Source organism: Mustela lutreola, chromosome 1 (assembly GCF_030435805.1).
Source record: "Mustela lutreola isolate mMusLut2 chromosome 1, mMusLut2.pri, whole genome shotgun sequence".
In the NCBI taxonomy this organism is placed as follows: domain Eukaryota; kingdom Metazoa; phylum Chordata; class Mammalia; order Carnivora; family Mustelidae; genus Mustela; species Mustela lutreola.
In genome coordinates this window covers 71,548,777-71,802,063 of record NC_081290.1, presented here as the reverse complement: position 1 = coordinate 71,802,063, position 253,287 = coordinate 71,548,777, and the positions used below count along the sequence as shown (strand labels likewise).

At 40.3% G+C, this 253,287-nt stretch overlaps 2 protein-coding genes and 1 long non-coding RNA gene across 6 annotated transcripts; 1 reads left to right on the top strand and 2 right to left on the bottom strand.

The window, feature by feature from the left end:
- Window positions 1-123,506: 123,506 nt before the first annotated feature.
- On the bottom strand, window positions 123,507-179,801 carry LOC131827563 (uncharacterized). Of its 2 annotated transcripts, XR_009352054.1 has the most exons (4): window positions 179,539-179,801; window positions 175,196-175,236; window positions 125,816-125,899; window positions 123,507-124,138 (listed from the first exon to the last, which is right to left on the bottom strand). It is a non-coding gene; the product is annotated as an uncharacterized LOC131827563 (long non-coding RNA). The 2 variants fall into 2 exon arrangements; XR_009352053.1 differs by lacking the exons at window positions 123,507-124,138; window positions 125,816-125,899 and adding an exon at window positions 152,723-152,854.
- Window positions 152,685-188,699, top strand: SCOC (short coiled-coil protein). 3 transcript variants are annotated; one of them, XM_059168372.1, is made up of 4 exons: window positions 152,685-152,832; window positions 185,066-185,137; window positions 185,470-185,553; window positions 187,094-188,699. In XM_059168372.1, exons 1-4 carry the CDS (start codon window positions 152,763-152,765, stop codon window positions 187,234-187,236), a joined length of 369 nt encoding a protein of 122 aa, XP_059024355.1. In that variant the 5' UTR covers window positions 152,685-152,762; the 3' UTR covers window positions 187,237-188,699. The 3 variants fall into 3 exon arrangements, with proteins under 3 accessions (XP_059024355.1, XP_059024348.1, XP_059024362.1); XM_059168365.1 differs by lacking the exon at window positions 152,685-152,832 and adding an exon at window positions 179,871-179,989; XM_059168379.1 differs by lacking the exon at window positions 152,685-152,832 and adding an exon at window positions 181,577-181,676.
- A 5,092-nt stretch (window positions 188,700-193,791) lies between these two features.
- On the bottom strand, window positions 193,792-253,039 carry CLGN (calmegin). The gene is made up of 15 exons (XM_059168354.1): window positions 252,928-253,039; window positions 235,693-235,845; window positions 233,201-233,274; window positions 232,477-232,535; window positions 229,434-229,575; window positions 225,739-225,820; window positions 224,136-224,328; window positions 220,410-220,599; window positions 207,235-207,348; window positions 206,906-207,056; window positions 204,913-205,128; window positions 203,722-203,847; window positions 198,437-198,605; window positions 197,309-197,409; window positions 193,792-195,554 (listed from the first exon to the last, which is right to left on the bottom strand). The coding sequence occupies exons 2-15, from the start codon at window positions 235,834-235,836 to the stop codon at window positions 195,474-195,476; spliced, it is 1,842 nt and encodes a 613-aa protein (XP_059024337.1). The 5' UTR covers window positions 235,837-235,845; window positions 252,928-253,039; the 3' UTR covers window positions 193,792-195,473.
- Between the last annotated feature and the right edge of the window lie 248 nt (window positions 253,040-253,287).

Below are 253,287 nucleotides of genomic sequence, written 5' to 3'. Positions count from 1 at the left end.
GGGTACGCCGTGGGGAACTAAGAAACAGCTAGAACAAGGCCCAGATCTGTTCCAGCAAGTCCTCCAGTGACTCCCTCACAGGAGCAGGAGTGTGGGAGGTTGTGCTGAGAAATGAGGCCGAGGCTGGGGAGGTCAGCAGGATCCAGGTTGTGCAAGGCCATCCAGAAGTTTAGACGCTATCCTGGTGATAATGCTTCCATTGAAAGGATTAAAGCTGATTCATGCTTTTGACTTTGGCAATGCAATAGATGTGTTAATAGAGTGTTTTCTAGAGTATGTTTCTGAAGAAACTGGTCTTATAAGATGTTTCACCAGGAAGTCTTCTGAGCCAAGTACATTTAGAAGATGGTATTGTATCTCTCTCAGAGATTCACGACCACATAGAAGACCACAAGAAACCTTGCAGCAAAACATGTTTAGCTGTGTTTAACCTAGTAATGCCCAAATCCTGATATGTTTCACAAAATGAAACATATTAGAGAAAGCTCTGTGTAGGAGAGAGTAAAAATCAAAGATAGTTCCAAATCCACTTAAGTTCACAGTGATTACCTGGGCAGGCAGCCTCTGACAAAGACTGCGTTCCCCTTACCATCTGCTCTGCCAGAATCTCCAACACCCTGGGCTCAAGGCCCTTCCCCACCCTTCCAGGGTGTGCTGAGTTCTGACCTTGGAGTAGTCAGGAAGTAGCAACACAAAGGCACAAATCCCAGAACGGTGAATGTGACTAGTCCTTCTCAGCATCAGCACTTCAAGTATGTTATAGTAATATCTATCTCTACATAAAAAAGCCTCCTTATTAGGGGGAAAGGTCAGCTTTATTTAACTGAAAATCTTAATTATGTAATAGCTTTAAAGATATAGAGTTTCATTATTTTTGAAGCATGTGCTCTGTCTAGTCTAACAATTACTGGCCTCGTGGAGTTATTTTAATGAGCTCTTTCCACCTAGTAAACCAATTGTATATAGGTGACATACCTCACAGAGTAGGGGTGTTTCAAAGAATGTTTCCTTAAGTATTTAAAGATTTCTAGCAAGACCCTGTTTACATTATAAATTTTCACTTTGTATTAAGACAGGGTTTACTAAGCTCCAGACCATGTCATAAATTTTGAGAGAAATATGAATTAATGGGGTTTATTTTCTTATTCATGTATTTTAGTATGCGTATAATAGTTTTATGGTTATTAGGAGAAAGGTTACCTAAAGTCCATGGCAGACAAAATTTTTAAAACTCTTTCATTGCGTTGCACATATATATACCTCTACTCTCGGGGCTAAATAATTAGATAAAATAAGGCATCTGTCTTGAACAAGGTCTGGCTTTTATGTAAGATGTTGAAGACTTTTGAGATTAGGGGAAATGTTTATAAAATCTTATATTTATTGAAGGCCTATCAGCAGAAAAACTGTTAACTTAAGAAATGTATTTAACAAAGAAAGAACTGAGTAATTGTACTTTCTTGTAAGCATTTGTGGTGATCAGCAGTAGTACAAGATTTAATCTTAATTGGTCAACATTTATTGAAAACTGGCTCTGTTCCAGGTTCTATTATTTTCCCCTCACGTCTTTAGTGAAGAAACTGAGGCACTGAGAGCTTAAGGAACTTTCTCCAAGCTATTCCCCGCAGATTAAAGGTGCAGAATGGGAATTCGAACCCAGAGAGTCTGACCCCAGAGCACACACTATGGAAGGAACACAACATGGAAATAGGTTCCTTAGAGTCCTTCAAATTTTAATGATCTACACTTCAATGAAATTAAAGTCACTGTGTTTTACCCACATCTCACTTTAGCAGAGGCCTGTTGCTGCAGTTTAGAAGGCACTCAGCTCAGGAGCCTTCCTTCCAGAATGCTGTCTCTGCCTGTTACTCTCTCGGCTTCTGTTCTGGGTCAGTCCCTTCCTTGGTGCTCTGAGAAGCGTGAGCATTGCCCTGTCTTGGCACTTACACGATCACATTGTACTCACAGCTGTCTATTTACTTGTTTATCTCTCACTTGTGTTTTATTAGTCTTTGGACCTAGTACATGGCCGGGCCAGGACAAAGCTCTGCAACAGTGTTTGGGGAGTGAGTGTTTGGGAAAGAGCGAATGGTTCACAATTTACCAAAGTTACAAAACTGGAAAGGGACTTGTGACCAGACCTGGAGAGTTGTCCCAGAGGAGAGGAATACTGTGCTGCCATTTTAGAAGAACCATTTGGATGCAATCTAAGACAATCACAGTATGATGTGATCTATTTTTCAAAATGCTGTTCTTCAGGGTTTGAGTTTTCTGTAAATTGGCTTGGAGGGATGTGGGGGTCGAAGAGAAGCAGATGAGGGTCAAGCCAGCCCCTTACAGATTCTCTCACGGACCCCTGCTGTTCCATCATGATGCATGGGGTAGGGGCTCACATTAATTGTCCACCCATGGCCCAGATATTAGGCCAGGCTTTTTTCATACATTCACCAGCCTAATGATCCCAGCAACTCTATAAGAGTTGCTCAACTCAACCAGAGTTGGCCCAAATGTGCCTTTATCATGAATGCAACTATATGCTCTCACATGGTGTGTGTGTGTGTAGTACAGCTACTTCATCTGTACTGAAAAATAAACAGCAGAGGGAGGGGACTCTTTTGAAGTTGCTGAGAGTCAGTAGAGGGATGTACCAAATCATGTATACTTACTTTACTTAATGGATAATGCAAGGATTTTAAGATAATTGCAAACTAGATGCCTGAGAAAAATGTAACTTCACCGTATTATGATTCCCATTTTATGGTTGAGAAAAATGAAGTCTTAAAGAGTTTTCGTAACTTGTTTTCAAATCCGTTCTCAAGCCCCTGTCTTCGGCATCTGTCCGGATTCCCCTTTGTGTTGTTTTGTTGTTCTGCAGGGCTTGTGGCCATTGTGTCTCTGCTCTTGTCATCCATTCAGCAAATATTTATTGACTATTGATGCAAGTCCTGTGATAGGTGCAAGGGAGGCATACTTGAACAGAAACCTCTTCCTCTCCAGGGAAGCTGGAAATGTAAATCATACAATAGGCTGACATGAGAGAAGTCTAGTCAGCTCTTGATGGACCAGAGCTTGAGGGAGGGATAGGAAAATGTCTGTCAGGTTAATCTAGTAAGAAGAAACAATGAACCCAAGCTTAGTTGGAATTACAGCTGATATTAAGGAAAGGTTTACCATCCTCTACATGCCATCCAGGCAGTAAAAGTCAGTATGATAGAATAGTTTAAGAACACAAAGCATCACTTTTGTCGTCTGATGGAAAATCATGCAAAGCTACCTGTTTAATGGTTTGATATTGTCTGTGCCTTAGCTGTTATCCCCTTTTAACGTTGGAACAGAGCCTAGGCAGCATCAGTTTGTCTCTGAGCAAACTACATTCTTCAGTGTTACTCTAGTAGACAGTCTAGGTCAGCGGTTTTTAAGCCATGTTGAGCCCTGAGAATTCCCTCAGAGGGCCTCAGGGGCTGCTTGCTGTATGGTTGGGGGAGGAACAATTGCGTCTTGGCCATTCTTTAACCCAATTGCCCTCTTTTCAAAATTGGAGTAAAATTTCCTTGGAAAAAGGGTTCCACAGCTCAAAAGGATTTGAAAATAGTTCTACGTTTCATCCTGTTTTTGCTGGCAAACTTTCCCTCCCTCTACCAGCCAGTCCTCACCCTCCAACCCTGTACGTACCATCATTTCATTCTCTTCTCGTCACTAAACCCTGGTTCACATTGGTTCTGAATCAGTTAACTTTGGCTCCAAAGTTTGATGATCCACTTGCTCAATACCAGCTTCTTCAAATTCCTATACATTTCTCTGAGCTGGGCAGGCTTAAGAATGACCCAACGAAGTGTGTTATAAGATGGAGAAAACTATTTTCCAGAACTCCAGCTGGGGAGTACTATGCGTGTTCAGAAGGAACACTTGAATTATCTGCCTGGAATAGTGATGGGGTGGAGTTTTCAAGACCCTGGAATCATGCAAAGGTAAATAGTTGATAATCTCTGTGCTAATAGGGTGTGCCTTGTTATCACAAGGGTTTTGTCCTACTGAGTGGGGCATGCAAGTTTTGGACAAAGGAGAGGAGACAGCTACTGGTGGTGGAGGCTTTTCTGGTACCCTCTGTTTCTCCTAAATGCCAAATAAAGTGATTTCAAGGGCTACCAAATGATTAGCCCACCAGGTCATTCATATGCCTTAGGATAGTCATGCTTCAGATTAAATGCATTAAATAATTTAAGGTACAATGTGACAATTTGAGGATCGTGTATTAGTTCTCTAATAATCTCCCATGAGATAAAAACAAAGGTCTCAACTTTGGCTACAATGCCCCTCACTTCTGTATCCCCTCCTGCCAATTCTCTGTTAGAGAAAATCTTCAGCGTGGGAGAAGTAAAAATGTCTGTAATAGCTCAGCTGCCATAAGGAACGGACCTGGCACAGAGATGAAGTAATGTCTGCCCAGGACAGTGGAAGTTCATTGATCCAGCTCTGCTCACCATCCGTGGATGAGTAACTGACAGATGTTGCAAAAAGACAAGGAGACAAGGCTGATTGGCAAGAGGCAGGAGTCACCCAACCTTAAAATAGAAACAGTGTGGCATCTGTTGGTTAAAATAAATTTCCAACCATGGACATTTTGCAGGTTGATGTTATACAGATTTGTAGTCATTAAAACCTTTTTTTTTTTTCCTTACAAAAAGTACTGGTTTTGTTTTGTCTTTTAACCATGTTAATCCACCTTAAGTATTGTTTTGGGCTTCTCAATTACCATACCTATGTCGTCTGGTAACAGAACACTATACCTTTTCAAAACCCTCCTACCTACATTCTCAGCCCATGAAGTTTGCCGATGGAAGGGGGGAGACAGAATCCCCCTTCTGGCTCTAGGACCATGTTGGTCACCGGCCTCACTTTCCTCTTGACCACGCTGATTGATTCAAAGACGGACATGTGACTGAGGCTGGTCCAGTTAAAGCTGTCTCTGGGAATTTTGCTGAAACCACCAGAAAAGGAGCAGTCTTTCCTTCAGAGATGATGATGGAAGTTAAGGATAATACAAACTTGGAGCTGCCTGGGGTGAGCTCTGATATAACATGGACAAAGTCTCTTTGAACATAAAGCAAACCCAAAGGAAAACTAGAGCCAAGAAACAGAGATAGCCCTCATGGCCCCTTTTCTGTCCTGGATATGAACCAATAATTCTCCCTTTTCCTACATTTTCCTTCTTTTCTCCCCTCCTTCCTTCCATTCTTTCCACTGTGTGTGTGTGTGGTCGGGGGGCAGGGGGGAGGGTATCACCAAAACATCCATTAGTTAGGGACTGGCTAAACAAATTATATTATATCCAAATAATGAAATACATGCAATAATTTAAAAGACTTTTGTAAAGCTACTTATGAATCGTTGCATTACTTAATATAGAAAAAAATAAGCAAAAACAACTGAAACCCTCATTGGGAAATGAGATAAATTAAGTATATTATATCCATACACTCAAATAAGCAACTGTTAAAATGAGTCATGTAGCTAATTGATTGACATTAAAAGATGGTCATGACATATTGTTGATTAAAAAAAGCAGGCTATGAAACAAGTTAAAAGAATACTCTTATTTTATAAAATTATGTAATTTGGGGTAAATAAATGTAGCAAACTCTTAAAATCAGCTAAATATTATTATTGGCATTTTAGGTGAGTTTTCCTATCATTTATTATTTTCTTTATTGCTTTGGTTATATGCGTATATATACTAGAGAGAGAAAATGAAAACTTTCTATTTTCTAGAAAAAAAAGAAAAATAGAGAAAGGAAGAAAGAAAAGGAGAGAGAATCTGAAGAGAAGCAATAGTGGGAGGGTCTATCATTTGAAGTTTGCCTAAATGATTCAGGAAGATTCAGGGAGGAGGTGGTATACCATCTCATGAATCTGAAAAAGGTATTTTCCAGGTGGACAGATCAGGAGAGTACATCCAGAAAGATGAACCAGCAAAGGTGAAGTTTCAAAAAAGTAAGAAGCCATGATGTCTTAAGGAATAAGTTTTTGGATATAGCTACATAACTGTCAGTAAATTAGCAGTTTACTCTTAATAACTAGGCCAGAGTCAATTAAAGTCAATGTTAACACAAGGAATTTCATATCAAGATTGTGTACGTGATATACAACAGAAAAGGAAAATACAATATCTCAAGGACACTGGTCTCTACACCCAATTGCTGACCACACCTCTCCTCTGAGGTCTATTAAATGTCTCTAACTTCACATGTTCAAAGCAAAACTCGTTCTCCTCCCCAAATATGCTCCTTCTCTATATTGTTTAATTTTGTGTATCAACTTGACTAGGCCGTAAGGTTCCCAGATATTTGACTAAACATCACTTGGGGTGTTCCTTTGAGAGCCTTTTTGGATACAATTAACTTTTTTTTTTTTTGAAGATTATATTTATTTATTTGAGAGAGAGAGCAGGAGCAGGGGTGGGGGGAGGGGCAGAGGCAGAGGGAGAAGCAGTCTCCTTGCTGAGCAGAAAGCCCCATGCAGGACTCCATCCCAGGACCCTAGGATCATGACTGAGCCAAAGGGAGATGCTTAACCTTAACCCACTGAACCACCCAGGTGCCCCTGGATACAATTAACATTTAAATCAATGGACAGTAAAGCAGATTATCCTCCCCAGGGTGGGTGGGCCTCATCCAATCAGTTGAAGTCCTGAATAAAACAAAAGGCTGGCCCCCCTGTAAGCAAGAGAGAATCTCTCCAGCCTTCACACTGGAATGCTGGATTTTTTCCTGCCTTTACATTTGGACTGAAGCACATTAGCCCTTCCTGGGTCTTGAGCGGCTGGCCTTGGGACTGAAGCTACACCATCAGCCAGCCTCTGCTCAAAACCCATTAATGGTCCCCATCTGATTTGGGATAAAAGCCACTGTCCTCTTCATGACTTGAAGACCCCTGCAGGATCTGACTGCCCCTGCTACCTTACTGGCTTGGTCTTCTACCACCACCCCACCCCACCCCCGTTCACTCTGTTTCCTTGACTCTTTGTCTGTTTTCTTATTTTTCTTCTTCTTCTTCTTTCTTTTAATAGGCCAGAATTCCCTCTGTTAAAACACTCAATTCCCAGATCTCCATAAGGTCCTGCCTCATTTCCTTTAGGTATGTCCCTCAGACCTTCCCTGCCACCCTGTATGAAATGATCTTCTCCACCACTTCCCTCCATCCTCTTACTCTTCTTTGAGGCATGTCTCACCAGCAGACATATAGTGCATCTTATTTTATCTTCTGAGTCTCCTCCTAGAATGCGAGGCCTATGAAACCAGACAATTGCCTTGCTCCTGTATCTTCTGCACGTGGAGCAGAGGCTGGCATGCAAGGAGGCACTCAATACCTATTTGCTGATGAATTTCTTTCCATACATTGAAGGAAACAAAAAGCTTTTGATGTAATCATAGTTAACAATTACTGATCACATACTACATATTAGGCACTATGCCATGCTTCTTACATATATTAACTCATTTAGCTCTCACAACAACCCTTGGGGGCTCAGAGCATTTCCTGAAGGAAAAAAAAAAGTGAGGTAGAGATAATTTTACTAATGACGTGCTGATATGGGATGGAACCTGGATTCTGGTCCAGGCCAACTCGAATCCACACTCAACGGCCAGGTCTCCCATTTAGAACATGCTTCTTGCAAATTCATTAGGAGATACTGAAGAACAAGCAAGGATGAAAAAGTCTATCCCCTAAATTTATCCTTCAGGAATAAAAAATATTTCCCACTATATAGTATCTCTACCAGTTCACAACTTAACAGCACAGGAGAGAGTAAACTCAAGGTGGAAAACTCAGGGGACTCTCCTGAAGTTCACATTGTGACACCCTTGAAGCAATTTGGTTGGGACTAACAAGGTAACAGGACTTGCTTGAAAACCTTTTTTGGGTCACACACACCTTGTAAAATTGGTAGGAGCTCCACAAGCCCATTTGAAGAGGCACACAGTCCTTTTGACCCTTGTAAATTTAGTCATTTTTGTACTCAACAAATATTTATAAGCACCATCAGGTGTCAGGCATGGTTCTAGGCACTGGAGGTATAGAAATATCTTTTTTCATGAATTTTCATTCCAATTGTAACAAAATGGAGCTTATGTATCGTAGTGACCTGGAGCTAAACTCTGTAGTCAGTCTTGGGTAGAAATCCCAGCCCTGCTGTTCTAGTTATATGACCTCGGGCAAGTTACATAACCTGTCTAAATCTCAGTTTCTTTGTTTATAAAATGGTAGCAACATTGATAATAAGATGTAGAACACAGGTTGGCCTGTAACAGGAAAAACATGAGATTACTTGATGCTTACTGAGCATTCAGAAATATACTATTTATGATGGTGAGAGTGGACTGATAAAAATCTTTGTAATTTTAAACATGGTTTTGTATGTATGAAGAACTTAGAGTTTTCCTACTAGTTTCTCTTTAAGTGACAAGAGCTTGTTCAAATTTTAGTGTCTTCAAAGACTGCAAGTTTAGCCCACAGTTTCAACCAGAATGCTAAATTTTGTGATGAAGTCATAAGGTCTTACACTCACAATTAGACATCATAATAGGGCTATTAAAAGAATTCTGATTCATTAATTCGTTCATTCTTTTTTCCTTCTGGGGTTATCTGGGAAAGCTGCCCATTTGCAGAGAGCTCCTTTGGCTATCTTCCTTTGCCTTTCAGAGCCCTCAAAACCAAGTTCTTAAGTACCTCATAATGGGTCCATGAGATTGTTGATTTTGTTCATCACATGTCAGAAGTAACAATTTTTATACTACTAATAGACTATTACGAAGTATAAGGGATATCTCAGGTGGTTTCTGAATGGACTAAATATTCGTATTTATTTATAGATTCTTCTGCCTTCATGGTCATTAGACCAGGAGTTTAAATCCATAAATTTGAATCCTAGCCTGGTACTAATTAACTGTTTGATCTTGACTTCATTGATGCTTTGGTAGTTACCTATCTGTATCAGAGAGCTATTGTCTGGGGCACCTGAGTGGTTTAGCTGGTGGAGTATCTGACTCTGGATTTTGGTTCAGTTCATGATCTCGGTGTCCTGCAATTCATCCCCGCACTCAGCGGGGAATATGTTTGCGGATTCTCTCTCCTCCTCTCCCTCTGCCCCTGCTCATGTGCTTGCTCTCTCTCTCTCTCTCAAATAAATAAATAAATCTTTTTTTTTTAAAGAAAGCTATTGTCCATATCATCTTCCAACTCTAAAATTGTACACTTGCCCACAAAAAAACTAATCAACAAGAAACCTATCCCCTCCTTGGTCCATGGAGCTGAATGTGAGAACATGGAGACCTATTAAGGAACAGGTGAGCACAGGGTCTCTTGTACTTCAGGTTATAAGCCCCATACAACAAGTCAGTAATAAGGGTTAAAGTAATAACGTTCATACATCTTTCTTTAAGCGTAAATCCATGTCATGGCTGCATTCATTTCCTTGAGAAATGTCTGAATAATATTGGGCGTTCTAAACCTATTGAACACACAAATGCTATTATATCTAACACAATGTACAAAAAGTTGAAAGTTAAGTCTTCCCTTGTTGGTTCAGTGACTCTAACCAATCCCATGGCACTTTTAGTTAGAATCAATATTAGACTTAAGACTCAGTTCAAACCAGCACTTCAGAGGAGTCTGGTCTTCAGATGACAAGTTATCATCTGGCACATAATTTTTTGAGGACTTTGGGATCCTTTGAGATAAAAGGGACACTTTCAGTCTGAGCTCCCGATGAAACAGAATTAACAAAATGTCCTTGCTTAAAACAATTCCACCCTTGGAAAACAAAAGAGCTCACCCAGGACAATTGGCTATATTTTGCAGATTGAAAGGAATCCATTGAGTAAACGTTTTGGTGCTAACATCTTCCTCGTGAGGAAAACGCTTTCTAACTTTCCTTTGGGTTCTCCCAGTCAGATTCCTTTGCACAGAAGGAGTCTGAGTGTTTTCTGAAGGGAGGTTGGTTGTTAATTGTGGCTAAGCCAGTAGTATTCTGGATCCACTGAGCTCTTAATTACTGTCCTCCATGAGCCAAGCAAATTAACCTGGGTCCATTGCTCTGCCCGAGAAGAAATAAGGAAGAAGTGACTATATTTTTGCATGTCTGTTACCTTACAGTGTGATTTTCCTTGGAATGTGTGTTGCAGTGTATGTTTGCTGCAGATAGATGGCTGATTCCCCGAGCTTGATTCAGTGGGGTGCTAAACAGAAGGTAAGACATTTTAAGAATCCTCATCACGGCAGAGGAATTATTTTTACGTAAAATAGGCATTCAGTTTATGAAAAATTATAACTTAGTAAGGTAGAATAAATTTAAAGCATTTACCCTCTTGAATATTTAGCTGGTCACAGTCCTGAATTGTCCTTACCTCCAGACGTGACTGTGGATACTTATGCAGTCGAGTAGCTATTTACAGGAACCAACTAAAAATGAACATCCTTATGAGCAAGTAGATGAGACAAAGAACTGATGAGAAATTTTAGGAAAAAACGCATCCTTTAAAATTAAAAATCTTAATAGAAGGGATAAAGTCAAGACTGAAATTAGTGAAAAAGAGAATTGGAAAATAGTGCTGGGGAATTCACTCCAAAAGCAGCATAAGGAGATAAAAACTATGAAGGAGAAGTTGAGTCATGAATAATAGATGGAAAGGCTCCAAAATAAATCTATAGGAGTACCGGGGGAAAGCACATGAAAGAGAAAGAGAGAGAAACAATATTTGGAGAGAAAATGGTGGAAAATTTTTCGCAATTGAAGACCTCTCCTTGAAGTAAGAGTTCACAACAAATTCCAAGCAACATAAATAAAAATAAATCCACATCGTAGGGAAACTGTAAAATATCAAGGGCAAATTGGACAATCCTAAAAGCTACCAGAGAAAACTGACATGTTGCCTGTAAAAGAAGGACAATCAGGCAAGCAGCAATCTTCTCATCAGCACTGAGAGATAAAATAACTATTCAAACAGCCAAAGGAAAATATTTCCTACCTAGCTAAATTCTCTCATTGAATTTAATCTATCATACAAAAGAATGACAAAATAGACACTTCACCCATGGCAGAGTTTACCCCTCAAAGACCCATTATTAACTTGAATATAAAGAACAGGGGCTAATAATATTATAACAATAGCTAACACTTTACATACACCGGCTGTTCTTAATGTTTACTATAGCCCTATGTGGTAGATGTGTATTTTTACCCCATTTCACAATGAGGAAACTGGGATTTGGAAGAATTAAGATCTCGTAGCTAGTAAGAATCAGGATCTGAACCAGGCAAGCTAAGGAGGCATTGGGTGAAAGAAATAATAATAAGCAAAAAAGTTGAGAAAATAAGTGGATATATTTTAATTAACCATTGACTATAATAATAAACTTTCTATGATTAAAAGAAGAAAACACTGAAGCTCTACATAATAATAATGGCAGGACTTGTTCTCTAAGTGTCTCGGCCATGCTAAGACCCTCAGTGTGTTCAGGAGAATGGTCATCAATAATAATTTAAAACTTTCTATAAATATGTGTAGTTACATAGTTTAAAAATGTAAGGGTAACAGCAAGGATAGAAATATAATTTATAGCTTCAAGATCAGTGAAGAAAATTAAAAGTGGAATAAAGACATTTATCAATTCTGCAGAAAGCAAGAAAAGAAGAAGGAAAACTATGATAAGGAAAAGAATGTAAAAGAAGAACAAAATAAAGACAGTAGTAAAGACATATTCAAATATATCACTAATCAGAATAAATAATTGTGAAATGAAATTTGTATATTAAAGGAACTTACTATTATATTTTTTAAAATTAGCAAAGAAACTTTATTATCCAAGTTTCATATCTGCCTCCTACAGATTAGTATTGTTTTAATCAATGATACATTGAGAAGACTCAAAGGGTGTGTCTTGTATTACTTATTTAAAAACCTATATTTAAAAATTGAGACTTGTGTTTATATAACCATGATGATAAGGAAAATTAAAACCCAGACAGATGGATATTTATAAAAACTGATATTTCAGGAAAGGGCTTGAAGTAAGAAGTCCTGTCCAACTGTTTCTTTAATTTGGGAACAATTATTTTAGAAAAGAGTTTGTCCTAATTGTACTCTAAACTATGTCAAAGGGAAAACTTTGGGCAATCTTCAAACTTTCTTTCACCCAAAATTTTAGATGGATTGCTTCCCAGAATGATTTTCTAATCAACATTGTAGGAAATCTTCTTGTTGAAAAAAGGCCAAATGTCTACATACTTCTTAAAAGTTGAATGAACTTCTTAATGTATTAATGCAGATGACATCCTGTATTTAACACACCAAACCAGAAAGAATAATTTTTATTGTCCATGTGCTGTATGAATATGAAATTAAAATGTAATTCTCGTTGATCAAAACTTTAGATTCCATGTCATGATTAACTCCAAGAAGACAGATTTCTGCATCTTCTGTGGAAAATGTACTCTGCAGTAGTAACAACATTCTCATAGTAACAACATTCTCAGAGTTTTCAGGTTGTCATTATCGTGCTCTTTTTGATTGCAAAGTGCAAGAGGTTTCTGAACAAATTGCCTTCACATTGAGAGCTTCCTGCAATCAGTACAGAAAACTGTTTCAGCATCTAGGGCTTCCCCCCCCCCCCCCCCGCTATTCCTTTTAAGCCACACCTACTTCCTCTCTCACCCATCCGTAACCCCTGGCAACCACTGATCTTTCTCTATCTGTATAATTTTGTTATTTCAACAGCATATATAAATGAAATAATTCAGTATGTAACCTTTTTTTCTCACCCATCATGATTCTCTTGGGTTTCATCCAAGTTACGACGTTTATCATATTTTTTTACCTTTTCTTGGTGAGTAGTACTCTTCTTTGGCATAGATATACCACAGTTTATCCATTCACCCGCAGAAGGACAATTGGATAGTTTCCAGTTTGGGGCTATTATGAATAAAGCTGCTATTAACATTCATGTACAAGTTTCTGCATGAAAGTAAGTTTTCATTTCCCTGTGGTAAATGTCCAGGAGCACAGTTGCTAAATTATGTGATAAGTACATGTTTACTTTATTGGAAAAGCCAAATAACTTTCCGGAGTGAATGTACTATTTAACATTCCTACCAGCAATGTATGAGTGATCCAGTTTCTCTGCCTTCTTGCAGCATTTTGTGTTGTCATTATTGTTAATTTAATCCATTCTGGTAGGTATGTAGTGATATCTTGCCCGTTTAATGTAAATTTCCATAAGGCTAATGAAATTGCCTATCATTTTATGTGCTTACTGGCCATCTGTATGTTCTGTCTGGTGAAGTGTGTGGTCATGTCTTTGGCCCATTTGCTAATTTGATAATTTATTTACTATTGTACTTGGAAAATTCTTTATATTTTCTGGATACAAGTCGTTTGTCAGATATAGGCTTTGCAAATATTTACTCCCAAGTCGTATTTGTCTTTTCATCCTCTTAAGAGTCTTTCCCAGAGCAAAAGTTTTTAATTTTTATGAAGTCCTTAGTAATAGCTTCTCCTTTTATGGATTTGTGCTTTTGCAACTTTGTCAACAATAAGCTGAGTCTATTTCTGCGGGACTCTTTCTGGGTTTTCTATTCTGTTCCATGGATCTATGTGTTTATCCCTTCACCCATGTCACACAGTTTTGATTACTATAGCCATCCAAGTCTTGAAATTGGGTAGGCTGATTCCTCCTACTTTATTCATTTTTGGTTTTGGTTTTGATTTGTTTTTTTTTTTTTCAGAATTATTTTAGGTATTCTAGTTCCTTTTTCATTTCCCAGAAGTTTTAGGTAATCTTAACTATGTCTACAAAAAACCTTGCTGGTATTTGTATTTTCTTTTATTATTATTATATTAAACTTGGGAAAATTGATACCTGTTTTGTGTTGAGCCTTTATTCCATGAGCACAATATGTCTCTCCATTTATTCAGATCATCTTATAATTTTTATCATACAGATTCTATACATTTTTGTTAGATTTATACTTAAATATTTAATATTCTTTGGAGCATTTGTAAATAGTATTGCGTTTTTTAGAATTTCATTTTCTACCAATTGGCTGTTAGTATACAGAAATGCAAATGATTTGGGCATGTTGTTCTTATGTCCTGCTATTTGCTGAACTCACTTATGACTTCCAGGTTTTGGTGGTGGTGATGGTGGTGGTGGTGGTGGTGGCAGAGTCCTTTGGATTTACTAGCTATGTGATCATGTTATCTGAAAATAGAGACATTTTTATTTCTTTCATTCAACATACTGTATTTTTAAAAAGTTAAGTTCTGTGCTTGGTTCAAAATACATAGCTTAAGAAGATTCTGAAAATTTGAAAACAAATAATGGAACAAGATATGCTAGGTAAATACACACGCATACTCCAAGTGTTAGAGATTTTTTAATATTGGAAAAACTAGAATATAAGCAGTAATAAAGGTAAAAATAGGATACTACATAAGTACCAATTCCCCAAGAATATGTAATTTTCATAAACTCTGCAACTAACTACATGGTCTTGATATCAGTAAAGAAAAACTGACAATTACAAAGGCAATTTTACAAAATATGGTATGATCTTTGAGTACACTTATATTAAAAGCTAATTAATCAGAAAAAATTGCAATGAAATAAAATTTTGAACAATAAAGTTAAGTTTGCATTAATGTGGGTACACACACACATACACACACACATCCCACATCCAAGTAATAGAAAGTATACTTTAATCAAATACTAGAGGAACTTGTATAAAATGAACCATACAACTGGGGTTACAAATTTTAAAGTCAAGTTGCTATAAAGACCACAGTCTCTTGTCAGGGTACATTTAAATTAGAAACAGATAATAAAAAGAAAATTGAAAAAGCACGTATGTTTGGAATATTAAAGATACACTTAAATATCCAATGATGAGGTAGGAAATCACAGTGGAAATAATAAAATATTTAGAAATAAACACTATGAAATTACCACCTGTCAAAAACTGAGATAGGCTAAAATGGTACTTAAAGATAAGGTTAGCCTTAAATTCAGTATTAAAAAGATAAGAAAACTGAGAATAAGTGAGCTAGAATAACAGAGTAAACCTGGATAGAGTGAAAGGTAGGAAATAATAATAATAAAGCTGAAATTAATAAAATAGAAAACAAAGAAATAAAAGAAAAAAAAGAAAATCCAAAATCTGTTCTTTTAAGCTATTTTAAATCTAATTCTTTGAATTGGGAAATCATTCACATGCTTCAAAATTCAAAATGTATGAACTGGTATATAATTAAAAACTTTCTTTTCATTTCTTTTGAACGGCCACCTAGGTTCCCTTTGAAAAACAACCAATATTATTTCCTTTCTCATCTTTCCAGTGATAATTTTTATACAGTAAGCCAGTATACACAGTATATAGTACCCCCATACTTTTCAGATCTTTAGCAAGACTTGAGTAAGAGAGAGAGAGAGAGAGGGCACAAACAATACTGAGAATGAAAAAAGGGACATAACCATGGATGGGGTAGAGATTCTTAGCATCTTAATTAAATATTATACCAATGATTTTTCATACATAAGCCAATAAGCTGGAAACCCCAAATGAAGTAGATGATTTTTCAGAAAAATATAAACTACCTGGGTCAGTCGAGTTCCAGTCAGGAAAACAGAACTTCTCCAGTTAGTCTAGTTAGAGACTTTTCATACAGGAGACTTGCTACAAAAAGAAAACTTTAATCAAAACACAGGTGGTGAAGCAACCATACAAAGAGTTCTGTTAGGAAAATGTTACCACCACTCGGCCTGGAGGGACTGGGGTGGGGGGCGGTGGGAGGTGGGGGGAATTGGCATCACTGGAGTGTTAGAACAAGATCACGGATGGGAGCTGGATTTGTGGCAGAGGCAGAAAGGGAGCCAGAACCCCAGAAGAGACCACCACTGCTGGAGGAAAAGATAAGACTTAGGACAAAGAGTGAGGCTTCTCCCTTCCTCCTAGCCCTTAGTCTGCTGCCAGGGCTTACAGTTGACCCAAAGTAGTTAATTGGATAGAGAATCTCAGAAATGTAGTTTGCAACAGGAAAGCAGAAAAATGATCTGAGAGCAAATAAGAAAAAAAATGACATCCTAAAAATTAACTCTAGGAAAAAACAATAAACCAGTAACCATTAAAACAATGAGATCTGCAAGTAAAATATTTTCAAAACTCTCCCTTGCCTGCTTATCTCCAAAGATCTGGACCCAGACAGTTTTACAAGAATTAAGCAGATGACCCTAGTATTATGTAAGTTATATTAGATAACTTAAAAATGGGAAAGTTATCCCAGTTATTTTATGAAGCTGCTATAACTTTGAAAGTAAAACTAGAGAGGGATAGCATAAGAAAAAGATAATCATAAAACAATCTCATTTCATTTATGAACACAGGTAGAAAAATCCTACGTGAAATAAAAACAAGTTAAGTTCAACATACATATATGTCTGTCTTTATATAAATAATACATCATAATTAAATGGAATTTTCCCATCATGCAAGGATGTTTCAACATCATCTAATATATAAAGGTAATCAGCATTGTCAGATTGAAAGAGAAAAATCATTCTCAACGAATGCAAAAAAAAATATGTTGGGATAAAATAAAAGATTTAAGATTTTTAAAAAATCTTAATGAATTATGAATAGAAGGGAATTCCTTAAAATTTTTTTCTAGGCCCGCTCTCTCCACTTCATCACCTAATATTTTATCCTCAACCCAACGAAATCGGGCCATAACCTTTACCATTTCACTGCCAAATTTAGTGGAAAAATTGTTATTTTAGTTTCTTAGCAGCTTTTGACACAGAGGATCTCTCCCTCCTTGCGATCGTTTCTTCCTTTGGGCACTATGACTACACATCCCTGGTTTTTTCACTTAAATCAGCGGTCATCCATTGTCACCCTTATTTGCTGGTACCACCATATCTTTCTGATATGTAAATGTTAAAGAACCCCGTGTTCAGCCTTCCATACTCTTTATTTTCCCTCTTCTGTTTATACTTGCCATCCTGAGTGCCTTCAAACACTACATGTGCACTGATAACATCCTAAGGCATATCCAGCTCCAAACCCTTTGTTGACATCTTCACGGAACGTAAAACAACTATCTCAAACCTACCTTGTCCAAAGCAGAGCTCTTGGTTTCCCTTCTTCCCCTGCCAACATCTAACACTTTTCCTCTTACTCTGCAAAGGAAACTCCATCTTACCCGTTGCTCCAGCCAGAAATGCATGGTCATCCTTACCTGCTCCCTTTTCCTCTACTTTGCCTCCATCATTCAGTCTTGTTGCTTTTATCTTCAAATACTTCTTTAATTCAATCAGTTCTTACCCCCTTCACAGCTACCAACACAGTCCAAGCCGGCATAATCTCTTATGCAATTGACTGCAATTGCTTCCGCATTGGTCTCTCAGTTTCCCATCTTGTTGCCCTATAGTCAATCCTGCTAACAGCAGCCAGAAAGAACTTCTTAAGACGTAATTCAATTCAAATCATGTCCCTTCTTATGATGCCCCTGAGTCTTCTATCAGTGCTCGGAATAAATCCCAAACTTCTTGCCATCACCTACGTGGCCTGCCAATACTGCCTCGGTGACCTGTCTCCTACAGTTCTCCCTGTTGGCGTCCTTCTAGTCACACTGCTCTTTATCCGATTCTTGGACACACTAGGCTCATGCCTTTTTAAAACATTTCTTCTATTGCTCCCTGCATAGACTGCCTTTCTCCCAGCCCTTCACATGATCTGTGATATTCAACCAGATTCCCTTTAAAGGGTCTTGTTACATCACCTTCTAGAATCTCGGTGAACAGCCTGCAGTGATGGCCTCTTTAACCTTGGCTGAAGAATGCCACCTTGTTCGCGGTTGTGCTATTTCCTGAGATAGCCGTATCTAATGCCTGATCCTTGCAAGGGTATAAAGGCCAAGTCCTCCCGCTCCCACTTATTCTAGCTCCTGGATGGGATGATTGCAACCCTAGAGCTCCCTATCAAAATGGACAAGGCTGTTGTTGGACCTGCACTGCAACCCAACTCTCTCTGCCCACTCTTCTTTGCTTCTTCTCACTCCCACAGGTGTTGGTCCTAAGGGCACTTCTTAATTCATGATCTGCACACTGATTTCTATCTCAGAGCCTGCTAAGTGTAACGCACATGGCTTATTCAGTTGTCTGCTCTCATGTGAATTTCTCCGACAGGCCTTCTCTGAACACCCTATCTAAAATAAGCATTTCCCTACCACTCTATTTTTCTTTAAATCATGTATCAATTCCTGAAAAATGTGTGTGCACATGTGCAGATATATATATTTCTCTCACTATCTTATAAGTACCATGAAAAGCTTTGTCATATTTGCCATTCCATTCTCATTGCTTAGAAAATTTTCTGGCACAGAGTAAGATCTGAATAAAAATTGTGTTGAACGAAAGGCTAAATGAAACTGATAATGGGTATCAAAGATTAAAAAAAAAATAGAAAACCTTTTCTTAACTCTGCCATTTTAGAATTTTAAAGAAAAAAAGTACAAGGTATCTGGTATTATCCTACTGCTTAATAGTCAATAAGATGAAAATAATGAATAGAGAAATAAGAACTGGAAAGGATGAAATAAAATTAACTTTCTAGGTAAACTTCATGAATGTCTATGAAAAGAAGTGTCAAAAAAGTGTCAGACTACATATTCAAATTAAAAAGAGAATCCAGCCTTTGCCAAATACAGTAGATATAATATGAAAATACAGCTCTATAGCATTTCTATACATAAGTAATAATCAATTTGAAAATATGGTAAACAAGATCATTTATAAGATTAATAAAAACTGTAAGTACTTAGGAATAAGTATAACAAAGGTGTATAAGACATTTTGAATTTACAACTTACAAAAGATTTGTTGACAAACATGAAAGAAGATTGAAAAAACATGAAATGCTATGATCATGGATAAGAAGACTTAATACAGTGAGAAGTCAATTTCTTCCAAATTCATCTTCTAAAAGTAAACACAACTCCAGTGAGAATTGCAATAGAGTGTTTCATAGAACTTGACAAGCTAAACCTAAAATTTATTTGGGAGAGTAAAGGGCAAAAATGAGCCAAAATAAATTTTAGAACAACAAAATGGGAGAATCCTGACCCAATATCAGACAGGAATATTTAAGATAGCATAACATTAGGGGAAGGAGAGACAAACTGATGAAACAAAATATAAACACACAGAAATTGGACTATGGAAAACTTGGATGAAGGATGAACTAGGATGAAGGTTGCATCACAAATCAATATCAATATCTGATAAGTCAGGCTACCACAGTTCATATGGAAAAGAAGTGAGTCCTACCTCACACCACACACACACACACACACACACACACACACACTTCTGATGAATTACAGAGTTAAATGTAAAAAAGCAAAATTTTGAAAGAAAATATGATAGTTTTATTATGACAAATCAGTGTAGGGAAGGATTTGTTAAATAAGACATAGATTCTAAACTATAAAGAAATGCTGATCAATATGATGATATCTTAATTTTAAAATTTAACATCAAGGAGCACCTGAGTGGCTCAGTAGATTAGGCATCTGTCTTCAGCTCAGGTGAAAGCTTCCTGTTCAGTGGGGGACCTACTTCTCCCTCTCCATCTGCCTTTCCCCCTGCTTGTGCACACTCTCCCTCTTTCAAATGAATAAATAAAATCTTAAAAAATAATAAAATAATAAAATTTAACATCAAGAGCAAGAACAACCTCAGAACAATAATAACAAAAGCCCAACAGATGTAAAAAGCAAACTATAGACTAGAAGAAGACATTTGCCATGAATCAAACTCATGAAGAATTAGTAAGACAAGCAATCCAATAGACAGATGGGCAAAAGATATAAACAGACACTTTTCAGAAGAAAACTGAGTGATCAATAAGCATATATTAAGATGGTCAACCTTACTAATAATCAGGACAGTGAAAATAAAAATGAGATGCCATTTCATACCTATTGAATTGGAAAGAATAAAAAATCTGACTGTAATCGAGACTCTCTCTTGTTTCTGTCAGGGTGACAAAAACAATTTGAATAGCAAAGTTAAAATGTTTGTATTTTACCATCCAGTGATCCCATTCCTAGGAAATATTCTTTAGCGGAGAGAAATCTTACACAAGGACTAATGTACAAGAAAATTTATTGCTGGATTATTTGTAGTAGAAAAAATATTGGAAACCACCCAAATAACCTCCAATATATAAGAACAACTGTATAAATTGTCAAATACCGTCAGGTAGTGAAGTACTGTACACCTGTGAAAATGAATGACCTAAAGTTCCATGTTTCAATGTGGATAAAGTTTAAAAAAACAGAATGCTAAAAAAGTAAGCTAGAGAATGTATAGAGTATAATAAAGTTTAGGAACAACAACAACAACAAAAACCAAGGCTATGTGTTGTTTATGTTGTATACTAAGTACTTATAGATCTAATCCATTATAAAACCATTCATTGGAATGCCACACAATAGTTTTTCATCAGGGAAGGAATAAAAGTGATATGGTTGGAAAGGGGTTCGCAGAAAGCTTTAACCATATTTATATTGTTTTATTTCTTTTAAGAAAAGATTGGATCTAACTATGACAAAATGTTGGGATTTGTTAAAACTCAATGCTAGGCATAGAAGTCTTCATTATATCGTTCTTTATACTTTCATGTATGCTTGAAATCTTTTATTTAAAATATTTAAATTATAAGATATTTCAAAATCAAGAAAAAGAAAGAGTATCAAAAGGTTTGTTTTTTTCAAAATTGTCCAAATACCCACAAATAGGAAACTAGTTAAGCAAATGTTAGTACAAAATGAATTATTATGCAAATATACAAAATATTTTATATTTCTACAATACAGAATGATGACTAAATATTTTATTGAATGAAAAAGGTTACAAAATGTTATGTATAGTATAATTTCATATGTACATAATATCATATATATCAGAAATGTTAAAAATTTTTAAGTGATTGTCTATGGTTATATCTAGATAAGTATCTTTGCTATTTTTCTCTATTTTTTGATCATGTGTATTTTTATAAATACGGTAAAACTATTAAAATAGTGCTTCAGAATCCATCTACTATAGAACAATATATTAAAATGGAAAAGAAATAACCATTTAATTATATTTTCATTTATTTTTTTCAGTGTATAACACTAAGTACCAGCACAGCTGCAATTAAATTTTACCCTCAATTACTGACATTAGTCATGTGAATCAGCATCACATATTTTGAAAACTAATCTGGCAATATGTAACAATAACAGTCCCATAACAGGGAGTTATCCCAAGGAATTAATCAAAGATACACCCAAGAATGTACAAGCAAGGATGTTTTTGTTATAGCATTATGAAGAATGTTGAAGAACAGGAAACAACCTAGATGTCCAAGGAGAGGGGATGACTCAATAGGTAACAGTATGTATAATACTAAGTCACACACATATTTATGTAACAACACATAAATACTAAGTAGCCAATAAAAAGCCTATGTTTGAGGAATACCTAATAATATGAAATATGCCCACGAATAAAAGAAGGCTATAAGGTATACTCCAAATTTTGTCTTACATAAATTTTCAAGACTAGGAAGAAACACACCAAAATTTAACAGTAGTTATCTCTGAGTGATGAGATGATCAGTGATTTTTACCTTTAAATCTATTTCTGTATTTTCTAAATTTTTTTTTTTCATTTTATTTATTTATTTATTTATTTATTTTTATTTTATTTTTTTTTTTTATTTTTTATTTTTTATTCTAAATTTTAACAAACATGAATTTAATGACCTGAAAAAACCCTGCTTTTAATTTAATTTTTATTTTTAAAAAGATTTTGTTTATTTATTTGAGAGAGAGAGAGAGAGAGAGAGAGCTCAAGTAGAGGGGAGGGACAGGAGGAGAGGGAGAAGCAGACTCTGCTGAGCAGGGACTTCCCTGATGCAACCCTTCATCCCAGGACAGAGCAAAGGTAGTCGCTTAACCAACTGAGCCACCAAGGTGCTCCCAACCCTGCTTTTTTTTTTTTTTTTTTTAAAGATTTTATTTATTTATTTGACAGACAGAGATCACAAGCAGGCAGAGAGGCAGCAGAGAGAGAGAGGAGGAAGCAGGCTCTCCGCGGAGCAGAGAGCCCGATGCGGGGCTCGATCCCAGGACCCTGAGATGATGACCTGAGCGGAAGGCAGAGGCTTTAACCCACTGAGCCACCCAGGCGCCCCTCCCAACCCTGCTTTTTAACAAAGAAAATACTACATCCCTGGGCCTTTCTCATCTCAGCTCTTCATCTCACTGTCCAGCCCAGGCGGCACTAGTCAGGGAGCACGTAGAGATCCCTGGGTGCAATCCGCAGCAGGTAACTACAAACCACCATCACAACCCTTGGCCAAACTCTCTTTTCAGAAACGTCTGCAGAAGTAGAAGTGCACGGGTCAACAAACAAAAAGGGTTAGCGAAGGATCGACATTTTATTCCTCGATCTTGCCCAAGTAGGTAAATAGTCCTAATTATCCTTTGCCCCAGGTTGATCAGCCATCGCGCCATCCTGAACTGGTTCACGACATGAACAGAGAGCATTCGTTGCCCCAGGGGAAGGGTTAAACTACAAGAAAAGAGGGGTGGATTAAACAAGGAAGAAAAACTCCTAACATGTCATAAAATATACATGCTATTTCTAATTTATTCCTGTTCATTTGAGCAACGCATCAAATGTGTTCCTAACATTTCTGGTAATATGGTGTCACTGTCCCGCTAATAAAGTGTGTCTGTAACTCTCATTTGGACTTAGTGAATTACTGCTTTACTTAATGAAAAAAAAAAGATAAATTGTATTTGATTTGTATTTATTAATTTCTACGAATTTGGAATAGGACATTTATGAAAGCTTAGGCACATAATTTCTCTTTTCTTTAATTTATGGCTGGGGAACTGTTTAAATATAATTTTAAATGATGCATAAAATGTTTCCTGACATATTTGTTTTCTGAATTTCCAACATGCATATTTGCCATTTCTATATGACGAACGAACACTGCCTTAAATTGTGGAGAAAGAAAAATGTTACCTGTTTGGGATTCTTTTATTAAATCTTAGCTCTTGTATTTTGGTGGCAGCAGGCTGAGTTTCCTGGAGGCTGATAAGTTTAGTTGCAATTACGATCTGGTTCCTGCTAACTCGATTTGATAGGTAAGGCTTTGCAGGTGTAGCAATCATCAATTTGGTGCAAAACCTCAGAACAAAGTCTAAAAATAGATGTCACTTTGATAATATTTTGGGGGGAATAGAAGAAGTTAAATAACAGATGAGGTATGTTTCTTAAAGAAAATCATTATTTCTCAGGTTGTTTCCTAGGCATAAAACAACTTTGATCACAAAATAGGTATTTTTCTTCATACTTAATTTCTTCAGAACAATTCTGTTTTTCCTGTTCTGTATTTCGGTCACATTAATCTGTAACTTCTTTGAAAGCTGCACATACAGCTATTGTTCAGATAAGGTTAACATTATGAAATTTCAATTTTGAATTTTTCAAATAAGCGCACGCCTCCCGTGGTGCTTCGCTTCCTTCAGAGTAAGAGTCGACTATTTATTTTGCTTCATTTTTTAATCAAAAAATATTTGAAAAAAAAGATCACTCTTTCCCGAGCCATCCGCGAATAAAAAAATTATGGAGAGGCTCAGAGTGCTGCTCTTCTACTGACTTCTGTCATTAAAACAGATGTTCTCTATAACCTTGACCAAACAACTCCATCCTCTAATCAGAAAGGAGCAGACTTGTTTGTGGATTTATGATAGATGTCTGTGCCAGAGCTTGGAAGACTGTCTAGGACTGTGGGCGCTTACAGACTCGTTTTTGTGCTGATATTTGGCTTATAATTCTTATTTTAATTTGTTGTATATACTTTCATCCAAACACGGTTTTCTTTTTTGAAAAAAAAAATCTTCTTATTAATTGGGTATTTCCAACATATTCATCACAATTATGAGTAGCTATAGCTTTAAATATATGACGGACTTGCTGATGTCAGCCGCTAAAAACTAATGCTGCTGATATCAGCTGACAGGACACTAATTACTAGTTATGTGGCCATTGCCTGCTTAAGGAGCTATGCAGTGAGTTATGATTTCGAAAAGCTGGAGAGCACAGGGCTGATCTGGGAAGAGATATCTAATATGAAAATACCGCAGAAGTTCTCAGATTGATCCTCATGACAGAGATCTGTCTAATTAGGAAGTGTCTATTTTAATACGAAACCACAAAAAAGCCCAGCTGGAAAAGAAGAATTTATAGGAAGACCCAGAGCCATCACTAGTCCGGCTGACAGTAAATGCAACCTAAGCATGTTTCTCAGCGTTTCATCAATAGGGGCTATAGGACAATTACTCCCTAACAGACAATCTATCTCATCATATCAAGAGGGAGGGTCTTCATAGGTGATCTGTATGGAGAGCCCCTATTCAACACCGCCTGTCTTGCCTTCAGAGTTGAGGCCTGTCTAGAAGCGAGACGCTTGCTAAATGATCACTGAGAAGTTAGCAGAACTGGCAAGGTTCTGTCCTTGGGTGATTAAGGGAGTCACTCCGTTCTGAGATCCAGGAGAGGCATGACAATGGAGAGAGTGGGGGCGTTTCCTTCAACTGAAGAATTAGCTTGGTAAATTCTGCTGTGAAACCCCAAACTTTTTGAGGACAAGACCTCAAGCATGCTCCCAAGTTTATATTCCGTGTAGGTACATACAGTAAACACCGATGGGACTGACTGACCCTGAAAAAATTAGAGTTTTCCTGGGAAGCTACAAAATTAGAAATCTGGCCACCTGCTTGCCAAACACAGGAGGACACCAAAACTTCACCGAGCTGTCTCTCTGGAGGGGTTCTTAAGGCTATGTCTGCACCACAGTTTCGAAACATTTTTTGTGGGACTGAAACAAGGTATGCAGGTGTGGGCACTGGTCTTCACTCCTCTGGGGCTTTCCTTCTTTTCTGGCCTCTGTGTCTGTGTCTTCCGTTGGTATGCAGGGTTTCACAGACCAGCCTGCTGAGTAGGCTGTTAATGAGTCATGCCTGCTCCGTGGCTCAACTTTGGCACAGTCTCAATCTCCAGGAAGAGAGACAGAACAGAGGAGAAAAGGGGGTTTTGAAAACACTTGCTTAGGTGGATACACGTTTTATTGCAGAAGAGGTAATAGGTGACAGATCATCTGAGGCTATTCCAGAAATACCAACAAATTGATTTCACACATGTTTGAGTCTTGATTCCAGAATGTGAAGGCCCGGACTGAGCCACAGGATCGGATGGAAACAGGATGGCCATCAGGCCAAAAAGAATGGGGAGTATTCAGTGTCCGGCTTGCCTGTTGTGCAGCTACGTGACTGCGAACACTGCAGATTTCTCATCTATGAAAGAGCTCCCTGTGTCCTATTGCTGTGGAGTGGAGCAAATAAAGTCATAACTGTAGCAATCCCAGCGCGATGCTGCCCACCATGGGTGTCCTGGAACCATCACTGCCTTTGCCCTTTGTCTTAGTTTGGCTTTCCACCACAGCAGACTCTGAAACACAGATTCCAGGACCTGGATGTTCTCGAAGAGTTGAGAAGTGAGGTGGGGATTGGGAAGCAACAAGGGTGTGTCATTAAGCTAGATACCAGTGTGGGTGACTGAAACTTAACCCTGCTGGGAAACGGTGGGGTACAGACCTCATCATTATCCCCCTGAAGGAGGAGAGTGCTGGGGTATTTATATACCTATTCCTACAACTCATCGGTTGAAGACTCCTGGGAGGGGAGTAGATTAATTACCAGGCAATTCCAGCCTGCTGTGTGCCTTCTGCTGTTCTGCAGGGTTGGGGAAGCCCTCAGCACAGAGACTCAGTTCTGACAGCTAGGAGTCAGCTGAAGAACCTGAAATTTCCCAAAGGTGTGGGCAGGGCAATGACATTCCAGTGTCTTAGGAATACTAAGACATCTAAAACATGGTAGTTTCCATCAAGAAGCCACCAATCTAATAAGGTAGAGAGAACAGTTGAAGCTTCAAAGGAAAAGGTGTGTGATGCCAAGATGTCTGCAGTTTCCAGGAGCAATCAGCACCTGGATCTGCCCGGGGTGGTACTCACTACCTCAGAGCCTCTGGCTCTTAGCCTTGAGTCTGAGCTGTCAGCATCCACAGGGTGAGTTCTGAGGAGCTGTCAGGTTCATGTGAACCAAACTCCACCGAGTCTGAGCAAAACACTAGAATGCCCATGGTTCCTTTACATTCTCCCTCTGTAGGAGGAGCTGTGTGAGTGGCCAAATTACAGTCTTCTGTTTTAAAAATGGAGATTCAGAAAAATGGATGCTATTAAGAATAGCTCCCTCATTGAGATACCATAACAATGTCTCCTTCACTGAAGGGATGGCCTGGCCAATAGGATCAGAGGGAAATAATAAGGTCCTCAGCTGGCTCTGCCAGGGGTGGACACTAGTTCTCCTGTTTGTGGCTTCCAGAAAGCTGGCATGTACAATGGTTCAAGGTGAAGACTCTGGAGTAAGGACCTGGTTCAAATCTTGTCCTATCACCGTTATTAGCTGTGTGAACTTGACAGCTACCTAAAGTCTGTGTGCCTCAGGTTTCCCGTCCACAATAGTGTCTATTTTACAGAGTTACGATGATAAAATGTAATTCACATACTGTAATACATATAAAGAGTCCAGAATAGCATTTGGCACAAACATAAGCGTTCGTTTTCATTATGGCTGCTATTAAGAACCCCCATCACCTTAACACAGTGCTTCTTTAGGTATGGTAATGGCTCTCAGCAAGTTTTCTTTTGTTCTTGGAACTTGTTTATCTCACTGTGGTGTCCTTGCTTCTTGTTGTCCTAAAAGGTCTGTCATTTGTGTTTTGGGGAGGGAAACTGTCTTACCTCTCCTTCCATTTTCTGGACTATACGTATAAATACAAAAACAACTTAGTTTCAAAACAACTCAGCCAGCTTAGGAGCTGGCTCAGGAGCACAAGGTCAAGGAGTTCAGAGGCCAGAGGGCGGGCTCCCTCCAGTATGGAAACAGGAGCACTGCAACTGCATTTGACTAACAGCTCTACAAGCAGCCAGTCGAGGATTTTACATTAGGAACGGTTGCACAATCCAGAACGTCTTTAAGCTCTGTTTGGCCCTGGAACGCGCTCTGGGATTCTGCCAAACATATCTCTCCTACAACTTAAGGGCAAAGCAACAAATCAGAGCCACTGTCAGATTTAGCCCTGATAAATGAAGTATGTTCGCTGATGAAACCAAAGATCCCAGACCATCCAGGAGCACAATAGGACTCCCTACAAAGTGAGTGAAATGTATCAGTACAGAACAGACACATTGAAAGAACTGTTAGAAAGCCTATCAGCTGCAAGTAGGTTGGAAAGGATGCCAGACTTAAAGACCCTGCATAGTCCAAGAGAATAACAGGATTCCTTGGAAAGTGAATGGAGGGTATCTCTACAGAATGTGGCCATTGAGAGAACTGTAAGGAAGCAGATCAGCAGAAAGTGTGATAGAAATGTCATTAAACTTGGAGGGAAGTTTTATTTCAAATGGGTCACTAATGGCCTGTGAGACCCTGGGAAGGTCGTTTAGCCTTCCTGGACTTTCTCTATCACACGAAAAGTTAGATAGTTGTTCTCTATGAACACTCCAAGCCTAACACTATTCTGTGATTCTAAATTCTGAAAGAGATGGAAGAGTGGAAGAGCCATTTCAGATGGAAAACAAAAATGTCAGTGTTCCGTAAAGCTGTCCCCCATCAATCCACAGTCCCTGGCAAGAAATCTAAGTATACTAAAATGAAGCCAATTAACATTCTTTACTACTGCTCTGTCATAAATCATCGTTCACTCAGAGAAGGCAGATGGGTGAGTAGTTACATGACACATTCTTATAGATGGGTTTGGTTTGTTCATATTCCACAAATTTAATTTCATAAAACCAGAACCCCATTCTGTTCTTGAGACACACAGTCTACGGTGGACCCCCCAGGCATACACAGTTAGAAAAGGTGTTGATAGATCAGTTAGATGAGGACCAAGCACTGCCCACTGGACCTGAGTAGTGTGGAGTCATTGGTGACTTGATTAGAGCAGTTTTGGTGAAGTGATGGTGGGGAAAGATGGGTTTAAGGGAGAAACTACATGCAGTGAAAATAGCCAAGTCTTAGATTTTACTGTCAAGAGAAAGAGATAAATGGGATACAGTAGACAGTAGAGTCTCAAGAGCTTCCCCCCCCCCCAAAATGGGAAAATAACAACATGCTTATACACTAGTGAGAATTATTCCATGTAGGGGGTAGGGGGATAATTCATGTTGCTCAAGGAAAAACAGGGCATTTGCTAGGTTAATATCCTTGGGTAGATCAGACAGGATAAGACCCAATGGTAGACTATATGGGCACAGGTGGGTAGTGGTTGAATGTGGTATTGGAAGAATCACTTCTGTTTTCTCAGTGACATGGGAAACAGCACCATCCGCTTTGGGCACAGGTTTGGGAGGAGATGTTAGAGGTTTAAGGAGATAGGAGACATGAACTGGCCATCTAGGAGCATAATGAGATGGAACCAGGATGAGTAACAGGCAATATAAAGGACTACTTGGGGTTAATGACAAAGAATTTAAATGAAATTAGTCAGCATGATTGGGTGTTAGTCTGGCCATGCTGTGAGAGTATAAACAACCAGTAAGCAGACTTGAAATTTAACTAGGGCTTTGGTTTAGTCCAGCCAGTATAAGGGAGAGAGGGGCAAGGGAGTCAAGTCTACACGCAAAGGGATGGTTATAAAGATAAGCTACCAAATTTAAACCAAATGGGGAGGGGAGAGAGGACATCAAGGGGGTGGAAAAGTAGAAGGCAACAAAAGCATTGGGTTGAAGTCCCGATGATATGGAAAGATTGTGTTGGGGTACCAGACAGAAAAAGCTCAAAAGATAATGGGGAATGAGGTAAGAAAGTAGGATCTCTGAAATTAACTTTGGGTGTGTTGCAGTTATTTATAGTGAGAATGTGAAAGTTACGACTGTAGAAACAAGTAGCAGAGCTGGACTTCCTTTGAAGACACCGATAGTGAATTGGCTGCTCAAATCTTCAAGGAGCGAGAGGTGGTAGAGAGCTGAGACTAGGTGGTGGTGACGAGTGAGGTTCAAAGCTGAGTATTTTCTCGAAGAAGCTCAGCCTCAAAGCAACAAAGTGGAACATGGAGAACACCTGTTCCTCTCTGGCTTCTAGGCGTGAGGAGGAAACCACTACCAGACCACCTGAGACAGCTACAGGGGAAGACATGGCCTCAGGGAGAGCCAGGTGTCCGCCAGAGGAGGATCAAGGGACATTCTTCAAAAAGGTGGAAAGTATAGGGCAGGTGTCAGCAAACTACAGCCCATGAGCCCCCTGCTTTTTGTAGCCAGAGTCCTCTGGGGAGGTGAGGAGGGAGCAAGTGAGCAAGCAAGACCCTCTCTTGCCCCCTGCTGCGGGTCACCTGCAGACGGAAAGCCTTGCTCTGAGCACCCACTTCTCTTCACCTGTGCCGATAAGTCTCTAGGCCAATGGAGGGGACTGATCATCTTGGTTAGAACACATCATTACCGAATGTAGCGCTAGCCTTGCGTTTATGCCTCTCCTGAGATTTGGCTTTGCTTATCAGAATCTCCAACGCAAATTTACTCATTCTAATTTAATACTGATGCTTCACTAAACTGGAAGACTTTCCTCCTGCCCTTCAGTAATGTTAGCTTGATTCTGCTTTCTGAAAAATGGTACTGAACGCCATCCGTGTGCAATAACTTTAAGAATTCAGTTAAATATTAAAGGCAGATGACTTACTAACATTCCATTTTATTTTAAGAATACTCTTGCTGCACACGCAAAGCCTGGTGATTCAACTTGGACTCCTGCATGGGTGGCCAGACCTCAGAAGACATTGTGACATACACAAATTTGCTTTCTTTCTTTTTTACTGGCAAAGGCATAAAATAAAAAGTCCTTGAACAACAGTGATTCGGATTTGAAGCCACATCTCTGCAAACATTGCCCAACCTGGACACATCTTGCTCAAAGGATCTAAACTTGAGGATTGCCACACTGACCAGGAAGCACTTTTCCTGGATGTCAGAACTCCCTTCGGGGACTAGCTCCTTGCTTTTGCCTCCCCGTGACTCCCTGCCGAGGCAGTGAGTACCTTCAAAGCTGCCTCTACATCACACCGAGAGGTGTGAATTGTTGCGTGTATTTGTTATGTGTGATTGGTTGGAGGGTATTACCCAACATTACCTGTTTATTTGAATAATTTCATTTAACCTGTCTAGAAGATTTTAAAGGATAATAACCAGTTATTTTTCATTCGTTCGTTTATTAAACACTTACTAAGCAACTGCTTTTGATTTTTCAGAATGCTACTCAGAAAAGAGGAAACCAAGTCAAATAAAACATGGTCCCTGTTCTCATTTTCAAAGAGGGGTGAGGGGAAGGTGAGAATGGATTCTGGAAATCAAAAGGCTTGCTAATGATTTTAGACAAGGTTCTAGAAAGGATTATTAAACAGATGTTTTGTGAGCACTCAAACAAGAGGGCAGTGATTATTGGAAGTCAGAGTGCATCCACTAGGGATACATTGAACCTAACATAATTTTCTCTTTTGATAAGATTAGCGTGTCCAGGGAATCATATAATTGATTTTTTGAGAGGCTTTCATATTTTCCTTATGGACTTATAGGAAGATGAATATTAAACCAGTGGGTAGATTTAATTATTTCTATTTTTTAAAATTTATTCATTCCACAATTGCTTATGGTGCCGAATAAATAATGTGTAAGGTATTTTATTAGGTGGTGGGGATGTGTGAGTGATCCCTGCCTTCACCGAACTTACCATCTATGGCAGGAATGAGGCAATTACCTTGCAAAAGACCCATACTGAATGGATGATCTAGGGGAATCACCAAGGATATTGGTTAATGGATTAGTGTAAGTCCCAAAAGAAGCTCCTAATGATTTGGGTGGCAGACTTGGCTCTGGACTTTCCTAAAGTTTTATTAGTAAGCTGGATGATGTATAGAAAATGTTAAAATATTTGGGAGAAAAATTAATTTGTGCTCCTATGTTAAAGGACATGCAAAATCATTTTCAAGTAGATTAAAAGTGCTACATAATTCAAAATTATATGAAAGTCTGGTAGAAAATAGAATAAAATCTTTGTGGACCTGCAGAGGAATGATAATGTTCTCAGCCATAAGGAAACAAGCAATCTAAACAGAAAGACTGACAAATGACAGGTTGGAATAAATAAACTTTAAAAATACTTACACAGTGCAAAATAACATCGCTAACATTAAAAAGGGAAAAAATCAGGCTGTGAAAAAGATATGCACCAAATATGACAGAGTAATATCTATAATACCTAAAAAGCTGGATTTAAATTTCTAAGAAAAAAACATGAATAGAAACAATAGTTCATCAAAGAAGAAATATAAAATATATTTAAAAGATACATTCACAGAAAGGAGGTTCATACTTTGCAGAGCAGTGGGGGTCTCCAAGAATCTCTGAGTGTCACCATTCAACAGTAGGCTCTCAGTTGAGAATCCCTGCCCAGAGAAGAAATGCTCACCTGATGTCCTCTGTGCCACCATAGTATCCACGTGTATTTCTCTCACTGTGTTGGTTACTTTGAATTCTAATTATGTGCTTACATACAGCCAGATCTCCCTAACCAAATTGGAAGCCTTTTGAGTGGAAGATTCATAGCACGTATCCCTTGATTCTAGCACCCTGAACCAGTCCTTGCTAGTTACGAAATAAGTGGCATGCACATTCTTGATGGAGGGACAGTGAGTGGGTGGTGGGAGGCCATAGGGTGCTTGAACACAGCAAAATAAAGAGTAACAGTATGACTGGGCTGCGAGTCTAAGTAGCCCTTGGATCTCTCATGAACACTGCCTCTCCCCAGATATCTCCTCATTATTATGAAGAGCTAAGGGATGTGGCAAGAACTTTGCTCCCTACGGACAAGGCCGTCACTCTTCCCTCCATCCCTTCCAAACACTGGTAGCCTCAGGGCCATCATTGTTTAAGACTGTCCAGACTAACCCCAACATGGCCTTTATTCCTGTTTATGTCAGTCATCATGGGAAGCTCAGGCCATTCATCCCAGGAGTTTTATCTGCATGAACAGTGATGCTGCCATGTGTCCTCCAACTCCTGACTCCATTAAAGAGGCTCTTTGGCTTTCTTGCCTCTGATCAGATTCAACCGAGGGTTGGAAGGAGGAGACTGAAACTGGAGTACGATTTCCCCTGATGTCCTACTTATTGGTTTGCTGTGGATTGCCCTTATCCCTCTTCTCAAGCCACAGCTCCTCTCCGTCAAGCTGCTCTTGCTGGCTTTCTGTATCCACTCTCTCCTCTTGACCCTTTAGGTGGCAACAGATCCTATTTCTTGCCCTTTCCTGGGCAGTATATCATCCCTTGTTGGTTTCCTTAACTCCTGCCCATATTTGCAAATAATCCCTTTATTAAGCTCTTCTCAGTTACCCAGTTTGAAGGTACCATCTGTTTCCTGCTGGGATTTTGACTGATACACTACTGAATAATTAGTTGTTAGATGAATGAATGACTGAATCTCTGTAAGAAAACAGAGATCACCGGGAAGCACTCTTTGCAGCAAACACAGCAGCTGTGGGGATGGTGGGAATTTTTCCCATTTCAGTAACTTAACATTGGAAGCACAGAAGGGAGGAACAGCTACCTACCTACCAAGTAAGTTAGAGGACATAGAAACAGTCATAGAGGGGGAGGGAGCGCTGAGGCATGGAGCCAACCATGAAGCCACCATCAACAGAGCCACAGTAAAGGAGATGCCACTGGTAGGACATGTCAGGAATCCCAAGCGAGGGACAGAGTAATGTGGTTTCAATCCTAGAGGTGGAGGCTGGGCGAGAGAAATAAAGCCTCCCCTCTCACTTCTTCCTACTGCCCCACTCACTGCTTCCTTGTGGCTTCAGTGAGCTTGGGCTGCAGTAGTTACCAAAGAAATGAAAATGAGAACAGCCTGGATAAAATTACAGCTGCAAAATCAGCAGTTATATAACTGGTGAAACTGATATGCCTGTGGATTTGAGTAACATTAGAAATCAATGCAACTCTTTCAGGAAGCTCTATGGCACTATGTATTGCATTTTAAATAAAACTTTGTATTTTGTGACTCTGTAATCTCATTCCTAAATGTTCACCCTAAAGAACGTTTGTGAAGAGAAACTTGCAGTCCTGCATTATTCCTAGGTTGAACAATGTATAGTATACACTCTTCAGTAAACAGAATACAATGTAGAAAATTCTATGTACACTAGGCAGAGATATATAACTAGATCTGCATATAGGCAAAATTCGAAGAGACTAGGCAAAAATGAAGAGTATCAATAGAATAGAATTAAAAATTATTTTTCCTAGAATACTTTAAGGTTGCTATAACATTTTTAAAATTGAAGTAAAAAATATATATATGTTTCTGTGTGTGTGCATATATATATATGTATATATATATATATATATATGTTTCTAAATTTTAAGTGCACACCACCAGGAAGAGTCATATCACTTTCTTTCCTATAATCCTTCAATGGTTTCCTAGTGCAATAAAAATACTCTGCAAAGTTCTTTCTATAATCTTTAAGGTCGTACATGCCAGGCATCTGATAACTCTTGGATCTTGTCTATTGTCTCTTTTCCCCTGTCTACTATGTTCCAGCCAGCCAGAGACTTTATATCTCTTAGAAACACAAAGTTTACCTCTTTTTAGTCTTTACTCCTGCTGTTCTCTTGGTTTAGAGTGTATTTTCTTCAGATTTTTAGGAAAAGATTTATTTATTATTTAAGAGAGAAAGACAGAGCTTGGACGGTCGGGGGAGGGGGCAACCAGAATCTTCAGCAGACTCCCCGCTAAGCACGGAGTCTGATCTCACGACCGTGACATCATGACCTGAACCAGAATCAAGAGTCAGATGTTTAAGCCACCGAGCCGCCCAGGGACCCCTATTTTCTTCAGATCTTCATATGGCTGATTCTTCTGATTATTTATATATTGCTTCAAATGTAACTTTTTAAAGGAAGCTGTAGAGACATTGTCTATTATCTACCCGAAAACTGAACATTCCTGGCTCCCACCCTGGAAGCTCCCAAGGGTCAGATATTTTATTTCCCTACCTGTGGACACTAAGACATGGGCACATGACTCGAATACAGCTAATCTGTTCTTCACCCTGGGTTTACTATCTCAGGGAGCGGTGATGCCTGGGGGCAGGGGATGTTGCAGTTTTTATGGCAGCTCTGGTGCCATGGAGAGTCCAGTAGAATGCTGGTAGTATCTGAGGTTGGTGGCGTTCATCATCACAGTGACAGTTGGCCAGTGGTGGTGCTCTTAACAGTGGTGGGGCTGGTTGATGTTGGGCTACTGTGCAGACTACTGTGTGATTTTATCTTGGTTGTGTTGTACCTCCTTTTGGTCCGGCTGAAGTTGAGTTCTGCAGCCTATGTATCAATGTTATTGGCTACCTGAAAGTCTTACCCAAAATGTATTTTTCTGCTTAAGTTAAGCAGAGTTGTCTTTGGTTTTTTGCAGCCAAGGACCCATAACAAAGAATTTCCCTGAAAACCTAAGCTAAGGCAGCGACTCCCCTACCCTGGTAATTCTCTGCCTTAAGTATTCAGTTCTTTATAGCATGTGCCACTATTTGAAATAATTATATTGTGTATCTGTTTCTATCTGTTATATGTATATTTCCACCACTCCCAAAATGTCAACTCTATGAAAACAAGAACTGTGTTTGTAACCCCTATATCAACGAGAAGAACAGGTACTAATAAATATTCATTTCATAATGAGAAAGACGGTAGAACGGATGGTAGACACAAGATTCAAAAAGATCCAAGGACCAAAATCAATATGAAGAAATTTAACAAGGTAAATGTGAGAGCTGACTTTAAGTTGATCAATCAATTGTATAAGTACAAGATCAGGGAGAGCTTATTTTTCTCAAATTTGAATGTTAAAAATGAAAAACCTATGAGTTGTGATAGATGGCGAGCTCAGTAAAACTCGACTTCTAAAGGGGGTCAAAGCATTCGTAATCTACACTAATAGAAACACAAAAGGGATTGATGCTTCTGGCCAAGATGAATCAACAAAACCCAGATTTATCTTCCTACCTCAAATAACTAAAAACACAGAACAGAATACGTGAAACAATTTTTTTTTTTTTTCAGACATTGAACTGCAAGCAGCACGGGAAAGTGATCACTAAGAAACAGATGACCTCTCCAGTTGCTGGGTGTTCTGCCTGGTGAAAGTTTTCAGGCCACCGTACAGGGAGGGGGAACCCAGGCAAAGACTGGTAATCTCCCTAAATTGAGAAGATAGACTTGGGCGTTCAAGGACGTCAAGATAACTTAAACTCATTGGTCAGTGGGTCAGAGAGAAGAGAATTTACAGAGAGAGAGAGTCCCAGAAGTCAACAGAGTGTACCCCTTGAGTCATCAGCTAAATGCTGATTGGTGCATGGGTGTGAGAACATAACCTGAGACTAGAAGGACCTCTCAAAAAGAGTAGAGGTAGCAAATTGTGGAGATCATACCGGTTGGGAATAGTTCACGTTCCCAACAGCGAGAGAGGGAAAACCTCAGCACATGAGGCATCAGATAGAATACTTACAGAGTACTGGGGGCAAAACTAACCTTAGACTAGAGAAATGGAATTAGCAGTTTAAAGCCTTCTCATAAAAAAGACCCCTGCAAGCCTAGGTTATTTCATTGGTGAATCTACCAAATATTTAAGGAATAGTTAATACTAAACACAATTTTCTCCAGAAAATGGAGTTCTCAACTCATTTTTTGACTATGGTATTACCTCGGTATCAAAACAGACAGATACACTACAATAAAGGAAAACTACAAGTACCCCACATGAAAACAGACTTTAAAATTCTCAATAAAATTTTAGCAAATTGAATCCAGTCATACATAGAAAGGATAATATGTCAAGTGGAGTTTATCCTAGGAATGCAAAGTTGCTTTAACATACAAAAATTAATGTAATTCACTATCTTGACAGACAAAGGAAGAAAGAAAGAGAGAAAGAAAGAAAGAGAGAAAAGAGGGAAAGAAAGAACCATATGATTACCTCAATAAATACATAAAAAGCATTTGATAAAATTTGGGGCGCCTGGGTGGCTCAGTGGATTAAAGCCTCTGCCTTTGGCTCGGGTCATGATCCCAGGGTCCTGGGATCAAGCCCCACATTGGGCTCTCTGCTCAGCGGGGAGCCTGCTCCCTCCTCTCTCTCTCTCTGCCTGCCTCTCTGCCTACTTGTGATCTCTGTCTGTCAAATAAATAAATAAAATCTTAAAAAAAAAAAAGCATTTGATAAAATTCATTTCTAAAAAAAAATTCTCAGCAAAATTCCAAACCTGATACAAGACATTTACAAAGACCCTATAGGTAAGCTCATACTTCATGGTGAATAATGCATTGCTTTCCCCGTAAGATCAGGAATATGACAAAAATGTCTGCTATCACCCCTTCTACTCAGGATTGTGTTGGAAGTAATAGCCAGTGAAATAAGTATATTGGGTAGGAAGAAGGAAAACTTCTAATTTGCCTACAACATAGTCATCTAGGTGGAAAATCCTTAGAAATAATTATAAATGATATGATTTTACTCATATGTGGAATTTAAGAAACAAAACATATGAATATAGGGGAAGGGAAAGAAGAATACAACAAGATAGAAACAGAGAGACTCTTAACTATAGAGAACAAAACTGAGGGTTGCTGGTGGGGGGGTAGGTAGTAGGACGAGATGATTGGGTGATGGGCATTAAGGAGGATACATGATGTGATGAGCGCAGAGTGCTATATGCCCGTGATAAAGCACTAAATGCTACCCTCAAACTAATAATATACTATTAAGTTAACTAAGCTGAATTTAAATAAAATCTTAAAAAATAATTTAAAAAATTACTAGAACTAATGAGTGCGTTTGGCACGTTTTAAGATACAACACTGATAAAGAACCAATTGCATTTTCATAGGTACAAGCCACGAACAATGAGAAGTTTAAAAAATGGTACCACTTACAAGAGTGTAAAAATAGATACACTTTGGAATAAATTTGGCAATAGGTACGAGACCCATACTCTTAAAAACATAAAATACTGTTGAGAGAAATTAAAGACTTAATGAAAGGAGAGATATAGTGTGTGCGTGGATTGAAAGATTCAACGTTATTAAGACATAAATTATCCCCAAGTAGTGTAAATTTAATGCAATCTAAATAAAATCCCAGCAAGCTTTCAAAAAACTAGAAATTGGCAACCTAGTTCTGAAACTTATACAGAAATGCATAGGACCTAGAATCCCCAAAACAACTTTGAAAAATAGGGAATTAGGCTATATCATTTGAAGTGTCATTGTAAAGATATCATAATTAAAATAGTCTGGTAAAGGTATTAAAAGCTACATAGATCAATAGAACAGAATAGAGGAGCACCTGGGTGGCTCAGTGGGTTAAGCCTCTGCCTTTGGTTCAGGTCATGATCCCAGGGTCCTGGGATCCAGCCCCGCATTAGCCTCTCTGCTCGGCAGGAAGCCTGCGTCCCCACTATCTGCCTGCCTCTCTGCCTGCCTCTCTGCCTCCTTGTGATCTCTCTCTCTCTGTCAAATAAGTAAATAAAATCTTAAAAAAAAAAAAAAAAAGAACAGAATAGAGCCCAGAAATAAGCCCTCAATAGGCATTTAATTTTTGACAAATGTGTAAGGCAGTTCAGGAGAGAAAGGCAACCTTTTCAATAAATGGTGATGGAACAAATGGATAACCATATGGGAAGGGAACAAATGAAATGATGAAGGAAGGAAGGAAGGAAGGAAGGAAAAGGGAAAAGAAAAGGAAGGAAGGAGAAAGAAAGAAGAAAGGAAGAAAAGGAAAGGAAAAAGAAAAGGAAAGAAAAAACGAAAAAAGAAGGGCGGGAGGGAGGAGGGTTTGGAGGGAGAGCAGGAGGAAGGAAGAAGGGAAGAAAGGAAGGGAGGGTTAAAGAAAGGAAGGATGGAAGCAAAACAGAGAGGGGGGAGGGAAGGAAGGGGGGAGGGAAGAAGAAAGGAATTGGACCATTTCCTCACACCATATCTAAAAATTAACTTAAAATGGATGATGGACACAGGCATAGGAGCCAAAACTGTGGAACCTCCAGACCAAATAGGAGAAAATCTTAGTAACCTTGGATTTGTGAAATGTTTATTAAATAGAATACAAATGTACAACATATAAAAGATAAAACAAACAAATTAGGCTTTATTGAAATTTAAAACTTGTTCTTCAAAGTCACTATTTGGAAAATTAAAGAGTAAGCCACAGACTTGGAGAAAATATTTGCAAGGCATATATCCAACAAAAGACTTGTATTTGGAATATATAATATAAAAGACCCTTATAACTCAGTAATAAGAAGAAAAGCAACCCAATAAAAAGAGGGCAAATATTTGAATGGATATTTCTCAAAAAAAGATTCTCAGGCAGCAAATAGACACAAAATCATTACATTAGGAAAATGCATATTAAAACCATAATATGATACTCAATGCACACACACTAGAATGGCTAAAAATAAAAAGATGGATGACATGAAGTGTTTGAGGTGATACAGAATTATTGTTAATAAAGAACAATTGTAAAAGAAGGATATCTTGCCATTTGCAACATGGATAGACCTGGAGGACATTATGCTAAATGAAATAAGTCAGACAGAGAAAGACAAATACTGTCTCATTTCTCTTACATGTGGAATCTAAAAATAAATAAATTAAAAACCAAAACCTAAATATGCAGATACAGACAACAGATTAGTGGTTGCTAGAAATGAAGGGGGGTGAGGAAAATGGGCGAAAAATGACAAAAAGTACAGGATTCTATAAAATATTTATAAAATTGAAGTCATAGGGACACAACGTACAGCATGGCGACTATAGTTAACAACACTGTATTGTATATCTGAAAGTTAAAAGAGTAGATCTTAAAAGTCCTCATCACAGAACAAAAATTTGTTAGATGTGTGGTAATGTTAACTGGACTTAACTGTAGTGATCATTCTGAAATTTATATAAATAGTGAATCATTATGTTGCATACCTAAAATGAATATAATGGTATATATCAATTATATCTTAATAAAAATATGCATATACACATGTGCATTAAAGAGTCTGAAAAAGATATTTGCTAAAATGTTAACAGTATTAAAAAAAAAAAAAAGAACCACTATAATTCTCATTTACTGCTGCTGGCAAATGATCTGGTCACTCTGGAAAACAATTTGGCAGTTTCTTAAGAGAATAAATATATACCTATCCCAGGACTCGCCCAGTCCACTCCTAGATACTCACTCCATAGATGTGAAAGATGCCCACACAAAGATTTGTACTCGAATGTTTACAAGAGCTTTACTGGGAACAGTCAGAAGCTGGAATCCAGCCACGTGCCCGTCCACAGATGAATGAGTAAACAGAATGTGCCCTGTCCATACAGTGGAATACTATTCAGCAGTAAAAAGAGCAAAATGTTGATACACACAGTAACATGAATGAATCTCAAAATAATTATGCCAAACGAAAAAGGCCAGGCAAAAGAGAATGAGAACATTCGAGTCCACGTGTGTAAAATTCTGGAGATACAAACTAAGCAGAAAGGGCTTAGTGACAGAAACTAAGTGACAGAAAGCGGGTCGGATGTTGCCTGGGGATGGCAGGAGGATGAGAGGATCGGGAAGGAGGAATTACTAAGAGGCATGAGGAAGCTTTTGGGAATGATGTATACGTTCATTATTTTGATTGTGAAGATTTCACAGATTTATACGTATGTAAAAGTTAATCAAATTATACAATTTTAAAAAGTGCAGTGTACTGTACATCAATTATACCTCAATAGAACTATGAAAAAGGAAAAAGAAATACAGCGTGCAAAGCGGGATATGTGGGTAGTGGTGCCCCTCACAGGGAATCTTTGCCCAACTTCTCATTTCCAAGTAGAGAACAGCAGGGCTGGGTTCATAGGCAGCTGACTGGAAATCAGCTACATTCACTCTGGGATTATTCCTGAACAAATATCAACTCAGTACTTGTTGAATAAGTGTATGGATGGTAAATGAATGTGTTCCTCCACCGAAGCCTGTGTGATTCCAGTTGGTACCTCAAGAAAAGTATGTCACGAAACCTCAAACAAATTCTAGAAGGCAGATAGAACTCCTCCTATGGCAGGGGTCTACTGTGTTAACTTCTGGGCACCATGATTTAGGAGTTTGGTATCTATAGGAAAGAAGGGATGAAGAGTCTGGAAAATTACGTTATTTAAGAAACTGGTGATGTTCATTTGAGAGAAGTCTTAAGATACCTGAACATTTTCTTTTTCTTTTTTTTTTTTTTTTTTAAGATTTTATTTGTTTATTTGACAGAGAGAGAGAGAGCACAAGCAGGGGGAGAAGCAGGCAGAGGGAGAGAGAGAAGCAGGCTCCCTATGGAGCAAGGAGCCCTAAGTGGGGCTCAATCCCAGGACCCTGGGATCATGACCTAAGCTGGAAGCAGATGCCACCAAGGTGCCCGAAGACCTGAACATTTCCTTCAACAGGCAGGATGAAGATAAATTATACACATTCAGGGTAGCTCCGGAAGATAGAACTGGGACCAAGTTAATGACGGAAGACGGATTTTAATCCAAAAGTCAGCCACAAAGATGGATTAGGTGCCCATCCTCTCTATTTCTCCACATACTGGTAATAAGCTGCACATACGTTATTTTTAACACTTAGTACACTATGTTACTAGTTCTTAAAAATGTTTTCCTGGCTAAACTGTGTACTTTTTGTTTTGGGATAACAAGACTATGTAGTATCAAGAAGTGAATTATCCCTGGAATGCCTGGGTAACTCAGCTGGTTAAGTGTCTAACTGTGGTTTGCTGTTCAGTTCATGATCTCAAGGTTGTGAGCTCTAGCTTTGCACTGGGCTCCACGCTGGGCATGGAACTTGCTTAAGATTCTCTCTTTCCCTCTTCCTCTGCCCCTCCTCATGCCACCCCCAGCTCGGGCACAGCCTTGCTCTCTCTCTCTCTCTCAAAAAAGTGAATTATCCCTAAATTCATCTAACATCTTAATATGATCCCATTTAAAATGTCAGTGGGTTTTCCTCTTCCATCCTGCCTCTTCCTGTTTGTTCTATGTCTCTGTATCTCTCTCAAATTAATAAATAAAATCTTAAAAAACATTTCTATATGTTACATGAATAACTTTTAATAAATTACAGAGAAAGAAAAGGGCACAGAATTAAAAATAGAGTTACTATAGGATCCAGTAACTCCACTACTGAGTGTTTATCTAAAGAAAATAAAAACATTAATTCAGAAAGATACATGCACCCCTATATTTATTGCAAAGTAATTTACAATAGCCAAATTGTGAAAGCAACCTTGAGGGTGCATCAATAGGTGAATGGATGAAGAAGATGTAGTATATTTATACCATGGAAACTTATTCAGCCGTAAAAAGAACGACATCTTGCCATTTGCAACAACATAGATGGAGCTAGAGAGTATTTTGCTCAGCGAAATAATTCAGTCAGAGAAGACAAGTAACCGTATGATTTGACTCACATTTGGAATTTAAGAAACAAATAAACAAAGAGAAAAAGAGACAAACAAAAAAACAGATTCCTAACTATAGAGAACAAACTGGTAATTAGAAGGGAGGTGGGTGTGGGACAGGAGAAACAGGTGAAGGGGGTAAGAGTATACTTACCACGGTGAGCACTGAGTAATGTACAGAATTGCCGAATCACTGTATTCCATACCGGAAACTAATGTAACATTGTATGTTACTTAGACTGGAATTAAACTTTTTTTTTTAAAAAAAGGAAAAGAAAAGGGCACAGAAATAACAGAGAATGGAGAGATCAAGGATGGGCTTTGAAGTTGTCATGACAACTTACCTAGCTTTTCTCAGCCTCAGTTTCTTAATGAGGATCATAATGTCTCCTTACAAGAGTAGTTTTATGCATCTAATGATGTAATTTATGTAAAGGCTTAGCCAATAATAAACAAGCGTTATAAAACATCTGTAATTATTGTTATTTGCTACTGTTAATTACTATTTTTAATATTCCAAGGAATTTTCCAATACATATGCAATTGAAAAGTTAAAAGAACACCCCAAATTCATTCACACTAACCTGAAGGGTAAGCTCAGGGAAGCATGGTGGTTATGAGATTATAACCAGGATGGCTTTAATGTAATCAACTGTATCGCGCTCTGTCTGAAGGAAGACTGTGTTAACGGGAGTGTGGGTATGATCTGTGTGGAACCTGGGAGAGAGGCTATTAGGGGAAATGACAGAGCCTTTCATCTGCTAGGAGATGAATGCTGAAAAAAACAACTTTGGGATTAAATTTTAACTCCCTCGGTAGACTTTGCTATAGAGCAAGAATACTCTGATTAACCAATACTTTGGACTTTATATGTATTCTTTTGGTGTAGATATCAGCCTCTTTCGAGTTTGGTTGGTGTGATAACCCTTGACAGTCTGATTTCATCTGGCCAGACAGAAAACACTGAGTCTTTGGATCTAAAAGCTGAGGGCCAGACCCTAGAATTTCATAATTCTCTATAAACAAACTTTTGTTCCAAAAGCCTGCTATGAATGGAGGGAAAGCAGTTTTCTGCTTTGGAAAATGAAAACTTCAACGAGAATGGACCAGTGGTTGGATGAAAGAATAAATTAGTGCTGGAAGGAGTTGCCACTGGAATTGTAAGCTCTGCATCGCTGTGCTGTGTGTACCCGTTACCTGTGAGATTGCATTGTCCTTGTGTCTAGCTGACCATCCTATCCAGGTGATCCACAAACCCCGCAGGAGCCGATCTGTGTTGATCTCTCCCTCTTAGTCTTGCCATTTTCCCTCAACACTTCACTCTAGCCTCTTTGGATTTCCCTATGTCAGAATGCCGTCCCCCTGGCTCCCTGCGTGGATCTCACCTTCCCCCTCACTTTACGTCCCGACCCCACAGTCACTTCTTAGGGCCTAGGATCAATCTCACCAATGCCTTTTCCAGTTGCTGTATGTAAAGTAGTCAGCACCACCCCATCCTCCCCTCCATCCCAGCATCCGGCATCCTACCTAGTTTGTAGAATAATTTGGTTTATGTCTGCTGAGAAACGGAATTAAATATGCAAAAGATTTCTTGGGGGGGGGGGAATTGTCTGTGGAGGATAAAGGGAGAGGGAGCAAGGGGAAATGAAGAGAGCCAGGTCTGACATCGATGAGGGGGAGAATAAAGGAAGGAAGGGGAGTTGGGGAGGAAGAGCCTTGAACTACAGCACAGTTCAGGGGAGTTTTAGCCAGGCCCATAGGGAATCTTTGAACGGAAGTCATCTATCGAAGGAATCCAGCATCTAGAATCCAGGGGCCTTCATTAGTCCCCCGCCGTGCTCAGTTATGAGTTTGGAGCCCACAGGTTAGGTCTTGGTACAAGCCTAATGGTGGGTCAGCAGCTGGGACCATTGGTCCCTCGTGCTCCCTGCAGCCAGTTAACTGAGAGGTGTGTTCTCTTGGTTGTCAAATGCAATTGATTTTTTGGGCACCGGGGTGCCTCTATTGATTGAGGGTCTGCCCTCAGCTCAGGTCATGATCCCAGGGTCCTGGGATTGCATTCTGCATCGGGCTCCCTACTCAGTGGGAAGTCTGTTTCTCCCTCTACCCCTCCCTCCTGCTTGTGCTTTTTCTCTCTCTCAAATAAATAAATAAAATATTTTTTTTAATGTGATGGACTTTTTAAAAGATTATTTATTTATTTGAGAGAGATGGAGGGCGGGGAGGGACAGAGGAAGAGGGAGAGAATCCCAAACAGGCTTCACACCTAGAGTGGAACCTGATGCAGGGCTCGATCTTACAACCCTGAGATCATGACCTGAGTTAAAATCAAGAGTTGGAGGCGTAACCGACTGAGCCACCCAGGCATCTGAATGCTATGGATGTTTGTGAATGTCTGTGTCCCGACCCAATTCACATCCTGAAGACTTAATCATCAGGATGATAGTATTTGGAAGTGGGATGCTTGGAAGGTATCCGTTAGATTTAGATGAGCTCATGGGGTTGAAGCAGGAGCAGTGGACCAGGGAGCAGTAGACACCAATGTGCCACATGGTGGAAATGCCACAGATACGCCAACAGAAATGGGGAGAGATAGAAAGCCTATAGAAACATGTTTCGCCTGGGATTTCTTCCTTAACTATCAAGAGATATGGAATATTCTTCCCCCAAATTTCCATTTTTTGCTTAGAGACATTGGCATTGGATCTGTGGGTCTTACTACTCTGGAGATGTTAGAACTCAGGGCAGCCAGCAGCCACCTGGCCTTAGTTCTCATTAATAGAGTGGGACTCTGCTGGAGGGGTGGTTATAGAACTAGAAGGAACAAGAAGAGTCTTTTAGAAATAGCTAGCCCCTGCTCTCTCACACTCAGGCTGGATACAAAGGACAGAGGCCAGGGATCCTGCCTAAGAGAGGAGCCAGCAGGAGCCCCTCAGTGGCAGGAGATAAGGCAAGGAATGCCTTTGGGGAAATGGAAGCATTGTGAGCACTCCAGAGTTGCCTGGCTCAGCCTGCCCTGTCCCGTCAGGATTATCCAGTCATGGGACGAGTCAAGTACTGTTCTTTCCACTGAAGACTTCTTGGGACAGCACCTAAATCAGAGGAGGTAAATTGGCATTTGCAGGTGATTCTGTGATACAGCTACTCATCATTTATTAAGCATCATTATGGTGGAATAAAGGAAGCTCCAGTGAAAGGAAGAGGATTGGGACATTGATGAGCATAACGAACTCCTGAGGGTTGCTCCAGAGGACGGGAGTCAGGAGGAGTGGAATGCCATGGAAAGGAGAGTTCAGTAGAACGGAATGGTGAATGCGAGACCATCGTAGGTGGCGTCAGTGGTGTCCAATGAGACACAAAGGCTAGAAATAGATAAAAGGGGCAGAAAGATGCTCTCTTTTTTTCTAGGTGGGAAAAAGGATGGAGAGACTTATGTACATACGCAATCATTCCTCTTTATTCTCAACTATCCATGAGGACCTAATCTAGCCAGATACCCTTTAGGTACCGAGGACACAGTGGCGTACCAGGCAGGCGGAGTCTTCGCCTTCTCAGAGTTAACTTTCTTGTGGACCTATTTGGGCAAAGCATAGCTTGTCCCCACTCCCTCTCCATGGTTAGCAGAGGACTGGCTTCACTAACACTCTAGTGGGCACCCAGGTCTGTCTCCCAAGCCATGATACCATCACTAGAGAAGCACTAAATGTGGAGCGAGGGCTGGGATGGGGAGATACTACAGCATATTAGAGGCTCCATCAGGAGGAGACGAGGCAGGAGAGCAAAGGAGAATGGCCTTTACACAGGCAGAGAAGTCTAGCTAACCACTGAAATTCACCCTTCCCTCAAAGCAGAGAAGCAGCAGCCCAGTCAAACTAGTCTTCTTTGCACCTACAGGTAGCCATTGTGATGGTTGCCACAGGAATATGAAGACCAGTGATTATGTTAATTGCAAGACAGGATTTTTTTTTTTTAAAAACCCACTATTTTAACATTCTTATTTTAACATTCTACATGCTCTTATTTAATAATGCCCAGAGATATGACAGCAAGTTTATTCCAAGTCTAATGACATGATGATGTAACAAAGAATTTAAAACAATTTTTCATACCTTCATTATATTAATTTTTACCATGAAATACAGCATGTATGTGTATTTTTAAATTACTAACTACTTTAAAAATAATATATTAGGATGCCTGGGTGACTCAGTCAGTTAGGCATCTGCCTTTGGCTCAGGTCATGATCTCAGAGTCCTGGGATTGAGTCCCACATTGGGCTCCTTGCTCAATAGGGAGCCTGCTTCCACCTCTACCAGCAGTTTCCCTTGTTGTGTGCTCTCTCTGGTGAATAAATAAATAAAATCTTTTTAAAATGATATATAAATACTCAACTAAGAAAGATGCATGGGATTCCAACAACAAAAAACAAACAACAATCTCTATTGAATAAATTCACATACAAAAATGACAAATCACACAAAGCAACAATCCACTGCTAAAAAAAAAAAAAAAAAGTCAGCAGAAGCATCAAATAGGGACATGAGATCATGCAACAATCTGCAGGAGGCAATAAATTAGCTGCATTTAAAATTATTAAAGAGATACAAAATAGAATAGAAATCATAAAGAAAGAAAAGGACTTGGAGGGGGAGGACAAAGAATTAATAGGAAAGAAGGAAATGGAGAGAGAAGAAAGGACATTTTTAGTTAGTTCATTCAAAAACTACCATCTTAGGGGCACCTGGATGGCTCAGAAGGCTGAGCATTGGACTCTTGGTTTCAGCTCAGATCATGATCAGGATCGTGGGATGGAGCCCCATATAAAGCTCTCGGCTCAGTGCTGAGTCTGTTTGAGATTCTTTTTCCCTTTCTTTCTGTCCCTCCCCGGTCTCTCTTCCTCTCCCTCTGCCCCTCCCCCCACTCACACATGCAAGTGTGTGTGTGTGTTTGCACATGCATGTGTGCTCTCTCTCAAATAAATAAATAAGTAAATAAATCCCTATAAAAAAAGTATTACCTTAGGTTCACATAGAAAAATGAACAAGATACATGAAGATAGGAAAATCAAAAAGTAAAGAGGGTGAGGGGATGAGGAAGATGGGAGGAGAAAATCCAGCACTGAGTTAAATTAGCAGCTAAGTCAAGGAGAGAAATAGACTGTACTTATTGTCAAAAAGTAAAAGAAAAAGATAATAGTTCACCAAGAAAGATGAATGGTTTCTGGCCCTGACACCTAAGAAAAATTTATTTGAAAGCATTTTTACATAAGGTGAATTGAGTAACATTGGGAACTCTGTTCTCAACAGTAGATTTACCAAAAATGCCAGAGAGTTCTGCATTTGGTTTTTGGTTGATCAACTCTTGGTGAAAGCTGAGGGCATGACTTAAATCATAAAAGAAATTTTCCAGAGCGTAAGGATGATACAGCTTGCTTTTAGGATGACAAAGCTTACTAGAAGAGAAAAAAGAAAACCTAAACACAACGACATTATATAATAATGTATATATTATGAAAATGCCATAAATTTTGGGAACAATAGAGAAAATATCAATTGAATTCTGGGTTTCTCAACCTTGGCTCTGTTGAAATGTTGTAGAAGATAGTTTGTTGTCAAGAGCTGTCCTAGGCACTGTAGAATGATTTGTAGAATACATCCCATACATCCTTTCCAGCCAATTCCAACAAACAAAAATATCTCTAGGTCTTGTCAAAAGTCCCCTGGGGGCAAAAACTAACCCCAGGTGGGAACCACTGTTCTAATCATACCAAGTAAATACAATTTCAGTCCTATCTGAGCAGTCCATTGTGATCATTTACATGTGTAATGTAGGTTCACATAGAAACCTATGTGTGTTCTATCTACATGTGTATTTATATAGTGTCCTGTGTTTTCCATTCAAAGGTTGTAGATGGCTAGAGCAGACTCCTGGCATCTGAGGAGGATACCCAAGACCTTTGTAAATCCCCAAATTGGTAAATACCACTTTAGTATATAGCATCTCCCATAATTTTGCTGGAGAATAGAGAAGGGGGTGGAACTGCTCCAATGTTCAGACCATGAGTTGTTGGCGAGGTTCATTTGGCAGCTCAAGTATCTGGTGTCCAGTCTCTAACCTTGCAGCTCACTTTACTCAAATTTGTCTCAGCTACACTATAAATCAGTATAAGTCAAGGCCCCCGGGGTCTCTCTGGAGTATTCAAGCAGTGAACTGAAACTTTTAAAACACCAAGGGACTTCTGTGGACCCCAGGGTCTGTGCTATAGACATGCAACAGTCCTGGGAAGAATGATGGAGGTCCAGGAGCACAGGGTAAAGCCTCATAGGGCATTCATTTATGTAAGATAATGCCATAAGATCTATACATTTTTAAATGGGTTTGTTTTAAAAATAAAAATATTTCAAAATATAGGAAACAGGTAGATGGGTGAGATTAAGAAGTTAGCGTGCAAGAAGGACATCAGTTCTTGATTTTTTACACCATCTCCAAAGCTCCTAAGACTTTGTCTAGTCATGGGGCACTGGGTGGCTCAGTCAGCTGAGCTTCTGCCTTCAGCTCAGGTCATCATCCCAGGGTCCTGGGATGGAGCCCTGAGTTGGGCTCCCTGCTCAGTGGGGAGCCTGTTTCTCCCTCTCCTTCCTGCTTGTGCTCTCGCTTGCTATCTCTCTCTCTCTCTGTGTGTGTCTCTCTCTCAAATAAATAAATAAAATCTTAAAAATAAAAAAAGACTTTGTCTAGTTATGACCCAGCCCTGGGGCTCAGACCCCGCCGGGGAAATTCTCTCGCTGCTCAGAGGAAGGCACTGCAAATCATTTCTGTTCATGGAGGAGCTTGGTGGGCCACTTAGGTTCTGGACCTCAGAGACCATCTGAACATAATCTCAGGCAACGCCGTGTGTGGAAATACAGTCTGGTGCGGACAGAGCATGCTAGAAAGGAGAAGAAAATGGGATTGGACTATGGAGATCTTTGTTCCAACAAGGACTTTGCTCCCGACAACCTCACCTCCCTGAATAGGTGTTGACCTCCCGCCAAGTCCAGGTTCACTCTGGAGCCAACACTACCCTGGAAGGCTGCTGGGTTGTGAGAAGGAAATGGAAATGAAGGGTGGGAAGGCATTCTGAAGGCTTTAGAAGACAAGGTGTGTGTGGAACAATCATGGTGTTGCTGACATCCCAGCTGGGTTGGCTGCTTCCCTCTTGGGTCCTAGAAGGCCACAAGCAAGGGTGACTTGCAGATTTGGGGATTAAATCAGAATGTGTTTGTCTTTGTGCTCACACCCAGAGGTTAAAACGAGATGATGAAATATCAGGAGAGCTGTTCACAGAGTTTTCAAATCCTTGAAAGCTTTTGTCCCTTCTTGTCGCCACTTGCCATCGCCCAACACTTGATGTGGAGGAGAGAGAAAAACACTGCATTTTGTGCCTCTCTGCCACACAAAGGGGGCCCCTTGCAGAGTCCCCCCTAATGTCTCTAGACCTCCATTCCTTCACTTGTCAAACTGGAAATCTGGGGCATGCCTACCTCCTACAGCTGCGATGAGGATTCAATTCAATGGTATGTTTGCATGCCATCAAGTATAAAGCCTTTTGCAAATATCAGGTATTATTCGTCAAATTTATTGTTCACTATGGGCTCCATTGCGACTTAGTATAAAGATGGGGAAGGTAGATCAGAGATCTGAGTGAATAAAAAGGAACTTGAGAGTTGTCTCTAGATTTTCCAAATTTGTGCTGCTTTGTCTCTCTCACCATGAACTGAAGTTTAGCTGTAAGCTGAAGATCTATTTCACTGCCAGGAAAAAGAAACGTTTGCACATCAAAATGGATGAATCTCAGTATGTTTTGTGTGTAAAAGAAAGTCTCAAAAAGGTACACAGACTATAATTCCATGTATATAAAATTCAGGGACACGTGCACACCAATAACTGCTTAGTGATATGCAGTTCTGTGGTATAATTAGAAATAAAAATGCAGGAGTGGGAACATGCTGGGGAGGGCATAAAGGGTATCGTCAAAGGTACAGAAATGTATTCCTTAAAGTAGGATGGTGGGTACAAGTATGACCATCTTATTATTTTCTTTTAAACTTAGTTTATTGGGGATGCCTTGGCGGCTCAGTCTGTTGAGTGTCTGCCTTCGGCCCAGGTCATGATCTCAGGGTCCTGGGGTTGAGTCTGCCTCCAGCTCCCTGCTCAGCAGGGAGTCTGCTTCTCCCTCTGCCTCTCTGCTCCCCCACTTGTGCTCTGTCTCTCTCTCTCTCTCAAATAAAGAAATAAAATATATTTTTATTTTAATCAACTAATTTTTACATTTTAATCAACTAACTTCAAATATTTTTGGAAAATAATTGAAGTTAGTTGATTTATTTTATTATTTATTTTTTTAAGGTGTATTTATTTGAGAGAGAATGTGTGAGCAAGCAAGGAGCTGGGAGGGAGGGCCAGAGGGAGAGGGAGGGAAAATCTCCAGCAGCTCCCTGCTGAGTCCAGAGTCCAATGCCAAGATCATGTCCTGAGCCAAAATCAAGAGTCCAAATCTTAACGGACTAAGTCACCCAGGTGCCCCCAAACTTAGTTTAAATAACAATAATTTAATAGGGATATAGTTATTTAAATGGTATATATCAGCATACTTGTATATATATACACAGAGAATATCTATAGTATTTATATATATACATATATATACGTATATATACACTCAGTATTTATGATATACATAATAAAAAAATTTTAAAAGATTCCCCATGTGTCTTAGAGTCACACTATAATAAAATTTATTGACATCATTCTTTTTTTTTCCTCCTAGTTTGTTGTTCGTGGCTCAGCTTGGGCCATAATAAGGCTCAACTCCCCACTCTCCATCTACACCCCGCCCATCAGGTAGGTCTCAGTTTCTCACATGTACCCAGCACTTGCTGCCTACCCCAGGGACTTGGCACCTGCTACTCCTCTGCTCTAGGGGCTTCCTCCTCAGTCTCTCATTGTCTGGGTCTCAGTTAAGCCATCATTTCTTTTAGGAAGTCTTTCTGCTTCTTCTGATGGCATCAGGTTCTCCTGTGACAAACTTTCAGAGTATCCTTCTTGTCTTGTTCCTGAAATTCATCATACTTGTAAATATGTAAGTTATGTCTTTCCAACAGACTGGAAACCCTAGGAAAGCAACGCCACATCTGTTTGGCTTACTGCTGCATCACTGGTGTCTAGCGGGTGAGCATCTCGAAAGCATGCAATAATATGTGTTGAATGAATGACTAATGAATGGAGGGAGGGGTGGACGGGTGGATGGATAAACCGCAAAGCCGGAGGATTCCTACTGGCAGGTTTGAATATGAGGTTATAAAGTAAATTTTATCGGCTATACTTTGAGCATTGCTTTACCTGCTCTTTCCTTGGAGCTCAATGAACAATTAGCACCAGCTTTAAACAGCTAAAGGAGTTGTCACCAGGATTTACCTCCCTTGCATTTAATCAGGTCTAGCCGATGTTTTCCCCTGGTTCCAGTGAGTTGGGATTGGCATGGTGATGTCACTTTAAATGCTTCTCTGGGGCCTTTCTTTCACAGCTCTGTTTAAAAAAAAAAAAGCAGGTTTCTCTCAGAGAGGGGCACAGGATAATGTATTATCTGAGTTATCACTGTTCAATCAAAAAGTGCATGAAGCAGCCACATAATTCATTTGGACAGCAATCACCATGGAGTTATGCAGGTCTCTCATGTAGGTGATGAAACAGCCAAATTCCCTGACAGTGGTGAATTACTCCCTGTGTCACTAATAGCAATGCCAAAAGAAGTGTCAAGGCTATAGACATGGAGCATGGGGGGCTCTTCAAATTGCACCAGTAAAAATGTGAGATGTTTTATTGCTTTCTTTTAATCTTGATCATTGAGGTTTTAAAATGAAATTACAGGGATGCTAAGCACGGCCAGTGGGTAGGGTGATTCATTTCTACTTGGCAATGGTATGAGGAGGGTGGCTCCTGTCCAGCCAAGCTGGGCTGAAACCCCCGGGCCTCGCCATTCCGCCACCATCCCTAGGGCTCAGTTGGCACCTCAAATCCTAACAAAGGCTGAGTGACATCTGGGATTTTTTTTTTCTTTTTCATCCATAATCAAACAATTCAGCAACTATCTATCCCTTTTTCTCACGCAGTTAAAATATTGACCTGATGTAATAAAATCTCTGATTTTTGAAATCCTTGTAGTATGGGAGAGAGAGAGAGAGGCAAAGATGAATTTGAAATCTGGTGATTAGGAAATGTTTTGAATGGCCTTGAGAACCGCAGGTAAAACATTAAATTACACTAATATTCTTGTTTAGTTAAACTTTTTAATGTTTTAAAAAGCCCTTCATAATATTATGGATAAGTAAATTCTTGGGCCTGATTTGAATTTGAGTCAAATTCCAACTAATAATGTTACACCCATAAACCTTCTCCTTAACAGTCCATAACATTAAACTGAAAACAGAATTCTTAAAGCACGCTCTTATGCTGTCTATCCATGAAATAAGCATTATGGACTTTCAACAGATGTCTTTAATAGACATTGTTATTAAAAAGAATATTAAGCAAAATAAATTTAGACTGCTAGTCTAGCACAATTACTGAAGGAATACTGCTGCCTGTTCTGATCATCTCATCTACACTTAATTGGGAGAGAAAAAAATTCTCATAGTACCCATGTACTCGTTTACCTACCTAGCTCATTATCCCAGATTAGGATTTGTTAGTACCTCCTTGTATGCTCTAGCATAAGCCTCAATTTTCAGGAAATTAAAAGTTGGTCAGGGGAAAGAAAAAAAAAAAGTCCAGTTAACAAGCATCAGTCTAAGAGCAAATTCCTTATAAAAATCTTGGGGGAAAATTGCAGCTCTTTTTCAGTTATGAGTGCCAAAAAAAAAAAAAAAAAAGTTTTGTGGTTTCAGGCACTTTTAAGTATTATGATTTGAAAATAAGTTAGGCTTTCAGCAGAAAAAAGAAAGTTCCAAGTCCATCATATATGAATTAATGCCTTGGTATGTTTTGAAGATGACACAAAGCTGGTAAGAGCTACCAATCTATTTGCCGGGAAATGTTATATTGTGCATGAGCATTTCAAAATAACACTATCTGTTCTAGCACTGGATTTTGGTTTCTGCCTTCAGGGCTGTAATATGAAAAATATTATCCACTCTAGTCAATTAGGTAGTAACTGGAATTTACGTGACATCTCTCATTCTGGGCTATCGAACAAAGGGGAAAAGGTCCACTTTGCTGGTCCATAGTCTGCGTCTTGAGTGGCACGCTCTCAGGGAGGTAAATCAGAGGTAAATGTTATGAAGACAGCCCTGGTACTGTCATTCTTTGTTAACAGAGGAAGAATGTGAAGGGGGGTCTTTTTTTTTTTTTTAATTTATTTATTTGACAGACAGAGATCACAAGTAGGCAGAGAGGCAGGCAGAGAGAGAGGAGGAAGCAGGCTCTCCGCTGAGCAGAGAGCCGATGTGGGGCTCGATCCCAGGACCCTGGGATCATGACCCCAGCCGAAGGCAGAGGCTTAACCCACTGAGCCACCCAGGCGCCCCTGATGGTAGATTTCTATATCCGCAATTTTCTCCTGAAAGTTTACTCCTATTTGGAACAATTATTATTTATTACTCACTTATTAACAGACATAAAATTAGTTTTGATGACAGCCTTTTGATAACAATAAACCAAAAATGGATTCAGGGTTTAGTAGTGCTGAAGAGCTTTTCTCCTTTTTTAAAAAGCAGAGACTTCACAGTGTGTTAGAGCAAAGTTGTTGCTTAATAACTGTTCTACTAAGTTCACCAGGTTGTACTCGATGTTCTGGCCTTTATTGCTTACACAGAGTATGTGCTTTCTACCTGGCCTTATTAAACACACACACACACACACACACACACACACACACACACAACTTGCTTTGACCAAAATGGTCATACTAGTATAGGAAGAGTAACTATAGAGAAATTCAATTTGTCTGGAACTTCAGGGCTTTAAGAGCTAATCCCAAGTGACAGAGTTATTGAGACATTTGACCAAGAGAAGAACCTTACCTTAGGAAAAGGACAAACATTTTGTGTAAACACACTCGTTCCTTCTCCTGGAGAGGTTGTTTATGCTTAGTCATTGGGAAAGTTTCAGCTGCACTTTGGTCAACACGGCTCAGTAATTATCAAGACATTGACTACCTACAGCCGAGGTAGGAACGGAAAAGCTTGACCTACTTGTAGCACAGAAAGGAAAAATTCAAGATGATGAAATGCTTTCCTTGGGGAATGCCATCCCTTTATTTTATGGTCACACCTAGTATACCCCTCTGATATCAGGTCTGCTCTGCCCAAGATATAAGGGATTTTGAAGGTAGAATAGAAGTATGATTCAGCTCTCCATGCATTATTCAATGCCATCCAGACTTCCAAGGCTTAATACACTTCCTGTCCACTCATCCTCAAGGAAGCAAACAATGTACGCTGAAGGGTGATCACTGCCCAGTTAGGAAAGTATGGTCTCTCGGCTCCACACCCCACCTCGTGCATTTGGCTTTATGATGCTGGAGTTGGGACCCTGTCACCCACACTTCCCCTTTACTAGCAGCTCCATGTTAAGCTCTGAAAATCAAGGGCACTGGAGGGAGTCTTCAAAGCTGGAGGAGAAGGGACTGACTCCCTCCCCTTTGCTCCCTCTTGGCTTGATGTCTGCTGCCAATGCTGGATACCAGCCCTGCAGCCTGACTTTTTGACTCCACAGAAGCAGTTCTTTCCTACAGCAGTGAGGGAATCCCCTCCTAAGTTTGCCCAGCGCTTGCAGAACCAGCCTATGGTTTCTGTCTCCCAACTAGACCCTCACTGATACACCTGCTGAAGCCCAAATTCATGGGTTAACACTCCCATCACATTGCCTGTCCCATAGTTGCTTGTAGTCAACATCGATTGTATTTAGGTGCCCAGAAAACAATCATTTTTATTTTGGCAAACCTCCCCAAATTTACTCCCTGTCGATGTAGTTTAGGTGGGACTGTGTCTATCCTTCGTTCCAGGGGGAGGCTGGTGACTGAAGTCGAACACAGGAAATTATTGCCTGGGCCACCCATGCCAACCATGATTGGTTTCATGGATGAACGTGAGCTCCAGATGTACTTGAAATCAGTGTCACCTTTTTAAGCAGAAATTTGGTGGATGTGTGGGTTGGGGGCAGACATCACTCTGTGGCCTTTAAAACATAGACCAGATTGGAGCTAGTGGCAGAGGTAAGTACACACCTCTCATCATCCTCCCCCAGCCTGGAGCCTGGCTGGAACTTCCTTTGCCAACCTCCCCATGGGATGAATTGCATGTGACTATTTGTTGATCACTAGCCAAAGAGCCTTGGGGTTGCGGCTGAGGATTTGACATCTTATAATATGAGACCAATAGAACTTTCTAGATGCCACATTCTAACTGACAATTTAGTTTACTTACCTTACATGGTGATGGAGACACGACTAAAATGCTTCCTCCTAAGATCTTCTAAATATGGCGTATCTGAAACCTCTATCCAAGCTAAGACAGAACTAAGAAAAGAGTAGATATTTATTGAATGCCATTGTAGATAGATATTGGGTCAAGTCATTTCATTTTACAACCAACCCAGGAAGTATGCCCACTTTTTAAAGATGAGAAAAGTGAGGGTTGGGAAGGGCAAGCAACTTGCTCAAGGTTACAAACTAAGAGATTCAAAACTAGTTCCCTCTGACATTGAAATTCATTCTCTCTCTCCACATCAGGAATGCAAGTCAACAGATAGTTCAAAGAGAAAAGATGATTGCTTGAAAATGTCTTGTCTCCTACCTTTCTCCTTGTTTTTCCACCCCAAAAGCCCGGAAGCAGAAAGGTGGCTGGAAACTTATTCTAAAGTGTCATTGAGGGCAGGAATTTACCCTGTGTACTGGGGGGAAGAGAATCCAAGAGCAATCGTACTTGGACTGTTAGGAAAGTCTTAGCTTGTTTTCTAGTCTAGCCACAAAAAAATAGAGGCTGATCAGGGCAAAATGATTTACTATCATTCATTAGTGTATTTTATACTTCACTGAACTTAGATAGGCAAATTATATAAACATTTTACATACAAGCTAAACATGTCAGATGTCAGGACTCAAAATATGTATTTAATTAAAAAAATACATCTCTTAAAACCAAAGCCCTAAATACATATTAAACAATACCCTAATCTGAAGGTAAATGAGACACACCACCTAACCAGCATCATGTGACCCACATACACGGGGAATACCTCCATCAGTCAGGCAAATGTGTTCCACCAGCACACTTTATTGTCAGCGACTTCATTAGCTGATGAAGTAATAACACAGAAGTCATAAGGACCCAATCAAATAGAGAAGAAGTGGGTATGGTGTGAAATTTTTAAATATTAACCAAAATTATATCAAGTAGTCTTCCAGAAAACAAGATTCTGGAAGTTCTAAGCCAGAGAGAGGATTAAGAAGGAGGGGGACTCCAAGGGTTCATATGTTCTGAGGCATAGAGGTGGGGAAAAGGTTTGCAGAAGTCTGCAGAGTGACGTGGACTCAGCCTGACTGGATCACCCTAGCCGCTTTTCAGTGGGCCTCAAGGAGCTTGCATGGAGACCACCTCGTCAAGTTCCTGCAAGGACACAGAGGATCTTGAGAAAAGAGATGCTGGCACCTCTGATCCCCCAAGAGGCCCCAGACCCACCAAGGGCAAGCTCAAGGTTGGAGTCACATGCCCATGATTTCACTGGGTTCCATGTTACTGCCCCATCTACCCGCAAGGCCTTTTACAGAAGGGGATATTGTTCCTTATTCCATTAGAATTCAAAGACCAAGTACATTCATCTGGTTGAGGGTCCACATGGACTACAAGGGTCACTTATCAATGAGTAAGGCCATCAAAATATGAAAATGACACCGATCACACCTTTTCCTTTCCTCTCAAAGGCAAGGAGGCGGGGAGGTGGGTTGACACAGGGCAGCTCCTGGGCTGGAGGAGGCAGCCACGGGGTTATGAGACTCAGAAACAAGAGGCTGGGGAACCCCTACATTTCTGCTGATTTCTTATTTATACCATAAACCATGCAGGACAAACATACTCTATTCATGGAGGTATTTTTGTCCCGTGCAGCTGTGTGGCTTAGCGGGAGCTTTGCTGTGGAGCTGTATGACTCACGCCAACACTGCTGCATATGATTTATGAAGACTTGAAGAAAAGGAAAACAGCCAGCTCCATTACGAAGGAGCGTCGTTTTCAGAGTCTTTGTTCACGGAGGACCAGGCTACCATTTGGTCCCCTCTTGCTCGTTCTTTGAGTGAGATGGTGAATCTGCCTCAGCGGGGGTGGGCTGGAGGATGCCGCCTGCTCTCCTGCTCCCCGCTTGCCCTATTCCCAGCTCATATGAGGACACCTCTAGTCCAAGAAGAGAACCGGTGGCTGTAGCCAGAGCTTTTGTGGCCTTCTGGCTCTGACTGGCCAAGCCTCCATCAGAGGTGTCGCTTGGGAATGGGGCGGCTCCCCTCAAAGACTGACTCTGCAGCCCAAGGCACGGGGAGTGGGGAAAGGTTGAAAAGGGACCCGGTTTTGCTGGTTTGTAGGCTGACCGCTCTTATAGGGCTAGCTCCCTGCCTCACCAATTAGGAGACCATCCCTGGCTGATTTTCTGAAATGCACCCTTGGGAGAATTTCAACAAGGCATTTCCCCAGTCTTAGCCCATATTTCCCATGGGAGTCAGAAAGGAGAGGACTAGGATCTCTTACTCCCAAAGGTTTCTGACTCCTACCTCGGAAACTTTCTAAGCTGGGTTTGACGGGTCTAGTCTTTTCTTACTCTCCTTCCCTGTTTCAGCTTTCCCTTTCAAACAAGGCGAGGCCCACATGTATGCCTTGAAAACTGGGAAAATCAGGCCAGTTGAGAGCCCGGCTTTGTGGCTATAACACAGAACAGCTGCTTAGCGATAAGGTAGCTTAGGCTAAGAAAGCAACTTTGGTAATATCCTGTTTATCTCCTTCCAGGAATGCTCTGTTACTCACCGATACCCTCACCACAATGGGGCCAAATAAAAGTTCATAAGAACTTGTGAATAATAACTTGGTCATAGAGCTTGCACTCGGGACGCTTTCATTGTAAATTAAATCGTGAGACGCTCAGGAAAGGTTTGTATTCATGTGGTCTCACTTGTTAATAAGATATATAGCAGATTCCACTCCCTTGCAAGAAGAGAATAAAGCAGATTTGGAAATGTCGTAAAAAGGAACACGAAATGATAAATTTTAAATATGAAAAGTATCTACCATCTGCCAGCAAGGTGTTTATCTTAAACCAGAAAATAGAAACATATAAATAAATAAAAGTTTTGGTACAATGCTTTCTTTCCCAGTCGAAGTGTCAGAGAGCTCCTCCTTTGTGCTCTTTGGTTGTAGTCAGTTTGAGTACGGTGCTTCCGATGTGTCTTTTGGTTTCTTTAATTTTTGAGTGGTGCAGCCCTGCCCTGACCAACACACACACGCCAAGGACCCAAACAATTGGTTACAGGTAGTTGTTGTAATCTCTCCCCCTGGAAGCTTTGAAGACGCTTCCCTTCTTGCTGCATCGAAGTCCTTGATGGCTCTGCTGCGTCTCTGCCTGACTTCAAAGCCTCCTTGCAGGAATTCACAGTGTAGTATACCACGGAATTCTAAAAGAGCCATTACTCTCTAGTTATCGTGCAAATTTTTATGGAGATGCCCTTACATCTTTCTTGACTCACTACTTAGTCTCATGGTAGCTTCCCTGAGTTTGATTAAGAACTGCCTAGAAGCGGGTGCCTGGCTGGCTCAGTTGGTGGAACCCTCAACTCATGCTCTCAGGATTGTAAGTTCGAGCCCCATTCTGGGTGTAGAGATTGCCTAAAAAGAAAATCTAGAAGAAGAAGAAGAAGAGGAAGAAGAAGGAGGAGGAGGAGGAGGAGAATAACTGTCTAGGAAAATTATCTAAAGGACTAGGTTAGGGTCAGACTGCCCGAAACTTGTCTGCTGACTCGTGTCCTTTCCATGTCTGTGATGCCACACCCTGTTCAACAAACTAGAAGGTTCCACCACCTTTGTAGCTAGGGAGTTTTCCCTTAGGAGCCTAGAGGAAGCAAATTCATTCTGATTTAAGCTGTGATTAAAGCCAAAAAAAATTCCGCCTTTTATAAAAATTATTGGTGGAGGATTCTGGAAGGAAGAGAAGGCCTGGGATACGAGAGCAAACAGATGCTGTCGAGTGGGACAGGCTGTCTCACGGAACTCTGTGCAATGCTAGAGACCTTCTGCAATTCTGTTCTGTCCAACACAGCCGCCCCTAGCTACACGTGGCTGCTGAGCCTTTGAAGGATTTCTAGAACGGTTATAGAGCGGAATTTTCAGTCCTGTTCAATTTTAATTACTTTTCAGTATTATATAGAAATGGTGTCTATCGTATTGAAAAACATAGTTCCAGGAGTGAACTCTGTGGGTTACGTGAGTGGGTAGAAAATCTAGGACTTCGGGTGGAGGAAAGAGAAGGATAAGGAAGAAAAGATACTGCTTCCTTGCATCTTACTGGGAAAATCCTTTCTACCTGTCGCTGTAATAGCCCCGCCCAGGCAATAAGGAGAGCCTCGCAATCAGACCTAAAAAGAATAGTGTCATCATTTATTTTCATTAATCATTAGGGAACAAGGCTGCGGTGCCGACATGAAGCCTGGCACTTCCGCACATTCACACCTACTGATTGATAGCATTTCAAGTAATCTTGTGGTAGGCAAGGGACAAGGGGGAAAGGTAATGAGATTGCTTCCTCATTTACCAGCCCAAGCCAATAATGTGTCATTGTGTATGGCTGTCACTTTTCTACATCAAGGGTGCCCAGTACCAGGTAGGACACCCGCCCTTTCAAAGCGACATAAATCAGGAGTTTGTACAAGTGGAGTGGGGTCATCTAGAGGCCACGGGAATCTCGGGCCTGTCCACTCGGCTGGTCCGGGGCCTTGACATTGTTCCCTGAGCTGGCAAAAACCTGGGATTCTGAATCCTTTGCTGGGAGCTCTGAGCCACGTGGAAGAGGCAGGTGACCTCCTCACAGGAGGGAGGAAGGAGACAGGAGAAGGGCCACATACGTGAGAGAAAGTCCCTGCTGGGATGAGACCCGGAATTTCCAAACACAGCTGCAGGGAAGACGAACCGCCAGCCGCCAGGTCCCACTGCCCCCCCCCCCCCCCACCATGTTCACTTTCCTGCTATGTTCTAATTAGAAAGCACAGAAGAAACCTTGGAATGTATTAAAAAAGGAGACTTTAATAAGTTTTTCTCCAAACAGGGAAAAAAAAAAGAAACCTGTGAATTAACCCACAATTCCCTTCTGTAAAGTGTTTGTTTGTTTGTTTGTTTGTTGCTGTTTTTTTTTTTCTCTCCCACCTGACGTGGCATCTGGGCATGGGCACAGCACTGAGCCTGCGGAAGGACTTTCTAGGCAGGGCAGATCTGCCTTTCTCAGCGTGAATTCTTTTGTTTTTCCCTGTGGCCAGCTGCTACAAAGATGCAGTTGATTTAGATTAAACAGGCTGAAGAGCACTCATCACTGTGTCAGGCCAGGCATGCTTCTCCAAAAACAGCATTAAGCAGGTACGGTTTCAAAAAAAAAAAAAAAAAGTCAAGGGGCTATTGACAGAGGGGCACAGGCTGCTCAGGACTCCTGGAACAAGACCAGGCAGGGCTCCTCGGAGCGCAGACCTTGGGTCCCTCCCTGGCCGGCGCTGGGCCCTTTCTTCCTGCCTGCCCTCACCCTTGTCCTGCTCCTCCCTTTCCCCGGCTGCCACTGGCTTCTATCTCCATTGTTCCCCGAAGCCCAGCAGCCAGTGTGCAGCCGGGCCCAGCACACGCGCAGCAGCCAGCAACTTCCTCTGAAACTGCAGTGCATAATTACAACCAGCTGCTCCGGGCTGTGGGCTGGCCAGCTCTGCAAACAAGCGTCCCGATGCCCTGAGTTCCAGGGAGGCAACAGCCTGCTCTTAGCAGCAGCCAGTTCTCCGAAGGAAGTGCCCACGCCCTTGGAAGAAGAGGAGCAGCCTCTCTCTCTCTCTCTCTCTCTCTCTGTGCCCAGAGGCCAGAGCCCGTCTGGTCGCCCCTCTTCCCCTCATCCGAGAGTGGTTTCTGTAGTTAATAGGAAGGTGCCCACTCTGTCACCTGCTGCCCTTGTCCTGTGGGCTTATTGTCTCAAGCAGGAGTGGGGTCTGGGGGCACGAGGAACCCAGGCTTCTGGTGGGCACCTTAGCTCACAGCGGTTCGTGAACGCGGGCAGAGACAAGGGCGGGGAACCTGCAGGAGCCTCAGCCAGCAGGAGGCAAAAAGACTCCCTGTGTTGCTTTAAAGAAAATGCCTCTGAAAAGCCAAACAAGGCCAGCCTAACCTCTGTAAGGAGAGCGCATGTGGGCAAGAGAGTTGAGGATCTGCCCGTGCCCTGCCTTGGAGCTGTGGGTTCATTCTGGGGCCTCGGTGATCTTTCAGGCTTGACTACAAGGATGACTCGGATCCAAAATTAGGCTTTGAATGTGTAACACAAGGCTCCCCGCCCCACCTACCGCCTCTCTTTGCCCTCGCCCTTTCTTCTGAGCCTGGCTCTGCGCCAGATCTGGCCCTTCTCACTCCTGGGGGAAGGGCTGGCGGCGGTGCTGTGTGTGCAGCCGAGGCTCTGGGCTGGGTGGGGGTGTACAGCATGGTGCAGGGTGAAAAGGGAAGATTGATAGGCTTGGGGAGGGCACCCAACCCTGCAATCACCCACCCCCTCGAGCCAAAGCTGGGGAAGACCATGCAGGTGGGAAGGCAGACGTGCCACCTGGGCGGCTCACACTGCTTCTGCCCACCTGTGCCTTCCAGCTCGGGCTCCTAATGGGCCTTTGGCAGCAAGAGAGCCAAGCCGGGCTGGGCCAGCTGCTTTGTCGTGCCCAACAGCAGCCTCGGAGGTGGGGAGCAGCTGGGAGTCGGCTGTTGAAAAGGAGCTGCTCATTTTCCAGGGCAATTTCCCAGGGATGCCCGCCGGAGCAGTGGCTGCTCAAGTGGGGCCGAGAGGAGCATCTCTGAGAGGGTTCCTTCTTTCTGTCTGAGCGGCAAGCAGCCAGACGATGGCCAGCAGCAGCTGTCACGTTGGGGTTCCCCTTGGCAGATTTCTGTCTTTCCCTGTTTAAAAATCTCAGTAGAACTCTTTTTGCAGAGTGGCACCGGCAGGGATACTTCCTTGCAAGAAGCTGAACAACAGTAGCCTATGTCGGCCAAGGACACGCGGAGACCCGAGGTCACTAATGAATGCGTGTCAACAACGAAGCTCGTGCCTCATCAGCTGCAGCTTTTCCGTGTTTCTGCATCAGTCACTGAGGATCTTGGCAATTTAATTCCCCCTAGGAAAAGAAATACCAGTTTGAAGTGCTCTTTTGGTGTTCAACCCATGCCTTCCCTTCTGATTCTTAAGCCTGGATACACCTGAGAAGCACATACAAAGCAAACGCATGTCTGTAATAGCATCACGACGCAGCTATTTCGGCCTGAATATTACTTGTGCAGCTTGACTGGCTCTTCCACTTAGAGCCGTCTGGAGGTCCCAGTGACTCAGTAATGTGATTTTTTGGCAGGATTTTCCTCAGGCTTGCAATGAGGAACCAGCTTAACAAGCAAACAGACGTGTCTGGGTTCTCGCGTCGCCGCAACCCTTACTGGAGAGCATCGGGGAGAAGAGTGTGGCCTCCGAGGGCCCCAGGCCTTCAGTTCCCCGGAGGAGTGTGCAGACCGCCACCTCCGCCCTGCTGTACCAGCAAGGAGGAAAGGAGATGTGGAAGAACCGCCACTGAACAAAGTTCAGTCTTCGGGATTATCCAAAATGAAGTGGAGAGGGACAAGCACCAGGTTTGGAGAAGAGGGACTTATTTTCACAACTCTGCCCCTAAGTCCTGTGCGGCAATCCACTCACTTCTCCTGGTTTCAGTTCTCTCATTAGTAAGGAAACGCATTTTGCGGGTGAAAAGTAACCTAGTAGGAATAATAACGGCCATAGGCGCTCCTCCTACTTGTTTAAGCTTCTCTATTACTTAAATGAAAATTGAGGTCCAGCCACTGAAGTGGGTTTCCTGGAACGCCATTCACTGACGTGTGAAGAAATGCAAACACTTTATCTGGACAGAAAATTATCTTTTTGTTTAAAAAAGATGGTCTTCTGTAATGCTTAGACCGTCAGCTGGAGGGTTATTTTACCACCTAAAGGGAAGCACAAGTCTTTCAGGCTCCTTCTAGCATCTCCCGGTGCTTTACAAAGATGTTCTTGACTCGCTGAGAGCAAGGTATCACGTATCACTCTTTCCACCAACAGATGGAGAAACTGAAGCATCAAGATGTGACGCAAGGTCACGAGAGAGCAGGTGATGGACTGGCTCCCGGTCTCTTGATCCAGACTCTGCTCTGCTTTCTCTCTCTCTCATAAACCGCCATCAGTAACTTCATTTCCAGGCCCAACAGTGCAATGAGGGCCCACAGCCTGCAAAACATTTGTGGGCAAATGGGATCTCCACTATCCGAGGCAGAACCCAGAGCCTTGAACAGAAGTGGAGGGGAAAGAAGCAACTGTTACCACGGGAGGCAGAACCTCCATCAAAGGCCAGTCTCGCAGCGACACGGCAGAAATGAGGATGTCATAAGTGGGAAGTTCATTATCACCCGTCAGCCTATGACCACCAACGTATCAAGATCATACAAACCTAATGGCAGGACACCCTAAACACTGACTTTATTTAAAAACCTGTCTTTGGCACTATACTCTTACATGGAGATTTTTCTTCCATAGTAGCAGAACTGTGCAGAGACACAGCCTGATGACAAAATAAGAAAATTTCAGGTTAATGTTCATATGTTGTGATATTGCATATCATCGTGTATCAGTCAACCAAATGCTCAGGTTGTGACCCACTTTCTTCTTACATCCTGTCTGCTCAAACACATACCTTAGTCTTTCAGGTTTTCAGGCTGGCTCTGCTACTCACTTGTCTTGCGATGAAGAGCTTTAGGCAAGAGCTCTGAGCCTCAATTTCCTCATTGTAAATGAAGCGACCATACCAATCTCAATCTTTTAAAAGATTTTATTTATTTGTCAGAGAGAGAGTAAGCGAGAGAGCACAAGCAGGGGAAGCCTCAGGCAGAGGGAGAAGCAGACTCCCTGCTGATTGGGGAGCCCCATATGGGACTCCATCCCAGGACCCTGGATCATGACCTGAGCCAAAGGCAGATACTTAAGCAACTGAGCCACTCAGGCGCCCTATTTATATATTTATATATATATATATATATATATATATATATATATATATACACACACACACACACACACACATATATACATATATATGTATATATATATATATGTATATATATATATATATATTTTTTTTTTTTTTGCTAAGACGAATTGACTTCATGTTTATAAAAGTATTGAGCACAACTCCCAGTATGTAAAGAGGGTTTAGTAAATGTTATTTCCTTCTTCCTTGTCTTTAAATATATTCCTTGTAAAGTGTTTTAATTGTTGGAAGTCCTTTCCTATATGGCACACAATTCAGATGGTTAAGAAATGTGTAATGGTCCCTTTCAAATATATGAAAAAAACGCCATCTCTGAAAGGTCGAGCAATTTGCTCAGAGTTGCACAGCAAATTGGTGCAGGACTAGAAGCCTGGCACCTAGTCCTGTGATCTATCCAGAAACTTCTGTCTGTTGCAGCCCCTGCCTCCATGTGGATGAAAGCAGCTGGTGCATGGTCCACCCCAAACCAATTCCAGTCCTTCGGTGCCTCCTCCCAGCCTTCCCCTCACTGAAGTCGCTGCTCCAGTCCCATCTCACTCCTCAAGAACTTCCCTCTTCCTCCACCTGGGGCTGGGTGTTCGGGGATGAATAATCTGCATGGCATCTGAGTTGAAACGAATTGGGAGGGAATGTTCTTTTCAATGAAAGCGTTGGATTAGACCCCACCATACACGTTACGTTGTTAAATATCTACAGCATGATAAAATCATCCCAAATGTCACTAATCCCTGGGGGACTTATTAATAATTAAGCATTTTTAGTTCACTTAGGAATGCAGATTCCATTTAACAAGAGAATGTACACTAAATATGGCCCTTATATTGCAGCTTGCCACAGCATATGTTGGAGATCGCAGCTGGGTTTCTCCAGGACAGATGACAAAGTTAACGCAGGGATCAGTCTTTTCTAAAGGCAGCGTGTAAGAACCAAAAGTAGCATCCTGGATTGGTTTATAGGGTTTGTGTTTATTAGAAGTGTTTATTAGAATGACTAATAATGGAAGCCAGCCGACTTGGCAAGGGCTGGGGGAGAGCCAGGAGAAGCCCAAAGGAAGTGGGATGATCTCGCAGAATATAGGGCAAAGCAGAGACCCAGGGAACTGCAGTGGTCGCGCTCATCTGTCCCCACTGTCATTGTTCAGCTTCTAAGGACCGCAATAGGCAAAGAAGGTGTCCTTCTATATGTTCCACTTAACGGGGAGGCCATTTACGTTTTTCTTTAGCTTATTCTCAAAAGATACATGGCCCTGATCCTACACACACACACACACACACACACACAGGAACAAGCCACATTTCTTTCAAAAGCAGTTTTTTTTATTTGCTTTGTTTTACTTTTAAAGATATCTGATTCTCTTTTCCTTTTCTTCTCTATTTCCTGGGCAAAATCAGAATACTGAATATCTTGAAAGAAATAAAGGGAAGCTTGCAAACAGGTTGCCAATCTTCTTTGTGTCTTTCAGAGATTAACGGGTTTTTTTCTCTTTTCTCCGAGGCCCACCAAAGAAGGTCCCTTTTGAAGAAGATCAAGGAGGAGAGACAGAGACAGAGACAGAGAATGAGGGACAGAGAGAGAGAGAGAGGGAGAGAGAGGTGAAATCTGGGGAAATTGGTTGATCCAGCCTTTAGTTCTGGGGCTTTTCTAACTAACTTTGCAATGTGTGATATTTTGGGCATGTTATTTACACTTTTTCTCTAGGTTCCTTTTCCTACCAAAAGAAGTTATCATGATTTAGAAAACCCTTGCAGCCTTAACATACCCAAAATCTAGGCTTGAAGCAGGAAGGAGCCTTTCTCTCAATGGCACCTGGAGAATTCTGCAACCTTCACATAGAAAAGAACTGTGGATAAATTTTTCCACTTCCTTGTTTCCTGTCTTGAGCTACATGCAAATCATGCCGCTTCTTTACTCCCTCACTTAAAGCACCTGCTAACCTAATAAAAGAGCCATAAATTTAGCCATAAGGGCCCCGATAAAAAAGGATCCTCTCCTGACCAGGGAGGTCAGTGGGACAGGCTGTCACCAGGAAGCAGAAACCACAGGGAAGATTGTTGTCATGTCTGTTGTGACCAGCCTGGGTGCCGAAGGACTCTGCAAAGCTGAGAAGCAGCAGAATTTCATCTGGAGAGCTGACTTGGCTCATTTTGCAGCTTTTCATTTTCATCCTGACGTTATTAAGGTTCAGGGTGCAGCTGGAACTGCTTCCGGGAGACTTCTGGTCAGAAAAAGGTGTGCGTATGTCTATTCGTTCCCCGAGAGTCTCTGAAACCACTACTTCCTATTATTGGTCTGGGCAGGTGGGCTGAGTCGAGATTCCCAACAAACTCTCAGGAAAGAACGGACATGGGCAGAGAGGAATGTGAGCAGGAATGGGGGAGAGAGCAGGGAGGGCACACACGGCTGTTTATCTGGAGATAGCAGCCTTGGGGAAGCCGAGGAGGAGGGGCCGAGTTTCAAAACAAGTTGTGGACTTAGAGACTGTAAAAAATGGTGGAGGAAAGATGACTAAGAGGTTTTCTTTTGCCACTGGTTTTCTCCTGCTAATAACCAGCTCGTCCCCAAATGCCAACGGTGTCTCTCTCTCACACACACACACACACATCCTATCACCACAGCTCTGATAGTCCGATGAGTTACTCTGGCTCTTTCTTTAAACAATCTAGAAAGATCTTTGGGTATTGTCAAGGCTAATCAATTAGAATTATGCTTATAACCAAGGGGATCTCATGACCCTTGGTTCATAAACTGCTTCAGATGGAGACTGAACGGTCATATCCAATAGGGCACAGCCTTGTTCTTCAGCAGATGAAAAAATATATGTGTACCCACACGTGTGGTGAGGTTGTTACCTGGTTCAGCAGCTGTTCGTGTCCCCCAAGTTTCCGGCTCCTGGCAAAGAAAAGCATGTTTAAAATTTCTAGGGCTCTGAGCATAATTACAGATTTTCCAAGCTTCTAGGGAGCCTAACCGATTCACTGCACAGATGATTAATTTGTGTCCCCGAGAAGTTGGCCAGATGAAGAACGGGTCACCCAGCTGGCTAGCCACAGACCCAGAGAAGAAACATGGGCCTCTAGGCTCCTTGTCCTGTGCTCCTCTACTCAGGGCAGATTCTAGAAGATCTGTTTTTGCAGAATTTCCTTTCCACTCTATAGTCATCTGATGGGTTTATTATGCAAAGTCTTTACCAGTCAAGCTCTCCCCAGCACTCTCTACTCCTGCCTACACCTGCTCCTTACAAGGCCGCCCATCTACACAAGGATGGGGCCAGAGTGCTCCACTCCCACAGGACACTTGTTCTTTTGCATTAAGCCCTTTCTCTTTGTCCCGAGGTTAATGCCTCTTTTCCTGGCCCTAATTTCCTTTTTACCTCTGTCTACTCACTTACCATACTTCATACACCAACATTTCTATACATTACCTTTAAATGAGGGAGATACAAAATGGAGTTCAGTGCACCACACAATACCTAAAAAATAATCTAAGACTGTGTAACAATTCTATGTTCTCTCTGTGATCATGAGATGGCTGGGACCTTTGAGTCACATTAGTATCAAATCTCTCCTTCTGGAAATGAGCTCGCATGACTCGCTCAAGAACAGTAGGCAGAGCTGGGAATAAACAGTCCCCACAGCACCGCTGACTTTTCTTCTTTCTCTTATCCGCCACACTGACCTGAGCAAAACACAGTTTTCATCCTCTCTTCACTCTTGTCCCAACCCCTGGTGGAGATACTCACGGGCGACAAGTGGACTTGCCAGGAGCATTGACAGGATATGGAGAGGTAGGACCGAGGAACCACCAAGTCTTGCACTGTTCAATACATTAGCCCCATGCCATAACTAAGTAGTTGAATTAAAATGAAATGAAATTAAAAATTTAGTTCTTCAGTTGCACTGGTCGTCTTTCAAGTACTGAGTCGCCACCACAGGTAGCTAGTGGCTAGCATAGTGGGCAACCCACAGAGCATTTCTCTCATCACAGAAACTTCTAGCAGACACCACTGCCAGACCCTCGGCCACCAGGGACTAATAATAATAACTACCATTTATTGAGTCCCAACAGTATACCAGGCAAAATTGTTGGTGTTTTATGCCCGTTATTTTATTCATCTTCATAAAATTCATGAAGTATTATTTGCATCTGATGGAAGAAAGCACGGGTATTAAACATTCTTAATAATCTGCCCTTAGTGTTCAGTAGTAAATGGCAGAAATATGAGCATGGACCGGTTAATGGCAAACTGTCATATGAACTCCAGTTTCCTGTGAGGAACCTTAAAGACTGACAATATTGTTAATATTTATTAAGCCCCTACTACACTAGGTGCTGGGCATTGTTCTCGTAAATAATGTGCATAAGTGTCAGGGACTAACCTGTGGCTTCCAATTCCAATCCTCGTTTGCAGGGCCAGTTGCTCTTTCTAGATGGGCTGTTAGATGTCTCTGCTCCGAAGGACCAGCTCTGTTTCACCTGGCCGTTGGCCTGCAATGTCTGTTGCGGTCTCGGCCAAGCTGTCATCACTAAAAGTCATCACAAAAGTCACGCTCGAGAAGATCTTGAAAGGAGTCCTTTGGCCTACTCTTTGGAGCAGTCCTACCTCAGCTCATCACAGGGTAACTTTAAAAGCATGCTATTGACAGTCCTTTCTTGACATCTGGTTGGCCCAGTAGAGATCCCTTCAGTCCTGGTGAGCTGGCAGCCTTCCAGGCATGTTGGTAACTCTGTCTCATCCTTTAATACAGAGCAGGTCTGGTAGGTGACCCCCATGAGCAGGTCAAGAAGCTGGGTGTGATATTTGCAGGGCTGGTCTATAGATTTTTTTAGTCCGGTCTAGAACGAAGTGCCACATGGATACTAGACTCCGCCTCATTAAAATAGCCTGAAATTTTTTGGGGGAGGGGGCTTACTTTTCTACTTCTTTGATACTTTTAGAGCATTACTGCTCTCTGAGAAGCAAAATCCAAGAGAGGTTTTCTCTTTTATTTTTCCGGTGAAATTCTTTGAACTACCAATAGGGTTTCATTGCATGGGTTAGTATTTAATCCTACTCAGCTTTTTGACTTTTCACACCTTGAGCAGTATTATAACTCTGCAGGATGGTCCAAAATCCTTTGAAGACTGACTCAGGTAGGGTAGCATAGCAGTCACCATATCACTTTATAAATGGCTTTCAGAGAGAGTGGCCTGTGAGTTGTCAATTTGGAAGGACCTCCTTAAGACCTTGAAAGGTAGGCTTCTTGATGTACTCTGGAACCAGTCTCAAACTATTAGTGGTGTAGACTGGCTGTGGGAAATGTTTTCAAATAAGTGGTAGAATCTTTGTGGAATGCCATTGAGTTTCTGCAGTCAGATCAATAATAGGCCACATGTAAGTCAACTCACATTGTCAAAGACTCTTGTAAAATTGGTGAGTAAGTGCACTTCCTCTACATCACCTACCACAAACACCACAGGAAAGTCACTCCCACCTCACCACTCAGCCCAAACACACAGCTGTCTTTCAGAGGTACGACTGACCTGATTGTGCAATTGTTGGTTTGCTAGGATACCGACATGAATTGCTACAATGGGAAAGTGTGGCAGGTTCACAAGAGCCGTCTTATCATTCTCATATGTTTTTTTTTTCCTTCTAGAAAAGAATGATGAACTTGAAATCCTGCTGTATGTCCTTGGCACTCCACATAATAAAGAAAGGTAAATACAGCTATCTAAGTAGCTTCTTACATTTCAACTTGAAAATTTCCTCAGGTGCAGGCCCGTGACTACAATTCATGATTCCAGTTCCAGCTTCCTTGTTGGAACAAATTCATATTTTTTTAACCTAAACTGGCATAGATACTCCAAGACATTGTACATTCCCTCTTGTGGAGAGACTCGAGCACAAGGTGATTGGCTATTTTAGAGGGAGTATTGTGAAGGGGATTTAAAAGCTAGTCGGGTGGCCAGACTAAATTACCCAATCAAAACCTGACAGGCTATGATTTAGCATGTTCCCTCGTCTGCAAATTTCTATATCCAGAATGTTCTACTCTTTAAACACATCATGCTTTTTTCTTCTCGGGGTCTTTGCCCACACTGTGTTTTTTCCTGGAATATCAACACATGGCTAGAGTGAGTGTGTTGAACAGTTTATTCAGATGTTGATTTAAATGTTTTCTTCATAGCAAAGTCATTACTAACCCCCCATCAGAGCAGGCATGCCATGTTATTCTCTGTCTCTGAATCCATTTAAATTTTTCCACAGAATGTATGACATTGTGAATCTACTTAGAGTTTTCTATGGGTTGATGAATCCAGTGGACTCATAAGGAGGAGCCCATGTCTGTTTCATTCATTAATATATATATCTGTGATTAGTATAGAATAGACATTGAAACAATTGTTGAATGTGTGACTGATGAATAAATATTAAAATCAGATTAAATTTATTTATCGAATCTAAGCTGCAGGATTTTTGAGGTGGCAGACATGTTTAGAGACACCCCACTCCATCATTTATCAGCAAAACATAAATACCCTCGGTTTCTTTTTTTCCTTACCCTATAAGATTGGTTGAGCTATGTTAATGTCTAAGCTCCACATGATAGCTGTTTTGATTAGGTTACACACTGGGACTTGTGTCCAATCAGAAATCCCAGCAAAAAAAAAAAAAAAAAAAGGAGTCGTGTTGTGTTGCGTTGTGTTTGTTTGTTAAACAATATCCAGGGCTTGGATGATACCGATAGTCTACCAGTTCCTTCCCAGTTCATCTGAAACAATCTTATCATCCTTCGGACTCCACATACCTCCAGCTTGTCTGATCGGAGTGGTGGATCCTTGAAGTCTTCCTCGGCTCCCGTGGGTGGACAATGCCCCTGCCTGTCTACTCGTGGTCACTATGGTGAGCTCTCCAGGTGGGGGCTGGTCACATTCAATATGTTAGGACCAAAGTAGAAGGCACCAGTGACCAGATGCATCAGGAACAAAGAGGGAGGAAAGCAGGGTCCTGAAAATAGAAATCACATCAAAAAATAGATGACGAGTTGATAATGCCTTGAGGCCTTTGTTCAGGAACACTCTGGCACTATAAAGGGAAGAATGACAGCACAGTATTCTTCTGTGAAGCATGAGTTGGTTTTTCTTCAAGAGTTCTTCCCAAAGAAGGCCTTGTGGGTTGTGGCTAACTCTGTTTTCCATTTTTATCTAGATTTGTTCTTTAACGCAAATGTTATTCTTTTTCCAAGGATTGCTGTATCATCACATTAAGAATAAGATAAACAAACTTGACAAAAATTCACTGGAAACAATAAGTGTGGTAATTGCATATTCTCGTCCTAGGTATTCCTTTTTTGTTCTCAATTAAAAGCAGTTCCAGCAGTTGTGTATGGCTGTATCATTTGTTCACCTTAAATAAATACTTTGGAATCTAAAAATATAGCAGAAATAAAACTTTCTGAAAAAAATAAAAAAAACTGAAACTTAGAATCACATCAAAAATAAGAAATGGAATTTTTAGGGGATCAGGATGACTTTCAAGAGGTGGAGGTTTCCTGACAAGCCAACACTGTTAGGGCCCTAAATCTGGGGAGTGTACGGGTTTGTACAAAACAGCCTCAGACCTCTGAACAATAGAGATGCCCAGTCAGATATTGCAGATTTGCTTAGACTTAACAAAATTACTGGTTTGCTGTACTCACTGGCAGACAGTTCACAAAAGAGCAGGATCTCAAGTAGCATTTGGTCTATTTGGACTATTACCTAATAAGTCATTTTAATTCATTCTGCTGAAATGAAACACGTGATTCCTAAGGAGGACTAACAGTGGAAAAGCATGAGACCGCTACTAGGCAGAGTCGTGCACAGGACCGAGCCCACCACTTAGGGGCACGGCCTCAGCCACATGCTTCTGCCTAAAGGGGACTGAGAGAAATGACTGGGAGACTTCTGGAAGAAGCCAAGTGACCTGACTCCTGGAACTTTCATAGTTATATGAAATAGCCCAGTTCTACATCCCTCAGGACATGGTAACCTGTCTCTCTCCCACCCAACCTACAGGCTAGTCAGCAGCAGGCTTCTAACATGAAGAGTGAAAGATCTGACACAGCTTCCTTTTCTGCACTCACATCCCCCCCCCCCCCCACGACACACGGCAACCAGCACAGCAGAACAGACACACTCATAATAAGACCAAAAAGCAGCAACAGTGCTGGCAATTTTATACTGGCACCAAGTACTAGGACCGGCTGTGGGGAGAAAGGGCAGGGAGGGGCGGGAATACACTACCCTCGACCCTTCCCTAAAGCAGAGCTTAGGGCTACTCCTAGCTCAGTCCTGCTGGGAGACTCTAGCTTGAGCCTCCCCCCATAGATCCTTTGGCGGTGGGACTTCCAGAGGAGGTCAACGAGGGCCTTTTAGACTCAGACATGTATATGGGACCATAATCGCAGAAGTGAGGGGACAGGACCCTTATTACCAGCCCAACCTCAGTCGACGGAAACCCTATGGCTCTCCTGAATGTTGCTGAATTAGTCATCTAGTATTAATACATCTAGTATAGCATCTCTACCGTTTAAATAAGCCTACTTTTTTTTTTTTTTTTTTTAAATCTCATACAGTTTTTCTGTGAGGAATTCAGGGATGGCTTAACTGTGTGGTTTGGGTTTAGGGTCTCTCGTGTGGCCAAGATGCGAGCCAACAAGACTTTCCAGCAAGACTACAGTCATCTGAGGGCTCGATTGAGGTTAGAGGATCTACTTCATCCCAGCTGACGCCCTCACATGCTGGCAGGCTGGTGCTGGCTGATGGCAGAATCAGCACACGGCTGTTCCTGATACGTGGAACACTCCACGTAACTGCTTGAGTATTCTCATGACATAGTGGCCGGCCTTCTCCACCATGAGTGATAGAAGAGAGAGCGAAGTAGAAGTCACAATGTGCTTTCCGTGCTAGCCTTGGAAGTCACACGCTGTCATTTTGTAATACTCACTTTGGTCACACAGGTCAGGTCTGTTTAATAAGGGAGGAGACTACACCAGGACAACAACCATCAGGAGGCAAGGCTTGGGGGTCATCTTGGCAGCTGCCTATTGGCCATACCACTGCCCAAGGGAATTGGTCCACCCTTTGACGGAGCTTCTCCCAAAAGCTATACAAATCTGATGCTCGTGGGAATGTCCAAGTGTCCTTTTAGAGAAGGGTCAGCAGCTCCTGACCTCCCACCCGCCTCAGGTTGGTGCCCGCCCAGTATGTGCCACACCCTAGTCACCACACTTCTGCTTTGGTGGCAGCATGCATGCAGTCAGTGCTAAGGAAGTCACCAAGGAACCAATGATGAGCCTGGCACATACCACGGCTTAGAATGCAACTTTAAAGCAAGCCCTACCCCTAGAGAACTTTCCAGCTGGATTATCGCTCTAAAACGGGCATCTGGTGGCCCCCAAAAGTTCACAAACCTTTTTCAGTGTCTGAATTATACCTGTGAGGCTCTGAGGACAATGTGGCCTCACTGGATTTCTGCTCTCTCCCTGCAGGAAAAATAAGCCTTGCTGACTCAGATGGGAGTAGAGAGGCTAATTGTTAGCTGTTGCTGGGTTCACCTTTGCCGAATGGCTGTGGAAATTCCAGTGAACTTCCATTATCTTCTGCAAGACCATCTAACCTAATTTCAACTGTCAAATGGAAAATTTTTAATTTACTTAAGAGATAGTACACGATAGGCAGTTTATGTACACTATCTCCATTAGTTTTCACAGAAACCATGCGAAGTAAGAATCAGACCACCATTTTTATCAAGGAACAGACTGAAGCTCAGGGACCTTAAATAACCTGCTTAATTTCCCAGCTAGCAAATGAGGGATCTAGGATTCCAACCTGGGTGTGTCTGACTGGGAAAACCCATGTAATGCGTTCTAGCAGAACTCTCCTAAGGAGGAGGGCCTATAAAACCAGTGAGAATGCATATCCGGGGAGAGGAGGAAGAGAACCTAACATTAGCCACAGCCCAACCTCAGGGGCAGGAGGAGGGCCTGGGGCTGAAGGCAGCAGGGAGACCCATGTCATCTTCTGTTAGGGGTGGCCGGTCTGAAGCCGTTCCCTTGGATCTCCTCCTCCAACCCTTCTCAGGTCTCGGCAACAATGATTCCAGATCTGTCTCAAGGGCAGCAAACTGTGCATCTTCCTCCCTCTCTAAGGAGAGTCAGGTTGTTAATAATAATAGTTACTGTAGCCAGGCCTCCTGCTAAGTTAAGTACCACTTTTAAAAAATCCTCACAACATTCCTATGAGGTAAGTATTACTGCCGCATTTTATAGCTAGGGAGATGGAAGCTCGGGGAGTTTAGGAACAGCCCCAAGGTCACAAAGCCCCAGGTGTTAATGCTCACGTTTCAACCCAGGCCTCTGACTTTAGGGCCATCAGGAATCTTAACACCATGTTCTACTAGACAGAGGTTGGGGGTCGTACGACCGCGTGGCCCGCTCAGCGCCGCGCGAGCTGACAGCGCCAGCCCCCGACGCAGGAGGGGCAGGGTCTGGTGGCTCTTCTCGGAAGGAGGCCTGCTGATGGCGCCAACCGGGGCCAGGCACCCACAGGGGACCCTGCTGCTCCGGGGCTCGGCCAGACCCTGTTGGTGGGGACGTGGCCCGGCCGGCAGGTCCTGCCCCCAGTCGGAGGGCAGCCCCGCGCCCGGCTGCACAGCGTTTGGGGTGGGCTGGGGCTCCGAAGCCCGCGACGGCTGAGCGGGGGAAGGACGCGTCCAGGCGCTGGCGAGCCGAGGCACCGCGGCGCGTGGGACTCCGCACCCAGATCACCATTTTCCTCCTAGTGGCCGGGTCTCTCCTTTGGCCGCAGCCACGGCCGCAGGGCGAGGCTGGGGGAGGGAAGTGAAGGGGCGCCCCGCTCCCGGGCAGCGAGACCCCGGAGCCTTTGTGTATTTGGAACCCGATTCCCCACCTCCCTTCCCCGCCTCCCATTCCCGCTTTCTTTTCCCCTAACCCAAGTCCCAGTAGAGTATCCAGCAATTAGCACGTGAGGAGGGGGTGGAAGACGGCGGGCGGGCGGGGGTGGGGGCGGCGGGACCCCCTGCTCCCGTCTCCCCACCAAGCCGGGATCAGCCCCTCGTTCCCGCCTGCGCTGCCTTCGTGCGCCACCTACCGGCTGCTAGGGGCCACTGCGAGCCCACCAGAGCTGTTCCTAGGCAGATCCTGATCTCCGTGGACAATAGACAATGGGATTTTTTTTTGAACAATGATTTATTTTGGGGGGTGGGGGTAAGGAGGAAGGAGGGAGGGAGGAAGCAGCAGTGTGTTTGTCATCGCTTTAGAAAAAAAATCTCTGTTCTATCATTGTTTCTGCATATCCATTATATTGAGGACAAAAGAATCCCGTTCTGGAACAACAAAGCCAAGGGAAATGTTTTCTGTGGCTGACATTTAATTGTGTGCACAAGGTGCTACATTATCATGCGGCGAGATTGTAGAAAGGAATAGGGCACAGCTTCAGTTCAAACCCCTGACTTTTCTGCTTTAAGATGTGGGCTTTCTTACCCGAGTCCCATTTTATATAGCCTCATAGATCTCATGCATGGTATACACCGCACGCAATTCTGTGTTTCTGTATGGTTTTCCAAACCCATCACAAGGCTTTCTTGTGGGTGATTTTCACACCACCTCCCAAGTCTGTTCTTTTACAGCTAAGAGGGATAATCACACTTTGCCTCACAACCTCTTCACACGGTCCTTACCAAGACAATCCTAATTTTTAGGAGCTATTAGGAAGCTTGGGGAACACTTACTCCCACCTCTGGTTTTACAGATGAACGACAGAGAGATGCCTTGACCAAAGTCACGCAAGTAATTCGAGATGGAGGCAGGATCAGACCCCTTGTGTCCTGGAACTCTGGTTTCTATTATGATCTACTGTTTGATGTCCTGATGCCCAGCACCCCCTGACTTGCTCACCCTCATGGCCTCTTTTCCTGGGGTGGGGTAGGGGGCAAGCCCCCACACAGTGAGCTGTGCTCCACAAAGATGGGTGATGAGTTGGGGTGGTTGTGGGGGATGGACAGAAGTCCCCCCTCTTTACCCCTTTCTCTCTGTCTGATGAAGAAGGGAGGCAATGTGGATATCCTTTTCATTTGTTTATTTCATTATTCTGCTGTGAGTTAATATGTAAAACCTATGGTAACCATCCAAAACTCTCCAGAAAATGCTTTTCCTGGGTTTCATGAAGGTCTTGAGCCCCCACCCTGACTCGAGGCTAAGCTGGTTACTGGGAACACAAGAAAGGTTTTCCATCTTTGAAAACTGCTCAGGTCTCTTGGCAAGAGTGGTTTGCCCCTGGGAGCCTGAATAATACAGATTTCCTTCTAAGGTTCACGAAAAATCCTTGGGGAGATGCAGACAGCTGATCATGCTGTAGAACAGAGGCATTTTTCTTCTGGCACCTTCTAAAACATGCTACAACAGACGGCGCTCCCCTTTAAACCCTTAACTGTGTCACGCTGAGAGAAGAATCAAGTCTTAGATGAGAAGCTCAGTAAACATCTTTGCACATCCAAAATAAGGCAGCCCGTCATAGAAGTCTGCTTATTTTAAAGGTTGTTCAGTCTGTTTAAAGCAAATAGACCAATCTCACAGTCTGCAGTCAAGGAGACAACAAGCAGAGGAAGTTTCAAAACAAAAGGCCAGAACATTCCCTAACTCTCTTTAAGCTGTCTTCTGAAAGCACAGAGAAAAAGAAAACACACTTGGCTTGCAAGCAATTCCTCAACCTTTCTGCTGGGTTTTGGCACTTTAAGAACTTGGGTTTGTACAGGGGCCACGGGAAATGTTAACAGGGAGCTTAGATCTCTAAATCCCCTCGTTTTCATTTGTTTGTTCCTTTTTTCCCTCTCTGGCAGCAGCAATTCATCCTGTCTCTACAAAAAGCCCCACGGTTCAATGATATTTTAATATGACAACCACACACTTACAAACACCTTGCCTCGAGGATTTTGTGAGAATCAAATGTGATCAAATGAGATGATGTAGGTGGAAGAACTTTTAGAAGTCTAAGGTACCCTTCAGATGTGAAGTGTTATTCCCATATATCCAAGGCTCTCCAAGTATGGAACTCGTTCCTTGGAGCAGCAGCCTAACTGTTCCGCCAAGTTGTGATTTGGCCCATTTTTCAGAACTTACAGTTACATGGTGGGGGGAGGGGGCAGGGGAAGAAGCTTCATGTAAATTTTAGAATGTCCAAATCTCATTTTAAAGAATACCCTCCCAGGGACGCCTGGGTGGCTCAATTGGTTGGACGACTGCCTTCGGCTCAGATCATGATCATGGGCTCCCAGCTCCACGGGGAGTCTGCTTCTCCCTCTGACCTTCTCCTTGCTCATGCTCTCTCTCACTGTCTCTCTCTCTCAAATAAATAAATAAAATCTTTAAAAAAAAAAAAAGAATACCCTCCCAGCATGTTGGAGTCTGGTGAGTGCTAGAACACTGGTGACTCATTGCTTCCCCCATGTCCTTATTTGGTAGCATGCAAATAAAAATGATCATTTTCAGATTTAGATTTTCTCAGAGTATGGTGTGAGCAGCTATTTTTGCTTTTGCTCCAGTCACCATTCTGTGTAGTAGAAAGTGCATTTAGAGTTGTAAAACCTGTTTTTCCATTTGCAGCCTACATTTAAATATGGAAGACAGCATCTCAAGTACTCCTCATTACATACAGCAGTCACCACGCTTCAGTCCGGGACCTCGTGCACGCGGCCTTCATTTCCACCCACGTAAGGTCTTCACGTTGCTGCTTGACAGGACGATTGCCATATCACCTACCTATGGAGCACCTCTCTTGAGGACGCCTCAAGCGATTGGCGGGTGTTGGGTAACTCACCCTCTTAATATCTCTGTTGGAGAGAGAGGGATTGGTTGAAATGACGCCCAATTTGCGGAAGGGGAAACCCAAAGCAGTGAGAGGGCTTCTGTGTTACAGACCCATGCAGTTCACAGCCCTATGCTGGAGAAACACATGATGGAAGCCACTCAAGATGAGTAAAGCTTCGAGCCCCAATTTCCCGACTAGTTGTTGTCCCATCTTCCTAAACCAAGCCTGCTATTGAGTTTCTCCAGAGGTCAACGTCTAAATTTACTTTCTGCTCTTGAAGATAGCCAAGGGACCCAATACCTAATTTAACCGCAGGCTCCACCCAGCCCCCATCATGGACCTGACTCAGCAGCCCAGGTCACGACTAGCTTCTTACGAGCAGGCCTTCAGATGTTAGTGTCGATGATGCCCTTCGAGGATAACCCGTCCAGGCTGGCCAGCTGCGAGGCTGATTTCAAGCTGGTTTCAGTTAAACCACATTCCGGTATCTATTTCCTTTCTCTTTTAAAAGGAAACCTTCCGTGGCTACTTGGGGCAAGGTTGGCGGCCCTAACTTCTTGGAAGTTTCCGTTTATGGGCTTTGTGGGGCAAGGAGATGAACATCAGCTTGTTCTCCTCGTGCCTCCTTCACTGCCCTGGCCACTGTCTCATGTTCCAGATCTGGGTGAGGACCAGAATCTGACACCAAATCTGGACGAAACACGGGTCAGGGTATTGCCACCAAAATTGTCTAATTGCAGGTATTTCGAGGTAGGACTGAAAGAGGGTGCTGGCAGGTGCTATACCTTGGGCAGCTTGAGTGTACTCTTCATGCCTAAAGCCACCTGCCTTACACAGCCGGGCCCGCCTGGGGCTTGGCCTCTGGGAAATCCGTCTCAGAGGAGGAGCTGGGCATGTGGCGGTTGACTCTACTCCCTTCTCCTCCAGCTCTACCATCTGTACTGGGGACGTCTGTCCTTGTAAATTCCTGCAATATAGGAAATGCCCAGTGGAAATGCAAAAATAATCATGTCATCTTTCACACATTTATGGTATTTTGGCAATGTTTCTAATAGCCGCTAAGGGACAAGAGTTTATCTTTCTATCTTACATCTCATAAATCTTTTCTTTTTCTTCTATCACTAGCGTAAATTGTGCTTAGTCCAATAACAAGGTTAAAATTATAGTGCTTTTCATCATTACAGAGATGCTCTTGCTTCTGATGGGGACAACGGCTACATCTAAAGCTTAGCAAATTTATTTTTTCCCTTTGCCTGCACCGGGATATCATCTGGAAGACAAGATTTTCACTTAGCTGTGCATGGGCTTTGTTCAAGGTCTCTGTGAGTGAACACACTTACAGGAGAGGCCTGTAACCTGCAAGAGAGTAGGTTATGTGCTTCTGTTCTTCCCCTGAGTGTCTTTTTCAGACCAAAAAAACCCAAAAAACAAACAAAATGGGAGAGAGGCACCTGAGGTATCTGGCAGTGTTGAGGAAAGCAGACTATAAATATAAACAAGCTATTTAACCTCTCTGAGCCTGTCTCCTCATTTGGGGATAATAATAGTGCCTCTTAAGTTTATTATGAGGATTTAAAGCAACAGAATGTGTAAAGAGTTTAGTACAGTGCCTGGCACATAATACTAAGTATTTGTCAGCATCATCATCGTGACCATTTCTACCCTCCTGCTGTCATGTGACAGCTTTCTGCTCTGCAGGACCCTATAGTTGCCAGAAGCATCCGTGTTCCGTTGCCATTTTGTACCTCTGGCTATGCTGTCATGAGTCCCCATTTCGCCTTCCGGTTCCCTAGGCAGGGAACATTCCCCGGCAGAATTGCTGATGAGCTCATGGAAACCTGAGTCTCAGGCAGCAACGAAGTCCTCATACAATTAACCTCTCCTTTCCCCTGGAGACGGCTCCTTCTCCCCCTGTAGCTGGTGACACGGCTTTCCCTGTCAGGCTGCCACACCCACCACATAGCAGGGGTCTGTTGCAGAGGCCACCTGTGGGAGAGGCCCTTCCCACCCTCCGCCAAGCACTTCGGCCCTGCAGATGCTTCTCTTCTGCCCACATAGCTCCGGGAGACCCAGACTCAGGTGTGCAAATCACCCCCATGTTCAGGCTGTGATAAGATGGTTATTAACAAGCTTCACTCCAGCTTTTCCTCATGTCTGAGTGGAGGTTTCATCTTGTCCTCTTTTCTGGAGTATGTCCTCATTGATCATTTTCCACAATTTTCTGTGGTTCTGCCCAAGGCCAGCGTCTGCTGCCAGCTGTCTGAGAGACACGTCCCTCCCATGCCTAGTTTTTGACTGAGGGTTACGTGAAGATGTTTTCTGCATCTCCCCAAAGAAGGCAATCCATCTAATCAGGTTGTCACCCCCAACGGAGGCACTAGCTCTTCTCTCTGGAATACAAGGCCAAGACCATGCCAACCTCTCTCGTCTGAGCTCATTACTCCAAGTTCCTTATTTTCAAACTTGGTCAGACATTCATTAATTGTAGAAGCGGAAGAGCCCTTTCGACGATGTCTGAGTTGGAGCACGGCTCTCTGTATCTCCTGAGTTGCAGGGTCTGCTTTCTCTTCTCTTTCTGAGTAATTCCACAAGCCTCAAGAATAGCTTGCCTTTTCCTCTCTCAGGAAGCAGGCCCCATGTGGAAACTATAGTTCAGGTTTGGTTTTTGAAAATGATGGATCATATGGACTGACCATTTCTTCCTAATCATGATCCTCCTAGCTAGCTAGCTGTTGCCTAGTTGTCTCTCTGTCGTCTATTTATAGTTTTTTGCTAGTAACTTCTTGACATCTGACCCAGAGTACTTGCACAGAACGGTAGATGTGCCAAGATACAACTGACCATTAATACAATGGCCTGGTTTTTGCCAGACTCTCTGTTTGTCCTCAACAAGTGGAACTGGACACTTCTTTGAATTACATGATTACATTAGACTGCAATAGAGAAATGCCTAGAAACGCACACGGAGCAGTTTATTACTGAAGTTGATGTAAGTCAATGGAAAAATGCATTGGCAATGTTCAGACACAGAGGAAACACCCTTTTCTACAAAAGGTTGCATAAGGCTGACCAGGAATTAATCCTTACAAGATTAAAATGGATGCCCTATTTTGATTTCCCTCTCTCCTTTAAAACCCCATTTCCCATTGATTCTGAGTTCTTTCATCCTTTCTTTACTTCATAAAATCTCTCACTATCGTTTCTTTCTTTTCGTTCCTACTCGAACCCTGGTTAAAGTCCTCTTCTCTTCGTGTCTGGTTCACTATAATCGCATTCGAACAGCTCTATCTATTTCACATCTTTTCTCTTTAAACATCGTCCTGAACCTGCCGTCGGATTAATCTTGTTAAAATGCTGCTTTCTCCAAATTGCACTGCCTCCCCATCTTCCAATTTCCCTACAGGACAACGTCTCAAATTCTCTTGGTATGGCAGTAGAATCACCTCCCGAGGCAACTTACTCATCCACTTCCCACATTCCCAGATTAAACCCCACCCCCACCCCCTCATCTAAAACGCACTCGAGCCATTCCCATTCCTGGACACACCTTTCCGCTTTCCTAGCATCTTCCCCCATCTCAGAGGGGGGCTCAAATGGACTCCCAGCTTGAAATGATGGCTCCCCTCAGAACATTCTGTGATGTTGTTTGCATGATTAATTTCACACATGCAACAAACATCTTCTCTTGGCTTTTCTTCTCATGGTTTTGAATTGCTTCCTAATTTTCATGTGCTAGCATGAACATGCTCTCCTAGCATGTCCTGGGTAGTGAACTCCTTGCAGATGGTTGATTTATAGTATACGTTTCTTCTAAAGTATCTTGCCCAGGCCTTGCACTAAATAGGCATTCAAGAATATTGGATGTACTACACAGAAAAAAGAGCCACTGAGAGTGCCTGGGTGGCTCAGTTGTTAAGCATCTGCCTTCTGCTCAGGTCATGATCCCAGGGACCTGGGATGGAGCCCAGCACCGGGCTCCCTGCTCAGCCGAAACCCTGCTTCTCCCTCTCTCACTCCCCCTGCTTGTGCTCCCTTTTGAGCTGTCTCTCTCTGTCAAATAAATAAATAAAATCTTTAAAAAAAAAAGAAGAAGAAGAGGAAGAGAAAGAAAGAAAAAAAGAAAGAAAGCAACTGGAAAGGAAAACAAATCAGTTGAGCCGTTTTCATCACTGGCCCAGAAGTGACATGTACAGAGTTTTGTTCCTGTGCATGTTGAATTTGAGGGGGATGAGAGAGAATTTGTTTTTCAAAGTATTACATATCCAGAAAGAATCTTCTGAGGCCATCTTGCCCAATTTCCTGGCTCTATGTCATCTAAGACAATGAGATCTGTCCTATACTTCAGGACCCCAGAAAGAGAATACCTCTTGGCTCTTTTCCACAGTTAAAGTGTCTGCTTTGGCTCAGATCATGATCCCAGGGTCCTGGGATCTAGCCCTTCTTCAGGCTCCCTCTCTTCCTTGCTCTTGCTCTGTCTCCCTATCTCTGTCACTCTCTCTGTCTCTCTCTCAAATAAATAAACAAAATCTTTAAAGAAATTTGGTTGTCCATGCTCATCTCCAAGAATAACATTCAGTCATTTGGGAGTGGGGGCAAATGAATCTGATAACTCTGATAAAAGCGGTCTGGAAGAACCGAAAGAAGGAAACCACTGAAAGAAGGAAACCACTCTGATTTAATATTATTTTTTAAATTAGTTTAGGCCTATTAATTCTAGGACCGTTTTCTGCAAACCTTAAAAAAACAGCTGATTAATAGTTTTCCTTAATAATTGAATGTCCTTCTAGGAGTATTTTTAACCTCATCTGTATTAAGCTCTGAGAAACATTCGCTGTCCCATACATATTTATTGAGCACTACTGTGCCAGGCGTCATGACTATAAAGATGAATGAATTAAGTAATAAGGAAGGTAGATCCTCATTTTTAGGAAGCTCACAGTATAGTGAGTGGGAAGATGAAACACCGTGATAGGGATGGCGCTGACCTGTCACCTCTCATCGGAAGTTTGTAGACGTTACATATGTCTGCGGCACTTCAGCAGGGGCAGAAACATGGGATCCATTGTGCGTAACACTTGCCAGAAAGTCTATATAATATGTCTCCTCTCTTGTTCCTGTCTCTGTGCCCCTAGAGTATATGAAAAGGTCATCACCCACCCCTCCAACTACTCTCCAGAGAGGATAAGCGTTATTCGTCAGTCCGCCAACCATGGCTTACAAAACATTTAGAATGACTAGCACTCTGTAAGACAACTGGAAAGGGCTTTGGTCCTCCTTCCCCTGGCCCTCAACCTTGCCATAATTGTGTTACATTTCTTCTCCATTCATTTGGGGCCCTTTGACTTCACTACCACCAACACTAAAGGCCGAGTGTTCACTCCACTCGTGAAATAAATATTTAGTGAGTATTCCAACGGGTAAGTCACTTGCTGAATGATGAGATGAAAATAGGAGGAATCAAGCCCAGATCCTACTCTGAAAGAACTTGTATCTAGTCTAGAGATACATGGTGTACATAAATACCTTGTCACAAAGTCAAATATAAGCAAATGCACCACAGGGCTCCTTCCAGCAGGATTGGGATGGAGAAGACTTGGAGAATGGGAGAGAGGGAGAGTGGGTGGGCTTGCCCAGGGGAGGCAAGTTGGGGTTTGGATGTGTCAAGCTGGTAGTGTTGAGGGGCATTCAGGGGAAGATGACCAGAGATTAGTTAGAAAACGTGTGACCAGTGCATGGAAAGAGGTAGAGGCAAGAGACACCAGTGGCATATAGAAACTACAAGTCTAGGTTCTATTGTGAAAAGGAGGATTGAAACATAAGAGCTAAGTCTCGATGCACCATATTTTCTTATTAGACAACACTGTAATGGCTGAAAGGTTGAACATGGAAAATCTGAAATGTGAGTCTAAATATTTTATTTATTCATATAACTAATAAAATACATTTGATTTTTTTTAAAAAATTTCGTTTTTTTATTTGACACAGAGAGAGAGATCACAAGTAGGCAGAGAGGCAGGCAGAGAGAGAGAGGGGAGGAAGCAGGCACCCCACTGAGCAGAGAGCCCTACATGGGGCTCCATCCCAGGACCCTGGGATCACGACCCGAGCCGAAGGCAGAGGCTTTAACCCACTGAGCCACCCAGGTGCCCCCGATTTTTTTTTTTTTAAGATTTTTTTATTTATTTAGTTGACAGACAGAGATCACAAGTAGGCAGAGAGGCAGGCAGAGAGAGAGGAGGAAGCAGGCTCACCGCCGAGCAGAGAGCCCGATGCGGGGCTCGGTCCCAGGGCCCTGGGATCACGACCCGAGCCGAAGGCAGCGGCTTTAACCCACTGAGCCACCCAGGCGCCCCAAAATACATTTGATTTTTACCTCCTCCTTTTTGTCCCCCCCTCGGGAGATGAGCTTAAAATATTTTCATATAACTTGACCAATTTCTCTGCCAAATCTGAGACGGGGAGACATTTTAGTATCAGATGAATAATTTTGTGTTTATTTTACTCAGGAGAAAGTGGGAGGAAGGAGACGTGGCATAAAGAAGAGAAGAGAACAGGATCTTTCTCACGGCCCCTATATTTATTAATGACTGAGGAAAATATCATGTATTCTGATTGTGACGTGACTGGGATTATATGCTTTTTAGAAGGCTGGGTTTAGTCTCAGGGTCTCGAATGCTGGCTGTGGAAGACCCCTTATCTTTGGCCGGCTGGGTTAAAACTGTGATCTCCAAAAATCTGCCCCACAGTCCTCATGAGCTTTGCTTTCGGCTTTATCTTCTTTCTTGTCTTTTTATATCCTCTTCTCTATTTCTGATAAGGAGTATTGAGTAGCAGAGTGATAGGAGCAGGGAAAAGTGGGGGAAAATAGCCATTAGAGAACAAAACCAAGGTGTTGATTTGAGAACTCCCTTTAGGTAGCTGTTACAGGCATATGCAAAGTAAAGCCACGTGCATAATCCTGTTTGAATGCCTGTGTGCCTTCAGAACATCCCAGGCAGCTGGATGCTGTCCTCAGAGGAGATCCTGGGGGTGAGGGGGAATCCTTGCCGGAGCAACCAGAAGATTTTCAAAGACGCTCAAGACTTAAGTTGATTTTCTTGACATCAAGTTCCTCTGAGGAAAATGAGGTCTTGTCTTCCACAACTTAATTTAGGACCATCCCTGCTGCAGGGCCCACAGCCACGCCACGCGGGAAGCCAACTAGAACGTGCTCATGCCGAGCCGAGGGAGGGGTTGGCACCAAGCATGGCCCAATGCATTCTAGATGGGCCTGCAGAAGCTCCCACTGAGCACTGAGCAGCTGGAGAGGGGGCGGGGAGCTCATCGCCTCTGAAACACCCCCACTTGGCCAAGCCAGCCTTTGCTGGCGATGACTCTGGGACTGAGAGCAGGTTATCATCGCGGTACCCAGCGGTCTGACAGAGCCAACGGAAGAGCTCCGTGAGGTGAAGAGAGGTGAGGAGAAAATTAGCGAGGCTCAAATGGGATAATTGGAAAAGCAGAGGGAAGGCAGTAAATCATGCCTCTTTGGCCTGGCGCAGTTATCGTACGGCAGGGGTGGATGAAGTGGGTCAGCGACCGCAGATGAAAAGCAAGATGAGGAAGGGTCTCGGGTGAAGGGGGCCCGAGCTCTGACCACCCCGCCAAGGGCCAACCCGCACGAGCCGCTGGCGCAACTCACTTGGGAAGACAAAAGGACGTGGTGAGGAAACAGCTTTCTTACGTGAATGGGAGGCCTGTTTCATGTGGTCGGAACCTAGATCTGTCAGTAAGAAGCAGGTTGGAAATGAAGACGCAATCAACAAAGGGAGTGGGAACGGGTCCTGCCGGTTCTGGGTGGCTTCGGGCCACCTCCACCCCCACGGGCATCCTTGTTCTGTGACCTTGGGAAGTATGGAGCCTCTTTGTGCCTCAGTTCCTCGCCTGCCATAGAGAATAATTATGCCAATAACGTCATTCGTATAAGGTTCTTAGAACCCATAGAAAATGCTCGCGAGGGTAGCTGATTAACACTTGAGCGGGAGGTTTTCAAGGCTCTGGAGGGCATGTTGGGAATCTGGGGGGACCTTTTGGGGTTGTTACAAGATAGGGGGTACTACTGCCATTTAGTGGATGGAGGCCAACAACAACAAAATTATCTTGCATCCCACATGACCTCTGAGTGCTCCACATGACAGTTCCACACATGAAAAACCTGACGAACGTTCTGGTAACTTAGAACTTGGCTCGGTTTTCAAAATTTACATGAGGTCTTTGTGCATTGTTTTACTATACACTGAATTTTATACAACCATATAAATCAAGAATATGATTATACTCAGCTTTGTTCAGAGAATTGTTAAGAGTTGTTCATCATTTCAGAAAATCACGGATGGAAAAACAGCCACCTGTATGGGCTCATTTGTAACTATTACACTCCTGGGGCCTCTCCACATGGGTGAAGCCTCAGGACTTAACTGTGGCTTCTAATGCCACATGGCACACAGTGGCTGAGTGTTCACACATCAAAATGCCCATTATTTTATGATAGCATTGTGTTTTTCTTTTGTATCAGTTGAGGCATTGCATTGCTATCTTTTTGAAATGCGTGAAGATGAGTTACGTTATTAATTTTATTCTGGATATTAAAAGAGCATTATGAAACAGTTGTTATCATAAAGAGGCGCTAGCTCTGATAGGTTTGAAAACCAAAGTTGTTTAGAGCTGAGCTCAGCACAACTCTAACTTTTGTACTTCTCAGAAATTGGTCCCAGAGACAAGGAAATCAGAACCCAAATAGAGGGCATTGCCCTGGTTTTGAATTACCCCTGTCCTCTCTCAGTTAAGGACTTGATGCTTGTTCGGAGGTCAGAACTTTTTGGTATATTGCCTACACTTGCCATCTTCTTGCCTTCTTGCCTTCATGATGAAGATGAGGTGATCTGTTGAGTTTCTGTAGAAAAATTACCTTCCAGAGAAAAGATCACATTTTCTTCTCCACGTGGGACTTTTCTTTACTTTCTCATTGTGAGAGCTAGATCACTCCAGAAGGCCTCTTCCTGGGCTTTCTGTCCCCGTTCCCTGTGGAAAGAGCAAGTCAGGCCAGTGGAAAGGACTGGAGGACTCCCTTTCACTATGGCACCTCTTGATTTATCAAGAGCTCTCTACCCCCCTTTGGCCGCCTAAGCACACCCAGGTCCCTCTGGGCAGACCTAAGCAAATCACTTCAGAGGTGCTCTCTCTGAGTTGACCACCGTAAGGCTTGGCATAAGGGAAGGGAGTAGATTTGCGTACTTTCTGACATGGGCAAAGACAAAGATGAGCACTTGCAGGAAAACTCTGCGGTGGAGAATATGTTATGGATACGGAGAGAATGATGGTGTTGCCAGACAGCCATAGGGAAGGTGGCCAGTGGAGTCAGTTTTCTAAGGGTGGGTCCTGATTGCAGTTTCTTTCTATTAATATATTAGAATATATTAGTGGGGAAGGTGTTTGAGTCAAGTCTATTGAAATCAAGAAAAAATAAAGAGCCGTTATAAATATTTCAGGGTGTATTCTGTGATTAAGCTGTATGCAGAGATGTACTATTTCCCAGAGATTAGGTTTTCCCGTCTCTAGGTATCATAAGAAAATAAAAAGGAAGGGAAGGAGGAAGAGATAGAAGGAGGGAGGAAATCTTTGAGAAAAACTATTAATTAGGATTGAGGAGTTCTATTAAGTCTCTGCCTGGGGCTGGCTGTATTTCCCAAGTTGGCTGCAAAAATATCTCCCATCCCACAAGTTCTTCTGCAAAAAAAGTGAAGTCTAACCCCCTTCTCCCTTGAATTGAGCCCATCATGAGAGCAAAGCACCACCTTCTGCTAGAAGAGAGAAAAAGTGATAAGATTTCTATGGAGAACAAGAGAATTATTTGACATCAAACCCAGACCACGCCCACTGGACCTGGGGATCAGCTTTCAAAAATGGATGCTTGGCATGGTCAGATTGGCAATGATGCTCAAGAGTCATGGGAAAGAAGAGTGAGCCAGGAGGCAGCAAACATGTAAGCAGGGAGAAGAAGCCCTCAGGGACTAGAGAGGCATGAAGAGCAGTCGGCCAAAACTAGAGATCTGATCAGGTTGGGCCCTTACTGAGAAAGGCTATCTGTTACTGGACGACGTGACATCAACTTAGTCAGAATAGATGTCAGTGGTTGAGACCTTCAAGACCTTAGGCTGGAGGATGGATGTGTGCGGGGTCCTGGAGACACCCCATGGAGCTGAGTGGGAATAGTTTCACAGGGTTCCTGCCGTGCACGTTTTCCTCATGTATGTTTCTTGCTCTTTCCCTATTCTGTTCTGAATCAAAGGATCTGACCCCTGTTGGTTGCTTTTTCAAGACTGGAGGATGGGAGGCACTGATGGGTGAATGGAGAATGAATAGGGAGAGAGAAACAGAGATTTCTTCCTCTTTCCTTCTGGAGCAGCTCAACCTCTCTGGTTCCAGTTGATGCCAGGCAGGTCTGGTCCACTATGGTTCCAGCCTCCAGCTGGGGACAATGTCCCGGAGCTCCAGAATTCCCTCCCCTCTTCCCTCTGCCTTGTGGCAATGTCAGCTTCAGGCCTTGGCGGTCTCTGGCTTCCTCACTGTCCCCAGCTGACCTCTTGGCTCTCCCATCCTTGCACAATCAATCCCTAGATCCAAGTCCTTCTGTTTCAAATTCTCTGGTGGTTTCTGTTTTCCCATTGGATCCTGACTGATAGACTGGTTTCAGGAGCTGGTCAGCTCTGATTCAGGGCGAGAGCTGCTCAGGACCAACAAGGGAACACCTTGCTGGAAGAGATCTGTTGGAAACTAGAAACTAGAAACTACTTGGTGTGCAGGACAGCGAGGGTTGGGCCTGCCTCTCCAGAACCACATCAGCTGCTGCCTTTAGAGAGACTTGAACAGGGGAATTGAGCGGGGAAGAGAGGCTAGCTAAAAATTTCACCCAAATGGAAGCATCAAAGATACCAGCAACAGGAGAAAACTTATGTCAACTCGTTCAGAAAGAACCACGGTGCTCTGGTGGAGCCTCATGAATTACTGAATTACCACGGCCTCCTTGGGCCCCATGTATTTGTATCTTGAGTCTGGTTTCAAATAGAACAGAGAATAATGTTGAGTGCCTCTAATTTAATATTCTGATAATATTTCCACCACATCAAATTCCCACTAGGACAAATGTATACAAATGAATCATTATAATTTCCCCCCTTACCCCAGCCAAGTCACTTGGGCCTCTGCTAAGAAATGATGATAAAAGTGATGAAAACAAAACAAAGCATACATTAGAATGTCATTTAAAAAAGAAAAGATTTCCAGGAGATCCTTTGTTGTACTGGAAGAGCACAAGCTGCATTTTTAAGTGACTTTTTTGTTTTCCCTTTTGGATAATCAGAGAGAATAATGCAACCGAAATAACGAAATAATGCTTGGCTGCTGCTGAGGTCATCATGGAGCTCCTGTTGACATGTTGAGCTGGTCAGAGAGCCCGGGATCTCCGAGGGGATGAGGGCAGCCCTGTGAGAGAAGGCGTCATTCAGAGAACAGAGCATTATATCTGGATTGGGTTGTACAGGACCCAGTCGCCACGCTGGCCCCGTAGACTGCAGTGAGAGAGGGAAGTGTCATGTGGGCCTGTGTCCTTGGGGGACACGCTTTTTCATGCCTTGTAATGAACCTGCAATAGGGAAGGGCATTTCATTGTGGGTTTTACTGCCCTAGGCAATTGTGACAGGTATATGGATACTTATTCCAACTCGCAGTCATAAGATGAAGACAGTAGTGGGGGGAAGCTGCCTGGCTTGCAATGATATATTTGGAGAGAGGATATAACATCAAAAGTTTGGTACAGAGAATAACAGAGTAAAATTATAAAGTCCTGGGGTCATTTGCTTATGTCTTTACTTCCTTCACTAGAAACACGGCTGCAGCCAGATATCGCATGGTAGTGTGAAAATATGGCCAGTAAATTCTTTGGCATTCCCCCCCATTAAAATATGGGATCCATATATCATCCCTCGGAACTGGTTGGGGCTCTTGGAAGAGCTTTCACCAATGGAGTACAGCAGAAATGAAAAAAAAAAAAAATGGGACTTCTGGCATGGTGTCATAAAAGACCAAGGTAACCTTTCACCCTGTTAGCTGCAGCACTCTTTCTTAGAGCCCTAAGCTGCCATAAGGAGTCTGAGGGCCCTGAGGCCAGCCCATGGAGAGGCCAGCTCATGGAGAGGTCACCTTATGGAGAGGCCAGCTCATGGAGAGGTCACCTCATGGAGAAGCCAACCCATGGAGAGGGCAACTCATGGAGAGACCAGCCCATGGAGAGGCCACCTTATAGAGAGGTCACCTCATGGAGAGGCCACAGGCAAAAGGCCATGGGAAAGATCTCTAGTTGACAGTCCCAGTGGGAACCCGTGTCAAGCCATTCCAGCCAGGTGTCAGACACGTGAATACATTAACCTCTTGGCCAGATAAATATCACTGAGTAGTTTCAGTCAATATGTCAGGTAACAGAGGTCAACCTGCTGAGCCCTGTCTGAATTTCTGACTCACGGAATCATGAAATATAATAAAACGATTGTTACTTTAAGCCACTAAATTTGGGGGCAATTTGTTATGCAGCAATAGCTAACTAGGACATATTTCTACATAGACAAGCTTCTAATCTAGTCCCAAACACGTCTTATTTTACTAGGTATAGTTTACCACTTAGTAGTGCTTCAGTGTCAAATAACCATCAGCATCTTCAATTGAGTGCCTGTTGCAAACCCCAGTGATGTAGAGAATATGAAGCAGAGGGGTCAGTTTCTGACCTAAAGGATCGGATAAAATAATAACTATGGGATATCTTTTATTGAGTGAGTCCTATGAATTAGGCTGATAATTCTCAAGGTTGGTACTGAAATGTCAGTGTCAGCATCACCCTGGAATTTGTTAGAAATGCAAATCATCAGGTCCTACCCCAGACTTACTGACTCAGAAACTTGGGGAGTGAGCCTAGCAACAGGTGTTTTAGTCAGCCTGCCAGGTGTTTCCCGTGCATGCTACAGTCTGAGAATCATGCAAGGAAGCCTGTGACTTACTTGACCTCACCGAATCCTCACTGAAGCCTGGATTTTTCACCCTTGCCAGGACTGACATTTCAAGCAAAAGAGAATTCTTGTTGTGGGTGACCCAGGCAGTATAAGATATTGGACAGTACCCAGGCGTCTGCCCACTAAGGACCAATAACAACTCTCAATCCAGTTGTGATAACTAAGAGTCACCAGATGCTGCCGTGTGTCCCCGGAGGGTCAGAAATCACCTCCAGTTGAGAACCACTGCCTTAGCCCTACGGATAGTGTTTGCAAATGTACCCAGAATGTATTTTAATAGGGTATGGCAAGACAGACAGACATGGAAAGGACTGTCACAAAGAAAGAAGATTTTATTCACAGTTCCCCAGAAACAGGGAGTGGGGTGACGCATCATGGGGAGGCTACCAGGTGGAGCACCTGGGTCAGTTATCTTTTTAGTAAGGTCAGTAAGGAAGCAGAGGGAGCAGGGGAAATTGAGGGAAAGAGCCTTTATTATGGCTCCTGTGCAAAGGAATGGGTGTAGGACTGACTGGTTTGAATCATTTTAGTTGGCTCTGGGGCCAAGGAACTGTTCCTAGTTGCTCTGTGGCAATTAGGGCATAGGCTAGTGGTCAGAATATGAGACCCCAATAAAAGAGGTGGTTGGGGGTATACGGCCTTTAGATCTGTTGGCTCCCACATGAAAGCATGTTTGCAGGTTGCTCCCTTGCCAGTTCTAGGAATGGGCTAGCCCTAAGAGGGGCGTCTCTTGGAAGTTAGCAGGCCCAATGTCAAAGAATCAGAATAAAAAGGCATGCTTGATACAGGTAGATATGGTTGTCCTACTTTATAGATGGCAAAGCTGAAGTCCAGAGAGGTAACCTGTCATAAGTCCTCTCTCCCCCAAGGGGAGGACCTATTTTGAAACCTAGATCTATGTACCCCTTGGACCATGCTCTTACCTATGTGCTATCCTGCTGTTCATCTAGCTAATTAAGCACACGTATGTGCATCTCTAACTATATAAAAAGATAACCGACACAGCAAAAGAAGATATTGAATCATTTCTTTATGAGATAATTATACAAAGTAATGAGAAGAGATGGCCTGTAGTGGTTGGAAAGGCTTTGTGCTTGCTGGATGCTTGCTGGAAGGTCTTGAAAGTTGGAGAAAACGAAGCTAGGCAAAGCTGTGGAGAAAGAATCTTCTGAAAAGATGGGAAATGATGTGATCACAGGCTCAAAGGCTTCTAGGAATGTGCAAGGTCTGATGAAAACACCAAGTGTTAATAGGCTGCTTTGGTTACTTGAAAGTAGATTAGAAGGAAAGAGAAGAAAAGAGGGTTGCAGCAGGATGCCACCTGCTTTGATAGCTAAACCCATCAGAAGCAGGGCACGGATGCACAAAATATTCAGCACGATGAACTAAGTATTGACCAAAAAAATCCCCATTGAAAAGTAGTCCTGTAATTCCAATGCCTGGGCTCAATGAAATTTAGAGTAAGAGTCAAGCTGGAAATTTCTACTTTGACATCTTGCAAGATAATCAGTTAGGCTGGGAAGCTGTGACCAACGGGGAACACAACAAAGGGCTTTCCTCTGAGACCGAACAGAGCATCAAAGGTTTTGGGAAGTGGAGTTGACAACCATTCATTTATTTAGAGGCTGCTGAGTGTCGACACTGTGCCAGGCACCGTGTTGGAGGACAGGGAGCTATAAATCACGAGCCATGTTAATAAAATGGGATTTCTGCTGCAGAGAGACTAATAAAGTAGTGAGCTCCCAGTTTCTGCAGTACCAGGCAGAGTCTAGAGGAGGATTCTGTGGAGTAAGGCGTTGGAGATGTACCCAGAGAATGGGCACTTGTCTACCTGGTGAACTTCCGAGAGGCACCCGCAGACTGAACTTCCTCCAGGCCCGCTGCTATCCCCAGAGACAGTCCAACCTGCCGTCCTCACTCTCAATATTTTTCAGAGGGTCTGAATCGCCAGGGGAGTTTAACAGCACATGCTATCACGGGGTCCGCCCCCAAGAGGGGCCAATGCCCTAGGGGACAAAGGAAGCACTACCTTCCATCCTCGATAATCCCTCAATACCTGTGCTATCAGTTGACATTTCTGCAGCAGGAATTAGCAAGAATGTAACTGGAGTGCAACTCCTGATGGGCCGAGATATTTGTCTGTTTCACTCATTGCCACTTCCAGAGTGTTTGGCCCATATTAGGTACTCAGTAGGTCTTTCCTGAATGAAGGGATTGCACACATACACACGATGGAGGTAGGAGAAGGGAAGACGGCAAGAAGAAACAAGAAAGGGGTACTTTTAATAAGGAAGGAGCAAAGGTATGAAGTCTGAACTTGGCTTTTACCAAAGCTCTGCTGTGTTTGCCGAGATGCCTCTCTCTCGTCTTCACTCTGCGGAACTAGAATTAAGAGTTGAATGGCTTCTCTTAAGCAAGCATCCTAAGAAACGCTGTGCTTATGGGAAAATAAACAGTGCCTTTCAAATCCTGTAAAGGCTCATGTCTGTGGCTATTTCAACCCTCAGCCCCTGCCGTATACGAATGCCACAATGCCAAACATTTTAAGCTACAGGAATTCTCTATGGGGCTCTGTAGGGCTCACACACGTCCACCAGCTCATGGGGACTCAGGCCCCAGGAACAGCCCAAAACAGCCCCGCCATCATGCCTCCTTCCTGAGGCCAGCGGGCTGGCTTGAAGGTACAAATCTTAGAAATGGTGAGAGACAAAAATCAGGACATCCCACCAGGTTAAGCAAACACCTATCAAATCTCTGGGTGCAAGGATTGTTACCAGATTCTTATAAAACTATTTTCAATGGGACAAGATGTTTTGCTCCATATGTATCAAACATTAGGTTTTCAGTGCTCTGTGGTCCTCCCTCTCACCCCCACACTGCCACCGCCCAAGTCCTTAAGTCCTCTAAAAAATTCTCAGTTCTGGTATTGACTTGAGTTCACTCCTTCTATTTACATATCTTCTTGGGAAAAACAGTCTTTCTTTATACACCTCTTCTCCTTTCTTTCCTCACTCATCATTTCTGTACTTGGCTGAGTTCTCTTTTTACTTCGGCCCAACTATGGGTGGGCCTCCAGAGGAGAGCAGAAACGGAGCGGGTCTCTTTAACAGAACCAAGCAGATCACGAAATGTCTGTCAAAGGAACACGTCTGCCTCAAGCTTTCCACTCTGATGGGCTCGGTGCCGAGCTCTGATTTGCTCTAGTTAAAAAAAAAAAAAAAAAAAAAAAAAAAATCCCCTAATTTTACTGTCAAGATTTTGAGAAGCATTCTCATGGTTTTAAAGAGATTATTGCATAATTTGTTCATGTTTAAAGAATTATATTGTTAAATAAATTTAGCTCTCCAGATTCTAAATGACAAAAACAAGTGAAGTTACATCATTTGAATTATGAAGTGATAATGTCTTCCAATTCTGCCCCAATCAAAAGTGTAACAGTTTAAAGCTTATAATAATCATGTTCAAACATATTCAGATTATAATTACTTTTCTTCTGATAATGATAGCCCGTCTGATTGGATGATTACCTATTTGACTTTGATAAGTCTCAGAGGTCAAAAAAGGGATAATTGCAGACATCTGTTTTCTATGGAAAATATAATCTCAGAAAATAGTGTTTAAAGTGACATCTGCAAATATGTGTTTTAGAAAGAAACTCGTTGCACATTTAAAATCACAGGGAAAAGAAGCAATTCCTAAGCTACTATGTCTCACACTGTCTATGTAAATAGATGAACAAGTTTAACTTACTAGTATTCATGTATGCATAAGTAATTACAAGCAGGCATGATTATATTTTGTGCAGGTAGAATTAGAGATGGAAATAGACTATGAGAAAGGAATTTGAAAGGGTCTATGACATGGAATGATACAGAAGCTTTTTCTCTTTACTTTGTCTAATTCAGTCCAGATATATAAAGGTGCCACCATTTTCCTGGTTGTTTTTAATTTGTGGCTGGAAGATTTTTGTCCCCTGGCTATCTCTGCGTGGACAGCCTTCTCCACTTAGGAGATGGGTCTTAGTGGGGAAAAGGTTCATTCACGGCTGCCATGATACTCTCTGCACAGGAGATTTTCTCCCTCTGCAGGTGCATCACCTTTACAACTCTCAGGGAGATGCCAAGAACCTCTCCCTCCCTTCAGTCAACAGCTGCATTTTGCAATAAAAAGGGAAAAGTTTCTTTAATATTCCTTTCCACACATGCTAAAACTCCCTCAGTTTTAAATTACAAACTCAGAATCTGGATAATCACTTTTGCGAGACCAAGCTGCTCTAGATAAAACGTTCACCGCAGCACTTCCCTTCTCAAAAGCCTTCCATGACTCCCCAGTGTTTACAGAAGGAATTCCAAACTTCCTCGCAATTCACAAGCCTTCATCATCTGACCTTAACCTATTTTTCTCAACCTTATCTTCTACGTGAGACCCTTTAGATAAGTCATCTAACACCAAGGCATGTCTAGATTTCCCCTCTCTGTGTCATCTTTGCCCATTAATCTTTTGTTGGTAGTGGTTGTTTAGTTTTTGCACCTCAAGTGCACAGAACTCGATAAATCATAAACTTTGGTTCATAACACATTAGTATGATCGGTCTGGGCAAGAGCCTCTTTTGTAGTTTTTTACACATAATCAAATTTCCCCAAGTCTGCCTTAAATCCTGTCTTTTCAGCAAGGTCTTGCGCTATACGCATAGGGATGGTCACTCTGCCAAGAGAGCTCTTTCTCTCCTCTGAACAATTAGAGCATCTATTACTTAGGGTCTAGACCTCCATTTGCATATTGCATGCAGCATAGCACCATTGTTGTGTCTAGACACATCTGCAGCTGGAGTTAGCTGTGTCCGGCTCTGTGGTATGTACTCTATGATAGCTCTTACCAAATTGTGTTGTATTTTATCTGCGTCTGTCTTCTCCACGAAAGATTTAGTTCCCTGAGGCCAGACTCAGTTTCTCATTCATCTGGGCCCCCCAAATGCCAACCATAGTACCAGACAAGCTCTGTTTAGTAAGCAGTCCTTGGGTATTTTAGGGGAAATTACATTATAAACTCCTAGAAAGCAATGAAGGAGCCACAGAATTTCAGGCAAGGAGAGGATCTCCTGAGTCCTATTCCTTCTGCTCTCTCACTGTGCCTAGAGGGGACTTAGCAGATGGAAGGATTCAGTGAATACCAGTGATTGACTGATGCTTAAACTTCTTCAGAAAATTAATGAACCCTATATGTTAGGGAGGGTGGCCAACTTAGCTCAGTTTCCTCCTAATGGTCCCGGTTTTAAAACAAAAAGTTGGGGATGCCTGGGTGGCTCAGTTGGTTAAGCGGCTGCCTTCGGCTCAGGTCATGATCCCAGCGTCCTGGGATCGAGTCCCATATCGGGCTCCTTGATCGGCAGGGAGCCTGCTTCTCCCTCTGCCTCTGCCTGCCGTTCTGTCTGCCTGTGCTCACTCTCTCTGACAAATAAATAAAAATCTTTAAAATAAAATTTAAAAATAAATAAAAATAAAAAAATAAAACAAAAAGCTCCACGTCTAGAGATTACTCTTGGACTCAGGAGACCGGGACACTTGGGCAGCCCAGTTAGAGTCTCACACACATACCAACAACATAAATGCTGATAATTTTCCTCTCTCCTGGTTAAAGACTTCAGAGGACCACTTTGGCAAACTTAACTTGAATTTCTGTAAATTTGAAAGTGAGTTAAAAAAAAGTTTCTTGAGGATTAAGTCTAAAATTTAGGCTCTTAGAGAGGGGGAAAAAAAAAAACACAAGAGACCCTTAAGGATAGAGAACAAATTGAGGGTGGGGGGTGGGTGAGGGATGGGCTAGATAGGTGATAGGTATTAAGGAGGGTACATATGACCAGCACTGGGTATTGTATGTAAGTGATGAATTCCATTCCTGAAAACAATATTGCACTATATGTTAACTAATTAGAATTTAAGCAAAAATAAAAAATAAAATAAAATTCAGGCTCTTCAGAATTAAACATTTTTAAATGTATTGTTATTCCTCTACTGTATTGTTATTCTCCTACTCTAAATGAGTAAGATTTCTTTTTTCTTTCTTTCTTTTTTTTTTTTTTAAGATTTTCTTATTTATTTGAGAGAGAGCGAGTGCATGCGTACGAGAAAGCACAAGCAGAGGAGAGGGAGAAACAGATTGCCCATCCAGTAGGGAGCCAGATGCTGGGCTCCATCCCAGGACCCTTGGGTCATGAGTTGAGTTGAAGGCAGATGCTTCACCGACTGTGCCACCCAGACACCCCAAACGAGTAGTATTTTAAAGGTAACTGAGACATTTCATTGCTCAAAGTGGGGAGTTCTCTTTTGAGAGAGAAAATAGACATAGGTAAACAGAGATTCAAGTCTATGCCTTTTTGGCCAAGAACCAATCAGGTGAGCTCCCTCACCTTCCCGTAGAGGCCCCACCCCCCAAGGCTGCAGACCCCTCCCAGTAGGGGGCGGTGTTGCGAGCCAACCAGTCCCTTTTGTGTAAGACCAGCCTGCTTCCATCCTCTCGGAAATCTTTTATTAAATCTCTACGAATTTTCATATTCTTCACACTGTTCCATTTTTATTCCATTTCACATCCATGGTTATTGAGGGAATATTTACTTGCTATTGAAGGAAATCATGGGGGATGTATAGTCAATAATTTCATCAAGGAATAACTTATCTTTGTGCTTTGGGTGGAAAAGGGAGGGAAATAGTTTCACTCCAAATAGCTTATGAGCTTTTGAAGAATATTTACAAAGAGATATTTTTAGACAAAGAGATTATTATTTTCCCATTTTAGTAGAAAAGCAGTATAAAAACAAACAAAGCCTGAAACAAAACAAAACGGTAGAGACATAACCGGAGAATATGATGGCCACTGATTTCTGTATTAGTCACTTAACAAATACAATCCACAGAGTATACATGTTTGTTTCTAGGGAAAGGCTCAAATGAGAATTATCCTGGATATAACTTATATGATTAAAGATTTGCTGGCTTTCTAAGGAGAGAGAGAGAAGGTAACACAAATACAAAAATTTAAAAGACAACCATTTTATTTTGTCAAAATTGGAAAAAAAAACTTTCAGCAAAAGCAAATTTTTGCAATAATGGGTTTTAAACTGTGGCACACTTAAAACGGACCTGATTTACACAATTCCATGGTTCTATTTTTGCTTCTTTAAGATATCTATGTGAATGGAGTCTAGCTAGCAAAGGGTGTGATTCTCCTCTATGCCAGGAAAACTGACTTCCAGCTAACAGCCATCTTCATTCTGTGACATAATTCTGGTCCTAATGGTCATCATTTCTTGCCTGGGCAACTGTAATTATTTCTTTCCTGTATTCACTCTGCATACCCACACCATCTGTTCTTCACAATACAGACAGCATCAATGGTCATTTGCATATATGATCAAGTCATCCTCTTTCATCCCCCCATTCTCTGCTTAAATCATTTGGGTATGAAGTACTCTGATCTGAAGACCAAGATCCTTAACATGGTCCTGAAGACCCTGTGTACTTTGGCCCTATGTGCCTTTCCATCTCTTCATGCACCTGTCTTTCACTGTCTCTCTGCACTCCATCAAGCATTTCATCCAGTACACCTGCCATGCTTCCTCCCACCACAGGGCCTTTGCACATGTCTTTGCTTCTACCAGGAACATTCTCTCTCTTCCCTTAACCACTTAGTTAAATCCTTTTATTTCTTCAGAGTGCATGTCCTTAGAAAAGACTTCCCAGCAACCCTAATACAGGTCAAATTCCTTTGAGAATACTGAACACTAGATTTAAACAAACTTAGTCAACAGCCTTATACCTAAGCAGACCAAGATGTCTTGTCCCCTCCCTCCTTGTGCCTTTCCTGAAGGAGGAGAGCAGAACATGCCTCCAGAAGACAACTTGTTCTCAAGGAGGAAAGGAGGAAACAGGAAAGCTGACACTCAGCTTCTTCCAAAGTCCCCATTTTATTAAATCATTCTTTCTTCCCTGCGGCAAAGTAAAAGGAGAAGGAGCCTGGGAATTTTATGCTAACGATTCGCCATCTATAGGTATAGGGAAGAAAGGTTTTTGCCTAACAACAAAGGATGAAAAATTATTTCTGGTAATGAGTTCCTCATTTCTTCACTGGTTGAGTGAACAGGTTAAGCTACGTAAGCCCCAAAGCTTTTTGCAGCTCCCAAATTTGTGAAACAATTTTACCTACAATATCCATGGCTTCAAATGTTGGGTATTTGAGTAATATGGGAAGCTGCCATAGACAGTGCTGTATTTCCTGCTTTTTAGCCCATCTTTGTCACCCTGGGTCCCAGAGAACTTGCCTCTGCCTTGTCAGTCCCTTGTCCAGTTAGCCAGGGCTGAGGAGCTTGTGGCCTTCCCCATGTCTCCACCTTAGGACCACTTTGGGTAGGGGGACTGTGGGAAGCTTCACTTGAACCCTCTCCCTGCTCCCCTAATCAGCTTACTTAGGGGAAAGCAGGACAAATGCGAAATGGGAGGCTTGGAAATTAAGTCCCTTGAGCAATTGGGGAGTCTCTGGGAAACTGGGGGTCTCACCTCTGACCTCAGTTATCTCTGTTCTACAGTGATCAGTGCATTTTCTCATCTTGAGAGCTCTCTTGCAAATGGTAAGGACATTGAGTGTCCTATATACATATAAATAGCATCCTTAATCATCATCAACCGCATGCACTGTGCCCTCCTTAAGATGTTGCAGGAAAACAACTAGGGCATTCCCATGGCCTTCAGAGGGATTTTCCTTGATTCTGTAAAGCCTTGAGTAATATTGAAGCTCTATAATAATGCCGAGCTACTTTTGCGTTTATTCTAGTCTTAGGCTTGAACATTATAATATTAGTGGTTTAAATTTTCATAGATTTCAAGGTTCAGAAGAGTTCTGGGGAGTCATTTAAATTCATTCCCCTGTGGATCTCTACGTAGAGCTGCAACTTGGCTAACAAAGACAAATGGTTTTCTATCTGATCTGGAAAGGTCTCCAGGGGAAGATTCTGTAACCAACCACAGTCAACACGGATTACTAACATGAGTGTGCCCTCTCGTTAAGAAAACCGGCTGTGTGAAGCCTAAGTGGCAGGATGATTTATTGAGATGTTAATCTGTGCTTTGTTCTTTGTAATTTGCCTCTCCCGCCCTGTCTCCCTACCTCATGGAGGCTCTATCTCCCTTCTCTGGGAGGTGACAGAAGTGACGTGCGCCATGTCCCTATTGCTTTAGTAGACAGGATCATGGAGGAGTGAGGTGCATTTGCCTGTGTGCTAATCCTAAAGTAAGAGTCCAACTGCCCAAGGACTGGTGGAGAGAGGCACGCTCCTTCGAGAGGATGGCACTGCCCTAGGAAACAGAGTCAGGTAGCTAGAAACTCTTAGAAAATGGTTTTTAGCTCTTCGACCTCTGTTTGATCATCTGTAAAATGAGCTGCTCATTTAATGACATTTATATACTTCCCTGCTCTTGATTCTGTGGGATGATCAGTCCATGAAGCCGATGCCCCAGGACCCCTGTGGTGCATTTGTTTCAAGGTTTTGGGGGCAGGGTGGCCGGCTTTGGCAAATGAAAGAATATATGTAGTATTGGAGACCTACTTATACTAAAAAAACTACTTGTTGTCTATGTAATATTCACATTTAATTGGGCATTGTATAGTTGACCTGGTAACCCTATTTGGGGGCACCTGTGTTTTGAGAGATGGGAGGCTAAGCGTGGAAGAAGGTGATGTCCATTCCTGCCCACCAGACTGCACCCAGTGTCCAGGAAGCAGGTGTGTGTGATTTCTTTCCCTGTGAGTATGCCTATTAATTTTTAAGTTTAGAAGTGGACATTTTGAATGAGACAGTTTCCTTCAAAATCTTCAAAATGAATACTTAATAGGGAAAATGGAAATGGGATCTATGGGGTGCCTGGGTGGCTCAGTCGGTTAAGTGCCTTCCTTTGGCTCAGGTCATGATCCTGGAGTCCTGGGATCGAGCCCTCCATCAGGTTCCCTGCATGATGGGCAGCCTATTTCTCCTTCTCCTTCTGCCTGCCACTCCCCCTGCTTTGTCTGTCTCTCTAATAAATAAATAAAACCTTTTTTTAAAAGATCTTATTTATTTATTTGACAGAGAGAGAGATCACAAGTAGGCAGAGAGGCAGGCAGAGAGAGTGAGGGGGAAGCAGGCTCCCTGGTGAGCAGAGAGCCTGATGCAGGGCTGGATCCCAGGACCCTGGGATCATGACCTGAACCAAAGGCAGAGGCCTAACCCACTGAGCCACCCAGGTGCCCCCAAAATAAAATCTTTGAAAAAAGATGGGATTTGCCCATTTAGTGAAGACCCAAATTTCTAAACTTCAAAGAAATTAGAAACCAGATCAAACAATCCTGAAGTAAGGAGAAGCCAACTGCTCAAATGCTCAAAATGAGGGAAGTTCTGCCACATCACCTTTCCCAGGGAAGACAAGACAGGTGTGATCAGTAGGAGTTATATTTTTCGGCTGCCCTCAAAATCTCTATGAAAACGGGGAAGCAAATGGACTCAAGGTTCCCATTGCCTTTTCTACAGCACTGTAAGCTTTTTAAAAAATGTGTCTTTGAACTTTTCATTCTTTATTTTGGAATTGCATTTAATATCATTCTCTGATTGAAGGAAATCATCTGTGAATTGAGCCAACCCTGATGGCACAGGTTGGGCTGCCTGTGATTTCTTGACACAAAACAGGTCAGGATCTAAAACCGAATGTGAAAAGAAACCTGATTTATATTTCATCCAATTAGTGAACATATGACCTTCGTGTGAAAGGAACATGGCCTTGGGTAAAAGGACTCTCTCATTGATTTATCCCATTTTTAATCAAAGAAAGGTATACCAACACACAGAGGATGCCGTAACTCACATTCCCAAGACTGAATGCTGTGCAAATTTGCAGGAAATTTAGCATTGAATGTATCCTCACCCATAACAAGGAGATCACTCCATTAGTGAGTTGATCTGGACACAAAATTAGAAGTCTGCGTCCAGTTTTAATAATTTAGTGGGATCTGAAGCTTTGTGAGTGAAAACGACTGCCTCCTAATGCCTTCAGTGCAACTATGTTGAGTTGAGAGTAACATAAAAATGATCTTCAGGAAATAGTTACCCTTTAAAGTGGTGTGTGTGTGACAGAGACAGACAGAGAGCGAGAGAGAGAATCTGAGAGACTGCATGAAAGCAACTCATTCATCAATGTTCAATTTTCCTCAGTGTCAACCTGATCTCTCTGTTCATACTTTACAATCTGGAAATAGGTTTGCTTTGAGTCACAGGAAGTGCCCAAACCCCCCATCTATTACCCCTAATTTGTTTTATCAAGAGATTTTGCCTTACTTGCACTGCCAGGAAGGGCACATGGAAAGCATTTCGGGGCCATTAGGCTGGGAAATGCATGGGCTTAGTCTGGATTCAGGACCCTTCTTCTAAAATGCATTTCAGAACAACTTAACAGGCTCATGCATTTTCCGAGGGGCAGGACTGTCCTGCAAAATAGACAAAATGGTCCAACTTCAAGTAGGTACACAACTGTTTAATTTTACAAGAGAATTTTAAAGGTGCCTAACCTTGGCAATGTTCTGATGTAAAACAGGGTTGGAGGGTCTAGGGCAGGGCTGCTCCCCCATGGGGAACAGAGGGTGGGTTGAAAGTGGAGAGAACTTTGGATCAGATGTAATGTTGCTTAATCAAGGTTTAGCCTTAGGCTGTTACCAAGGAGAGGAAGAGCCAGTGAATAATTGTTACTTATCTCTCTCTCTCTCTCTCTCTCTCTCTCTCGCTCTCTCTCTCAAAAAAAAAAAAAAAAAAAGGTAAAAGACTGAGGAAGGAAGGGACACACTTAGGCCCTGTAGGTTATTTCTGAATAATGGAAATACTTTAAAATCTTGTTGTAATTAATCAAATCTATGTATGTTCTTTCAGAGCAGAAAACTAAATGGATGCATCATTAATGGCTTCGTGTAAAAGTATAATCATGCAAATTGAACATGGCCCTCCCTTCATTCCAACTGAAGACTAAAGTTAACAGTTAACATCTTGAGCTTTCACTGTGTGCAAGACAGACATCTTTGTTGCAATCTCTGCACACATTATTTTTCTTGCAACCACGGGTGAGGAAACTGAGGCTTACGGAATCGAGGTGGATTGCCATATCTCAGAGTTTGTATATGGTGCAGAGTGGCCTGGAGTCTCGGCGGTCTTACTCCAAAGTTGCACTCATGGTCATTGTGCTAGATTTCATCCCCTGCCTGCCTGCAACAGACTCATCCTTGCAATCAGAGACAGGTTTTTCTTAAGGAGCTGAAGGAGAGAAGAGCCAATTTAGATGATAGGAAGAAAATTGTAGCAGAGCACACCTCGGTCACAGATAGCTCTTTGAAAATCCTGGGTGACTGAACTGAAATAAATGGCAACAATGTACTTATGGGAGACAGGGCATGGTTTACTGTCCTAGTGGGTCAGCAACTGGCGAGACAGACTAATGCTGGAGCCAGCAGGAGAGGAGCTCTTGGTCAGCGGTGTAAAGAGCTGGGGCATTTTGTGGGTGTCCCTAGATTTACATTTTTGTTGTTTGGCTTACAGAGATAACAAGAGAAATAATATGGAAATGGGGCTTTTCCAAATTTCAGAACTTTACATGGGAATGCAGCGTTTCCCTTGTAAGGAAGGTGGGGTGGGGAAGCATCCTCTCCTGCCATCAGTGGACCAAGACAACGCTGAGCACTACGTACCATGTGGATGTCTCCACTTAGAAGTGACGCGAGGAAGAGCCAGACAGACCCGGCTTCCCACTCCTGCTCCTCCGCAAAGGCAGGCCCCTTAACCTCCCAGACTCAGTTTCTTTACCTGGGAATTAGATTCCAGATCTAATTACTAGGAATTAGTTTCGTAACCCGTGGGACTAAGATGCATATCTGAGTTGATACGAGGCTAGGAGATCACGTACCTGGCACAGAACAGGTGCTTGCTAGGTGGTTGTTATTATAGGCCCTCGGTTTTTACTGAGTGGGTGAGAGAAGTCTAAACCAAGAAAGGAAAACACTGTAAAGGCCGACAAAGAAAAAGAGGGCATCTGGCCCGAGGTCCCTGCTGTCGCCCCTCTCTAACTCTGTCCTCTTAATGAGCCATATGCAGCTTCCGATAGATGAGATCTGGTGTCTGCAAAGACAAAACAGAGCCAAAAGGCGATGTAACATGGAATTATAGACCACATTTCCCTCTAATGAGCCAGCCTGCTCGTTAAGGATGCAGTGCCGCGTGGAGCCCAGACTGGGCGGTGTGTGCAGTTGTGCGCCTGCCCCCTCCTTGCACGTGCGCACGGGTGGTTCGAGCACACGAGCGTGACTGCCAATATCATGGCTGGTTAGTCCCCAGCCCAGCCCTGGGCGGTGTGATGTATGCGGGAGGCGGGGTGCTGGAGCCTCTTGCTAAGGACAACCATGGGAGCCACGCAGCCCTCAAGCTACTTGGGAAATGGCCTCTCCCCGGCCGGTGGCGCTCTCAAGACCCGGCCGAGTGAAGAGCTGCTCCAGAAGTGAGAAGAAGAAGGGGTACTAGCTCTTCCTGCAAAGGGCTTCCTGCTTGGCTGGAAGACCACGCACACCTCCACGCAGGTTCACACACCACACGTGCACTCTACGCCGACAGCACGCATATGCAGAGCATGTACAGACCACACACACACACCTGTGCTTCACACGCGTGTGCACATACAACATGCGCTAAATACGTGCACACATAGGCATACCGCACCACACATCACACATGCACCTATCACATTCAGACTGCAGACACACATACACCACTTACCGCACACATTTGCACAGATCTCACCACGCACCACACATTACACATATGTATATACACGTACCATACACACGCACTCACACTACACATAGCACACACAAGCGAGCCACACAGAGCACATATCCATATATCCATCTGTATCCTTATCCTTTCCATCTATACACACGCGCCCCACACTATACTCACACACACATACCACACACAGCACGCATTTGTACACATACTGCAGACACCACACATGCACATGAATCATTTACCTCCCACTTACATCACATACGCCTCCATGCACATACATGTGCTACTCCCCAGAATCACATGTATACTACATGCGTGTAAACATGTACAGCAATGCCGCACGTGTGTACACACGTGCATATCCACCTACACAGAGCACACTTAGTACACACGCCACGTATGATACAACTGATCCTACCCCCCTGCAACACATACACATACCACATACACACATGCGTTACCTTTCACAAACCCCATAAACACACATGATAAGCACATATAAAACGTGCCTTGCTGTATTTCCTTGCAAGAATGTGCCCCCCTAGGGACCAGGACACTAAACCCACAGAACTCAGAGTGGCAGGGACAGGAAGCACAAATTGAGGCCGGAAGTGACTAAGACTGGCGGACTCTGGATGATGTGGTTTGTGATACTATGAGGGACTTCATGGGTCTGCCCCCTCTTTTCTTCACTGTGAAGTGGGTCCTCTGTGGGATGAGATGTTGTTAGGGATTCTGAGACGGTTGGTCAAACAGACTACCAGCCCCTGGATAGTGTGCTAACTGAGGCTCTATGGGCAGGAAAACCAAATTCATTTCGTGAAGGGGAGCTGCTGATCCTTCAAAGGCGGGAGAGGCCCAAGGTAGGAGACTTGTTACGAAATGGCCCACTGGTCTCCTTGAGTGCCACGTCAGGGCCTCCATGTTGATCTTCGTTGCTAACAGGGTGGGCATGTCAAAGGCAGCATCTAGGTCAGCCTCATTACATGGAAGCCAGTACTGTTGGGTCCACCCGTGGTCTCCATCTCTGTCCTTGTTGCCATTCCTTTAATGTGGCCATTATGTCAGTTCTGAGACAGCTGATGACAAAGAATGCCTAACACCGACTGGCTGAGTCACATTGTCTACTTGGTTGTTCAGTCCCTCTTCCATGAGGATGCTTTTTTAGTGCATGTTAAAGCGTGATACTACCATCTTGACACTTAATGCTCAACCCCCTATGTCCACCTCAAGACTGCTCGCCAGTCTTCCAGTCCTTTCACTCCAGCCTCTGGCTAGCCCAGGAATCTCTGTACAATCGACCCTTGAAAGACCTGACTTTGGACTGTGCAGGTCTGCTTCCATGTGGATTTTTTCAAATACAGTACAGTACAGGACTGTAAATGTATTTTCCTTATGATTTACTTAATAACATCTTTTCTCTAGCTGATTTTAGGGTAAGGATATGGTATACAATACACACAACATATAAAATATGTATTGGTCGACTCTTTCTGATCTTTCTGATCAACAATAGGCTATTAGTAGTTAAGTTTGGTGGGAGTCAAAGGTCTTAGGCAGATTTTCAATTGCACGGAGGTTCAGTGACCATAATCCCTGCATTGTTCATGGGTCAACTCTATGTCCTCACCTCAGGTCACAAAATGGACAATCAGGTGCAATGCTCACTGCTCCGCCCATTGGGAAGCTCTTTATTCTCCACTATTTTTCAAGGTCACCCCCTGAATGTGGCTTTATTACTGCTGCCATTCATTTTTGGCTTGCCTCCTGCATTGAGCCATGCAACAGACAATTCTCCATGGGTTGCTCATTTCTGCATGTTTGCAAGGAGAAGCACTGACTACCTTTTTTCCATGTCATCTTTTCCAGGAGATTTGTATAGTGAATGGGCTTGGAAAACAGAGACAGTGTCTTTCCCAGAGCAAAAATTGTCCATCATAGAAGACTTGGGTTTCGTAAGTTCAAGGTTTCTCTCCTATAATGCAACCTACTATGTGTGCACATGTCACTTAGCACTCTTTACATTACTTTATAGGAACTGGAAATCAGGTAACTGCTGCAAAACTAGCAAACAAACAAAACCCAAGCACTGCCACCCCGGCTACTGCTATTGTGCTCAGTTAGAAAGTTCTTGGTCTCTGTCTTTACATCTGTTAGCTGCAATACAACTATGGCAGGATAACTTGTTCTTGACAAGCTGACCTGTCATAAGCCTAACTTGGACTTTCTCTCTCTCCTCCTTCGACTGGTCTATGGGATACTCCTATGGCAACATGTGGAGAGGTTGGGGTAGGCACTGGTGCAACCATGATGGGTGACAAAGGGGTCTGGGCTCCCTGCTCATACAACATCCTTATGCTTCTTGTTCCAATCATTTCTGTCTCACAACGGATTACGTCTGAGCCTATCTGACTTCTTGACTTAGCGGTTCCAACAGAGCCTAGATCACAGTGGGGAGCCTGGCTGCATAGTCATGTGATGCCTGGGGGTTAGCTTTAGCTTTCCATCAGAAACATGCCCCAAATTATGCCAGGAACCTTCTCAAAAGACATACAATTTTGCTGTAGACAGCATGGCCTTCTTGAAGAATCCCAGAGACCTGTGTTGTTTTCTCACTGGAATTTGCCATAAATTCCATACTATATATTTTCCTACTACAGACACCGGTAACACCATAGGGTCTATGGTATCATATGGCCCACATGGCAGGGCAGCCTGGAGCTGCTGCAGAACCCATTCCTACTCGAGGTCCCACTGAAAGCTGGCAGTCCTCTGTGTCATCTGGTATATGGGCTGGAACAGTATTCCGAAGGGTGGAATGTACTATCTTCAGAAGAGGTCAAAGAGACCCATCAGGGGCTGTGCTTCCCTTTTTGGAATAAGGATGCAAGACATTCGTCTTTTACTTTAGCAGGGAGACCCTGAACCCCTAGAGACTCCACTACAGTAGCAGATCCCTGATTCTTCATATATCACCCCCTCTGCGATGTATGTATCTTCTTCCCAAGGCCTCCAGTATTTAGGAACCTCTTGCTTATCTTGCAGTCAACATGACGTCATCCACATAATAGATCAATGTAATGTTCTACAGAATGTCCAGATTACAAGGTCTAGATCTCCAGGGGCTGTGTTGTGGCAGAGGGTGAGTGAGTGAAAAAAGCCTGAAAACAGGATTGTTTTTTAGTCACCAAATCAGAGGGTATGTACCCTATACCTGAAGTGTATCAGTCTGTTCTAGCAATGAATTCACATGTGGTACAGAAGCTTTTATCAGGATGCCTAACTACCTGGCCACGTCTGAGTAGACAATAACTATTCCCAAGGACCCAATGTGAGGCTGGGGCCAGACCAGTAAATTTAACATGGTTAGGTTGGGGTCTATCACTCTCTACCCTCTGAGTCTTCAATGGGCACAAATTTCCACTTCTAGGATATGATATTGTTTTAGATTTGCCATCTTAGATAGGGATTGGGTGGGGAGTGAGGGCGATTTCAAGGCTTCCTTTTGCCCTCCCCTGATGTGATAGCTCATAGCCACTATGCCAAGGATCCAATGTGCAGGTTGCACCAAATGCCAAGTGTATGCACTCCTCGTCAGGGACTGGAGACATGACTATTAGGTGGAGCCACAGAGCACCTAGAGGACACCCTCTAAGCCAAGGTTGAGCCAGGACTGACTTTATTTCCTGGCCCTGTGCACCCCCACTATAACAGAGGGCTGTGATAAACACTTCAGGTCTCCAGGTATTCATGCCAACACAGACCTGTATCTGATAGCCTCAAAATATTTGGGTATTTTCCTTTCCCTTTTGGAAAGGAAAAGGTCCCTTTTGGAAAGGACAAGGGGAATCATCATGATTCACACTTGCCAGAATGCTGTAGTGTCATTTTGCCTAGCGATTGGGTCACCCCTTTAGTCAGTGGGCTCCAGATCTGAAAATCTTCACAGGCCAGGAAATAAAGCAAACGGTGATGACTTTTTACCGGCGCGTGCTCTGCTACAGCTTCTCCATTCTTGCCTTCTCCGGATTGGAGGTATTAATTAGCAACCTCATTGCCTGACCATCATTCAATCATTTTGATCAGTCATGCTCAAGATCTTAATTCCAGGGGTACTCCTTTGGCTCCTGCTGGTTCATGCTAGCTAATTCTCACAGTTCCAATTGAGATATAGCCTCTACTTTTCCTTATCAAACCCAATACATCCTCAGCTGAATTATGTGGAAATTTAGTCTTCATTTTTGGCATGGAAGTCAGAATAAAATACGGGATAACTCCTGGGGGTGGATGCAGGGGCACCTGATACCTTACTGAGGAAAAGACCCTATAGTATCTTTCTGAATTACAAAAATACTAGCTTTTACTCAGCAGGGGGCAGGGTGTTGGGGAGTAGGGACACCCACAAAAGCTCTGAGGGTTAAGAGGGACCCGAGGAATCAATATCTTAGGAATATCTACTCAGATGCTCCTGTCCCAGTTTTTAAGGTCTCTTGCTTTCCTAACCAGGACCTTGATCCTATAATGGATCTGACTTGGCTGAGCCATGAAACATCACTGAGGCTTTGCAATCCTACTAGCTATCAGATTCTGAGTTTGCTCCTCAACTGTGTCTGCTCTTCCACTGCCTAAGATGAAAGCCTCTTTATAAGCTACCAGTAATGTCCTCTGGCTCCCACACTCAGCTTTAACCTGTACGTTAACTGCAGTCAGATTCTTATTATTCCCCTGCAGGTCACCAGTACAACTTAGTAGCAACCAGCAAATTCTACTGTCCTTATAGGCCATGTTCCTCCACACGTCCTTCAAACATCTTTTTTTTTTTTTTTAAAGATTTATTTATTTATTTGACAGACAGAGATCACAAGTAGGCAGAGAGGCAGGCAGAGAGAGGAGGAGGAAGCAGGCTCCCCGCTGAGTGGAGATTCCCTATGTGGGGCTCTGTCCCAAGACCCTGAGATCATGACCGGAGCCAAAGGCAGAGGCTTTAACCCACTGAGCCACCCAGGCACCCCGTCCTTTAAACATCTTAATCACTGCACAGGCAAAGGCATTCTCCCTCATCAGAATATTTTCCCAGGCCAACACGCATGAATCTTCAACAGCCAAGTTGCCAATTTGTGCCAGGGAGTGTCTGTATCCCACACACCACTCAGGGTGAGATCCTCCTGGTCAATCAGGTTGTGAGCAATCCAGTTGCAAAACCCATCTTAACAACAGCTTACTCAGACCACTCTTGGTGTCTCCTCTGTCTTTCAAGCAGCAGATACCTACACATGTTTAGATAGGGGAGATATTTATTGGAGTAAACAGTCATAAAGTATAAAAGGGGAACAGGAGTTCCCCTGGAAGAATCTTTAGGCTCAGTGCACTTCTGACATCTATGAAAGAAGACAGGAAAGGAGGAGTTGAGTAGGAAGAGCCTTGACCCTAGTGGGGTTTTAAGTATGTATTGGCCAGGTCAATGGAAAGACCCCGAGTCAAAGCTGCTCATGAGACAATTCCACATTGAGGAGGAACAGACTGGTCTGCTAACTCCACTGTTCTCTGTCATTGATTCGGAGCAGTCCAGAAACCCAGTGGATCCAAAGGTGCAAGAGCTAGAGACTGTCAATCAGCTAGGGCCCCCAAAGCAGGTTCTCTTAGAAGGAGAACTGAGTGATGCTCCTTCATGACCGCCATCATGAGAGAACAGTCCCTCCTATAGGATTGACGGGGAGAGATACCAAGAGGACAGCAAAGCACAGACAGCCTTTGGGCACTCTTGAAAAAGTAAGGAGAAGCAAAAAAATTAGGGGGAGGGTCCCTGGGAATCAGCTTCTAACTTAGCTTTCCCCTATTCAGTCATAAACTTCTACCCCCTGCTTTGGTCAAGTTGGGAAGAAGTTAAAGAAGACCTCTAGGGTCCAAAATATTTTAAAACAGAGGCACTTGTAATTGGAGTCTATAACCCATATTGGCAGGTGTGGTAACTATCATGACTTCCAAAGCACCAAGTAATGTTGTCTCAGACATATATGGCAGATGTATCAGGCAAGGTCCCCACTTGGAATGCCCACCTCACTCCAACTTCCAGTGATTCTCTCCATCCACAGATAGGAGAATAGGCAGTGTCTACATCAAGGAAAGGTATTGAGGAGGGGGCAGTAGCCTGCCAAGCAGTTCTCACTTTACCTGCCGTGGAAGCACCTGATGCCAACATGAAAACAAGTGATTCCTAAGCTCTTACTGCTTCAGTGTATGCATGAGCATTAAAGTTCCCTGCTCACGTCAATGCAATTCTCCATCTAATTACCTAATTACCCAGCCCATTTCCAGGAAGGGACCTGGAGAGTTCATCTGAGCCCTGGAGAGCTCATCTGGGTACCATGTTAATTGGCTGACCAAATGACTGAATTCTCCTGCTTAAAAACTTGGAGGAAATGAGTCCAAATTCTGACAGCAGGAGATTTTAGTGGCTGTGTTCTGTTTCTTGGGCTAGTGGAGATTATATTAAGGGTCACCCTCATCTCTAGACCCACATCTGGCCACTGGGTTTGGAGTTCTAGTTTCCTGGAATTTCAAGGTTGGAAGGCAAAAGCCACCCCCCCTCAAACCCCATGACCCGAAATGTTAACAGTGTTTTCATACAGATGTACAGAAACGGTGATACCACCCATGTGAACTCTGGTAGCACATTTGCTTCCCTTTTGGCTGATCTGGACACAGCTAGCTACTGAGCCACGTTCTGGCTCTTACAATTATTTGCTGTCCAAGGTTTTTGATGTCCAAATGTCTGGGCCCCGTGACTTGAGAGCTCGCACACTGTGCACAAATGTAGTTATGATAATAAATTTGAAATCAAATTTAATCCTAACTTCCCCCTGCCATCCCACACACTCCCATCTCACCATGCAATCAGCTGGCATATGGCTTAGGAAATATCAGCCATACACCAGTAAAAACAAGGCACAGTTAGGAAGCATATCGCTGTCAAAAAGCCATGCAATTAATTTCTAAGTAAAAAATAATTGGATTATCTGTGCTATGGTTTTCTTCATTAGTGCAGATAATTGGGAGACTTTAGTAGTATATTTCCTTCCTTCTGGAAGAAAATGCTTATAATATAATGACAGGAATCCCTCCCCTTCAGGTTTCTACTGGGTGGGAGTTTGTAGGAGACTACATCTGATACCTTTGACTGGCAGATGAGGAATAAAGTACTAGAAAAAATTAACCTCGGTGGCCTGGACCATGGGGAAAAAAAAAAGTCACTGAAACTCTAACTCACCACACACCACCACCCCATGTGAACATGACATCTGCCACACACTACCACACCGGGGTTGAAGCCACACAGACACACGTGCTCCAGAAGGAGTCATGGTCAGGGTTGCACCGGCCAAGTGGGATCTGGCAACAAAGTAACAGAATAAATCCAGGCAGGAAGCATCCTAAGGGCAAGGGCTGAGAGTCAGCAACAACCGCAGGGAGAGAAAGTGAGACCCAAGATGAGAAAAGGCACTGCCCTGGACTGCGTGTGGCACTGCCTGCTGTCCTGGCTTGGTGCAAAGGGTGGTCACAGACCACCGATGGGAAAATGACCTGAGTTGCTTATAAAGATGCAGATTCCTGGGTCTCTGCCACAGACCTGTTTAATCAGCATCTTTGGGACCCAAGCCCAGGAATGTGTATTTTATTTTAACACGTTCCCGGGATGGTTCTTAGACAATGAGAATTTCAGACATCACGGCTCTGGGCACACCGTGCAAACCCCGGCAGGGGAGTCCCACCTGCCTAGGTGTGAATCAGCACCTGACTGTGCCAGGGTCATCACGGGCGGGGACGGGGAGGGGACTGTTCTTCACAACCCCCTTCCCCCCCACTCCCCCGGCATCAATATTCACCAGGATCAAATCCAAAATGGGTTTGAATGAGCATGTTCTTTTTGAGAAACGCTGTTTGGAAATCCCAGACCAGCAATGGGTAATCTCTTAAGGCAGAAAGGCTGAAAATAAGCAACAATTTATTTTCTCAGAACTGGTAAGGGCGGAGCGGCGGTCTCTTCTAGCGGGATGTGCTGAATTAGAACCATGCAAAACACATACAGCTCCCCCCGGGGCCCTGCGCGTGATTTATTTCCAGATTTAATGAACGGCCACGTGCCTGGGTGAGTGGAAAATAACCCGCAGACCGGCTCATCCCCAAAGTGCAGTGGAAAAGCCTCCCTTCACCGATGCCACTGAAGGACTCTGACCCATTTCCTCATCCTAATCTCCTGGCAAAGCAGGTGACATGGCGGGCTGACAGGGGACGCGGGATGCCTGCTTTGCCTCTGAGAACACTGTTTCTTGACATTCTATGAAATGTCTATTGATCTGAGCATGTAGCTGATGTCGACACTGATTGTCTGAAGGGAGGCTACTCAATATCACAAGGTCGTGATGAGGGGGAAAAAAAAACAACTAATAATTCACCAGCCTCAGACACAAAGGACTGGGCATTGTTTTCTTCCTTCTTCATAGCATCGTACTGAGGCATCGAGTGACTCTTCCTGTCGCTGGCCTTGCTGTGGGACTTAGGTCTCCCACTCGCTTCTATTTACCTGTTTCTCCCCTGGCTTAATTTCTCAGATTCCTGTCACAGCGAACACCTGCTCTCTGTGCTCTGTCCCTGCCGCAGCCCTCATCACACAAAAGACTGATTTAACTCCTCAAGAGAAAGCCATTATTTCACAGGCCCTGGGACTTTCCAGAATCATCTTTTCTACCTGTTGGGAGCACCATCTCTAGACGGAGACCGTATTTCGCAATGCTTAATTGATTTAATAGGCCCTGTCTTGCAGGTGTACTGTCAGGCTTAATGAATTCATTCGTTTGTTAGCTTGTGGGAGCTAGGCAGAGGGAATGAGGTCTGGTGACTCCATGAGCGCTGCTTTTAGTATCTGTTGCCACGGCCCACACAGATGAATCAGGGAGAGCGCCGCTCCTCCCCGGGAAGGGCCGCCAGCGTGGGGAGGAGCGGGGCTGTTCGTAAGAGCGCACGCTTAGCTCTATCCTATGGCTGTTCCTCCCCAAAAGGACGAGGCAGGCAAAGTTTGTATTCGGATGTACGACTCTCCCTTTTTTCTTTCTTTCTTTCTTTTTTTTTTTTTTTTTGCACAGGATTTTGCCCCTTGATTCATTCATCCTCGCCTGCCCTCCCACACCCTCCTCCCTCGCCATCCATCCCTCGCCCCCTTTCTCCCTCCTTCTCCTCTCTAGGAAACAGTCCTCGCTTGCACTCTGCTGTCAGAAAAACACAGGATAAACCGATTCAAGTTAAGGACTCAATGACGAGTCAGGTTACCATCTCTCGATAGCACGTGTATTTTAAGAGGACATTTTTCCGTGGAAGTGGGAGGAAGAGGGGAAGGGTGGAAACCCACACGTAAGCACAGAGGGGAGAGAGTGAGGTTGTCATTGTTCGGAAATCACAATACTAGTTACAGGCTTTTCCTCTTCTTTAAAGTCAGTAGAAACCCCCGTTTCTTGGATCACACATAAGACGGATCAGTTTCCTTCCACATATTCAGGTGTGGCAGAAGTATAATGCTTTGTTTCACGGTTCCCCCCCTACCCCGCTTTTTTTTCCTTTTTAAGCCTCCATTCCTCTGGGGTTGCAGAAATTTAATTTCAGTTAATCTGGCTTCTCCCCTCCCACTTTTCCCTGGATTGCATCTAAATTTTGGAGGCTGACATAGTGCCATGTATTGGAGGGGACATCTGGTCCTCAGGATCACTCACCATCCATGCTGGCCTCCCCCGAGGTGTCCACCTTGCCATCTGGTCTTCTGTTATTGGTTCAGCAGGTGGCTGCTGACTCAGCCCTTGTGCCTGACCATGAGACTCCTTCACATCCAGCTCTCTCGGCTACTTCCAGGACCTCTTTGGTGTAGGGGAGTTCACTGTCTTGCTACACAATTCCGGACCTCAGAAATCGCCGAGAGGCTGTGCAAAATCTTTTTTTTTTTTTTTTTTTTTTTTTAAACCACTAACATAATCCTACCAGCGACCCACACCATGCTGGGGCATGAGAACAGCATTATTTTGTGGGACCATGTTGCTTCCTGGGCTCTAGCTGGGAACATGAAAGGCAGGTCCTTTCCTTCTTTAGGCAGAACAAACCAAGGCGTGTTAAGAGGGCATCTGTCCTTCCTCCCCGGTCCCGCACTGGACTAAAGTCTGGAAAGAGGTCAGAGGAATGTCCCTCTGAATGACCCACCAGCCTCTGGTCCTTGGGGGTCTTTCCTACCTTCTTCCTCCCCCTACCTAATCAGTTATTTCTCTTTTCTCTAATTTCCACTGTGCTATCCTTTTCTTGAGGCCAAAAATGCAAAAAAAAAAAAAAAAAAAAAAAAAAGCCTGAAGATCGGGAAAGTCCAAGGAATGCTAGAAAAAGGTGGACAGACTGATTTTATTTTAAAATAGTGATCAGGGGGCCTGGGTGGTTCAGTCATTAAGCATCTGCCTTTGGCTCATGTTAAAATCTCGGGGTCCTGGGATCGAGCCCCACACCTCCTTCTTGCTCAGCAGGAAACCTGCTTTCCCTCTCCCACTCCCCCTGCTTGTGTTCCTGCTCTTGCTGTTTGTCAAATAAATAAAATCTTAAACAAATAAAATAGTGATCAAATTGTAAAATATTGTGTTAGCCCTTGCAAGAGCTATACAGCATTAGAAAGCATAGACCTTGTTGGCAAGAAACTTATACACACAAATGTAATGCTAAATAATGACTCAGAAGTCACATGAATTTGTGAGGAAACAAGAAGTCAGTTCATAATTGCCCCCACACTTTTTTTTTTCTTATTTTTCCCTTTCAAGGAATTAAAACTCCTCAGCTGCCTGTGGGAATTTCTTGAAGTTAGAAGCTAAATGGAACCTGGTCAGACTCTGTATCAACAAATATTACTATAGCTTAAATCTGTGATTAAACTAGAAATATCAAGGTGTTACCAGGGAATTTACTTACTCTGGGCAGTCCTGGATACAGATGAATTCAAAGACCAAAGGATCTGAATACTGCTCTTAGAATTACAATGTCATTTGCCTTCTTTAAGATCCATTAGTTGGGAGACTTTATTTCAAATATAAAAAATTGAGAGCAGCAGCAGCACAATTTTAAGACTGGTGTGGAAGGAGATGGTTGTGTTAGTCAGGGTAAGTATGGCCAGCTGCTGTAACAACAACATCTAGGTCTCCAGGCCTTGACAGAGTGAAGGTGATTTCCTTCACTCCATGGTCCACTGTTCTCCAGAGTCACAGGGGACCTAGACTCTGCCTTTAGTGCATGGCTCCCAAGCTCACCCTGGGTGACACTGAGCCCAGTAACAGGGTGAGTGAGTCTGCAGGATGGAGCGGGAGGTCTTTACGGACCTTCCTTGGAGGTACTACACATCACTTCCTCTCATTTTTCACTGTTCAGACCTCATCATGTGAGTTAGGCTCCATCTAATTCAAGAGGGATGGGAAATGTCATCTAGACGTGGGCCCGGGAGAAAACGGCAACAGGAAGGCAACAGGTTTGGTGAGCCCATCAGAGCTTCTCTGCTATATTTGTGAGCAAAACTCTCTGACCGCAGAGTGCTCCCCGTGACCAGAATCCTTTCGTGTATGAAGAGAGCGGGAGTGTCAGAGGCATGCTAGGTCTACCTGTCCTCCCTCCCTCCATACCTCCTTCTCCGGCTTCCTCATCTCCGCCCACCCTCCTTGAGAGAGTGGGTAGCATGGGAAAGCCTGTGTCTGCACACTCACAGGCACCGTCCAGGTTTCTGCAGAAAACAGGGGCACTAGTAGTCAGAAGTGGGCTTCTCTTCCAGGTGCGTGGCAGCACCCGGCCCCAGCTCGGAAGGCACAGCACATGAATAATCAGCACTAATCAGTGTCAGGCTCATCACTGGACGTTGGCAGAGGCTCAGAGTGGCACTGAAGAGAAAGCCTGGGAGCTATGCTGGGCATGTGGGGTGGGGAAGGAACTAAGGCCTACTGAGCCTGTGGGTGGAGGACAGTCTGTGCCGGGAAGGTTCTGCTGAAAGATATTTTGGTCTCTCTTGTGCTGTTCAAGCCAAGCCTGGGCCCCATAAAACATTCGCTTTGTTGACTGAAAGGGAATCATTCTGAGGCAGGAAATGCCAACAGTGCCAGTGGGAATTCTGCTTTTGCTCTTTAGTGTCTAAGTGGCTTTAAGGAAATGGATTAACCTGGTGTTTTCAAATGAGATATTCGTCCTCATTTCCTGTCCTCAAACACATCGTGTATATAGGCAAGGCAGCCTTCTTCTGGAGCAAGCTGCCACCTCAGGACGGAGGGCTGGCACCTCCTTAATGGCAGTGACATTTTTATCAATGGATCAAGCCCGAGGAGCTGGTTGGTTGAAGCAGCCATCTTCTTATGTTACACACATTGCAAAAAACTGGGGCCTGAGGAAAGGACCTGTGAGCGATGAGCCAAGCTTACCAAAACACAGTGAGGGTATTTAGGTTGTGGTCCAGGCAGAAGGGTAGTCGTCATCCAACAGCGGAATTGGGGATGGAGAATAATGGAGAACTAACTGGGGCATTCCAGGTGGGACCAGAGGTGAAGTCCTAGGTGAGGAGGATTATTGCATCCGATGAAGAATGTATAGTACACAGAACTCTGTTGTTCTTTCCTTTTTACTTCTTGTAAGTTCTAAAACAGTAAAATATTAAAATGTCCTTCTAGGGCCTTTCAGCTAAAAAATAATCCATCTTTGGGGTACCCGGGTAGCTCAGTCGGTTGAACTTCCGACTCCTGGTTTTGGCTCAGGTCATGATCTCAGGGTTATAGGATCGGGCCTCAAGGGGCTCCGCACTCAGCACGGAGTCCGTTTGGGATTCTCTCCCTCTGCCCCCGCAACCTCAAATAAATAAATAAATCTTTAAAAAAAAAAAAAGAAAAAAAACACAAAACTATCTTCAGTTCATCTCCCCAAAGTCAGCAGGGGTGGAGTATATGAAATTGGAAAGTATCTTCCCTCTGACATTTCTATACTGACAGGTTCAGAAATCTTCAATCCAACCAACTCTTCGCTCCTCCATACAATCTCATAAACCTTTTATTTACCAGAGGAGGTCAAGCTCATAATCATAGCTTTCCTCAGAGATGGCAGTTGTGCTGGATGTTGACTCGAGAGAGATTCATGCTGAGTGCCTCCCAGAACTCTCACCCACACCGTTTCTTGTTGGGAGTGAGGCCAGGGTCCTAAGAATTTTCTTCTAGTAAGATCTTTGCCCTATCCCGTCTAGCTCTGGATATCATAAAATGAGAGCCTGGGCCTCCACTGCATTGTTACAAACAATTACAGTGGAACTCTGGTAATGGAAATACATGTTTTCTCGTACACTGTCAACCCGCCATAGAACTGCATAATCACTTTTTCCCAAAGACGTGTGTTTCCCAAAAGAAGCCTAATTGCAAAAAGATGCATACGAAATAAGCTTTTGATTTCTCAAACAATGGTTTGTATCAGCTGGGTTTATAAAACTGATTATAAAACTCTGAGACAAGGTCATCGCCCATCCTGACCACAGAAGGTCAAGGAAGTCTTTGTCATTTCTTTCTTTCTTTCTTTTTTTCTTTTTTCATTTTTTTCATGTCCTCATCAATGATTTATTGTTGAACACTACTATGGACCATGAGATAAACTATACTATACAGGAAAGGAGAATCTTGTTGCCAAAAGGTATTAAGGAAATACAGTCCTCTGAGATTATCTTTAAATAATTGGGGGAAGAATTGAGATTCTTCAGGAATTGATTATTCAATCAGGAACTATAAATTTGGTTTTTGGCATAGGCACTGAACCAACGTAAGACCATGTAGAGTTGGTTGACTATCCGCATGCTTTCATTTTCCCATTCATATGTAACAGCCTTAGGTAAAATGCTCTAAAAATAAGCCAGATACTATTTCTAGTCCTGAAGTCATCCTGAACAGTATCCCCAGAATGGATATCGTCCTCAATGAAAATCAGGTGATTTGCTAAGATTAGGAGGGGAAATAAATCAGCTAAGTAATGCTTATGTCATTCACAAGAAACCAAAGTGAACATCAAGAGACATTATGAAGGTAGGTGTTTCTATCCACATAGAGCGCTGGGAGCCAGTAATGAAGGTAGATTGTAGATGCAGTTACCCAGCTGAATATTTAAGTATGTCCTTATTTGACTGCACAATCACACAGCCAAATATATTCAAGGGTGGTTTCCTTTATAAGAAAAAAAAGACTAACTGAAATGCTCAAAGATGACATTAGCTCAATTTTGTTTGAAAACTTAATTGCACCCAAGTGAGAAAATACAAAATGAAAGTTCTCACTGCAACAATTGAGAAAATACAAAATGAAAGTTCTCACTGCAACAAGGACAGATTTTGCCACACATTTTGGAACTCAATGTGATGTTTGTACTGATTGGGAAACTGCCTACAAACCCATGACTGCCCCTTTCTGATGGCCTGAAGGAAAGCCTTCTTTTGAGATTACACAGAAGTTTTCTCTTGAGAGTTACATCTAGGATTTGTTCTGTGGATTGCACCAACTGAAGCAGGGGACAGAAGGTGGCCACTTATTGAATATCCTACAAGATAGGAACTTACATGAATTTTATGTGAAAGTAATTTTGTAAATAATTTTGTCTTTCTGTGTCCTCTATACTATGTCTACTGAGACAACCCTATCAATTCAAAAAGATGAGACAAACCCTGTGATGTGTGGAAGTGTGGTCAGGCGCTGTGGTCCTGTCACCAACCTTGCTTTGTTATTGGAGCACATGAGTGAGGTGAGAAGCCACTGACTGTGGTGACCTTCAATCCTTTGCAGTGCTTCTGGTTTAAGTCCTGATCTGTTTCTTTCCTTTGGAGAGCTCTGGAGCCTTAGAAATGTCTGATGTGGCTTCTTCACACCCAAACCAGCCCCAAAGAGCCCAGGTTCCTCTCTCCTTTCTACAGAGTTGTCTTCTGAGTTCCTCGGGTCAACTGGACTGTGGGAATAGTACTGGGAACTCTTACTGTCTTTCTGAAATACTTTCTAGAACCCAGGAAAGGGTAAATGAGCTCTGTCTCATGAAACAGAGTCTGGAGAACTTTCGCCTAGAATTCCCCTGACATGACTTAATCCTTCCCACTGAAAGCAAACATTGCCTATGTCACCACCACTGCCTGCTTCTACTGTCTGTTTGTCAATCTTTTATTCAACAAACTCTAAGTGTACCATAGCCCCAGTCTATCTAGGACCTTCAAAGGTGATTAAGGTACTGTCCGTGCCCTAAAGGGGCTCACACTAGTTTGACAGATGATGTATGTATAAATATATATCCATAAAAATCAGCTAGAAGATAATGAGTGCCATGGGAGAAACCCAATACCATGAGGGTTCAGATTTAAGAGGAGGGCTCAAGGAAGGAGTGACAGTTGAGCTGAGCCTTGAACGGGAACAATATGGCACCCTGGCATGGGGAGCCACAGGACACTGGTGCCATTGATGGGACATCAGTAGATAAAAAGGAAAGATAGGGATTTGGGTGGTGGTTGTGGTGGGTGGGGGCTACGGGCTGAGGCACAGCAGGGAGGAGGTAGGGGTGACATAATGCCCTGGTTCTGGACATGCCGCGTTTGAAATTGCAGCTGGAGATTCCATTGGAGCTTTCCAGCAAGCAAAAAGAGCAATCCTGAGAAAGTTTAAACTTGGGATCATGTATGCACAAAGAGGCCCACTGAGATATTGGATGTTGCTTAGGAACTGGAGCTAAACCCTATAGTGAAGCAATTAACACTAAGCAACAGATACTAATGTCTTCGTTACTGGCAGGCAGGCTATATACCACACCAAAGGGAGAAACAAGGCTTTTTAGAAATTTGGGGAGACTCTCTCCTAGATTAGACTCTCTCCTAGATTACCTCCAAATAAGCCTGGTCTCTGGTAAGTGGATACTGGTGGGGCATTTTGGTACAGTGATCCCATGATTAAAAGCTGATCTGTCCCTTTAAATTAAAAAAAAAGAAAAAAGAATGCTGTTCTTTTCTCCTCATCCAGCACTGTTTTGAGGTTGACGTCATGAACACCCCCTTTTTCTTCTTGCTGTCTGGCGGACCCCATCTCCTCCGAATGATGTAGATGCGTGTTCTAGCCCTTCTGTGATCTGTCTGCTGCTGTACTATTATAAGCATTATCGATCACACAATCCATTAGGGCACCATTCACCATAAATAATTTATCCCTTCAGGCATGAGCTCGTCTCTGCCACAGATGCCATCAGCAAGAATCCCCTTCAGGAGGTTTGGGCTGGGGGGAAAACAACCGCATTCCAAATGTAGTTTAAACACGCAAGGCCCAGGGAGAAATAAAAATAATGACTGAGCAAACCTCATGCCTGGAGACTGGATTCTACTGGGAATGGTCTGTCAAAGAGAGAACAGTTCTGAAGTTCTCCTGGCCAGCGCCGCTCCCCCAAAAAGCATGTTGTCCTGACAAACAGATATAAGCCTGTCTTCGTAGCTGAGGGAATTTGTTTAGGCGACATATCAATATTTGTTGAACACACTAGAGCAATGCTAAATATTATAATTGCCGGCGACTGGCGAAGCTGAGGGAAGGGTAGGAACAGGCAGCAGAAGACACAGTAGACCTGGTCTTGTAGTGGCACAGACCTTAAAATTCCTTTGGCCAAATAGGAAAACACGTGTAATTAAAATGACAAGATGTCTGACAGAAATAAACAGAAGAACACAAGAGCATTAGAGCTCAGTGTGCATAAATAACTTGTGGTGGGGCGCGGAACAGTGACAGAGTGCTCAGACCTCAGGCTTTCAGCAGGATTGCAAAGAAGAAAGAGCCAAAGAGATGGAGAGGTGAGGAAGAGAGATGTTCTTCTAGGCGAGGAGGATGGATGGGCCAGAGTGTTTAGCTGGGAGCTCATGAATCACAGGTGTCAGCAAACAGATCTCAGCTGGGGCAGAAACTCTATGGTGTGAAAATCTGAGAGTAACAAGTCAGGCTGGTGGAAGGGGGCTGCTAGGTTGTGGCTTTCCCCACAGCATGGTCAGAGGGGGCTTAGATAGGGTAGAGAAGACCTGAGGAAATGTCTTCACCCTTTTTCCACTTTGAGCCCTTCTCTTTTGAGCTCCCTAGGACTTCCCTGCTATTGTAGGAAAAAAAAAAAAATCATTACTTACTTAGAAGATGTTTATATGCTAACCCTCATAATAAGTCAGAGTCAAGACAAGAAAACAGAGCCCAAGTCAGGTAGTTCACTAAAGGGAATTAATAGGGGAACTAGCCACAAATGGGCTGGAAGAAGAGAGGAGCCAACAGTAGCTGCTGAGGCAGCAATCAGCAACAGCTAGAGCTGGAGACACCAAGGGAGAAGAGCCTGGAACTTCCTGGAGGACATGGAGCCATGGTCAAACTGCCAGATAGGAGCTGGGACCGCACAGGAATCACGGACACCATGGAAGACAGCACCTGAGCCCAAGAGAGGGGTGGAAATACCACCACTTCGCCCCTTCGCCTGCCCTCCGACTTCCTGCTGAGGCCTCCCTTTGGCCTAACCTAACTGGAAGCCAGTTGGTAAGGAAACATAGGCAAGGAAGTTTGTACATTTGTAGATATCAGTAGTGGAAGGGTAGGGAACGATAGCTATTCCCTTGATGATCAATACATTTGCAGACAACCCTCAAAGGAAAGCAATGCCTCTCAAACGGATTCAAACTGGTGGAATCAAACATCCCGTGAGGCAATATTTTGGGACATGATCTTCTTAGGGACTCTGCAATTAACAATACTCGGTCCACCACCCGTCCTATAATAGAAGAGCTGAAATCAGGATCACAGCTTAGCTGGGGAGTTGCTGAGGTCTCTCTTGAGGGGTCTGAGACTCCTTCCACCATGACTGCCCTAAGGTTAGCTCTGGAGAAGACTCAGCCAAACTCTGGCCCAATGAGAGAGGTTGAGGCTCAGTGAAGGCTGAGCAGGAACTGACCAGTCTATGATTTCTGCTCCTCTGACTCAATTCCAGAGGTAAAGTCTGATGGCCCAGAATTCTCTAGTCTCTGGTTCCTTACAAAGGTCCTCTGAGGTCATTTCTGGCCTCTACTGTTCCTTGGAGACCTCGCACACCTCAGTGGAGCATTCTTGACTTGTCTGAGTCTCTTGGGCCTGATTTGAGTAACAGAGCAAAGCACACTCAAGTTTTACCAAGGAGGCTCACACCAAAGCATTCTAAGGCCTAATGGATGCTCTTAGTGGGTCTCCCACAGAAATCCTGTCCCCAAGAAGATATTACTGAGTAACCTTTAGAGTCATATGCCTTTCCATTAAACAGTTCAAAATTTCAAATCGTGGTCACAACTAGGGATGATAAGAAGACAGAGAGACTCTGTTTTGTTTTACCCCAAGAAGCTAATGTTGATGTACAACACATTCATTTAATATAGTTCATTTAACATGGACTGATCCACCACAGAGCAGATGGCCTTATAGAGACCTGATCCCTGCCCTTATGCCAATTCAGTCAGGGCCAGAAAGAGGGAGTCAGAGGCTTGCAGGTGGCCTCCCAGGACCATAGAGGCAGAACACTGATTTTCAAGAGTGGGATATAATCACTGCTCCGTTCACCTGTTTGGTACTATTGCCGCAACGCCCTAATCCTGAAACAGAGCTTGACAAAACAGGTTTGTTGTTGAGCCAGGCTGCTAATTGTGCTGGTAATTAAAAAAAAATTGGCTGTCCTCAGTTTGGCTCACGTTCCCTACCTTGAAACCTTCCAAATCGGTGTCTGCCTTTCACAATGAGCAAAACAAAACACCTGCTCTATTTCCCCCACTCATTTTCAAAACTTTCAAACGCCCCTGCTGCTCTGACAGAGCCGGGAAGGACGTTCGGGATTTCATTCACAAAGACACGAGGTGCGCTGCAGGCAGCAGGTCTATATATAGCCAGGGACGACAGAGGGCGACCGCTGACGATGCTCCAAGGAGCTGAGGGCACGACCGCCCTCGCGGCCCCCTCCCAGGCTTCTCGGAGGACGCCCCGTTCCATTAGGAGTTTCTGGCTGGAGGAGCCTGAGCATCAGTTCCTGGAGGCTGAGGGCCACGTGGTGGTGCACGGCTTGCAGGCTTGTCTGTGCATGCGCGCTCGTGGGGGCACGTCCACGCGGGGCTTGATGCGTCATCCTCCTATATTTACCCAGTTGCTGTTTTGCTGGCTCTGAGAAGCATCTGTAAAAAAGAAAAAAACAAAAAACAAACAAACCAACAGACCAAAACTGCCTCCTCCTGCTAGGCAAGCTGTCTGAGCTCCAAAGACACGCGCTACTGTCTGTGTGTGTGTGTGTGTGCAGGGAGGGGCTGTGACTCCCGGGGTCACCGAGGAGATGCCTTCTCCCTCCTTCCAGCCGGCTGAGCGCTCACCATACAGGAACACACGGCTTCCGTGCTCTAGCCTTTGGCCCTGCTGTCCTTGCTGGCTCCTAGGTAGGTCTGATTGGGAGTGGGACGATGTGAACAGAATGAACTTTGGCCTGGGGAAGGGAAGCTGGTCCAGGTCTGGCCTCCAGGGCAGACAGAGTGGGACCAGTGACCGCAGCGAGGAAGGATCTGGGAAGTTAGCATGCGGTATTCGAGCTGAAAGGGATCACTGGTAGCATCTACCTGAGACTGTTATCTCACAGGCGAGGAAACCAAAGCCAAGCAAGTAGCGTCATCCAGTACCAGTGCTTGACCCTGAAGCAGGGCACTTCTGAATTCCAGTACAGTGACTTTCAGCGAGCCTGGACCCAGCAGCTAGAGCCTCAACTCAGCTGCAGGCCGTTCTCTAACAAACATCTTTCAAAACAGAAGGCCCCAAAATGATGGGCTCGAAGACGGTTCACAAGTCTTGGCCAGGGAAGCCCACTGGTAGGCAGTAAGAAGTGTGTTGGTAAGGAGTGACTAGAAAGGTCACTCTCCATCAGATCTCCGCCTTGTGCTGAGGGCCACCTGCTAACGTATCCCTGTCACTGCTCTGTGCTTGAGCCTCGGTCATAACCCGCTGTGCAGGCGGGCCACCTCCTGGGCACATCCTTTCAACAATGACCACTTTAGACTTTATGGGCTATCTCAGGGTCAGTACCCACAGGGTGACTCAGCCTAGAAATATCCAAATGGAAAGATCCAGAAGCACCTGGGTGACGCAGTCAGTTAAGCCTCCAACTCTTCGTTTCAGCTCAGGTCATGATCTCAGAGTCATGGGATCGAGCCCCACATTGGGCTCCATGCTCAGCATGGAGTCTGCCTGAGATTCTTTCCCTCTCCCTCCTCCTCTGCTCTTGCCCCCTGCACACACTTGTGCTCTCTCTCTCTCTTTCTTTCTATCTCAAATAAATAAGTAAAATCTGAAAGAAAGAAGGAAAGAAAGAAACATAGATCCAAATAAATCTGGGCTTCTTTGCCACTTCTTAAAGCCTATTCCCTCATAATAACTTATCCAGGAAAAAAAATAGATCTCACTTCAAAATCCTGAAGAGTGACAAAGATCTTTAGTCAAGCTTTCCTTGATGTAGGTAAGAGTGACTCAGAACTGCCTATTGAAAACTTGCTGCAGATCAATGTCTCCATTCTGTTCCCCAAATCTCACACACAGCGTATAGAAGCTACTCAAATTTCTCTCTTCCACTCTTGCAAAATCTCCAGCCCAGGGCTGCTTCTCCATCCCGACACTCCCTCCTTTTCCCACTCTTGGGATCCTTCTGGGTCCTGGAGGTTTTCTTTGCTCCCTTAGGTGGTTCCATGCCTTTTCCTATGTAAATCAAGTCACTTCTTTTCACTTTCTCCCAATTCTACTTTCTACCCACTTCCCTGAGCTACTGGGACAATCGTCCTCAACGTGTGGGGAGAGGAAAGGTTGTAAATTCTTACCTGTTCATCCTTGCCACATGAACTATCAAGTCAAGCTGATGTGCAACCCGTTCTACTTGGTTGGGTTCCTCCATTATCGAATTCCTAAAGTGCCGGAAGTAATACAGTATTAATCAAAGGCTCCTTCAATCTGATGCATCCTTATTTTAAAGAGGCAGCTGCTGCTTCTCAGACACAGAAAATAGCCAGCTTCTCCCCTGGACAGAAATGATTTTAGGATGCTATGATGGGTGCATTCCCAGCCACCTAGCTGCTGCCAGCTGGATTCATATCTCCTATTTCATGAGGTTACGGTCAAACCTTAAATCAACCCCAAAGAAAAATAAACCCTTCAGGAGCCTTCCTTCTCCATGCAATAGATCTGTGTCCCTGTTTTACCTGAGTAGGAACTCAGTGCCAAAAGCAGCACCAGCATGCTCAGAGCGTTCAGCACAATCTCTGCCATTGGAGAGAATCTTTTCTCTCCCTTGTAGGGGTCTGGCCTCAGACCAAATCATGGGAACTCTGACCCTTTTGAAAGTGTTGGCCAGTGGCTGAAGCCCTCGCTCTTACCCTGCTTACTCTCCCATGAGGGCCAAGTACTCCCTCATCTGCTTGGTAAGTCAGAAGGACTGAGCAGGAAACTCCGCCCTTTCTTTCTCTTTCTTTTCTGGATCTCCTTGGCAGAGGATGGGTGTGTTTTGCTTACTTCCTTCTTCCTGGGGGGCAGGCAGGAAGGGGTCAGAGTCCCCCCTGCTGCTAGGGCCAGCTCTAAAGTCCTAGCTCTCGCTGTGTTCCAATGGAAGGACAAAGTAGAAGCAGCAGTCCTTTTGCTCTGCACCTACATTCTACAGGGCTAGCCCTCCCTTTCGGGAAGATGCGCCAAGTTTTAGACTTGGGAAAAAGCACTGGGGAGTCTGACTATGACCACAATGAAGCTCTACCCTTCAATCTAGCTTTATCATTAATAAAACATATTCTTAAAATCTCCATTTTTCTGATTTCTGCAATTATTTCTCCGTAGCACTTGTGAAACCATATTGTCTGCCTTTCATTCAATTAAACTAATATTCAACTATCTATTTTGTACATACCCCTAGGGAGGGAGCACATTAACTCTTTCCCTTATAATGAGTTCATCTAGATCATGCAATTAACATTTCCCAACCATTCACCATGAGTGAGTCTTAAACCAAGTGAAATTGTAGGGCCATCCCAGATAAGTTCCTAGGATGATATCAAGGGTGAGGATGAAGACAAGCTCCATGATACAACTTACAATGGATTTTTATCTCAATGTCAGACAACCTGTGAAAGTCCCCCTTCCTCCCAGTGAACCTGGACTTGGGCAGGTAGTAGCACAGTGGTGTGGTTAAGTGTATGGCTCAGGGTCAGCACTTGAATTCATCCTTTCTCCACTTCAGTCCTAAGGCTGCGGGCTGGGAACTTATGCTCTTTTTTCCCTAATAAAGATTCCTTATCTGAGAAATTGAGACAATATCTTCTACCATTGTTGCAATGGCAGAATTGTGTAATGATCTTAGAACAATGCCAGGCAAGTAGTAAGCCCTCAATAAATAAGTGATTAGTAGTAGTAGTAGTAGTAATAAAATAATTTTCTGTCACCAAAAATATTACATCAGGACACATCTTTAGAACGTGTCAATGAAAAGAAATGTGCTTTGCTCTTAAAATAATTGTTTTATAAATATTCTAGAATGAATACCTTATTTAAGAGAGAAAGAGCTATAGTGCTTTCTAGCAAATATGAATTGTAATTTACTTATTAAAAAAACAAATACCATTTTTATCACTTCCCCCACACACACCATCTCAAGGAATATTTCTTAGCTGCTTTTAACCAAAGACACATGTCAGATGTAAGATGTAGTGACAACTGCCTCCTGAAAGTCTTGACATGGGCCCCTAAGTGGGGGCATTTCTAATTTTGAAACGAGCTATGTGGTTCAAAGCTCCATGCTTTCCAACAAGTAGATGATTGATAAGACTTTCTTGTTCACTGATCAAGCTTGGTAAAAAGGAAACACAAGAACTAAAAATACCGTTTATGTTTGAACTAGGGGCACTGAAAGTAAAAGGAGACCCAGATTTACATATGTGATTACATAATTATATATTTAACTGGTAGTTTGGAGTAAAATTATCCTTAAATCTGGGGATTTTTTTTTGTTGTTTCATCCCATAAATTTGTAGTTGTTATTACCACAGGGCTGAATGGGTTTTTTTTGCTGATTTTCTTTTTTCTTTTTTTTTTTTTTTTTTAATTCAAGGTACTGGTCATTCTACCACTTAGAAATTTTGCAACCTAGAGAACTAGCAAGAAAGAAATTCATTTGGATGTTATATCAGCCTTTACGTGAATTCTCTATGAAACTGAGATGACATCTTTCATTCACTAAGTAAAGGTGACGTAATAAATGCTGGTCACGTAGGTTCTATTCCTCCCCTCCTGCTGGAATGCCCAGGTGAGAGTCCCTCCTGATGAGTCAGTTCTCCATCTTTTCATGCCAGGAGAGCCTCATGTCATTTGATGTATTTGTCATAAATTGTTGCATTTCTCCTCGAACAAATAAACTAACAGTCACTAACCTGAAGTTTATCCTGAAAGCAAAAACACTACCAAACTGGAAATGTGGATTTTCAGCTTAGCATATGAGCTAATGTGGAGTGTAATAAGAACAGAAAATTCATCATTTTTATTGCAGATCTTCCATCTGTACCTAAGAGATAAGAGTCTCAAATCCAAGTTGCCTTAGCTAGTATCCTGGCAGAGGCGACCATTCAATTTAAGACTCTCTTACTAATTTATAAAGCAAAACCAAGGAAAAAGCAGCAAGTCATTGTTTTATGAAAGAATTGTATGCATTTTGGGGATTCTAGTGGTTCCCATGAATGAGAACTCAGCCCCATAAGAGAAGCCGTATATATCAGAAGATAACAAAATACCCTAGGCTGATTCTTTCCTGTGCATGAATCTCCAAGAGACAGGGAAGCTAGAGTAGCAAATGTGGAAGTTGACAGGGCGGCAGGCCAGCTGTTCAGTGGAGACCCTAGTGTCAGGAGTAATCAGAGGACAATGAGATGACCAGGGTCAGAGGGCCCCTGGGACCTGAGATTCTGTACAGTCATGAATGTGCCAGCAGTTCTCCAGGAGGGATGGCTATGTGGCTGCTGAGATGGCTCCCTGCCATTTCTTACTCTCCTATCTATTCTTACAGAAGCCCCCTACCACCAAATAAGTCTGAGTCCCTTGAACCCAAGAGAATCAAACACTGGATCATACTTTCTGTCAAGAATCTGAGGGTTAGCAGGCAAGCCAGTGTCCCCGTAGTAGACTGGGACTCCCATGTAAATTACCTGGTTCTCTGACCCCAAGAAATCCCCTAAAGAACGTGATATTCACTCTCCTCAGCAAGTGAAATAATAAAAATGCAAATCTCTAATCTTCCCCTGGATGTCAACAGACATTCCTTTTCTAGGGGGAAGTGACCTTTGAGTAACGGTACAAAGTAGTAGACTGTAGCTTAAATATTTTAGAACTGGAGAGTAAGGGTAACAATCGCTAACATTTATTGTGTATCTCCACAGGTTCTGCGCTCTGTTACCTAATCTGATCTTCACAGCAGCCCTTTGTATATCTTCATGAGTAACGGGAGGTCACAAAATGAGGAAGTGGCAGAACTGGGATTCAAACTCAGTTTTGATTCCAGAGCTTGAGCTCCTAACCAACGGGACGTAAACTCTCAAGAATATTTCATCCTGTCTCTGAATGGGACATCTTCTGTTTCCAGTAACGTCTCTCATTAGCAGGTCCAAGTCGTGGCCCATACCTAGCCTCTTTGGGCAGCAAATAGGTCCTCTCAGTGTATCTACAGTGACACCCACCCTGTCTGGAGAAATTTCGTTGATTTTCTGTCTTCCACTGACAAATCACAAGGGATAAACTTCTCTTTGCATGCTCTTTTTTCAACACTTTAACCTAGATGATTTTTTTTTTTAAGATTTTATTTATTTATTTGACAGAGAGATCACAAGTAGGCAGAGAGACAGGCAGAGAGAGAGAGGAGGAAGCAGGCTCCCCACTGAGCAGAGAACCCGATGTGGGGCTCGATTCTAGGACTCTGGGATCATGACCCAAGCCCAAGGCAGAGGCCTTAACTCACTGAGCCACCCAGGCACCCCTTTAACCTAGATTTTTAGACGTTTCTCCCTTCCCTGCTTCTTGCTTTTTGCTTCCATTTCCAAGAGATTCTTGGTTTCAGGCCTCCCCCCCCCCCAACCCCCCAGGGGAGAGAAGCAGCACTGTAATGTGATTGTATTAGACATCAGATACAGGCAGCAGCTTTAAGATCCCGGGTTCCTGTGAGCCTTCTGTGGTGGTGAAATATGGCCCAAACTAAGAAAATGAGTCCTACAACCAGGCATCTGACCACAGCTCTGGAAAACGTCAGACAAAATGTGCTGTCGCTCAAGCTTAGGCAGTCAGTCAGTCGTGGTCTCAATGGCAGAAACACCAGCTAAAAACACACATCTCTGCTGTGGTGATGTCAAGGACCTCTCATCAACGCACCCGGCACCGGGGGCGCCTCAGTCCACAGAACTGAATGGAAGAGCTGCTGTAATGCTCTAAATTGTTCACTTTGGGGACATTTTCATGCAGATGCTTATTTGAGTTTCACAGGATCCTTCTTACTGACAACCTGGTAGGAGGCCGGGTCAGGAGGAGGACAGTTTCCCAAGTCAATGGCCACTTGGGAGGAAGTCCATGGACTTTTTTTTCCTCTCCTAGCTACAGATTCCTAAATATTCTTTTTTAAAATTATTTTTAATTCAAATTCAGTTTAGTTAACATATAGTGTATAATTAGTCTCAGGTGGAGAATTGAGGGACTCATCAGTTGCATACAGCACCCAGCGTACATTCCATCACTACCCTCCTTCAAGCCCATCACCCAGTTACCCCATCCCCCCACCAGCTCCTCTCCCACAAATATTCTTTAGTTGTTTGTAATGCAAATACCAGCAACCATTTCAACTTATGTACGTAGCACTCTGTGTCTTCATAGAAACAGGTTTGCTTTTACATGAACCTTTCTAAGAACACACCTCCTGCCTAAAAGAGTCAAATTGTGCCTTTGTTTCAGTGTCTTCATTGAAAAAAGTGCACAAAGACCAAGAGAGAAAAATAGGGATTCTCAGGGAAGCACTAGGCATGGGGAGCTAGTGGAGGGAGGAGGAGGGAGGTTTTTCAGAACACCTGGGGGGTTTATTCAAAGTGCTTTTTCCCCTGCAGGCTCCACCACCCTACTCTACCTCACCCTAGAAGGAATCATTAGAATTGAAGGCACATTGAAGCCCTCAGATGCACCAGAGTGGAAAAAAATCTTTAGTTACTGGAATCCAAAACATTTTCAACAAAACAGAATGGTAACCAGTTCCCTGGGAATTGAATCCTTTATTGGCAGGCATGATTCTCAGTCTACAAATTATGATGTGCAAGCAATATTAAATCTCTATTTTCCAGAAGTCTACTATATTGACTTGGAAACTCCAATCCCTCCAAACTCTGTGTGAAACTATAATCTCTGCCATTACTGAATAACCCCCTCCAAGGTCACATAGGGCATCCAGCATATTCTGCAGTGCAAAGTTATCTGTGGAGGTGGAGCACTCCGGTATTTGTCATCTGTCCCATAGGTTTCTGCTAAGACTTCCATTGTCTTTGGTCCTAAGGACTTTTCAGGACTGGTGGTACTCTATGTTTCCAAGTCATAGCTAAGACAGGGGAATCTTCTATGAGGTAGCCTAGGGGTCTTTTCTGTCTACGTAGCTCATGCAACTCTTCCTTTATGAGTTCCTGTGGCTCCCATTCCAGCTCTATTCCAAGATGTCCCCTGATCTCCAGTCCTTATCAGGAACTACTTTCTAGTCTGGGAAAGAGTCTTGTCCTTCTGTTACCCTCTTTGCTTCTTATAAACCCTTATGCTCTTCTTTCCCTGCAAATCTTCTAAGTTCTACTATAGGCTCAGGGTTCTGGAAACAAAAACCAGAAGTTCTTGGAAGTTACATCTCCTTTCTCTCCCATATATAACTCCCCCCAGCCCCCACCAGTCCCCCAAACTTGAGGCACTTGAGCTCCAAGTCTGAGTAATAGAAACATACAGAAAACATGTAAAAACACATAAATAAGTGGCCCCAAATACCCCATCACATTTTTATACTCTCTTCATTAGTGATTCCCTGTTCTAGTTTCTAAATATTCCTAGAAAAATGTCTTTTGGCTATTATAAAAATCCCCTAAAACTTCAAAATTTCTTTCATTTTATTTTTCATCATGATAAGTGTAGTTTTTAATCCCCATCACCTATTTCGCCCATTCCCCCTCCTCTCTCTCCTCTATAACCATCAGTTTGTTCTCTATAGTTAAGAATCTTGGTTTATCTCTCTTTTTCCTTTGCCTCTTTGCTTTGTTCCTAAAATTCTACATGTGAGTGAAATCATACGGTTTTTTGTCTTCTTTGACTTGTTTTACTTAGTATAACACTCTCTAGCTCCATTCATGCCATTGCAAATGGCAAGATCTCATTCTTCTTTATGGCTGAATAATATTTCATGTATATACCACCTCTTCTTATCCATTCACCTATTAATGGATATGAGCTGTTTCCATATTTTGGATATTATAAAAAATGCTATATTTTATTGTAAATAATAAACATAGGGATACATGTTTTGTATTTTTGGGGCAAATAACCAGTAGCACTGGTTACTGGATCATAGGAGAGTTTTATTTTTAATTTTTTGAGGAACCTCCATATTGTTTTCCACAATGGCCGTACCAGTTTGCATTCCCACCAACAATGCAAGATGGTTCCTTTTGGTCTGCATCCTTGCGAACACTTGTTGTTTTTGTGTTTTTTATTTTAACCACTCTGACAGGTATGAGCTGATATCTCATTGTAGCATTGATTTACATTTCCCTGATGATGAGTGATGTTGAACATTTTTTCATGTGTTTGCTGGCCCCCTGTATGTCTTCTCTGGAGAGATGTCTGTTCATGTCTTTCAACCATTTTTAATTGGACTATTTGTTTTGTGGGTGTTAAGCTGTATCAGTTCTTCATATATTTTGGATACTAACCCTTTATCAGGTATGCCATTTGCAAATATCTTCTCCCATTCAGTAGGTTTCTTTTTAGTTTTGTTGGCTGTTTTCTTCACTGCCTAGAAACTTTTTATTTTGATGCTGTTTATCTTTGCTTTTGTTTCCCTTGCGGCAGGAGACATACCTAGAAAAGTATTGTGATGGCCAATGTAAGATAGGTTACTGTCTGTCCTCTCTTCAAGGATTCAGGTGTCAAATTTAGGTCTTTAATCCATTTTGAGTTTATTTTTGTGTATGGTGAAAGATATGAAAGATATGTGGTCCAATTTCATTCTTTTTCATGTGGCTGTCCAGCTTTCCCAATACCATTTGTTAAAGAGACTGTCTTTTTCCACTGTATATTCATTCCTCCTTTGTCGAGAATTACTTGACAGTATAATTGTGGGTTTTCTATTCTATTCCATTGATCTATATATCTATTTTTATGCCAGACCCATACTGTTTTAATTACTATCACCTTGTAATGTAACTTGAAGTCCAGAATTGTGATACCTCCAGTTCTGTTTGTTTGTTTGTTTTTCAAGATTGCTTTGGCTATTCAAGATCCTTTGTAATTCCACACAAATTTTAGGATTTGCTGTTGGTATTTGATATGAATTGCATTAAATCTGTAGATGCTTTGGGTACTATAGACATTTTAACAATATTTGTTCTTCCAATCTGTAAGCATGGACATGTTTCTATTCCTTTGTGTCATCCTGAATTTCTTTCATCAGTATTTTACAGTTTCAAAGTACAGGTTTTTCACCTCTTTGTTTAAGTTTATTCTTAGATATTTTATTGGTTTGGGTGCAATTATAAGTGGGATTGTTTTCTTAATTTCATTTTCTGTTGCTTCATTATTAGCATATAGGATTGCAACAGATTTCCATACATTGATTTTGTGTCCTGCAACTTTATTGAATTCATTTATCAGTTCTAGTAGTTTTTGGTGGAGTCTTTAGGATTTTCTTTATATAATATCATGTAATCTGCAAGTAGTGAGAGTTTAACAATTTGGGTAAAATCTGGGTGCCTTTTATTTACGTTGTCAAATTGCTGTGGCTAGAACTTCTAATACAATGTTGAATAAAAATTGGTGAGAGTGGACATCTTGTCTTGTTCCTGACCTTAGTGGGAAAGCTCTGTTTTTCCACCATTGAGTATTGTCTTGGCTGTGGGTTTTTCATAAGGCCTTTATTATACTGAGATGTGTTCCTTATTGACCTACTTTGCAGAGGATTTTTATCATGAATGGATGTTGTATTTTGTCAAATGTTTTTTTCTGTATCTATTGAAATGATCATATGTTTTTTATCCTTTCTCTTATTAGTGTGACATATCATGTTAACTGTTTCATGAATATTGAACCACCCTGCATCATGGGAATAAATCCTACTTGACTGTGGTGTATTTTTAACATGTATCATTGGATTTGGTTTGATAGTATTTTGTTGAGGATTTTTGCATCTATATTCATGAGAGAAAATTGCCCTATAGTTCTCTCCCCCACCCCTCTCTTTTTGGTGGTATCTTTATCTGGTTTTGGTACCGGGGTGATACTGGCCTCACAAATGAATTTGAAAGTTTGCCTTCCACTTTTACTTTCTGGAATTTTAAATCTTTCCTTATTTTATTTAAATCTTTCCTTATTTTATTTTATTTTATTTATTTTATTTTTAAGTTATCTCTAAACCCAATGTGGAACTCAACCCCAAGATCCAGAGCTGCATGCTCTACCAACTGAGCTAGGCAAGCATCCCTGGAATTTTAAATTTTAAAACACGACTAATGGTTGTGGTTAAAGCCAGAGATTTAAGAGCTGGAAAAAGCATTGTTCCTACCCTTACAAGAAGAAGAAAAAAGTGAATAAGCTTAAAATTAACAACTTTTATAGTACCTATCAGAGAACTAATACTGCAGGCAAATAACTAACTTAAAAAGACTTTAAAAGGCTTGCAGGAAGAAACAGGATTCAAGCATTTGCTTACCTGAGACAGATGCTGCCAAAACCCATACAAGCAGGTAAGAAGATTAAACCAGAAATGTTTAAAGAATTGCTAAAGGCCAAAGGTGGGCTAGCATGAGAGTGTGAAGTCCCAGGGGGCTGCAGACATAGGATGGTTCACACCCTCTTGCAGGTTTTTCCTCTGGGAACACCAGGTGCTCATAGGGAAGATCAGGGAAAATCCTAAAAAAAATGTCCTGTAAGGTGCTAGTTGGGGAAGGAGAACAGCAGCCATTGTCCACTGCCCAAATGTCACCTTGATATATCTCCTTTATCTCTTTTACCCAACAAAGCATTAATCTGCAGCAGACAGAGGATCAAAACTATACCCTGAGAGTATTGGTAGAAATTAACTCTAGCTAGAAGGAGAGAATGGGGGTGGAGAGATAGGGGGAGAAGTTTCTCCATTGGGGGAGGGGTGAGAATACTTGCTAGGGCCAGCACTATAGCTGGAGAAGGGGTAGGAAACCTGAGACCCTGGTTTCTAGTGTCCGTCTAAGATTGAGGCTTCATGAGAACAAAAGACGTCAACCCTCTGCCATCTACTACCACCATGCTAGCAAGAGCTGCTGTGTGATACAGCTGAGAGAGCTACAAGGTACAGACCTTCTCTGGGCATCAACCTAAATGAACACACCAAACTCTCACATCAAAGGCCTAGCAAAAAGGAAAGTCTTGCTCCTCTCTGAGTGTAAGAAACATTGTTTTAATATCTATTTTCGCATACAATATGTTCACCTTTCAACAACAAAAGTATACAGCATACAAAAGGGCAAGAAAAATCATAGTCTGGAAAGATAAAGCAATCATCACAACCAGAATCAGACATATGTTGGATTTATCAGATAGGGAACTTAAAATTACTATGATCAATACATTAAAGATTCGAATGGGAAAAGTAAATAAAATGCATAATCAGATAATTTTAGTAAAGAAATTAAAAATGAATAGAAAATCAAATGAAATGTTAGAAATCAAAAACTCTATGAGATATTAAGAGTATCTTTGAGAGGATCATCAGTACACTTGACATAGTTAAGGAAAAAAAAATGAAGTTGACTATACATCAATAAAATGTACCCAAACAGAAACACAAGGAGAAAAAAAATTGGGGGGGGGGGGACCAGCACAAGGTATCAAAGAGCTATTGGACAATATCAGATAGTCTAACATACACATAATTTAGACTCTCAGGAGGAGAAAAAAGAGAGAATGGACAGAAAAAATATTCAAGAAATAATGGCTGAGAGTTTTCTAAATTAGTGACAAACACCAAACCTCAGATCCAAGGGGTTTAGAGAAACACAAGAAAAATTTAAAAACAAAAACAAAACAAATAAAATAACTAAACAAAAACACTAAGACATACGAAAGACAAAATCTTGACAGAAGCAGTGGAAAAGACACATTACCTATAGAGAAATAAGGATAAGAATTACAGAAGACTTTTTGTAAGAAACTGTAAAATAGAATGATATCTTCAATGCACTGAAAAGGGAAAAGACATTACTTCAGAATTCTACATTCAGAAGAAATGCCCTAAAGTAGAGAAACAGTAAAGACTTTGTCCAACAAACAAAAATGTAAGGACCTACCTATAAGCAGCAGACCCATCTTATAAGAAATATTGAAAGACATTCTTCAAGGTAGGGAAAAAAAGACATACCTCAGAATATTAGATCTGCACCAAAAAGCGAAGAGTATCACAAATAGAATACATGATGGGCTTAAATTCATTTTTATCTTATTTTAATTGCTCTAAAAAAAACCTGACCGTTTGAAGCAATAATACTAAAAATAAATTTTGTGTTTATAGCATATATAAAAGTAAAATTATGAGAGGGAGAGAAGAATTGGAAATATACTCCTAGAGGTTTTGTAAATATATGTATAATAAGATAGTATTATTTGAAGGTGGATTCAGATTTTTAAAAATTTTATGGTATACCCTAGGGCAACCATTAAAAAAGTTTTTAAAGATTGAATTAAACCCAGAGAAGACAGAAAAGGCAAAAAGAAATAAATAACAAGTGAAAAAATAAAAAACAGCTACTAAGATGGCATATTTTAATCCAATCATTTCATTAATCATCTTTAATGTGAACACTCTAAACATAAAGTTAAAAAGACAGAAATTATCAGAACGGACTTTAAAAAAACCCACCTGGATTCAAGTTTATGCAGTCTATGAAAGACTCACTTTAAATAAAAAGGCATATTTAGGTTAAAAATAGAAGAATGGAGAAAGATACATCATCCAAACACTAACAATGTATTTATATTAATTTTAGACAAAGTAGGCTCACAACAAGGAATATTAACAGAGATAAAGATGATATATTGCATTATGAAAAAGAAGTCAATTCTTGAAGAAAATATAACAATCTTAAATGTGTATGCACCCAACAACAAGCTTCAAAATACATGAGGCAAAATGGGCAGACCTTAAGGAAGAAACAGACAAACTGACAATTTTAAATGGAGACTTTAACACCTCTCAAAAATTGACTGAAGTAGGTAGAAAATGAGTAGAAAGAAAGTCAGCAGGGCGATACCATCAACCAACTTGTCCTATTTGACATTTATAGAACACTGAGCCCAACAGTAGCAAAATGCAAATTCTTCTCAAGTGCACAGAGAATATTATTAACCATAAAAAACGTCACAATCTAAAAGAATGAAAATATATGAAGTATATACTCAAACCATATGGAATTAATAATAATAGATAATAACATCAATAATATATGATATAGGCATCAAAGATACCATGTATCGTAATGATATAATAAACATATATCAATATAACATTGATAAAAAGATATCAAGTAAATACCCAAATATTTGGAAATTAAGCAACACATGTCTAAATAATGCATGGATTAAAGATAAAGGACTTCAGGGAAATTGAAAGTATTTTGAACTGAAAAAGAATAAAAATATAGTATATCAAAAATTTGTAGGATGCAGTTAAAGCATCTTTAAATGGAAATTTATATTTAAATGCTTATAATAGAAAAGAGCAGTAGAAAGATCTGAATTCAGTAGCCTATTCTCCCACGTTAAGACATTAAAGAGGATCAAACTGAGTCTAAGGCAAGCAAACAGAAAAAGGGAATATGGAAGTAATATAGATCAGAAATGAATGAAATGGAAAACAGAAAACCAAAAGCAGATTCTTTGATGAAATGTTAAAATTAGTAAGCTTCTGGTCCAGCTGCCCAAGAAAAAGAGAAAGACACAATTTACCAGTAATTGACCGATCTCATAGACATTAAAGAATAACAAGGGAATACTACAAATAAGTCCATGTTCATAAATTCATCAGCTTAGATAAGATGGACCAATTCCTTGTAAGGCCCGAACCATTAAGACTCTCAAGAATGCTTAACCTGAGTTGGCCTATTTCTATTAAAGAAATTGAATCTGTAGTTTGACAATTCCAAAAAGAAAACCCAAATGATTTCACTAGTGAATTCTACAAAAATGTAAGAAATAAATAATGTCAATTATACACAATATCTTCCAGAATACAAAAGAGAAGGTAGTATTTCCCAGCTCATTTTAGGAAATCCGCATTACCCTAAGACCCAAACCAAACTGTATATTGCAAGAAAAGAAAATCATAAAGCAAGATAGATCACAAATATGAAGTCAAAAATTCTCAACAAAATATTAGCAAACTGACTAGCAATATGTAAAAAGGATAATACATGACCAATTGAGATTTATCCCAGATCCTAGGAATACAAGAATTATAAGAATACAAGGCTGGTTCAAATTCAAAAATCAATCAACATAATTTCCATGTCAACAGCTGTATCTATCTACCTATCTATTTATTACCTATCATCTATAGGTAATAAATAGAAATAAAACCAAAATTTAACATTCATTCATGATGAAACTCTCAGAAAATTAAGAACAGAAAGGGACTTCCTTAACCTTATATAGGGAATCTATGAAAACTCTTCAGCTAACACTATACTTAAGGATAAGATACTGAATGCTTTTTCCCCCGGTTTAGGAATAAGTCAAGAAGTCCATTCTCACTATACCTATTGAACATCATACTGGAACTCATAGCCAGTGAAATAAGCTAAGAAAAATAAATAAAAGGCATACAGATTTGAAAGGAAAAAGATAAGACTGCCTTTATTTGAAGATGATACAGTTGTCAATTCCAAAGATCTACAAAAACACTTCTGAAACTAGAAAGTTGTAAAAGATCAACAGGCAAAAGCCAATCATATTCCTACCTTCTGACAATGAAGAGTTGGAATGTGGTATTAAGAAAAAATACCGGGAGGCCTGGGTGGCTCAGTTGGTTGGGCAGCTGCCTTCGGCTCAGGTCATGATCCCAGTGTCCTGGGATAGAGCCCCACATCAGGCTCCTTGCTTGACAGGGAGCCTGCTTCTCCCTCTTTCTCTGCCTGCCATTCTGTCTGCCTGTGCTCGCTCTCTCTCCCTCTCTCTCTGACAAATAAATAAAATCTTAAAAAAAAAAAAAAAGAAAAAATACCATTTATAATTATACCCAAAAGTTAAGTACTTAAGTATAAACTTAACGAAAGATGTGGGAAAGCTGCTGTAATTATACTGATGAAATATATTAAAGCAAACATATTGAGAAATATACTGTGTTCTGGGTTTGAAAGCATCAATATTAAGATGTCATTTCTCCCCAAGCTGATCTTACAGCTTCCATACAAATTCAATCAAAACCCCAGTAAGCTTTTTATAGATGATAAGCCAATTCTACAATTTATATGGAAAGGCAAAGGACTTAGAATAGCCAAAACAATTTTTTTTAAGATTTTATTTATTTATTTAACAGAGAGACACAGAGAAAGAGGGAACATAAACAGAGAGAGAGGGAGAAGCAGGCTTCCCGCTGAAGAGAGAGCCTGATGCAGGGCTCGATCCCAGAACCCTGGGATCACAACCAAGCCAAAAGCAGACGCTTAACAACTGAGTCACCCAGGTGCCCCTAGACAAAACAATTCTGAAAAAAAAAAAAAAAAAAAAAAAGGAAAAAGTTGGAGGACTCACACTATAGGATTTTAAGACTTAACTACAAAGCTATAATAATCAAGACAGTGTTGTTTTGGCTAATGGAAACATGCACAGAACAATGGAACAGAATAGAGAATTCATTCATGGACCCATAGAAATACAACCATCTGAGTTTGCACAAAGCTGTCAGGACAATACAAAGGACATAGGTGAGTGTTTCCAACAACTGATGCTGAAACAACTGGACATACATGTAAAAACAAAACAAACAAACAAACAAAAACCCTCTACATATATTTCACATCTTGAAGAATATTTAACTAAAGACAGATCATAAACCGGAAAGTAAAATGTAAAACTATAAATGTCTAGAAGAAATCAGCAGAATGTTGGAATGACCTGGAGTTTGGTAAAGAGTTTTTAGATACAATGCTAAAAGCACACTCTACAAAAGAAAAAATGGATGAATTGGCTTTATTAAAATTGAAATCTTTGCTCTGCCAAAGATATACCTAAGAAAATGAAAATATAACACAGTCTGGGAAAAAAATATTTATAATCACATATCTAACAAAAACGTGTATCCAGAATTGATAACATCTTAAAACAATAAGAAAAGAAACAACCCATTTTTTAGATGGGCAAAAATTTGAATACATATTTCACCAAAGAAGATATTAATGCAAATGAGCATATAAAAGATGCTCAGCATCATTTGCTACCAAGAAAGTGTAAATGAAAACCATGTTGTAATAGCGCTGCGTACTTATTAGAATTGCTAAAGTAAAAAAAACAAAACCTGGTCAGTACCAACTTCTGGTAAGGGGCTGAACAACAGGACCTCTCATTCTTTGCAGTTGAGAATGGGAAATAGTACAACCATGTTGGAAGACAGTTTGATTATTTCTCATAAAGTTAAGTATATATTTACACCATGACCAGAAATCCCACTCCTACACATTTCAACTCCAGATGAGTTGAAACACACCGGAATGTTTATCACAACTTTATTCCTAACTGGAAACAACCAAGATGTACTTTCAGGGGATAATGGGTAAATTAATTTGATATTCATACAATGGGTCATCACTCAACAATGAAAAATGAGTGAGCCACTGATTCATGCATAGTAACATGTATGAATCTTAAATGCATTCTGTAAATGAAAGAAATCACACCCCAAATCATCTGGTATGATCGCACCTTTAGAAAATTTTGGAAGAGGCACATCTGTGAGGATAGAAAGCAGGTCAGTGGTTGCCAAGGCTGGGGGATGGGCAAAGGTTTTCTATAAAGGGGCCACACCAGGTAATTTTTAGGGCAGTGAAATGCTCTATATGGTACTGGGGTGGTAGATACATGAATCTATACATTTGTCAAATCCCATAAAACTGTGCACTACAAAGACTGAATTTTACTGCATGCACATTGAAAAAAAAAAAAAAAATCAACCAAGATGTCAGGGAGCTCCCCAGCAGGAAATACAGGAAAAAACTATTCACTGAGTAGCAACTTTTAAAGAATGTCGAAGAGTAGAAAAAACAACCACCAATAAATGGGGTATCATGACTTCAAAAAAGTTGGTGTATAACTTTTTCAGTCTTGTCCACTGTGAGGAATGCTGAGTTGATGTAAACTCCCAAAGAGCAAGGCCTGTGTTTGTCTCCCCCTGTAGGCCTAAGGATTACAGTACAGTGTTTCTCAAATGAAGAATACATGGACACCCCCCCCCCCCACCTTTAAAAAGAAAACCTTCTCATAGGTTGTCATCACATAATGTTGACATCTTTTATCATCTTGTTTTAAGACTACGTATAAACATACAAATATATAACTCTATGCTTATAATTCTTATGCAGATGTCAAACCAGAAGAGCAAACTGGAACTCCAATGAACCTCAATCTAGTAACATTAAACTGGTGAAACCTAATCACTGCTCACAATGTGGTTGGGTCTTCTGACATTCTCAGACTGGACTACTGTTGAGTCTCATCAATGTTCCTGTTGGTATTTTCTCTTCAATTACACAAATCTCATTTTTTATAGCAGACCTTCATGTCATATAAGATGGCCTGAAGAGATTGGGACTCGCTTCCCATGTTAACACCATCATAATTACTACTAGACCCTGTTAGGTTTATTCTGTTCCTAGCTGTACCTTGTCTTGTGGTAAATGAGATTCCATGCAAGCTAAGCTTGGTCCTTGTCGGAGAAGGAGCCGAAGTATGAAGATACCACAGTGATGCAGATGGACATAATCTGTCTATGTTTGAGAAGAAAAGACTGTTGGCGATTATGAGGGAAGGCTCAGCTATCTTTGTCTCGAGACTTTGCTTTAGAAAATTCTGGCAGGTGGAAGAGGCAAACACTGCCTTCAGGTGGGATTTCAGAATCTTGCACCACTACACTGATCTGTTTTGAACTATTCGGAATTGCCTAAGGTTACAATAATGCTTTCTACCATGCTTTCAAGACTGAAAAAAAAAAATCACTTACAGATGACGATAACTCAATAACAGAAAGTGTCAATTTAAAAAGAAATCTATAAAGAAATTGTTTGACACCTGGTTCTGTCGATTACCTGTGCTTTGAAGAAATTTGTGTCATAACAATAGATAGTCAAGTGTGTACTAGAGTAATTTTTGATATATTTCATAGGAATAAAAAAACATGCCTTTGCATTTTTACACCGGTGTCGCCAGCTTTTGCTTAAGTATGTAAGATGGCAAGTTGGGGGCTGGACTAGGGCTGCATCGGAGGGGGACAATGATTGGCATATTTTCTGGTAGTGCTCAGTGTGAATCCTGGTTGGACAGCTCACTAGATAAGACAGACAAAGATTTCCCTGCTCCCTCCACTCCCTGCACGTGCCTCCAACACCGTCCTCGGGAAAGAGCTGCACGGAAATGGGTGCGCGTGTAGGTGATGGCGCCAAGTCCTGGCAGCCACACTTACCAGCTATGTTGTCCTTGGGCAATCACCAGCCTGTGCTTTCATCACCTCATGAGTAAAGTGACAGTAACAGGGATGAGGATCAAATGAGGAGTTGTAGGTAATGTCCAGAGAGAAAAGCTTGATACCAGGACGTACTCTACACATGTCGACTATTATTACTGTCACTCCTAACACATTGGGTTGGGATCACCCATTTCCTCCTTTTGCTTTAAACTCAATGGTTCCAGGAGTCCCTAGAGGACTGGGACCACACCTTCTCCCTCTCTGTACCCACAGCTCTGACCACACAACACTCTGTCAGGGTGTTTGAACTGAAGAGCGTGAATCAAATCGGAGAATCGGAAAATTATTCATGCGAGAGCAAAAACATGACAACCAAGCCAAGGGGCAAAAAGGAGTAACTTTCACTTTGGAGTGGAGGATAGTGATACCTGTGTGCCACTTCAGGGTCAACCTCTGTAACCCAGCATATTTTCATCTCAATGCATTTAACAAATTATTCCTCGCAATGCCTTTGGGTGGGCTACTGACAGTGATTCTGTACCTACAGTTTGTTTTATCTGCTGCAAAATAGACCTGATTGCTAATAAGGGAACCAGTTTTTAAAAAGCCTTATCATAAGGTGCTAGAAATGTTTTGGTCTGAATGTTGGATATATATTACATTTCTGTAATCTTTCAATTTGAAATATATATAAATATATATATATATTTATTTATTTATATATATATATATATATATATATAAACTTTAAAACAAATTTTTTAAAAAGTTCTTTGGCCATTGATAGCAATTCCATGTGATGTATATTTACAAGATCACCACTGCCACCCCAAGTGTGCCTTTCGTTGTACTTCCCAACTACTGCTCCCAAAGGCAACCTGTGTATACACAATATATAATCACAGGACATCTCCTGTTACTCACTTTGAATAGGCAAGCCCTCAAGGCTTCAAAACACTGAAGCTTTTTGTTACAGGAGCACCCAAGATTAATGTTCATATAATCTATCCACCAGAGGGAGCCAACACGACCAGAATAATAACATACTGACCTTCGCAAATCACAAACCAAGTTTTTCAGACAAGGACTGCAGAGTTTGGACAAAGCAAGTATCAATTTCTTAGTGCCTAGGAAAGCATGTGCAATTTTACTGAAGTCAGATTTCATTCATGGCTTTATTTTTCTCTTGAAAAGTAGACATTTAATAAGAAGAAGCAATTGACTTTAGAGGCATTGATGCTAATAAATGCCTACTAAGGATAAGGATAGCTCACCTTTGGGGCGCCTGGGTGGCTCAGTCATTAAGCATCTGCCTTCAGCTCAGATCATGACCCCAGCGTCCTGGGATCGAGCCCCGCACCAGGCTCCCTGCTCAGCGGGAAGCCTGCTTCTCCCTCACCCACCCGCCTGCTTATGTTCCCTCTCTTGCTGTCTCTGTCAAATAAATAAATAAAATCTTAAAAAAAAAAAAAAAAGGACAGCTCACCTTTGAAAAACACTTTACAGATTATTAAGAATTTTCAGAAATGAGAAATGAGTTTTGGCAATTGTTCTTCTTAACACAGGAATTTAATTTATAAATATAATTTGCACCTGTTGGAGATGAAAAAGCAGTTTCCATTGCATTGATGCAGGGCTATCATCAGCATGTATGCAAATTAGATCTGTGAGGTCTGGGGCATGGTTTTTTCAGCAGGGCAGGGGATAGATTCCAGGCCCCACACACCCTACCAGACAGCTCTGTACTGGAACAAGTGCGCAAGCACACTCGCAGTCCCAGAGTCTAGGCAGTGGTGGCCCCAGGGAACGCTTTGATAAGGCCTGCTCTTTCATAAAGATGATATTTTCTTAATCTCATGTCAAATGCAGTTCCAAGAGAAGTGGGCAACTGCTCCCTTCCAGTCAGAATGCTGACCTTGAGTTCTTCCTCTAGAGAAATTCTGGTGCACTAACTGAGCTATGGAAGCGAACATTTTCCATCCTGTTCTTTGCCTCCAATCTACCCTGCCAGCAAGGTCTTGCTCATATTTCCCAAATTGCCTTTTTAAAAAATAATTTCCATTTCTTCTTCTTCTTCTTCTTCTTTTTTAAGATTTTATTTATTTGACATAGACACAGTAGAGAGACAGAACACAAGCAGGGGGAATGGAGAGGTAGAAGTAAGTTCCCCATCAAGTAGGGAGCCCGATGTGGAGCTCGATCCCAGGATCCCGGGATCATGACCTGAACCAAAAGGCAGACGCTTAATGACTGAGCTACCCAGGCGCCCCAATAATTTCCATTTCCTGATCACTCTTCATCAGCTTATTTTTGTAAAGGAATCTTTCTCATTGGGTGGAAATGTTTGTAGGAGGAAACTGAAACCAGGCATTCACTTAAACATCTTATATGCGATCATTTCTCAGTCCTTCCCTTATTCGATCTGACAACAGCTCTTAACTCTGTTGGCCACTCTGTTCTGAAAGAACAGTGTCTCCATTTGGTTTCCAGGAAACGGCTCTTCGGATTCTCCTTCCATGCTGGCTGCTCCTTCTCAGCCCTTGCTCTGATTCCTCCTCAGATTCCTGATTTCTTAGGGTGGACATACACAAACCATTCTCTCCTCTCCTCTGTCCACACCACTGCCTAAGTGATCTCACCTGGCCTATGGCTTTACATACCATCGATCACAAATATCTCCCAAGTCTCAAGTCCCTATCACCCCCAACCTCTGCCCTGAGGTTGCCTACTCAACATCTCTGTTTGGATGTTTAAAGGCATTGAATGGATATGCCCCAAAGAAAACTCTTAAATTTTCTTCCCCCACCATGTGCTCCTCTCGCAGTTTTTCCTTCCCAAGCAAATAATATCTCCTTTTTTGTTGGCTTATGCCAAAAATCGTGGAGTGATCCTTAGGTCATCTCCTTCTCTCACTCCCCATTTCAGCAAATGCTATTGGTTCCTAGTGGGAAATACGCCCAGAACTGGACGACTTCATCACCATGTCCACCGCTATCGCTCAGGTCTAAATCAGCACCACCTCTTGGCCTGGATTATAGCACTGGCTTCTAATTCACTTCCCTGGTTCTCCCCTTCCTCCCCTCCCCACTCTCTCCAACCAGAGTCAACATTCTTTACCACAATCAGAGTGATTCTAAGTGAACCTAAGAGAGATCATGTCTGCTTTAGGGCATAATAAGTCCACCTCACAGAGTGGAACCCAAGAATCTTGAGGACTCTACATGGTCAATGAACCTTGCGTCATTGATTTCAAAGCTCTACATGGACAGCCCCGTGCTGTATTTCTGGATATTGCTCAAGCCTCACTGTCCTTTGTGTACTTTCTCTGAACATGTCAAACCTGCTCCCACCTCCAGGACTCTGTACTTGCTGGTCTGTCTCTCAAGGATGCTCTTCCTTCAGATTTCCTTACACTTGTTTCCTCAAGTCCTTTAGTGTCTGCTTAACAGACACTAAATGTCATCTTAACAGATAGGTCTTCCCTGACACACTATACTAAATAACACCCCACTCCTAACTCTCCATCTCCTGTACCCTGTATTATTTTCTTTCCTAGAGCTTCCTAACACCTCTCTCTGTTGTACGGATTTGTCTTTGGGTATACATGTTTGTACATACACACAGCATATACATTTGTATGTGTCTATGTGTGTGTGTGTTTGATCACTGTCTCCCCACCAAGAATGTAAGCTCTATGATAGAAAGCATTTTGTTTCATTCATTGGTGTATCTCCCAGTGCCTAGGAAAATGCTAGCACATGAAAGGTGTTCCATAAATATTTGTTGAATGAATGTTGAATGCATCTAGGCAGTTTATATACTGACTAAAAGTTACATACAATATATAAAATAAAATGTGTTAAAATTTGCCTTAAATTTTCCCATGTTGCCCAAGCAGGATTGGGTTTCTTGAAAGGCATTTAAAGAGATACAGTATTTACCCCTGAAGCACAATGAAGCCACATAAGGTTTGATGAATATTGGAGTGAAATCTGCCATTTTTATTCTCCCTGAGTGAAGTCAACATTGTTTCTATTTATCACCCGATGGCCCAAACTAATTATTTATATAAAAATTCCTTGATGTGAACTGTTAGCATATTCAAATATATTTGAAATTGAATATCTGATCTAAATGACATATTGTTTAAATATACTTGTGAAAACCAAAGATAAATTCATTTAAAACAGAGCATAATTACTAATGGTGTACTATACAGTTGCTAACTGAACATAAATAAAAATAATAAACAAAATAAAACAGGGAATAATTAAGGAACAGTTTCTACTTAAAAAAAAAAAAAAAGGCACACTAATAGCTAACCGGGTTTATAGCAGCCTAAAGAAGAATACAAATCTAAAATCTCCTAATGTTTCCTTTCTCACATGTTTTAGTGTTTGATCTTTACCTTTGAAATGAACAAGTAGAGGTAAAAAATGCAATATGAATCAGATAGGATATTTTAATACTGATGTAATTTGGATGCCATGCACCAGGGTGGTTGGAGCGTGGGGTTTAGACCTGTACTGCCTGGGTATGAATCCCAGCTCTGCTACTTTCTGACTGAGGGTCTTGGGCGAACAATCTTGTTCATGTTTCTGCTTCTTTGTAAGGTTGTTGTGAGGAATAATGCGATGGTTACTGGTAAAACATTTAGACTATCACTGAGTGTAATCACTCAATAAATACTAGCTATTATTATCAGCTATATATAATGAAAATAAAGCTCTGCCATCACATCCCTCTTTGTAGCTAATGGGCTGAATTAATCCAATTTGCACTAATTTGTCAAAAATATCCAAATAGTCTCATGTGAAATTACTAGTAAAGAAAAAGAACCTTTTATACAGCAGAAGAATGCTTAGCACCTTCTTTAAAGATGCCACTTTCTCTCCAGGAATCTGATTACATACACTTCAGATGGCATAATTGGTACTCAGGACCCTTAGAGCTGTTCCCCGGGTTATTGCTTTTAAAAAGCTCTGAGAAAGCCAATAGTAAATACCAGCTTCCAATGTGTTTCATTATTGATATTGATATTTTGAGATCATGACAAAGGCAGTGAGAATCCTGATTAGTTTATGAATTCTCTTTATCTTATGCTTTCTTTTTTTGTTGTTGTTAGTTAATTATTTATTTATTAAACAGGCAGAGATCTCAAGTAGGCAGAGAGGCAGGCGGGGGCAGGGGAGGGGAAGCAGGCTCCCCGCTGAGCAGAGAGCCCTATGCAGGGCTGGATCCCAGGACCCTGAGATCATGACCTGAGCTGAAGGCAGAGACTTAACCCAGTGAGCCACAGGTGCCCCCATCTTATGCTTTCCTAACTCTGTTACCCCAACACCCACTGATGTGCATAGACGCATGCATTTGTATCTCACACTCCCCACTTAAAAAGTGAGAGAAGATGATTTGTTATATATCCATATTCACTTTAGTGTTTACCTTTTGAATCCTGTTTTAGGTAGACTGTATTATAATAAAGAGTTGTGTCCTTCACTTTTCTAGCCTTAGTAATTCTATGAGATGTGGTACATAAGGATACAAAGTTTATTCTAGTCTTATTAATTCTATGGTAGATTGTAGACTAGTCATATGTTGAATTTGAAATTGTAAAGTATGATTTGGGGCATGTAACCCAATTCTCTCATTCACATTATAGAGAAACAGACAAACCATGGATAATTTTTTTCCTAATTGAGTTTTCTTAATCTTTTTCTTTAAATTGAGGTAAAATCCATATAATAAGCAATTAACCATTATAAATCATACAACTCAGTAGCGTTTAGTATATTCCCAATGTAGTTCAATCACCACCTCTCCCTAGTTTCAAATTTTTCATCTTCCTAGAAAAATACCCCACACTCATTAAATAATCTACATCCTCTCCTTCTCCCATCCTGTTTTCTGCTTCTATGGACTTTCTTATTCTAGATATATCATATAAAAGGGATCATGCAATATGTTACTCTTTGTGTCTAGCTTCTTTTACTTAACATGTTTTCAAGATTCATTTAAGTTGTAGCACGTATCAGCACTGTGGTCCTGCTTTTTGATTGACAATATCTCATCATATTTGTATATCACAATATGTTTATTCATTCATCCCGATGGACATTCAGGCTGTTTCCACCTTTTGGCTTCTATGAATAATGCTACTATAAACATTCATATACAACTTTCTATATGGACATATATTTCCATTATTTTTGGATATATATCCTAGGAGTGGAATCTCTGGTCATATGATAACTCTATGTTTAATATTTTGAGGACCTACCAAAATGCCTTCTACAGTGGCTGCATCATTGTGCATCCCCTCCAACAATGGATCAAGGTCTTATTTCTCCATATCATTGCCTTAATGTTCCATTTTTGTTTTTTTTTTTTTAAAGATTTTATTTATTTATTTATTTATTTGAGAGAGAGAGAGAGAAAGAGAGAATGAGAGGAGAGGTCAGCGAGAGAAGCAGACTCCCTGCTGAGCAGGGAGCCTGATGTGGGGCTCGATTCCAGAACTCCAGGATCATGACCTGGAGCTGAGCCACCCAGGTGCCCCAATTTTTTTTTTATTGTTTTTATGAATGTTATCCTAGTAGGTGAGTTGGTATCTCGTTGTGGTTTTGATTTGCATTTTCTTAATGACCAATAATATTTAATATACTTTCATGAGTTTATTTGCCATTCGTATATCTTCTTTGAGGACATATCTTTTCATGTTCTTCGCCCTTTTAAAAAATTACGTTGTCCTTTTGTTGTTGAATGGTAAGAGTTCTTATATATTCTGGAAGTTGAAGTCTTCTCAAGTATGGGATTTGCAAATATTTTATCCCATTCTTTTTTTTTTATTTTATTTATTTGTCAGAGAGATAGAGAGAGAGAGGTAGGCAGAGGGAGAAGCAGGCTCCCCACTGAGCAGGGAGCCTGATGCAGGACTTGATCCCAGGACCCTGGGATCATTACCTAAGCCAAAGGTAGACACTTAACCAACTGAGCCACCCAGGCACCCTATTTTATCCCATTCTGTAGAATTTCCACATTCTTTCCACATCTTTCCACATTCTTGATAATATCCTTTGATATCTACACTTTTTAAATTTTTAGGATGTCCAGGTTATTTTTAATTTGCTTCTTATGTTTTTGGTGTTAAGTCTAGGAGTCCATTGACAGATCCATGTCCGTCCTCAAATTCATATGGAACTTCGAGGGACCCCAATTAGTCAAACATTATTTAAAAACAAAGTTGGAGTACTCCTACTTCCTGATTTCAAAAACTTACCACAAAGTTATCATGATCAAAGCAGTGTGGTACTGACGTAAGGACAGACATATAAACCAATGGAATAGAACAGAGATTCCAACACTAAACCCAAATGTCTAAGACCAATTGATTTTTGACAAGGATGCCAAGACCATCCAAGGAGGGAAAAATGTTCTCTTCAACAAATGGTGTTGGGACAACGGAATATCCATATATGAAGAAGTGAAGCTGCACCCCTATCTTGCTCCACATACAAACATTATACTTGGGGCGCCTGGGTGGCTCAGTGGGTTAAGCCTCTGCCTTCGGCTTGGGTCATGATCCCAGGATCCTGGTATCAAGCCCCTCATTGGGCTCTCTGCTCAGCAGGGAGCCTGCCTCCCCCCTCTCTCTTCCTGCCTCTCTACCTACTTGTGATCTCTGTCTGTCAAATAAATAAATAAAACCTTAAAAAAAAAAAAAAACATTATACTCAAAATAGTTCAGTGACTTAAAATGGGGCTAAAACAATAAAACTATTAGGAGAAAACATAGCGGAAAATAGTCAATATGGATAATTTCAACCTACAGATAATTCTCTACTCCAGTTAAAAGTGAACATCTCCATCATAACTATCCCCCAAAGACTATGGAGATAGCAGCGATGCTGACTGAGTTATGTTTTATCTCTGTTCATTCCCCTGTCCGTTAGGATAAATACTTCATAATAAATGACCTTTTTAAGGTAATCGGAAAGGAGGCAAAGAATCAAGCACCTAGGCTAATTCTAGCAAAAAGTACAATTGGCCATGAGTAATAAAAATAAAACCCAAATGTGTCTTCTGGTTTCTAAATTCTTTTTTTTAAAGATTTTATTTATTTATTTGGGAGAGAGAGCATGAGCAGGGGAGCAGCAGAGAGGGAGAGGGAAAAGCAGGCTCCCTACTGAGCTGGTAGCTAGATAAGCTACTGATACCTACTGAGCTAGATATGCTAGACCTTCCCTCCTGCTTTCTCCTTGCTGGGTTAGTCTTGTATTGTGGCCTAATGGCTCTCCCAGCTTCTCCTCCTTTTAATCCCATATAAGTGTCCAGTTCTTAGAGGACTTAGACTAACACAATTGGCATTCAAAGCTCTCTTAGATACGGCGTTAACCTCTCTACTCTGCTTTACCTACTTCTTAGCTACATAATGTCTTCCGCTCTTGGTTCCTGTATGTGCCTACTACTTTGCCATCTCTGAGCCTTTTTCCATACCCTTCACTGAGAATGTGCTCACCACCTGGCCATTTTTGCCTATTGGATCCCACTTATCATTGATCGTGCATTTTCAATGTCAGTTTCTCTAAGTTTTTCAAGATCTGCTAGCCAGACATACTCTTTCCCTTCTCTAAACCTCTAGAGCTCTTGTCTTTGAGCTGTTTTATAAGCTTATTAACAGCAATAACCATCTGTTACTTTGAACCTCCAAAGTCCCCAGCTTATATAGAATAGGCACTCAATATTTATAGACTGTAATTAGAAAATTAGGGGTAATTCTATCCTAGTGAATTTAATTTTTAACATGCAGGATTTGTAACAGCTTACAACCATTTTGCTTGATAGAGCAACAATGAACTCAGGTGATTTAAAAAAAATCCTATGTATCAAAGCACTGAAGGCAGAACTTACTATGTAGTAACTTAATTTTGATATCTGCTTAAGATTCTTCATCAAACTTGGCTGATTTCCTTTTCCTCTGAAAAAGTGATGACATGAAATTCTAAAATACTCCTGGGTTTGTCTATGTATCTGAGTATGGGTGAGGAGACCAAGGAAAATAGTTGTAAAAGAATGCTTCCTCCTCTAACAACGGGCCCTTGGCCTAAGGGCTAGCAAGGCTACCGTGCCCGCCTCCAAAATAGAGAAGGGAGATCTGTCATTTTAATAAACTTTCATAGGGTCAGATATAGACACAGTAATAGGAGAGGGGACCCATGAGCTCACTACATAGCAAATTTTATTTCCTCGCATATGTCTGATCATTTGTGGTCATTATTGTGGCCGACATTTAACAAGTGCATGCTATTCACTTTTAATCCTTACAAAAGATTTATCATCATATAGGACAGGAAACTGAGGCTCTGTGACCAAGTCATGCTGCTAGATCACCGACCAAAATCCTTGACAAGTTTATTGCAGGGGTCCCCAAAATATGCTAAGCAAATACAATTTAATTTCTTCCTCCAACATCATTGCAGTGCTTTTTTGGGCAATGTTCCTGGGCAATTCAGCTCTGGCAGTCTGTCCTTGGACTGAAAGCAAGGTTTGGCCTTTTGCCAGGTACAGCAGTCATGCTAACTCAACAGCTTCAGGTAAAGGTTTATAACACTTTAACTTGGGTCTTTGACTATTTCCGGTTAGGACAGCAAGACTCAGGTAAGAACCTCTCAGGTGGAAAGCAGGAAGAAGGTGGCTTGTGCAAGGATCAGATACCACCTGCGTGAATGCTCATTTATTAATGATTCAACAAGGGTGATCACAAGGGAGATCAGCCGTTTTCCCTGCCCTCATTATTCTCACTAACAGGCCGGCAAGTAAACAAGATGGACGGGTCCAGCAAAGATGAGAAGGAGGACAGCACCTTCACCAACATTTCTCTCACAGATGACACAGGTAAGGAGGAACTTGATGAATTCTGAAACATGAAGTTTAGCAATTGTTCAGCTTTTAGCAAATACAACTTATTTTTACTGTAATGGTAAAACTACCCATTACAGAAAACTTGACAAACTACAGTTACAAAAACAAAACCCAAAGTTTTATTTAGGAGCTATTTTTCTTTTCCTTTTAAATTAAGTGATTATTTGGCAAGTTTCCATGGTTGTATCACATCTTCTTTTAAAACAAATCAACAAATAAAAACACAAAATGTTTATTTCCTTCACCGAAAAGTTGTTACTGAAACAACCCGTGATATTATTACCATATTTTGCTCAATTATAGTCCATTTCTTCTCTGTTTTGGAAAATAAATGTTATCATGTCTGAAAAACGAACTAGAATATGAATTATTCTGGAAAACGCCTTGCTTTTAAGCAAGGACAAAGTTTGGGGAACTCAACACGAGGGAAGCAAAAAGGGGAGGGTAGTGGTTCTAAAGTGCTGATGGAAGGGATAGGAATGGCTCATTCAACATCCCAGAGAAAACAGACAATGCTGAATTGCACAATTTTAACTGGAAACACTTCAGACCCATAAGCACCCACATCTTGGTATGTGTGTGTGTGTGCGTGTTGTTGGCATTGTTTTGTATCCAAGTTTCTTTAGCACCAACATTGCAAGAAGCCAGCAAGACAGCAGCCAAGCAATGGGGGTTAGTGATTTTGATTAACAGAGAGCAGAGCATGAATATTTAACATCAATTGCTCTTTCATACAGCCACACTTCTCCACTTTCCCCCTAAATGCTCAGATTCAAAAAGCCTCTTTCTAAAGTGCAGCCAGACAATTAGCACAAACCGCCAGCCAGCCAGCCAGCCAGCCAGCCAGAGCTTCCCCTCCTGGCACCGCATCAACATGCTGGGGGCTTTGGAAATCAAAGAGGAGCCTTTTCAGCCTTTATGAGGAGAGGAAAGGTACAAGGTACAGGGGCTGTTGAAGAAATGGGACACCGCTGGCCCGAACTTGCTCCCACCAGGGTGTTTGAGCCAATGACAGGCCTGCAGAAGGCAGTGAAGGAAACAAAGACCATGGGAAACCTGTTTCTTAGCTTCTAGATGGTACCATGAGTGAGGAGCCGCGGAGGCTGTGGGCGGGTGCGATTCCTCTAGAGAGCTTGCTCTCAAATCCTACCCCCCCCCCCACCCCCGCTCCAGGATTCTTTCTGGATGGTAGCGTGGGCTGGGGCTGGGAAACGACACTCGATGAAACCGCTCTCTCTCTCTCCTCCAACCCTTGGCACCGCCTCAGACCTACTTCTCAGGTCTCATCTTGGGCCTCTCCCACACTGGCAGTGCCACACAAAAGCGGACGAGGGCGGGGGTGGGGTTGAATTCAGGTGTCCCGTCCCCTGCTGACAGTGGTTTTGGGAGAGACTCCGTGGCCTGCTCACCGAGCCTGAGCCAGTGGGTGTGAACACTGAGTACGCTGGGGCTGGGTGAGCAGAACTCTCAGGCTGGTCGTGAGAGTGGTGGCGGCTGAGGCGTCTCCTTGCTCCCACCCGGGACCTCCTCCTCCTCCTTGGTTAGAGGAGGAAGAATGTTGGCCAGCAAAGGGCCATAAGGAATGGGATGGTCCAGCACGGTAGCCAGCAGTGGGCTGAGGGACTGGAACTAACTGATGCTGTTTCACTAATTCAAGATGGCAAATGGAAACTGTTCATCTACTTGTGACAGAAATGCACCGAAGCCCATGTTTTTTTTGGCTTTTGGAGATAACTTGGTCAATTTGATGTGATACTGTTAGTCCAATTTCTCACTTTTCTTTTAATATATAATATTTGTATTGCTACATGTCATATATAGGCACAGACACACACACACATCAAGAGTGGAGGTCCAGAAAGGTGAAGTGACCTGCCCAAAGTCCATACTGGCTAGCCACCTGTGGTATTTGGAGCTGTTAGGTAGTGGACGGTCTCATGCACAGTCTTTGAGCACACAGGCCTCAAGCACTCTCGAGCAGAGTCCCACCACGGCTGCGCTAGCCCCAGCCACTGTCTCCTTTTACCCCTCCCTGACACTTGATCCTGTTTCTTTTCTAATCAGAGGAAGGCAAGAGAAAGGAGAATATATTTGCTAACTCTGGGGAAAGGTTTGTTTGGGGAGAGCACTGAAGGCATTAAACTTTGGATTTATTTAGGCAATCCTACTTCCCAAGTTAGTGTAAAGCTAAGAAAACTAGCAGTGGCAGCAATTATTCAAGTCAGAAACCAGTTATATCCATAAATTCATTTGTAGGTGAGCTGTATGGATTTCAGACCAAATGTCTCCACAGAAGCACAGTTTTAAATGATATGACTCTAAACCAGCTCATATTGTCTAACCCCACAGTTCCCAAACTCTGTGCCAAGGTGCCTCAGGCACTGCAGCAAACCTAGGGGTCTCTATGGGGCATCTCAACCTCTTTCAGACATTGTGAGAACAGCTAGCTAGAGACTGTTCACAATGTCCGAGGAGATAGAGCTACATTTCTCTCAGTGACATCTCTTTCCTGCTGGGTTTCCTGTAGTTGCTATCATAAAAAGCAAGTTCTGTATAAAAATCGATGTAGATCCGTTAATGAGGGTACCAGTTGGAGAAGGTTGGAGAAGTTGTACAGTGCCCAACAGGGGCACACATCCCATAAGTCAGTCATTTTGTTTAAGAATGAAATAAAAAGAGAAGTTAAAATTTCTTTTAGGTGTAGTATTTTTTCAAATGGCTACTAAGTTTTAAGGACATAAATACTTAACATGTTTGGACCTAAATACTTAATACGTGCAATTGTTTAGTATTGCTCTTGGCCTTGGAGTACTGTGAAAAAACGACTTCGACTCAAGGACATTGTGAACCAAGGTAGTCTGGGAACCTCTGGACTAAGCTCTAGTAGCTGGGCTGGCCTCCCTTCTGGTCTGGAGACGCACAATGCAGAACAAAGACATTTGATCATGTTGATCTCTCTCCCTCCCTTCCTTCCTATGTTTCTGCTCCACTGGATTTGATGCTATCACACTTCCCGGGTTTTCCCTCAACCTCTCTCATCTTTCTCAGGCTCCTTTGGGAACCCCTTTCCTTGGGTGTTTCCCTAAGATCCTGCCCTTGGCCTACTTTTCTTCTCTCTCAAGACACCCTCTCTGGATGATCTCTTCCACGCCTCCTCGTTTCATCCTCACGCCTATGCTATGTACCAGTGACACCACAAAAGAGGCTGCAGATTCAAACGACGATAGGTCAGGCAGTGACTCATGTTATAGCATCATTTATGTCATTCAATTTCTTAAAGAAAAAAAAAGCTACTGAAATGTCAACTCTTTTTTCAGTTTATTTGGTTTTTCATTATGTATCTTTTTTTAGTTTTTTAATTTTAATGTGATAAGACTTTGCTTCTAGGAGTCTATTTTAGATGCCTCACATAAATGGAATCATACAGTATTTGTCCTTCTGTGACTGGCTTATTTCACTTGGTATAATGTCCACAAGGTTCATTCATGCTGTGGCACATTGCAGGATTTCTTTCCTTTTTAAGGCTGACTGATACTCCAATGCATATATACACATATTTTTTATTTATCCATTCATCTGCTGGTGCACATTTAGGCTGTTCCCACATCTTGACTATTGTGAATAATGCAGCAATGGACAGGAAAGTGCTAATATCTCTTCAAGATCCTGATTTCAATTGTTTTGGATAAATATCCAGAAGTATGATTGCTGGATCACACGATATTTTTCTTAACTTTTTTTTTTTTTTAAAGTAATCTCTATGTCCAATGAGGGGTCGGACTTAGGACCCCCGAGATCAAGAGATGCCTGCTTTACTGAGCCAGACAGGTGCCCCTATTTTTAACTTTTTTGAGGAAACGTCATACTGTTTTCCACAGCAGTTGTACAATTTTATATTTCCACCAAAAGAGTGAAAGGGTACCACTTTCTTCACATCCTCACCAACACTCGTCTTTTTGTTTTTTTTAAATAACAAAAAGACGAGTGTCTTTTTGGTTTTGATTTGCATTTCCCTGATGATTAGTGACTTTGAGCATCTTTTCACATGCCTCTTGGCCATTTGTATGTCTTCTTTGATGACATGTCTATTCAAGTCCTTTGTCCACTTTTAATTGGGTTATTAGTGTGTTTTGTTACTCAGTTGGGGGAATTCCTTATATATTTTGGAAGTTCATTCTTTATCAGATATGTAATTTGCAAATATCTTCTACCATTCTATAGGTTGCCTTTTTACTCTATTGATTGTTGACTATGCAGAAGCTTTTTAGTTTGATGTAGTCTCATTTGTCTGTTTTTGCTTTTGTTGTCTGTGCTTTTGGTGCCATATCCACAAAATTACTGCCACATCCAATATCATGAAGCTTTTCCCCTATATCTTCTTCGGAAGTTTTACAGTTTCTAGTCTTACCTTTAAGTCTTTAATCCATTTGGAGTTGATTTTTGTGTATGGTGTAATGTAAGGTTCTAATTTATCCTTTTGCACATGGAAGTTCAGTTTTCCCAACACCATTTGTTGAAAAGACTATCCTTTCTCCATTGCATATTGTTGGCACTCTCGTTAAAGATCAGGAGACCATATATACATGGCTTTATTTCTGGGCTCTCTATTCTGTTCCACTGGTTTTTATGTCTGTCTTTATGCCAGTGCCATACTGTTTTGTTGTTTTTGTTCTCCTGTTTTTATTTTATTTGTCAGAGAGAGAGAGAGAGCACAAACAGGGGGAGCAGCAGACAGAGGGAGAAGCAGGCTCTCCACTGAGCAAGGAGTCCTATGTGGGACTTGATCCTAGGACCCTGGAATTATGACCCGAGCTGAAGGCAGATGCTTCACTAACTAAGCCAGGTGTCGCCCATACTGTTTTAATTACTATAGCTTTGTAATACATTTTTATTACACTGAAATCAGGAAGTATGATGCTTTTAGCTTTGTTCTTTTAATTTTCCCCAAGATTGTTTTGGCTATTTGGGGTCTTCTGTGGTTTCATATGAATTGTAGAATTATTTTTTCTGTTTTTATTTTTTAAAATGTCCTTAGAATTTTGATACGGATTGCACCGAATCTGTAGATTGCTTTGGGTAGAATGGACATTTTAACTACTGCAGTTATAAAACACTGATGAAAGACATAAAGGATACAAACAAATGGAAAGCCATCATGCATCTTTTAAATATAGCAGATATCGTTCTAAAATTTGTTTCAGGGTGCCTGGGTGGCTCAGTCGGTTAAGTGCCTGCCTTTGACTCGGGTCTTGATCCCAGGGCCTGGGTTTGAGCTCCTCAATGGGCTCCCCGCTCAGTGGGGAGCCTGCTTCTCCCTCTACCCCTCCCACTGCTCATGATATCTCTCTCTCTCACAATCTCTCTCTCAAATAAAAAAGTAAAATCCTCTAAGAAAATAAGATTTGTTTCACGACAGTGTCATAACTTTCTTTCAAAGGCAAGCTTTGTCTGAATATCAAATATATAAGAATATTCTTCATTTCTTACCACCATTTTTCTTGAAACATGTAGTCTTCTTGGACTAGATTTCATATACTACTTTTGATTGAGATAAAGGAAGAAGAAAAGTTTACTTTGCTCTTAACTCTACTGTAAGAAAGGCAACAGAGCAATTATGCTGATAAAATGGTAACCAATGCTGAGCCTTAGGGCCAGGAGTCCAGCCAGGTGAAGACTCAGGCTCCATGGAGAGCTTGGGCCCTGCTCAGAACGCAGAGCCGACTCTCACTTCTAGCTGACTGTTGCCATGAAAGAAGAGAAAGGCAAATAAGCAGAATTTTCAAGAGATACCAGAAATAAAGATTTTTTTGTGTGTGTATGCAACTTCCTGATTTTCCCATGGTTTTTACCTAATTCTATTTTAGAAGTGCTATCACAGAGGTCCAAACAAAACGCTTCTGCAAGACAGATATGACTGCAGAAAAAACTATTTTCAGATTTCTGGTCTTGAAATCTTTACATCACCTGCCTTGATCTCTCTTGTAAGTTTCTGATTCATAATCCAACTGCTCGCTAGGCAGCTAGAAATGTCCCAGGTGTGTCAAAGGGACTCATCTTCCCTCCACCCCCACCGTACACCTGCTCACACTCCTGATTCACAATTTTAATGAACGGCCCCATCATCTGCCCAGTTCCTTAAGCTAGACATTTATACGTCATCAATCCATTCTCATCGCTCACAATCCAATCCATCACTGATGCCTGTTCACTTGACCTTGAAACTGTTCCTCAGCTAAATCTGGCCTTCTCTATCCCTACCACCACTTCCCCGAACAAGGCCTTCTTTATCTCCCACATAAACCACAGCATCAACCTCCCAACTGTGCTTCCTATTTCACTTCTCATCCCTTCAAATCAATCCTCCACCCTGACCATATCATTCCCTCTCCCTGCAGAGAACAATCACTGTGTTGCGTCCCCTGCTGGATGAAGTCCAAGACTCTTAGCATGGGATTTAGAGTTTCCCTCCACTTGGCTCTAGCTTTCACTTCAGTGCCATTTCCCGCCACACGGCTTGGGCTCCGTAGGAAACCATGTTCTAGGCACATATTATTTCATGCCTCTGTAGTTTGTTCATGCTGTTCTTTTCGCCTGGAATAATACCACTCACCCTTCTTTTGCTAGCTAATTCCTGCTCATCCTTTAAGAACCCACTGAGGCATTGTTTCCTCTAGGAGGTCTTCTTTGACCTTCCCAGGCCGAGTTAGGTTTCCTTTCTCCTTCCTGAGAACCGCAAGCTTACCTCTACTTACATTTTTTCACAGCATCTTGTACTTGATGTATATGTGTCCTCCCCGAGAAATGGTGAACTGCTAGGAGACAAAGTCTGGGTTTTGAAATGTCTGTGCTTCCAGAACCTGGCACAGTGTCTGGCACAAAATAGACAATACGTTTTTCATGTAGGAAAGATGTTAGGGTTTGAGGTAATGACCAAGAAAGAATTCTTGAGACCTCTTTGGTGCAAAAAGGTGGTTTTATTAAAGCACGGGGACAGGACCCATGGGCAGACCCAGATGCACTGGGGTCATGAGGAGTGGCCCACTGCATACTTTCAAGTGCGAGGGGGTTAGGGATAAAAGTAAGTCTCTAAGGGATTTTGGAAGCAAGGTTCCCAGGACCTTGAGGGGGCTAGCTATTGTTGGGAAAAGGTCATTTATTACCTTCTAATAAAATCTTAGTCATGAGACCCTTCAGATGTATATTGGTTGGCCCTATGCTTGCTGGGGCGGGGAGGGGTGGTGATTGCAAACATGTATCTTGGGGGGTTTAGAGATAAAGAAAATTTCTAAAGGAATTTTTATATGTTTAACATAGAAAAGAATTGGGGGGTGGGGAGGGAGTCGGGCTAGGATTGCCTTTTGCCCTTAGGAAAGCAGCAACATCAAAGCAGTTGAGTCCCTAGAGGAATGTCACTCTGCCTGTTTTGAGGACTTGTCAGTGGGCTGTAGGTAGTAAGGAAATTTAATAATTTTTCTTCTGCTTTTGTTTCCCACATCAGTTTTTGCCAAAGAATTCCTACTGAGTGTATGTGTGTACTGGGGTGAGGGCCCGTTAGACCGTCCCTAGCTGAAAACCATCTCCCAGGGTCAGCTCTCCTAAGTTATTTATACTGTATAGGGTTTATTTCCTATTTTCCTTCATGGATCAGTTTAGTGCTGTTTTCAGAAAACACTTACTGAGCACCTACTATATCCCAAGTCAGGGAGTAGATAGGACCTGGCTGTTGGAAGAATTGGCTCAGGGTGGTACAGTGGGAAGGACTTGAACTTTGGAATCAGGAATGCCTGGATTTGGATCTGTTAGAGCTTAGGCAAGTTGCTGGACATCCCTGAGCCTCAGTTTCCCCCATTCCAAGGGATCGTAAGAATAGGTCTCAGGATTGTTTTGAAGATTAAATGAAATACAAAAAGAAGCTTCTTGAACTCGCCTGGCACCCAGTGAGTGTTCAGTACACTTTAGTTCCTCCTCTGCCCACTTCAAGGAGCTCACACAAAAGTTTCTTTAAAGGCTCCAAGATTGGGCCACATCAGTTGTCATGGTAACGGCAGCATCCTCTGGCCGCTGCTCTGTGAGCCAGTACTGCCCGTGGACATCCTCCTGATAAGGAGGCTTACGGGAGGAGGAGGAGGTGGTGGATGGGAATGAACTGGAAACAAGAGCATGGGTTTTTTTTTTCTCTGATAAAAATAATACAGCTCCTCCATTTCCTCTTCGTCCTGGCCCTACACCCTCCCTGCTACTATTCTTCCCGTCACTCTTCTTCTTTATGTCTCAGCCTCCTTCCTGACTCCGCTCTCCAAAACCTCTCCTGAATAATATTCAAAGCTGCTTTTGCGTCTGCTTTTGGCATCGGCCAATTAGCCCTCATTGTAAGGTTGTAATAAGCCTCCCAGAGAAGTGGCACGATTGTTGTGGGCTTTTATTCCGTGCCGCTTCCTACCACTATACGGAAAATGTAACAATACCCCCCTCATGCCCGGCTGAAAGCAGCCTGGGTTTGAAAAGCTTTCAGAAGGCCATCTGCCATCCCCTCAGCCAAGCAGAAGATCAGACACGAGGCCCTGCATTAGTTAGCACTCCAAGTAAAAGGTATCAAGGGCCTGTATTCCTTTTCATCTCAGCCTCCATTATAATACAGCTAAAGAAGGAAACAGACTTGTGGCTCTCCAGCTGGGAGACACACTGAGCCATAGCAGGAGTTCTGTCCCTGAAAAGGGAGCCGGCCTTTCTTTTCTGATGGTGAATGGAGCCAGTGTTTGCAGCGTCCGGCTGCGCGGCTGGTAATGGCTTTGCCAGTTACGCTGGACCCTCTTGGGAGGATAGTGTGTGGATGAAGAGTCCAGGAGGGGAGAAATCGTTAATAAGTACATGAGGACGAGGCAAGTGTCTGCGTAGGTGCTGGTCAGGAAAAGTGAAGCTTTCCCTGCGTCATCTCTGTGTACCCTCTCTGATAAGTTTGGCCATGAATATTAATTTAAAAGAGAGTCAGACATCCTTAGGGACGTCAAAGGAAGCTCATCTCTAGCATGCTAGAAATGGTTTCGTAAGAGAACTGAGCAAGGGTATTCACTGCACCAGCAACGGCAGAAAAGTTTCAGCAAATCTTAATTGGCATGTGGGATCCGTGTAAGTATAGTTAATGACGTGAGTTGAGTGGGATATCTGTTCCTGTAAGCTGACGATAATATGGATGGTGGCATTAGGAATACGTCCCCTGGCCCAGCAAAATGCCTTAGGGACTTAGCGCAAAAGATTCAATGAGAAAAAGGAGATTAACTCTGCTTTTCAGTAGCTTCTGAGAGTGGCACGGCTCTGGGGTCACTGATGTATTGCTAGAAATTGTAAATGCCCTGTCTGCAAAAAAATCTTCAATCAGAGGAAATCCACTTAACAGAAATAAATTAGCTAGCATAATGCAAAAACGAGTTCTAATAAACAAGCTTAAGAAAGAGGGTGTCAGGGCAATATCTAAATGTTTTCAGGAATCTAGAGTGTTCTCTCATTTTCCCATCAAAGGAGAAGTATTAATATTTTGACTCTTCCTTTAAAAGACAAAACCATCCATCAGCTGCCTTGTATCAGCAATGTTTTTTTTATTCTTCATTAGATTAACAACAAAAAAAGGGAGCAAGAATCTTTTATGTTTATACAAAATCCTTCATAACTGTGCTAATTTTTTTTTTTTCTAAAGACAAATCCACAGGTGATCTAAAAACGTCAGGAGTGAATTTTATTTACCTGATCTCATGACCCAGTGAGATGCTGACTTCTCCCTGGTCATTTTCCTGTGGAGTAGTGAGTGAGTTCGTTATTTTCCAACATTGGGACCTTCTTTTCATCAAGGCTCCAGTGGGATTGGATCAGCTTTGGACACACTTCTCACAGGTCTCCTGTCTGCCTGACTTGTTCAGAATTTTAGGGTCAGAGCCTGGTTTCCTTAAAGACCCTTGGAGTTCCCTCAAGCAACCCTTTCAAGGCTCTCTTTGAGCCTCCAAAGAGAATGTGAAGTGTATATAGAGAGAGGATAACTCTAGAAGAATAGGACAAACCAGATGAACCAGCTTCCGTCGAAATCCTCTCCCTCAGAGTAAGGATTTTCAATGATCCAAAAGCTATAGGCGACCCTGCTAGAAATAATATGTATATCAATCATAGAACCAGTTACTGTGAAAACTGTTCCAGAAAGACATGTTTTGCTTGCATGGATAGACATTAGCATTCATTTTCAATCCTTGACTTTGGAAACGGAAGGGACTCGGTGGCAGCCCACATGTATGGTTCGGGAGAACAGTTTTCTTTCTGTTCCAGTGACCTGGGTCTTTCCCCCACCAGCCTTCCCGGGTTGCACGCGGCCAACAGCCGCTTCTTTTCAGCCCTCACTGGCTTTCTTCCCCATTTAATCATTGTTCCCTTGTTTCTCCACACACACAACTCATTGTCAGCTTAATGACTTTGGCTCAGAGCACTTGGCTATGCACATGCGTGGTTCTCTCTTGTCTGGTAGCATGATGTTAGCAAGAGCTGTTTGAAAAAGCTTGCATTTTAAAACACACTCTTCCTTTTTTTATCCCTCCTGAGAATCTTTACTACCTTTACCCAGTGGACAAAAGACTACTATAATCTGTTCGTCCATGTGAAATTTTGCTTTCATTTTTCTTCTTCATGGCAAGGTTAGTGGGTTTTTCTAAGGTCGTGATAACCCTTCAGAAAGCTTCTCTTATAAAAATATTTAGAAGATTTTTTTCAACCATGTTTCTTATCCTTTTTTATTTTAGAATTTTAGACAGCTTGGGCTTTGTACTATTATAGTGCTCCTCAACTCACACAGAGGGATCCTGTTCTTTCTGTTTTAAAATGGTGGAAAAAACCCGAATTTCTGTAAATAAAGTATAATTGATGTATATTTTGAGAGATTCAGTCACAGTTAACAGTGGCGATTGGCCCCTTAATATGCCAAATTTCTCAGCCAAAGTCTCTCTGTTACATACTGTGATCCCAAAGCATACAATTGTCCAGGGAGAGCCTGTATTTCAAGGAATTTCTCCAAGAAGTTTTTTTTGTTTTGTTTTTGTTTTTTACAGAACGTGTATTAACACAAACAGTGGCTCCTTTATTGGCCCATTTTGTGAGTTGGGACATCATCCTCTTCCAGTAGTATGCAGTCATCTGACTGTGAAGGAATTAGGCAAATTCATAGCCAACTGATCACTTTTTAAAAGCAAACTGTGGGGGCGCCTGGGTGGCTCAGTGGGTTAAAGCCTCTGCTTTCCCCTCAGGTCATGATCTCAGGGTCCATTGGGCTCTCTGCTCAGGGGGGAGCCTGCTTCCTCCTCTCCCCCTGCCTGCCTCTCTGACTACTTATAATTTCTATCAATCAAATGAATCTTTAAAAAAAAGCAAACTATATGTGTAGTATTTCTGTCATGTTCCAACAATTACATCTTTTAAGAGTTTTGTTTTGTTTTTTAAAGACCAAAGCAGGTGTTCGAGAAAGAGGATTAAGCTATTACTCTAGGTTTCCCACAGGTTCTCAGTTCTGGTGATGCTTAGAAAATCAGTTGCTTTCTTTATAAATCTTAGTTAACTCTTTGGATGCGTGATACCATCTGAAAAATAACTGACCATTTCTCATACCTGAGAGTCACGAAATTAAAGTACTTGGAGTAAGCCCACCTTTTACTCACTAGTCATGTATCTCCTAGATAAATGATGATAACAAATATTTACTGAGAACTGAATCCATACCAGGCACTGTGCCAAGAACTCCACATTCATCATATTATTTAATCCTCAAAAATACCATGTGATTGATATTATTCCTACTTTTCAAATTGTAAAAACGGGCTCAAAAAGGGTTAGTGACTTGTTCAAAGCAGAGCTGGGCTTCCAGCCCAGGTCTCAGGGACTTCAAAGCCTTTGTGAAATGACAATGCATCTGAATGGAAGTTACTAGATAGAAAGTATAACCACCTTATACCGACCAAGTAGAAGCAATAAGGTGCCCATGCTGCAGCTATTGAATAATGAAATGTGGTCCCCAAGTTATATTGTGAGGTCAGTGTTTCAAAAATGTAATCATAGAATCAGAGGGCAAGAAGCGCCCCAGAGGCTCTCTGACAATATTGGAATATGTTGAGACAAGAAAGGTAGAATATAAAATTGTATCTATGTTGTGATTACAGCCACGTGAAGGTAATTTATATATATGGACTAGGAGGGGACGAGAACTCGGAAAAATGTATTTATTAGTGTGAAGGGATTGTACGTTATTACATTTCCATGTTATACTTATGCAATAATTTCTTCTTTAAAAATAAGATAAACATGAAGAGTTTTCCTACTCTATGCAAGTAAGATATTAATCCTAACATGAGTGCTGATCTTGAGAGGCCTGTGGAATTACCAAGGCTAGGATTAGGGACATCCATCAAAACGTCACTAACCGCCTTCTGCATTTTTAGTGATGCGCACAGAAAGTTGTCTTAGACAGAGAGCATACAGAATGGGGCAAACTTCAGTTTAGGACAGACGGACACATGCAGGCACAGAAGAGCAGGGCAGATGAGACAGAAATTATAAGTGCACCCTTCAGCACAGTCATATCTTGCTTTTTTTTACTTGGAAACAATCTCAACTCGAGAAAATTTGCAAGTACCTTAAAAAGGATTCTTTTTTCCTGGATTATTTGAGAGCAAGTTGCCAGCCCACTGCTCTGCCATCTCTGGATGGCTCAGTGTATATTTCCTACATACCAGAACTTCCTCCTCCATAATCACCACACAGACAACAAAACCAGGAGAATGATGCTTGTACCTTCCTATCGGCCCATCTGCCAAGAGCATTCATGTCCCCAGTTGCCTTGACAGCATCGCCTAATAGAATCATGAATCGCGTTTGGGCAGCATGTTGCTTTGGTCTCCTTTGATCTGGAACAATTTCTCAACCTCTACTTGACTCTCCTGTCCGTGGCACCTTTAAGGATTACAGGGTGGTAATTTTATAAAATATTCCCCAAGATCAGTAAGTCTGGCAAGGATATCACAGAGGCGATGCTGTGTCCTTCTCCCTGCATCCTATCAGGTGGTACATAATTTCTATTTGCCCTTTTCCTAGTGAGATTGACTTGGATCCTTTGGTTACTGTGGTATCTTACTCCTTTCTCTTTTAGCGATCAGCCAGTATTTTGGAGTGAGATATTTTGAGACAATGAAAATATTCCATTTCACATCTCTATCTCTTTATATATCTTTCTACACCAAAGTAAACTCATGGTTTCCTAATTTACTGCATGGGTTATAATTGTCTATATCCTTAGAGAAAGAGAAGAGGAAGAGTTACATAGTGTTTTGAAATCTTTCATACACAGCGTTTTAATTAAGTGTCTATAGATTCTATTCCTACGGCCTTGAGCTATTAAAATTCTCACTCATATTCACTTTATTTCTTCTCTATAATTTTGAGACAAAATATTTTCACATCAAACTATGTATGTATGTATTTATTTATCAGAATAGACTCATGATGTCCTAATTTTATTGACTGGGTTATAATTCTTAGCATGTGAAAAGAGAGATAGGGAAGGATGACCAGCAAGGAAAAACTGAATACTCTTAAGTTATTCATCCATTTGACAAATATTCCATAGAGTCTACGATGTACGAGGCACTCAGTTCAGGCTATAACTTTGGCACATCGGGTCTGAGCCACAAGCTGCGCTCCTCCTGAAGAGAATGGCCACCGGATGTAGACAGCACTTGTTCCTATCATCCTGTGCCTGGGATCCCCAAAGGTGTTAGCCGTACTTTCTTTAAGGGAACCTTTACTTCTCTCTGGAGTTGGGATGTTTATAAACCAAACACTGGTATTTCATATGGGTCTCAAATTCAGGATTTAGGTTAGGATTACGACCTTCACTTCCATGTATCAGATAGAACGCCTTTACAAAATGTCAGAGTGATACAGGGCAGAGCCAGCTGTCTTTGTCATTTCGTTATACTACTTTTCATAATCTTCCTCCTACGCTTGTTTTAAGAAAACACTTCAGCACATTTGGTCTCATTTTCAACACTAAGAAAAATCAATTCATAGTAGCATCTCTTTTTTTAAAAATATTTTTTAATTTATTCGAGAGAGAGAGGTTGTGTGAGAGCACAAGTGGGTGGGAGTTTCTGAGGGAGAAACAGACTCCCACTGAGCAGGGAGCCTGAATGAGACTCGGGACTCAATCCTGGGATACCAGATCATGACTTGAGCAGAAGGCAGACGCCTAACCAACTGAGCCACCCAGGTGCCCCCATAGTAGTATCTTTAATTCATTGTACCACATACTACATACCTTCTCTTTTTCCCCTTTTTTTCATTCCCTCCACAATTTTTTTTTTAAAAATCCACTCTGTTCTTTATCTTTACCTTGCCTTTCATCCTCTCTTGATTGCCCTGTGTGGCCTTGTTCTATCCTCTACCCCATCTTCTCTCTCACACCTCTAAGAGGTTCTATGTCCTCCGTTTGTTCTCCATCTTGCTCTCATGGCCTGACTTTCACACTTTTCGTTCCTTTCATTCCGGCATTGACCACACTCCCTATCGGTTGTTGACTTAAGGGTTTGGAGATAAAGCAATATCTGACGCATCTGAGTTGAATAATCATTTTTGAAAAGTTTCAGTTTTATTATTTTAAGTACATGGAAAGGAAGTCCATGGCTCGGGTAAATTTAGGCTTAAGCACTTATAATTTGCAATAGTTGCAATCATTGCTGCTAAGTTTTTAACTGCTCCCATGCAAACACTGCTGCTAAGGGTTGGTTGTTTTCTCTTGGTTGTTTTTCATGTACGGAGTATACCTTTTCTTCAGGCAGCAATGAGTAATGATTAGTCCGCAAGCTCCACAGCTGAAGTCTCTGGAATTAAATCCAGGCTCAGATGGCCATGGTAACACAGGGCAAGTGATTTAAGCTCTCTAACTTTGGCTTCTTCATCCAGAGCATGGGGACAGCAAGTGTCTACCTCATAAAAATTTTGCAAGAACTGAATAAGATAGTTCTTGTGAAAGCATGTGGCACTTAGTGAAAGATGAATGAATGTGATCTATTATTACAGATGACACTAGATGGTACAATGCTCTTTTATGGTTTTTGTACCCCAAAAAATCTATGTACAAGTACAGTAATAATATGTGGGTATATAATGGAAAATTCCCCATAATTAATATTCCTGACTAAGCAAATTATTTTTGAAGTTTTAAAAATTCTCACTGCTAATATGCAAAAAATAAGCTCAAAATATGAACTGTGTATTGTAGTTAGCTAAAATCCACCTATAATTTATTATAGTTCTACCTGAAAGAGCAGTTATTTTTCTTTTTCTGTCACCACCTCAGTCCTAGTAATCCCTCTCAGAGAATTTCACTAAGTTTAAATAGTTAAAGACATAGGGGCATTTGGCTGGCTCAGTTGGTAGAGAATTCAACTCTCTCTTGATCTCAGGGTTTTGAGTTCGAGTCACACTGGGTGTAGAGATCACTTAAAATCTTCAAAAAAAAAAAAAAGACATAAAAGGTGAATGACTTATGGGTGGGAGGCTGTAGAAACTTTACTTCATCAGCCTGGTGAATGACCTCAAGGATTCTGTAGGTGTTCTGCTCAATGCCCAGGACTCCCCAGTGAAAGGTCACCATGAGGTAAGCGCTCCCCAGCCTCCGTGGATTACAAAGCAGGGAAAGGGCATCAACCCCATGGAGGGAAAGGGGAAGCACTCATTGCTTCAGTACCTATAGAGCCCCAGAAATTCTGGACTGTCTACATAGTGGGACAGTGGGACCGACTGACAAGGTCTAGATTCTGGTCATCGTTTTACAAAGGCAGAGTTACTGATGGAAGAACAAACTCTTTCCAAGAAAATTCTTTATAGAGAAAACAAACAGAAGAGCAAAACAATTAAATTCAATCGACTGGGCCATTGAATGATCTGGTTGCTCAGAGCTAGGAAATTACTTAGCAAAGTCAGAACTTTAGAACCAGTACTTTCGTAGTCAAAGTTAAACAGTTTTTTGAGGTGATTTACTAGACCAGCAAAGGACAAGGGTAAATAGACTAAGTAAATGTTACAGTTTTCCAAAGGAAATCTTCTGCTAAATAATTTCAACCTTTCTCAACAAGGAAATGAACCATGAAACACAGAAAAGGATGTGGGACTACTTTCTCAACACTCCAGGGATACCATAAAACTAGTACCTTTCTAAATGCAAGGAGACCATTTATTGCACACAATGGATACCTTAGGAGGGCTTAATTCTCTCTCAGAACATTAGGCTAAAAAGGGCTGGAGGAACTATAAGCAAACCCATCTTCAGGGTAGAGCTGCACCAAGGTACTATCATTTTCTAGAACCTGAGGCTGAAAACCGTACTCATCTTTGACCCTTCCCACACCTTTGTCTGCCCCAGTTAATTTAATCTGCCAATACATTCTGCTTTTACTGTCTTTAAAATGGTTTTTTGGTAATGTTCCCTCTTCTCCATTTCCATTGCCTCTACTTCTCACGCTGCATGATTGCAACTGTCATATGACTTAGCGCTCAGAATCTTAGTTTTCTCATGTGCAAAATAAATGGAATCATAGTATCCAGTTTAGAGGATTATGGTGAGGATCGAATGAGATATTTTCAGTGCTCAATTCAGCACCTTACAAATAGAACTCAATAACCATTTGCTATTACTGCTGTTATTATGTACTCTTCTTGCTGTAAAGTCTCTTCCTACCAAACTTTCCCTGCAAACTACGTCTATACAAATTTTTCTAGAAAACATGTCACTTACCACCTTAGGAATTTATCTTAGCAAATTCCTGCTTGGCGTTCCATACCCTCTTCAGCTGAATCATTCATTCACTCCTTCATCTGTTAATTCTCTTTGGTTCAAACTCTTGATATCCAATTTATTTCCTACTACCTCCTCACATGTATCATTCAACTATTAATTTGGCATGTTATATTGGACCCTCTTATGCGGCAGGTATTGGATATATAGTAGAAACTGTGGCAAAAGCACTGCCAACTCTCAGGGAATTTACAGTAGGGAGACTAGACAGAAAAGTGTCTTCACATGCCTCTCCAAATGTTCTGTGTGTTCCTAACCCAGCCCAACTGCTCTCTCTTCTCTTCAAAGTTCTATCATACTTAGTACCACACTCTTTTATGCTTGTTCTATCTATTGTGGGTCCTATGTATCTTAACAAATAGATAATAAACTCTTTGAGAGACTTCAATATTCTCTCAAATGACTAACACATTAAGAGCTCAAAATATACTTTTCAATTGACAGTGACTCACTTTTATAGGACTTCATAGATTTTTATAGGACACACGTATGTCCTCATTTTGATCCAAATTTTCAAATTTTACATATTTAAAATCTGAAGTCTAATGAAAGGAGAATTTATATTTCTATCAATTAGAATATGCGTTCATTTTCACCAAGAGCTCCTTGATTTCTTAGAGCTGCTATTATTGCCTGTTAATAGGTCAGCTGAGATTCCATGAGTATTTCAGAAGCATACATCACTTTGTATTTTTCAATGGGTATTTTTTATAGAGTCCAAAAAAAAATCCTAAATAAGTTCTTTGCTCTGATAATCATTGCTGCGTAATATATCCAAGAACTTGTGTTGTAATGCAACATTCACTTTATTTTGCTCACTGTTTTTGTGGCTAAGAGATGCAGGAAGGGCTTAGTTGGGTTGTTCTGGCTTGGGAGTCTCTCATGCTGAGCTCAGATGTCAGCTGGGGGTGCAGCTTTCCGGAGTTCGGAAAGACCCTTAGACTCATTAGACTTTTAGTCCCACTCCTGGGGTAAGACTTCAGGCAAGTCACTTTATTTCTCTGGGGCTCATTTTCGGCACATGATGAAATAAAACCAATAAATCCCTTTGAGAATTCTTCCAGCTCAAAAGTTCTATGATTCTTTGAAATGCGAAAATAATATTTGGATATTAACAGATATAAATCACTGTGCATAATTCAGGTTATTCTACAAGTAGAAAATGTTAATAAACAAAGGGAAAACAGAGGATTGATTAATGAAGTAAAATTTTTTGTTGTGAAATAGAAAACATCTTAAATCAATTTTGCCACTAGAGGTCACTAGTGTACCATCTCAAAGGCAAATACATGCAATCAAGCAGTTCCTTATTTAAGGCCCCAAATGGCATTCGTGGTGTCTTTAGGCTTATTCTGTGTATCTCCTGGCAGTTGTCAGAGGGATATGTTGTGATGAGGTCACACTGGTTGTCACTATAGGTGATGTTTCATGTGTGCCTAATGTTCTGAAAGTGGAAAGAGCCCTGACTAGAACCACAAGGAAAATTACTTCTTTGGCTTCTCTGCCCTCTCACTGGGATAGGGTAAGGAGCAGTGAGGTCATTTGACAGAAAGTCAAGTGAGCTCTGGGTGGAAAGACATTGTGGAAATTGAGTATCATCTTCTAATGCAGCACAGACATCATTCATTCATTCACTCATTCAACCTGCATTTATGGACACCCATGTAGGCCCCAAGCTTGGTAATGGGGCTTCATTAATGATGAAGATTGACTGGTGCCCTCAAGGAATTTAAGGCATCAGGTATAGGAGGTTTTAGATACAATTTGTTCTTACAGACCACCATGCCAGGCAAATTTCCCTCAAGTATTTTTATTTCATCTTCCCAACAGACCTTTAGGATAAGCACTATATTTCCTGCTCCTGTAGATGGCCCCTTGCAGCACAAAAAGGGCCAGTGGCTTTTATGAGGTAATGCTAAGAGGAGACAGCACACTTTTACATTCAATCCAAAGCCATAGAGATCCTTGCAAGAAATGTTAAAATACTGAGTTGGGCTGTGGCCAGAGATGTTTGTTAGACAAAAATATTAAAACTTACTTCAACAGAAAACTCTTTGGAAGGGAGGAACAATGCTCTAAGTAAAATTAATGCCCTGACACTTAAAGATCCAGAGAGATCGCCTCTGAAGAAACTTCTGAAAGAAGGATGAACTCCAGATAGCCATATTGATTTTCTCCCAAAGTGAAAACTACATTATATTTTCTTATACTTTGCTGCCTGTACTACATAAAGAAACTCAAAACCCATAATTCTCTCACTAAGGATGAGGAACAAGGCATTCTGGGTGCTTTCCACAACCTGAGGACCTATTTCTGCTACAGTTTTAAGGGGACTTGAACTGATTTAAATGAGTTGTCATCAGACTGTAGACCAGACACAGAGGCCACTACTCATCCCTGAGTAGCCAGGCTTTCTCTTGTCTTCTGCCTTCACTAGAAAAGAAGAAAGGGAGCCTGGACACACACTCTGCTTCAAACTGAGGGCGCTTTCATGTGCTTTTGCTGTGATGAGTATTACTATCCGGAAAGTTATTCATTTCAACCATTATTTTAAAACAAATTCCCAAGAGGTCTGTCCTTCCTTCCAACTGTTGCAAAGTGTGGTGAAACAGTGAAAAAGAAAGGGTAGGACTCCAAAACAGCTACAAAATACGAATTATTTTTAAAACACACTTGTTACTGTGCCATTGACTCTCCTACTGAGGCTTCTTTCATGCAGACTCCTGTGCTTCTCTTCCACTTTGCCTACTAGGCCTCCCACCATCACTTTATGAGACAGACATCTTGTAGTATTTCCCGGAAATAACTGGGTTAGCTGGAGGAAGGAAAACGGGAATTCGTCACAGAACTAAAGATTATTCGAGTTAGAGGTACAGGGGGAGAGGTAGTCCGTAATGAGCCCTGAGCATCAGGACATGTTCTTGGGGTAGGCCAAGAGCACAGGGTCTTTCTTCATCCAGACCATTCCTCAGGGTGTGTCTACCAAGAGCAACTTTGAGAGTTGAGGTAATGCCTCTCCTTGCTTCCACTACCTGTAAGAGCAATAGATTCGCTGAGCACAGTGCTCTTCCCTATACCATAACCCACTGCGTGTGCAGGCCCCGAGCCGGACTCCTAGCCACTCTACTGTGGGGCTCGGGGGACATGGAGAACAGAAGCAAACCTCATGCTGCCAGTGAGCTACATGTAAGAGAGTCCTTGGATTCAGAGCAGGCACCTCATGTCTCCTTCCAGCATTCCTGAGTGTGAAACAGGCTAACTTGTTAGCTTATAAGCAATGTAAAATCCCAGGGGTGCCTGGGTGGTGTGGTGGGTTCAGTGTCTTGCCTTAGGCGCAGATCATGATCCCAGAATCTTGGGATGGAGCCCTACATCACATTGGGTGCAGGGAGTCTGCTTCTCCCTCACCCTCTGCCTGCTGCTCCCCATGCTTGTGTGCTGTCTCTCTTCCTCCCTCTCTCTGTTAAATAAATAAATAAAATTTAAAAGAAAAGAAAAGAAGAAAGTAATATAAAGTCCCAGGGTCTGACAAAGGTGCTCTCCCAGGTTGGTTATTTTTAGTGCAAACAGTTCCTAGAGGAATGGAAGGCTCTGATAACTAGGCCTGTGTACTAGAAGTCTGATAGCCCAGCAGCTCTTGCATTGCAGAGCGTTGCTAGCAACTCACATGCATTCTCATACAAAACATCAGTTTCACTATTACCCTGACTCCAGTGCCCTTCCAAGAATCACTTTGTCATATTAAAACCAAATCCCTTTTATGCTCCCAGAGCCCAGTGATTAGTGTTGATTTTAAATGAGAGTGTTTTATAAAGATTAAGTGGAACACGCACGCAGCCAAAATGACTGATACTGGTAGATTTCTGTACAGAGAATCACAGAAACTCCAAGTCATAAAAGCTGGAATGGAGTGGCCCCAAAATAAGTCACTCAAGAAAGCTTTCAGAACCCAACAGGCATGTTACCAAGGGCTCGATGGTCAGACACAACCAGACCATCACGGGCTGCCTAAATATGGGAACCGTTGTTATCATTCACTGGCAGTGTTATTCCATAAATTCAGTGGTACTTTATGTAATATTAGAGAAGTAGGATGAACTTCATTACAGTCCCTAATTTGAGGAAACAGGAGTCTATAGTAAAGTGCATCATCTCCCACAGACTTATGGTCAATTTCAAATATTTGGATATTCTACAGTATCTAGCTCAAAATGAACACTGAAATAAATTTTTCAACTAGTAACTATATGAAGAATTGAATGGATGAATATAGGTTGAGCCAGAGCTGGAACTCAGGTTTCTTCTTCTTCAAACCAAGGCTTGTTGGGATGCTGATACATCAGGCTCTCCAGCCCAGTCATTTACAACCAACATCACACTATTTGCCACATTAAATTAACCATTTAATTAACATCTTTTTAAAAAATTATCTTTAAGTAGGTGCCACACCCAGCATGGAGCCCAACATGGGGCTTGAACACACGACCCTGAGATCAAGGTGTGAGCTGAGATCAAGAGTCAGAGCCACCCAGTTGCCCTATAATTTACATTATTAGTGAACTTGGCTTTGTTCTAGGCAATGACATCAGCAAGCTGAGGGTTTTTTGTATTGTTCATATTTTTCAATGACAATAAAATGTCATAAACAATTGTTAAAAGCTAATCTTGTACAGCCAGAGAGATGAGCGCCAATCTTTGGGAAACTGACTAAACATTACTTTTTGTAGGGGGGCCTAGGTGGTTCAGTACATTAAGCATCTGACTTCGGCTTGGGTTCTGATCCCAGGGTGCTGGGATCTCAGAGCCCAGCATCAGGCCCCCTGCTTGGCGGAGAGTTTCCTTTTCCCTCTCTCTCTGCCTGCAGCTCTGCCTATTTGTGCTCTCTATCTCTCTGTCAAATAAATAAATAAAATCTTTAAAACAAACCAATAAGCCAAACCATTACTTTGTGTAAAGAAAAATAAGCATCAAGACTGTATAATCATTCCCAATTACTTTCACTTTTGCCATAAAGTTCAAAGCTTGATTCCATGAAGACCCTGAAGTCCTTCTGAATTCTCATTAGAGAAACTCTAAAAACACACTGGTAATTTCTTACTTTTTCTCTATTAAACCAATGAATGAAAACAACTCTCCTCAAATTAGCCAATTATTGGTTATTATCAAGAAATTACAATCTTGAGAAGAGTATACAGCTTAATTTACCGAATAGCAGAGTATGGTACATATATTTTTAAGATTTTATTTATTTGAGAAAGAGAAAGAGAGAGAGAGACTAGCAGATTCCGCTCTGAACACAGAGCCCGACTGTGGGTTCAGACCCACAACACTGAGATATAACCTGAGTTGAAATCAAGAGTCAGATGATTAACCGACTGAGCCATCCAGGCACCCCAGTATGATATCCTATTAAGTCTAGTTTTGAAATCAATTTTCAACAAGTACAGTATATTCTTGACTCACCAAATTTAGGACAGCACTCGTTCTCCAATGAATTCAATAACCTTTCAAGGGAAAAAAATAAGTAAAAAGGAAAATGTGAGTTCTTATTTAGGAATGAGATGAAACACATTTTGCAAACTAATGAGCATAAAGTACCAGGGAACACACCTGGTTACACTTGAAAGTTATCAAAATGCCTCCATTTAGCATATTTCACTTTAAAATATCCCCAGTATGTTTACAACTCTCTAATTAAGACAAGTTAGGTTTCATGTTCATGATGAGACTATGTCAGTCTGGAACATCAAAATGATCTTGGAAGTTCTCTACAATTTATCATTTCTTCCTCACATGATACATTGCTTTGTAACAATAATTTTCAATTTGGAGTTCCCCATTCTCTATGAAGAGTATTTTAATTGTATGCCTTTACTTAGATGTTTTATAATATTAATATACACATGCCTTAGATAACAAGTGTTCTTCTTACAAGCAAATATGTACAAATTCTGTGCAATTTCATTGGTTTCTATTTGTATGTATATGTTTGCCTTACTTAGAAGAAAGGAACTTTTGTGATTATTTTTAAACCATTTTTAATTGAAAAATATAATGCAAATATGGAGCATTGTATAAAAATAACTGTATAGCCTAATGAATGTTCACTTCATGATTGGTTTGCTAAAATTCCAACTCCCTTTTTATATCCACTTGGGAGTACTGTTCTTTTTTGTCACATTTTTGTTATTTCAAGGATTTTCTATCTTCAAGGGCAAATCTTAATTATCAGCAACACTGTTTTTATCAAATTTGCAATTATCAGCAACACTGTTTTATCAAATTTGCAACATTTTGTGATTGATATATTGCTCTCTAATTTTATCTTTGGTACATTACATTTTTTGAGATAATTTGTCTAAAGACCTCCTTTAAAGTCTAATTATCTTACGTGATGTATGTTTGGTTCCAGAATTTTAAAAAAGATGAATACTCTAGTCATTTTCTACTTGATGGCAATCACTTTCATGCGTCTCCTAAATGGTGTTAGCATCCAAAATAAATCACAGGTTTTTGGTCTGTTTTTAAAAATATGTATTATAAGTGCCCTTTTATCTGTAGAGTTCTTTCTATTCCTTTTTCCCCCCAGTGCAATTTCTTTTCTTTTTGTTGAAGAAAGGGGCTTTGTTTTTTGTTTTTGTCTTGTTGTTTTTTGTCCATAGCCACATTTTGCTAATTTTGTCCAGGCAGTAGATTTAATATATTTCTGTATTTCCTGTTAAAGTGCTACTTAATGGGCTTGATCAGGTCAGGTTCCACTTTGTTTTCCTTTTTTTTTTTTTTTTTTTTTTTTTTTGTAGGACTCTTTCATAGATGGTTGTACATTCTTCTTCCATCAGGAAATAAATGTTATCTAATGGGTTCTCTTTGTGATGTTCGTGCTCTAGATTAGTGTTTCTCAACAGTCTTTTTCATTATACTCCATCCTCAGAGCCTTTGAGACATTATTTTCCTCATCATACCGTTCTCTTATGAAACTGTCTTTTATGAAGATTGGAAAACCATTATTTCTTCAAGTGTTTTTCAGAACCATCTATACTCTCCTTCCTTTTCTTCCGGGACTCTGGTGACACAAAATGGCATCTCTTTTGTTGTCTTCTACTCCTGAGGTTGGTTCATTGGTTTTTGCCAACTCTTCTCCCTGTATTTAGGACTGAATAATTTCTACTGAGATTTCCTCAAGTTCACCAACTCTTTCCTCTTCATCCTACTGCTGATTTTTTACAGTTTTATATTTCGGCTATTTTCTTTTTCAGTTATAAAGTTTCCATTTGGTTCTTATTTGCAGCTTCTATTATATTGCTTATACTCTCAACAACTTCTGTTTCAGGATTTTTAATGATTGCTCATTCAAGTATTTTTTTTAAAGATTTTATTTATTATGACAGATAGACAGCAAGAGATAGTGAGAGAGGGAATATTTACTTCATTTGGAATTCAGTTTTACTTGCAGTGGAGGTCAGAATCTAATTTCATTTTTTATGTGAATAGCCAATCTAACTAAAACCACCATCAGTTGTCTTTTCCATAGCCTATTTACAAAGTTATTATACCAGGGTGCCTGGGTGGTTCAGTTGGCTGAGTGTCTGACTCTTGATTTCAACTCAGATGATGATCTCTGGATCCTGGGATCAAGTGCCCCCACACTGGGTTTGGTACAGGATGTGGAGCCTGCTTGGGATTCTCTCTCTCACTCTCTGTCTGCCTCTCCTCTCTCTCAAAAACAAACAAAAGCCCACAGCAACAACAAAGTAATTGTACCATTTACACTTTCAGCAGTCATGAATAGTTCCTTTCCACAACCTGCCCAACACTTCTTATCAGACACATTTAGTGTATTCCAACTTCCAGGTACAGTTACCCTCTAATTTTCTTTTTGTCTATTCTTGTGTCATTACCGCATTTTAAAAAGTTGCTTTAAAAAAAAAAAAAAGATTTTATTTATTTATTTATTTGACAGAGATCACAGGTAGGCAGAGAGGCAGGCAGAGAGAGAGAGGGGAAAAAAGTTGCTTTTAAAATAGATCAAATTACCATATGATCCAGCAATTCCACTTCTGGATATACACTGAACAGAATTGAAGACAGGGTCTCAAAGAGATACTTGCACACATCACATTCACATTGTAGCATTCACAATAGCTAAAGGTTGGAAGCAAGCCAAGTGTCCATCACCAGATGAATGAATAAATAAAATGTGGTATATACATACAAGGAAATGTTATTCAGCCTTAAAAAGGAAGGAAATTCTGACACATACTACAATATGGATGAGGCTTCAGGATGTCATGATAAGTGAAATAAGTCAGTCACAAAAAGATAAATATTTTAAGAGATACCACCTACATGAGGTCCTAAAGCCATCATGTTTTGTAGAGACAAAAAGTATTGAGTTGCCAGGTGCTGAGGGGAGAGTTAAATGGGGAGTTGTTTTTTAATGGGTATAGAGTTTCAGGTTTCCGAGATGAAAAGTGTTATGGAGATTGGTTGCATGACAATGTGAATATACTCAACACTACTGAACTGTACACTTTAAGATAGTTAAGATGATAATTTTTTTGTGTTATGTATATTTTATTCTATTTAAAACTAAAAAAAAAAAGCCACTATAACAACAACAAAAAAGTTGCTTTTAATAGTTCTTAGTCTTTGGTGTTCTGCAGTTTCATCAGGATGTGTCCACATACGGAATACTTTTTTTTTAAAAGATTTTATTTATTTATTCGACAGACAAAGGTCACAAGCAGACAGAGAGGCAAGCGGTGGGGGGGGGGGAAGCAGGCTCCCCACCAAGCAGAGAGCTCAATGCCCGGCTGGATCCCAGGACCCCAAGATCATGACCTGAGCGGAAGGCAGAGGCTTAACCCACTGAGTCACCCAGGCGCCACCACATATGGAATTCTTTATTTTACACCTGCTCAAGAGTAAGTGCTTCTTGAATCTGTGCATTCAAATATTCCACAATCCTGAACAATTCTTAGTTATTATTCTTTGATACGGCTCACAACCATTCTCTCTAGTTTCTCTTTCTGACATTCCTACTGGATAGACCCTGGGCCTTTCTTATTTTCTATTTATTTAGGTCCTGTGCTGCATTCTAGTAATTTTCTCAAATTATGTATCATGGGTCCAGCCAAATGTATAGTTCTTAATACTTAAGTGGAATATTTTTTACATATTTCTTAAAAAGGTTAAGGCAGTAGGTCAGCAAACTGAACCAGACGTGAAAAAAGTCAAGAAACAGGCAGACACAGGCTCTCCTCTACAACTCAGGAGAATGTGCCAAAGCCAAAACAATATAGTATTACTACCTCGTACTCTACAAATACTAAACCCAAGCCGCTTTGTGTCAAGTGCTAGATACCAATGAACGCTATCAAGCCAGATTGCATTACATCCCAAAGCCTGGCAGCAGCATTTCATACTGCATGTATGACCTCGAGCAAGGCATTTACTCTTAAGCTTCATTTGTTTTTTGTGGGTTACTGTGAGAATCAAAATGAGATAAGGTGAGCAAACGCTCTATATACCAAAGTACTGTTAAGGTATTTTCTCAGTGCTAAAATATCCTTAAATGGTCAATTGCACTACGGATTTAATAATCGTTTGGAAAGGATGAGGAGAGGAACAATCCACTAGGGGTGTACTTAGGAACTTTCCGATTTGGGAAGTGAGAAAAGTTGGAAAAGTCTCCTTTTAGAATTGAGGTACTTCGGTATTGCACTGGCTTTACCTATTATGTCCACAAATGCCCTTTTCTTAAACTTGAATGATTTACCTCTCCCCCAGCATTTGGTTTTACCAACCTCCTTCCTGACAGCTGTCAGAATTTTCCATACTGGCTTTCTGACCGCAATTTCTCCGACCCCTGCTGAGACTGAAGAGCGGCTTTCTTTGGACTGGCTTTCTCACGCTTAACTTCGCTCCTGTACTGTCATTGGCTGTTGCTTTTACCGGACCCGCCCACAACAGCCTCAATCCTGATTGGATGCCAACGTCCTTTTGTTATGGCGAAAGGTGGATCATGGGGCTTTGACAAAGGACGATTGGGGCGTCGTACAGCTAATGCGCAGGCGTGTCTTCTTGAGTGGGGATTGGTGGGCCACGGCGCGGGACGGGGAGGGACAGGGCGGGACTCCCGGCACGGCGCAGGCTCTGTGGGCGCAGAGGGCGGAGCTGCCGATACCGGTTGGTCCAAGAGTTGGGGCCTGAGGCGTCTATCCCGCTCCCTCCCACTCCTGGCTTCTTCAACGGCAGGTGAGGGCAGTCAAGGGCCGCGGAGGGCCTGGCCCCGGGCGGCTGGAGTTGCGACTCCCGTACAGCGCCTGGGGAGTGGGGTGGGATGGGGGGCGGGAGGGCTGGACGCGGCCCGGCGCACCAGGCGCCCAGGAAGAGCGGCTTCGGGCCTGGGCATTTGGTGGGCGCTTCAGGCCTGACTCCCTGCAGAGCCCCTGCGTAACCTTCTTCTCATCTTCTTATTGGGTTCCTTTGGGGAGAGGCTGCTCGCGTCCGTTAGGCGGACCCCCCCGCCGCCTTCTCGCGCCTCTTCTGAGTCGAAGGCCGCTGTCCAGCCTCCCGCCCTGAACTGGGACTGCAGAGGGACGCTTGGGCAGGATGGGCCTGGCACGCCGGGACTAGTCCGTGGCTGCTCTGCGGAGAGCCCGGGAGGTGGGAGGAGAGGACGCCGAGGCGGGGAGGGTGGCGAGCGAGCGGTAAAATAAGGGCTGGCGACAGCTTTCCTGGCGCCGAAAGGAGCTCCCGGTTAGTTTCTACTTGGGCTTCCCTCAAGGATCCTGCCGAGCAAGTTTTGGGGAGTTAGGATTGAAAAGGAGAAAGAGGATGCCTTTGGAAAGGCAGGATTTTTGTTATACAATGTATCGATTCCACTACTATGACGTAACAATGTTAAGGACCTGCTGTGCTATGTGCCCGGCGCTGTCTCTACCTGATGATCCAAAGCTATGCTTGTGTATTCTGTGGCTGTACTCCTCGATTAAATTCACTATAGCTAGCCATTCTCTGGCGATCCACCTTCCGTTCCTGTCCTCCTTTGGCCAGTCAATTTCTTAATCCTGTGGGATCTGAAACTGGATTTATCTAGCCAGAACAATGCAAAACTTGAACAGGCCTGAACAGACAGACCAAGTTGAAAGTGGATGCGCCGTGAATGGAATAAAATTTATCTTTAGTTGCTTAGTAAAATGTCAAAGGAATTTAACATCAAAGACTGCAAAAATATTTGGCACACATAGATTAGGGCTGTATTTCCATTATACAATGGAAAAAACAGGGACTTCATAGTTAGACCTGCTTTCAGCATCTTGGTGCAAAATTGGCTGTGAAATCTAAGGCAGATACGTAGCCTTTCTGAGGTACAGTACCCACGAATATAAATTACAATGCCCTCTGTTGATTTGATGAACTAATAATATATGTAAAGCATTTAGTATGTTAATCAACAATGACATTATTTTAGTAGTCTTATTCACTAATAAGTGGATGACATGAAAATCAGTTTTAGATGCAAACAAGTTGGGTGGGTATCAGGAAAAAGTCTCAAAATCTTAGGTCTCAGAGGTGAGCATTCCTGTGGTGGTGTGATGGAAAACAACTAGCCTAGTAGTCTTGGCTCTGTCAGTGACTACTTTTGTGATTTTGGGTAAGCCATTATTTGGTCTCCGTTTGTTTGTAAAATGAAGTGGCTAGACCAGGTGATTTTACCAAAACTTCTTTTTGTGGCCTGAATTAGAGCCAAAAGGTAAAGGAGATAATAGCTAACATTATGAGGTATCATTGAAAGTACCGTACATTTCAACTCATTCTTAAAACAAAAATGTGAGGTACATACTTTTATCATTTTACAGATAAGGAAACTGAGGCTGAGATGTTAACCTTGCTCAAGATTTCAGAGCTTATAAATAGCAGAGCTAGGATTTAAATCCAGGTAATATAAATTTATGCCCTTTATCACTGTGCTAAACTGCTTAACAGTGGTACTATTCAGGATACTATAAGAGAAGGTAGAGTTCTCCTTTGGTAAAAGAGTAGTCTTTGATCACAGGAGTGTGGGCATGGAAAATGCATCCATCCTAAATGTTTGTCACACTTCCTGACTCTTGTTCTCTCTGTACTTTTTGCTTCCTGGACTTATACTATCAAAATAATTCTAGATTCTCTTCTCCCCACCAAGGCCAGATGAAGATAGGCACCAGAACGTACTGTAATTTGAGAAAAGCGTTTAAGATCCAACCTAGGCTTAGGTCAGAGTTGACAGATCTTCAAGAACCATATCCATTTCGGAGTGAAGGCAGCTTTAGAATAAACAGATCAGCCTTAACACCCCACACTCATTTCAGTGTCCTCATGCTAGAGATACTTTGGTCTGGATTTTCTTTTCTTTTTCTTTTTTTTTTTTTTTTTTTTTAAATTAAGTAGGCTCCATTCCCAACATGGAGCCCAGTACCAGGCTTGAAGTCAGGACCCTGAGATAAAGACCTGCGCTGAGATCAAGAGTAGTACGCTTAACCACCTGAGCTACCCTGATGCCCCGAAAATGAACTCTTAAAAGTACATTTCACATGAAATTGAACTGATGTGATAGCAAGTATAGACTGAGAAAAAGATTTTATAGTTGAAAAACTCAGTCTGGTATTAAGTGCATATTATGACAAAGTACCTGTGCTAATGTAGACATTGTGAGGTTTTAGGATTGACTGTATTTTGGAAGAAAATAAAACCTGTGGCTAAAATACTTTGATAAAAGAGTTCAATGAACCTTCTGACCTTATAAAATCAGTCTGTTACTCTAAATTTACTGGAAGACCTTGAATATATGCAAGAATAGCATTTTGAGGCCAGCCTGTTTAATCCCGTCAGAATAAGAAAATTACTGTTTGTCTTTGTTGTTGCTGTGGAGAGACAGCCAGCAGTGCTCTTGTCTGCTTCATTGAAGAGTCATGAATACCCTTTTGCCCAGGGCTGCCACCTAGAGTTGGACAGATTTTGTGCTGTACAGTCATGGAGGCTATCTTACATAGACTGTGATGTGTATAGTGTTCTCTTGGGTTTTGTTATATATCTCCTAGCACTGTCTTGTGCCCACCAGGCTTTTGTGCTCTTGCCTCCACCCCAGTTTTCTGTGTGTGTTTCTAAGTTTCATTTTTCCTCTAACAAGCCCCTTCCATTCCATTTTTCTGCCTTTTGTTCTTTCATTTTTTTCAGATGAAGTCAAACTGTTGATAAGCCACACAGATTTTCCATTGTTTGGGTTACATGTGGCCAAAATTTCAGAAACTGGCCTCATTATTATATTGATCAATTTGGAGCACTTTACCTTTGTATAAGACTTTTTGGTTTAATTTTAGTATTAGACTGAAACATAGACCAAAGAAGTATTCCACATCCCTATATTAAACTTGATTTCAAAGTCATGCATTGATTGCATGATTATCTGTTGCTTTGCTTTTGTATCTTATAACTCTTCTCAGCTGTCATGAAAATTTTGTTTGAGCTGTATTCTTAAAACCACTAAATGTCAGAATTTTGAAGTACCTTTTGTATATTATTTAACAGCAGAAATAGCCAAGCTGCAGGCTGTTGTTGCTAAGTACTCTCAAGATCACGTTTGCTTTTGGCTGTTGCATCAGAAAAAGTTTATATTATCTTACATATTATGTACATTATATTACATATGTATAATGCAGATGTACTATGTATATAATATGTACATATTATATCACATATATATGTGTGAACTTTCTCCGAAGTACAAAGAACTTGAGGATTAAAAACATGTGAAAACAATTTGAGGGAGAGCAGCTCTAATGCTAGATAAGTAGAAAGATGCTAGAGGACTCAGTAGATTTTTATTAAGCATTAGGTCAATTTTATACCATTTGTAGCTAGTGAAGTCTTTCATAATGCCATGTAAGGGATGTTAAATGTCTTTCTTCTTTAGACCAACAAGTGATCTCTTATTTCAGAGGTAGTTTATATATACATACACTGAGCATTTTATCTCCATGTTCATGCAAGTATCTGAATTGTCTCACAATTTAACAATCAAAACTGTGAGGGAATACTCAATACACTAATAACTCTTAAGATTCTGGTTCTAGAATATAGACATCCTGTTCAGTAGGATCTGGGTTCTACTATTTAGCATACAGAGGCATAAGAGTGCCTTGGTATAGTAGGTGCTCTATAAATAATTTGTTGAAAAAGTAGTAATACTGGCAGGTCTATACCTGTCTACTCACTGCTTCAGTGAGTAGATTAGATTGTTTACAAATCTGTTTCCAGCAGTAATCTGGTTTATTTAAAAATCTTGAGCACACTGAATATGAAATGAACGTTAGCTATAGAGCAGAACACATTTCACAGGAATTTTATGCTTTAATATTTTGGAAACTTAAAAAAAATTCTTTTTATTTAAGCATGCCTGTGGGTGGGGCACAGAGTTAGAAAGAATCTTAAGCAGACTTTGAGCTAATTGTAGAGCCCAACACGGGGCTCAGTCTCAGGACCCTGAGATCATGACCTGAGCCGAAATCAAGAGTTACATGCTTAACCGACTGAGCCACCCAGGTGGCCCAATATTTTAGAACCTTTTATAGAAACAGTAAAATATTAATATTATACACATCCTATTTAATCTGTTTTAACCATAACCAGAAGGTAACAAGTTGATATTTTTTCATTTTTCCCATTTTAGTGTTTCAGGTAACTAGTATTTTTGTCTTGAACTTATCAATAAAAAATATTAAACAGTATGTATAAGGTAATACTTTAAAAGGAAAAATATTTTTAAGAGATTTGTCTTCATCCCTATCATCATCCTTAACATAAGAGCTTTTTTCATTTTGCTGTTCTCTTTATTTGTATTTATGTATATTTTACATAATTTACATCAGTGAACACAATTTTGTAAACATTCTTCCATGTTATAGTCATCATGATTATTTTTAGTAGCCACTCGATTAGAAACTACAGTAATTAACCAGACACTGAATGGACAGTTCATATTGTTTCCAGTTTTGTGGGTTGTAAATAAGGTTGAAGTGAAAATTTTATGCATATAATTTTTTCCTTCTTTGTAATTTTCCTTAGGCTAAATTTCCAAGAGCAAAATTCCTGAGTAAAAAATATTGAAGTGTTTTCATGAGCATGATTTATTACCATATCACTTTCCAAGAAGATAACATATTTAAAATTTCTAATATTTTATATTTGTTCTTCCATAACTTTGATCATTTTCTCCTTTAAAAATTTTTTAAAATGTATAGTGGTATTTTATTGCTATATGTGTCTGTTTCTAACTTTCTCTTATTGCAGACCATTCATCAAGGATTTTGTACCCAAGGCCCAAAAACTTGTTACCCAAGATGATGAATGCCGACATGGATGGTATGTGCTTATTTCCCCTTTTTGTGAGTTCCTGGTTTTGTGGATGCTTTTGGCTTAAGCAATGGAAAGAACAGAGAAGCAATATTTAGAATGCTTGGATTTGGCTAATTATTTATAACCTCTCTAGATCTAGAAAGGATCGATAATGACAAACTCCTTTATCTTCACCTTGGTGTCCTTATCTGCCTTGTGGGCATCTAATTTCTTCCTTTCCAGGCCTCTTAAGTCAAGTAAGACAATGGATATAAAACATTTTGCATATCTTTAAGTGCTGTGCTATACAAATAGTACCTAATGTTAATTACTAGTAAACCTGAACCTTTGTATTACAGCAGTGGATGCTGAAAACCAGGTGGAACTGGAGGAGAAAACACGACTTATTAATCAAGTGTTGGAACTTCAACACACACTTGAAGGTTTGCTTCCATTTTGTAGTTTTCTTGAACAATATCCAGTTAGTTGAAATTGTAAGCATTTGTTCTGCTTAATTTCCTTATCATGCCCCCAGTTTTTAAAGTATAAGCTTCAAAGTCGATTTCAATAGTTTCTGTTCCCTCCTCCCTGCAGCTTTGGCTGTTGATTTTAAAGAACAAATGCGCTTCAATAAGAAAGTCAAATAGTGTTCCTGTGCATCCCTCCGGGGTTAATGTAATGCTGTTTATTACATGAGAGCCCCTTAAACCCCTGAACAGAGATATTACTAAGTCCACTTTAATAAGGCATATACTTTGCAAAAACCTTAAAGTTTTTACTTTAAAAATGTTTTAGCTTCAGAGATTAAAAGTGAATTGATCTGAGTTTTTTCATTTCCTAAATGTCTTGCATGAAATTAATACTACCACTGAAATATCTTGGTTTTTGATGAAATTAAGAGGTTGTGTTGTGTGTGTGGTTTTTTTTTTTTTTTTTTTTTAACAGCAGGGTGAGGAGATCATGTCATTGCACTGGCTTCCCATTTCACAGTTAATAAAAGCCAGGTTACCCTCTGGAAATCTTTTACCTCCTTATACCTTTCAGAATCAGTCATGTCACACTCTGCCTCATTCAGTCTACCTCAGACACTGACTTTCTTGCCATTCTTTCAGCAAGCTTCTACTGAGGGTCTTAGTGGTTGCTATTCTGTTTGTTCTCTGCTTAGGTTGTTTGCATTCTGTATGGCTCATTCCCTCATTTCTTTTAAGTCTCTGGTCAGTTCCCTCTATCAGAATATCACTGACCATACTATATTAAAAAGACAACTTCCCTTTTGGTTCCTGCAACTCATACCCTTCTTTTTTCTCTTGACCCCTACTTGGGGCTTTGCAAATGCACATGTGTCCACATGTACATTAGAATATAAGCTCTGTGAGGGCAAGGACTTTTGTTAGTGTTGTCTCTAGAATAGTGCCTGGCTCTTAAAGGGCCCCAATACTTAGTTGTTAAATGAAAGAATGAAGATAATGTTTTATTTGATCATTAAGAACTTTTGAATTTCTTGCTAATGTAAAAATACAAAATGCTCAATTTCTTGGAAACTGACCTATACCCAATGTATAAATCCAATGTATCCAGTGTATAAATCGAGTTGTATTTGCCTGCCATGTTTTCTTAAGCATTTCTAACAAAGATTTTTTTTTTTTAATGTTGATAAGACATGAACCAAAATTCACATATTAAAAACCAAGTTTGTATCTTATGGAAATAACAATTTCAAGAAATAACTACTCCACATAGATGCCATTTACCAACATTTAGTTTAATATGAAATCTCTTTTTAAGAATTTTGGCTATTAACTTGCATTCAGTTTACTTTGTTTACCTTAATTTCTAAAGTTACCTGAATTTAAAAGCAGAAAATTTAAAGATCGTGTTATCTCTTTTAAGAATGAATCCTAAGTCTTGTATAATATGGAGTCATTGGCATCATTTTATTGATACTGGACTTTTTTTTTTTTTTTTTTTTTTTTTAAAATATAGACCTCTCTGCAAGAGTAGATGCAGTTAAGGAAGAAAATCTGAAGCTAAAATCAGAAAACCAAGTTCTTGGACAATATATAGAAAACCTCATGTCAGCTTCTAGTGTTTTTCAAACAACTGACACAAAAAGCAAAAGAAAGTAAGGGATTTACATCCCTTCTGTTTTATTGAATTGCTGCTGATCTTTTTTTCTTTAAAACCTGGATAGATTTTAAAAGTTATAGTACTTTTGTTTGTGGCTTAATTGAATATTTATGAAGATAATGTCAGATCTAGGCAAAATTAAGAGCATAACAGAAGACTTCATGAGTTTGCGTATAATAGTTAGTCTATGAAAACGTGCAAATGTATTGTAGAGACTTTATAATTAGAAATGCATATATTTATGAAACTTGAAAATGAATGTTTTATCAAATTTGATTTATAGGTTTAGCACTGTCTTTTATCTATAATAATAGATAAAGACATAGGCATAGTAAGAAATACAAGAAAATAACCACCATGTTGTGAAAAGTGACCAAAATCATGTACTGAACGCACAGCTTTATGTACCCTGTCCACCATGTTGTGCCTCTTCTCCATTCGCTTCTTCCTTCCCATTTTCATTCCCTTAAGGAGAAAATTGGTTTTACATTTGTAAAAGTAATTTTAATAGTTAATCATCTGTGAGAGTAACCTGAGCTTGAATTGTTGAAACTTAAACTAAAATGAGATACTTTCTCAGTTAGGGCTTGTCATAGTAATAAGATAGGATTGTTGGTTTCTCTTTAATCAGTTGAAAACAGAGGCTGTAAGTATGAAGACTTTTCTTTGCAACTGAATTGTCAAATTGGGAAGGTTTGGTTGTTAAAACCTACCTTTTGCACAAAACAACCCACTTAATATCTGAAAAGATGAACTCTGGTTATATGTTTGGAATAGAAAATTTTGAGAAAAATATGAATAGGATTGAAAAGATAATTAGCAAACTGTAGTAAACAACTCCAAAATGTTTTTACTCCAGATTTGTGTGATCCCTGACACAGACTAGATCTGAGAGAGTAGATTAAATGTGACTAACCTTATGTCAACCACATCTGAAAGAGAATAGTTTCTAAGAGTTTAGTCTTAATGTTTCTTTGTAGCACCCAGCAGATCAACTTTTGCAGAATCCCTTCAGAGTGTATTAGAATCCGAATCATGAATAAAATGAGGGAGTTTTACATGTATACTAGATGATATTTTCTCAGTATTTTAATCTCACTACTTCTCCCAGAATTTTCTGTAAACCCAACTACTTGGTTTGCAGAATTTTAGTCACTCTGACAGTTTCTAAAAATTTAGTTTGCAGATTCCATCTGGTAAGAAAATTAGTATCAAAAGTAATGTTAAAATGTTAAATAGGAAGAGATCCACTAATACCGTTTTGGTTGTTAGATTTGGGCTACTTTTAATCCTGGAATAATCTTATGTTTGTATTGGTGTATGAGTCAATGAATGACTTTAGCTGTATAAATATAATAGTTACACTGCAAATATTTTGCATCCGTTTTGTGACCTAATCTACAAACACTTAAAATTGTGTTGCAATTTTGCTTTGCTGTTTAATAAAAAGCTGTTTCAGAGATTGTGTGTGTGTTAATATAGTAACTGTGGTGTGTATAATGGTATACAGGTATATGCAGGGTTGGTCAAAGCCACAGGGTAAGTAGCATATCTTATTTAAGTACTAGTTACTGTACATGTAGGGGAATATTTTTATTAAAACAAATGTTACAGGGTATTCTACATTAATTTTTTAAAATAAAAGCAAAGAATTCAGAGAGCGATCCAAGATTGCCGGGGGAAACATGGTTGTAACATTTAGGTTAGGCTAAGCTCCTATAACAAGAGATACACTAATAAAATATAGAAGTTTCTGTTTCCCAGCTAAGGGTCTTGAGGTTAAGCATTTCAAGCTGTCAGGCTTTGTTTCACATAATGATTCAGGAACTTGAGGGTAGCTCTGCCATTTTCGACCGTGGCTTCGAAGTCACTCTAATCACTATTCTAATTTACGGAGAAACTGCATGAGACACATATGCAAGGTTTTAAGGGTTAGGCCTGCCCGGAAATGGCATTTCTTATATTCCAGTGGTGTGGAGACTTAATTACAACTAGATTGCAGGAGCTGAGAAATGTAGTCTTTGGCTGGAAGCCATATTCCAGCTTCAACTCTCTTACCATAAAAGCACATGGAGGATCTGGGTACCAACTAGCAGCCACTGCATTTTTCTCTTGCTGTTAAGTCTCTGTGCACAACCTTCCCATGCACAGAACATACTCAACCCCTCCTACTGATGAAACTCAAGAATTCAGGATCTCCATTAAGGTTCATCAGTTGTGGAGGTGGCTTCTAATAGTCTGATGCCTAAACTGATGGGCAAATTATTTGCTCACACCCTCACCTCTGCTCATTTAGAATAGTGTGGTAAGGACAGGAAACCCAAATAAAAACCCTAAACTTGGAAAATGGAATAAAGGGAAACATGTATTGATTCAAAGCAACTATGGGGATATTTCTGGGAAACCCTGAGAAGAGTGTCCTTGATGATAAAGAAGTTCCTTGGGACACCTGGGTGGTTCAGTTGGTTAAAAGCAAGAGTCTGACTTTTGGCTCAGACTCGTGATCCCAGAGTCCTGGGATGGAGTCCTGCATTGGCCTCCTTGCTCAGCAGGGAGCCTACTTTTCCCTCTGCCTGATGCTCCCCTGCTTGTGCTGTCTCTGACAAAACAAAACAAAAAACAAAACCCCCCAAAACAACCTTGATCAGACCCTGATTCTGCGCTCTGGCAGGGGACTCACTTGTTCATTACCCTCAGTGGCTTCCACTCTGGAAAGTTCTTGTCTGAAATGGAGGCTGGGAACATGCCCTCTATGAGAATTGTGAAAATAGTGCACTTATTGCTGGCATGAGTTTGGTGCCCATTGTTTTTGGTGCCCATTGTTTTAAGGCCAAGCTCACATTTTTTTGGCAGTAAAATTCCCTCGAAAATTCTGTTTCTAGTTCCACCTGTTAGGAATCACAGTCAAGCACTTTTCTAGACCAAATTCTCAAAGTATGCTTTTTTCATCACAGGACCCTGCCTCTTTAGTGGAGGCTACCTTGTGACCAACTGAAAATAAAACTGCACCGGGAATGCTAACACCCAAGTCCTTAAGGCAGGGATGGAGCCCTTTGTTTGGTTTACCAGGTGACAGGTCTTGCTGGGTGTCCCCCTCAGCCTCCCACACCTCAAAAAGAAACAGCCTTAGACCTTTTTTGGTACAGAAGGGTACAGAAACACTTGGGATTCTCTAATCCTCTGAGGTTCCTAATATCTGATGCTTCTCTATTCTATCTCCACTTGCGAAACTGGCCAGTTCTTTCTTGTGATGCCTTGCTAAAAACATCAACGACCAGGCAATGCATTTCACATCCTGATTTTTCCACCTGTTACCCATGGAGCTGTCCATTCAGTAGGTGACAAAATGTTAACTGAAATCCAAGTCCACCTGCTTGTCATGTGACTGGTAAGCCAATGCTATATGTTTTGTTTTCCTTATGACAGTATCTCACTTCAGATTATCAATGTCTATATTGGAAATATAGATAGATGGTCAACAGTATGCACAGGGACTGTGTCTAGCTTCTGAGACAGAATCTCTCTGGGACCAAACTTTAACCAGGCTCTTCTGAGCCTTCTTTTCGACTGGACCTCATCATTCGCCCTGTCTCCGGCCTGACTATGCCAGTTTTCGAAAGAATCCTGTTAAGTTAGTTTAGAATTTCCCCACCCTCAGCATCTCATCACTGTGGTTTTCGGCATTAAATCAGTTTAACAAGCATTCCTCTACCCTTGATGTCTCCTTATTTTGCTCACTGACTTTAAATCCCAGCTGTCTTTGCTGAATTTGGGATTGAGCGAACTACCGCTCCTCTACTGTGATAGTCTTTGGCACCAATTGTAGTAGCTAGAATAAAGTCTTCCTCACTGTTTTAACAAGTATCAGAATAATTTTTTAACACTTCTAGCTCTCAATGCTGGCGGAAAGACGGTTGACAGGAAAATCAGCACATCTCTTTCTTCAACCACCTCTCCCCTAGTAGGACTTCCCTCAATACTGATAATAGCATTCCATCCAGAATTTGTCCTCTTTATATTCCCTTTGGACTTGATTTATAGTAGATTGGCTAGAGAGCACAATCCCTTATCTGGAATTCTGGGGACCAGATGTTTTAGAATTTGGAATTTTTCAGATTACATAAAATATTTGACTATGTTTTGGGGCATGTAATCAAAACTATGGTTTGAGTACATGTAATGTAATCAAATACATTAACATTTTTGTAACAAATATGTGAATTTAATACTAAGTATGATAAAGTCCTGTCAGGTCAGGTTTGGCTGCCAAATTTTTGTGTCAAACATGAAAGCGCTTTAGCTTTTCACAGATTTTTTTTTTTTGCAACAAAAATTTTTGCAGAAAAGTTACCAAAATCATCTAAGCATGGAGCTGCTACCACTTTATAAGGTCACATTTCTAAACCTGTCCAATACTCTTCTTCATTGAAAATGAGAGGTGAATTACAGAATCCAAAATTAACTTTGTGGTCCAAAGCAAAGTAAAACTATCTTAAGAAGTTTCTGAAGAAAGTAAAACCTTTTGTCACTTTCCCGTTTTTCCCTCTAGAGTTAACACCCTCTAGTGGTTGTCTGAGGGTATTTCTTCCGCACTGAAACAAAATTACCAGTGAAGACCAAGAGATTACTTTAGTTAACACCACTAGCAAATCATGAAAGAGCAGAAAATGTGATTACATTCAAATTTGTTTGAGAATTGGCAGAGAGAATGACTAAACAGTCTTTCAGCTACTCTAGCTGAAAAAACTGCAGTTTCTTTCTCTTAAATCATAGAGACTTCATGCCATTTAAACACAAAGTTACCATAACAAGAACTTTAGGTTGGCCTTTGGATTCAATTTGCCTTATTATGGAGGTGGATGGGGAGGAGGGATGACAGAAGCCAAAGTCTTATGTTATAATCACTTGTATAATGTATTTACCGTGTTTTAGATTTTATATATTATTTATAGATGGCTTACCAAGTGTTGAAGTTTTTAAAAACTTGAGAATATTCCCAAGTTTTCCAAAGAACATAAAGGTGTACTTGTGGAAGCCAAGAAAAACAAAGCTGTACCCACCTCGAGTCTAGCCCTGACATAAGTACAGCCATCTTGACAAAGCAAAAGCTGGCACCTTGCACCCCCTCTCCACCTGCTCCTCTCCCCTCGGTAGTATGTGTGAACAAATAGTTAACTTGCAGAAATCACAATCCTGTAAGACAGGAGTCTCCCTCAGTTTACAAATGTCCCGCTGCTAAATCTCACTAACAAGGACGCTTGATAGGAGGAATGTGACATTCCACCAGGAAACTCCCAGCTGTCTTCATGTTAGTGCCTCATTTGAAGGAAAGACAGCCTTGGCTTGATAATAACCAGGCCTCCAATATCCTGATAGTCTTCTTTACCCTGATAGCCCTTCTGAACACCTCTTTTGTCCTCACCCACCGCTGAGTCCACCCCTACTCTGCCTTTAAAAACACTGACTGTAGTCTGGTTCAGGGTCCAAGTCCCTACTCCGCCGCGTCAGGTACACTTGGACCTGAGCTTAAGCTTGTCAAATAAACCCTCGTGTGATTACATCGGTGTCGGCTCCTTGGTGGTCTCTCAGACGCGAAAACTCGGGCACAACAGTACTCACTGAACAAACACCAACTATGTGGGAAGATACTATGCTGGGAGTTAAAAGACCCAATCATCCTATTGTCTACCTTCCCTAACACTCCCATTGCTCCTCCCATGCATTTCCAGAGACAAACTCCGAATGCATTCTCAAACACAATTTCTCATCAGCCTTTGTCATCTAACAGGTTAGATTAAGGATTTTCTTTCCGAAACTCCTCACAGCTGGCATACTATGGGAATGCGTGGGAGCTAAATTTTGGGATGAGATTATTCACACTTATGTAGAAATGCTATTATTCATTTGCATGACACTGAAATAGTTATCTGAAATGAGCCATGTGATAGTTCATCCCCAAGTCCTGCTGAAGTCCAAACACAGGCACAATGCTATACAAAACCATTTCTGGATTACTGTTCTAAATTTCTAACGTACAATAAATTCACTGCTAGTGGTTAATTGTAACACATAAGCAGTTCCATCCTGTCTCTCTTGCAAATGTGGCCTGACCCTTCAAAAAGACTACTAACCCTAATATGTGTCTTCCTAGAGAAACAGTGAAGGGAAGTGAGGCTATCTTAAAAAGATACTGAAGAAAAAGGAAGCTACATTAGCCTGGCCAAGTTGAAAAGCCTCTAAAAAGGCCAACTAAAATAAAGAAAAGCAAAATACACTTATTTTTCTCCTTTATTAGAGAAAAAACTTAAGTCATTTTAAACAAAGTCAGAAAAGGGTGGTAAAAGGAAGACTCTAGGCTTTATCGCCTGCATGGATCTAGCACACATACGTATACAAAAGTTTCAGTTTTGGTTAAACCTATCAGCCATGATACATCCACAGCGGCTACCTCACAGGAAGGAGCAGTGAGCTGGTCAAACAGGTTGCTTAGATTCTACCACTGCAAGCTCATGGAGTTTAACCAAACCCTCAATTTTAAATGAATCTGCAACCAAGAAAGTAAAAAAAACTTTTATAAATCTTTAGGAAAAAATGTTCCCATACAAATCACTTGTCAGGCAAGAAGGTTTCCATAAAAATCAAGGATTTCTTTCCTTAAGTAGCTTGCTTTCAGAAACATTTTCCTCTAGAATCACTCAGTATGTCTAGTTCATTGGGATGTCCCAATTATAAAGCAAGAAAGGGAGTCCTTGCAAGATGTGTCAAGTTCAGTTAGTATTAAATAAACACAAAATATGGTTAACGATTAAGATTTTCTTCCACCACCAGTTTATGAAAGTCAGTACACAGCAATGAGAATAAAGCACTTATTTTCAATTCACTCTCTGAGATAAGGAGCGAATAGTATTACTGGCTGTTTGGCTTAACTTTAGTAAAAAGAGAAGCGAAAATCTCGTTTTCCCCATACGTGTGCTCTAACGGTACCACTGGGGAGTGGGCCATGTGAGAACTGAGTCGGACGGAGTTTGCCCAGGTTGGGGTGTATATGTACATGAAGAAATCCAAAAATATTACCCAACTAGTACAAAGTTCCCTCAATAGTATTAATGTCGTTCCGTGGTCTCAAAGATTTGGATCCCCTTCCAAAGGGCCTAACCTGTTACCCAAACATAAAAAGTTCTTAAAATATTTTAAAAGGAATGACACAGCTCCGCTCTAATGTCGTTCGTGATTTCTGGTCACTATTATAAAAAAAGGAGCAGTATCTACTTTCTACCTTAGAGGCAGCTTTAAAACTAGAGACTTAAAATGTGTTTGAATTTGACAGTAAAAAAAGCAAGATAAAAATACAAAGCATGATGACTGATATCTACTTGCGATTAGAATCTCTTAATGACCAGAAAAAAGAAAATAAATTAAAGCTCCTCCCTCAATAATTTACCTATTAAAGAGGGTGTAACTTAAAGAAAAAAAATGTTTAAATTTTATTTCCAAGAGCAATGTATGCAAAAGCAATCTCCAGAGTTAGGTAAGCCATTCTAGCATAAAACAATTCCAAAGCTTAGAAAGCATCTGTAACCATTATATTTTGATGAACCTATTATCTTTGTATTCAAATGTAAAATATGCTGCACTATTAGCCAGTGATTCTCTGAATGACACTTAAGACAGCGCTGTTTTGTTGACTTGTCAATAAAGCACCTCTTTAAAGGAATCTATAATTTAAGTGAGCAACAGACCCTGACTCTAATTTGACACAACTAGGCAAACGGGGGCCGCATACAACACTTTCAGTTGTGGATAGAATCAAACAACCATACAGAAACTTTATTGTGTTTAGCTCTGTACAACAGAACACAGACTCATTCTTATTAAAGAACTACCTGTTATAGCGTCCTATAGCTGTTTAAGAGGAAATTCCGGTAACTGATTTTTCCAATTTTGCTCTGTACAAACCAAAACTTTCTCCAACTTTTAAAACTTGGTAACTTCTAATGATATTAATCTCTTAAATCCGATAAGTAACGTGCCACTCTTTTTTATTCTAAATTCAAAGACCAGGTAACTTCAAAGTTTTGTGGTTTTTTTCCCCTGAAAAGAAAGACTAAAATAAATGTCCGGAAGAATAACATTGCTAGATATTAGAAACGTACAGAATGACTCAAGTTCGGCTCTGGCACACTGATGTTAGAATGCCAAATATCTCGCTCAGGAATTAAAAATACTTGGATATAGTTTATTCCTTTCGTACTCTTCTCTTGCGTACGGACTTCACTGGCCCGTCTCCAGACCCAGTGCTCTCATCCGCTTCTTTCATCTAGAAGAAAGAATGAGGCAAATGCTTATTTTCACACAATGGGTAAATAGTGAATAACATATTTCTTAGTCTCTAAAATACATGTTCTAAAAAGTGCTACCTTATATGTGTTCTTTAATTCATGAAGCTGGTCAAAAATGTGTACATAAGTTAATGTGTTTTAATTTGCTCACCCTTTGTTATGATTACATTTTTAGAATAACTCGACTGATTCAGACACACCTCTGACAAGGAATAGTGCTAACAACTCAATTATTTTATCATTTGGAATTTAATCTCAATGTCATAGCTAATTAGAGGCTGTATGATCTTTTCATTGTGGGATATTATGCACTAATTTCATCACAGTAGTTTTACAAGTAATGAATTGCTGAGCTAGATTTACAGAGACATTTCCAGAACTTCTGACACAGTAGTTTAAGAAAATTAGGAGAAAGGGAAGGGAAACATCAAATTTATAGTCTGTTTTTTTTTCTTTCCTTATCCAATAAGCACTCATATGTAAATTAAACTTGTGTCACAAAATAAAATAATGAAGGTGTTATATGGTATTATACAAAATAGTTATAATTATTTTCAAGGTCACACTATACACAAGTTGGCTTATTTTAGCCCCCTGATATATAAGAAGACTAAAAGACAAAGAATTAAAATATTTTTAAAGGTACACAAAATGTTTTATGTAGCAAAATATAACCAGACATGAATCTGACTGAATGATTACAAGTACTGTTATTAAGAGAGTGACAGGTGAAACGATGACTGTCCTGGAAGAAATTATCTTTACCGGCTTCCTCTAATATGTATATTCATATTAATGTGCCCCCCAAACCCCTTTAAGAACTCACAGGCAATTAAGACCAGTAACTAAGTATATGTATTGAAAAGGCTTTAGAAAACAAACAATAACAATAAAACACATGTATGTGAGAGATTTCTTCAGAGAGACAAAACAAGTTTACATCATCATATGCAGAGGCCAGGCAAAACAGGGATAGTCCCCTGCCCAGCACTGAGTACTGAGGGCGCTAAGGACGGGGACTGCCATGAGGTCATGCAGTTCCTAAGGGCCAGCAGGTAGAGAAAACAGGCCTTTGGTACATGTTGGGAAAAAAAGAGAAAGCTCTGGTTCGGAATCATATCCTGGATGGTTTCTGATTCCAGAATAACTGACTAAAAAGAGGCACTGTAGAAAGTTCTGTTATATATCAGGATGCAGAAAGGGGTAGACCTATCAAGTTAATGGGAAAACCAGTTTATTAAAGATTTGAGAAAAAACACCCTATCAGGCAGATACTCAACTACCCAATTAATGAAATATTACAAAATGTGACAATAAATTATTCAGATCATGATAATGTTTTTATAATGGGTCTAAAGAAAATTGTCTTGTAATAAAGAGAATTATCTTTTAAATATTCAAATGGTCTGTTTATTATGATTTTCAACAGACTAACGATAAAGACATAATTTTTTACAGATGCAGCTCTATTTTGTAAACCCCAGGCTTACTATATACTTTTTCTCATCGGGCATTAAGAGGATATCAATTATAGCATTTTCGTACCTTCTTTATGAATACATTTAAAAAACAATATGGAGGCTCTTATGAAAGTTTAGAGAAATATGGCCAAATTTTGTATAGTAGAACCTTGAAAAGATTCTCTGTAAACCAGACAGTTTTGTTAAGATAATTTTTATGGATAACAATCGTACATAAAATCTAGTTTATTTTCTGTTAAAGACTTGTTTACCTCATCCTCTGATCCAGACTTATTTGATTTATTACCCTCTTCTTGTCCTTCTATGATTTCAATTTCTTCTTCACTCTTTTCCCCAGGTTCACCTTCCTCTTCTAGAATACAGATTTTTATTATAGGCAAAGACTTGAATTAGAATTTTGCTACTAGAAATATTAAATACAAGGGGATTTATTTAAATTCTGATATTTAAAGGCAATTTCTATCATGAGAAAATTCTAAAAAATTAATTGCAAATATTATTTTACAACATTTTATAAATAAATCATATTTGAGGGAAGAGACAGATTTAAGAAGTTCTTAAACACACAGTTTACATGTAATATGAAAGGCAAATATATATATGTATACATATGAACACATACATATGTAAATATACGTGTGTATTTTTTAGAGAAAATGATTTTTAAGTCAACTGTTTCATCAGCTATTAAGTTAAAAACAGTGCTCAAGACATAAATTGTAAGGGGCTCGTTCTGGAGCCTGTCTTGAGTCACCTGGCAAATATCGACAGTTTTATTGCTACCTAGATGAGTGTAAGCAGATCTCAATGGAGACCCACCAAAAAGTCTTAGTTCTTCAGTTTGAGCATGTTTACTAGTTAAGTATAGGGTGCAAAGAGGACATATGATTCAGCTGTCCTTTTGGGCCATTAAATTATTCATTCGACATGTTAAACTATCTGAGGAACAACAGCTACTAAAAGACTTGGTGTTAATTTTGCGGCCTCCATTACCTGCCTTAAACCCATTTCTCTCCTCCAGAGGCTGTTCTCTCTGTGCCTCCCATCTCAGCTACATTCTTGGAGGCAAGAAAAGCCCCTTCAAACAGCTACAACACGTGGGATGCATACTTGCTCTTAAATCTCTCTCTTCATAGAAAACAAGAACTGTAAGCAGGATTACTGCTCAGGGTACAGCACCCAGGCAGGAGCCATTACTCCTCTCTGCCACAGTCACCGGCTCACAGGGATTCAGACTGTAGATATTTGACAATACGTGTAATAGCTAGTGTTTACCAGATAATCTTCCCTTTTTACGAATTTGGCTCAGGGTCCCCATTGTAACTCACTATCACTATCCTACCTTTGGCTACCTACCTACCTACCTATCATAATCCTACCTTTCTCAGGAGTTTCAAGAGTTTCACCATCACTTTGCTTTTTTTCTTCTTCCAAGTCTACTGGTTTCTCCAAGGCAGCTTTCTTTTCCTTCACTTCTTGCTCTAGTGCTCCCTTTGTTTGTGGTTTACATATGTCAGTTTTTTTATACTCTGAATCTTCATATTTTTTCTGTGGTAGTTTAACAAAAGCTATTTTTAATAAAAACAAAGTTCTATTTTTTAAAAAAGATTTTTTTTTTTTTTGCAATAACTGATATCAAACACATTGAATCAGCAGTAAGAACTCATAGGAAATTTAGCTTATCACTTTAAGAATCACTCACTCAGACCTGTCCATAGAGACCTGGCAGGCCAGAAAAGACTGACATGATATATTCAGGGTGCTAAATGAGAAAAATATGCAGCTAAGAATACGTTATCCAACTAGGAGGTCTTTCAAATAGAAGAAGAGATAAAAAGCTTCCAGGACAAACATAAAGTAAAAGAATTTGTAATCACCAAACCAGCCCTAAGAAATATTTAAAGGGACCTTTTGAGTGGAGAGTGAGCCCCAAAGTAACATAAACCAGAAAGAAACAGAGACAATATACAGAAATAGTGACTTCACAGGTAATGCAATGGCACTAAATTCATATCTTTCAATAGTTATTCTGAATGTAAATGTGCTCAATGCCCCCATCAAAAGACAGAGGGTATCAGATTGGATTAAAAAAGCAAGATCCATCCATATGCTATCTGCAAGAGACTATTTTAGACTCAGAGACCCCTCCAGATTGAAAGTGAGGGGGTGGAAAACCAATTTTCATGCCAATGGACATCAAAAGAAGCTGGGGTTGCAATCCTTATAACAGACAAATTAGATTTTATTTTTTTAAAAGATTTTATTTATTTTTTTGATAGAGAGAGAAAGCCCAAGCAGGAGAAGCAGCAGAGGGAGAGGGAGAAGCAGCCTCCCTACTAAGCAAGGAGCCCACAGTGGGGCTCATTCCCAGGACCCTGAGATCATGACCTGAGCAGAAGGCAAACACTTAACCAACTGAGCCACCCAGGCACCCTGACAAATTAGATTTTGAACTGAAGACTGTAAGAAGAGATAAAGGACACTATATCAAAATTAAAGGGTATAGCCAACAAGAAGATCTAACAATTGTATATATTTATGCACCTAACATGGGAGTAGCCAATTATATAAGCCAATTAATAACAAAATCAAAGAAACACATCAGTAATAATACAATAATAGTAGTGGAATTTAACATCCCCCCTCACTGCAGTGGACAGATCATCTAAGCAGAAAATCAACAAGGAAACAAGGACTTTGAATTACACACTGTACCAGATGGGACTTCACAGATATATTCAGAGCATTCCATCCTAAAGCAATACACATTTTTCTTGACAGCACATGGAACATTCTCCAGACTAGATCACATACTGGGTCACAAATCAGGTCTCAACCAGTACCAAAAGACTGAGATTACTCCCTGCATATTATCAGACCACAATGCTTTGAGAACTCAATCACAAGAGAAAATTTGGAAATAACTCAAATACATGGAGGCTAAAGAGCATCCTACTAAAGAATAAATGGGCCAACCAGGAAATTAAAAAAGGGTTTTAAAAAATTCATGGAAACAAATGAAAATGAAAACACAAATGTTCAAAACCTTTGGGATGCAGCAAAGGTGGCTGTAAGAGGGAAGTATAAAGCATTACAAGCCTTTCTCAAAAAACAAGGAAGGTCTCAAATACACAACCTTACCTTACACCTAAAGGAGCTGGAGGAAGAACAGCAAATAAAGCCAAAACCCAGAAGGAGAAGAAAATTAATAAAGATCAGAGAAGAAATCAATGGAATAGAAAACCAAAAGAACTATAGAAAGGATCAATGAAACTAGGAGCTGGTTCTTTGAAAGAAATTAGTAAGATTGGGAGACCTGGGTGGTTCAGTCTATTAAGCATCTGCCTTGAACTCTGGTCATGATCCCAGGGTCATGAGATTGAGCCTCAGATTGGGCTCCCTGCTCAGCAGGAAGTCTGCATCTCCCTCTGTCCCTCCACCTCACTCATGCTCTCTCTCTCACTCATTCTCTCTGTCTCAAATAAATTAAAGAAATAAATAAGATTTTTAAAATTAAACAAAAGATTGATAAATCCCTGGCCAGACTTACCAAAATGAGAAAGGCCCCCCAATAAATAAAATAATGAATGAAAGAGGAGAGATCACAAACAACACCAAAGAAATACAAACAATTTTAAGAACATCTTATGAGCAATTTTATGCCAAAAAATAAGCAATCTGGAAGAAACTGATACATTCCTAGATATGTATAAAGTACCAAAAAGGAAACAGGAAGAAACAGAAAACTTGAGCAGAACAATAACCAGCAAGAAATTAAAGCAGTAATCAAAAATCTCCCACCAAACAAAAGCTCAGAGCCAGATGGCTTTCATGGGGAATTCTACCAAACATTTAAGGAATTAATACCTATTCCTTTGAAGCCATTTCAAAAAATAAAAATGGAAGGAAAACTTCCAGACTCATTTTCTAAGGCCAGCATTACCTTGATCCCCAAAACAGACAAAGACCCCACCAAAAAGAAGAGCTACAGACAAATATTCCTGATGAACATGGATGTAAAAATTCTCACCAAAATACTATCCAATAGGAGCCAACAGTACATTAAAAGGATTATTCACCACAACCAAGTGGGATTTATTCATGGGCTGCCAAGGGTGGTTCAACATCCACAAATCAATAAATGTGATATATTGCATTAATGGAAGAAAGGACAAGAACGATATGAACCTCTCAATAGATGTATAAAAAGCATCTGACAAAGTACAGCATCCTTTCTTGATTAAAACTCTTTACAGTGTAGCGATAGAGGGAACACACCTCAATATCATAAAAGCCATATATGAAAAGCCCACAATGAATATCATTCTCAGTGGGGGAAAAACTGAGAGCTTTTCCCCTAAGGTCAGAACATGGAAGGGATGTCCACTATCACCACTTCTATTCAACACAGTACTAGAAGTCCTAGCCTCCAGCAGCCAAACAACAAAAAGAAATAAAAGGCATATGAATCAACAAAGAACTCAAACTCTCACCCTTCACAGATGACGTGATACTCTATGTGGAAAATCCGAAAGACTCTACCCTCAAATTGCTAGACCTCATATAGGAATTCAGTAAAGTGGCAGGATATAAAATCAATGCATAGAAATCACTTACATTTCTACATACTAACAATGAGACAGAAGAAAGAGAAATTAAGGAGCAGATTCCATTTACAACTGCACCCAAAACCACAAGATACCTAGGAATAAACCTAACCAAAGATACAACAGCTCTGTACTCAGAAATCTATAGAATACTCATGAAAGAAACTGAGGAAGACACAAAGAAATGGAAAATTTTCCATGCTCATGGATTGGAAGAACAAACATTGTGAAAATGTCTATGCTACCTAGAGCAATCTATACATTCAATGCAATTCCTGTCAAAATACCATCAACTTTTTCACAGAGCTGGGACAATGAATCCTAAAATTTGTATGGAACCACAAAAGACCCAGAATAGCCAAAGGAATGTTAAAAAAGAAAACCAAAGTTGGTGGCATCACGATTCCAGACTTCAAGCTTTATTACAAAACTGTAATCAAGATAGCATGGTACTGGCACAAAAACAGATACACAGATCAATAGAATGGAATAGAGAACCCATAAATGGACCCTCAACTCTACAGTCAATCAATATTGGACAAAACAAGAAAGAATATCCAATGGAATACAATACAGTCTCTTCAACAAATGGTGTTGGGAAACTTGGACAGCCACATGCAGAAGAATGAAATTGGGCCATTTCCTTATACCACACATGAAAATAGACTCAAAATGGATGAGACCTAAATGTGAGACAGGAATCCATTAAAATCCTAGAGGAGAACACAAGTTCTGTGACCTCAGCCACAGCAACTTCTTGCTAGACATGTCTCCAAAGGCAAGGGAAACAAAGGCAAAAATGAACTACTGGGGGACTTCATCAAGATAAAATCTTTGGCACAGCAAAGGAAACAGACGACAAAACCAAAAGACAACTGACAGAATGGGAGGAGATATTTCCAAATGACATATCACATCAAGGGCTAGTATCCAAAATCTATAAAGAATTTGTCAAATTCAACACCCAAAGAACAAATCCTCTAATCAAGAAATGGGCAATAGACATGAACAGACATTTCACCCAAGAAGACATCCAAATGGTCAATAGACAGGAAAAAACACCCCACATCACTCTGCATCAGGGAAATACAAATCCAAACCACAATGAGATACCACCTCACACCAATCAGAATAGCTAAAATTAACAAGCCAGGAAGTGACAGATGTTGGTGAGGATGCGGAGAAAGGAGAACCTTTTATACTGTTGGTGGGAATGCAAGCTGATGCAGCCACTTTGGAAAACAGCAAGGAGGTTCCTAAAAAAGTTGAAAATAGAGCTACCCTGTGAGCCAGCAATTGCATTACTGGGTATTTACCCTATAGATACAAATATAGTGATCTGAAGGGGCATGTGCACCCCATCGTTTATAGCCCCAATGTCCAAAACAGTCAAACTATGGAAAGAGCCCAAATATCCATCAACAGGTAAATGGATAAAGAAGATGTGGTGTACACACACACACACACACACACACATACATACATACACATTCATATACAAACACATATACATACATACACACATACATACATACATACATATATATACATATATACATACATACACACACAAAATGGAATACTATTTGGAAATTGAAAAAAATGAAATCTTGCCATTTTCAGCGAAATGGATGAAACTAGAGGGTATTATGCTAAGCAAAATAAGCCAATCAGAGAGAGACAATTATCATATGTAGAATTGAAAAAACAAGGCAGAGAGTCATAGGGGAAGAGAGGAAAAAAATGAAACAAGACAAAACCAGAGACGGAGACAAACTGTAAGAGATTCTTAATTATCAGAAACAAACTGAGGGTTGCTGGAGGGGTGGGAGGCAGAGGGATGGGGTAACTGCTGATGGACATTAAGAAGGGCGCACGATGTAAAGGGCACTGGGTGTTCTATAAGACTGAGGAGTCACTGACCTCTACCTCCGAAACTAAAAATATATTATATGTTCATTAACTGATTTTAAATTTAAAAAAAAGAATCATTGCTCAATAGAACACCTAAACACTGAGAGATTTATTTTAAGTTGAAGGAAATTCAATTTCTTTACCTTGACTTTTCTTGGCCAACAAAATGAAGCAATTAATGCTATTGGAAGCCCTACTGTCACAAAATAAACGAACCAAAGCCATGGGCGCTCTTCAGCAGCTGCCATTAACTGTTTAAATATACCAGGCTATAGAGGAAATAAGCATGAAAATGAAATTCAGATTTTATAAACATTAATTAGGAAATACCCCCTACAAATCACCAACTTATTTTACATAGATGTTGTATATTAAAGAGTGATGAACTTGTAGGCTAAAATATTCTATTTTCTCATCGTATACACTGCAGTTTAAACTCTACTGGCATGTATCCATAGTAATAGAAAATATATCTACCAGCAAGAATTATGAAAACTTTTATTTTTTTGGTAAGCTTTAGTTCTAAGCTTTAGAACTACTCTTTATGGATATATTATCTCCTTCATTTATAAGTATACAATGCTCAATAACTCATTCTGGTTCTGTACTTTTAAAGAACTTATTAATAAGATCAACCTGGGAATTATTGTTTTCATTTTTTTATTAAGATATTTCACACACTATCTTTAGTGAGGAAACTGTTTCTCTCATTAAAATAGAATCTAAAATCATTAAGTGTCTAAATTTTAAAAAAGTCTCAAAATGAAAACCCCTTTACCTACTCTTTTGATGGCTTTTGCTAATGTCCAAAGAAATCAAATATAAGGTATTTTTCTTTACAGAAATTGATTTTAAAAATACACTCTCCAAGATGCATTGTGTCAAAATATTTAGCTTAATATTTCTAAACAGTGTTAAGATTTGAGTAAAAAAATACTGGAACACAATTTAATAATAATAAATTTTAAAATCCTCTGTACTCCTCTAAATGAAATATTTTTTAAATGAATAAAGAATAATATTTATATCACTGTTACCACTTAGGCCGTGAATTGACTAGGTGATCAGGATATTAAGTAGTCTCCTTATAAATAGCAATTAGGTAATTAAATCCCATTATGCTATCATAATTTAATGAAGACATACGATTATATATAGTCCATGATATAGTTCATGATGAAGTCATGTCATAATACAGTAAGGCTAAATATTTTATCAGCAAATTTATTTAAGTACATTTAGTAATTATTGTGTATCCTTTACCTTTTAAGGGTCATTTGTATAACCTATAACCAGGACGAAGTCCTATGACTACTCTATGGTAAATACTGTACCTCATTAGCATTTGCTACCATTATCTTCACTCCCCAACCATCTGCAGCCCAGCGATCTGCTATTTCCTTTTCTGAACAGATAATAAAATTATCAAAGTAGATATCAGAGGTCATAGACCAAAGCTCTAAACCAAGAGCGCGGAAAGAAGTCAGAAGAAATGGATGATCATCTTCAAAATAATCTGGATTAGGAATTTTTCGAGGACTCCAGATTCCCTGGAAAAAAATAATAAAGAAAAAATAATTTAAAGACATTTTCAAATAAAATAATCTCATCATAAATGCTATTGAAGAAGTCACTGTTGTCAGTGGGGCTCCTGGGTGGCTCAGTTAAGTGTCCAACCCTTGATTTTGGCTCAGATCATGATCTCAGAGTCGTGAGATGAGCCCCATGGCATTCTCTCTCCCTTCCCCTCTGGCCCTTCCGTCTCGCTCTCGCTCTCTCAATAAACAAACCAATAAATAAAATAGAAGTCATTGCTGTTGAATGAAATCAGCAGTACTAATTGGAGAAAAAAGAAAACGTTAACAGATACTAACTCATTAGCAAGTCATTGGAAATAAGAACTTGGTTCTTCTCATTCTGTACACAATGTCCTCTATGAATAAACTACAAAAACAGGTAAAGGGAAAATCCAACACACACACAAACTTGAGTAATTAAATTTCACAAGTAAGCGATACTATTTTAGACAAGTTTTTTTTACACTCAGTAAAATTATTCAAAGCAAGAAGTTATCAAAATTACACAAATCAGAGAGATCACTGTATGGTAAATATGAAGCCACTTGTTTTGTTTTTTAAATTTTTTTAATAAAGTACTTTATAAAAAGATTTTATTTATTTATTTGAGAGAGAGAGAGAGAACACACACAAGTATCAGGGAGGGGCAAAGGGAGAAGGAGAAGCAGACCCTTCACTGAACAGGGATCCTGATGCAGGGCTCAATCTCAGGACCCTGAGATCATGACCTGAACTACAGGCAGATGGGAAGCCACTCCTTTTAATATATACCCATGAGGGGCATCAATTATCAGTCATGGTTAAATCTCAGAAAAAAATTCAATGTAAAAGTTCCTGATTGACTGATTAAACTCAACCAAATCAAAAAATTCAACAATATGATTACTCACTCACTCCTCCATCATATATGTCTATTCTGTACCAGGCACTACGCCAGATGCTAGGGACCGAGTGATGATCAACAGAGACATGGTTCCTTGATTAAATTTAAAGTAATGAGGGAGACAGACATTCAACAAAGAAGTTACCAAATTACCGAGTCTGTGATTAATGCTAAGAAGAAAAAGCTACAGTAAACAAATGGAATATGTAACTGCATCCCTATAATAAATATTAGAAAATGTCAATGAATAATTAGATAAAGCTAGAGGGTTAAATGGATAACATAGAGATTTCTACCCCAAAATCTAGGTATACTCAAAAGATACCTAATTCATATCTTAAAAAAATCCAAAGTTTAATAACACCAGAAAATAAGGAGCACATTAATTAAACACAGGCATCAATTACTAAAATGTACAATGTGAGGTCTCCTACACAGAACTCATTTCTTATGTTTAATTCTAAAATAGAACTTGATTTCAGAGTAATCATCAACTACTAGGGAAAAAACCAGTATGTAGTGATTGATCTTTAGTGCTTAATATTATGCCCCCAGAAAATTACATAAAGAATATTTTACTTTTTTTTTTAAAGTAAACTCTATGCTCAATGTGGGGCTTGCGCTTAGAATGCAGATATCAAAAGTCCCATACTTTATGGACTGAGCCAGCCAGGTGCCCCAAGAATATTTTACTTTTAAAATATAAATTAGCTGGAGTCTATTTTCCTTGACTTCTTAAGATAGTTAATACATACTATCACAAATCAAATTTCTAAAAGTTAACATAACGTTATCAGTAACTGATATATAATGGAAGTATCACAGCATTTTAAACTGTACTGTGGAATTGGAACAAGTGGTTTTTACCTGGTAGTTAGGATTATCTATCATCGGTGGTCTCCACACTCCTTTGTATTTGGGGTTATCTATCAGTGGAGGTGTCCACTCACCACACCCAATTCGACATGCTGGATTAGAAATACGAGGTGCCTCCCATTCTCCATCCATGTCTTCATTCCTTAGGAAATCAGAAAAAAATTCAGCATAAAAGTGCCACAGATGAAAATGTGTATCTACACATTTACAGTGACCTCAAGTACAGCGAGCAACCTCAGTCTCTGTCAGTCATATGAACTAGTAACAAAAAGCAAGTAAGTAATGTACGAAATTAACATGTGAAGATGAAGAATGTTTACCAGTCATCCGGTTTTTCAGCATTAGGATCTGGAATAAATTTTGGTTCATCATCAAGCCAGCCATCAGGTTTAACAACACTTAAATCTTCTATTTGGGCAGGTTCACTTTCATCCCTGCAAAGACAGTATTTTGTGCCAAGTATTAATTATTCAAAAAGTTTAAAAATGCGTATGTTACAAAATTCATATGACACCAAAAGTCATTTTCTTCCCTCTTTGGGCCTACTACTACCTCCATCTCTCATCTACCCAAATCTTCTGCTAACATGTCACTTTCTTGTATATATTCCCTGGTGTGTTCCATGCATACACACACATTTGTATACATTCTCTTTTTTTTTTCTTTTTTAAACACAAATGATAGCATTCTTTTTTTAAAAAAATATTTTATTTATTTATTTGACAGGGAGAAAGATCACAAGTAGACAGAGAGGGAGGCAGAGAGAGAGGAGGAAGCAGGCTCCCCGCGGTGCAAAAAGCCCAATGCAGGGCTCAATCCCAGAACCCTAGGATCATGATTGAGCCAAAGGCAGAGGCTTTAACCCACTGAGCCACCCAGGCGCCCCACAAATGATAGCATTCTATACAGAGTATGTTCAACAGTGCTTTTGTTCACTTTAATACTCATTCATTCATCAGTAAACAGATACTGGAAGCCTACTATATGCCAAGATAACTCTATAAGCTATTTCATGTACAGTTCTAAACAGTTATACAGTTTTCTAATTTGTGGATAAACCATAATTTATTTAACTCAACTACTGTTGAGGGACATTTAGTGTTTCCAAAAATGTACTATTTCAAATAATGCTATAATGAATATCCTGGAATATATTAGGAATTAATACAAAATTAGCTCTCTGTCAGCTATATAAATTGTATTTTTTGATATAGTTATGATAGGTAGTTTTTTTCTGCCCTATTCAAATAATTTTATTTTCATATAGTTGAAATTTACTGATATTTCTTTTATGATTCTCAATTTTATGTCATGTTTGAAAATGTCTTCGCTACTTCAATATAATTTTTTGTCTCCATACTTAATTCTAGTAATTTTTATAGTAATTTTGTATTTTCATTTAAAAATAACACTTAGAAAACAAATTCTAGAGTATATAATCATAGTAAGTACTGAATAGAACTACTAATTTTAATTTTCATCTTTAGAGAAAAGTTGATATTTTAAACAAGAGGTTACATTATGATTTTTCAAACTAACCAAAGTAACAAAATAAACTCAAATCATCAACTACCTATATGTAAAGACTTGCACTTGCCTGACATCAATGTTACCCAGTCTGTCTGAGCTCAGAGTAACTAGAGTTTATAATTTAAGGGAGTATTTCTTTTAGCAGTTTATAAAACAAATTCTAATATGTATCACCAATCAGAAGAGGTTATTATAAGCAGTTTCTCTCATTTAAAGGCAAACTTACTTCTCAGCCTTACTTTTCATGGATAGACAAACATGAAACAACATAAGAAAATCCACAAGGAGAGATGTTGTCCTGCCCTTTGTAAGTATGAATTCATGAAAGTTATATATTAATAAATGACTTTTTATTAATTTTTTAAAAACCATACTGTTCTTCCTACCTTGTAAAAGCTGCTTCCCTATCATACTATTTGCTTGAAAGCAAAGACATTTTTTATTACTAATCAGTAGCTCTCTTTATCTATAAGAGAGTTAACAAGTAAATACTTTTGGTTGTCCAGTAATACCTACTCTATTTCTGAGTAGGTAGTAACCCCAACTTTTACAAACAAACAAGAACTTGAAGAAATAGGAGTAGACATTTTCCAAAATGAAGCAGAGAAAAAAAAAAATTGGTTTAAGGAATGAATTGATCCTCAGCGACTTGTGAAACAATATAAAGCAGTCTAACATACATTTACAGGGCATCCCAAAAAAAGAGATGGGAAGGCACATATATTCAAAGAAATAATAGCCAAATATTACCCAAATTCGATGCAAACTATACAGCCACATCCCCAAAAGTCAAAAGCAAGGCAAACACACACACCACCCCAAGGCACAGCAAAACCAAACTGCTGAAAATAGTAACAAAGAATCTTAAAAACAATCAGGAAAAAATTACATATTAGGTAAAGGAGTAAAAGGATGAGAACAGAAACAATACAAGCCTCAAGACAACTCAAGAAATGATTGTTTTAAAATAATCATAAACTTATAATTCATAGTGAAAACATCCTTCAAAAATTAAGGTAAAATAAATTTTCAGGGCGCCTGGGTGGTTCAATGGGTTAAGAATCTGCCTTCAGCTCAGGTCATGATCTCGGGGTCCTGGGATGGAGCCCCGCACCCAGCTCTCTGCTCAGCAGGGAGCCTGCTTCCCCCTCTCTCTCTTGCCTGCTGCTCTGACTACTTGTGATCTCTCTCCTCTCTGTCAAGTAAATAAATAAAATCTTTTAAAAAATAAATTTTCAGATAATTAAAAGTTAAGAGGATTCTGTGACAGCAGACATGTACCACAATATGTTAAGAGAAGTTTATCAGAAGAAGGAAAATGGGGCACCTGGGTGGCTCAATTGTTAAGCGTCTGCCTTCAGTGTGGGTCATGATCCCAGGGTCCTGGGATTGAGCCCCACATAAGCCCAACAATGAGACCCACATCAGGCTCCCTGCTTAGCAGGGAAGCTGCATGTCCCTTTCCTTCTGCCTGCCACTCCCCTTGATTATGCTCTCCCTTCTCTCTCTCTCTGTCTCTGTGTGTAAAATAAGTAAATAAAATCTTTAAATAAAAAAAGGAAAATAATAACAGATGAAATCTTTAACTATACAAAAGAAGAGTGTCAGAAAAGATAACGAAATAATAGAACTTTCTCCTAATAACTGTCAGATTAAAAGATGCTGACTGAAGAAAAAATATGTGTGAACTTCATAGTATATATAGAGAGGAATTAAATGTATGATAATAGCATAAAGGATGGAAGGAGGAAAATATAAGACCGTTTAAGATTAAAGTAGACATAAAGTAGTAAAATGAGAGTAGCTTGAAATAAGTTAAGAGATGCATATTGTAAACCCTGGAGCAACACTAAAACAATAAACCACAGAGGAAAAGGTAATATGTCAATAGGAAAGAAAAAATAAAAGACTAAAATAAAACAAGGGAACAAAAACTCCTGAAAGCAAACCCAAGCCAATTACTTAGCCTGGCCCCTGATAATGGCGGGGCAATCCCACTTCTGGCAAAGACACTTGAGAATCACTACAATAGGCCCCTCCCCAAGAAGATCAACAAGAAACCCAGCCAAGACCAACTTCATTCACCAAGGAGAACAGCGGAATTCTAGAGGAGGAGAAAGCAAATCTTATCTGGACAAAATGTCACCACGAAAAAAGAACAAGAGGCAGTACTGAAGGCTGGGGACCTAATCAATATGGACATTGGTAATATGACAGATTTAGAGTTCAGAATGACGATTCTCAAGGCTCTAGGCCGGACTCGAAAAAAGTATGGAAGATATTAGAGAAACCCTTTCTGGAGAAATAAAAAAACTAAAATCTAACCAAGTTGAAATCAAAAAAGTTATTAACGAGGTGCAATAAAAAATGGAAGCTCTTACTGCTAGGATAAATGAGGCAGAAGAAAGAATTAGTGACAGAGAAGACCAAATGACAGAAAATAAAGAAGCTGAGCAAAAGAGAGACAAAAAAATACTGGACCACAAGGAGAGAATTCGAGAGATAAGTGACACCATAAGACGACACAACATTAGAATAATTGGGATTCCAGAAGAAGAGAGAGGGGAGTAGAAGGTATATTGGAGAGAAATTATTGTAGAGAATTTCCCTAATATGGCAAAGGGAACAAACATCAAAATCCAGGAGATGCAAAGAACACTCCTCAAAATCAATAAAAATAGGTCCACACCCCATCACCTGATAGTAAAATTTACAAGTCTTAGCGACAAAGAAAAAATCCTGAAAGCAGCCTGGGAAAAGAAGTCTGTAACATACAAGGGTAAAAACATTAGATTGGCAGCGGACCTAACCACAGAGACCTGGCAGGCCAGACAGAACTGGCATGATATATTCAGAGCACTAAATGAGAAAAACATGCAGCCAAGAATACTATATCCAGCTAGGTTATCATTGAAAATAGAAGGAGAGATAAAAAGCTTCCAGGACAAACAAAAACTGAAAGAATTTGCAAACACCAAACCAACTCTACAGGAAATATTGAAAGGCGTCCTCTAAGCAATGAGAGACACTAAAAATAGTAGATCAGAAAGAAACAGAGATAATATACAGTAACAGTCACCTTACAGGCAATACAATGGCACTAAATTCATATCTCTCAATAGTTACCCTGAATGTTAATGGGCTAAATATCCCAATCAAAAGACACAGGGTATCAGAATGGATAAAAAACCAAAACCCAGGGCGCCTGGGTGGCTCAGTGGGTTAAAGCCTCTGCCTTCGGCTCAGGTAATGATCTCAGGGCCCTGGAATCAAGCCCCACATCGGGCTCTCTGCTCAGTGAGGAGCTTGCTTCCTCCTCTCTCTCAGCCTGCCTCTCTGCCTACTTGTGATCTGTCTGTCAAATAAATAAATAAAATCTTAAAAAAAAAACAAAACACCAAAACCCATCAATATGCTGCCTACAAGAAACTCATTTTAGACCTGAAGACACCTCCAGATTTAAAGTGAGAGGGTAGAAAACAATGTACCATGGTAATGGACATCAGAAGAAAGCTGGGGTGGCAATCCTTATACCAGATCAATTAGATTTTAAGCTAAAGACTATAATAAGAGATGAGGAAGGACACGATAAAATACTCAAAGGGTCTGTCCAACAAGAAGACCTAACAATTTTAAATATCTATGCCCCTAATATGGGAGCAGCCAACTACATAAACCAATTAATAACAAAATCAAAGAAATACATTGACAATAATACAATAATAGTAGGGGACTTTAACACTCCCCTCACTGAAATGGACAGATCATCTAAGCAAAAGGTCGAAAAGTTAATAAAGGCCTTAAATGACACACTGGACCAGATGGACATCACAGATATATTCAGAACATTCCATCCCAAAATAACAGAATACACATTCTTCTCTAGTGCACATGGAACATTCTCCAGAATAGACCACATCCTGGGTCATAAATCAGGTCTCAACTGGTATCAAAAGATTGGGATCATTCCCTGCATATTTTCAGACCACAATGCTCTGAACTAGAACTCAATCACAAGAGGAAATTTGGAAAGAACCCAAATACATAGAGACTAAACAGCATCCTTCTAAAAAAATGAATGGGCCAACCAGGAAATTAAAGAAGAATTGAAAAAATTCATGGAAACAAATGATAATAAAAACACTAAGGTTCAAAATCTGTGGGACACAACAAAGACAGTCCTGAGAGGAAAATATATAGTGGTACAAGCCTTTCTCAAGAAACAAGAAAGGTCTCAAATACACAACCTAACCCTACACCTAAAGGAGCTGGAGAAAGAACAACAAAGAAAGCCTAAATCTATCAGGAGAAGAGAAATCATAAAGATCAGAGCAGAAATCAATGAAATAGAAACTAAAAAAACAATAGAACAAATCAACAAAACTAGGAGCTGGTTCTTTGAAAGAATTAATAAGATTGATAAACCCCTGACCAGACTTATCAAAAAGAAAAGAGAAAGGACCCAAATAAATAAAATCATGAATGAAAGAGGAGAGATCACAACCAACACCAAAGAAATACAAACAATTATAAGAACATACTATGAGCAACTCTATGCTGACAAATTCGACAATCTGGAAGAAATGGATACATTTCTAGAGACATATAAATTACCACAACTGAACCAGGAAGAAATAGAAAACCTAAACAGACCCATAACCAGTAAGGAGATTGAAACAGTCATCAAAAATCTCCTAACAAACAAAAGTCAGGGCCAGACAGCTTCCCAGGGGAATTCTACCAAACATTTAAAGAAGAATTAATTCCTATTCTCCTGAAACTCTTCCAAAAAATAGAAATGGAAGGAAAACTTCCAAACTCATTTTATGAGGCCAGCATCACCTTGATCCCAAAACCAAATAAGGATACCATCAAAAAAGAGAATTACAGACCAATATCCTTGATGAACACAGATGCGAAAATTCTAACCAAAATACTGGCCAATAGGATCCAACAGTACATTAAAAGGATTATTCACCACGACCAAGTGGGATTTATTCCAGGGCTGCAAGGTTGGTTCAACATCCGCAAATCAATCAATGTGATAACAATACATTAATAAAAGAGAGAACAGGAACCATATGATACTCTCAATAGATGCTGAAAAAGCATTTGACAAAGTGCAGCATCCCTTCCTGATTAAAACTCTTCAAAGTGTAGGGATAGAGGGCACATACCTCAATATTATCAAATCCATCTACGAAAAACCCACTGCAAATATCATTCTCAATGGAGAAAAACTGAAAGCTTTTCTGCTAAGGTCAGGAACACAGCAGGGATGTCTGTTATCACCACTGCTATTCAACATAGTACTAGAAGTCCTAGCCTCAGCAATCAGACAACAAAAAGAAATTGAAGGCATCCAAATTGGCAAAGAAGAAGTCAAACTATCACTCTTTGCAGATGATATGATACTATATGTGGAAAACCCAAAAGGCTCCACTCCAAAACTGCTAGAACTCATATAGGAATTCAGTAAAGTGTCAGGATATGAAGTCAATGCACAGAAATCAGTTGCATTTCTTTAAACTAACAACAAGACAGAAGAAAGAGAAATTAAGGAGTCAGTCCCATTTACAATTGCACCCAAAACCATAAGATACCCTAGGAATAAACCTAACCAAAGAGGCAAAGAATCTATACTCAGAAAACTATGAAGTACTCATGAAAGAAACTGAGGAAGACACAAAGAAATGGAAAAATCTTCCATGCTCCTGGATTGGAAGAATAAATATTGAGAAAATGTCTATTCTATATAAAGCAATCTACACATTTAATGCAATCCCTATCAAAATCCCATTCATTTTTTTCAAAGAAATAGAACAAATAATCCTAAAATTTATATGGAACCAGAAAAGACCTTGAATAGCCAAAGGAATATTGAAAAAGAAAGCCAAAGTTGGTGGCATCACAATTCCAGACTTCAAGCTCTATTACAAAGCTGTCATCATCAAGACAGTATGGCACTGGCAAAAAAACAGACACATTGATCAATGGAACAGAATAGAGAGCCCAGAAATAGATTCTCAACTCTGTGGTCAACTAATCTTCGACAAAGCAGGAAGGAATGTCCAATAGAAAAAAGACAGCCTCTTCAACAAATGGTGCTGGGAAACTTGGACAGCCACATGCAGAAAAATGAAATTGGACTATTTCCTTACATCACACACAAAAATAGACTCAAAATGGATGAAGGACCTCAATGTGAGAAAGGAATCCATCAAAATCCTTGAGGAGAACACAGGCAGCAACCTCTTTGATCTCAACCACAGCAACTTCTTCCTAGGAACATCGCCAACGACAACAGAAGCAAAGGCAAAAATGAACTATTGGGATTTCATCAAGATCAAAAGCTTTTGCACAGCAAAGGAAACAGTTGAAAAAACCAAAAGGCAACTGGCAGAATGGGAGAAGATATTTGCAAACGACATATCAGATAAAGGGCTAGTATCCAAAATCTATAAAGAGCTTAGTAAACTCAACACCCAAAGAACAAATAATCCAATCAAGAAATGGGCAGAGGATATGAACAGACATTTCTGCAAAGAAGACATCCAGATGGCCAACAGACACATGAAAAAATGCTCCACATCATTCGGCATCAAGGAAATACAAATCAAAACCACAATGAGATACCACCTCACACCAGTCAGAATGGCTAAAATTATCAATCAAGAAATGACAGATGCAGGCAAGGATGCGGAGAGAGGGGAGCCCTCCTACACTGTTGGTGGGAATGCAAGCTCATGCAACCTCTCTGGAAAACAGCATGGAGGTTCCTCAAAAAACTGAAAATAGAGCTACCCTATGATTGCACTACTGTGTATATATCCTAAAGATACAAACATGGTGCTCCAAAGGGGCACATGCACTAGAATGTTTATAGCAGCAATGTCCACAATAGCCAAACTATGAAAGAACCTAGATGTCCATCAACAGATGAATGGATAAAGATGAGGTATATATATATACAATGGAATACTATGTAGCCATCAAAAGAAATGAAATCTTGCCTTTTGTGACGACACGGATGGAACTAGAGCGTATTATGCTTAGCAAAATAAGTCAATCAGAGAAAGACAACTATCATATGATCTCCCTGATATGAGGAAGTGGAGATACAATGTAGGGGGTTTGGGGAGTAGGAAAAGAAAAAATGAAGGAAGATGGGATCAGGAGGGAGACAAACCATAAAAGCCTCAATCTCAAAAAACAGACTGAGGGTTGCTGGGGGGAGAGGGGACAGGAGAGGGTGGTGAGGATATGGACATTGGGGAGGGTATATGCTATGATTTGTGCTGTAGAATGTGTAAACCTGGCAATTCACAGACCTGTACCCCTGGGGATAAAAATACATTATATGTTTATTTAAAAAATTAAAAATTAAAAAAATAAATTAAATAAAACAAAATAACTCAATCTAAAAGAATTCAGGAAAAATATTTTCTAAAGTATGGAATATATGGGACAAACAGAAGTAGGAAGAAAACAAGTACAATTTATCCAACCATATTAATAATTACATTAATAATTACATTAAATGTAAATGGTTTAAAAGAGAAGACCACATACAGGTTGCCTATAAGAAAATCAATTAAAAAAATAAAGGCATATATAGGTTACAGGTAAATAATGGAAAATAATATTCAATGGAAACATGATTTAAAAAAAAGCAGGACTGTTGACTCAGTATAAGACTAAAGCAGATGTTAAGACAGAGTATTACAAGAGTTTATAAAGAAGGATATTATTCATTCCCCAAATTTCCTTCAAGAAACATATTGACCACTTACCCAGCAGCAGTAAATGTTCTTTCACCAAATTAAAAACAAAACAAAACAAAAAACAACTAAAAAGAAGGACATTATTCTGTAATAATAAAGCAGTTAGTTCCTCAAGAGGTCATGATATATTGCAAATAGATGTAGTAACAGATCTTCAAAATACATGAACAGAACTCAAAGGAGATATGGACAATTCTGTCATCGTAGTTAGAGATTTTAATATTTTTCTCTCAGTGAGAGAACAGATTAAAAACCAATAAATATATAGACACATTCAACCACACTGATGTAATTAACATTTGTAAATTTTCTGACAATAGCATTAAAAGTTGGGAGTCAAAATGAAAATTTTATCTGGGAAATCCCAAATAATTGCCACCAAAGCAACACATTTAAAAACACATGGATCAAAGAAAAAAATCACTAATGAAATTAGAAAACAACATGAACTGAATGACTGAATGTTCTTATAAGTAACATATATTTGTGAAACATAGTGAAAGCAGTGTTTAGAGAAAATGTATAATGTATAGCTACTTCTACCAGGAGAGACTTTCTAACTTAATAAGGCAAAAAAAAAAAAAAAAAAAAAAAAGAAGAAGCAATAATTTGCTTCAAGGAAGAAGAAGTAACAAAATCTTAAAAAGGTCAATAAATGGGAAAAAACTAAAACAAAGCCAGTTTTTCTGAAAGATCAATAAAATTAATAAACTTCAGGGTGTCTGGGTGGCTCAGTGGGTTAAGGAGCTGCCTTCAGCTCAGATCATGATCCCCGATTCCTGGGATAGAGCCCCGCATCCAGGGCCCCTGCTCAGCGGGGTGTCTGCTTCTCGCTTACCCTCTGCTGGTCCTCCTGGTGCTCTCTTACTTGCTCTCTCACTCTCTCAAAGAAATAAATAAAATCTTTAAAAATTTTTTAAATTGATAAACCTCTAGTTAGATACATTATGAAAAAATGCAAATTACCATGTTAGAAATGAAAGCAGGCTCATCAGTATAGATCATTACAGACATGATGACAAGAGGTGTTGAAACAATTAGACATCCATATTTTTAAAAAGTAATCTTGTTTTAGATTTCACACTACATACAGTTAACTTAGAACAGAGTTTTAGTTACTTGTCTAGAAACAAAGATTTCTTAGGTAAGACACTAAAGTCATGAATCATCAAAGACAAATATTGACAAATGGAACTTCACGAAAATTTAAAACTCTGTTCTCTATTAAGAAAATTAGGACAATCCTCAGAGTGAGAGAAAATATCTGCATGATGCGTATCTGTATTAATTATTGCTGCATAAACACAAAATTTCAGGGCTTAAAATAATGTTTATTACTGTGGTTTCTGAATCTGGGCACCCCTTCCTGGGTCCTCTGCTTAGGGTCTCTGACAGGCTGGAATCAAGGAATGTGCCAGGACTGCAGTCATTTCGGACTGAGGCAGGAGCTTCTGAAATAGGTTCCGATAATCCCTGCCTCCCAGTACTCATGCCCACATGTGCTCCCCTCTCCTTGAGTGTAGGTTGGACCTGAGAACTTGCTACTAATGAACAGAAATTACTGATGTAACGTTACTTCCAAGATTGAGTTATAAAAGGCCATCTATTAGTTTCCTGAGGTGCCATAACTACAAACTACAAAGTACCACAAACTACAGCCTTAAAATGACAGAACTCTAGAGACCAGAAGTTAAAGTTCTGAGAGGATACTTCTTTCCTTCTCCTTAGCTTCTAGTGATGCTGGCAATACTTGCCATCTGCTGGCTTGGAGATGCATCACTTTAATTTCTGCCTTCGTTGTCACACGGTGTTCTCCTTGTGCGTATCTGTCCAAATGTCCCTCTTCTTCTAAGAACACCAGTCACATTGGATGTAGGGCCCATCCTAATTCAGTATGACCTCATCTTAATTATATCAGCAAAGATCCTAATTCCAAACAAACTCATAATCATAGGTTCTGAGTAGATATGGGTTTCTGGAGAACACTGTTAACCCAGTATGAACTGTGACTTCCATCTTCTCCACACTCTCTCTTCCCTCACTTTTGCTTCCTTGAAGGGAGCTACTATATTGTGAGCTACACTATGGAGAGGCCTCTACTACAAGAAACCAAGGGAGGATTTGGCCAACATCCAGCAAGGAACTGAGTCTCTCTCTGTGGAGAGGTCTAGATTGCAAGGAACCAAGGGAAAACGACTCTGGTCAACATCTAGCAAGGAATTGAGGCTCTCAATCCAACGATGACAAGTCAGCCCCTCAACAAACGGAACACTGCCAAAACACACTTGGTGGGTTTGAAACTGGAGCCATTCCCAGTTAAGCCCTTTAGATGACCACAGTTTCAGCTGACATCTTAACTGTAGCCTGTGAGAAACCCAGAGCCAGAAGACCCAGCTAAGCTGTTCTCAGATTCCTGAATCACAGAAACTGTGAGATAATGCCTCAAGCTTCTAGGTTTTGGGATAATCTGTTACAGAGCAAAACGTAACTAGTACAATACCTGTATCCAGAATATAAAGAACTTCCATAACTCGATATAAAAAAATGACCCAATTAAGACAAAAAAGTTGAAAAGATACTGGATCAAAGAAATGATATGAATGGCGAGTGAGTGAAAAGTGGCTCAACATGATTAGTTATCAGGGAAATGCAAATTAAAACTACATTAGATATCACTACAAACCATTTAGAATAGCCAAAGAGAAACAATAATAAACAGATCAAAAGATCAAAAGGTACAAACTTCTATATAAAATGAGTTAAGTCCTGAGGATGAAAGTACACCATATGACTACAGTTAATAATCCTGTATTGTGTATTTGAAAGCTGCTAAGAGAGCAGACCTTAAAATTTCCCATCACACACATGCGTGTAGACACACACACACACACAAATTTGTACCTATGTGGTAATGGATGTTAATTACACTTAATGTGCTCATCATTTTGGAATTTACACATATACCAAGCCATTACGTTGTACACCTAAACTGATACAATGTTATATGTCAATTATATCTCAGTAAAAAACAGGTAATACCAAATGCTGTACATGTATAAGATCTATAATTCTTACTTAATATTGGTGTGAATGCAAAATGGTATATCCTTTTGGAAAATGTTGACAGTTTCTTAGAAATTTAAACATATACTTACTGTATAATCCAACAATCCCTCTCCTCAGTATTTTTACCCAAGAAAAACAAAAAATTATGTCACAAAAAGCCCTGTCCACAAGTGTTTATAATGGCTTTATTCAAAATTGCCCCAAACCAGAAACAACCAAAACTTTCATCAATGTGTGACTGGATAAACAAATTATAATAAATCCCTACAGATCCCTAAAACAAAACTAACTACTGATATAAACACAAATATAGATGAATTTCAAAACATTTCTTAGTATGGTGTATTATATTGATTGATTTTCAATATTAGAATAACCTTGCAGTCCACCTGGTTAGTGAATATTGTCCTTTTTATATTTGCTGGATTTTAATTGCATGTTTTCTGTCAGATTTATCAAAGTGTAATTTTCATATGGACTAGTTCATTTATTTTAGACATTGAGTTCTATGTGCACAAACACTGAACATACGGCTATTTTAAGCCCAGTAATCATTAACTGAAAAGACTAACTATATAAAATATACACAAACATATATGATAAAGATTAACCTAGAATTAAAATTAAAGTGTTGGTGCTTTAGAGTCGTGGAATTCTACCTCCCGACACACACAACACACAGCATTGGAAACACACACAAAAAATACTGAAAAAGGTAAGAAAATTAAAAATTAATTAAAATGAAAATGAAGATACTTAAAAGACAAGGATTTACGAAATCTATTTTGGTTTTCTTTGGAGGGGAAGGGCAAAGAGAGAGGGAGAGACAGAATCTAATGCAGGACCCATGCCCAGGGCAGAGCTGGATGGGGAGCTCAATCTCACAACCCTGAGATCATGACCTGAGCCAAAATCTAGATTCAGATGCTTAACTGACTGAGCTACCCAAGTACTCCGACAAAATCTATTTTAGGAAAGTATTTCACCCAAAATAGTCAAAATAAGTAATTTTAATGTTTAAAAGAGAAGCTTTACTGGTTGTAAACTTCACTTATATGGAATGTCTCATTACTGAATTACACCAACTAATCTTTGTTACTGAATTCTTTACTTACCAGTCTTCTGGTTTGACAGCAGAAGGATCAGGGATTTTAGCTCTTTCATCCCATTCATCAGGCTTTTTATCACTGGGATCTTCAATTTCTTTGGGAGGATTGATAGGAGGAACCACATCTTCTAGTAGGCTTCCTTGGTTTACAACTATTTGATCAATTAATACTTCAAATGTGTCATCTGGATTCATCACTAAAGACCAATTTAAATATATTACACTTATCATAATGACTGACATTTTAAAGATAATCTTCTATCTTCTAAATAAGAAAACCATCCTATATTTCATGGGTAAATTTTTTTCTCAACCAGAAATCGAGGAATTACAATGCATTAAAAATCAAAATATGCTAAGATCACTAGGTAGAATGTTTTCTAAAACCAAAGATAAAATTTTGTCTTAAGTAAAAGAAGTTAATGAAATGCTCCATTAATTCTCAAATAAAGAACATCCAATAACTCGCTCAGTTTCAGACCCTCACAACCAGTCACTTTCATTGTTTTATAATTACAGAATGCATTCCAATCTTCTTATTTTTTTAAAAGCTTTTATTTATTTATTTGACAGACAGAGATCACAAGTAGGCAGAGAGGCAGGCAGAGAGAGAGAGAGGAGGAAGCAGGCTCTCTGCGGAGCAGACAGCCCGATGCGGGGCTCGATCCCAGGACACTGGGATCATGACCTGAGCCGAAGGCAGAGGCTTTAACCCACTGAGCCACCCAGGAGCCCCTTCTTCAGTATCTCAAATAACTTTTTTGAAACTATCTCAAACTTCAAAAGTTGTAAATGTACTACAAAGAATTTTTCTCATGAACCACTTGAGAGTAAGTTACTAACCTCATGCACATCATCCCTGTGTGTTTTAATGTCTGTTTCCTACAAACGAGGACATTCTCCTATACAAACTCCAATCTAGTCACCAAAATCAGGAAATTCACACTGATACATGACTACCATTTCCTAGAAAATTTTAAAGTTCACCGGCACTTCAAATTCAGTAATTCATACATTGTAGTGTAAAATACCTTAAGGTTGATTGAAAATATACAAGCTTAAACTTAGGTCTGTTTGGAGGTGAATTCCAGCTCTCTAAAAGTTCCCAAGCCAAAAGTTTCATAATGAACTCCCTCTTCCATTGTAATGACAAAATAAAAGTTCTCGCCTCCTTCTGTGAACTTGAGGGGTCACTGGGTAAACTGTATGTCTTTGGAAAGAATGGTAGATGAAAATAGATGCCTAACATTTGCTTTCAGTAAGTTAGGGAAGTAGGAACTGTCAACAAATGTTGGGATCATCCTGACTTAGTAAGTGGGCTACCACTTTCTGAAGAAATGGTTCTGAAGCAAAAACAATCGCCAGAGGCTTCAGTCACAACAGTACCAAGTTACTTATAGCAAAATCAAAAACTACAATCTATATGCAAACTCAAATAATGCAAACACCGTTTTCTCCCTTCTCTTTCTCTCTCTCTCTCTTTTTAATTTGACAGACAGAGATCACAAGTAGTCAGAGAGGCAGGCAGAGAGGAGGAGGAAGCAGGCTCCCCATGGAGCAGAGAGCCCCATGCGGGGGTTCAATCCCAGAACCCTGGGATCATGACCTGAGCTGAAGGTGGAGGCTTAACCTACTGAGCCACCCAGGCGCCCCATCCCTTCTCTTTTCCTCCAATATTTCTTCCTCTATTACAGCTGAGATTATAAAACTGTATTACTATGCAAAGGAAAAAGTCAAGATTTAGGCAGAGCCAAGAGTAAGATCTTAAATGTAAAAAAGTACTAGATTCTTCCCAATTCAAAAAAGGTATTTCTCAATAAAAATCTTGAAAACAATGTGCTGAATAAATTTTGCAACTGAAATTTTTAGAAATTACAATTAAAACAAAAAAGCATGTGACAAATACTCATATGTGGAAAAAATCTTTGTCTAAAATATACTAAATATTTAAAATGAATTTACAGTAACAGGCCTTGGATTATAAAGCGTTTTAAGGTACTCTATATGGTTCTTAGAACAACTACAAAATGATGTAAAAATAAAACAGTAGTGCAGAAAAGTGTTTAAAAAGTCACTCAATAATCCTGGTATGACAAAGTTTTGTGTGTAGTAGTAAGAACACAAACGTTTACGAGTCATACTTGAAATTCAATTCTAGTTACTTTTATTTCCTAGAGCAAGTTGCTTAACCTAAGTTAAGGTAAAATAAAGAGAAACTGCTCACCTCACATGATGGTTCTAAACAAACTATCAAGCACAGAGTACAGTAGTCCCTGGCGACTAATGAAAATTAGTTCTTTTTTTCTAGTCTTTCTATTTACATAATTTGTCTAATGGCCCCCATGATGATGCCCCTCCAATCTGAATCTCATTTTCTTTTGATCTTTTTAAAAAAGATTTTATTTATTTATCTGAGAGAGAGACAGTGAGAGAGAGCATGAGCAAGGAGAAGGTCAGAGGGAGAAGCACACTCCCTGCGGAGCTGCGAGGCCAATGCAGAACTCGATCCTGGTACTCCGGGATCATCACCTGAGTTGACGAAGGCTGTCGCTCAACCAACTGAGCCACCCAGGCACCCTTCTTTTGACATTTTAATATTATAAACATTTCCCCCTATGGCTAAACACTTCCACAGTTGCCATTTTTGTATTGTATACAACATTCTTACTGTAACAATCAGGTTGCTTTAAATTTAGTGTATTTTTACACATAGCTCTTTTTCTTCTGGATTATTTTCTTTGGATAATCCTTGAAAATGGCATTGTGGTTTCAAAACACATAAACTTATGGTCTTTGGTAATATTACACCAAGTGGCTTTTCACCAAGTTTGTACAAAGTCTAATGAAATTCATTTGCCCTGTTCTAGTTGTAATTTCTCATTATCTCTACAGATTATGTTCCCCCAAAACATCCAGATCTCTTTTCCAATTTCAAAAACAGCTCTTTATTATCATCAATGCTCACATTAAAAATAAAACTGGTCACTGCCCTGGCAGACAACATGAATGTTTCTGCAGCCATAGTCTTTGGAAAGGAAACTGAAATACCTTAGTACTCGAGAGAATTGTCCTGTCAAGTTCTGACACACTGTGAATTTAAATAATCACGGACACATCAAAGCTCCATAACCACACATATTTGGGAAGGGGAGAAACAATCCCTTGTAATGTTCCTCCCACTCAATGTCTACGGAAACGCCCATGTTCTAAAGTAAAGCTAAATATGTTAATACAATGGTTGCTCAAGACCTCATCTTTCAAAGTGTAAGTATGTGCCACAACCACCATGAGGTCGGGTCCAACAATAATCACAACTGCCTGTAAAGTCCAAGCTTCTGAGCTTGCCATCAAGGACTCCTTCCTCTTTAATCTTATTTCCCAGTCTCCTGTTATACAGCACCACTAATGTCAGAGCACCTAAAATATCCTCCTCTTCTCCTATTTTCCATGTTTTATCTACACTTCGAGACTAGTTAATATACAATCTCCTTTACTGAGTTTTCTCTGAGTCTCCAAACTGGGAGGAATGTTGCCTTTGAACTCTTATTCATCTGCACCTCACATATAGCATTTACTTTCTACCTGCACTACATGCATGAAAATTAGCCTGAAAAGGTAAGCTCCTTACGGTGGGGAGGTAGGATCCATGTTTGTTTCTCCCAAAGCACCTGCCATGAAAATATCAGTAGTCAGTAAATATTTCTGAATTAATGAATCAATTAAAAGGATATACCAAGGGTATAAAGATGAGTCTTCCTGTCTGTAAAGAACTTTTTAAGGTCTACATCTGGAGGTTTGGCATGTTTCTCTTCAAAAACTCCAGTTTTAGGATGTTTATGTCTGAAGATAAAATGAAGTTTATAATCTTCTCCACATTTATCTGGTCCAAACATAATGGTATAGGATGTTTTATCATAAAAGTTTTCCTTCAAAGAGAGATGTGTTGGGATTAGTCCAGAATCAGAGTATTTAATGAATTTTTCTATTCTATCCAGTTGGGTAGAGGTTATAAGAATGTATTAAATGCTAAATCACCAAAGAATTATTTGACATACTTGACAATAAAGGATGCAGAAAAAAGACAATTTTTCTCTCAAAAAGATTTTTTAAAAATGCATATGCTACTTCCCTCCTGGAGATGTAGGAGAGAAACTGAAACCACTTTATCAACATCATAATAAACTTTGATTACTTTATATAAATCTGTACTATTAATATTTTGTTAAGAAACTTAAGCACAGAGAAAAGCATACTCACAACTTTAAGACTACAATGATTAGTCAGTACTATTATTCAAGAGAACACCAGAAAATGACCTTCCTGAGCACAGAGCAAAGAGAGATTCAGACACAAACACAGACATAGAGACATGCTCCCTGTTTTTCCACTAGTAATTTGTCTTTATTTGGCATGGCCTATTAGCTAAAAGCATGGGATCTGTTGTCAGATCCCGGGGTTCAAATCCTACCACTGCCCTACCACTGTGGCCCTGAGTAAATTACTTAGCCTTGGTATAGTCCTGTTTTGCTACTTTTCAAATATGGAAATAATAATAGTACCTACTTTACAAGGTTTCTCTGAGGATTAGCTAAATTAATCAGATTACATGCTTAGCATTTAAATTTATTATGTCATTATACCTTTGAGTGATGGTCACCTTACAATACCCAAAACAAGAGCTCTAACATACACTACCAATGAGCTCCCCTTTAACTAATTCTAAGAATAACAACAGGAATCCTTTAATCCACGTCTCACAGCCAATGCACAGCCATGCAGTCTGACAAATATGTCACTGAGGTCTCATTTATCTTCTGTTATGTGCAGAAGCCCTGACACAGCCCAGGCAGGAGAGTGCTACAAGTGTTTCCAACCTGATACACTTACTTCTTTCTCAAAACATTTTTAACCACGTTATTTCTGGCGGACTCCCAATTCCTGAACTGGCCCACCTTTTTTATTTGGTTCTTTGGCGATTTTGTTTCACTGCTTTGCTCTGTTATTTTACTTCTCTGAACAAAGTTATGATTGTTGATTTGTAAAGAAAATAACTCTAAGCTGATCTTTCAATGACATTTATAAGCACCATGTTATTTTTCATGTATAGACATGGCAAACTTTATTATGTTGCTAAAGATTATAAAACTGATGCCATCAAGTAACACAGCTGTGTATGAAATTTGAAGGCACACTCTGAAAGCTATACACACTCAGGCTGGTTAAAGATTGTTAAGGTTCTTTTTGATTTCAGTTGAAAATAAAAATTTCAGTTTTCTCATTTACTCCTTTAAAATATTAACTTTAATAAGGTTTTCTTAAACATTAAAATATCATACCAGATTCAAATCATCAGTGTCTGCTAGGAGTTTAATGTATGCACCTCCACAATCAATACCATCTTGAAAATTTACTTCATATCTAAATGAAGGGAAAAAGAATCATACTGCTGATAAATTAAAAAATTACTAATTACTCTTTAAAATTGAATGTATTACTCTCAGTTCATTTAAACACAAATGTTTCACATCACCAAAAGCTCTTATAAAGCATATCCACAACATACAGGAAATAAGCAGAAATGCTTTGTCTAGGCACATCCTTAAAACATGCAAAGTAGAATGATTATAATCAACTATAGAAAAGCCAACCAACTTGTTGAAATAAGTTTTCCCATCAAAACTTGCTGAATTAAGGGTAAGATACTTTAAAACTATAATAGGAAACTTCAAATTCAGATAAAGCATACACTACACATATTTCTTTATAAACTAAAAAATGAAGATTATGAGGACCATAGCTACAGCAACAGATTTCTAAGAAATTGCTGATAGATATATCAAGTTCATTAATTTGTACTGTAATTCAACTATACCTAAACCATATTAAAATAACTGGTACATTTAATTAAATACCTCCAGCAAAGAGATTTTATAATCTCAGTCAATAACGTGAAGTATCTCAGACCTTAACAGCCAGGAAATATAGAAAAACAACTGAAGGCATGAACAGATATGAGAGCTTTTTCATAGATTTGCAACACTGTGTAATTTTCAGCAGAAGATTTTCTTGTTGTTTTGTTTTTATAAAGGAAATTGTCTTGTTTAGGCAATAGATACAGACACATCGAGCAGTATTTAGGAATAATTCTTGGTAAATTATTGATTACATATGAAATAATCAATGAAATAGCCCTTAGAGTGAAAAACAGTAAAAATCAAAATGGCTGTGATTCAGTTTCATGAATTAAAAGAAATGAAAACTAGAGAAGTAACAGGAATCAGTGATCATCTTAAGAAAGGACTGCAGTTTAAAATTTTTCTAAAAAAAAAAAAAAAAAACTTCAGTGATAACAAAGGTAAAAACAACAAAAAAATAGCATACAAAACTCTGAAAGTTTGAACCCAATTAGTGTATATATTTTACACTGAAGAGAACAAAGGAAATACAGTAAAATTTTAAGTGATTGTCTGAGTTGCCAAATTATGATGATCTCTCCTCCTAGTTTCTACTCTGCTTGGTTTCTCAAGAAGCGTACAATGGGGTTTACCAGCATGTGCTTTGGAGCCAGAGAGACCTGAGATTTATTCTTGATTCTGCCACTTATTCTAGTGACACTGAAGGTAAAGTCAAATTATTCAAGCTCCAGGACCTCAAAGGATCATGATGCTTAAATAATACCATGCACAGCAACGGACAGATGTCCAAAATGTTAGCTTCTGTTATGATCAAAAGAAAGGGTTTGGTGTTTGGTTTTTTTTTTCATTTTTAAAATAAAGAACAGTTTGTATTCCTCAAAGCCTTGTCACTATTTTTATTTTAAGCACTAGCCAACAAAGAAAAGTTTTTTCATTTATAGACTATAATGTAAAAGAAATGGTACACAATATGAATTAAAGGTAAATATTAATTATTTCAGGTAAAATAAAATAAAAAGATAGTTTTATTTTAGGTGATCAATGGACAAAGGGTTCTGTGAAAAGTAAGATCTGAAAAAAAATGATGTAAATTGTCCCTATAAATATGAACATAGCTTTGTGGTTATAATATGCCTAGACCTAATCATTATGTCTATTTCTCCCATTGCAAATGTGCAGAGTTTTCAAATCATTAACTTGTGCCTAACGTAAACAACTCATAGTGGATTAGAGATAACTGAATGTGTGTCTCATAACCCAACTGCTGCTCTTCCTTAGTCACAGGTAAGAGGAGGACATGGAAGATACTTGGCAACCCTAATTCCTGAGAGTATCATTTCCCACACTCTCCTATGAAGCAGTGATAATTGTTGGGTGGGGGAAATTCTGTGGTGAAATATATCTGGAAGACACAGTACTGAAGTCAGACATGGGTTTTTGCACGTAGAACTTCTTTCTCCGAGTCTAAATGGGCAAGCAAATATGCTTCCTTATGTCTACAGTAAGGACATGCTTCATTTCTAAAACTTGTATGACCACAAAATGCATATTAACACAATCACCATTTGGGAAAAGCAACTTGAGAGTAAATTTATATTGTGAATCCATTGTATTTATAGTACTTAATATAAAATTTATTTATCCCATTTCATTGTTGCAATATTAAGAGAAGACATCTACTCTCCTTTAAGTTGTTTTAAGCATATCAAAGCATATCAAAGACTGCTATTCAATTCTTCTTGGCTTTCCTTTTCTTTTTTTCAGGACGGAATTTCCAATTACTTAATAATTGTTAAAGACTTATATCCAATCTTTGCTTCTATCTTTTGCTTACTTGCCTAGTAGTGATTTATACCTTCTAAACCACTACATTTTATTCATTTTACTCTGAAAATCACTTTCTATTTTTTTTTTTTTTTTGCTCTATCATTTAAGCCACAATGGGTCAAAGTAGAAAGTGATATTATATCCAACTAAGTTTCAAAGAAAAATAGGATTACTTTCAAACTTTGAAGAAAAAAGAAAAGCCAAATCCTGAATCACAACAAATACTATCAAACTCAAATATTAGTGCCAATAAATACTTGTAAAAATATTTTTAATTTGTTAATAGTCATATATTCCCTGACATTATTTAAAATTTTAAATTTATTGATATGACAGTGCAACTAAGCCAAAGCAACACAAGTGAAAAATGAAGACAAATACACCAAATGCCATATTTTTAAAAATTTCTAACACACAAAATGACACTGTAGTTATCCTATGTAGGAACATGTTTAACATGATAACAAAAAACACTGAAGTGGTTCTAGGGTGATATACTTTACAGTTAATATTTATGTTGTCATTAATTTTAGACAGCCAAATCTTCTAACAGAAGGGAGAAAATGATATTTATGCATTTCCTTTTCTTTGTTTTTAAGTTGAATTTTATCAGGCTTTTTAATTGTACTTGTACACATCTATTTTGCTTTATATCAATTTTATGTAGGTGAATGTTGAAAAATTTCTACCTGATTTTATGATGGTATACATGTAAGCAATATTATACTAAAACTAGTTTATGGCACTTGTGTGGGAGGGGAGAGAAGGATTGTCTGTGTAAACATGTGCCTCTGAAACTAATAATACACTATATGTTAATTAAATTGAATTTAAATTTTAAGAAATTAAAAAATAAAAGGTGGAAAGACACTGATCTATATATGCATACCCTTTTTAAAATACGTTTGTTTCCTTTAAATCTTATAACTGGCTTAACAGCGACGTTTATGGTTCCATTCTGAATACACTGATGTTAATATCCTTAGAGCAAGGAATTTTAAGAAAGGAGTTAAAATAAAAATGGTGATTTCAGTATGTATTCTATACTCTATGGTGGCAGAATTTTTTATATTACTATATATATATAGTTTTTAAGTCAACCTGGCTTTCCCTCAAAACCTCAGAGTATCTGTGTGTATAAATGCATTATGTATTTAAGTAAGTGAAACTAAAAAGGAAATCTGATTTTTATGCCCATTTTATACCCATTATAGCTATACTCAGAAGCCAAATCATACAAAACTAACACAAATCTCAGAAAAAGTACTGAAAACCGTAGTAAAACTTACTGAACGATCAAGGGTTTATCAGCAAAAATGAAGGGTTTTGCTAATACAGCAGCTATTGCATGATGCTTTGCTCTAGATTTCAGTACCAGACCTCTGTCACCAGGCACTCGGTTCTCTTTCAATTCTTCTATTTCCCATCTTCCTAAAATATAAAGCAAAGCAATTAAACTAAAATCTAAAACACTGACTTACAGATTATTTACCAGCAGTGACCCATAAGATTTTTTCAAAAAGGCTGATTTGGGAAAAATAAAACAAATTTTTAAATCAATGCACAGAAATCAGTTGTACTTCTATACACAAGCCATGAGACAGAAGAGAGAGAAATTAAAAGAGTCGATCCCATTTACAACTCCACTCAAAACCACAGGATACCTGGGAATAAACCTAACCAAAGATACAACAGCTCTGTGCTCAGAAAACTAGAGAACACCCATGAAAGAAACTGAGGAAGACACAAAGAAATGGAAAAACATTCCATGCTCATGGGCTGGAAGAACAAATACTGTGAAAATGTCTATGCTACCTAAAGCAATCTATACATTCAAAGCAATTCCTGTCTAAATACCATCAAATTTTTCACAGAGCTGGGACAAAGAATCCTAAAATTTTTATGGAACCACAAAAGACCCAGAATAGCCAAAGGAATGTTAAAAAAGAAAACCAAAGTTGGTGGCATCACGATTCCAGGCTTCAAGCTTTATTACAAAGCTGTAATCAAGATAGTATGGTACAGGCACAAAAACAGACACACAGATCAATAGAATGGAATAGAGAACCCAGAAATGGACCCTCAACTCTACAGTCAATGAATATTGGACAAAACAAGAAAGAATATCCAATGGAATACAAGACAGTCTCTTCAACAAATGGTGTTGGGAAACTTGGACAGCCACATGCAGAAGAATGAAATTGGGCCATTTCCTTACACCACACATGAAAATAGACTCAAAATGGATGAGGCCTAAATGTGAGACAGGAATCCATTAAAATCCTAGAGGAGAACACAAGTTCTATGACCTCAGCCACAGCAACTTCTTGCTAGACACGTCTCCAAAGGCAAGGGAAACAAAGGCAAAAATGAACTTCATCAAGATAAAATCTTTGGCACGGCAAAGCAAATAGTCGACAAAACCAAAGACAACTGACAGAATGGGAGAAGATATTTGCAAATGACATATCACATAAAGGGCTAGTATCCAAAACCTATAAAGAACTTGTCAAACTCAACACCTAAAGAATAAATCATCCAATCAAGAAATGGGCAGAAGACATGAATAGACATTTCACCCAAGAAGACATCCAAATGGCCAATAGACAAGGAAAAAAAGCCCCATATCACTCGGCATCAGGGAAATACAAATCCAAATCACAATGAGATGCCACCTCACACCAGTCAGAATAGCTAAAATTAACAAGCCAGGAAGTGACAGATGTTGGTGAAGATGGGGAGAAAGGGGAACCTTTTACACTGTTGGTGGGAATGCAAGCTGGTGCAGCCACTGTGGAAAACGGTATGGAGGTTCCTTAAAAAGTTGAAAATAGCTACCCTGTGAGCCAGCAATTGCACTAGTGGGTATTTACCCTATAGATAAACAAATGCAGTGATCTGAAGGGGCATGTGCGCCCCAATGTCCACAATAGCCAAGCTATGGAAAAAGCCTAGATGTCCACCAACAGGTGAATGGATAAAGAAAATGTATATATATATACACACACACACAATGGACTTCTACTCAGCCACCAAAAAAATAACAAACTAGAGGGTATTATGTTAAGCAAAAGAAGTCTATCAGAGAAAGGCAACTTTATGAACTCACTCATGTAGAATTGAAGAAACAAGGCAGAGGATCATAGGGGAAGAGGAAAAAATGAAACAAGACAAAACTGGAGAGGGAGACAAACTGTAAGAGACTCCTAATCATCAGAAACAAACTGAGGGTTGCTGGAGGGGTTGGGGTGGAGGGATGGGATAACTGGCTGAAGGACACTGGGGAGGGTCTGTGTTGTAATAAGCACTGGGTATTATATAAGACTGATGAATCATAGACCCGTACCCATGAAACAAATAATACTATGCATTAGTTAACTGAATTTAAATTTAAGAAAAACATTGATTTGGGAAAATAAAACAAAATTTTAAAATAAGAAATAATATCTGCAACTGTATGCATGCCTGCTCTTTTTTTCTCCTATCCAAGAATGCTTTCATTTTCTCAGCTAAAATTATACTTCTCTGACTTTTCATCAATGAAATTACAAAATGTGGTTTGTTGCATGGATATATCAACACTGTATTTTTTAAATGAGATATTTTAAAATTACATGAGATAAAGAGCATCCTTAACACAAATAAACAGTTTGCATCAGTCAATTTATTTTTATTTTTCATTATTTTTTTCAAAGATTTTATTTACTTATTTGACAGAGATCACAGGTAGGCAGGGAGGCAGGCAAAGAGAGGAAGGGAAGCATGCTCCCCGCTGAGCAGAGAGCCCAGTATGGGGCTTGATCCCAGGACCCTGGGATCAGGGCCTAAGCCGAAGGCAGAGGCTTTAACCCACTGAGCCACCCAGGCACCCCCAGTCAATTTACTTTTAAATATATGGTACTCATCAGCTACTTTCCTTACTTTGTAAAAGTTACTGTGGGGATTTAGGGGCATCTGGCTGGCTGAGTTGGGAGAGCATGTGACTTTTGATCTTGGGGTCATAAGTTTGAGACCCACATTAGGTATAGAAATTACTTAAATAAAACTTAAAAATAATAAAAAATAAAATTTAAAAAGTTATCATGGGAATTTAAATTTTATTTTGAAAACTATATGCCTAACGAACATAAATTAAAGTCACCCTTCTCAGGTTAGGCCAATTAGCCCTCAGAAATATTAATAAAAGGAGACAAAAGACTGAACATTCTTTTGTGAAGCATGATGGGGCCCCAGACCCCATACACCTTATCTACATTTAATAGAACTATAATCTGTAAAGCTAGAGAACTCGGGTCATTCTGATTTTATTGAATATTTAAATAAGTATTTTACCATCATATATAGAAATCTCCGCATCTGTATCATCTTTCTTTGCTTTTGATAAGACCCACCTGTAAACAAAGATAAAAGCAAATACGTATCATTAAAACTAAAAACCATCAATTTATAGACATAATGCATATTAGAAATAAAACAAAAGATCATCCAACAGTCACTTCTCATTAAAAAATAAATGCTTAGAGGTTAAATAAAGATGTCGATATAGAATCCTGCAAGGTTAGAGTTAACTCATACTTGGAATCCACAATTTACTAGTTGTATGATCATATATAAGATATACTAAGCCTCAGTTTCCTCACCTGTAAAAAGGAGATAAAGATAGTACTTACCTACCTACTTGGGACAGTATCTGGTATATAATAATCAATAAATAGTAACTTTTTTAAACCAATATTTAGGATGGAACAGTAATTTGAATTTGTTATCTGAAATTAGATTAATAATATCTATCTTTACAGACAAAGAAATGTTATAAAATTTTACTTTCTATTCTTAATTTATTTGTATTATTTTCTTTGTGTAAATGAGTAACCCTTCAAGTTAAACATTTCTATCGATAACAAAAATGTGTTATGGTACCGGTTACACTGCCAAACAAAGTACTTTAACATTTCTTTATAGTTTTGTAGTAGAGGTAATTTTCATAGATCAATAACCAGTAACTTCAAAAATGCTAATTAAATCAAAGAAAACATTCTCTTGAATGAATACTCACCCAGCCAACCTTCCACTATCAAAAGTTTCTGTAAAATATACTTCTCCTTTAGGTTGAGGTGTCTTATATTTAATCTAGAAAATACATTTTTTAAAATCTAGGTTATTCATCTTTGCAAATATTTTAATTAAATAATCTCACTAGTTAAGAACCTGATATGTAATGCACATATAAATAAAATAAATAAAAGGTGACATGGCCTCAAAACTTTGTATCCTAGTAAGATACAAGAGAGTATCAGAGATACAATGCCAGAAAAAAAAAATACTGTATAAGTGCAGACAGAGAATATACTGATTCCTTCTATTACAGGAGGGATGGGAAAAAATTCTATTAGAGAAGGCCTCATGATAGAGCTGACATGGCCTTGAAAGGATCTTAACAGGTGACAATATTTGGGAACACAAATCATTAGAAACAGAGGAAATACCATGATCCAACGTGTATAAGATGAAAAACTTAGCGAGCATATAGACTAGTTTAAAATTAACTCTTAAATTCCACTGTTACATGATAGAGGATGAGGATACCTTTTGGAGAGATTAGGAACCCAGAGCAGAAAAAGACTCAATAGAGAAAGCACTGCAAAGCAATTATCTGCAAAGCAGTTTCAAGGGCCCTATAAGAGTTAGCGGTTGCAATGATGGTAATGATATTGGTGGTGGGAATACGGTGGTCCCTTTAATTCTCATAAGACTTCTATGAGCAAAGTACTATTATTGCACCCAAGTTACATCCACTGTCACACAGTTAGATAGTTAGGGGACATCACAGGAGCTCAGGCTGCCTGCCTCCAAGCTCATACACTTAACTGCTGTGCTATACAGAACATACCAACAAAACAATTTAAAAGATTAACTCACTGACAAATTATAAAGAGATAATTTGAACTGATGAAGAATGAATAAGTTCGCCTAAAGTAACAGATCAATTTGGGTCCTTTCTAAATCAAACTCTGTGATTCTATCTCTACGAGATTTCTTTTCTCAACCTTCAGGGCAAAGGATGCAGAAGGACCTTTTCTATTCACTGTCCCTACCCCAACCTGAGAGTACATTTCCCGTCTATTTAACAGGGTAGAAATCAATAATCAAACATAATTCCATGTAATTACTGAAGGGTCAAGATTCTAAATACCCAAGTTTTGTATCAACATGGACGGGACTGGAGGAGATTACGCTGAGTGAAATAAGTCAAGCAGAGAGAGTCAATTATCCTATGGTTTCGCTTATTTGTGGAGCATAAGGAATAGCACAGAGGACATGGGGAGATGGAAAGGAAAAAGGAGTTGGGGGAAATCGGAGGGGGAGACGAACCATGAGAGACTGTGGTCTCTGAAAAACAAACAGGGTTTTGGAGGGGAGGGGAGTGGGAGGTTGGGCGAGCCAGGTGGTGGGTAGTAAGGAGGGCACATATTGCATGGAGCACTGGGTGTGGCGCATAAACAATGAATTCTGAAACACTGAAAAGAAATTTAAAAAATAAATTAAAAATTAAAAAAAAAAAGATGCCACTTCCTCTCATTTTTTACAAACGTCACCAAAGGCAGTGAAAGTGTTATGTATCTCCCAATTTCTTTGAAGTATTAACCTTCCAATGACCCTTGTAGGAGCTGCACCTAAGTCAACCAGCAGCTCTCTGATTACTTACTTTCTGCATACCACATAAACTAGGTTGTAAAAGAAACGTCCTTGTGGAGTTTACAATCTAACAAGAGAAAGAATGTTCACAGCTAAATAACACTTTCATTTGCAAGCAGAAAACTCTCCAAGTAAGTGAGGCAGAGAAGTCTGTAACAGCTAAATGCTATGGTCCTTGGCCCTTTACGCAGCTGCTAGCACAACAGAATTGATCCATTCTTACCATCAACAAGATTTCTGAAAAATTCTCCGAGGTCCCAATCTTATCTGTGAATGGTCCTCACTGTACAAGTTCTTCTGGACTGTCAGAATGTGCAAGAATCTCTGCAGGGTTCTTCAGACTCGAGTTAGTCACCTCCTCAAACCACATCTTAACCAGGCTGGGCCAGGACACAGGTGCCTACCTCATGATCACTCCCCCTTCTGATTCCTTCTCTTAGTTAGCATTTCCTTTCCTCAGAGAAATAAGTAAAACTACTTGTTTTACTTCTAGGAGAACTGCAAATTATGATACCTTATGTCCTTTCTGAAGAGGGCTGGCTGTGTCAGAAGTGAGATTGGAAACCTTTCAGATAGAAATCCATCAGTCCTCTTCAGCAGTCACAAATTCCTATTCTGACAGTAAAAACCTTCCCCATATTTACATTGTAATAAAACTGAGCTAGGAACAATGCATAAATTTCTGTAATACATGGGCACTTTAAAACACAGCAAGAAATTTTGGGGAAAAAAACAGCGTTTTCTATTCATTTACAAAATGAATACTGTCAGAACTGAAATGAATCTTTAGGGTTCATGCTCCTCTGTATCCTGTAAAGAGAAAACTTACAACTCAGTTCACAATAACCTTACCTCTGAGGAGAGTTCACCTTCATTAACATCAATCTCTTCTGAGTTTTCATCAAAATCTTCCATCTCAACACCATCATCCATAAATTCTGCATTAATTGAGATGAACATTAGTGCCAGACATGGCCAAAAGCTTTGGAAATGCATACCGATTACCTGTGAAGTTAAAAGTTATCAGTGAAAATAAAAGTTGTGAAAAATAAGTACACTTACAAAGAAATAATTTCTCTTTAATACCACCTTTATTCTAAGATGGCTTTTAAAACAAATCATTGGCAAAATTATGTATATTACACTTTGAACAAATAAAAACACAAACGTCAAATACCCACAGGACACAGATTCTAGAGCTACCCACCTGCCTCTATTAACAAAGAGCCAAGCAACACCTGGATGGCTCAGTCGGTCAAGGTCAAGCGGCTGACTATTGGTTTCGGCTCAGGTCATGATCTTAGGATCCTGAGATCCAGCCCCACCCAGCGCTCTGCTCAGCAAGGAATCTACTTGCCCCACTCTCTCTCTCCCTCCCTTCCTGGCCCTCCTCTGCACACACACTCTCTCTCTCAAATAAATAAAATCTTAAAAAAAAAAAAAAAAAAGGCGGGGACCCCTTTAAAAGAAAGAAATAAGGCTCATGATTCTTAAATGTTTATTTTTTAATTACAATGTTGCTTAAGTATATATAAACATACAACCCGAGTTTCACAATTATGAAACCAAAGTACATCTACATATAAACACCAAAAAAAAGCCTAAAGAAAAATAATTTTATCACAATTTAATATGACAGTCTTTTCATGAATCAAATCACAGCTGAAAGAACAATCAGAACAGCAATCAGGTTGACTAAGTTGGATTAACATTCTTTTACATTTATCATACTTTGATGACTGAATAATCTCACCATGTCTCCATTTAAATACTGCTAAGTGTCCATTCCTTATTACAGCATTAGAAACCAAACAGAATTTACCTGACTCTTGGCAGAAATATATAATTTATGTCTTGCTCTGTTCCCATTAACATGTTAAAATTCAAGTTTTATTTTTTGGTGCCAATGGCCTTTCAAACGCAAAGTAAATTTGGAAACTGAAAGAATGTGGCAGGCCTTGGTTATGTGGTGTGCGAGTGATCCAGATGACGCACAGTACAGCTCTATTATTATTTTTTTTTCAGTTACCATCAACATGACAATTTTTTTAAAAAAGTAAATTCTTGGGGCGCCTGGGTGGCTCAGTGGGTTAAAGCCTCTGCCTTCAGCTCAGGTCATGAACCCAGGGTCCTGGAATCGAGCCCCGCATTGGGCTCTCTGCTCCTCGGAGAGCATGTTTCCTCCTCTCTCTCTGCCTGCCTCTCTGCCTACTTGAGATCTCTGTCAAATAAATAAATAAAATCTTAAAAAAAAAAAAAAAGTAAATTCTTAGAGAAAACTCTTACATCTTCCAGAAAATATCAATAGCTGGGTCTGCTTAAGAAACGCTAGATTTATGAGATAAGCAATTTATATCCACCAGAATGGCTATAATAAAAAAGAGACATTAACAAGTGCTGGGAGGAGGTAGAGAAATTGTTATCTTTATGCTGGCAGGAAGGTAAAATGATGCAAGTTTTGTTAGCTCAGATGGCAGTTCTTCAAGTTAAAAATAGAACTACTCTATGACCTACCAATTCCACCAGTAGGTATCTGCCCCAAAATTTAAATATAGATGTTTTAAGAAACAATTTTCGTAATAACCAAAAAGTAGAAACAACCCACATGTCCATCAACTAATGGTTGAACAAAATGTGAGCTATCTAAACAGTAAAATATTATTTACCCATAAAACCGAATGGAGTACCAATATAAGATAGATGAATCTCAAAAAACATGCTGAGTGAGAGAGGCCAGGGATAAAACACCACATGTTGCATGATCCCATTGAAAAGATAGAGGCAAATCCATAGAAATAGAAAATAGATTTAGTGAGTGCCTAGGGAAAGGAGTGGGAAGAAAGGGTTAAGGGGTAATGAAGATTGCCTAAAACTGAATATGGTAATGTTATATAACTCTGTAAATGTATTAAAACCCATTCGCTTCCACACATTAAACAAGTGGACCTGAAGGTGTACAATGTATTAATAAAGCTGTTTTTAGAAAAGAAATGGTCAGATTATAAAAAGCTTTCTTCCACATAGTTAGCCCAAACGATTAGAACTTTTTTTTTTTTCTTTTTTTTTTAAATCTCCAATGTCAAAACCCCCATCCACCCACCCACCTCCCCTCTGGTAACCATCAGTTTGTTCTCTATAGTTAAGAATTTGCTACTTGGTTTGTTTTTCTCTTTTTTCCCTTTGTTCTTTTGTTTTATTTCTTAAATGCCACATAGGAGTGAGATCATATGGTATTTATGCTTCTCTTGACTTATTTTGCTCAGCATAATACTCCCTGGTTCTGTGTTGTTGCAAATAGCAAGATTTCATTCTTTTTTTATGGCTAATATTCTGGGGTGTTTGTGTGTACGCCTACCAATATATACCACAACTTTATCCATTCATCCATCAATGGACACTTGGGATGGCTTCCATGGTTTAGCTATTGTAAATAATGCCACAATAAACATAGGGGCACATACAGCCCTCAAATTAGTGTTCTTATAGTTTGGGGTATATACCCAGTAATGCAATTCCAGGATCATAGGGCAATCTATTTTAATTTTCTGAAGAGCCTCCACACTGTTTTCTACAATGACTGCACCAATTTGCATTCCTACCAATAGTGCAAGAGGGTTTTTTTACTCCACCATCTTTGTCAACATTTATTGCTTCTTATGTTTTGATGTTAGCCATTCTGACTAGTATGAGGTGATATTGTTGTTTTGATTTGCATTTCCTTGATGATGAGTTATATTGAGCATCTTTTTCTGTATCTGTTGGCCATCTGCATGTATTCTTTGGAGAAATGTATGTTCAAGTCTTTTGCCCATTTTAAACTGGATTATTTGGGTTTTGGGTGTTGAGTTGTATCAGTTCTTTATATATTTTGGATACTAACCCTTTATCAGGTATGCCATTTGCAAATATCTTCTCCCATTCATTAGGTTTCCTATTAGTTTTATTGATTATTTCCTTCACTGTGCAGAAACCTTTTATTTTGATGTAGTCCCAACAGTTTATTTTTGCTTTTATTTCCCTTGCCTCAGGAGACAAAAATGTTGCTACAGCTGATGTCAGAGAGATTACTGACTGTGCTAACTTCAAGAATTTTTATTGTTTCAGGGCTCACATTTAGGTCTTTAATCCATTTTGAGTTTGTTTTTGTGTATGGTGTAAGAAAGTGGTCCAGTTTCATTCCCTTGCATGTGGCTATACAGTTTTCCCAATACCATTTGTTGAAAAGACTTTTTTCCCATTGTATATTCATTCCTCCTTTGTTGAAGGTTACTTGATCACATAATTGCAGGTTTTCTGTTCTATCCCATTGTTCTGTGTATCTATTTTTATGCCAATACCATACTGTTTTAATCACTACCACTTTGTAATATCACTTGAAGTCTAGAATTGTGATGCCTCCATTTTTTTTTTCCCCCTAAGACTGCTTTGACTATTAGAGGTCTTTTCTGATTCCACACGTTTTAGGATTGTTTTTGTTCTAGTTCTATGAAAATTGTTGTTGGTATTTCAATAGGGATTGTGTAAATGTGTAGATTGCTTTAAGTAGAATAGACATTTTAACAATATTTGTTCTTCCAATTCATGAGCATGGAAATGTTTTTCCATTCCTTTGTGTCGTCTTGAATTTCTTTCATCAGTGTTTTATAGTTTTCAAAATAGAGGTCTTTCACCTCTTTGGTTAAGTTTATCCCTAGATATTTTGTTGTTTTGGGTACAATTGTAAATGGGAGTGTTTTCTTAGTTTCACTTTCTGCTGCTTCATTATTAGTATATAGGAATGCAACAGATTTCTGTTGTCCTGCAACTTAAATGAATTCATTTATCGGTTCTTGTACTTTTTGGGTGGAGTCTTTAGTGTTTTCTATATATAATATTATCTCATCTGCAAATAGTGAGTTTTACTTCTTCTTACCAATTTGGACCTTTTATTTCTTTATGTCATCTAATTGCTGTGGCTAGGACTTCCAGTATTCTGTTGAATACAAGTGGTAAAAGTAGATATCCTTGCTTTGTTCCTGACCTTAGGAGGAAAGCTCTGTTTTTCACCATTGAGTATTGTGTTGGTTGTTGGTTTTCATTTAAGGCCTTTATTATTTTGTTCCTTTCTAGACCTACTTTGCAGAGTTTTTTTTTTTTTTTTCTTTTTTACTAGGAATAAATGTTGTACTTCTTCAGATGTTTTTTCTACATATATTGAAAGGGTCATATGGTTTTTATCTTTTAATAATGTGACATAACATGTTGATTGTTTTATGAGTATTAAACCATCTTGCATCCTGGAAATAAATCTCACTTGATTGAGGTATATGATTTTTTTAAACATACTGTTGGATTCAGTTTGCTAATATTTTGTTGAGGATTTTTGCATCTATATTCATGAGAGATATTGGCCTATAATTCTCTTTTTTTGTGATGTTTTTATCCGTTTTTGGTATCAGGATGATACTGGCTTCACAGAATGAATTTGGAAGTTTTCCTTCCTGTTGTATTTTGTGGAATAGTTTTAGAAGAATGGGTATTAATTTTTTCTTTTTTAAAAAAATACTTTATTTATTTATTTGATAGAGATCACAAGTAGGCAGAGAGGCAGGCAGAGAAAGAGGAGGAAGCAGGCTCCCAGCTGAGCAGAGAGCCCAATGTGGGGGTCGATCCCAGGATCCTGGGATCATGACCTGAGCCGAAGGCAGAGGCTCCAACCCACTGAGCCACCCAGGTGCCCCTTAATTCTTTTTTCAATGTTCGGCAGAATTTGCCTGTGAAGCTGTCTGGTCTTATACTTTTGTTTGTTCAGAGTTTTTTGATTACTGATTCAATCTCATTGCTGGTAATTGGTCTGTTCAAATTTTCTATTTCTTCCTGCTTTAATTTTGGTAGGTTACACATTTCTAGGAATTTATCCATTTCCTCTAAGATGTCCAGGTGGTTTGCTTACAGACTTTTATAATATTCTGTTACAATTATTTGCATCAGTTGTTTTCTCTCCTCTTTCATTGGTAATTTTGTTTATTTAGGTCCTTTTTCTCTCTCTCTCTCTCTCTCTCTCTCTTTTTTTTTTTTTGTTAAGTCTTGCTAGAGGCTTATCAATTTTGTTGATCTTTTCAAAGAACCAGCTCCTGGTTTCACTGATCTGTGATTAGACCCTTCCTAATGAAATCAAAACTTTATATGAATATATCAAATTAAATCAGTAAATCAAGTTAGCCTTGGTTTCTTCTGTGGGACACTGACTATAACACTGAGGTTTACTTTGAAAAATGCATTTTTTAAAAATCAACTGATCTGCCATAATTGGAATATTCTATATTATAAAGTATGTTAATACCACCATTTTTATGGACAAAGACAACACAAAAATTGATGTATGCTGTTATTTGTTAGGAGAGTTTGAGCTCCCTGAATCATAAAAAAGAGGTGTAAGTGAGATAGAAAGTAAATTTAAAGAGATCAGTTTGACTCAATAATCATAGGTAGGTTTATTTAAATTTTTTTTTACTATTGGCACAGGAATGAGTGCATTTGCAAATTGCTTATGAATTGTTAATAATTCTAAAAGCTTCAGTTCTCAAGTTTTAAGTCTCTCATGATTTCCATAATGTAGTAAAGTGTTTTGCTTGACTCACTATCAATAACATTTAAGTAAAACAGAAATGCATAAAACAATAGCAGTAATAACGATACCACTTGTGGCCCATACCTTCTTCAAAATGAACACAGACTTTAGTTTCTTAATAATTAATTTGTTGAAAAAATTTATTCTAAGTGCTTTGTTTGACTTCTGGTGTATGGGGCTGCTGGGAAAGTTTAGGGAACACCAAGCAGGCAGTACTCTACTGAAACCCTATTCTTACTTCATCCAGAACAATCCCATTCTGTTTTCTATATTACAGTTCTTCCTAACTTTCCTTCAGAAATAGTTAACAGAGCTTTAGGAAAAAAGTTTAGAAAATCTTTTATCTTAAAAGTCTGAATATTGTCTCTAAGGCTCTATGACTATAATCATGCATTTGCATAAAGGGATAAGCTAAATTAATCTCTGCAGCCCAGGACATGAGTAAGAAGGCATTACTACTTCCAGTCTACAAATTGAAAACAGATTTAAAAACTTGGTCAAAGTCACATGGGTTGAAAACATGAAACAAGATCAAAATCTAGAACTGTATATCAATATACCATGCTATCTTTTAATCTTACCCCACTGCATTATCATATACTTTTTGATAGAGCAACAGAAATTACAAAAATGGTAATGGCACATACTTTGAACCTCTTGGAAATTTCTCAGATTTAGGTTATTAGTATTAAGCTAGGAAGATATTTACCCAGAAATGACCATATTACCTTACTACAAAAATGAAATACTTAAAAATAAAGTGCTGTTGGTCACAAACCACTCTACAGGCAATACAGTTCTACAGATAGTAGTCTCCATTTAAAAATGATGTAGTTCAAGGTCATTGCTGCTATTACTTTTAAATGAGAACCAGAAATACAGACCTAATAGTTTCTGCTTAATTCCTGAGTGCTCTATAATTATTCAGTGATGGACAAGCTGACAACTAAGAATTAAATCATGAAGGTCATAGTATTACTTGGAAGTTATCACACTATAGTGCCAATATGTCATTAAGCTCCAAACAAAATTGTGAGGTTTGTCACTTTATTATTTCTTAAAGGAGGTGGTAAAATATGGCCAGGTCTGTATTGTTGCATTGAGAGGCTGACAATGAGGTGAAACTACAAAACACAAGCAACTAATTTGTATAGTTAAAGTTACCATTTAAAACAATTTTAATCATTCAATTCAGTATTGCTAAGTACATTTACACTGTTGTACAACCAATCTCCAGAATTCTTTTCATCTTGTAAAACTAAAATCTATACCATTAAACAACAACTCTTTAATTTTTCCTCTCTCAAGCCCCTGGCAACCATCCTTCTTTTATTAGCTCTAACATGTTTTTCTGGCAGAGCTTTTAGGTTTTATCTACATATAATATCATGTTATCTATGAAGAAGTTTTATTTCTTCCTTTTCAATTTTATTTCTTTTTCTTGCCTAATTGCTCCTGCTAGGACTTCCAATACTATGTTGAACAGAAGTGACAAAAAACCCAGGAATACTTGTTTTTTCCTAGTTCTTAGAGAAAAAGTTTTCAGCCTTTCATCACTGAGTATGGTGTTAGCTCTTGGCTTTTCATATATGACCTTTATTATATTGAGGTTGTTTCTTTGTATTCACAGCTTGTTGTGTCTTTATCATAAATCTGTGTTGAATCTTGTCAAATGTTACTGCTGCATCAACTGAGATAATCACAGTTTTTCCCCTCTATTTTGGAAATGTGTTATATTGCACTAATTGATTTTCATATGTTGAATCATCCTTGCATGCCAGGAATAAATCCCACTTGTTCATGGTATAACCTTTTTTTTTTTTTTTTTTTTTTTTAAGATTTATTTATTAGGGAGAGAGAGAATGCAAGCAAGGGGAGGGACAGAGGAAGAGGTAGAGAGAGAATCTCAAGCAGACTCCCCACTGAACATGGAGCCCGACATAGGGCTCAATCTCACAACCCTGCAATGATGACCTGGACCGAAATCAAAAGGCAGACACTTAAGTGATTGAGGCACCCAGGTGCCCCACTGTATAATCTTTCTAATGTGCTGCTGAATTCTGTTTGCTAGTATTTTGTTAAGGATTTTTGCATCAATATTCAGTAAGGATATTGGTCTGTAGTTCTCTTGTAGTTTCTTTGCCTGGCTTTGGTATCAGGAAAACACCACCCTCACAGAATGAGTTTCAGAAAGTCTTCCTCTGTTTTAATTAATCAAAAGAACTAGAGGAAGATTGGTATTACTCTTTCTTTCAATGTTTGGTAGACTTTATTAGTTAAGCCATGCACTCTTGTGGGGTTTTTTTTTCCCTGTGATCATACATAATTAAATGACCAACAATAAAAAAGATTATTTAAAAGGTGCCATGAATTTATAATTTCTTAAAAATCACACTCAAACAGTCAAGGCTTAACAAAGAAATCACAATCAGAATCACTGAACATAACTGAAATGAAAAAAACCAGATGAAGAAACTTGTGGGCCGCTGTTAACACAATACTTAAAAGTAATGGGTTAAGCAGTCAACTTGAGTAGCTAGAGGCTACTCAAAATAAAGAATACAATATCACTCTTGGGTTTTATTTGCTGGGAGATGTTTCATTACTGATTCACTCTTCTTACTAGTTCTAGGTCTGTTCGGATTTCCCGTTTCATCATGATTCAGTCTTAATAGATTGTATGTTCTAGGAATTCACCCATTTCATCTAGATTACCCAGTTGTTGGCATACAATTATCCGTAGTATTTTCTTACAGTCCTTTTTATATCTATAGAATCAGGTATAATGGTATAATGTACCCTCTTCCACTTTAGATTTTGGTTGAGTCTTCTTTTTCCTTTTTTCTTACTCAATGTAGCTAAAGGTTAGTTAATTTTGTTGATCTTTTTGAAAAACTAACTCCTGGTTTCAATGATTTTATCTATTGTTTATCTACTCTCTATTCCATTTATCTCTCACTGAATCTTTATTATTTCCTTCCTTCTGCTAGCTTTGGTTTTTCTAGTTCCTTACGGTACAAAGTTAAGTTGCAAATTTGAAATTTTAATTTTTTAATGTAAATGACAGCTATGTATATCCCTCTTAACAAGAATTATACTGTATCCCATTAAGTTTTGGTATGTTGCATTTCTGTTTTCATTTGTCTCAAGATATTTTCTAATTTCCTTGTGATTTCCTTTTTGGCCTTTTGTCTGTTTAAGAGTGTTTCTTTGTGTTCCACATATTTGTGGATTTTTCTGTTTTCCTTCTGCTACTGATTGCTCATTTTATTATATTATAATTGAAAAAAACACTTTGTATGATTTCAGTTTTTAGAAATGTATTAAGATTTGTTTTTTGGCCTAACATATGGTCTATCCTACAAAATATTCCATGTGCACTTAAGAAAAATAATGCATTTGAATCAATATTCATCAGTAATATTGTCTGTATTTTCGTGTAGTGTCTGCCTGGCTTTGGTATCTGGGTAATAGGGCTCTCACAGAATGACTTTGAAAGTATTCCTGGCTCTTCAGTTTTTTGGATGAGCTGGAGGAAGATTGTTATTAATATTGATTTCAACTGACTGGTATTAATTTTTCTCTCTGTTGTTAGATGGAATGTTCTATACAATACATCCACTTGGCCCAATTGGTATATATTATTGTTCAAGTCTTCTGTTTCTTTATGATTTAAATAGTTGTCCTGGGGCGCCTGGGTGGCTTGGTCATTAAGCATCTGTCTGCTTTCAGCTCAGGTCATGATCCCAGGGTCCTGGGATCGAGCCCCACATTGGGCTCTTTGCTTGGCAGGAGGCCTGCTTTTCCCTCTCCCACTCCCCCTGCCTGTGTTCCCTCTCTTGCTGTCTCCTTCTGTCAAATAAATAAATAAAATCTTTTAAAAATAAGAAAAATAAATAATTGTTCTAAGTTATGCATGTTCAATGCAGCAAGCTTTCATTTATACGGTATAAGGTAGAACATTTAATGCTAATGCCACTCCCCCCCCACTTCCCTGCTTACAATAAACAAGCTAGCATGTCCAGGATTCTAAGCTTTCTGTGCATTCCTTACTCTACACAGATTGCTGAAATCACCAAATATCATCCGTGCCTCAGGAAGGAGGGAGGCAATTCAATGAAAGAAGTGCATCCATTTTCCTGCATCTTTGATCTCGTGTATGTTCTCTGCACTGCTTCTGGGCTGATTCAATAATAAATTAAAGTGTAGGTAACTTTAGCCAAGTATGAGATACCATTCTCTCTGACATCTGAAACAAAGGCCAAGCAGCCCAATCGATCTCAAAGAGTTTCACCAACATCACCTAAAAGCCCTCTTCATTCTCCACAGTGAGCCCGCAATCACAAATTATAAAGTGCAGCTCACTTACTGGTACTGAAGTAATGCTCACTCCCATATCAAAGGTGGCTGGAGCCCTAAAGGAAAGACAATTGCAGGATACCCAGTAATTGTTGTAAAGTGTGAGAAAGATTGATGGCTGATCACCAAGCTTTTTTCTCTTTTTCCAGGGGACATGACTGGACTATATTTTCTTTGGAGTTAGGTGGGACCCAGCAAAGCAATACCACTATATGCCGGTATAGTCTGAGTCTGAAGGCCTGAGAGCCAGGAAAGTCACTGGTATAACTTTCAGTCTGAAAGCCAGCAGGCTCAAGACCCAAACACAGCCAATGTTTCAGCTCAAGTCCAAAGACAGGAAAAGATGGAAGTGCCAGCTCTGACAACCTGGCTGGAGGAATTTCCTCTTCTTCACTGGAAGGTCAGCCTTTCTGTTTAGTTTAGAATTTTAGCTGATCGGATGAAGGCTACCCACCCCGGGGAGGGCAATCTGCATTACTCAACCTATCATTCAAATGTTTGCCTCATCCCCAGACACCCTCACAGACACACCCAGAAGAATGTCTGAGTATCTGGGCACCTCGTGGTTTGGTCAAGCAGACACGTACAATTAACTGCCACAGCCACCCACTCCTTCAGAAGACCAGCAGCCAGAAACTGTGCTGGGTCTTTGGGATAGTTTTATTTTCTGTGTATTTGAGCATTACCGTAACTAATACATACTTTTGACCAAGACCAGGTATTTTCTTCCTAAATCAGAAAAACCTAGAAACAATGAAAAGACCTCAAGCAATATAGCAAAAAGTAGAAAAAGAACCATAACAACAGAAATAATAATTGAAAATACAACTTTCTGGCAGTTCAGATACCAAAGTACTACAAAAGAGCCCAAGGAGTCTGGCTCTGATTCTGCAAAGTGAGAAGCTACTGAAGTTCTGAGATTAATGAGAGGAACAGAGCTGAAATCCTGGATATAAGAATATTATTTGAATTATATACTAAGGTCATTTTCAAAATTATATTGATGTAAACTTTATTTTTTTTTTTTTTTAAAGATTTATTTATTTATTTGACAGAGATTACAAGTAGGCAGAGAGGCAGGCAGAGAGAGAGAGAGGAGGAAGCAGGCTCCCTGCTGAGCAGAGAGCCCGATGCGGGACTCGATCCCAGGACCCTGAGATCATGACCTGAGCCGAAGGCAGCGGCTTAACCCACTGAGCCACCCAGGCGCCCTGATGTAAACTTTAGAATGATATATTTACTTATGTACTTAGGATTTATACTACCTCCGTAGAGTTCCAAAAGAATAGCTGAAGGCATCATGCAAAACACAACATAGACAAAAATATAAGCCTGCTGAGACGGGAACTCCTCATTTCTGTATTCACAGCACCCAAGAGGGCCAGCACATGATGCATAAGAACAGATACACATTCACAGAATGAATGAATGAATGAATGAACGAACAAATGAATGAATGAGTTCCTAAGTGAGAGGTGAAAAAAGGGAAAAAGATGTTATGAAGCAACCAGCTGGGAAGGGTTTGTTGTTGAGGCAACAGAACAGCAAGACATTTAGTGAAAGGGTTTCTATGCATTTAGAGGGAAGCTGGGAATAAAATGAGGGGGGTTCTTACTGTCCAAAAAAGTCTACAAGATCCTTTTTTTTTCTTTTTAATTTTTTTAAAAGATTTTATTTATTTATTTGGCAGAGAGAGATCACAAGCAGGCAGAGAGGCAGGCAGAGAGAGAGGAGGAAGCAGGCTCCCTGCTGAGCAGAGAGCCTGATGCGGGGCTCAATCCCAGGACCCTGAGATCATGACCTGTGCCAAAGGCAGCGGCTCAACCCGCTGAGCCACCCAGGTGCCCCAGTCTACAAGATCCTTAAAGAAAAAAATGTTTTTTTAGAATTAACTGCTGGAAAAATGTATGGACTAAATTTTTACATAATAGATGTCTGTAACTACTGTTTTGAGAGAAAAATCGTTACGTAAATATTTAAGACACTGGCCCTCTAAAGTTTGTTAAAACATTGATAAAAGTAACATAATAAAACTTTTCTATAGAGAAGAGAGAGAATGGTCTAGAAAGTTTGTATTTTATGATCTAATTTAGTATGGAGAAATTAATCATATTTTTTTAATTCTACACTATACCTATGAAGAAACATCTCTTTTTATGAGTTACTTGAGAATTTTGCTCCAGACAGACTGCATTTTAATAACCCAACTCATAATTTGCTAGAAAAGATAGTAAACAGAAAAATCAGATTAAAAGGTTTTGTGTTACCATATCACAAAAATACAATGGGACAAATTCTCACTAAAATTAGAGGGCATTCTTGGAATTTTCCATGTAGCAAATTGAAAATTCATGTAGCACACAGAAAATTCACTTTGAAGGATCACGGGAGATCCAACATGGAGAGGCAGGAAACAGTGGCATCTTAGAAGGTAGCCTACTTCCAAAGATGATGCAAGACTCCATTTGAAATGCAGCTCTTTACTCATGAAAGAAACTAGCATGCTTCAGAACGAGCTGCACAACAGATCTGTTAATTTTGTGATGGCTGATGTGTCCAGAAATTCAGGGGAGGTCAGCCAGTTGATATTAACATTCATCATTCACAAGTTCATTTAACAAATATTTATGATTGCCAGTTATGTGTCAGGAATTGTGTCAGTTACAGTAATTAGCAAAACATATATAGCTCTTGATCTCAAAGAGCTTACAGTCTAAGATGGAAGGCTGACACTGAAAAATTAACCCAGGTATAATATGTAAACCACAATAAGTGACAGGAAAGTAAGTTCTAAAGTTGGTAGTTGGAGAACTGAATTTACATGGTAGGGGAAAGGTCAGAGGAAGCCTGCTTGAGAAAGTCACATTTAAAGTATGACGCAGGAGCGCGCGGGTGGTTCAGTCGGTTACCATCGGACTCCTGATTTTAGCTCAGGTCTTGATCTCAGGGTCCTGAGATTTGGCCAGCGGCCAGTCTGGATCCCCTGCTCGGTGTGGAGTTGGTTTGAGATTCTCTCTCTCTCTCCCTCTCCTTCTGCTCCTGCCCCCATGCTCTCTAAATACATAAATAAATAAATAAAATCTTAAAAAAAAAATTTTTTTTAAAGGGGGCACCTGGGTGGCTTAGTCAGGATCCCAGGCCAGCCCCGCATCAGGTTCCTTGCCCAACAGGGAGCCTGCTTCTCCCTCTGCCTCTGCTGCTCCCCCTGCTTGTGCTCTCCCTCTCTCAAATAAATACATAAAATCTTTCAAAAAGTTTGGGTTTTTTTGGTTTGGGTTTTTTTTTTTTTTTTTTAAATGAATCAAGTGTGATGCAAAGGAGAGAAAGGAGTGATTTCCCTAGGCAAGAACAAAGCAACCAGCATGTGATGAAGGAACTGAAAGGGGAAGATTGGGGCAGGAAGAATGAGCAGTGCCATCTCGTGTCCACACTATTTTCAAACATATTGATCCCAATCTTTGCAGCACTCTGTGGTGAAGGTATTGGCATCCCGTTTATACACAAAGAAAGTGTGTTCTTACTCAAGAATACAGAGTGCTGCTAAACAGAGGGGGGAGACTCAAAGTTAGGTCAAGTTTTAGGTTATACATTCCTTTTATTAAGGCTTTAAGGTGAGAGGTTTAATTATTTAATTCTTACCAAATGGGATTAAAGTTCTAGGTCTATAAAATATAAGGTTAAATATTTTACATTCCATCCTTCAGACATACATTCCAGTTTCTGTAGGTTTTACATGTGAAAAGCCATATTTTTACGTGTATCCAAACTACGACTTATGTACATATGTATATAGACTTATGTACTATAACTACATATAGTTAGCTTAAATGGCTTTTAAAATCTCTCTAGCAAAGATTTTAAAGCAGTTTTAGGTTATATAAAAATACAATTACCAACAAGTTCATGGTAATACATTACTATGATCCTTTAAAATTTTACAGAGTGCTTACATAAATTTCAGGATATTTAAGAAAATAGTTGGCTTACTACTGGAACTATAACGATCACATATTGGATAACATAAATGTCTCTAGGTATCTCCTTTCCCTAACAAAAGCTAAAAAGAATGTTATTTTTAAAGATTTTATATATTCATTTGACAGAGAGAGAGAGATCACAAGTAGACAGAGAGGCAGGCAGAGAGAGAGGGGAAAGCAGGCTTCCCACTGAGCAGAGAGCCTGATTTGGGGCTCGATCCCAAAACCCTGAGATCATGACCTGAGCTGAAGGCAGAGGCTTAGGCTACTAAGCTACACAGATGCCGCTAGAAAAAATGTTCTTATTAATTGTTAATACTTCTAATGTCCTATGGTAGACAGAATACTGATCCCCTAAAGATATCTGCACCCCAATTTTTGGGTCTTGTGAATTTTACCTCACGCAGCAAAAGGGGCTTTAAAGATGGAATTAAGGTTTCCAGAGGCTGAAAACAGCCCCCAGCTGACAGTCAACAAGGAAACAGGAACCTCAGTCCTACAACCACAAGAAACTGAATTCTGCCACCAACCTGAATGAGCAAGGAAGCAGAATTTCCTCAGAGCTTCTAGTAAGGAAAGATACCCAGCTGACACACTAATGTTAGCTCAGTGAGACCTGTGTCAGACTTCTGATCTACTGAACTAGAGAAAATAAACTGGTATTGCTTTAAGATGCTATATTTGTAGTAATTTGCTATGGCAGCAATGGCAATAATACTTTTATCATTCCTGGGTTCCTTGATTACAGGTTCTTTGAAACTGTTACTACAAACGAAATCTTCATTGACAAGTACAATAACAATTTTCAGTTCTATTGACTACTGCTCCTCCTGACTGCCTCCTTCTTGGAATCATCTCCTCCCTTGGTTTTATTGTCACCATTTCTGATTCTTAACTCTCTTCCTTTTCTCAGCCTTGGACACAGGCATTTTCTCCAATCTTCTGTAAATGTTGCTATTCCTTAGGTTTCTGTCCCCAGGATCTCTTCTTACATGACATAAACTCTTGGCTTCTACCTATAAAAGATAGCCAAGGACTCCCAAATCTTATCCACAGCTCAAAAGTCACTCTGTAATTTCAAATCACTATCCCATCTTCAAGGATGTCCCAAAGTTTCTGCTAATTTGAACTTAGTCTTTCTTCCGAAACCTGCTTCTCTATCTATTGAATGTTCCTCCTCACTTAACTGTACCTCCAGTCAACTAAACCAGTCAAGTCACTTGGCCATTATCTTAAGACTATTCTTTCTCATGGATTCCCCTATGTCACTGGTGGCTGAACACACTTGGGCATTTCTTAAATGTCTTGTTCTATCCCCAAGCCACAACCTGATTTAGGGATCTATCATTTCTGAAACAGATTAGCAAACTCCCACTTTGCCTCATCACTTTCAGTCTGGCCAATCTCTAAATCTTTCCTCCACCTTTTCTCCGGCATGAGTTTTCTAAAACCAGTCTTATCTTAATGTTTATAAAAATGTACAGCAGTTCTCAGCATAAAATCTGTCCTTTTAAGACTAATTTCTTTCGCTCCCTTCAACACTCAACCTATGTATGTAATACATTAATACTATTCTGTATGCTGTATCTTATAACTGAGGTGCCTTTCTGCTGATCATTTTCAGTGACTGATTGAGGACTCACCCAAAACTGGTACGTCTCAAAGGGAGAGTTTAAAAATCACTATTTTTAAAGTTTTTAGTTGTCCTGCCGCTTTTGGAAGAACTCAACTACAGAATGATATAATAGAAAATACACTGAACTTGGCACATTCACACCAAGCTCCTAGTTCTATTATTGAAAAGGCAAGAGGTTAAAACTGTCTGAAGCTTGTTGTTTTTCATTTGTCAACTGCAAGAGTCAAACTAGATGATTTAAAAGGTCCATTAAAATGGACAATTCTAGCTTTCTACTTAAGAGCACTAGAACTTACTAGGCACAGAAAAGCAGTAAAGCTAACTTATAACACTGTTCAGTTTCTAGACATCCATCAACATATTTATTCATATACAATAATTAACTATATCAACTAGATAATCTAGATTATCTTGCTCTAAGACTTTAGGGATAGGTCTAAATGGTATTGGAAGATTCAACCAACTAAACGTGAAGGCAGAAATGTAAAGTGAAAAGAGGCCAATTTACCATTACCAAGGGAAGGCTACCTAGAGTGATTAAAAGACCTAGAGTGATGTAAAAATTTTAAAGCAAGCGAAATCTTTTATGGCTTTTATGAATCAAAATTTCAAACTTTTTTCCTAATTTGAGACTCCTTCCCACGGCCACTTTCTCTCTCCCCCTTTTGTGCTTTGTTGCCACTTGCTTTTAAGTCCCAAGCAAATGTCTCTTGTTGCTTGGGCGATGCTATAAATAAAATCAGCTAAAGCGTCTGATTGATCGTAAACAGGCTTTGGGCGATAATGAGTCTATAGTAATTAGGGCTTCACTGGATTCAACCCAACCCTCCCGTCCTTCCCTGGTGGCGCACAACCAGGCTCCAGGCAGTGCATCTAGGGAGTGGCCAGGAATTACAACAGGTCCCCGCGCTAAGAGCGTTGGGTCTCTTCGCCTTTACAGAGGCAGAGATTGTAAACTGCGTCTTTTTTAGTTTTGCTCACGTTTTCGTGAAAACTAGCGGGTAGGGTGAGGGGCGCCCAGACACGCCCCCGCCTTCCGTACATCCCTCCTGAGCGCGCACCTGCGCTGGAGCTTGGAACCGGGCTGAAATAGTAACCGCTGGAATAACGGACTCGGCTCCCTGGGGCCGCTCTAGCCCCCGGGGTCAGGCCGGGATGGAGAAGGCACCCGTCTTCCCTGCGCCCCAGCCCCAGCCTCAGCGCAGCAGGTGGACGCAGCAGTTCGGGAGGACCCAACGACCCGGCGTGGCATCCACTTCTGCCGCTCGTGGCTGCCTCTCCTCCTCCAGAGGCCGGGAGAGCCCACCCAAGAACCTAGCTCGGGGCACCTCCAGCCCCGAACTCCACAGCCAGCCCCCTGGCCGCAACCTGTTCAGCCTGGAGGGTAGCCAAAGAGAGGGGAGCGGCCCAGGAATCCCCGCCCTGGGCGTAAAAGCAAGGACTCCCATTCCTCACCCTAGCCCGAGCAGAAAGAGCAGCAGGCAAGTGGCCCACTGCCCACGCACCTGTCTTGCGGGTCCGTTTTCGGCAGTGGCAGCTTAGATGTCCGAGTCGCTGCCACTTGGTCCCCGCGCTTCCCCAGACCAGTCCCGCCGGCGGCCGCCCAGCAGCGACTGCTAACCGCGCATGCGCGTGCGGCCGCAGGCTGGGAGGAGGCGGCGGCGGGAGGCGCGTGCACCGAGAGGCTCAACCGCCGCGGAGGGGCGCTGCTGGGCGAGGCTTGTGCTGAGCGGTACAGCCAGCCCTAAGGCGCGTCTTCGGGCTCGCGCCAGCGCTGCCAGCCAGTCGTGGTATGGACCGGGCTCCTGGACTGGCATGGGACGCATTCCTCATTAGCCGGAAGGCTTTCTCCTCCCTAGGAGGGG

What these genes read in the sequence shown, in the direction of transcription:
- SCOC (XM_059168372.1), top strand. Translation starts at nt 152,763, where the DNA reads ATGGACGGGTCCAGCAAAGATGAGAAGGAGGACAGCACCTTCACCAAC. An exon ending in GATGAATGCCGACATGGATG is followed by an intron (nt 185,138 to 185,469) that starts GTATGTGCTTAT and finishes TTTGTATTACAG; the next exon opens with CAGTGGATGCTGAAAACCAG. An exon ending in ACTTCAACACACACTTGAAG is followed by an intron (nt 185,554 to 187,093) that starts GTTTGCTTCCAT and finishes TTTAAAATATAG; the next exon opens with ACCTCTCTGCAAGAGTAGAT.
- CLGN (XM_059168354.1), bottom strand. Translation starts at nt 235,836, where the DNA reads ATGCATTTCCAAAGCTTTTGGCCATGTCTGGCACTAATGTTCATCTCA. An exon ending in TAGATAATCCTAACTACCAG is followed by an intron (nt 205,129 to 206,905) that starts GTAAAAACCACT and finishes ATTTTTTTCCAG; the next exon opens with GGAATCTGGAGTCCTCGAAA. An exon ending in GTTGGCCAAGAAAAGTCAAG is followed by an intron (nt 198,606 to 203,721) that starts GTAAAGAAATTG and finishes AAACTACCACAG; the next exon opens with AAAAAATATGAAGATTCAGA.